General features: G+C 44.9%; 4 protein-coding genes across 19 annotated transcripts; 1 reads left to right on the top strand and 3 right to left on the bottom strand.

The window, feature by feature from the left end:
- Positions 1–11,136: 11,136 nt before the first annotated feature.
- Positions 11,137–85,694, bottom strand: QSOX1 (quiescin sulfhydryl oxidase 1). The gene is made up of 12 exons (XM_073643281.1): positions 85,354–85,694; positions 24,872–24,972; positions 24,707–24,755; positions 23,772–23,868; positions 21,591–21,681; positions 20,162–20,307; positions 19,951–20,082; positions 15,853–15,982; positions 14,973–15,095; positions 14,716–14,860; positions 13,319–13,495; positions 11,137–12,091 (listed from the first exon to the last, which is right to left on the bottom strand). The coding sequence occupies exons 1-12, from the start codon at positions 85,613–85,615 to the stop codon at positions 11,292–11,294; spliced, it is 2,253 nt and encodes a 750-aa protein (XP_073499382.1). The 5' UTR covers positions 85,616–85,694; the 3' UTR covers positions 11,137–11,291.
- Positions 85,695–140,755: 55,061 nt separating this feature from the next.
- CEP350 (centrosomal protein 350) lies at positions 140,756–194,931 on the bottom strand. Of its 9 annotated transcripts, none has more exons than XM_073643271.1 (39): positions 194,796–194,931; positions 187,217–187,299; positions 185,740–185,783; positions 183,507–183,621; positions 181,485–181,650; positions 175,691–176,133; positions 174,118–174,231; positions 173,789–173,893; positions 173,434–173,703; positions 171,423–172,033; positions 171,124–171,245; positions 168,555–169,465; positions 168,326–168,473; positions 167,055–167,191; positions 166,599–166,782; positions 166,363–166,496; positions 166,077–166,240; positions 163,162–163,272; positions 162,969–163,046; positions 159,925–160,019; positions 159,719–159,796; positions 159,481–159,635; positions 159,221–159,369; positions 158,952–159,136; positions 157,043–157,130; positions 156,802–156,948; positions 156,486–156,643; positions 155,798–155,920; positions 155,372–155,565; positions 154,060–154,253; positions 153,416–153,563; positions 152,577–152,737; positions 147,672–147,799; positions 147,511–147,578; positions 146,160–147,421; positions 145,589–145,999; positions 145,359–145,505; positions 145,143–145,265; positions 140,756–142,425 (listed from the first exon to the last, which is right to left on the bottom strand). In XM_073643271.1, exons 2-39 carry the CDS (start codon positions 187,293–187,295, stop codon positions 142,261–142,263), a joined length of 8,115 nt encoding a protein of 2,704 aa, XP_073499372.1. In that variant the 5' UTR covers positions 187,296–187,299; positions 194,796–194,931; the 3' UTR covers positions 140,756–142,260. The 9 variants fall into 9 exon arrangements, with proteins under 9 accessions (XP_073499372.1, XP_073499376.1, XP_073499374.1 ...); XM_073643275.1 differs by having other exon boundaries at positions 146,160–147,418; XM_073643273.1 differs by having other exon boundaries at positions 159,481–159,632.
- A 9,728-nt stretch (positions 194,932–204,659) lies between these two features.
- Positions 204,660–262,796, bottom strand: LOC141156841 (uncharacterized). Of its 5 annotated transcripts, XM_073643266.1 has the most exons (20): positions 262,626–262,794; positions 259,245–259,268; positions 258,787–258,813; positions 257,034–257,099; positions 248,310–248,375; positions 244,906–245,022; positions 239,658–239,711; positions 239,527–239,571; positions 239,008–239,052; positions 229,425–229,481; positions 225,073–225,126; positions 224,304–224,357; positions 223,282–223,320; positions 222,505–222,558; positions 221,836–221,886; positions 218,682–218,735; positions 217,701–217,739; positions 210,075–210,146; positions 209,951–209,986; positions 204,660–208,666 (listed from the first exon to the last, which is right to left on the bottom strand). In XM_073643266.1, exons 1-20 carry the CDS (start codon positions 262,654–262,656, stop codon positions 207,867–207,869), a joined length of 1,785 nt encoding a protein of 594 aa, XP_073499367.1. In that variant the 5' UTR covers positions 262,657–262,794; the 3' UTR covers positions 204,660–207,866. The 5 variants fall into 5 exon arrangements, with proteins under 5 accessions (XP_073499367.1, XP_073499368.1, XP_073499369.1 ...); XM_073643267.1 differs by lacking the exon at positions 209,951–209,986 and having other exon boundaries at positions 262,626–262,796; XM_073643268.1 differs by lacking the exon at positions 223,282–223,320 and having other exon boundaries at positions 262,626–262,796.
- LOC141156840 (uncharacterized) lies at positions 254,704–274,638 on the top strand. 4 transcript variants are annotated; one of them, XM_073643263.1, is made up of 5 exons: positions 254,704–254,854; positions 266,649–266,784; positions 268,882–271,463; positions 271,740–272,011; positions 273,016–274,638. In XM_073643263.1, the coding sequence occupies exons 3-5, from the start codon at positions 269,041–269,043 to the stop codon at positions 273,765–273,767; spliced, it is 3,447 nt and encodes a 1,148-aa protein (XP_073499364.1). In that variant the 5' UTR covers positions 254,704–254,854; positions 266,649–266,784; positions 268,882–269,040; the 3' UTR covers positions 273,768–274,638. The 4 variants fall into 4 exon arrangements, with proteins under 4 accessions (XP_073499364.1, XP_073499362.1, XP_073499363.1 ...); XM_073643261.1 differs by lacking the exon at positions 254,704–254,854 and adding an exon at positions 262,726–262,906; XM_073643262.1 differs by lacking the exon at positions 254,704–254,854 and adding an exon at positions 266,261–266,382.
- The last annotated feature ends 13,720 nt before the right edge of the window (positions 274,639–288,358 follow it).

The following is a 288,358-nucleotide window of genomic DNA, read 5'->3' as shown; positions in this document are numbered from 1 at the left end:
AGAGGTGGCATCGGAGAAAAGTGACACCCATCGGACCGGACCACCCTGTAGGTGACTATAATACAAGGTGTTATTTTTGCCTTACTGGGCGAATTGGAGTCAAATATACAGCATATAAGAATGCTGTCACATGGGGCTGAAAGGTGGTGGTCGTAGGTTATAAGGGAAAAACTTGGTGACAGGTACCCTTTAATAAATAAAAACAGTGTACTTAATTTTCTATTAAAAATAATTGATTAATCAATAATTATTCATACAAAAATAAAAATTGCACCTTCCTTTTTAAAAGGGAGCTTGTGCTTGACATCATTGTCTTTTCTGTTATTCATGGTTACCTCCAAGGAAACCCATACAGTAATAATTTATTTGCATCAAAACGCTTTTACAGGCAATGCTTAATTCCAAACTCAATTGCGAAGGCACAGCAGAGTGGAGCACAGCACAGCTGAGCTGTGCTTGATGCCAACCAGATCAATAATGTAAAACCACAAATGCAGCATTGTAGCTGCATATAACAAAAGATAAAAATATCACCTATTTGATCTGCTATGCACATTTATACAACTAGATTTACGGTTTTACTGCATTCAAAGGTTGGCTGGCATCAAGCACAGCTCAGCTATTCTGCTTACTTGTCTTCTCCACAATAGAGTTTGAAATAACCATTATGGAAGCAAAACAAAGAAGATTGTAGCACAGCTGAGCTGTGCTTGATGCTGGCTATAAACCAAAAATGGCATTCTATAGATACAGATAGAAGAAGATCAAATGGTAGTAAACTACAGTGTGCCAGAGTGTTCAAAAATGGTATAATCTAGTCAGACATTCGCTTAAGGATATGCTCATATATTGCTGAGATTGCTACAAAAATAAAATCAGGAGTTTACCTGCCTGAGCTAAGGGCTTGTGCATATGACCGATTATCCTGGAAAAGTACTATATGTGGTTTTCACCGATAGCACTCATACCCATGATATTCTATGGGGCTGTGCACGGATCTGATTTTTTTCCTCTGCAGCCTATGTTGTAATGCACATCAATGATTTTCTATAAAGACCGTGTTGAAAACACTTTAGCATGCACTAGTTTGGCTTGTTTTACTGATCAACCTAGTACATATAATAGCAGGTAAAGAACATCAGATAAACTCAGAGAGGGACGGAAACTCAGGAAGCACACAAGAGCACAGAGGGAGTGGAGTGCAGCACTGAGGACAAGCAGGGTGCTGCTGGGAAATGTAGTTTTAGCAGATTAGAATAGGGCTGTGAAGGTAGATGTGCAAAGGGGCACAAGAAGATGATAAAATATACAACAACACACAAGAAAGAAACTTTATGTTGCGCTTGGTCTGTAATAATAATAATATACAGATACTGTGTTTTATAAAACAAATATTGCTTTTTTAGGAATAACACTTTAAATAATGAATTAGTGGTCAAAGCTTGTCATGAAAGCTCAGAGCTATAGCACAGTTATATGCAGGGCTGACATCAGGGCATTACTGCCCTTACTGCTGTATGGGGCCCGGTGAACAGCAGTAAATAGCGGGGGCCCGGTCCGGGGCCCACCCTCTTGTGCTTCTGCTCACCGGGCCCCGGGGTAAGGCAAACTAGCGTGCCACGGCTGCCGGCAGCATACATCTCAGAGCAGGGAAATCAGATTTGGCGCTCTCAGGGCCGAAAAGGGGTCCCTCCGCCTCTTCTGTGATGCGCTGGAGATGGCACATATGCGATGACATCATTGTGTACGCTCCGGCATCGAGCGCCAGGATGCCAGTCCGAGGTAAGTAGGAAAACTTTTTTTTTTTTAATAGAATTAATTAAATGGTCTTGGGGGTGGGGAGAACACATGATGAACTGGGAGTGGGGGGTGGGGAAAGCACAAGATGAGCTGGGAATAGGGGGTGGGGAGATCATATGATGAACTGGGAGAGCACATGATGAACTGGGAGTGGAGGGTGAGGAGAGAACATGATGAACAGGAAGTGGGTAGAGAACATATTGAGCTGGGGGTGGGGAGAGCATATGATGAATTGGGAGAGCACATGGTGAACTGGGAGTGGGGGGTGAGGAGAGCATATGATGAACAGGGAGTGGGAGAGCAAATAATGAACTGGGTATGGGGAGAGCTAATGATGAATTAGGAGTGGAGGGGGAGAGAGCAAATGATGAATTGGGAGTAGGGAAGAGAGCAAATCATGAAATGGGGGGTAGGGGAGCGCAAATGATGAATTGTGGGTGGTGGTGGGGAGAGCAAATAATAATGAATTGAGGGTGGGGGACAACAAATGATGAATTGGGGTGGGGGAGAGTAAATTATGAAGTGGGGGTGGGAGAGAGAGAGGACATGACAAGCTGAATTGGGACGGAGGGGGGCATGTAAATATAATGAATTAGGAGAAGGGGACATTGAGGATGATGGAGTGTGACTGGTAATGAATTGGTAGAAAGAATACACGTTCTAATTCATTTATATATTTATTAGGTGGGGAAATTGGCTATTTACAGTTAGTGGGGGGCACAGTGGTGGATTAGAATTTATATTTGGAATGGTGGGTTGCATAATAACTAATTATATATTAATGGTGGGTGCACGTCTGTATTCAGCTGCATAATGTAGAAGTTTGGGACTGTGCTCTAGATAACTGTGTGTTATTTTATACAGAGACGAATCCTGGCTAGAAGAAGTGATGGCGGTCTGCGCTGGATGAAGAAGAAAAGCGAAGATGAAGGACTTCAACTAGAGATGTCACTGGTGAGTCAGTGTGTTATCTGTACACTGACACTATATACTATGTACAGAGCTCCCATGTATAATGTCACTGGTGACATTACCTGTACACCTGACACTATATACAGAGCTCCTGTGTATAATATCACTGGTGATCACTATATTACCTGTACATTGACACTATACACAGAGCTCCTGTGTATAATGTCACTGGTGATCACTGTATTACCTGTACACTGACACTATACACTGTATACTATGTACAGAGCTTCCGTGTATAATGACACTTATGGTAATATTAGTATTGTGTTTCTTTTATTAATGATCAGTATTATAGTATTCGATCACTATGTGGTGGCAATATGTGGTCTGGTCATGGTGTTTAAAAAAAAAATATGTGACACATTCCCTTAAAGAAAAATAAATATAAATATACCTAAAAAGAGTATTGGATATGTTAAGAAATGTTTAATAGGTTAGAGTAGAATAGGGCCCAGCAAGAAGAGTCTACCTTGTCGTGGTGGCAGCTTAAAAAAAATCTTTTGGCCAAAACAAAAGCTGATGCGCTGTGTATGTGATATGGTGTTCGATGGGGACTGTTAATGTGTAATTGGTGAGGACGTGGTGTAGAAGTGGAGTTTTTCCAAGAGTGGCTGTGGGACTGTGGAAGGTTCGAGGGATGTAGGCGGAGCTGGGGTGGAGGCAGAGCTGGGGTGGAGGGCCCAAAAATGTTGCCAGTATGGGGTTCTGAAATTCTTGGTGGCAGCCCTGGTTATATGCTTCTAGGTGGAACAATTATTGCCACAGTCATCCTGCTTTCGGACTCTCCTGATTGACTACTCTTCCTTATGGTACTTTCTGTTCTTCTATATTGCTGCACAATGCCCTTAGCGAACCCTATTTTCTGAGCTAAGATTTCCTCTGCATAGCTCCCTATGGATGGGTATATCAGTCGGGATCATTGTCCTGCTCTGCCCTCCTTCACATTGAGGTTGGCTGACACAAGGTGAGGTTTTAAAACTAGAGACGAGATACAACGTCCCGATTGGGTACACCTTGTCGTAGTAGAGTTGGCTTTTATGCTTTTTTGATAACCAAGTACCCCATGTTTTTTACATGTACTATTATCACTTACTTGCCATAGGGTATATGCTCATTTTATAGTTTTATTGTTTGTTTTTCTTGCGTTTTGTCTGTGAAATGGCCACAGTGTGAATGCTCATTTATTTGGTTTCACATTGTAACCAGAATATATGTCCAGGGGACTGTCACTGTTTTCCACTGCTCTAGAATAAAATCTGTATACTGCAAATCAAATCGGATTGCCCCCTCCAGCTCTTAATAGAGTTGATTAGCAGCCGCTCGGTTATCCCTCTGTATCCACACAGCAGGGCAGGAGCCGGATTACCCAGGATAACTTGTTCCATAATACCATCCAATTGGTTACATGAGGATTTAACAGATGGGCTCCTCTGTGAGTGCAAACATTGGATCTCCCCAGTACCCAGATTATCATGGGCCAGAGATATGACTAGTATAGACAGCTGGCACGGTGACATAAGGGGCTTCACATAAACAGGACAGATTGTAGCAGCAATAAAGATGGATTCTCACCTTACTTAGAAGAACACGCTTCTCGCTTGAGGCGGACATCGTTATCGGGACACTTAAATATTACATTTTCTTCTGTAACCCAAGTGCTTTGTCCACCTTGAGAAGGCGGAAGGGAAAATTGAATCCAAAATACGTTCACAAGATTGTCTGCAGCACATTTCATGCTTGTTATAACCAGGGATTAAGGTCTCTGCTCCATAACAAGTGGAGATAAACAGGGAATTACTGTGTCCTCCACTCAGGAGCCGACTGTAATTGTTCTTCACTTATGTTCCACTGAATTCAAAGGCTTAAATGTGCACAAGATCTTCGGAGATGTTCCCTGTGTGACAAAAGGAAGGAAGGGTGATGTTCAGCACGCGGGAGGATCTACAGACGATCAGATGTCACCGTGACCACAGTGGATGTCGCCTTTGTATCTACTCGTCTACATGATATAAGCCGAAGCTTTTAGAACTCAGTGCAAAAAATCACTCTTAGAAGCAAGTGCCATTTAATATATTGGTGTTCCATTGAATAAGCCTGATCGGACGCATTCACTGATCATCTCTTGCAGACATCCAAGAAAGCAATGCTAAGTCAGAGCTGAAGACCATTAATTCTTTTGATCATTTTGGGACAGTTTAATGATGTCAATTTTGGTCTAAGTGCTATTCATGTGCATAACGGACTGCGGACAGTCAAGTCAATGGGCCAATTCACAGGAACGCTGGTCTCATCCTTCTGTGGCCACGAGAGTGCTGGTTTCAAATATGCCGAATGCCACAAAGCACATGGAGCTGCATGCCAAATTTGTGGATGAGATTGGCCCAAAAATTAAACCGCTTATGTGAACTTGGCCATTGTATCAGTTGTTTTATGCTTGAGATGGACACAAATGAACACAAAGTTTAGGGGTAATTTATTAAGACTTGCATTTAACTTGCTCCCATTGAAGCCAAAACCCACAAGAGTATGGTGCTTTATATAAAAGGTGTACACCTCAGAATAAATTTGGCACTTCTTTGACCTGTCCTTGTGCCAGAAAAAAAAAAGTAAGAGCTGGCATAAATTTCATCTAAATTTATAATGCAGTGGTTTCTAAACGATCACGGCTTTTTGGAAAAGTCTTGATATGGAGTCAAAAATTTTTAAATTTTTGCGCAAATAATCCATACACAAAATTTAGAGAACTTTTGATGCCAAAAAAGTGGCGTAGAGGGAGTGATGAATTCCTCTCTATGTGTGATAGTTTGGTGTCTAACGCTGCATGAAACTTTTTTTCTGTTGGGCATATGGAAGCATGAAAGTAGGAAATTACTGCATGTGATCAATTTAGTAACTGGTTTCCTTGCAGTGGAGGTAACAGGGTCACACATGTGTACAAGAAGCTTAAAGGGGTTATCCAGGACTATATTAAATATTTTAACTATGGGCCTAAGAACTAACAGGCTGGGAGTTGCTAACTACAGTACCTGCCTGTTCTGCCCAGCGCAGATCTCTGCTGGCACAGAGCGGACGCAGACCGATTCCGCAGCTTATGCTGACGTTACATCGACAGAGCAGTCGTTGCTCTTCCCCTCTGCTCTGTTGACAGGGTGTGACTGTTGTCATCATGCTGATTGACAGCCGGCTCCCGCTGTCTATCAGCATGATACTGGTAATCATGCCCCATTGACAGCAACCCGGAAGAGAAAGAGCTGCTCTGTTGACATGAAGCAGCTGGCGTCGGATAGAACAGGCAGGTAGTTAGTAATTACCTGTTAGCTCATAATAAAACAATAATTTAGTCCTGGATAACCCATTTCAGTATTAGATGAACATGCATTTTCACAGGGAAATAAGGAACTAAAATAAGAAAAATGTCCAAAAAACTGAAGAATCTCCTTCTAGAATCCCATGATTTCTTATCACCTTGAATATGACTTCATGCTGTAATAACCACAATAACCAAAAAAAGTTTTGTCTGTACATCAAAGAATACAATGAAGTAAAGTCTAGTCCATGTACATCTCCCCCCATCCAATACTACACATGCACTATTTCTCTATTCCACAATTTACCATTTTGAAATGGAAGACAAAGAAAGTAGAAGTTCCGCACGGAAGCAGAGGGCAAGACCTGACCCAAAGACAATTAAATTATGGTTAAACAAAACTAATGTGTTGTCGTCCTATTTAGACTGGTCTAATTCATGCTCCATGGAGTGACTGTCCTTTGCCTGACTCTATTTGGCTACTTATTGAATTTACTGTATATAAATCCAGGCAATATGTTTAAGTATGTATTGTCCTTAAAATCAGGTCAGACACACAAGGACTTGGACATCTTTCAAGCTTTGGACAAAAATGACAAAGAATTATAAACACACAAGTCAGCAGGTTGCTCTACTTCTGCCATTCTCCAATAGCTGTCCTGCCCTAAAATGAAAGTTTGCCTCTCTGTTATGTCTGTATGCAGTATGGATACAGCCTCGGGTATTAGAAAATAATGGTGTGAATAAATATTTAAATAATTGATCATGATTATAAATTTTGGCCACTGCATGTCCTCTATGTCGAGTTGTTACACAAAGAAATTTTAAAAAGCTGTAAAACAAAACAAAAAACATTTTTACTTTTCTGTGCAGAACAAGTTATTATTACCGTTACGCAATATTAGGGAAGGTCTTGCCTATATACCAGTTAGATGATTTTTCAGGTTTGTGCTTGTACACAGGCATGTATGTCCGGGACTTTACATGCTTCTATTTCAGGGTATATAGCTGCTGATCTCACTGAAAGTCTCATATGTGGCCTGGCAACATACACTGGCATGTAAAAGTTTGGGCACCCCTGGTTAAAATTACTGTTATTGTCAACAGTCAAGCGAGTTGAATATGAAATGATCTCCAAAAGACCTAAAGTTAAAGATGACACATTTCCTTTGTATTTTAGGCAAATATATATATAAGTATATAAGACAAAAGTATTGGCACCCTCAGCCTAATACTTGGTTGCACAACCTTTAGCCAAAATAACTGCGAACAACCATTTCCGGTAATCATCAATGAGTTTCTTACAATACTCTGCTGGAATTGTAGACCATTCTTCTTTGGCAAACTGCTCCAGGTCCCTGATATTTGAAGGGTGCCTTCTCCAAACTGCCATTTTGAGATCTCTCCACAGGTGTTCTATGGGATTTAGATTTGGACTCATTGCTGGCCACCTTAGAAGTCTCCAGTGCTTTCTCTCAAACCATTTTATAGTGCTTTTGGAAGTGTGTTTTGGGTCATTGTCCTGCTGGAAGACCCATTACCTCTGAGGGAGACCCAGCTTTCTCACACTGGGCCCTACATTGTGCTGCAAAATTTGTTGGTAGTCTTCAGACTTCATAATGCCATGCACACGGTCAAGCAGTCCAGTGCCAGAGGCAGCAAAGCAACCCCAAAACATCAGGGAACCTCCGCCATGTTTGACTGTAGGGACCGTGTTCTTTTCTTTGAATGCCTCTTTTTTTTCCCTGTACACTCTATGTTGATGCTTTTTCCCAAAAAGCTCTACTTTTGTCTCATCTGACCAGAGAACATTCTTCCAAAACGTTTTAGGCTTTCTCAGATAAGTTTTGGCAAACTCCAGCCTGGCTTTTTTGTGTCTCGGGGTAAGAAGTGGGGTCTTCCTGGGTATCCTACCATACAGTCCCTTTTCATTCAGACGTCAACGGATAGTACGGGTTGACACTGTTGTACCCTCGGACTGCAGGGCAGCTTGAACTTGGTTGGATGTTAGTCGAGGTTCTTTATCCACTATCCGCACAATCTTGCGTTGAAATCTCTTGTCAATTTTTCTTTTCCGTCCACATCTAGGGAGGTTAGCCACAGTGCCATGGGCTTTAAACTTCTTGATGACACTGCGCACGGAAGACACAGGAACATTCAGGTCTTTGGAGATGGACTGTAGCCTTGAGATTGCTCATGCTTCCTCACAATTTGGTTTCTCACGTCCTCAGACAGTTCTTTGGTCTTCTTTCTTTTCTCCATGCTCAATGTGGTACACACAAGGACACAGGACAGAGGCTGAGTCAATTTTAATCCATGTTAACTGGCTGCAAGTGTGATTTAGTTATTGCCAACACCTGTTAGGTGCCACAGGTAAGTTACAGGTGCTGTTAATTACACGAATTACAGAAGCATCACATGATTTTTCAATGGGTGCCAATACTTTTGTCCACCCCCTTTTTTAGGTTTGGTGTGGAATTATATCCTATTTGGCTTTAGGACAATTCTTTTTGTGTTTTTTTCATTGAAGACAAATTAAATGAAGATAATAATACCAAAGAATTTGTGATTGCAATCATTTTCAGGAAGAAACTGAGTATTATCTGACAGAATTGCAGGGGTGCCAATACTTTTGGCCAGCACTGTACACACACACACCACACACACACACACACACACACATACACTGTAATATATATATATATATATATATATATATATATATATATATATATATATATATATATATATATGTATGTAAAAAGAACTGACCAGCACATCCTAAATGTGAACAGGTGCTAGCTGCAGAAACTGAATTAGATATATAAAAAGAGAGCGCAGCAGCACTCCATTATGGCCAAAATACATGAAGACAGTAAAAACATTTGATTTAAACTGTGTTATTACTCAATGAACTTTACTTACAAAAAAAGGGGGTTCTTAGCGCATAAATTGGCCAATTCATGTGTGCCCATCAACCGCTGCAAGGTGACCTCCCATCTGATGGGTACTACTCTGCCTACATGCCTCTCTTGGGCTACAAGCCTATACTCTGGACATGTCACTTCTGGGCTGAAACACCTAAACGCTAAGAACCTCCGTTTTTTGTAAGTAAAGTTCATTGAGTAATAACACAGTTTCCGGTGACTACCTCTTGAAGCTCATCAAGAGAATGCCGAGAGTGTGCAATGCAGTCATCAAAGCAAAAGGTGGCTACTTTGAAGAACCTAGAATATAAGACATTTTCAGTTGTCTCACACTTTTTTGTTAAGTATATAATTCCACATGTTAATTCATAGTTTTGATGCCTTCAGTGTGAATGTACAATTTTCATAGTCAAGAAAATACAGAAAAATCTTTAAATGAGAAGGTGTGTCCAAACTTTTGGTCTGTACTGTATATATATATATATATATATATATATATATATATATATATATATATATATATATATATATATATATATATATATATAGTAATTTTTTTTATCTTAAAAATTACAAAAAGGAAAATGGGCCGGTGCAAAAGTTTGAGCACACTTTGAGATTTGTGTGCTCAGATAACTTTTCACACCTTAATCAGCCTGTTAGGGTTATGGCTTATTCACTATCATTATTAGGAAAGAACAGGTGACGCAAATTTCCCAGCTTTATAAAAACCAAGCCTCCTCTAAACTTATGCCAAAAAACATCAGCCATGGGTTCTTCTAAGCAGCTGCCTAACACTCAGAAAATGAAAATGGTGGAGGCCCACAAAGCAGGAGAAGACTATAAGAAGATAGCAAAGCGTTTTCAAATTGCCCTTTCCTCAGTTTGAAATGTAATTAAGATATGTCTGTTAATAGGAACAGTGGAGGTCAAGATAAGATCTGGTAGACCAAGCAAAACTTCAGTGAGGGCTGATCATAGGATTGCTAGAGAGGCAAATCAGAACCCCCGCTTGACTTCAAAAGACCTTCAGAAAGATTTAGCATATTCTGGAGTTGTGGTACATTGTTCTACTGTTCAGAGACACCTGCACAAATATGGCCTTCAAGGAAGAGTCACCAGAAGAAAACCTCTCCTGCATCCTCACCATAAAATTCAGCGTCAGAAGTATGCAAAAGAACATCTAAACAAGCCTATTGCATTTTGGAAGTCCTGTGGACCGATGAGATTAAAATAGAACTCTTTGGCCACAATGATCAAAGGTATGTGTGGAAAAAAAAGGGGACAGACTTTCAGGAAAAGAACATCTCGCCAACCATTAAGCATGAGGGTGGATCAATCATGCTTTGGGGTTGTGTTGCAGCCAATGGCACAGAGAACATTTCATGGTTAGAGGGAAGAATGAATTCAATGAAGTTTTAACAAATTCTTGATGCAAACACAACACCATCTGTAAAAAAGCGGAAGTTGAAAAGGAGATGGCTTCTACAAATGGATAATGATCCTAAACACACGTCAAAATCCACAATAGACTGCCTCAAAAGGCGCAAGCTGAAGGCTTTATAATGGCCCTCACAGTCCCCTGATTTCAACATCATTGAAAATCTGTGGCTAGACGTCAAAATAGCAGTGCATGCAAGATGACCAGAAATCTCACAGACCTGTAAGAATTTTCCAAGGAAGAATGGATGAAAATCCCCCAAACAAGAATTGAAAGACTCTTGTCTGGCTACAAAAAGCAATTACAAGCTGTGATACTTTCAAAAGTGGGTGCTACTAGATACTAACCATGCAGGGTGCCCAAACTTTTGCATCGGCCCATTTTCCTTTAAAAATGTAAAAGATTACTATATATATATATTTTTTTGCCTAAAATACAAAGGAAATGTGCCATCTTTAACTTTAGGCCTTTTAGAGATCATTTCTTCTTCAACTTGCTTAACTGTTCACAATAACAATAATTTTGACCAAAGATGCCCAAACGTTTCCATACCACTATATCTGATGAGAGTAACATAAGGCTGTGAACATGTCTCTGGACATCCATGTATTATAACATCCTGACCATTTTAATAAACCCACAGTTTTTTTTTTAAACAGTTTTATTTTTTTAAAACATCAGTGGATAAGACAACTACGATGAGCTCAGCTTTGGTCTCCAGTGGTTTTGCTCTATTGGTACAGAACTTCCCCAGATTATGACAGCACATTGTTCTCTAGCAAAATGTTCAGTTACGTAAAACATCAGGTTTGTAGTCCTATAAAACCGAATATCAACACTGGTATCATGGTTGTGGATACAAACACCGCTGTCTGAGCCGGGACCGGAAGCTTAGGTACAGGTACATCGCTAGTAGACACATGCTGGAGAGGAAATACAGAATGACACAGATGCTGATGTCCAGTTGAGAGAACCCAACTTCCAGCATCTTCACCCAACGCCTTTTCCCAATCACATCCCCATTCTCTACTCCCACCCCAATGAGAAAATTTTCATTTATTCCCCTTTTAAGCAGGCGAGCTTTTACTGCGTCTTGGTCGAACTTGGAATCGGGAAGATCTACCATTTTCTCTGGCTGGATGGCATATTTATTTTTGGAATTGGATTCCTTTAATGTTCTACGAGGAAAAAAATTATGTTCGAAAGAGTCTAAATCCACAATGTTCTCTTCTTCCCCCTTATTAGCATCCAAAGATGTAAAAGATTTCATTTTTATTATGGAGGGCCGGTGTCTGGGGTTAAGTTTTCCTTTCGAAGCTACAAGTAGCTCTCTATGGTCTTCTGTTTTGACCGGTGGAATTAGGACATCACGTACAGTCGTTTTCTGGGGACCCTTTGCTCGAACACTGGCCTCTCTTTTGGACCTGACTTTGGCTGTTTCGTTTCTCTGCTTTTCCAACATGACCGCCTCATCCTCCAAGTAGTCGTATGATAAATTGTCCTCAGAAAAACGTATCTTCATGAAGCGGAGTACAGCGGGCTCATCCCAAGTAATGTTATTATCTACCAGTTTCTGGCAGTCTGGACAAAGCTCGTTAGGAGGCCACTGAATCTTTGGAAAATCAGGATCTTCGGTTGCATCTCCTAAGAAAAGGTGATATGGTTAGTGGTCATGTCTGTGGTCTCCTAAATATTGCATACAATAAATTTCTAGATATACATTCGGAAATAAAGGGTTTTCTAAAATATACCAAAAATAATAATAAGCTACACTGCTCTTCTTGTCCATGAGCTTTGGTACTTCTTATTTGCAATATCAAACACACCCAATGGACATGTTTTTTCTTTTTTTTTATCCCTGTTTGTTTGAATGTGACTTTAGAAAAAAAAAAAAAAAAAAAAATCGAGAACTGCAGCCTTGTTAATAACTTTACTGATTAACAAATCTTGAATTTGCGGCTCGTAGCTCAGGAGCAACAAGCATTTTACAGAAATGTCAGACATCTCTGCGTAAGGCCTTGCTCAGACATCCCTTTATCACAGACAAGTTCCATCTGTTTTTCATGGGTAGAACATGTATCCATTACTATCTTTATCAATGTCTGTGTTTTCTTACAGACCAAGAATCTGCAGTAAAAAAAAAAAAACGACTTGTATGTTTTTGATCCGAGTCCCAGATCAAAGTCTCCAATGCAAGTTTTTGGGTCCGTGAAAAACTTGGAGAGCACTCGGATGCCTTCTATGTGCTGTCCTTTTTCACAGGCTGTAAGGAGAAGCTGAAGAAACCTACATTATTTTTTTTACATACAAGAAAAAATGAAAATGTGATCCAGCGTACTGATGAAAGTCAGTGTTTATTTTCCTGTAAGTAAAAAAAAAAAAAAGCGGATGTCTGGGGTTAAGTTTTCCTTTCAAAGCCACAGGTAGCTCTCCAGGTTCTTCTGCTTTGACCGGTGGAGTTAGGACATCACTTACAGTCGGTTTCTCGGGACTCTTTTCTCAAACACCGGCCTCCCTTTAGGACCTGGCTTCGGTTGTTCCGTTTTTCTGCTTTTCCAACATGACCACCTCGCCCTCCATGTAATGTGAATAAGGTCTAGAACTGGACTCACATCTGTAACATATGGTCTATGCTTGGACCACAATGCTCAGCCTGACTCCTGATCTGAACTAAGTGTCTCATAGTCATATATGAGGCATTTATCTCAGGTCAGTAAACCATTGGTCGGGATGGGCATCGCTGTCCGAACACCAACTGTACATTACAAATGTGAATCCAGCCGGAGTTTTACCTCCCACCGGCAGTACTATTATCCTCACGATGGAAGTAGAGGAATTTTCACCTTGTTCTTTCCTTAATTATGGACTCACCAGCCAGTCTCTTATTAACCCGGTTATGACTGAGCCACAACCATCTGATGGCTTCATCCAGAGTACGGACGCTGTTCATTGACTCTTTAGCCATTTCCTCAAAGTGACGAGCGCACTCCTTGCAGCCAAAGTAGTAACGGACATAACCACGCATGGCCTTCAAAACCTCCTGTGCACCTTAACAAGACAGAAAACATTTCAGACAAGGAGACAAACAGTCAAAATCTTTTTTTTTTTTTTTACAATAGATCAATATCTAACAGTTGGGGGGGGGGGGGATTTTATTAATGTGGTATGTTGACCTCCAAATACTGACGTGAACATTCTCCCCAAAACTGACTTAATAAAATGATAGCAAACCTAAAGTAATCGTTAGTGCCCCCTATCACAGCGCTAACATCTGGGCCACCCCCTAAAGAAGAGATCTGATCCTTTCTTTTTTTACTTTTCACTCTACTTAGGAAAATATACTGGACACAAAGTAGAAGCAAATAAAAAGTTTTGTAAAAATTCCTCCATCGTGATAATGAAGGAGTCGAAACAATAGTTTAGCATTGGGCACACTTTGCCGTTTTGTCTTGCAGAGCAGCACCCCGGCCATACGCCATGCAGGGCCCTATGTAAATAAGGGCGGCTGCTGATCCCCGCAAAGCCGTTTAGATGTGGCTGCAGTGCTAAACTAGGGCTGTGGTCTCCATTCTCAGCAACAATGGGTGTCCTAGAGGCCAAACCCCCCACCGCCCATTGTAAAGTGATAGCATATTCTTATGAGACAGAAAATCCCTTTAAATGTGTCCCTTTTTGAAGATAACTAGATGATTTTGCTCCTTCTCTCCTTTACAGCAATACTGACAAGTGAGCAACAGAAAACAGTAAAACCGTGTCCACATGGGCGAAGGATTGTGTTTTTGCATTGCGTTTTTTCTGCAAAATGTGCAATAGGAATTTGCTCAAGTTATTGCATTTTTTATGTATTTTACCCCTTTTTACTCCTTTTTTACTGCAGAAACTTTTTGATTCTGCACTTATAAACACAATTACAGTTTTTAAATGTATTTTTTCAAGCTCCCTATAGAAGCCTCAAAAAACGTACCAAAACCCCCCCAAAAGAGGCAAAGCTCAACAGCATCTTTAAACACAGTTTTCCTAAAATCGTATCTACTTTGACTGAAGTTTTAAAATGAGCAGATTTTATGCACAAAATGAGGTAATGAAAAAAATGCAGCATTTATGCTTTGTGAGAACATGGCCCAAGTGTCAGCTTATTGTGCCTGCTCATGTGGCTGATATAAAAATATTGAATTATTCAATTTTTTTTATGGCAATAGTATAAAAAAAAAATCAGCAAATGTTTTGTTTTGTTAAATATAATTTTCTAATAGTTCAATCACACTCACTGGTTTCTTCAGATCCAAGCTGTGCGGCTCTGACGGTCAGCAAGTGGAACAGTGTCCAGACAGAACATGGAAAACCTCGGAATTCCGGCTTGGAACCCTGACACCAGACGAAGTTGACATGTGGGGTCAGCACAGCATCCTGCTCCTAAACACAAAGGTGCACGAGATATCGGATAATGAATAGAACAATTGCTGTGATGTGGATTTTCCATTCTGATTGGAGACAGAAGGGTTGAGGAGACCCAAATCCAACTTACCTGTTTTTTATTATTTACAGCATCAGCAAAATCCTTGTATGTTACCATTTTTCCCCTTTGATTGTACAGCCAAGGATACAGAGAATCCAGCAGTGTGCGCAAGAAGGGGCGTGCAGGAAAGTACTGGGTAAGAAATAGATGCACAATGAAATGAACTATATAAAAACATCAAAACTTTTTTATTAGATGAAACACAGACTCTATAAATATTTCCTTAGCTTTAAAATCAATTTTGCAAAAACTAATACGATAATATTAGTGATTACAATGAAGAAAAAATTGAATAAAAAATACTGAACTGGCTCCCTCTAGTGGTGATTTTATGAGCTAGCACAGCTCAAGCTCCCTCTAGTGGTGATTTTAGGTGCTAGCACAAAACGAGAGCAATCTAGTGGACATTTTATGTAAATATATAGAACCATACAGCTACTCATCCTCCATTGTATAATGTCCTGCTTACTATAAATGAGCAAAAAAGGTTCACACGAACCTGATCTGGCGTCCACTTCTTTTCTCTGTAGCAACCGGACCAGGGCAGTGCGAACTTCCTTGGCCGGAACTTAAATGCCGACACCCTGGATGCGTCTTGCAATTGCTAAGTCCCCACAACGTCATGATGTCGCATGAGCGCTAGTGACTAGACCTTGTGTGACATCATAATATTGTGGGGGCCTAATAATTGCAAATATGCTCACATTTGAATTCCAAGCGAGAAAGTTTGCATTGTCCTGGACCATCTGCTATTGAGTAAATAAGTAGTCACCGGATAGGGTAGTTCAAAACTTTTTGCTGATCTCTACTGATCATAGTACATGGCCGTCTTACCACTACAGGCACATATACGTCTGTTCACTCTGGAAACTATAACATTCATCATCACCTTTTTCAATATGGAGACATAATTCGTCAGAGCCCTGAGACGATCACCATTGAATTTGCTGTACCGAGCCACCTCAACCCGCAGGGAGTAATGGATAGAGGACTCAAGATCCGCCATGTATATAACAGAACTAAAAATAAGAGAAAGAAAAAGAAAATGTCTTTTTTTTTTAACCTACAAAAGACAATGTAGAGTAACAAAACTCCTGCTTGGTCATAAAACTACCACTAGAACAATTTATTGTAAGGTCTGCCACTAATCAAATGTGTATAAGGGGCTTCCAGGGACCTTTTAGGGAATGTATCATCAGAAAATGGCCTAGTGCTTAACTACTTCAGGACTGCCCATAGACTTTAAACGTCCGGGCAGTCTTCTCTTATTGCTGAGGGCTGACCTAGTGTATGTACATAGATTATGAAGCACTTACCCTGCTTCCATCTCCGAATCCAATGAATATGAGATCACTGGGTGCAGGGAGGGAGCAGGAGCTGTTGGGTCCTAGGAAACCCAGACCGCTCTGTTATGCAGTCTACAGGCCCTTGTAGTTGGAGCTAATATATCAGCTTCATTTACAAAGCAAATCAGAAAAAAATAGTGCATTGATGTTTTAAAATGCCCCCAATAAGCAAAAATAAAAGTGATAAAAACTCCTAAGAGACAGACAGTCTAAATCGCTGTTTCTAGCCCCACCCCTATCAAAAAAATATATCCAATATAGAAAACTAATTTCTTTGAAAAGGGGAACACAATTTAAAATGTTTTTAGAGGTTCTTTGTGGTGATAAATAAAAAGTTAAAAAGTGAAGAAAAGACATGTATGTCCTATTTTTCCTAACATTTTCCCGGATATCAGAAAACTTCTCCCCATAAAAATAGCAGGAAAATTAATTTCCATGTGTCGTGAAAAATAAGAGGCAAAAATCATTTGAATATCTGAAAGTGAAGAAATTATAAAGCCATTAAAAGCAATAAAATGTCCCTGGGTCAGAACGGGGGGGGGGGGGTAAGTGACCCGATGATGAACTAGTTAAAATGGGATTTTTGTGGTAAATATGTATTTTTGAAACTTTTGGGAAATGTTTTCCACCCCACCACCTCATATCACAATCTGTATTAAAAAAAAAATTTCCACCGGCCACTGGAGCACTTTTAAACTCTAACTTCCTGTTGTTCCAGGAAACAACACATGTACAGTGGTGTGAAAAAGTGTTTGCCCCTTCCTGATTTCTTATTCTTTTGCATGTTTGTCACACTTAAATGTTTCAGATCACAAAACAAATGTAAATATTTCAAAAAGATAACACGAGTAAACACAAACTGCAGTTTTTAAATGAAGGTCTTTATTATTAAGAGAAAAAGAAATGTAAACTTACAGGGCCCTGTGTGAAAAAGTGATTGCCCCCCTCATTAAAACATAAATTAACTGTGGTTTAATCACATCTTTGGGAAGCTGAATTCAATTTCCCACACACAGGCCTGATTCCTGCCACACCTGTTCTCAATCAAGAAATCACTTACATAGGACCTGCCTAACAAAGTGAAGTAGACCAAAAGATCCTCAAAATCTAGACATCATGCTGCGATCCAAAGAAATTCAGAAACAAATTAGAAACCAAGTATTTCAGATCCATCAGTTTGGAAAAGGTTGTAAAGTCATTTCTAAAACCTTGGGACTCCAAAGAACCACAGTGAGAGCCACTATCCACAAAATTACCCCAAGAGCGCAGTGACGACTCATCCAAGAAGTCACAAAAGACCCCACAACAAGATCCAAAGAAGTGCAGGCCTCACTTGCCTCAGTTAAAGTCAGTGTTCATGACTCCACTATAAGAAAGACTGAGCAAAAATAGCCTGCATGGCAAAGTTCCAAGACGAAAACCACTGCTGAGCAAAAAGAACATAAAGACTCATCTCAGTTTTGCCAGAAAAAAATCTTGATAATTGCCAAGACTTTTGGGAGAATACTATGTGGACTGACCAGACAAAAGTTGATTTTTTTGGAAGTTGTATGTTACATCTGGTGTAGAAGTAATGCAGCATTTCAGACAGGGAACATCATACCAACAGTAAAATATGGTGGTGGTAGTGTAAGGATCTGGGGCTGTTTTGCTGCTTCAGGACCTGGAAGACTTGCTGTGCTAAATGGAAGCATGAATTCTGCTCTCTATCAAAAAATCCCGAAGGAGAATGTCCGGCCATCTCTTCGTGACCTCACGCTGAAGCGCACTTGGGTTATGCAGCAGGACAATGATCCAAAACACACCAGCAAGTACACCTTTGAATGGCTTAAGAACAACAAAATTAAGACTTTGGAGTGGCCTAGTCAATGTCCTGACTTTAATCTGATTGAGATGCTGTGGCATGACCTTAAAAAGGCGGTTCGTGCTCAGAAACCCTCCAATGTAGCAGAATTACAACAATTTTGCAAAGATGAGTGCCCAAAATTCCCCCAGAGTGTTGTAAAAGACTCATTGCCAGTTATCCAAACACTTGATTGCAGTTGTTGCTGCTAAGGGTGGCCCAACAAGTTATTAGGTTTAGGAGGCAATCACTTTTTCACACAGGGCCCTGTAGGTTTGGATTTCTTTTTACCTTAATAATAAAGACCGTTATTTAAAAACTGAGTTTTTATGATTACTTGTGTTATCTTTGTCTAATATTTAAAATTTGTTTTGTGATCTGAAACATTTAAGTGTGACAAATATGCAAAATACCATTGTACATTAGCAGCAATGAACAGACTCTGAACCTATCATCCTATCTTTTGTATTGAAACATAAAATTAACGTGTGAAAACGTCACTGTAAAGGTCATTGTGAGGGCAGTACGAGGGGTCAGCTGTGGCATCACTTATTCTGATTGGTGGATCCTGTGTTATCAGCTGTGTATAGAGGTGATAATTGTAATCCTGCCTCTGATGATAAAGAGACTGTTGAAAACTGTTCCTGGAAGGACAGAAAGTATGAGTTGTAAGAAAGCAGGAGGTAATGTCCTGGATGGCAGATATGTGTCATCAAGATGGTTGGCCTCAGTAATGTAAAGTCTGTACCAGTAAAACTAGCTTACTGAGAGATTTCTAATTTGACTGGATTTTAGGTCTGGAATTCAGGAGCTACCAAAAGAGTCTGGGTGGGAAAGGTCATTGAATAATCTAGTCCGGGGCTTATAGGCCTAATAACAAGCAGAGTGTGTGCTGCAGTAGAAGAAAGATTGTGTTTGTTTGGTGAACACATTTTATAACTGCTTGAGCTGATATTGCCTGGAATATTGAGGTTGGTGAGAGTACTCATTTTGGAATTATAACTTTATGATGGACAATAAACCTTATGCTATTTTTTATATAAAAACGCTGTGACTGTGTGACTACCAGAGAGCTGAAACCCTACAGCGTATAAAACAGACTCCGTGGCAGTGTGAAAAGTGCTAGATTACTATTTTTAATACATAGTGATTTTTTTTTTCTTCACCAGAAAAAAAGACAAAACACAGGGCGCATCTGATATGAGGCAAATGTTTTTTTCGTTTTATTCCAGAGGGTACATTATCTTTCAACACAGAGGACACGTGTATATTTATTTATAAGTCAGGGGCGCAGTGTATTTTTTTTTATATTCAGGAGGCATTGGATTCTACCTTTACATTGACGGGCACTGTGTATATTTTTATATATCTAGGGGGACATGGTATGTACTTTTATATTATCCAGTAGGGTACCGTGTAGATTTTTTTTTTCTTTTTTTAAATCATATGTTTTGCAATTATTTTTTGCCATTTGCAAAAAAAATATTTGATAGGGGTGCTCCAATGTTTTTTTTTTTTTTTTTTTTTTACAGGGGTGCGTCAATGCCAAAAAATGTTGGGAAACACTGGTTGCACATTAAACTCAATAATACTACTGTATTCACTAAGCTCCTGTGTTCCCTCTAGTGGCGGGTGCAGGTAGACAGAATTTTATGTTTCACATGGTTACCATATAGACAGTATGAACAGGGCAACACTTAGGACAAAGCTCTAAAAACCCTAAATGCCAAAAATAGATCCTGTAAAAGTGGATTCAAACTAAGAAGACAAGAAAGTTCCAGAGAAGATATATTCACACCTGTTTACAGCCCTGCGGACCACTGTGTCATCAACAGGGTTTGCGGACCACTGAATGAGATTAACAATAAACCTCTTCACCCCTGGAAGTGCCCGCAGGAATTCTGTATACGCCGCACGAGACTCTTCCTTCCTGTAAGAAACAAATAAGTTTACAAACATTCAACATAACTACATGGGGGATACACATAGCCAGAAAGGCAGATACTCACAGGTTAATTTTACTAATAGACCCATTCCTACACAGGAGGAAACCAGATGGGAATGACGACACCTTGAGCCGTTCTACTAATTCGGATTGGCTTTTAAGTACCCTCCTTACTGAGACCCCCTGATACTGTACCATGTCCAAAGCAACCTGAGAGAGAAAATGAATGCAGAATTTAATCTACATATTAATTGTCATTTAATACGACAACCATGTGTTTAATATAGTTCAGTAAAAGAATAATGATAAAAAATGTAGAGAGAAAATAATACAAAAACCTAAAGACAGCAGACGTAAGCTATAAAATGCTTGTGGACACTTAAAGGGGATGTCCACTACTCTGATATTGATGACCTATAAAATCAGCGAGAGGTCTGATACTTAGAACTCCCCACTGAACAGTTGTGATCAGCTTAGTTCAGATGTAAATACTATAGGGATCGGGAGAGCTGTGGCGCTGGATTTCTGTAGTCCTTCTACAGTTTGACCACTAGTGGCTGCTATTGTTCACCTTAATAATTGTGCTGCAATCCCACTCCTTACCACTGGAGGCTGCTGTTGTGCTCTGCATTTGCCCTTTACTAAAATGGCAGATTCTAAACCTGTGGGGTCCATCTTGTTTCCTGTTTGGGCCTACTTAAAGCCGCATGGATCACTCACTCATTGCTTGAGTATTGTGTCTAGCTGTTATCCTAGTTTCCGTCTCCAGCTCCTGAACATTCTTACCCAGACTGTTCTCACCTATCTACGGATTGTTTCCTACCACTCCTTTGCTAACTCCAAGAACTTCTACAACGGTTTGCTGTTCCTGCTCCTTCAGCCACTGGTTTCCAGCAGTACTACGCCAATATAGTAACAAAAGGATGTAATATTGGCTCTTTTGATTGTTTGTCTCCATGTATGATGATTAGATTTTTAATTTGAAAGGCATCGAATGGCATCAGGGACTTTTTAAATTTTGAAACAAGACATGCCCCAGAAGAAGCTAAAAGAGCGAAACTCAAGGTCGGGCAGGACTCTAATATATCACATGTTGAATTGTATACTAAAAGCTTATTTAAATTGATGTTTGTATTATTTAGAAAATACACTCCCTCCTTACTATTTAAACAATCAAGGCTCACTGATCAAACCATTGCCAAAACTGTGATTGCTTGTGTTGCAAGAATATAGACTTTACTAAATATCACCTCTACTCTATTGTTGCAGCGGAAAAAGTAATATTAGATGGCAGCCATGCAAATGAATGGCTTCATTTAATACTAGGATGGCCGAGTCCTTCAGAGCGTCTCTTTATTTTGTCTCATAAATGTGGGTCTCAATTGGGTGACACCCATATAACCCAATAGTTCATATAGACAGGGGTTGTCCCTTTAATTCTAATATTTCAGAGTACCACAGGTTTACACATGTCTAGTGTTGTGAGTCCTTACCTCTCGTCCCATGTACTCTTCAGGCTGTTCAAAAATCAAAGCAAGATAGGCTTCATCATTATTTTCAAAAAAATAGTCAACCTCAGGGGCGCTGAAAGAGAAATGTATTACTTTTCAGTGAATAATACAGCACAAATCGTGTGTGAGATGTACAAATGGCAAAACAAATATTAAATCATAGCCATTGTGAATTGTCCAATATAAACTATTAGGCTGTGTGCCCACGATGCGTTTAAGCGTTTCCGCAGCGGCAAAAACACTGCAGAAACGCTTAAAAAACGCTTGGTAGAAGGCCTGCCATGTTCCCCAATGATAATCCGCATGTGCTGTGCACATGCTGCGGAAATTTCCGCTGCGGATTATCATTGCGGAAAAAAACGCAGCACTGCCAATTATTTTGTAGAAGTGCTGTGTTTTCGCCGCCATTGACTTGCATTGAAATGCATGGATTACGCATCACTGTATATGTAGATGCGCATTCCACGCGTTTCAATGTGCAGATGGTGCCCGGGTGTGGAGGACAGGAGACTCTCCTCCGGACCCGGGTACCATAGAACCTGTGAAAAAAAGAATAAAATAAAAAATAAATGTTATATTTACCTTCTGATGGCCCCCGGTGCGCTTGTCCTCCCTTGGAGGCAGATTGCGGTGGACTGAAGGACCTGCGCTGATGTCATAGTCATGCGACGGCAGGTCCTTCAATGTGTGTAGTGCACCGCGAGCTGCCGGCAAGGGAGAACGGAGCGAAGCAAGACTGCGGGGGCCATCAGAGGGTAAGTATAGATTTATTTTTTTATTTTTAACCTTTCTTTAAGGTCACACTATATAAATCCATGCCGTTTGCATGGATTTATATAGTGTGACCAAGCTGACAAGCACTTTCCAAGTGATGCTAAAATCGCTTGGAAAGCGCTTGTCAACCCGCATGCGGAAATGCATGTGAAGAACGCTTCACATCCGCTTGTCCCTGCCAGGAAGATGCAAAAATGCTCAGGAAAAAATCCGGAGCATTTCTGCATCGTGGGCACATAGCCTTAAGGATTTATCACACACTGTGGTTGTTTCACTGGTTTGAGACAAAGGCTTGTTCAAACAACCGTAAAAATTGACGAGCGCTATCCGTCATTTAATTCTATGGGACCGTGCACATGTCCGATTTTTTCCTTGAACGGAGTAGGTCCGAGAAAAAAAAAATCAAAAAAAAAATCGCAGCATTCAAAAGTTGCATCCAATCGTACCGCACTCGGCCATTCATGTCCATTTGTTGTCGAAAAAAACTGGACCGCACTCAGATGACATATGGGTGTGGTCCGAATTTCAAGGATTGACAGAACCGTGAAGATGGAGAATTTTTTTTTTATTCTGCACATCTGAGAAAATCGGAGCACATTAGCATAATCAGCCCGATTTTCTCGTATAAGAGAAAAAAGGTCATGTGACAAAATTCGCTATGCGTCGCTGCTACTTTGCAGCGCAACACAAGTGAATGGGGTCTCATTTTGACCCTGCACCGGATTTTTTGGCTACCCGCTTGTTCTGATCGCAGTACCCTCGGGGGTTGCAATGCATTCACTTATATTGTGCTGTGATGTAGCAGCGACACATAGCGAATTTTGGCAGCGAGATAGATGTTGTTGCCAAAGTCGTCGTGTAGCCGCAGTCTAAAGCTGATCAAAGGGAAGTCTCATCAACGGGAGCCTTCTAATTTATTGTATTGATTTATTTTACTCACTTATATAGCGCCATTAATTCCACAGCACTTTACAGACATTATCATCACTGTCCCCATTGGGGCTCACAATCTGCATTCCCTCTCAGTATGTCTTGGAATCAGCTATTCACGGGGGTAGTAGTGGTGGGAGGAGGAATAATTGTACATTTAGGGATCAGTGCATGTCACGGTACGCACTAAAAATCAATAAAGTCCAGGATACTAATTATTTTCCAAGGGTATTGATGATTTCCACAAACAGGAAGAGTTATACAGGGCGCTGCTCATCATTTTAGAAGTCTAGGGTGCCAAGTTTATTACCTAATAAAACATACTACAAGTGTTATTTTACAGGTTACAAGTGTTACTTTACAGACTGAAAAGCCTATTATTCCACTGTACAATGCACACATGAAAGTGGAGTCAATTTGCAGCAAGCGTCCATCATTTCTGCTCCGCCGCAATCATACCTGATTGGCTCGAGTGGAGGACACGCGGGAGGTGGAGTCTCTTTTTGCGCCTCTAGTTTATCGATGATGAAGTGTCTCATATCATCTGGTTCACGACCTGCAGAAATAAGGAGGATGAGTATAAGGTGACAGTCTAGAATGGATGGAAAAACAGTAAAAAAAAAACTAAGAGCCAACTCTTTATATATGTTTTCTATTTAATGATAAAAAAAAGGAACAGGTTACAAAGAAGCTGAGCACAAGCTGTCCGGCTAGAAAAAAAAATAGATCTAACAAAAGATAAAAATATATATATATATATAACCTGCTAATAAACAGTCATTATCAAAGCTGGCGCTGTTGGCCTCGGTTCCTGAACCCTCCAGAGGAGAACGTTTCCTTTATTGGCGTGTGACCAGTTCTGTGCGTGACGCGATGGTGGCTGACCAGCCCTCTTCAATAAATAAGCCAGCCCCCTACTGGGTCATAGCTGATACATAGACAGAAAAGGGGGCTGGCTTTTGAAACGAGTCAGTCGGCCCCCTTTACACACAGTGATGGTCACAGGAAGCGCTTTTCTGAATAGAATCCAACATAAAAGCAGATTACAGAGGGATGTAGTTGGAGCTTTGACCAAGACCGTATAGTTGTAAGTATCTTTTTCTTTATATTTTTATTTTAATAACTGTGGAAACTTGTTAATTCATTCACCAAAGTAGCATGGACAGTTTAGTTAAGTATAAATTCACATAACATGTAAGTGTAAATGCAGGTTTGATGGACCGACACTTACAATTTTCATATAAAGTGTCCACTATCCAACTTTTTGGCCTTAAGTTTGGGAGAACCAGAGGAGTTCATGTTATGACAAAAGCTAACTAGAAACTTGGGATAAAAACCCTATAAAATCAAAGACAAAATATAAAAAGAGAAGAAAAATAAAGTAGTTCACATACTGGGAAACTTGATACCATTCAATGGGTTTTTGGTAAAAGTTTTGAAAAACTGAAAGAAAAAAAAAAAAAGACAAGACACGGTGAGCAGGATTTATACTGTTCATATGTGATTGACATTGTGATCAGAAATCAGGTAATAACAAGAAACGCGAAAGAGGCCGTTACCTGTACAGTGGGGAATCCTTGCACTCCAAAGTCTCTACACGTTGGGCTATTGGACTCCTTGCCACAGTCTAATACAGAGAGGTACACCGCCGGCCGCCAATCTGTGCAGAGAAGAATTGATGCATTAGCTATGAATTTCATCTTAAGAATAGATAAAAAGTTTGGATGAAATTCTAATAGTCCAATATAAAATCAATATCAGTATTCAATGCTTGAAAATAAATGATTTGTAATGGTTTTTGTACTGTAACCCAATGGTCGTCCACAACTTGATAATCTGAAAATAAACAACCAAAAAACAAAATAAACTCCAGACTACCGCCTCCAACATTGATTGCCTGCAATGGCCAATTGATGTACCCCATCAAGAGAGACAGTCTGCTAGTTCTCACTTCGGCAACAATTGACATGTTACCGCTGCAGCCAATCAGTAGCTGCTGATTTGCTGCAGGGGTTACTAAATGTCTAGAAATGTATAGAAAGCAAGGAGACTGGATGAAGCTCAACAGTACCAAGAAACAACACGAGTCCAGTAGAAGACAATGTGTTGTTGTTTGTGGACGCCTTTAATGAGAAAAGGATTTCTCCCCATGTGAGAATGTGTAGGTCCTCTAAGATGAGGCTTCTGATACTTTTTCTTCTGGGTCCAAACTAATTTAGTGTCTGGGGGATAGCTAGGCATTTCATCTACAGTGGTGTGAAAAAGTGTTCACCCCCTTCCAAATTTCTTATTCTTTTCCATGTATGTCACACTTAAATGTTTCAGATCACAAAACAAATCAGAAACAAAGTAATTGAGATATATCGGTCTGGAAAAGGTTATAAAGTCATTTCTAAAGCTTTGTGACTCCAGCTAACCACAGTGTCAGCCATTATCCACAAATGGCAAAAATATGGAACAGTGGTGAACCTTGTCCAGGCGGACAAAAATTACCAAAAGAGCGCAGTGATGACTCATCCAAGAGATCATAAAATACCCCACAACAACAACAAAAGAACTGCAGGCCTCACTTGCCTCAGTTAAGGGTCAGTGTTCATGACTCTACCATAAGAAAGACACTGGACAAAAATGGCATTCATGGCAGAGTTCCAAGACAAAAAACACTGCTGAGCAGAAAGAACATAAAGGCTCGTCACAGTTTTTCCAGAAAATATCTTGATGATCGCCAAGACTTTTGGGATAATGCTCTGGGGACTGACAAGACAAAAGTTGAACTTTTTGGAAGATGTATGTCCCATTACATCTAGAGTAAAAGTAACACAGCATTTCAGAAAAGGAACATCATACTAACAGTAAAAGATGGTGGTGGTAGTGTGATGGTCTGGGGCTGTTTTGCAGCTTCAGGACCTGGAAGACTTGCTGTGGTAAATGGAACCATGAATTCTGCTGTTTACCAAAAAATCCTGAAGGAGAATGTCCGGTCGTTTGTTCGTGACCTCAAGCTGAAGTGCACTTGGGTTATGCAGCAGGACAAGGATCCAAAACACACCACCAAGTCCACCTCTGAATGGCTTATGAAAAACAAAATTAAGACTTTGGAGTGGTCTAGTCAAAGTCCTGACCTTAATCCGATTGAGATGCTGTGGCATGACCTTAAAAAGGCGGTTCATGTTCGGAAACCCTCCAATGTGGCAGAATTACAACAATTTTGCAAAGATGAGTGGGCAAAATTCCTCCAGAGCATTGTAAAAGACTCATTGCCAGTTATCGCAAACGCTTGATTGCAGTAGTTGCTGCTAAGGGCGGCCCAACCAGTTATTAGGTTTAGGAGGCAATCACTTTTTCACACAGGGCTCTGTAGGTTTGGATTTCTTTTTCCCTTAATAATAAAGACCTTCATTTAAAAACTGCATTTTTATGATTACTTGTGTTATCTTTGTCTAATATTTAATTTTTTTTTGTGATCTGAAACATTTACGTAAGTGTGACAAACATGCAAAAGAATAAGAAATAAGGAAGGGGGCAAACACTTTTTCACACCACTGTATATAGCTTCCCATGAGCAGTTGTCTGAAGAGTCGGGCCAGTGTCCTGCTCTGCCCTCATCCAAATTGTGATCGGCTGACACAATGTAAGGTTTTGATTCTAGAGAGAGGATACTACAGTCCAGATTGGGTACACCTTGTCGCGGTGGGATGGCTTTTATGCTTTTATGATAAAAAATAGTGTAAACTAAGTATCCTATGTGATTTATATGCACTACTACTATTTACTTACTACAGGGTACATGCTCATTTTGCTTTTTTTTTTTCTTTTGTTATTCTTTTGAGGAGGGGAGATCCAGGCCCATGTGGGAAGCGATTGCATTCACTTGCTTAGCGGTATTAGCAAATCTTACAGACACCCTAATAAACAGATCTCAGTCTAGGGAGGAGTCGCTTTAAAAATAGTGCAGAATGTGAATTACTAGGTATTGTTGCAATAAAGGCTGAATCATATCTATATAACTACTTCACATATATCGGCGCAGGGGTGAACCACTGAAAGTTACAAAATTAGATGGGAGGCGTGCGAATGTTGTCAAAGAGGTAGATTCATTAGGCTAATGAAACCTGTCTCCAGTCTATATCAGTAAGAACCATGTGCTGCACCTTCCCACAATCATAGGCTGTAAATGCATGCACACCCAGAGGCCAGTTTATTGGGATCCCCACCCCAGGAATGGATCATTAGGTCAGAAAATGGTAAAACTGGTTTAATGTCATTAATAGGCAAGTGAACATTCAAGAAAAGCCGAGACCTCGGGCAAACGGCTGATCATTTCCCCAACATCGGTTGCTGCAGAGGAAATGAAGGGTTACAAGGCAGCCATTCAGGTGGACAGTCTAAGTCATCCTGAGGCTGTGTTCACATTACCATATATTCGGTCACAGTGCTATCGAAACTCAGAACTCGGACGAATGTTATTCAACAGGGCTGTCTCGATGACAGGTTGTTTTTTTTCATGAATGTGCTTGAGGAAAAATAAAAATGATGAAAATAGTGCATGCTGCCATTTTTTTTATATATGTGTTGGATAAATCTCGCCTTTTCAAGTCTATGGGTGCGCAAAAAAACCCAAAACGGATCCCTTACAGATGATCCATACAGCATCGGATTTTTACAGACACATTGCAATTCTTTAACATAGGAAACTGTATTTGGTCATGTCAATTTGAATAACTGCGGATATACACTGAATAAAAATATAAACACAACACTTGTTTTTGTTCCTATTTTTCATGAGCTGACGTCAAAGATCTAAGACTTTTTCTATGGACACAAAAGGCCTTTTTCGCTCAAATATTGTTCACAAATTTTTCTAAATCTGTAGAGCTCCTTTGCCGAGATAATCCGTCCACGTCACAGGTGCGGCATATCCAGATACTGATTAGACCATGATAGCACAGGTGTGCCATAGGCTGCCACAATAAAAGGCCACTCTAAATTGTAAAGTTTTCCAATATTTGTGGATCCGTTAGGGACGGGGACGAGGACGGGGGGGGTCAGAAAACCAGTCAGTATCTGGAGTGACCACCAGTTGCCTCACATAGTGCAGCACATCTCCTTCACAGAGTTGACCAGGTTGCTGATTGTGGTCTGGGGAATGTTGGTCCACTCCTCTTCAATGGCTGCGAAGTTGCTGGATACCGGCAGGACCTTAAACATGCTGTCATATACACCAATCCAGAGCATGCCAAACATGCTCAATGGATGACATGTCCGGTGAGTATGCGGACCATGCAAGAACTGGGATGTTTTCAGCTTCCAGGAATTGTGTACAGATCCTTGCAACATGGGACCGGGCGTGGTCACGCTGAAACATGGGGCCGGGCGTGGTCACGCTGAAACATGGGGCCGGGCGTCGCCACGCTCAAACATGGGGCCGGGCGTCGCCACGCTCAAACATGGGGCCGGGCGTCGCCACGCTGAAACATGGGGCCGGGCGTCGCCACGCTCAAACATGGGGCCGGGCGTCGCCACGCTGAAACATGGGGCCGGGCGTCGCCACGCTGAAACATGGGGCCGGGCGTCGCCACGCTGAAACATGGGGCCGGGCGTCGCCACGCTGAAACATGGGGCCGGGCGTCGCCACGCTGAAACATGGGGCCGGGCGTCGCCACGCTGAAACATGGGGCCGGGCGTCGCCACGCTGAAACATGGGGCCGGGCGTCGCCACGCTGAAACATGGGGCCGGGCGTCGCCACGCTGAAACATGGGGCCGGGCGTCGCCACGCTGAAACATGGGGCCGGGCGTCGCCACGCTGAAACATGGGGCCGGGCGTCGCCACGCTGAAACATGGGGCCGGGCGTCGCCACGCTGAAACATGGGGCCGGGCGTCGCCACGCTGAAACATGGGGCCGGGCGTCGCCACGCTGAAACATGGGGCCGGGCGTCGCCACGCTGAAACATGGGGCCGGGCGTCGCCACGCTGAAACATGGGGCCGGGCGTCGCCACGCTGAAACATGGGGCCGGGCGTCGCCACGCTGAAACATGGGGCCGGGCGTCGCCACGCTGAAACATGGGGCCGGGCGTCGCCACGCTGAAACATGGGGCCGGGCGTCGCCACGCTGAAACATGGGGCCGGGCGTCGCCACGCTGAAACATGGGGCCGGGCGTCGCCACGCTGAAACATGGGGCCGGGCGTCGCCACGCTGAAACATGGGGCCGGGCGTCGCCACGCTGAAACATGGGGCCGGGCGTCGCCACGCTGAAACATGGGGCCGGGCGTCGCCACGCTGAAACATGGGGCCGGGCGTCGCCACGCTGAAACATGGGGCCGGGCGTCGCCACGCTGAAACATGGGGCCGGGCGTCGCCACGCTGAAACATGGGGCCGGGCGTCGCCACGCTGAAACATGGGGCCGGGCGTCGCCACGCTGAAACATGGGGCCGGGCGTCGCCACGCTGAAACATGGGGCCGGGCGTCGCCACGCTGAAACATGGGGCCGGGCGTCGCCACGCTGAAACATGGGGCCGGGCGTCGCCACGCTGAAACATGGGGCCGGGCGTCGCCACGCTGAAACATGGGGCCGGGCGTCGCCACGCTGCAACATGGGGCCGGGCGTCGCCACGCTGCAACATGGGGCCGGGCGTCGCCACGCTGCAACATGGGGCCGGGCGTCGCCACGCTGCAACATGGGGCCGGGCGTCGCCACGCTGCAACATGGGGCCGGGCGTCGTCACGCTGCAACATGGGGCCGGGCGTCGTCACGCTGCAACATGGGGCCGGGCGTCGTCACGCTGCAACATGGGGCCGGGCGTCGTCACGCTGCAACATGGGGCCGGGCGTCGTCACGCTGCAACATGGGGCCGGGCGTCGTCACGCTGCAACATGGGGCCAATCTCTTCTGATCGGTCTCCCTCTTACCAAACTTTCTCCTCTCCAATTCGTCCTGAATGCGGCAGCCAGGGTCGTATTTCTGTCCAGTCGCTTCAACGATGCCTCCATCTTGTGCCAGTCATTACACTGGTTGCCCATTTGCTACAGAGTCCAATATAAACTCATCGCTCTCACCCACAAAGCTCTCCACAGTTCTGCGCCGCCTTATATCTCCTCTCTCATCTCTGTCTATCGCCCTACATGTGCCCTCCATTCTACAAATGACCTAAGACTAACATCCCCCATAATCCAAACCTCTCACCTCCGTCTCCAAGACTTCTCTCGTGCTGCGCCAGTTCTCTGGAATGCTCTACCCCAGACGATCCGACTGATGCCTAGCCCCCACGTCTTCAAGCGTGCTTTAAAAACCCATCTCTTTAAACAAGCCTACCACCTCAACTACTCAGTAAACCAACTTTCCCCTGTTCCCCCCTTCTAAATATTATTCAGAATCTGTTCCCTTCTCTTCATCTGTCTCCACACCCTCCATGCACATGTGGCGCCCCTGAGGGTTCAGTCGTCACAGGGGTACTGCACCTCAGATAGAGGTGTGGTATCTCATCTTCCAGGTAAGGATGGAGCACTTCTCAGGACCCTACTTCAACACTCAACACTACACCACTCCTGTCCTGTAGGGGGCCTAAATGCACCAGGGTGCTGCCCCGGCCCGGGATAGAGGAGATGGGGGGGAACCAAAGATAGGGGGAACCATGTAGTGGGTGAGGGTGGAGGACACACTTTAAGGGTACACTTACCAATTCATATATAACCTACGGCCATCTTAAGTTCAAGGTCTTTGATTGTGATCTTCACCGCTGATTGTGGCCTTCTGATAGAACCTGCAGCCTACTGAAGATACACGGTCCTCGTTCTCTGGCCTTGAGGCGAGGAGCGGGTCTGACTTAACCACTGCCTCTACCCGGTCAAGGTCCCTACCTAAGAAGGCCTGGAGGGGAGCAGAGGAGAAAAGCTCCACAGGCAAAAGGATCCCAGGGGGATACGGACGGAGCGGCATACGCCACCTGTATTTCTTACTCTGGCCTAGTCAGAGGGACTCCTGCTGCAAGAGGGGTGACCGGCCCCCGATATCTGACTCTGTTACTTCAAGTCTCTGTCAGAAAAGCCCGGAGGCTTAGTGGATCCCAGGAGGGATACGGACGGAGCGGCATACGCCACCTGTATCTCTCTACCTGCGTTCATCCAGAGGGACCCGGCCTTACACCTTGTTCTAACCACACAAACAGTCGAGTGAAGACTCAGTGGGAGAACTCACCAAGGAGAGGAACACACACACCAGAGGGGTCTCGACAGGTGCTCCTGATTTATCTGGAAAGTGCTGGACCCCCTTTCTGGTGGCCGCAGCGAGGAGCAGAGGGAAGCTTTGCGGCTAAAGTTCATCTTAATGTGAGTAAAAACCCTGGATGACTTCACACCCCGCTTCAGCCTGTTATTTCCTGCGCGGCACTGCACCCACCCTCCTTTCTCACACTGCCCTGAGGCCTGCTCTGCCTGTGGGGAGCCGTCCCATCTAAGCTGCCTGTAACACCGGCCTCAGTGGACTGAGACAGCGCTGGTGTCCATCACCGGGAACCGTAGGTGGCGTAGTCGGAAAATTACCACTCAGCCCCGAAAGCCCATTAAATCTTTTATGTGATCGCCCTGGGCACGGACCGGGTCTAGGCCACGACTGCATCCCCTCAACATCAGCAAGAGGCCCGGTTCCGAGTAACCCCACTTCCCAGGGTGAGGGCTGTGAGCGTCACACACACGATAACGGTACTCGATACTTGATTATTGCACTTAAACATACAGGCTGATGACCGGATCATGCAGCTTTATATGAAAATCTCTATTATAATTGCCAGACCTGATATAACAAGCAGTTTTCACCTGTTGTGTCCCCCCATTTCCTTGTAGATTGTAAGCTTGCGAGCAGGGACCTCACTCCTAATGTAACTGTTTAAACTGTCTTACCTTGTATTGAATTTATTGTCTGTACATGTCCCCGCTTAATTGTAAAGTGCTGCGGAATATGTTGGCACTATATAAATAAAAATTATTATTATTAGTTTCTTATGGGGCCAGGCATTATCATGGTCTAATCAGCATCTGGATATGCCACACCTGTGAGGTGGACAAATTATTTCAGGAAAGGAGAAGTGCTCACTAACACAGATGTAGACAAATTTGTGAACAATATTTGAGAGTAAAAGGCCTTTTGTGTACATAGAAAAAGTTTTAGGTCTTTGAGTTCAGCTCGTGAAAAATGGGAGCAAAACCAAGTGTTGCATTTATATTTTTGTTTAGAGTATAAAATGGATGACAATACAGATGTAAAATCGTCCATTTTTTTTTTTTCTGAATGAAACTTGGATGATTTTTTTAGACGCTTTTGTGAACTTAGCCTGAGAGAAAGACATTGCTAATTTGCAACTCTGTTCACTAAATCCGAGCTCCATGAAAAATCTGCTCCTACGACCCATACAATATTAGATATTATTATGTCTCATGACAAATGCTTGCATTAACAATTCAGATCTGCAGAGTCACACTGACCTAAATATCCATTAGGAAATTGGTAAAATCGTGATTTCATGATGTAAAGGTAAAGGGCTTGTCCTACCATTACAACCCCTGTACAGATCATGCTGTTACTAAATGACCCAGTAAAAAATTATGACGTTTACTTACTTAACCCCTTCAGGACCCAGCCTATTTTGACCCTAAAGACCTTGGCATTTTTGTCAATTCTGACCAGTGTCCCTTTACGAAGTAAAAACTCTGGAACACTTCAACGGATCCTAGCGATTCTGAGATTGTTTTTTCATGACATATTGGGCTTCATGTTAGTATTAAATTTAGGTCGATAATATTTGCGTTTATTTGTGAAAAAATCAAAAATATGGGAAAAAATGTGAAAATTTTGCAATTTTCAAATTTTGAATTTTTATTCTACTAAACCAGAGAGTGATGTGACACAAAATAGTTAATAAATAACATTTCCCACATGTCTACTTTACATCAGCACAATTTTGGAAAAAAAAAAAAATTTTGGTAGGAAGTTTGAAGGGTTCAAAGTTCATCAGCAATTTATCTTTTTTCCAGCAAAATTTACAAAACCATTTTTTTAGTGACCACATCACATTTGAAGTCCCTTTGAGGGGTCTTTATGACAGAAAACACCCAAAAGTGACGCCATTCCAAAAACTGCACCCCTCAAGCTACTCAAAACTACATTCAAGAAGATTATTAACCCTTCAGGTGCATCACAGGAACTAAAGCCACATGGAAGAAAAAAATGAACATTTTTATTTTTCTAACAAAAATTTTCTTTTAGCCTAAATATTTTAATTTTCACATGGGTAACAGGATAAAATGCATCCTAAAATTTGTTGGTCAATTTCTCCTTAGTACACTGATACCTCATATGTGGTCATAAACCACTGTTTGGGCACACGGCAGGGCTCAGAAGGGAAGGAGCGCCATTTTACTTTTTGAATGGAAAATTAGCTCCAAAAGTCAAATTGCACTCCTTCTCTTCTGAGCCCTGCCATGCGCCCAAACAGTGGTTTATGACCACATATGAGGTATCAGTGTACTCAGGAGAAATTGACCAATACATTTTAGGATGCATTTTATCCTGTTACCCATGTGAAAATTAAAAAATTTAGGCTAAAAGAAAATTTTTGTGAAAAAAAAGTACTTTTTTGTTTTCACAGATCATTTTGTGAAGCACCTGGGGGTTCCAAGTGCTCACTATGCATCTAGATAGGTGCCTTGGGGGGTCTAGTTTCCAAAATGGGGTCACTTGTGGGGGAGCTCCACTGTTTAGGCACATTAGGGGCTCTCCAAACGCAACATGGTGTCCGCTAACAATTTGAGCCGATTTTACATTCAATTTGTTAGCGGACACCATGTCGCGTTTGGAGAGCCGCTGTGTGGCCAAACATTGGAGCTCCCCCACAAGTGACCCCATTTTGGAAACTAGACCCCCCAAGGCACCTATCTAGATGCATAGTGAGCACTTGGAACCCCCAGGTCCTTCACAAATTAATCCGTAAAAATAAAAAAAGTGTTTTTTTTTCCACTTTTTCATTTTTATGAATCAATTTGTGAAGCACCTGGGGGTTCCAAGTGCTCACTATGCATCTAGATAGGTGCCTTGGGGGGTCTAGTTTCCAAAATGGGGTCACTTGTGGGGGAGCTCCAATGTTTGGGCACACAGCGGCTCTCCAAATGCAACATGGTGTCCGCTAACAAATTGTCGGCTCAAATTGTTAGAAGACACCATGTTGCGTTTGGAGAGCCGCTGTGTGCCCAAACATTGGAGCTCCCCCACAAGTGACCCCATATTGGAAACTAGACCCCCCAAGGCACCTATCTAGATGCATAGTGAGCACTTGGAACCCACAGGTCCTTCACAAATGGCAGTGGCAGTGCCTCTCCACCACCATTAGCTTCAATTATCCTGCACAGAGCCCGAACCAGCCAAATCCCTTATCAGGAACTGCTGTCTGAGGGTCCCAGGAGTCAGAGGCGAGCTTCTGCCAGACTCAGAGAGTCCAACATGGGCCGCAAAAGGCAGAAGGATGCCGGGGCCTGCAGCAGTGCCTCAGCCCAAGATGGCACCGAGACAGAGGAAGAGGCGGGAAGGAGGAACACAGCCTATGCACGGAGGCTGGAGGCTTCAGCACGGCTGCACAGGTATGCGAGGGGCATGAAGGCAGATGAAGAAGGAAGTGAAGGCAGTGAGAAGCATGGAGATGAGGAGGAAGATGGTGAGGAGCTGCCTGTGCCTGTGCTACATAATGAACAGCAGGAGGAGGGGGATGGTGACACTGTGCTGGCAGCTGAAAGTTCAGATGAGGCAGAGCCGACTCTGCGAGATGTATTCCAGGCTGTCTTATACTGCAAGACTGCTTTAACTGCTCTGACAAAGCAGGTGAACGGTGTGAAAGCCGACATGGGAGGCATTGAGGCTTCTATGCAGAAAGTTACAGCCAGATTGACTGAGGTGGAGGGCAGAGTTGGTGTAACAGAAGATCATTTAACCTCAGTGCAAAAGACGCAGCAACAGCACACTCAGAGGATCACGGTAGTGGCTAACAAAAACGATGACCTGGAAAACCGGTCACGCAGGAACAATTTGCGTATTGTGGGCATCCCTGAAAAGAGCTGAGGGTGCTGACCCCACGACCTTTGTTGAAACCTGGCTGCTGGGAAAGTTTGGGTCTAATATCCTGTCGAGGGTGTTTGCTGTGGAGTGTGCCCATCGAGTGCCCATGAGACCCCCAGTGCCTGGAGAGGGCCCTCGTACGATGTTAGCCAGAATCCTGAACTGCAGAGACCGGGACACTATCTTACGTAAGGCCAGAAAATTGACAGATCTTACCCTGGAGGGCAAAAGCATTGAAATATACCCGGATTACTCGGCTGAGGTGCAAAAGCTGCGGCTACGGTATGGTGAAGTGAAGAAACAGCTCCGCTCTTTGAATGTGAAATACTCTACAATTTATCCTGCCAAATTAAGAGTGGAAGCCTTTGGAAAGGTCAATTTTTTCCCGTCACCGGTAGAGGCTGCCTCGTGGTTGGAGCGGAACCGGAGCAAATTGAGAGAAGCTGAGGACTCGGCACGGTGAATGCACGACCCTGCTATCCTGACCACTGGACAGGGTTGTGGCTCTGCATTGCTCTGCGAAACCGCAGAGGAGGGGGAGAAACCCCCGCTGGGATCTACGTCTTATAGTTTTATAGTTAATTTGTTTGATTAATGGTTCGGGACTATGCATACTATTGATTATGTGGTGGAGAGACTGCCAATGCTGGAGGAGGACACGGCGCATGTTGATATGCGGTATACTACGATGTTGCTCAGGTTCTTTGAGCTCCCACTCTCACGTTGGGAAGAGAGTGACAAGAGAAGGGTGGGGGGAGGGGGAGGGAGGGGGGGAGGTGGATGGGTTGGATTTGCGGGAAAATGGGGTTGCTTATGCTGTTTGACCTGGTATGCTGGGGAACAAAATGGGAAGATGTTACTTGATGATGGTGGATTGTTTTTTCTAATGCACAATGAGTAACCGTACGGTTCGGATTTTAAGTTGGAATGTACGTGGTATATCTGACAGGATTAAGAGGGCAGCAGTTCTGAATCACATCAGATCTTGTGATCCTATGATTGCGTGCTTACAGGAGACCCATCTCACTAGAGATACTAGGCACTGGCTATCGAGAGGGTGGATGTTAAAGACATATCATTCCACTTATTCCTCGTACTCCAGGGGGGTGTCAGTCCTAATACACAAAAACGCACATTATGAAGAGCTGGCAGTGCAAGTAGACAGTGAAGGGCAGTATGTATGGATTGCGTGCAGATTGTATGGACACAAAATGATTTTAGTGGCTTTATATATATCCACCTTATTCTAAAAAGGAACTTCAAGCAGTAATGGACTTGACGGCCAGATGGGGGGAGGCTCCGATGTTGATTATGGGAGATGTTAACAACACCATGAATGATTACTGGGATAAAGTACGTCCGGCAGGTATGGAAGCTGGACGGGACGGAATGACTGCATTTGGCACCTACGTGGGGGAGCTGGGGCTGGTGGATCTGTGGAGAGTACGAAATGAGGGTAAGAGGACCTTCTCGTGTCACTCGGCTACACACGGAACACTGTCAAGGATAGACCTGGCTTTTGGGGATACTGCTATGGATGGGATGGTTGGGGAGGTGGAATACCTACAGAGGACTCTATCGGATCATAGTCCTATGGTTGTCACGCTTCTAGTGGGATCTGCTCAGGGTCAGAGGGGAGGTTGGCGTCTTCACCCGACGTGGCTTAAAGTGGTGGATATGGGTGGCATAACCAAAGAACTAGAGCACTTCTTCCAAGTGAATGAAGGGAGTGCTGAGGCCACAGTGGTGTGGGAGGCTATGAAGGCATTTACGAGGGGACTCTTTATAAGTGAGATCTCACGGTGTAAGACCAAAACTAAATTGGCAGATCAACAAATAAAGGATGACTTGACAAGGGCAGAGGCAGACATGATTTTGGCGCCAACGAGTGTAGCTCACAATAGACTAAAATTGGCACAGGAGGCAGTTAATAAACTGCACATGATGCAAGCTGAGAGGAAAAGGGCATTTCAGCAAGCCCAATTCTTTGAGGAAGGAGAGAGAGTGGGTCACTTGTTGGCGGTGATATCTGCGGCACAGAGGGAGTCTTCCAGGGTATACAGGTTGAGAGACCAAACGGGGACGACTCTGACAGACACAAAGGACATATTGGAGGTCTTCAAGGAATATTACATGGCACTGTACAATTCAAGAGTACGGGACACGGAGGGGGCCGTAGAGGAATTTTTGGAAGGCATCTCACTGTCTAAATTGTCTGAGGAAGATAGGATGAGGTTGGATGAACCTGTGAGTGTGGAGGAGGTGGAATGTGCAATTCTGTCTATGCCCAATAACAAATCACCGGGTGCTGATGGTCTACCTGGAGAGGTGTACAGGGAGCTGGTGGAACTGCTAGCTCCAAAATTGAAATCTGTGTTTGATGAGGCTTTGGTGAAGGGGGCGTTACCGAGATCAATGGAGGAAGCGGTGATAGTGGTTCTGCCAAAGGAGGGGAAAGACCCCATGGATGCGGAGTCGTATAGGCCCATATCGTTGTTGACAACGGATGTCAAAGTACTCGCTAAGATCCTGGCCACCCGGCTCACCGGGGTTGCGCATACTGTTATTCACGAGGACCAGTCGGGCTTTATGCCCAACCGCTCCACGGCTGTTAACTTGAGAAGATTATTTCTTAATATGCAGCTGCCTGCTGATAATGGTGGCGGGAGAATAGTGATGTCATTGGACGCTAGAAAAGCATTTGATAGCGTGGAATGGAAATATTTATGGAAAATCATGGAAATAATGGGATTTGGCCCCGCATTCATGGCCTGGGTGAAGTTATTGTACTCATCCCCAAGGGCGGTAGTTAAGGTGAATGGTGAACGGTCCGGGATGTTTGACTTACATAGGGGCACAAGGCAGGGGTGCCCGCTGTCCCCGCTATTGTTTGCGGTGGCAGTGGAGCCCCTGGCAGCCAAAATAAGAGCTGAGAGAGGAGTGGTCGGATTTAAATTTGGGAGGCTGGAAGAAAAAATATCACTGTATGCCGATGACATCCTGTTATTTCTGGAAAATGCAGGAGAGACATTGGGGTGCACGATGGATGTAATTAAACACTTTGGGAGCATTTCGGGACTGGAGATAAACTGGCACAAGTCTTATGTCATGGCTGTAGATAGACCAATAAAAGCGGAGGAGATAGATGAGAGGGGGAAGCAGCTCCAGCTGGTTTCACAATTTAAATACCTTGGGATATGGGTGGCGCTTCCATTGACATGATTCACGGATCTGAGTTTAGTTCCTCTGCTAGAGAAATTTAAAAAGAAAATAGGCGCATGGTGCCAATTGGCTTTGACGGTGACGGGTAGAACTAACCTGATTAAGATGGTCCTTATGCCACAACTAATGTACGTTTTGCACAACTCACCGATATGGCTACCAAAAAAACGGTTTCAGGGTATTGATTCTATCTTCAGATCCTTGATATGGGGCAAGAGGCAGGCAAGGATTAAATTGGGAACGCTGCAAAATGGGAAGGAGGAGGGAGGATTGGCCGCACCCAATCCCTGGGTCTATTTCTTGGCAGTACAGGGCCAGCATGTCAGGGGATGGAGAGAACCCGATTGTGGAGGGGCAGCTTGCCGGGTGCTGGTACATGTGTCGGGGAGACGCCCACTGGTCCAGGCGTTAGAGGATGGTACCTTTAAGAAATTGGGAGCAATATATCCTACCTTAGGCTTGACTCAGAAGGTATGGGACACTATTAAAAAGATCAGGGGGGGGACGGGCTGACTAAGTACTCACCGGTGTTGGGCAATGAACATCTGCCGGAACTTAATAAGCTGTGTCAAATGGGCAATTGGAAGGCGCAAGGAGTGAGATATGTGTGCCAGCTGCAGAGTGGAACGGACCTGAAGACCTTTGAGAAATTGAGAGAAGAATTTGATTTGCCTTTGGTGTGGGGATTTCAATACTATAGGCTTCGACATGCTTGGAGGGCACAGTGTGGATTGGGAGCCATGACGGTTCAGGGTGACATTGTACTAGACTCTGTGTGCATGAAGGGAGGGACGAGGGGAGTCATATCGAGCCTATATCATGACCTACTGCACTCCTATCTGGGGGGAAATCACTTCATTGCAAAGAGTAAATGGGAAAGGGAGGTGGGTACCCTCACAACAGAACAATGGGAGGCAATTCTAGAATATGTCCCGAAGATCTCTCTAAGCGAGCAGGCACGGATCTCCCAATTATACATAATACATAGGACATACAAAACACCGCTGCGCCTGTACAAGGCGGGCTTGAGGGGAGATTCCAATTGCCCTAGATGTGGCACGGACCAGGCCGGACTGCTACACATGCTATGGTCATGCCCGCGGCTAGTGGCTTATTGGTTGGTCGTTGTTAACAAAATTGAGAAGGCTTATACATGTACAATTGACAGAAACCCGGTGCTGTGTGTTTTGGGGGAGGTGGATGGAATACCTGTCTCAGAACATTACAAAGTGGCGATAGCGCGATTGCTATATGTGGCACGCAAACTAATAGCACGAAAATGGACAGATTCGGAACCCCCCACTAGGAGGGAATTTATTGCTCAGACACGTACGGTAATGCATTTAGAGGAAAGCATTTACAGGCGGAGGCATGGAGAGAGAACTTTTGGGAAAATATGGTCCGCATGGATGGCGGTAATATGATTGTCAATGTTCCCAGGTATGCCCGGCATAAGGAGTATTGGCGGGAGGGGGGAGGGGGGAGAGGGTTTTGACTGTATTACTACACGTTATGTGAATTGTTATATGTATATTGATAACTGTTTGCTGTAAATTTTTGAAACCTAAATAAAAATAATTGGTTTAAAAAAAAAAAAAAAAAAATTTCAAATAACCTTAAAAACAGCCTACTAACAACTTCTAAGACTTTTGGTATAGCAAGGATTCATTTGCTAACCCTTTTAATCTTGGATAGATAAATTTAGCTGCAGCCCTGGGGCCAGTGCAGACGGTCGTAAATTCTCTCTGAGAAAATCGGTTAGATTATGCTAATCAGACTCTAGTCCGAGTTTGATCAGAGTGGAATCCAATTTTCTCACAGGATGAGATTAAAAAAAAAAAAAGTTTCTCCACCTTCTCCATTATGTCTGGCCGTCAAAATCGGGATGAGAGTGCCATCCGAATCGCAGAAAAAAAACAAAGTATGGATGACAAACTTTGTGTCTTATTATCTGCGCTCCTCCGTTTTCATAAAGGATCCAGCGTCCAGTATTTAAATAAAATCCATTTATTGCAAGCTAAAATCAGACGAGTTTCGCGGACGTCTCGTCCGCTTCATCAGTGCATAGCTTATGCAAAGGGGCAATTTATACAACACCAACTATGTGAATTGTTTAATTTTAAAACGGTTATGCCGTTCTTGGCGCCAAGTTTTTTTCATGCTTACCTGTGTATTTATGTCTGCACGATGAGGCATTATGTATAAGCTATGCACTGATGAAGAGGACGGGACATCTGCGAAATGCGTCTGATTTTAGCTTGCAATAAATGGATTTTATTTAAATACTGGACGCTGGATCCTTTATGAAAACGGAGGAGCGCGGATAATAAGACACAAAGTCTCTCATCCATACTTTGGTTTATTGCGGATCCCAGAGGGGTTGGTGTCTTCTGCAGCACTCCACAGGCAAATATATGAGTTCACATACACATTCACACAACTCAGCAAGGTGAGCGTCACTGCTATATTTTATTTCAATTTTCCTTGGTAATGGCACGATTTACGCCCCTCTCCTATCTTTACAATCTAATTCTCAGAGGCAAATTGTGCATGCTGTGATTCTCTTCCTCTAACCATCTGGTCCAGGGAAAAAAATCTGACACACAGCTTCAAAACCAAGGATAGCACTAGTTCAATTAAAATGGTGGTGTGCACAAGCCCTTACAATTATAACATGTAGGGCTGTGGAGAAAAAAAATAATCCTTACACAATGTCATAGCTTTCAAGGTTGAAGGTAGACATACACACGTGGTCAAAATTGTTGGTACCCCTCGTTTAATGAAAGAAAAACCCACAATGGTCACACAAATAACTTGAATCTGACAAAAGTAATAATAAATTAAAAATCTATGGAAATGAACAAAATGAAAGTCAGACATTGCTTTTCTGCTTCCACAGAATTAAAAAAAAAAATTAAACTCATGAAATAGGTCTGGACAGAAATGATGGTACCCCTGAAAATAATGCGACAAAAGGGACATGTTAAATCAAGTTGTGTCCAGTAATTAGCATCACAGGTGTCTACAATCTTGTAATCAGTCAGTGGGCCTGTATATAGGGCTACAGATACTCACTGTGCTGTTTGGTGACATGGTGTGTACCACACTCAACATGGACCAGAGGAAGCAAAGGAACGAGTTGTTTCAGGAGATTAGAAAGAAAATTATAGACAAGCATGTTAAAGGTAAAGGTTATAAGACCATCTCCAAGCAGCTTGATGTTCCTGTGACTACAGTTGCACATATTATTCAGAAATTTAAGATCCATGGGACTGTAGTCAACCTCCCTGGACGTGGAAGCAGGAGGAAAATTGATGACAAATCAAAGAGATGGATAATATGAATGGTAACAAAAGAGCCCAGGATAACGTCTAAAGAGATTAAAGGTGAACTTCAAGCTCAAGGAACATCAGTGTGTGATTGCACCATCCGTCGTTGTTTGATCCAAAGTGGACTTAATGGGAGATGACCAAGGAGAACACCATTGTTGAAAAAAATCATAAAAAAGCCAGACTGGAATTTGCCAAACTACATGTTGACAAGCCACAAAGCTTCTGGGAGAATGTCCTATGGACAGATGAGACAAAAATGGAAGTTTTTGGCAAGGCACATCAGCTCTATGTTCACAGATGGAAAAATGAAGCATATCAAGAAAACAACATGGTGGAGGCTCTGTTATGTTCTGGGGCTGCTTTGCTGCATCTGGCACAGGGTGTCTTGAATCTGTGCAGGGTACAATGAAATCTCAAGACTATCAAGGGATTCTAGAGAGAAATGTGCTGCCCAGTGTCAGAAAGCTTGGTTTCAGTCGCAGGTCTTGCAACAGGATAATGACCCAAAACACACAGCTAAAACACACAAGAATGGCTAAGAGGAAAACATTAGACTATTCTGAAGTGGCCTTCTATGAGCCGTGACCTAAATCCTATTGAGCATCTTTGGAAAGAGCTGAAACATGCCGTATGGAAAAGGCAACCTTCAAAACACGAGACAAATGGAGCAGTTTGCTCATGAGGAGTCGGCCAAAATACCTGTCGAGAGGTGCAGAAGTCTCATTGACAGTTACAGGAATCGTTTGATTGCAGTGATTGCCTCAAAAGGTTGTTCAACAAAATATTAAGTTAAGAAGAACCATCATTTCTGTCCAGGTCTATTTCAAGAGTTAAAAATTCTGTGGAAGCAGGGTTGAAAAGCAATGTCTGACTTTCATTTGTTCATTTTCATAGATTTTTGATTTATTATTACTTTTGTCAGATTCAAGTTATTTCTGTGACCATTGTGGGTTTTTCTTTCATTAAGCGAGGGGTACCAACAATTTTCACCACGTGTGTAAGTCCATTGAGCTCAATATACCTAAAATGTTGATCTAGAGCACACTGGCTCGCAGGGCGTGCAGGCATCGCACTGTCAACTGTATTGGCATCGGCATTACACTGTATGGAGGACTATGTGGGGCCCATTATACTATATGGAGAAATATGTGGGGCCCTTTATACAGTATGGAGGACTCTGTGGGGCCAATTATTCTGTATGGAGGACTATGTGAGGCCATTGTACTGTATGGAGGACTATGTGGGGCCCATTATACTGAATGGAGCACTATGTGGGGCTCATTATACTGTATGGAAGACTATGTGGTACCCATAATACTGTATAGAGGACTGTGTGGGGCCCATTATTCTGTATGGAGGACTATGTGGGGATGGAGGACTATGTGGGGCCATTATTCTGTATGGAGGACTATGTGGGACCATTATACTGTATGGAGGTCTATGTGGGGCCCATAATACTGTATGGAGGGCTGTGTGGGGATTACAGTTCGGGAATCATACTGTGATGGGGTCACCATACTTTGCCAAAGGGGTTGGGGGGATACAGTAGGGTCATCATACCGTGCATGTGGAGGATACTGTGGAAGAATTCACTGTGGGGGGTGTCCTACTGTATTTGGGGGCACTTTTCTTAGCATCATACTTTATTATCTGCAATATTCAAGGATTATTAGCCTTTGTTATTACTTATGTGGCACCCCAGGGGTCTGGTTTTCACAGTAACAGCAGTGTTATGTCTGAGAGCAGGTGGGAGGTCTCTTGGTCAGGAATCCTATGCATGCCACACCTCCTGCCCAGTCCTGGGAGGGGAAGGACTTCCCCTATATAAACCTGGGGCTGAGGCAGGGTTAGGAGAGAGAGAGAGAACAAGAGTAGAGAAGAGAAGCAGCATAGGAAGAAACAACAGGAGCTCTGTGGGAGCAGTGCTACAAGGAGTCAGGGGCTGGCAGCTGCAGAGCTCGCCCTGACTGAGAAGTTATCACCGGACCCGGAGTCCGAGGCTGTGGGGACTAATCCTTACCCAGCAGCAGAAACCGACCGGCAGGGGATTGCAGGTCCTCTGGCCCAGAAACCCGAAGGCACGGTCACACGCGTGGGACCAGCACCGCCATCGTGGAGCGGAAGCCATTAGAAGGCCCCGAGTCACCGGCCATACGGGTGAGCACCACACGGTACACTCAGGGACGTGGGCTACTTTTACCCGCCTCTAGCAAGGTAGCCAGAAGAGTACAGTTAGCTGGGAAGGCCTACAACTCCACCTGGCCAGGGGAGATCCCATCTGCTCAAGGACTGACCAGGCCCCGATCGCTAGCAAGTACTCCGGGAGGGTCTATCTTTGTCACCAGTAAAGACCCTGAACTACACGCATCGTCTCTTTGTGGTTCCTGCTACCCCCATCATCCACGTCGGCTGCCCTGAGGCCATACCCCTCCCGTTGGGGGTTATACCATCCCCGCTGCACCATCCTTCCACCGGCCTCAGCGGTCTGCCCTGCAGCGGCAGCTCCAAAGCTGCATTCAACGGGTGGTGTAGTCATCCAACATCTACTGCTAATAGACTCGCCACTTAGTTTGAATCCCTGGGCACGGACCGGGTCACCGCCACGAGACTACTACCCCCATCTGATCCGGCTCCGGGTAAGCCCCCGTGCGCGCGATGCCGCACGACACAGAAGGCCCAGGGGCGCGTCAACTTTTGGCGTAGTCGGCAGGATTTCATGCCCGCAACCACCGGGTACTGCGTGCCTGAAAAAGACTGTTCAAACTTACCAGTGGTGAAGTTCCCCGCCATCCGGCGCCATCTTTTGCCTTCTTCCCGCCATCCGCGAAGTTTTCCCGCCATCCGGCGCCATCTTCTGCCTTCTTCCCGCCATCCGTGGAGTTTTCCCGCCGTTGGACGCCATCTTGAAGACGCCGCGTGGGAAGAAGAGGGGCGTGGACTCCGAAGGCGCGCGAGAACTGAAGCCCCGCCTCACGTCCGGACGTTGCGTAAGGTCCTGGAAGGAGCCCAGCAGACGCCGACGTCACAGGAGCGCGACGGAAGGTCCTCAACCCTGACGATCCACTGCGGAGCCGCGGCCTACGGAAGAGGATCATCGCAAGGTAGGCCACGGTTCACTAGGGGGGAGGAAGATGTCGGATACGGAGGAGAGCTTCACTGCCTCAACCCCCGCCAGCGCCAGCGCTGCTGCAGTCATGCCTTTCACCATGCCCTATATCCCGGGAGCAGCCTGGCTACCCCAATACTCAGGGGAGTCACATACCCTGAATGACTTTAGAGAAAAGCTGGATAGCCTCTTCCAGGTGTACCCCCTCACAGAAGAGCAAAAAGTGAGCATCCTGGTGGCCCAACTAACCGGGGCAGCCCAAAGGGAGGTAAAGTCCTGGCCACCTGGGAGGAGGACTGTCGCAGGGATACTAACCCGGCTGAGGGACACCTTTGATACCCGCACCTCAGCCGAGATTAAGCTTAAATTCTATGGGTGTAAGCAGCGAGCACATGAGAGTATAAGGGACTATGCACTAAACCTACAAGAGGCCCTGAGAGCCATTAAGCAGATCGACCCCGACAGCGTGGGAAACGAGGACAGGCTGTTGACCGAACAATTTATAGAGGGACTATATTGCAATGTCCACCGAACCCAGTTGCGGGCCATAGCCTTACAGGATCCTCATCTGGACTTTGCACAGTTCAAGGACAGAGCCATCCGGGTGCTCCGAGAACCGGCACCGGGTGGCGTTGTGACCCACAGGCGCCCAGCTATCACTTACCACCAGGAGGCGGCGCCCTTGTCGGCAGGGCCTGTGGGGGCTGATGCGCAGGCTTTGAACAATGACCCGGCTCCAGACCTGCACCATCAGGTCCAAGAGCTAGCTAAAAGCGTTGCTGCGCTAACCCGAACTGTGCAGTCTTTACAGGTTTCCACTCCAGGGAAGATCCAGCTGGCATCCGGACCGGAGGACATCCCGTGGTGCCGACCAAGGAGGACCCCACCGGCCAGAGGAAGACCCAGCGACCGATACAACGAGGACGGACAACCCATCTGCCGCCGCTGCAATCAACCCGGACATATGGCAAGGTACTGTCCTTTAAACTGGCACAACCTGGGGTAGAGGGCCAACCCCCAGGAAAAAGATCACCAGGCCCATCGAACTGGCGCGACAAATATGTGGGAGGACGTCCAGTCTTGCCTGTAGTACTGGATGGCATTCCTATGAGTGCCCTACTTGACACCGGGTCACAGGTCACCACCATCCCGTACGTGCTCTTCAAGCAGTACTGGAATGACTCGGATATAACCCGCTACCCTGACGACGACTTGAGTATCATCGCCAGCAATGGTCAACCCGTGCCGCAGATCGGATTTAAAGAGATGACCATTAAAATCGGTAGAGTCGAACTGGCAGCACAGGGACTGATCATTGTAGACATTGACAAGCGTGAGAGTCACCCAAAGATAACTCTAGGAACTAATGTGATTGAAAATTGTCTTGCAGAGGTGATTTTCATTTTACAGCAGGTTGCCAAGAACGCCAGCCCCGGCCAGCAGCGAGTGCTCCAGAAAGAGATCCGGGCACTGATGCGACGGCAACAGGTGGAACTCTCCGGCGGTGAGATTGGTAGCGTAAGAATGTGTGACCCTTTCCCTATTGCCATGCCCCCGAAAAGTGAAATGATGATTTGGTGCCGGGCCGCTATTGGTCTGAGAGGTAGAGATTACCAAGCAATGGTAGAACCAGCCTATTCAGACAGTAGGCCCACCATTTTGACAGCTCCTATACCCTGTAGCTCAGGTCCAGTCAACCAGCTTCGTAGGTCCACTAGGGTCACTAGAGGCCAGTTGCCCGTACGGTGGAGGATCTAAGTGTTTAAGTTATTTTATTAATGTTTATCTGTTATTGTTGCTTGTGTATAATTCTGTGTTTCTAGTTATTTACAGGAGTCTTTGGTGGATTTACCGGGAATCCTTTGTGTATAGTTGGAGCGTAACCCAGGACGGACTAAAGACTGTTAAGGACTCGGGGCAGGACAGACCCCTACCTGGTTACGTCTCCCTGTTTTGGTGAAATGGACACCTTGCTTTTCTTCAAAAACTGCACCCGGTTGCGGACACGCCGTGACCATCTTTATGTGTTTCCTTATTGTATTTTATTGTTGTTGTTATACCCTGTTATGTTTTTGTAAAATATGTTTAGTCCCGGAGTACTAAATTTCACTAGGGGGGAATGTGGCACCCCAGGGGTCTGGTTTCCACAGTAACAGCAGTGTTATGTCTGAGAGCAGGTGGGAGGTCTCTTGGTCAGGAATCCTATGCATGCCACACCTCCTGCCCAGTCCTGGGAGGGGAAGGACTTCCCCTATATAAACCTGGGGCTGAGGCAGGGTTAGGAGAGAGAGAGAGAGAACAAGAGTAGAGAAGAGAAGCAGCATAGGAAGAAACAACAGGAGCTCTGTGGGAGCAGTGCTACAAGGAGTCAGGGGCTGGCCCTGACTGAGAAGTTATCACCGGACCCGGAGTCCGAGGCTGTGGGGACTAATCCTTACCCAGCAGCAGAAACCGACCGGCAGGGGATTGCAGGTCCTCTGGCCCAGAAACCCGAAGGCACGGTCACACGCGTGGGACCAGCACCGCCATCGTGGAGCGGAAGCCATTAGAAGGCCCCGAGTCACCGGCCATACGGGTGAGCACCACACGGTACACTCAGGGACGTGGGCTACTTTTACCCGCCTCTAGCAAGGTAGCCAGAAGAGTACAGTTAGCTGGGAAGGCCTACAACTCCGCCTGGCCAGGGGAGATCCCATCTGCTCAAGGACTGACCAGGCCCCAATCGCTAGCAAGTACTCCGGGAGGGTCTATCTTTGTCACCAGTAAAGACCCTGAACTACACGCATCGTCTCTGAGTGGTTCCTGCTACCCCCATCATCCACGTCGGCTGCCCTGAGGCCATACCCCTCCCGTTGGGGGTTATACCATCCCCGCTGCACCATCCTTCCACCGGCCTCAGCGGTCTGCCCTGCAGCGGCAGCTCCAAAGCTGCATTCAACGGGTGGCGTAGTCATCCAACATCTACTGCTAATAGCCACTTAGTTTGACTCCCTGGGCACGGACCGGGTCACCGCCACGAGACTACTACCCCCATCTGATCCGGCTCCGGGTAAGCCCCCGTGCGCGCGATGCCGCACGACACAGAAGGCCCAGGGGCGCGTCACTTATTTAAATTAGGCCAGATTTTTTACTTCCCTTACATGACATTATATTATTCCAATATTCTAAGATCTATTAATTAAAATATACTTTATTTGTGGGACAACCCCTTTAAGTTTATTTCCATATGAAAACATTTGTTATATTTGATTAAGAATAAAATCCTCAATTGTAGACAATTTTTTTTAATAAATATCAAGGTTGGCCAGTGATTTTGTCCAAGATTTTATTTTTGGCCCTCTGTGTATTTGACTTTGACATCTCTGATCTAGAGGAAGGCAAAAACCCCATGAGGCAGATGCAAATTGCCCCATTCTAGAGGGATAATCCCTTCCCGGCTCCACATATACAGCAATTAGACTAGTTCCTTGGATCAACATCACATCACAGCCAATCCATCCAATAAACTGCTGGGGAGCCATAAGGGTAGATATGATATTCACATGGCAGCCCTGCAGCTTAATAAAGAGAAATATCTCACAGCTGAAGGGACTTTTATCCCGTAATGTTATGGAATTGCCATTTCTGCCATTGCCTCGTTAAACTCCGACTTCAGATTTAATAAAGCAGCTTTGTGACTCACTGTGTCAGCTATTTTTAATCATGGGGACGTGTACGGAACCTTCCAGGAACTATAGATTACTCCTTAATACACGCATACAATTTACACAGGATATGCCTTTCTCTAATTGTGTCTCCAAGAGTGAACTTTCCCAGCTACTGCGAACAAATAAAAGCAAGTGGTCAAATACTGGATGTCGTTCACCACGATGCACGCGAGATCAAATACGATACAAGGTGCAACGATTCATATTTGTTTTAGGCTCAATATCTATAATATAACCGGGGATGCGTCCCTCTGTCTGAAGCCTCGATAGACTGCGCATGCGTGACGCGCCGTCTGGCTCCAGAGAGAAGCACGCATCCATCCGTTACAGGTAAGAGGAGGTGTATGGCGCCGGAGATTGCGGTATGCGTAGGCACTGAACACATACCGCGATCTCCAGCGCCATACTTTCATACTTCCATGACCGGGAGGAGCGTTGCCGCGGCGCCTCTCTTCACCGGAGACAGGGGCAGGAGTGAGGCATCGGATCGGCGCGTGCGCATAGCGCTAACCGGCGCCATTTTACTGAAGACACATTTACAGTGTGTTTTCAGCAAAATAGCACCGGACAGCGCGGTGCTCCAGCGCCGCACTCCTTTCCTGGCCTAAGGCAGAACAGGACGCAGCAGCGCTGGAACACAGAGAAGAAAGGTGAGTATAACTGTTTATTTATTTTGTATGTGTGTACAGTGTGAAAGGGGTGAGGGGGCCACACATACCAGGATTGTTGGGTGAGGGGACCATGCATATACCAGGATTGTGGGGTGAGGGGTACCACGCATACCAGGATTGGGGGGTGAGGGGACCACGCATACCAGGATTGGGGGGGTGAGGGGTACCACGCATACCAGGATTGGGGGGTGAGGGGTACCACGCATACCAGGATTGGGGGGTGAGGGGTACCACGCATACCAGGATTGGGGGGTGAGGGGTACCACGCATACCAGGATTGGGGGGTGAGGGGTACCACGCATACCAGGATTGGGGGGTGAGGGGTACCACGCATACCAGGATTGGGGGGTGAGGGGTACCACGCATACCAGGATTGGGGGGTGAGGGGTACCACGCATACCAGGATTGGGGCTGAGGGGTGCCACGCATACAAGGATAGGGATGAGGGGTGCCACGCATACCGGGATTGGGGATGAGGGGTGACATGTATACCGGGATTGGGGATAAGGGGTGCCATGCATACCGGGATTGGGGATGAGGGGTGACATGCATACCGGGATTGGGGATGAGGGGTGCCATGCATACCGGGATTGGGGCTGAGGGGTGACATGTATACCGGGATTGGGGATGAGGGGTGCCATGCATACCGGGATTGGGGATGAGGGGTGCCATGCATACCGGGATTGGGGATGAGGGGTGCCATGCATACCGGGATTGGGGATGAGGGGTGCCATGCATACCAGGATTCGTTGAGGGGCCATGCATACCAGAATAGGGATGAGGAGTGCCATGCATACCAGGATTCGGATGAGGAGCCATGCATACCAGGATGGGGATGAGGGATGGGGTACCATGCATACCAGGATGAGGGAAACCATACATACCAGTATAGGGATGAGGGATGGGGTACCATGCATACTAGGATAGGGATGAGGGGTGCCACGCATACCAGGATTGGGGATGAGGGGTGCCACGCATACCAGGATTGGGGGTGAGGGGTGCCACGCATACCAGGATTGGGGGTGAGGGGTGCCACGCATACCGGGATTGGGGCTGAGGGGAGCCACGCATACCGGGATTGGGGGTGAGGGGTGCCACGCATAGCGGGATTGGGGATGAGGGGTGCCACGCATAGCGGGATTGGGGATGAGGGGTGCCACGCATAGCGGGATTGGGGATGAGGGGTGCCACGCATACCGGGATTGGGGATGAGGGGTGCCACGCATACCGGAATTGGGGGTGAGGGGTGCCACGCATACCGGGATTGGGAATGAGGGGTGCCACGCATACCGGAATTGGGGATGAGGGGTGCCACGCATACCGGAATTGGGGATGAGGGGTGCCATGCATACCGGAATTGGGGATGAGGGGTGCCATGCATACCGGAATTGGGGATGAGGGGTGCCATGCATACCGGAATTGGGGATGAGGGGTGCCATGCATACGGGATTGGGGATGAGGGGTGCCATGCATACCGGGATTGGGGATGAGGGGTGCCACGCATACCAGGATTGGGGATGAGGGGTGCCACGCATACCGGGATTGGGGATGAGGGGTGCCACGCATACCGGGATTGGGGATGAGGGATGCCACGCATACCGGGATTGGGGATGAGGGACGCCACGCATACCGGGATTGGGGATGAGGGGTGCCACGCATACCGGGATTGGGGATGAGGGGTGCCATGCATACCGGAATTGGGGATGAGGGGTGCCATGCATACCGGAATTGGGGATGAGGGGTGCCATGCATACCGGAATTGGGGATGAGGGGTGCCATGCATACCGGAATTGGGGATGAGGGGTGCCATGCATACCGGGATTGGGGATGAGGGGTGCCACGCATACCGGGATTGGGGATGAGGGGTGCCATGCATACCGGGATTGGGGATGAGGGGTGCCACGCATACCGGGATTGGGGATGAGGGGTGCCACGCATACCGGGATTGGGGATGAGGGGTGCCACGCATACCGGGATTGGGGATGAGGGGTGCCACGCATACCGGAATTGGGGATGAGGGGTGCCACGCATACCGGGATTGGGGATGAGGGATGCCATGCATACCGGGATTGGGGATGAGGGGTGCCATGCATACCGGGATTGGGGATAAGGGGTGCCATGCATACCGGGATTGGGGATGAGGGGTGCCATGCATACCAGGATTGAGGATGAGGGGTGCCATGCATACCGGGATTGGGGATGAGGGGTGACATGCATACCGGGATTGGGGATGAGGGGTGCCATGCATACCGGGATTGGGGATGAGGGGTGACATGGATACCGGGATTGGGGATGAGGGGTGCCATGCATACCGGGATTGGGGATAAGGAGTGCCATGCATACCAGGATTCGGATGAGGGGCCATGCATACCAGAATAGGGATGAGGAGTGCCATGCATACCAGGATTCGGATGAGGAGCGGGGTACCATGCATACCAGGATGAGGGATACCATACATACCAGTATAGGAATGAGGGATGGGGTACCATGCATACTAGAATAGGGATGAGGGGTGCCATGCATACCAGGATAGGGATGAGGGGTGCCATTCATACCAGGATTGGGGATGAGGGGTGCCACGCATACCAGGATTGGGGGTGAGGGGTGCCACGCATACCAGGATTGGGGGTAAGGGGTGCCACGCATACCAGGATTGGGGGTGAGGGGTGCCACGCATACCCGGATTGGGGCTGAGGGGTGCCATGCATACCAGGATAGGGATGAGGTGAGCCATGCATACCAGGATAGGGATGAGGTGAGCCATGCATACCAGGATTGGGGGTGAGGGGTGCCATGCGTACCAGGATAGGATGGTGGGGACAGGATGGGGGCAGCATAAATACCAGGAGGGGGGCAGCACACACCAGCATGGGAGACCATATACCAATAAAAATGCTCGCCTCCCGGGCGTAGAACGGGTTCAATAGCTAGTTTACTACAAAGGGTTTATCTAACTTTACATAAGAAAAAATCTACAATGGAGTAGAATAAAAACTAAAGAAACTACACTGCTATACTCCTCTCTTCTTTTCCCCGGTGATCCAGCGTTGATGTTCTAGCAGTGATTCCGGTCTTTGATTAGAAAGAGTCAGCATGTAACTGGTGAAGTGGCGCAATGGTACTACTGGCATCACTGCACGGTCATACAGGTGCTTCTCACAAAATTAGAATATAATCAAAAAGTTTATTTATTCCAGTTCTTCAATACATAAAGTGAAACTCATATTATATAGAGTCATTACAAACAGAGTGATCTATTTCATGTGTTTATTTCTGTTAATGTTGATGATTATGGCTTACAGCCAATGAAAACACAAAAGTCATTACCAGTAGTCTTCATATTTTTCAGCAGGAGCCCTGGCAAAATTGTAGGTGGGCGTTTTTGTGCATGGGAATCCATCGTGGATTACACCCATGAGAGCCATTCCTCTGCAGTGTCACAGGAAAGAGTCACCCAGGTTTGACTTTCTACTTTTTTAGCTAATTGCAGTAAAACATGCATGTTGATTTTCTTAAAAAAAAATACTTGGAGACCAAAAATTTTTTGTGCTTAATTGATCAGCTATTGCAAAGTTACGACTCTTTATAAAATATACCAGTACCTTATTTTCCTTCTCTTACAAACACCATGCTTAAAGTGCTGATTTAACTGCCTAGTTCTTGTTTTTTTAGAAGCTCTGAACTTCTGCTCTAGGAAGAATCAGTGCTCAAACATTATTTACAAACACGTCCATGTCTGAGAATGGGTGAGGGTAGCAGAGAAGTTCTAACATGTAGAGTGTTTGTAAATACTGTTTGAGTATGGATTCCTGCTAGAGAAACAGATCAAAGCAGCTTTTACAAGAGCATGAACTAGATCGTTAAAACAGCTCTTTCAGCATGGTTTTGGATAAGAAAGAAGCAAAATAAGGTAATGGAGTATGTTACAAAGATTCACAACGTTGCAAAAACTGGTCAATAAAAAAATGTTTTCTTGCATAACACTTCACTTTGAGTTCACGCACACTGAGGTACAAAAGTGAGCCATGATAACTTCCATAGGGATCCATAAAGTCTTTACTGTAGCTCCATATGCCTCCAATTTCATACAGACTCTAAGTGTAGGGAGGTATTAACTCCAAAAAGCACAGCTATCCCAATATGTGGCACAATAAAATCCCTTATTGTAATGATAAAATAGGCTTAAAGAATGTAAACAGGGCAACACAATATCCTAATCCATTAATCACTTTCATGAATATGGGAGCTAAGTTTATAGGTTTCCAGTTTCCTAATACTTGGCATTGACACTGAACACTTCACGAAAAGTGCTGCAATATTTACTAACACAACTTTCATCATTTCAAGGAACTTTGATCCTCCAATATCCGATATCAATTAAACTAAATATACAGAAGTTTTGTCCAAAACCATTCACAAACAATTAATGCTCCACTGCGTCCAAAGTGTCTGTAAACATGATATTTAGTAATGCTGGTACAAAACAGAGTGGTGACAACTTTCGTAAAATTTCATAGAATACACTCCTCAACATTGAAATTGCAACACCAAGTAGGAAACGGTGTGGAATTCTTGAAATCACCGGATGTATAGACATGTTATCAACATGCAAAAAATTAAATATAAACAAAATTTTCAAGACATCTTTCAGCATAGAGTATGAGCGCTACGTGCAGAAATCCCCGCACTTACACGCCTTGAATGCACTTGGGCAAATCATCAAGATCCGCTGCTGGCAGTTCCTTTTGCAATTACTGACCAATGATGTCCCAGATGAGGTCGATGGGAAACAAATCCAAAGACACTGCAGTCCATGATAGCATGTTTAGGTCCTCCAAGCTGCTCAGAGTAGCACAAGCAATCTGCAGCCTGGAGTTGTCGTATTGAAAAATGGCTCCTGAGACACTTTGGAGAAATAGTCGTACCAATGATTCTATGACCAAATGAATGTAATGCCAAACGGTTAGTATACTTGGAGTTAAGATCAGAGGGGTCCAGCAACAGTACATTATGCCACCCCTCACCATAATTCTTGGAGAAGGATCAGTTTGATTTTCCATCATGAAGGCCTCTTTATAGCATTAACTTCGTGATCTCGAGACCAATCTTTGGCAATCATTGCATCAAAGATAAAAGCGGACTCATCGTTGAAAAAGATAGACCTCCATTGCTTTCTTGGTCTTAACCATGATGGCCTGTGTGACGTCATACTCGATACGGAATAAATCGAAATTGAAATTGTTGTTTGCATTTTTTCATAATTTGCATATCATTAACATGTCTATTAATTCTGTGATTTACATAATCCCTGGAATTTAATTCTTGGTGTTGCAATTTCAATATTGAGGAGTGTACACTGCTCAAAAAAATAAAGGGAACACTTAAACAACAGAATATAACTCCAAGTAAATCAAATTTCTGTGAAATCAAACTGTCCACTTAGGAAGCAACACTGATTGACAATCAATTTCACATGCTGTTGTGCAAATGGAATAGACAATAGATGGAAATTATTGGCAATTATCAAGAAACACTCAATAAAGGAGTGGTTCTGCAGGAGGGGACCACAGACCACATCTCAGTACCAATGCTTTCTGGCTGATGTTTTGGTCACTTTTGAATGTTGGTTGTGCTTTCACACTCGTGGTAGCATGAGACAGACTATACAACCCACAGAAGTTGCTCAGGTAGTGCAGCTCATCCAGGATGGCACATCAATGCGAGCTGTGGCAAGAAAGTTTGCTTTGTCTGTCAACGTAGCGTCCAGAGGCTGGAGGCGCCACCAGGAGACGTAGAGGGGGTTATAGGAGGGCAACAATCCAGCAGCAGGACCGCTACCTCTGCCTTTGCGCAAGGAGGAACAGGAGGAGCACTGCCAGAGCCCTGCAAAATGACCTCCAGCAGGCTACAAATGTGCATGTGTCTGTACAAACGGTTAGAAACTGACTCCATGAGGGTGGTATGAGGGTCCGACGTCCACAGATGGGGGTTGTGCTCACAGCCCAACACCGTGCAGGACGCTTGGCATTTGCCACAGAACACCAGGATTGGCAAAGTCGCCACTGGCGCCCTGTGCTCTTCAAAGATGAAAGCAGGTTCACACTGAGCACATGTGACAGACGAGACAGAGTCTGGAGACACCATGGAGAGCGATCTGCTGCCTGCAACATCCTTCAGCATGACCGGTTTGGCAGTGGGTCAGTAATGGTGTGGGGTGGCATTTCTTTGGAGGGCCGCACAGCCCTCCATGTGCTTGCCAGAGGTAGCCTGACTGCCATTAGGTACCGAGATGAGATCCTCAGACCCCTTGTGAGACCATATGCTGGTGTGGTTGGCCCTGGGTTCCTCCTAATACAGGAAAATGCCAGACCTCATGTGGCTGGAGTGTGTCAGCAGTTCCTGCAAGATGAAGGCACTGAAGCTATGGACTGGCCCGCCCGTTCCCAAGACCTGAATCTGATTGAGCACATCTGGGACATCATGTCTTGCTTCATCCACCAACGTCACGTTGCACCACAGACTGTCCAGGAGTTGGCGGATGCTTTAGTCCAGGTCTGGGAGGAGATCCCACAGGAGACCATCCGCAACCTCATCAGGAGCATGTCCAGACGTTATAGGGAGGTCATACAGGCACGTGGAGGCCACACACAATACTGAGACTCATTTTGACTTGTTTTAAGGACATTACATCAAAGTTGGATCAGCCTGTAGAGTGTTTTTCCACTTTAATTTTAGGGGTGACTCCAAATCCAGGCCTCCATTGGTTAATAAATTTGATTTCCATTGATGATTTTTGTGTGATTTTGTTGTCAGCACATTCAACTTTGTACAGAACAAAGTATTCAATGAGAATATTTCATTCATTCAGACCTAGGATGTGTTATTTGAGTGTTCCCTTTATTTTTTTTGAGCAGTGTATATAATTTTAATGTGCTCTCTTCTTCTTCCCGCTCTGTATGATTTACTATGCACTACATTTCCACAGCATCCACCTCTTCTCCAGCTGCAGCTATTGCCCTTGGCCTGAAATCAGTTATTAACTTGTGACTGGCAGCGACATACAGAGCGTTGTACTTTCTTTCCGATTAGGGATTACTTATTTTCGCCATGGGTCATCCATAATCACAACAAACATTTTTAGGATGGGACGATCTGTGTGTTCTTGTTCCAGAAAGTTACATAATAGCCTGTTTTAGGGGCTTCATCAAAATTAAAGCAATGTGGAAGGAAAAAAGGAAAAAATTTATTTTTCACACCAAAATATTGGTTTAGCCCCAAATTTTGCATTTTCAAAAGGGTAACAGGAGAAAATGGACCATACAATTTGTTTTGCAGATTCTCCCAAGTACGCCGAAAACCCATATGTTGTGGAAAACTACTGCTTGGGGACACAGCATGGCTCGGAAGGGAAGGAGCACCCTTCAACTTTTTGATCCCAAAATTAGCTGGAATAGATAGCGGATGCCATACAGCGTTTGCAGAGTCCCTAATGTGCCTAAACAGTAGAAAAAAAAACACAAGTTACCCAATTTTGGAAACTACACGCCTCAGGGAACTTATGTAGAGGTGTGGTGATCACCTTGAACCTGCAGGTTCTTCACAGAATTGTATAACATTGAGCTGTGAAAAAAAAAAAAAAATCATATTATTCCCACACAAATATTGCATTAGCCCCAAATTTTTCATTTTTACAAGGGTAACAGGAGAAAATGGACCATGCAATTTGTTGTGCAATTTCTCCTGAGTACACCGATACCCCATATGTGGTGGAAAACTACTGTTTGGGTGCACGGCAGGGCTTGGAAGGGAAGGAGCACTAGTAATTGAATTCTGGAGCACAATTTTGGCTGGAATAGATTGAGGATGCCATGTAACATTTGAAGAGCCCCTGACGTGCCAAAACAGCAGAAACCACCACATATGACCCCATTTTGGAAACTACATCTCTTGAGGAATTCATATAGGCGTGTAGTGAGCTTTTTTAACCCTCAGACATTTCACAGAATTGTATAGCATTGGGCTGAGTCAATGGAAAATTAAACATTTTTTTCCACTAAAATATTGCTTTGGCCCCAAGTTTTTAATATTGAAAATGGATAATAGGTGTAAATGAACCATACAATATGTTACACAATTTCTCCCAAGTATGCTAACACCCCATATGTGGTGGAAAACGACTTTTGAGGCACAGTGAAAAGCTCAGAAGGGAAGGCAAGCCTTATTGGAGTTCAGAGTTTGCTGGAATGGTTTGAGGGTGCCATGTCACATTGTCAGAGCCCCTGAGGTGCCAGAACAGCATAACTCCCCCTAAGTGATCCCATTTTACAAACTACACCCCCCAAATGAATTCATCTAGGGTTGCAGTGAGCATATTGACACCACATGTGCCTCACAGAATTTTTTACCATTGGGCGGTGAAGAATGAATATTTCCATTTTTACCACTAAAATGTTGTTTTAGCCCAAGTTTTTAAATTTTATAAGGGCTCATAGGAAAAAATTGACCTCTCAGTTTGTTGAGCAATTTTTCCTGAGTGCGCCAATACTCTACATGTAATCGAGAACTACTTTTCAGGCACAGGGGAAAGCTCAGATTGGAAGGAGCGCCATACTGCAGTGCAGATTTGGCTGTTATGGTTTGTGGGTGCCATGAACCACTGAAAGAGTCCCTGAGATGCCAGAACAGCAGAACACCCCAAAAAGTGACTCCATTTTATAAACTACACAGTACTGCTTAGCCACACTGCGAGTCTCAGAACGGAAGGAGTGCTATTTGACTCTTGGAGAACAAATTTTCGTTTGTGGACTCCATATACAGAGCTCCTAAGTGCCAATAGAGCAGAGTCCCCATTTTGGAAATTACACCACTCTGGAAATTCATCTACAGGTGTAGTGAAAATTTTGACTCCATGTGTGTTTTCCAGAAACAAGAAGTAGTGGATGTTGCCGAGTAATAATTGCAAATCTGCCAGTGTAGTGCACAGTACATTGTAGTGCCTGAACATTGCAGTACCCTGTATGTTGTAGTGCCCAGTATGTTGTATTACCCAGTACATTGTAGTGCCCAGTACATTGTTTCCAGCTCGCGCTTCTGGAGACATGCACCCGTAAATTAGGTGGGCTCTCATCGCTAAAGAAATGCCAAACAGGTGGACACTAAATGTGGTTTAGGCACACTGTGGTGCTCAGAAGGGAGGGGGACATTTGGATGTGGAAGTTCAGAATTCGCTGGATTTCTTTTGGGGGGCTGAGGAGCCATAGAGCTTTACCAGAGCCTTTGTGCTACCGGTAACGTAGAAGCCCCTATATTTCCATTGACAGATGACGGATCTGAGTGGGGACTTGTTTTTTTGTGTGGATTGAGTTGAAGCTTTTGGGGAACATTTTACATAACATTTTGGATCAAGTTTGTCCTGCGCTCTACGCTGAGCACTTATATCGGGGTTTCCATCTAAATCTCTGAAGGAGGTGATTCAGATGAAACCCCCAAGGGATCCATTCACTATAATGAAGCAGCAGAGTTACTCTTGACTCTGCTGGCCACTGTTCAGTAGTGTCCTTCTTTTCAGAGGTGCACAAAACTGTGGCGGACCGCGCTTTTATGCACGACTAAAAAGATGGACACTGTCGGATCATAGGCCAGGCGATGTCCACAAGGTCTCCATCGGCCTCATTATAAGGAATCTTCCGCCGGGGGTTCTGTCTGAATCACGTATTTCAGAGCTTTACATGGAGACCCCGGTGTAAGCATTTAGCGCAGAATAAATGTGAGCCGAGCCTTACTGCGATCTTTGGGAGGCAGAATGAACAAATCAACAGCAGGTGAAGAATTGGTTTTATTTATTTTTTACGCCGTTCCTCGTGCGGTATAAGTAATTAGACAAATTTATTCTTCGGGCAGGTGCGATTACAATGATACCAGATTCTATCGTTTTCTTAGGTTTGGCAGCTGTCACACACTAAAAGAGACTTTTCATTACAAAACTAGTTTTTGCATCGTCATATTTTGAGAGCTATAATTTTTCCATACTTCTGCAGACATTCATATGAGGGCTTGTTTTTTGCAGGACAAGTTGACGTTTTTATTGGTACCATTTTCAGGCACGTGACATTTTTTTTATCGCTTACATATTTTTGGGAGGCAGAATTTAAAAAAAAAACCAGTAATTCAGGAATTTTTTTTTTTTTTTTAATTTATTTATTTTTTATGCTGTTCACTATATGGTAAAATTGATAAGGCAGTTTTATTCTTCGGGTCAGTACGATTACAGCGATACCACATTTATATAATTTTTTTATGTTTTGCCGCTTTTACGCAATAAAAACTATTTTATAGAAAAAAAATGTTTTTGCATCACTTTATTCTGAAAGCTATAACTTTATTTTTGGGCTGATGGAGCTGTATGGCGGTTTGCTTTTTGCGGGGCAAGATGACGTTTTCAGCGGTACCATTTTTATTTACATTAGTCTTTGTGATAGCGTTTTATTCCACTTTTTGTTCAGCGGAATGATAAAGCATCGTTTTTTATTTTTTTACCATATATACTAAAGGGGTTAACTAATGGGACAGTTTTATAGGTCAGGTCGTTCCAGATGCGGCGATACCAAATATGTGTACTTTTATTGTTTTGTTTTTTCACAATAATATTTATTTATGGGTACAAATATATATATATATATATATATATATATATATACACTGCTCAAAAAAATAAAGGGAACACTTAAACAACAGAATATAACTCCAAGTAAATCAAACTTCTGTGAAATCAAACTGTCCACTTAGGAAGCAACACTGATTGACAATCAATTTCACATGCTGTTGTGCAAATGGAATAGACAATAGATGGAAATTATTGGCAATTATCAAGACACACTCAATAAAGGAGTGGTTCTGCAGGTGGGGACCACAGACCACATCTCAGTACCAATGCTTTCTGGCTGATGTTTTGGTCACTTTTGAATGTTGGTTGTGCTTTCACACTCGTGGTAGCATGAGACGGACTCTACAACCCACAGAAGTTGCTCAGGTAGTGCAGCTCATCCAGGATGGCACATCAATGCGAGCTGTGGCAAGAAAGTTTGCTGTGTCTGTCAGCGTAGTGTCCAGAGGCTGGAGGCGCTACCAGGAGATAGGCCAGTACACCAGGAGATGTGGAGGGGGCCTTAGAAGGGCAACAACCCAGCAGCAGGACCTCTACCTCCGCCTTTGTGCAAGGAGGAACAGGAGGAGCACTGCCAGAGGCCTGCAAAATGACCTCCAGCAGGCCACAAATGTGCATGTGTCTGCACAAACAGTTAGAAACCGACTCCATGAGGGTGGTATGAGGGCCCGACATCCACAGATGGGGGTCCGTGCAGGATGCTTGGCATTTGCCACAGAACACCAGGATAGGCAAAGTCGCCACTGGCGCCCTGTGCTCTTCACAGATGAAAGCAGTTTCACACTGAGCACATGTGACAGACGTGACAGAGTCTGGAGACACCGTGGAGAGCGATCTGCTGCCTGCAACATCCTTCAGCATGACCGGTTTAGCAGTGGGTCAGTAATGGTGTGGGGTGGCATTTCTTTGGAGGGCCGCACAGCCCTCCATGTGCTTGCCAGAGGTAGCCTGACTGCCATTAGGTACCGAGATGAGATCCTCAGACCCCTTGTGAGACCATATGCTGGTGCGGTTGGCCCTGGGTTCCTCCTAATGCAGGAAAATGCCAGACCTCATGTGGCTGGAATGTGTCAGCAGTTTCTGCAAGATGAAGGCATTGAAGCTATGGACTGGCCCGCCCGTTCCGCAGACCTGAATCCGATTGAGCACATCTGGGACACCATGTCTCGCTCCATCCACCAATGTCACGTTGCACCACAGACTGTCCAGGAGTTGGCGGATGCTTTAGTCGAGGTCTACGAGGAGATCCCACAGGAGACCATCCGCAACCTCATCAGGAGCATGCCCAGGCATTGTAGGGAGGTCATACAGACACGTGGAGGCCACACACAATACGGAGCCTCATTTTGACTTGTTTTAAGGACATTACACCAAAGTTGGATCAGCCTGTAGTGTGTTTTTCCACTTTAATTTTGGGGGTGACTCTAAATCCAGGTCTCCATTGGTTAATAAATTGGATTTCCATTGATTATTTTTGTGTGATTTTGTTGTCAGCACATTCAACTTTGTACAGAACAAAGTATTCAATGAGAATATTTCATTCATTCAGATCTAGGATGTGTTATTTGAGGGTTCCCTTTATTTTTGAAGGCATCAAAACTATGAATTAACATATGTGGAATTATATACTTAACAAAAAAGTGTGAAACAACTGAAAATAGGTCTTATATTCTAGGTTCTTCAAAGTAGCCACCTTTTGCTTTGATGACTGCTTTGTACACTCTTGGCATTCTTTTGATGAGCTTCAAGAGGTAGTCACCGGAAATGGTTTTCACTTCACAGGTGTGCCCTGTCAGGTTTAATAAGTGGGATTTCTTGCCTTATAAATGGGGTTGAGACCATCAGTTGTGTTGTGCAGAAGTCTGGTGGATACACAGCTGATAGTCCTACTGAATAGACTGTTAGAATTTGTATTATGGCAAGAAAAAAGCAGCTAAGTAAAGAAAAACGAGTGGCCATCATTACTTTAAGAAATGAAGAACAGTCAGTGCAAAAAATTGGGAAAACTTTGAAAGTGTCCCCAAGTGCAGTTGCAAAAACCATCAAGAGCTACAAAGAAACTGGCTCACATGAGGACCGCCCCAGGAAAGGAAGACCAAGAGTCACCTCTGTTTCTGAGGATGTTTATCCGAGTCACCAGCCTCAGAAATCGCAGGTTAACAGCAGCTCAGATTAGAGACCAGGTCAATGCCACACAGAGTTCTAGCAGCAGACACATCTCTACAACAACTGCTAAGAGGAGACTTTGTGCAGCAGGCCTTCATGGGAAAATAGCTGCTAGGAAACCACTGCTAAGAACAGGCAACAAGCAGAAGAGACTTGTTTAGGCTAAAGAACACAAGGAATCGACATTAGACCAGTGGAAATCTGTGCTTTGGTCTGATGAGTCCAAATTTGAGATCTTTGGTTCCAACCACCGTGTCTTTGTGCTACGCAGAAAAGGTGAACGGATGGACTCTACATGCCTGGTTCCCACCGTGATGCATGGAGGAGGAGGTGTGATGGTGTGGGGGTGCTTTGCTGGTGACACTGTTGGGGATTTTTTTCAAAATTGAAGGCATACTGAACCAGCATGGCTACCACAGCATCTTGCAGCGGCATGCTATTCCATCCGGTTTGCGTTTAGTTGGACCATCATTTATTTTTCAACAGGACAATGACACCAAACACACCTCCAGGCTGTGTAAGGGCTATTTGACCAAGAAGGAGAGTGATGGGGTGCTACGCCAGATGACCTGGCCTCCACAGTCACCAGACCTGAATCCAATCGAGATGGTTTGGGGTGAGCTGGACCGCAGAGTGAAGGCAAAAGGGCCAACAAGTGCTAAGCATCTCTGAGAACTCCTTCAAGATTGCTGGAAGACCATTTCCGGTGACTACCTCTTGAAGCTCATCAAGAGAATGCCAAGAGTGTGCAAAGCAGTCATCAAAGCAAAAGGTGGCTACTTTGAAGAACCTAGAATATAAGACATATTTTCAGTTGTTTCACAATTTTTTGTTAAGTATATAATTCCACATGTGTTAATTCATAGTTTTGATGCCTTCAGTGTGAATGTACAATTTTCATAGTCATGAAAATACAGGAAAATCTTTAAATGAGAAGGTGAGTCCAAACTTTTGGTCTGTACTGTATATGTATGTTTCGTGATAACTTTGCAGGTGCTGGATTTCTACATTGTTCTTCGAGACTGTAGGAAATATGGTCTTTGGAAAAAACAAGACTGCACAATTTGCCACAACCCGTAATGACTCGCGGGTGTAGTGCTGCCGTGTAGATTTCAAGCACTTTGCAGTGATCCAGAATGAACAGATCAGCTCACACGTACCACTGGCTGATTGAACGCGCCATTCTTTATATAGCTTTGCTATCTGAAGTGCTCGATTTGATTATCTGGAGTGCTCTGGACCTATAATACAACAGGTAGAAACCTCCCTGTATTCTTAATTCCCAGCAAATGGATCCACCCACTGTAAACATGCCTGGATCACGTACATACATGTGCAAACATTTGCTTTGCCACAAGAAGTTCTCTGAACCTGCCCTCGTTTCAACACAGGTCTGGGATCACAGGTTTAGTGACAATTAGCTGATGTGTACCAGGGATCAGTACAAGAGACTTTGCCCAATTTGATATATACACATACACTAAAATATAAATATATATATATACACACACACCGCGTGCAGAATTATTAGGCAAATGCGTATTTTGATCACTTTGATACTTTTTATACATGTTGTCCTACTCCAAGCTGCATAGGCTTGAGAGACAACTACCAATTAAGTAAATCTGGTGATGTGCATCTTTGTAATGAGGAGGGGTGTTGGCTAATGACATCAACACCCTATATAAGGTGTGCTTAATTATTAGGCAACTTACTTTCCTTTGACAAAATGGGTCAGAAGAGAGATTTGACGGGTTCTGAAAAGTCCAAAATAGTGAGATGTCTTGCAGAGGGATGCAGCAGTCTTGAAATTTCCAAACTTTTGAAGCGTGATCACCAATCAAGCGTTTCATGGCAAATAGTCAACAGGGTCGCAAGAAGCGTGTTGGCCAAAAAAGGCGCAAAATAACTGGCCATGCATTGAGGAAAATCAAGCGTGAAGCTGCCAAGATGCCATTCGCCACCAGTTTTGTCATATTTCAGAGCTGCAACGTTACTGGAGTATCAAAAAGCACAAGGTGTGCGATACTCAGGGACATGGCCAAGGTAAGGAAGGCTGAAAAACGACCACCTTTGAATAAGAAACATAAGATAAAACGTCAAAAATGGGACAAGAAATATCTTAAGACTGATTTTTCAAAGGTTTTATGGACTGATGAAATGAGGGTAACTCTTGATGGGCCAGATGGATGGGCCAGAGGCTGGATCAGTAAAGGGCAGAGATCTCCACTCCGACTCAGACGCCAGCAAGGTGGAGGTGGGGTACTGGTATGGGCTGGTATCATCAAAGCTGAACTTGTGGGACCTTTTCGGGTTGAGGATGGAGTGAAGTTCAACTCCCAGACCTACTGCCAGTTTCTGGAAGACAACTTCTTCAAGCAGTGGTACAGGAAGAAGTCGGTATCGTTCAAGAAAAACATGATTTTCATGCAGGACAATGCTCCATCACATGCATCCAACTACTCCACAGCGTGGCTGGCCAGTAAAGGTCTAAAAGAAGAAAAAATAATGACATGGCCCCCTTGTTCACCTGATCTGAACCCCATAGAGAACCTGTGGTCCATCATAAAATGTGAGATCTACAGGGAGGGAAAACAGTACACCTCTCGGAACAGTGTCTGGGAGGCTGTGGTGGCTGCTGCACGCAATGTTGATCGAAAACAGATCAAGCAACTGACAGAATCTATGGATGGAAGGCTGTTGAGTGTCATCGTAAAGAAAGGTGGCTATATTCATCACTAATTGTTTTTGTTTTTGCATGTCAGAAATGTTTATTTCTAAATTTTGTGCACGGATATTGGTTTACCTGGTGAAAATAAACAAGTGAGATGGGATTATATTTGGTTTTTATTAAGTTGCCTAATAATTCTGCACAGTAATAGTTACCTGCACAAACAGATATCCTCCTAAAATAGCCAAATCTAAAAAAAAAACCACTCCAACTTCCAAAAATATTAAGCTTGGATATTTATGAGTCTTTTGGGTTTTTGGGTTGATTGAGAACATAGTTGTTGATCAATAATAAAAATAATCCTCTAAAATACAGCTTGCCTAATAATTCTGCACACAGTGTATATATATATATATATATATATATATATATATATATATATATATATATATATATATATATATATATATATATATATACATATATACACACACACTAGATGGTGGCCCGATTCGAACGCATCGGGTATTCTAGAATAGGTATGCGGCTGACGGGGCGCAATTAGCAGAGTGGCGTTTATATTTGGCGCCCAAATCGCTGATTGGTCGCGGTTGCCTAACGCGACCAATCAGCAAAGCGGTGTTTAAATTTGGCAGCAATATCGGTGATTGGTCGCGGGCGGCGGCCGCGACCAATCTGCGCACCGTGTTAGTGAGGACTGGAGAGAGTGTTTAAATTTGGCACCAAAATCGCTGATTAGTCGCAACCAATCAGCAGAGACGTGTTTAAATTTGGCACCAAAATCGCTGATTGGTCGCTGGCCGTGACCAATCAGCAGAGCAGTGTTTAAATTGGGCGCCAAAATCGCTGATTGGTCGAGGCCGCCAGCCGCGACCAATCAGCGATTTTGGTGCAAAATTTAAACAACGCTCTGCTGATTGGCCCCAAAGTCGCTGATTAGTTGCGTCTGACGGCCGCGACCAAATTTAAACCCCGCTCTGCATCGCTCTGCTGATTGGTCGAGGCCGGCGACCGCGACCAATCAGCAGAGCGGTGTTTAAATTTGGCGCCAAAAATCGCTGATTGGTTGCGGGCGGCGGCCACGACCAATCAGCGAATCGTATTGGTGAGGAGCGGGGAGCGGAATCGTATTAGTGAGGACCGGGGAGCGCCGCTGCCTGTGCGGCTACTTCCGCTGCGAGAACCCGGGACATGAGCGACTGCTCGCAGCAGAAGTATCCCGACCCGCAGCGCCGCTCCCCGGTCTTCCCTTCACACCCTAGCCGCTGATCTCCCCACAGTATCCGCATGGTGTTACAAAGGTCCGGACATTTGTGTTAAAAATCGCTGATTGGTCGCTGGCGCTGCCCGCGACCAATCACCGATTTGGGCGCCAAATTTAAATATCGGCCGCGACCAATCACCGATCTTGGCTCCACATTTAAACACCGCTGTGCTGATTGGTCGCCGACGCTGGGCGCGACCAATCACCGATTTTGGCGCCACATTTAAATAGCGTCCGCGACCAATCAGTATAGCGGAGCGGTGTTTAAATGTGGAGCCAAGATCGGTGATTGGTCGCGGCCGATATTTAAATTTGGCGCCCAAATAGGTGATTGGTTGCGGGCACCGCCAGCGACCAATCAGCGATTTTTAACACAAATGTCCGGATCTTTGTAACACCATGCGGATACTGTGGGGACATCAGCGGCTAGGGTGTGAAGGGAGGACCGGGGAGCGGAGCTGCGGGTCGGGATACTTCTGCTGCGAGCGCCCGCTCATGTCCCAGGTTCTCGCAGCGGAAGTATCCGCACAGGCACCGCCGCTGACATCCATGCGGCAAGGGTGTGAAGGGAGAACCGGGGAGCGGCGCTGACATCCAACTGGTCGCGGCCGCTATTTAAATGTGCCGCACAAATCGGTGATTGGTCGCGGTCTTGGCCTGCGACCAATCACTGATCTTGCGGCTAAAGTTAACCACTACTATGCTGATTGGTCGCGGCCGATATTTAAATTTGGCGCCCAAATCGGTGATTGGTCGCGGGAAGCGTCCGCGACCAATTAGCACAGCGGTATTTAACTTTTGCGCTAAGATCAGTGATTGGTCAGGTCCGAAGACGGCGACCAATCATCGAATCGTCTTGGTGAGGACCGGGGAGCTGCCTGTGCGGCTACTTCCGCTGCGAGAACCCGGGACATGAACGGGCGCTCGCAGCAGAAGTATCCCGACCCGCAGCGCCGCTCCCCGGTCCTCCCTTCTGCATGGATGTCAGCGACGCCGGCGGTCCTTCCGCTGCTACCGGCCGGGACATGAGCGCCTCGCGCCGCTCATCTCCCGGCTGCATCTCCGTCCCGCAGATGGGTCCGGCGGTCGGGGTCCTTCTGCTGGTACCGGCCGGGAGATGAGAACCTCGCGGCGCTCATCTCCCGGCTGCAACGCTGCTGAGCTCCGTCCCGCAGATGAGCGGCTAACGGCCGCCATCTTTTTTCTGAAATCCCGCGGCGCTGATTGGCCGCTGCCGGACGTGTGTGTGTGTGTGTATATGTATATATATATATATATATATACATATACATATACATACACACACACACACACACACGCACACGGCCTGGGAGAAAACAAAGTCACAGGTATGTAAGCATTTCTGAAAGCAGAATCAGACATGTAGGATTTAATGTCCATAGTAGAAAAGGTAAACAGTCCTAAAATAATGGGTATAAAACTATAAGCAAGAAAATTGCCCGATGCATATAGAATGTAGCAGTCACTCCATAACCAGAAACACAGGTAGCTACAGTGCTGGTCACCATTATTGGCACACCTTAATTTTTTTCATAGACTGTACAATATTTTCAGAAATAAATGGAAATGTGCCAAAGTTATATCCTCAGGATTTTTTAATTAGTGGTCCAAAGTAATACAACAATAAAACATTGCAGCATAGAAGTTGAAAAACAATTTCAAAGAAGAAACAGAATAAACAGCATGTGCAGCAATAAAGGCACCCCTAATTAATACTTGGTTGCACACCCTTTGGCATTGCGGACAGCCTCTAAACATTTCTTGTAGCCATCTATAAGCTTCTTGTACTTCTCAGCTGGAATTTTCTACCACTCTTCCTTTGCAGGGTCCTTTTTCCCAATTGCAGATTTCAGCTCACCCCAAACATTTTTCAATGGGATTGAGGTCAGGACTCATTGGCCATTTTAAAACAGTCCATTTTTTCTTTTTCAACCAATCCTGTGTACTGTTGGATGTCTGCTTTGGGTCATTGTCTTGCTGGAGGACCCATGATCTTCGACTCAAACCAAGTTTTCTTACACTGGGTAGGACATTTCCCTCTAAAATCTCGATAATTCTGATTTCATGATTCCTGTGATACGGTCAAGGCCTCCAGTACCAGACGCAGCAAAGCAACCCTACAGCATTATGGATCCTCTACCATGCTTAACTGTTGGTAAAGTGTTCTTTTCATTATAAGATTCATTGCGTCGTCTGTAAACAAACCGTTGCTTTGCATTGCCAAAAAGCTCAATTTGTTTCATCTGTCCACAGAACATTTTCCCAGAAGGATTGTGGTTTGTCAAGGTACTCTTTGTCAAAGATCAGTCGTTCTTTTTTATGTCTTTTCTTCAGCAATGGTTTCTTCCTTGGCCTTCACCCATAAAGCTCTGCTTGGTTTAGTGTGCGGCATATGGTACTTGTTGATACCATGACCCCAGACTGCTCCAGGTTGGCCTTTCTGCATCATTTCTGCATCTCCCTGGCAGAAAAAAAGCATGCAGATTGTACATGCGTTTTTCCTGCGGAATACATGCGGATTCACATGCGTTTCGGCATGCGGATTGACAAGCGCTTTCCAGGCGATTTTAGCATCACTTGGAAAGTGCTTGACAACTAGGTCACACTATATAAATCCATGCAAACAGCATGGATTTATATAGTGTGACCGTATAAGAATGTTTAAAAATAAAAAAATAAAGCTATACTCACCCTCTGATGGCCCGGCGTGTGCTGCCGAGTTCGTTCCTGGCTGCCGGGATATCGCGAGACACTGCGCTGAAGGGCCTGCGGTCACATGACTGTGACGTCACCGAAGGTCCTTCAGTCTTGCACGCGAGCAGAGGGAAGGAGACCGGGGGCCGTCAGAAGGTGAATATATCTTTATTTTTTATTTTATTCTTGTTTTACAGCTTTTTAAATGGTACCTGGGTGTGGAGGAGAGTCTCATCTTCTCCACACTCGGGTACCATCCGCACATTAGAACGCGCCAATAATGCAAGTACAAATGCAGTCTTGCGGAATTGGCGCGTTCTAATGCAAGTCAATGGCGGCGAAAACGCCGCGTTTACGCAAAATTAATTGACATGCTGCGGATTTTTGAGCGCAGCGTTTACGCTGCGGAAAAATCCGCATCATGGGCACAGCATATGTGGATTTCAATTGGGGAACATTGCTGCCCTTCTACCATGCGTTTTTAATGCTTTTCCGCGGCGTTTACGCAGCTGCAAAAACGCCGCGGAAACGCATTAAAAACGCATCGTGTGAACTCAGCCTTAGGTTTTTTCTATTTTTCCATCCCATTGTTTTTTTGTTTTAAATTATTGTTTACCATTTGCTCTTTTTTATTTAACACGAGTACTCTGTAAAAAAGGCTGTTTCACTTCATTCAGGAGATATTCCACATTATGTACTTAAACTTCATGGGTGCCAACAAAAACGATGAGCAGAACTATATTCTTGCCTGGCATCTGTTTCATATAACCTATTTTTCGGACTATAAGACGCTCTTTTTTCCTCCAAAATTTTGGAGGAAAATGGGGGGTGCGTCTTATAGTCCGAATGTTGGGGGGCACTGAATATTCATGCTCCTTAATAGCAGCAACACAGTGTAGCCGCGCTGCGGCTCCTGCCCGAATAGCCTGTGCCCGCTGTTAAAGGGCATGAATATTCAACCCCTCTCCACGCCCATGGGCGTTGGGAGGTTGTGAATACTCATGCCCTTTAATAAGCGGGCACACGAGATAGCCGGCAGCAGCAGGAGTCGCAGCACAGCTACACTGGGTGCCGGCTATGAAGGAGAGTGAAGTCACTGCTCCCCACGCACACAGTCCCGGCGTGGGGAGCAGTGACTTCCGGCAGCTGATCTCTCCTTGTGAGCCGCGCATGGCAGTGACGTCATGCGCGGCTCACATGGAGAGATCAGTGCGGGCAAACAGGTCGCAGCGCTGGAGGAGAGAGAAGAGAGGTGAGTAGGAGTGTTTATTTTTTTTATGTGCAGCATAATGGGGATTAGGGGGACCATGCATACTAGGATAAGGATGAGGGGGCCATACATACCAGGATAGGGATTAGGGGTGTCATGCATACCAAGATCGGGATTAGGGGTGCCATGCATACCAGGCTAGGGATGAGGGGTGCCATGCATACCAGGACAGGGATGAGGGGTGCCATGCATACCAGGACAGGGATGAGGGGTGCCATGCATACCAGGACAGGGATGAGGGGTGCCATGCATACCAGGACAGGGATGAGGGGTGCCATGCATACCAGGACAGGGATGAGGGGTGCCATGCATACCAGGACAGGGATGAGGGGTGCCATGCATACCAGGACAGGGATGAGGGGTGCCATGCATACCAGGACAGGGATGAGGGGTGCCATGCATACCAGGACAGGGATGAGGGGTGCCATGCATACCAGGACAGGGATGAGGGGTGCCATGCATACCAGGACAGGGATGAGGGGTGCCATGCATACCAGGACAGGGATGAGGGGTGCCATGCATACCAGGACAGGGATGAGGGGTGCCATGCATACCAGGATAGGGATGAGGGGGCCATACATACCAGGATAGGGATGAGGGGTGCCATGCATACCAGGATAGGGATGAGGGAGCCATGCATACCAGGATGGGGTTGGGGACCACGTATAAAAGGAAGAGGGGGGGCATATATACCAGGATGGGGGATATTTTCAGAACTGGGGGACATTACCCCTATACCAGTGTCAGCAGAAGACGCCCTCCCCCTTAAAAGTGCATCATGAACACATTTTTGGCTTAAATTTTTTTATTTATTTTCCTCCTCTAAAACCTAGGTGCGTCTTATGGTCCGAAAAATACGGTATACAGTGGGGGAAATAAGTATTTGATCCCTTGCTGTTTTTGTAAGTTTGTCCACAGAGAAAGACATGAACAGTCTATAATTTTAAAGGGTAGGTTAATTTTAACATTGAGAGATAGAATATCCAAAAATAAATCAAGAAAATCACATTGTATAAATTATATAAATTTATTTTCATTTTGCAGTGAGAAATAAGTATTTGATCCCTCTGGCAAACAACACTTAATACTTGGTGGCAAAACCCTTGTTGGCAAGCACAGCAGCCAGACGTTTTCTGTAGTTGATGATGAGGGCTGCGCACATGTCAGGAGGAATTTTAGTCCACTCCTCTTTGCAGATCATCTCTAAATCATTCAGATTTTGAGGCTGTTGCTTGGCAACTCGGAGTTTCAACTCCCTCCATAAATTTTCTATGGGATTAAGGTCTGGAGACTGGCTAGGCCACTCTATGACCTTACTGTGCTTCTTTTTGAGCCACTCCTTTGTTGCCTTGGCTGTATGTTTTGGGTCATTGTCTTGCTGGACGACCCAGCCACGACCCATTTTTAATGTTCTGGCGGAGGGAAGGAGGTTGTCACTCAGGATTTTACGGTACATGGCTCCATCCATTCTCTCATTGATGCGGTGAAGTAGACCTGTGCCCTTAGCAGAAAAACACCCGCAAATCATAATGTTTCCACCTCCATGCTTGACAGTGAGGATGCTGTTCTTTGAGTCATAGGCAGCATTTCTCTTCCTCCAAACACGGTGAGTTGATGCCAAAGAGTTAAATTTTGGTCTCATCTGACCACAACACCTTCTCCCAATAACTCACAGAATCATCCAGGTGTTCATTGGCAAACTTCAGACGGCCTGCACATATGCCTTCTTGAGCAAGGGGACGTTGGGGGCACTGCAGGATTTTAAACCTTTAAGGCATAATGTGTTACCAATGCTTTTCTTGGTGACAGTGGTCCCAGATGCCTTGAGATCATTAACAAGATTCCCCTGTGTAGTTTTAGGCTGATCTCTCACCTTCCTCATGATCAAGGATACCCCACGAGGTGAGATTTTGCATGGTGCCCCATATCGATGTCGATTGACAGTCATTTTGTATTTCTTCCATTTTCTTACTATTGCACCAACAGCTGTATCCTTCTCACCCAGCATCTTACTTATGGTTTTGTAGCCCATTCCAGCTTTGTGCAGGTCTATGATCTTGTCCCTGACATCCTTAGAAAGCTCTTTGGTCTTGCCCATGTTGTAGAGGTTAGGGTCTGACTGATTAATTGAGTCTGTGGACAGGAGTCTTTTATACAGGTGACTATGTAAGACAGCTGTCTTTAATGCAGTTGACTAGGAGCGTCTAACTAGTCTGTAGGAGCCAGAACTCATAATGGTTTGTAGGGGATCAAATACTTATTTCTCACTGCAAAATGCAAATAAATGTATCTAATTTATACAATGTAATTTTCTTGATATTTTTTTTTGGGATATTCTATCTATCAATGTTAAAATTAACCAACCCTTAAAATTATAGACTGTTCATGTCTTTGCCAGTGGGCAAACTTACAAAAACAGCAAGGGACCAAATAACTATTTCCCCCACTGTATTATCAATCAGTTTTTTTGTTTTCTTTTTTAAGCACACAACATTGTGTTTCCTAACTTTTTGTGAAGCAATTAAAGGGCACCCACTGATTTAATTTGGCATTATGTAATAATACATTTAACCTGTAGCAGAACAGTAGGAACGCAAGTAACTAAACTATCTCATGTTGGTACATCTGACCATAGGGAGAGGTCATCTATCAAATCTTTTTTTTTTCAGGGCTTGTGCACACGACTGATTTTCTTGGACGAGTGCTATCAGTGGTTTTCATGGATAGCACTCGTACCTATGATATTTTACTGGGCTGTGCATGTCCAATTTTTTTTTACGAGTGGTTTGTGAAAATAAATCCGAGTGTTGGCCCAAAAATCGGTAATGCAAGTCTGTGGGTCAATGAAAAAAAAAATTGGACCGCACTCGGGTGACGCCTAAGTGCAGTCTGATTTTTATGAACCGGCAGAATTGAGAAGGAGGATAACTTTTTTTTTTTTCCTCTCCACATCTGAGAAAAACTGAAGCAACTCTGATCAAACTCTGATGAAGGTGTTATCAAGCTCTCATCAGAATAATTGGACCATTTTTCTCAGATGTGGAGAAAATGGTCACATGACCCTTAAACTTATTTTTTAGGATGAGGATTTGGAATCCAAAGAAGTGGAATACATTCACATGTCTACAGTAAATCTAGTTTTACATTTATATTGAAAACAAAATTAGGCAATTTAATTTTCATTATAAAACATCAAATTTGCTTACATTTCCAGAATAATATTTCTTTGGGGATGACTGATCGAATCATTAGAAGAATACAGAGCTGACCTCATCTGCAGATTTGATTCCACTATCCTGCGGTATAGCTCTGGCAGGAAAAGTACATTACGGCTTCTACTGTAATGTTATATTTCATGACCCTGATAATTATTGTGCATGTCGGACTGTGCATATGTTTCCTACCAAATACCACCAGACATGAAATACAGGTTGTGACCAACTTTTTCCATTCCACGTTTGCAGTCTGATCCATCACAGACGACGACAGGAAATAATTTGACTTTCTACGAAAGTCATTTGTTCGCACATTCAGGACTAGACGGCGTTGCGTACAGTACAACAGTTACATCGATGTAACTGTTCACAACAAGGGAATGGTCTCAGCCTGGATCTGACAAGTACGCCCATTTATATAATTTTCTGCCATACTTAAAAAAGCTGGAATATTTGGTTTTCTGCATTACAGCATAATTCCCTACATGTGCATGGCATTCTCTGTCCACGGGACACATCAATCACTGGTGACTCACTGAATTATAGCACATGTCTTACTAAGGAGATGCCCAGCGCTGCCAACAATACAGATCTCAGTAGTAAAATGCTCCCGTGATATTAAACTGCACACTACCATTTTCAGGACTTTGGCTGGTCAGTCAGTTTCCAGTATTTTTGCAGCTGCATACTTGCTAAGTTCACGGGTGGTGCAATATAAGAATTCATGCTCTCGGGGGTCTACACTTCAGGGTGAATTCACGTGCAGACTATTTATTTCAGAAATGTCTCCATTTATTTTAATGGAGCATGCAGAAACACATATGTTTGCCACCAAATCAACCTTGTTCCAATTTATGGAACTGATTTTTAATTTCAGAAATTTCCCCAATTATTAACTCGTTTGCTATCTAGGGGGTGTATCTTCTGTCTGCTCTGCCTTATTAATTACCCTCTTTTGTAAAGACCATGAAAATGAGAACTAGATAAAAAACACACACACATTTGACAACACTATTCTTGATTGAAAGTATCACTAGCCTCTTCACCATGTTTTACCACGGTATCAGCATTTCCCCTGATGAAGCCAATGCCCAGGCGAAACATGTTGGAGAGGCATCTGATTATTGTGCTAATTAAAAATTACGCTTTATTAATGGTTTGGAAACAAGTGGATTTATTGTGCCCTTAACAGAAACATAGGAATTTATGCCCCTTAACAAATCAGGTGCGTCTTATACCAGCATGGCATTTTATTAGGTCTGGAATAAAGTACACCAGTTTTAATAAATCTCCCCCACTGTCTGAATATTACGATTTTTTTTCTGGGAAGTATATCTAATCACTGTACAGTAATCAGATGTAGGAAAAACTAACAGGAGCTCAAATAAGCTACTGAATGGTATGTCTGATTACAAAGCTTGTTGTTAACTGTTTCCAGTGACACCCGGCAGGATTGTGAATACATCTCTGGGCTCTCGGGAAACATCGTCGGATCAGTGCAGAAAAGGAAGTAAAAGATGATTTCATTACACAGTATGGTACACAAGTGCAATAAAAGTTTAGGAGATTACGTCTGTAAATTATCTGACATTATGAATACTTTTCAGTCCCAAAGTAATTATTTACCAAGGGCTGACATTTTCAGATCTGATTTTGCTGAGAATTTATGCAAACACAGATTTCTTCCCTGGAACAAGTGACACTACATTCCGTATTTTAAGGTTATGTTCACACATCATGTTTTTTTCCACGTTCATTTTCTGCAGCAAAACCTGATCTCTTGCCAGGAAGTTGTTCAAGAATTTTGTTGCTGTTTTCTTGCTTTTTTTTTGGTGTTTTTTCAGGGCTTTTCCACTGTCCTTTTGACTCTGTTATGCATGTACATAAAGATTAGTGAAAATAAAAATCTCATTCTGGTTTATGCACAAAAAACGCTGAAAACTTGACACCTGCGTTTTTGGTGCGTTTTTTTCACTCCTCATTACTTCCAATGGATGAAAAAACACTGAAAGAAGTGACATGCTTATCTTTCAAAAAAACATGCAAAGCACAAAATCCTGAACAAAAAAAAAAACCTATGATGTAAGCATGAGATTTCTAGAATCTCATACACTTTGTTGGTACTGCAAAACAAAGCTGAAATATCGCAAAAAAAAAAAAAAGCATCAAAAAACGCTGAAAAAAACCATGATGTGTGAACATAGCCTATGAATCCCACACTGTCCCAGTGATAATACTTACATGTGGACAATCTATTCCCCAAACTATAGGCATTTCCTCCCCTTACAAGGCACAAGTAACAGTTTCACATCACTCCACATAAAAAGACCTTTTCATCGTGTGCAAACACCATAAGGGTATATTCATTTGGAGCAAATAAAATTAAGATTTTCCATCCAAATTGGCATGTGAAAAGTCCTCAGCGTGTTACAGTGCCAGCAAAGTGGATGGGATTTTAATAAATGGTGACCAATCAATGGCCTTAACGGTTATGTATCATCAGTGTCGGACTGGGGTGCCAAGGGCCCACCAGTACCATTGACTTTGGGGTTCTACTGTTCTAGTATAAGCAGATATTATATTATCCTTATTCTCAAGTTTCCTTCTGCTTCTATCGATGTAAATACTTGTATGCCAAAAATGACAAAAGTATTCTTGGGGTGATACCTTTATTGGCTAACCAGAAAATAAATAATATATATATATATATATATGAGCCTTTGTGCTCTGAAAGCTTGCATATATATATATTTTCTGGTTAGCCAATAAAGGTATCACCCCAAGAATACTTTTGTCATTTTTGGCATACAAGTATTTACATCGATTTTTCTGGCTACCACAATATAACTTTGTATTGTACTTCTGATTCTATATAATAAACTGGTCAGTTTGTTAAATGAATGATCAGATGCCACTTATGTCTGTACATAGTGAATCCAACATATTGTGCCAATTATTGCTCATATAGAGAGGTGGAGAGCCCACCGGGGAATTTACCTGTTTCCCGATGGGCCAGTCCGAGGCGGAGTGCCATACTTGGAAACATCACGGCTGAAGCCAGTGAAAAGCTAAGGCCACTGCCCCACTATCTGTGTTCGGTCAGTATTTTTTCTCAGGAATGGGAGCCAAAACCAGGAGTGGGTGATAAATGCAGAATTGGTGACTTGTTTCTATTATACCTTTTCTCTGATTGTTCCTCACCTGGTTTTGGCTCCCACTCCTGAGAAAAAAATGCTGACCGAATACTGATAGTGGGGCCGTGGCCTTATGGCGATCATGTCATGATGGGTGGGAAGTTATCACTTTCAGTATCAGTATCAGCATGGGCCGCCTATGCAAAGAGGCTGATTTATTTGATAAAATGCCAGTAAGAATTGCCCATTTTAAAAAGGAAAAACAAAATCATGGAAAACCTCATTAACCATCCGCCTGCCAGATCTTTGTAAGACAAAAGTTTTACTATGTGAAAAAGACTAGAGACTTCATTCATGCTTATGGGAAGCAGATGTGTCTTCACCCAGACGTCGCAGAACTGAGCGTCCATGTGTTACGTGCAGATTGACATCTTTATTATGTCAGGTCATTTTCTGTCGATGTCTAATAAAGTTCCAAACCGACTTGCCACAAAAAGTACAGGTCTACGTTTTTTTTTTTTATTATTATTTCTCAAATGTAACAATGCAAACAGAGTTCACTTGTATTGAAATTGTAGCAGATTTCCCAACCAGATTCCAAAGGCGACTGGCTGGGGACCAAGACACCAAGTCTGTAGATAGGAAGGTAAGCATATAGATTGTTTATTTCAGTTGCAGGAAAACAGTAAGGACTTCGGCGTTAAAATCACATGAGTTGGCAGAGATATGCCACCGTAAATTTTCTTCCAAATCAGTATGTGCGCCCTAAAGAGGATCGATCGCATCAGCCAAAATGTACTTCTTACGACTTGGCCCTTTAAAAGGAGTTCATACTGAAATTTTCTGTTCAGTTATAGTCACATTTACGGATTCTGGGGCACGACCACAGAAGAGTGCCTGACACAAAGGAGGCATTATTCATGCCAGAAGCAAAATATTCCTGGAGACATCCCACAGCTGGCCAAACTACTAGAAACTTTCCAAAAACTATTTTGCATTCTTATAACAGACTGCCCCAGATCCGGAGACTGATCCAGACAAAACCTGCATGGTGCGCTGTCAGCAGTCCTTGAAATGAACATATAGAAAAAACAAACTAAAGATTCTTTTAACATTTTTCTAATGTTTGGACATACTGGCATCTCCTAGATGTCATCCAAGAAAGTGACCATTATATGGCTAGAAATGACAAGTGGATTGTGAACACAGGAAAGGCAGGATGATTATGGGTGCCACCAAAAAAGTAAAATGGATAGAAGAAAATAGGTTTTGTTGCATAAAAAAACGTGTTTCCAGAGTTGGAATATTAATGACATTATTAAAGGGGTTGTAAGGGATTAAAGGAGTTGTCCACTACTTTCACATTGATGCCCTATCCTCAGGATAGGGCATCAATGTATGATCGGCTGGGGTCTCGCACGTGGCACCCCCGCCAATCAGCTTCTACCGGGGCCGGCGGCTGGAAGTGCTTACCTGCGGTGCTTGGCCGTCCATCTATAGTGGCCACAGCGGGGTACTGCACATCCGCTTCACATTCAATTGAATGTGTAGCACCCCGCGGCGTCCACTACAACTTGACGGCCAAGCACCGCAGGTAAGCACTTCCGGCCTGTGGCCGCCGCCGATCACAGCTGATCGGCGGGGGTGCCAAGTGCGGGACCCCGGCCGATCATACATTGATGCCCTATCCTACGGATAGGGCATGAATGTGAAAGTAGTGGACAACTCCTTTAAGCTATGTGACTGCAGACTTTTGAATCCTCATATCGTGCACATTGCTCACTGTGAGGATTCTCCGATGCCGGGCACAAGACCACAAGTATGTGATTTGCATCTATGCGGTCACGTTCAAACTAGATATGGGCTGCCTTGCTCAATGCAAGTGTATTGAGTGAGGTTGGGCACGTCTAGTCGGAATGTAGCCGGTAGTATGCAAATCACATACTTGTGGTCACATGACCGGTGCACCAAATCAGTATACTTTGCACTGACGAGGGCCAATAGCCCGAAACATTGTGTCTGCAAATTGAGATTCTTATTTGGCTTTTATCTTAAGTCATGTTGCAAGACTCGTTAAAGAGTTAAGAGTGACTTGTAGAATTGAGGCTTTCAACAGGTGGCATTATAGAGTTGAAGTTCTCTTCCTCTCTGAAGAGGCAATTTGAATAATAAGATGGAGAAATTGAAGTTCTATAACCGCCCTGCGCCTCTCTACATAGTCATCTGGGCGGTGCTGCAGCGGTGACTAGTCATGGTCTCCTCACTATTAGCACATCTACTCTTCCTCAGTGCATGAAGCCAGTGCTGGCTCTGTTAAGAGAGGCGTCAATGACTAGTGAAAGTGACACATGGTGGTTTTATAAACTTAATTTTTTTTCAATTGCCGACAGTCATCTACAAAAGTATTTATGAGCCCTTTAGCATCCTGTTCCTGGTTTAATAGCCACAACTGGGATGGCTGGTTCCCTTTAGGGTATGTGCACACGTTGTGTTTTTTCTGCACGTTTTCTGCATTGAAATCTGCACATAACTTTTCTCTGGCAGGAGATTAGGTGCGTCAAAAACACAGGTTTAGCTGCGTTTTTTTCACTGTCCTTCTGTCTCTATTTAGTAATGCACATAAAGGTCTGTGAAAAAAGAGACTCCCATTCTATTTTGCCATCAAAAACGCTGCAAATACGCAGCAAAATACTCAGGTGCGTTTTTTTGCGTTTTTGCTGCGTATTTGTAGCATTTTTTCATCTCCCCATTACTTTCTATGGGTGGAAAAACGCTGAAAAAAACACTGAAAGAATTGACATGTCACTTCTTTCAGCGTTTTTCTAATCACTGCAAATATGCAGCAAACAAAAAAGCAACATGTGGGAACAGTGAATTCTGGTTTCTCATACACTTTGCTGGTACTGCCAGACGCAGCTGAAAATTTACATAAAAATCTGCTGCAAATATGCAGCAAAACACAACCCAACGTGTGTGCACATACCCTTCAACTGGGGAGAAACTACAGATTATGCAGCTTTGTTGTTTTCAGCCCAGACCAAAAATCAGTAACATAGCAAACAAACCTCCTAGGGAAGAGATAACACTGCAGGCTGTCCTGCAAAAACAACTAGAAGAGGAAATGGTTCAGTACATTCTGTATCACAGGCCGGCAGGGGATGGTACATATACCGTATACAGCAGCTGCTCTGTGACGCCAGTCCACCAGTGCTAGCGAGTTACAAGTACAGTATATGGAAAAAAGGGCCAGCAAATTATCCACTTTGGACAGGATTTCTTCTGCTCAACTCTGTTCTCTTTCATCCAAGTCTTTGGAAGGATTGTAACAGCTACACTATGAATACTAAGTAATAGTGCATGGGTCATTTGCCACTTTGTTTTGGTCCTACACATAGATCCCTACAGACAAAGTGTCATCCACATTAGAGGATCTGCACCAGCTCAGCAGGTACATGTTTAGTTCGAAAGGGAATTTAGGCTCATTTGTAAAATGTTTCATTTTACCCTTCACCATTGCTCTCATGCAAGCTGGCTCCAGGACTTGTAGGATATTTTGGTCTACATAAATTATCACCAGTGGATTGGTAATAGTCATTACGTCAGTGCGGGTCCCACTGCTGGTATCCCCCAAAACTACCCTGAAAGCAGGCAGGAGGATTTCAACGGAGCAGCTGATTCCTCATTAGAACAGCACAACAGGGCGCATGTGCAAAGACAAGAGTAGTTGGTTCTACTCCTTGTGGGCGTGAGTTCTACTCCTCATGGGCGTGTTCTTGCAGCCAGAGCAAAATTTGAGGCAAAAAGTCCCCTATTACTTATGATTAGCAGAGGTCCCAGCATTGGAATCCACATTGATCTAATATTTTTGACCTTCTCAGTGGAATAAGTAATAATTTTGATTGGAATCCCTTTCTAATCATCCGGGACAATTTCAGCATGAGTCGGTTAGTTCTGTTATCACGCAAGGTGTAGGAAAGACTAAGTGCAACACGAAGGGAAAAGGGGGCGGAAGCCAAACACTGGGGAAAGGGGGAGTGGAGACACCTAGGCAGATCTTATAACACCCTGTCTACCCTACCGTCCCTATATAGGTTCCACACCTATCGCCGAGCAGAACCCTAAACCCTGTATGTCCCTAGAGCTTGACCCTATATAGGGAGGTTGAGGGGGGGGGTAAGCACTGATCAGGCCCCACTACAAACTAAAGACAACAAGGTAGACAAACAAAGGGGATAAACTTAGCTTGGGCAGACACCAGAGGAGTAACGCCAACTGTCCTCCAAGGGCACCAGAGAAAAAAACAGCCAACTGCTAGTGCTTCAAGCATGCATAAAGGTGCATAGAAGTATCACCAGCAATTGCCTGGAGAAACCAGTTTTTAACTCCCATGTAAGGTTGTGTCAATCAGCGGCAGGAGGGAGGTCGCCGCTAGGTCTTAAAGGAAGAAGTTTTAAGAAGGTGTCTGCAATGCCAAGCACAGTGACCTTCTACAGTCAGATCGAGAGTGACTGTCTACTACATCTGACACACCCGTGACATCGGTACAGACGCTTTACGTGGACTGAATTTAGCTCACGTTTCAAGATTTACAGAAGACAAATAGTGATTCAAAAAAAACTTCAAACTACACTAGATTTCAAAATGAAACTTGTCTTGCAATAGTATACTCTCACCGATCCCTCCAGAGTGCTTTTAGAAGGAATTTGTTTGGTTTTCTGAAGCAGTTTTGAAGAGTTTTTTTGACAGTGACTATTTTGAAGCAGATTCCATCAGTATCCACTTGAAAGAAATGACGTACACTTTTTTTTTCCCACCAAGCATTATTAAAAATTTTAAAAACTGAACATGTGAACGGCAAAGTGATTTTACAACAGATATGAATAGGAAGAATCTTTTAAGTGTTCCTTCAGGCGTTTTTTTTTTTTTTTTTTTTTTTTTTTAGAGCAGACTTACTCCAAAGAACTCCTCAAAACACTCTGCGTGCACACACTCCATCAGTGACATTCTGTATTCTTGACACAGGCAGCGATGAGGAAGCAGTGAACGTATGGAGACAGCGAAATTTCAACACACCAAACATTTTCGCACGTTCACACAACGCGTTCCTGATGTTTTTGCCGCAATTTTCTTAAAAACTCAGTAAAATCGATTAGTTATTTTTGGAAAATCGCAGCAAAAATCTCAGAGAATGACTTGTGCAAAAACGGCTTTAGTAAGTGTTACAACTACAGGGGATTAAAGTGACCCTCGTCCCTGGATATTAAATGTGACTATACATTTCTAATATATTGTCCCCATACCTAATGCCTGCTGCTTTGATATCATCCCATTTTCTTCTCAAAAATAGATGCTCCAGAGGCATGGGGAGCGTTGGGAAAAAAAAAACAGAACCACTCCTCCCCTAACTATCTTTTTGTGTTGGATGGACCAGTGCCAATGACGACAGTGCCATCCTGTGGCAAATTAAATGCAGAAGAGACATGGTTAAAGGGGATCTGTCAGTAGGATTAATCCTCCTAAGACGTCTATATGAGCATGTTGGTCATAGGAAGTTGAATAAAATGATATTTTGATATCTGCGATCTGATGTCTTATTGCAGAGGAATCCACATTTTTCTTAATATGTAAATGAGTTGTTAAGATCTATGGGCCGGACATAGATCTCCCTAAGAATCTGCCTCCAGAGCTTATTTTAAATGATCAGTGTCAGACATGTAGATCAGGAGAGCAGACTGTCAGTCATTACATGTCTCACACTGGTAATGCCCTTTTCATTTAAAATAAGCTCTGGAGGCAGATTCTCAGGGAGATCTATGTCGGCCCATAGATCTTAACAGCTCATTTACATATTAAGAAAAATGTGGATTTTTCTGGAATAAGACTTCTGATCGCAGATATCAAGGTAACACTTTATTCAACTTTCTATCAACTGCCTGCTCATATAGACGGCTTAGAAGGGTTGATCCTACAGTCAGATTCCCTTTAAGACTTTCCACAGCACTTCCCATGCTTCTGCTGTGATCATTTTGGCAAAGTAAGCAAGACGGCAATCTGAGAGATAGAGGTAAGACCAGCATAGCGGAGGGCATTAAGGTGACTATATGTCAGAAATATAGGGTCGTTTTAATTGAAATCTACATTTTAAAAATTGGATAGGTCAATAATTCAGGCGATGCAAAAGGGTATTTGGCTGGAGGACAAGAGTTGTCCCTTTTGATACTCTTTTGACAACAGAAAATTTAAATGTTTATGTTATTTATAATGTAGCACATCACAAAGAAAAACAGGAACCAAGAACTGAAAAACAGTCTGATGTACAACGTCAAACAGAAAAGTTTCCAGGAGGTTGTCACAGCCCAATGACGGTAAATGAGAGAACGTCAATCATTGCACTAAGTATAAGACACTGAGTAATTAGAAATAGTTATAAGATGATATATCAAAACTAATGAAAATAAGGAGTAATTGCCCATAGCAGTCATACAAGTTATTGGAATACGATTGTCTAGCATTGTATTGGCCTGATTTCCATTGCAACAATTCTAATGTATCGAATCCAACTTGTTTGTAAATATCATAGAGTGGGAATACAAATGTTCAATGTTGGTCCTGCCTGGGAATACATCACGGAAAACTCCTGACCACCGGATGGGAAGGCTTTAATGAGATGTGCACAGAGGACAGACAGATGTGTGATAGCTGTGGGTGCCAGCACGACCTGCCCACATCTTCAGAATTGGATTCTCCCGACCCTTCATTTGACTGGAGATACCACGGGGACTTGAATCTATCAGACTTATTTACAAATTGAGAAAATCTCCTATGATGCCTGCTCTGACCCAGAGAGTATAAAAAAGAGATGCCTCTGCGCCAAAGTATCATTTCCATGTCACATTTTTTTATAGTGAATCTTTTCTTGCAGAAAGAAACCTGATGAGGGAACTGCATCACAAAAGAAAAACCCACTGTGTTTTTTTTTCTTAGTTCTGGGTTTGCATATAAGGTATTTCACTCTGCTATGGGCAAATCAATTTTTCATGCTGAAAATGCCTAAAAAACTGTAAGGGTATGTTCACACCATCCAACCTCGCTGCATTTTTTTTTTTTTTTTTTAAATTGCAGTAAAAATTAAAAATTTGTGGCAAAAGGGAGGAAGCGTCACTGACAGAACTACCATCATTAATAATTGTAACATTGGACAGACGTTTAGTGATAATTATGTCTGTTATGCCTTCCTAAACTATTCAGAGCATTTAATATTATTGCATCCGGTAATTTACATACCAGGACGGAGGTATGATGGCTACAAGGGCACATTATTGGGTGTAGAGGATGAAGAAACCTGGAAAAATGGTGGCGAACTCTATGCCCGAGTACAATAACCTATCTACTCCGGTGACCACATATCAATCTGGGAAACCAGGAGCGAACACAGGCAGAAGAGGAGAAGAGGCCCCTGTGCAAGCATAATAGATCACATGATATATTATACATATGTTATTGCAACACATCTATGTTTGGGGGCTGCATATATCTTCTATCTACGTGTGGCCACTACACATATAATTACTAGTGTTGAGAGAGTATGTTCTGTCAGAGTATGCTCGGGCCGAGCTCCGAGTATTTACAGCTGCTCGGTGATATGTTTAAATCGCTCCCGTGTGCATGAGTGTGTTATACAGTTCAACTACCTTTTCCCGTAGATTAGTTGACAATTCTTTTGCTTTCCCTATGACTCACAATCCAGAAACATCAGTGGCTGGATGAAAGATGCAAGAGTCTGTCTGGATCCCAGAAACTCACTCAGCTTTTATGCACACACACTGATTACAAGCAAACAGGTCACAGGTGAGGATGTTACCTTTAGTAGCCATTCAAACCCATTTGTGTGAAATTTTGAGCATGTTATCAGGCCAAAATCACCAGAGTATGTGAACTTTTGATCAGGGTCATTTGGATGTTTTTGGTTGTCATTAAGATTTAAAAAGTGAAAAAACAGTAGTTTGACAATAAATGGCTTCACCCATTTATTGTCAACATTGAGCACAACTGATATATATATATATATATATATATATATACACACATTATAGATATATCACACCTATATGTAGGCATTGTACATTATATCTATCACACCTATAGGTGGGCACTGTACATTATATCTATCACACCTATAGGTGGGCACTGTACATTATATCTATCACACCTATAGGTGGGCACTGTACATTATATCTATCACACCTATAGTTGGGCACTGTACATTATATCCATCACACCTATAGGTGGGCACTGTACATTATATCCATCACACCTATAGGTGGGCACTGTACATTATATATAACACCTATAGGTGGGCACTGTACATTATATACATAACACCTATAGGTTGGCACTGTACATTATATAACACCTATAGGTGGGCACTGTACATTATATCTATCACACCTATAGTTGGGCACTGTACAGTATATACATAACACCTATAGGTGGGCACTGTACAGTATATACATAACACCTATAGGTGGGCACTGTACATTATATAACACCTATAGGTGGGCACTGTACATTATATAACACCTATAGGTGGGCACTGTACATTATATAACACCTATAGGTGGGCACTGTACATTATATACATAACACCTATAGGTGGGCACTGTACATTATATAACACCTATAGGTGGGCACTGTACATTATATCTATCACACCTATAGGTGGGCACTGTACATTATATATAACACCTATAGGTGGGCACTGTACATTATCACCCCTCCGTCTCACCCTTCACATCGTGCGCCAGGATCATCCAGTCGGGTCTGAAGTTCTGGCAGTGCCCGCACCAACTGGCGAAGAACTGGGCGACCCAGCAGCTGGAGGAGTTCAGCAGGAGACCCTGTGCCCCTTTCTCCAGTGACACCAGAGGGTCGTCCTCGTCGTACAGGTGCGCCCGCCCCGGCACCAGCAGCGCGGAGAGTAGTAGTAGCAGCAGCAGCAGTAGCCGCCGCCATGGTCCGGGGACACTCAGCACCGCGGCCGGCATCATCAGTGCTGAGAGCCGGAGAGCTGCACAGGAGCGACATACCGGGCAAGGAGGAGAGAACCGCAGCGTCCACAGAGCGGGGGGCGGGGCCTGGCGATTACCACGCCCACCACCGCCCAGAAGGCGGGAAACCCCTGTGACTGAGAGGACGGCGCCCAGTGCGGGGAGAGCTCCCTCCGTGTATGGGATCCGCTGCCGCGACACGGGTGACCGCAGTTTCCACTTGTCAGCAGGTAGAAGGGTCAATATTAGCTGCTCTTGAGGGTAAAGACATGAAAACCCCTGACCTTATTATGAGGACCGGCCTGACTCTGTCCTGCTGCCAAAATTGAGGCGGATTACTGCCGTTCCGCCGTTGTTTTTTGGCTTTTCTGTTTCGCTATTCATTGTCAGGTATTGATCACTTGTGAGGCCTCTGGTTATTCCGCTTATGTCAACATTTTTATTTTTTGTCCATGGAGCTGTGTGAGGACTTTTTTTGGGTAGATGTGACATTTTGATCACTTTATTGCATTTTTTTCCTGCAGGTGAGGTGACAAAAAATGTGATAATTTTGTTAGACCGGCCTTTACAGATGTGGTAACATCAAGGATTTTTTTTTTATGAAGGAGCGGTGGACAGGGTTATTAAAAAAATAATAATAATAAATATATATATTTTTTAGTTTTTACTTTATTTTTTAAAACAACATCAGAACCAAGATCACTACATGAACATATCTCTATAACCAACATCAGTAAATGAGCGCAGCACCAGATACACCATCAGTACATTAATAAATGACCAGAGCCACTATTATGTATAGCACTACATGACCAAAACCATCAAGAGCCCATAAATTTATCACCAGCACCATCATCAGCGGTACTTGGATACAGAACCACAATCAGTATATGAATACAGACCATTATTAGTATATAAATACATTACCAGAACCACCATCAATATATGAATACAACACTAAAACCAGCATCAGTACATGAATACAGAACCAAGCCTAGGTACAGCGATTAAATGCAATGTCACATAAGTCCCCACCATAAACCTACATACATACACTGACGAGCAAAAGAGTAACAATGTTTTGAACATTTGACTTTCAGGCTAGATATCTCACCATCCACATCAGCTTTGACCGTGACACTACCACCATTTTATAGACAATCATCTTGGCTATGTTATACATCTATTTGACTTGCAACAATTTAACATGATTATTTATGCAGATTCTTGTCATGTCACTGCATTGTTACTGTTTTGTTCCTGGTGGTGGTTACGAGCTTGCGTATTTTGGCCAAAATATTGATTAATACCTCATATGTATATTCATTTTTGCACTTTTTTTATTCCAGGGTGCAGCCAGGCCCATCAGTGCTGGCATTGTAAACTGGGGTGCCTGTTCTCATGGGGTGCACTTGGATAGTACCGGGCAGCCCGCCTAAATCTAATATTATGGGCGTTAATTAATAGGCTGTAAGCCGGATACTGTGCACTATCCAAGTGTGAACAGCACCCTATACAAGCCTTTTTGTGTGCAATTCAAATACTAAGTAGTCACCCCCTCCATGAAATGGAAGGTTGTGAGTGATTGTCTCATCAGTATTTTGCACCTGTGTAGCCTCCATTTTTATATGGGTCTGCTGCACCCTGGTAGTGCATTTTGGTCTGAAGATCTGAGCAGGTAAATACTGCTGCTTATTTTGCTGTGTTTTTTTCTGTTTTGTTCCTGGTGGTGGAAAAATCTTTCTTCCTGTATACTACAAATTACAACCTGTTCTCACGTTCCCTAATAGCTCAGTGTGTTATTAGGTTGATTCCCAAAGGAAAGCTCATTGGTTTGAGTCTAGGAGCAGCCATGAAGAATATTTCCCAAGAAAAGAGAAGCTGCATCATCTAGCTCAGTGATATCGGCCTCTCAGCCAAGAAAATTGATAAACTGCATCATGTGAGTGTGACACCCCAGGGGTCTGGTTGCCACAGTAATAGAGATATTATGTCTGAGAGCAAGTGGGAGGTTTCTCTGGTCAGGAGCCCTAAGCATGCAACACTGCCCGCCCAGACTTGGGAGGGGAGGAATCTGCCCTTATAAACTGGGTCTGGGGCGGGATTAAGACAGAGACAGAGCCTGCAGAACAAGCAGAGCAGTCAGAGCCTGGAGAGGGAAAGTGAGAACAGGAGCTCTGTAGGAGCAGCAGCTGAAGGCCGGGGGCTGTGAGCAGAGATATAGCTCGCCCTGGCTGAAGTTACTAAAACCGGACACAGGAGTCCGAGGCTGTGGGGACTGATATATACCCAGCAGCAGAAACCAGCTGGCAGGGTATTCCAGGTCCTCTGGCCATAGAAGCCCGGAGGCTCAGTCACAAAGAAGGGACCAGCGCCGCCATCCAGGAGCGGGGGCTAACAGAAGGCCCCAAGTCACCAGCCATACGGGTGAGCACCACACGGCATACTCAGGGACGTGGGCTACTTGTAACCGCTGACAGCAAGGTAGCCAGGAAGAGTGAAGATAAACGGGGAGGCCTACAACTCCACCTGGCCAGGGGAACTCCTGCTTGCTCGCAGACTGACCAGGCCCCTTATACTAGCCAGTACTCCCGGGAGGGTCTGCCTTGTACCATCAGTAAAGACCCTGAACTGCACCTCACGTCTCTGTGATTCCTTGCCGCACCAGCACCATTAGCACTGGGACCCTCACACCATCACTCCCATCATCTCTCACATTAGCTGCCCTGAGGCAATACTTCTCCCGTGGGGAGTTATCCCATACTCGGCTGCGCAAATAACATCAGCCTCAGCGGTCGGCAGTGCAGCGGCGGTCCCCACTGACCGCAATCCACGGGTGGCGTAGTCGGACATTTGCTATACATTAAGACTGCCACTGGTTTGACCACCCTGGGCACGGACCGGGTCACCGCCACACGGAGACTACAACCCCCAGCATTCTACAACAGGCCCGGTTCCGGGTTCCCCTGCACAACACAGGCCCAGGGGGTGCGTCATGAGCGCCATGACAGTTGGAAGAATATAAAATGAAGTCCGTCCATCCATTCAAAAGCCAAGAGGTGGACATCCAGACAAAATATCAACAAGTCGGCTCATCACAAGGTCTATTAGTTCTTGCGCAACAAGCACAGCAGTGGAGGTGGCTCATATGAGTCATAAAAGGGATATCACAAACGTCCATGCAAGCACCGCGCGACACACGTTACGCAAGTCTGGAATGGGGGTTTGAAAAAAAGGTGAAGATGTCTCGACTTCAATATCGTCATAAGAAGCGTCGGCTTGAGTTTACTAAAAATGGATAGTAGAAGATTGGAAACGGTTAACTTGGAGCGATGAGATGAAAGTCAATAGACTAGGCTCTGATGGGTGGAAATGGGTCTGGAAGAAACTAGGGAAAAAAGGGGCTAACAGATCGAGAAATTGAAGGAATTGTCAAGTTTGGTGGAGGAAGCCTGATGAAATGGGATTGTTTCACAGCCATAGGTGTTGGATAGTTGACCAGGATTGATGGTGTTCTCAGTGCTGAGCTATATGTGAGCATCCTACAAGACGAGTTACTTTGTAGACTCGAGTACTATGGGTATGAAAAGGACAACATAATGTTCCAGCAGGACAACAACCAAAGTATATTTTGCAAAGAAATGGTGTCCACTCCTAGCTCACATTATTTTCCGTCAGCAAGTAGAAATCTTGAAAAAAGAGTTGAAGCATAAAGTATGTCAGAAAGTTGCAGAACTTCCTATAGCACACTTGTCTGCTCAGTAATCACCATCTGAAACTACATGTAACACGTCCGATTAAAAAAAAACGTACGCGCGAGACAGTACATTTTTACTATCCGTGTGGGTTTCTTTTGGCCGTCCGTGTGTACCATCTGTATAATATGCGCCGTAATAGAATGCAGAATAAAAAACTACAGATTTTTTGGTGTTAAAGATGTGCAAAGAAAGAGATAGATAGATAGATATGGGATAGATATCCATGATATATACAATTAGTGCCTTGCCTGTGTAGCTTACTGTACATGGATCAACCTAATAAATAGATTAGCGAGAACCAGCAGCGGTTGTTTGCAAAGATTATGGAGCCTCTTTCCATAGTCTTTGCATGGAGGATTTGATGGACTTCGCTGGATTCCCTGGACTACGTCAAATTCAGTAGACTACATCGGACCTGCATGGGATTTTTCTTTTTTAATACAGTGGAACCAGAGAAAGTGTCAGGGAATGTTTATTTAAATAAACCACACATAGAGGTTGATCCAGCACTGCAAATAAAATATAAAGCTTTTATTTCTTCATTTTAAAACGTGTCACAAAAATGTTTGTACTTCATCAGTAAATTGGCAAAATCAATGGAGGAAAAAATCCCAGAAAGACTAATTCTCTCTGAGATTTTTTTCCTCCATTTGATTTTGCCGATGTACTGATGATGTCACGCAAGGTGTAGGAAAGACTAAGTGCAACACGAAGGGAAGGGGAAAAGGGGGCCCAGACTTTAGGGAAAGGGTGTAGTAGGGACCTCATAGGCTGACCTATATCACCCTGTCTCCCCTAATGTCCCTACATTGGTTCCGCACCAATCGCCGCACAGGAACCTCGCCCTGTCTTTTCCTGGCGTTTGGCCCTGGCTAGGGAAGGGAGGGGTTAAGGGCTAATCGATCCCCACTGACAACTAAAGACAACAAGTGGGAACAAACAAGGGAAGATAGCTTAGCTTTAGTCAACTTCAGAGAGATGAACACACGTCCTCTTAGCACCAGAGAGGAAGAAGTAATGCACTTGCTCCAAGCCTTCACAAGGGGTCATGTGAGTATTGCCGGCACCTCCCTCTAGCAAACAGCAGGTATTTATACACCCAGGCGAGGGTGTTAATTAGCAAGAGGAAGGTAGCCGCTGGGTCCTAGAGAGACAGCTTCTAAGAAGGTGTCTGTAATGCCAAACGAAGAGATCTCCTGCACCCAACTGCAGGGCGACTGTCTGTCACTTCTGACACACCCGTGACAGATGATGTCCAAACATTTTTGTGACGCATGAAAAACACAAGGACAAAGTAAAACAAACGTATAAAAATACTCTGTTGTAAAAAAGTAACAGGAAACAGCGAGTGGCTAGTAAAAAGGTGATAAAAAAACAGGGTATTTGGTTGACACGTTTTTTTCAAAAAATGTATACTAAGCCGCTCTACCAACGTCAAGGTAACCCACTTCAGAGCAGTCCCTAACTGATGTAATAAAAAACTGATCATGTGTATAGTACCTATATGAGCAGATCTGACAGGTAATGTCCATGTGGACACGCTGCAGAGGACGGCATTTATGTGCATGGCCCACAAGGGAGGGGTGGAGACCTCCCTAATCTTGCAAAAGCAAGAAACAAATTGAATACAAACAAGTATTCATTTTTGTGACGCATGTTTTAAAATAAAGAAATAAAAGTTTTATATTTTATTAGAACTGCTGGATCAACCTCTATTTGTGGACCGTTTCTCCTTTGGAATTGGGGTCCTGTGCACTCTTCATTAGGTGAGCTGATCACATTTTCTATTTTTTCTTTTTTATTTCAATAAAGTATTTTTTTATTTGTGTGGGTTTTTTTTAATACTGGGTTAGTAATGGGGGTTTCTGATAGACACCTCTCCATTACTAACACAAGGGCTTGATGTCAGCTGTGTTTTTGGACATTTCACAGCTAACATCAATCCCAAGCAACATTACCCTGATTGTCAACGCACCTGGGCAATCGGGAAGAGCGAAGGCGAAGCGCCAGAATTGGAGCATTTCATGTGATGCTCCACTTCTGAGGCGGCTGTGGGCTGATATTTTTAGGTTGAGAAGGGCCCAATAACCATAGACCTTCCCAGGCTGATAAAATCAGCTCTCAGCGATTTGCTTTACATTTGCTGGTTACCAAAAATGGGTGGGGACCCCACGTCATTTATTTCATTCATTTAATTATTAGGTTAATACATGTAGAGTAAGCTATATACGCAAGCAGGGTCGGACTGGGGTGTCTGGGGCCCACAGGGAGAACGGACTCTGGGGGCCCACCTACAGCCATATGCAAATATCTGTTATCCGCTATCCCTGTTATAGTGGAGCATTGACAGGCGGCTCCTGCACATCTACTGTGCACATGCTATAACTCAGGGTTCCCCAACTCCAGTCCTCAAGGCCCACCAACAGGTCATGTTTTCAGGATTTCCTTAGTATTACACAGGTGATAATTGCATCACCTGCACAGGCAATAATTCCATCACCTGTGCAATACTAAGGAAATCCTGAAAACATGACCTGTTGGTGGGCCTTGAGGACTGGAGTTGGGGAACCCTGCTATAACTGGGATCTACAATTACGGTAGTTTGCATTAAAGGGGTTCTTTGGTTAAAACAAGTTAACACCGATCCATGGGCTCCACAGTATAGGTGATCACTTATTGATCGTTTGGGTCCGAACATTGGAAGATGCACCTATCGGAAGAATGGGGAAGTTTCATCCCTGACAGGACACTTATCCCCATTTTAAAATGCAGCTTCCAAAAAAGAGCAGCGCTCACAGCCACTAAGGGAATGAATGGATCAGTGGTCGCATCTCCCATGCCGCTCCAGTCTAAAGGGGAGAAAAGCTTCACATTCTGCAGATTGTGTCCCAGCAGTCAGACCCCCACCAATCAATATTATCACTGATCCTGTGGAGAGGTGATTACTTGTTTTCACCAGAGAACCCCTGTAAGTGCATCTCGGCCGCTCTGGTCCAAGTATTTAATCTCTAAAGCCACGGCCCCACTATCAGTATTTGGTCAGTATTCTGTGAGTATTTTTTCTCAGGAGTGAGAGCCAAAACCAGGTGAGGAACAATCAGAGAAAAGGTATAATAGAAAAAAGTCACCAATTCTGCATTTATCACCCACTCCTGAGAAAAAATACTGACCAAATACTAATGGTGGGGCTGTGGCCTAATGGAAAAAAATCTTTTCCTAGTTAATATCAGCAAGAACAAAATGACTGCCGTACACAACACTGTCCACTATATCAACACCAATAATACCACATACAAAAGGGACAAATATCGCCACACCATGACTAGATCACATATTACCACCACATAGTGACCGAATAATACCACATACAAAGAACAAATACGGCCACACCATGACCAGACCACATATTACCACCCCAAAGTGACCAAATACTACAATATTGATCATGAATACAAACCACAATACTAACAACACTGTCATTACCACCAGTGACGTTATACACAGGAGCTCTGTATATAGTGTACAGGTAATACAGTGACCACCAGTGACATTATACACTGGAGCTCAGTATATAGTGTCAGTGTACAGGTAATACAGTGATCACCAGTGACATTATACACTGGAGCTCTGTATATAGTGTACAGGTATTACAGTGGTCACCAGTGACATTATACACAGGAGCTCTGTACATAGTGTATAGTGTACAGGTAATACAGTGATCACTAGTGACATTATACACAGGAGCTCTGTATATAGTGTACAAGTAATACAGTGGTCACCAGTGACATTATACACAGGAGCTCTGTATATAGTGTACAGGTAATACAGTGGTCACCAGTGACATTATACACAGGAGCTCTGTATATAGTGTACAGGTAATACAGTGGTCACCAGTGACATTATACAGAGGAGCTCTGTATATAGTGTACAGGTAATACAGTGGTCACCAGTGACATTATACACAGGAGCTCTGTACATAGTGTATAGTGTACAGGTAATACAGTGATCACCAGTGACATTATACACAGGAGCTCTGTATATAGTGCACAGGTAATACAGTGGTCACCAGTGACATTATACACAGGAGTTCTGTATATAAAGTACAGGTAATACAGGGATCACCAGTGTCATTATACACAGGAGCTCTGTATACAGTGTATAGTGTACAGGTAATACAGTGATCACCAGTGACATTATACACTGGAGCTCTGTATATAGTGTATAGGTAATACAGTGGTCACCAGTGACATTATACACAGAAGCTCTGTATATAGTGTATACATAATACAGTGATCACCAGTGACATACACAGGAGTTCTGTATATACTATATACACACGTGGTCAGAATTGTTGGTACCCCTCGCTTAATGAAAGAAAAACCCACAATGGTCACAGAAATAACTTGAATCTGACAAAAGTAATAAATTAAAAGTCTATGAAAATGAACAAATGAAAGTCAGACATTGCTTTTCTGCTTCCACTGAATTTTTAAAAAAATTAAACTCATGAAATAGGCCTGGACAGAAATGATGGTACCCCTGAAAATAATGTGACAAAAGGGACATGTTAAATCAAGTTGTGTCCACTAATTAGCATCACAGGTGTCTACAATCTTGTAATCAGTCAGTGGGCCAGTATATAGGGCTACAGATATTCACTGTGTTGTTTGGTGACATGGTGTCTACCACACTCAACATGGACCAGAAGAAGCAAAGGAAAGAGTTGTCTCAGGAGATTAGAAAGAAAATTATAGACAAGCATGTTAAAGGTAAAGGTTATAAGACCATGTCCAAGCAGATTGATGTTCCTGTGACTACAGGTGCACATATTCAGAAATTTAAGATCCATGGGACTGTAGCCAACCTCCCTGGACGTGGCCGCAGGAGGAAAATTGATGAGAAATCAAAGAGACGGATAATATGAATGGTAACAAAAGAGTCCAGGAAAACTTCTAAAGAGATTAAAGGTGAACTTCAAGCTCAAGGAACATCAGTGTCAGATCGTACTATCCACCGTTGTTTGATCCAAAGTGAACTTCATGGAAGACGACCAAGGAGAACACCATTGTTGAAAAAAAAAATAATAAAAAAAGCCAGACTGGAATTTGCCAAACTACATGTTGACAAGCCACAAAGCTTCTGGGAGAATGTACTATGGACAGATGAGACAAAAATGGAAGTTTTTGGCAAGGCACATCAGCTCTATGTTCACAGATGGAAAAATGAAGCATATCAAGAAAAGAACACTGTCCCTACTGTGAAACATGGGGGAGTCTGTTATGTTCTGGGGCTGCTTTGCTGCATCTGGTACAGGGTGTCTTGAATCTGTGCAGGGTACAATGAAATCTCAAGATTATCAAGGGATTCTAGAGAGAAATGTGCAGCCCGTTGTCAGAAAGCTTGGTCTCAGTCGCAGGTCATGGGTCTTGCAACAGGATAATGACCCAAAACACACAGCTAAAACACACAATAATGGCTAAGAGGAAAACATTAGACTATTCTGAAGTGGCTTCTATGAGCCCTGACCTAAATCCTATGGAGCATCTTTGGAAAGAGCTGAAACATGCCGTCTGGAAAAGGCAACCTTCAAACACGAGACAACTGGAGCAGTTTGCTCATGAGGAGTGGCCAAAATACCTGTCGAGAGGTGCAGAAGTCTCATTGACACTTACAGGAATCGTTTGATTGCAGTGATTGCCTCAAAAGGTTGTTCAACAAAATATTACGTTAAGAAGAACCATCATTTCTGTCCAGGTCGATTTCATGAGTTAAATTTTTTTTTAAATTCTGTGGAAGCAGAAAAGCAATGTCTGACTTTCATTTGTTCATTTTCAAAAATTAGTAATTTGTCAGATTCAAGTTATTTGTGTGACCATTGTGGGTTTTTCTTTCATTAAACGAGGGGTACCAACAATTTTGACCACGTGTGTAGTGTAAGTGTACATGTAATACACTGACTCACCAGTGACGTCTCTAGGTGAAGTCCTTCATATTCGCTTTTCTTCTTCATCTGGCACAGACGGCCATCACTTCTTCCAGCCAGGAATCATCTCTGCAGAAAACAACACACAGTTATTAATAACTGATCTCTTCTAGAGAATATTCCCACTTTCCCCCCCCGACTTCTACACTACACCAGTTGAAGAAAAAAAGCGACATAGTGCCGTCCTGCACAGTAACAGGACCCCTCTTTTGTCCCATCCTATGGAAAACAATTTCCTAAAAAGTAAATTATATTACAGAAGTAATAATAATAATTGTAATCTAAAGTAATAATGTTCCCCACTGGTCACCATAAACTAATAAAGTATGTTCCTCAATTTGGCCCCAAACAATAATTAAGTCCCTTGTCTAGCCAGGCACCACCATATGTCCCTTCTGGCCCCCATTTGTCTAGTGTGACCCCTCCATATATTTATCCTAGCACACGTGTATCGAGCCTGCCCCCTCCCATATACCCATCCTAGCCCCCCCATGTGGCCAGTCTGCCCCCCCACATATTCATCCTTGCCTCCATGTTTCCAGCCTGCGCCCCCATGTATTCCCCCCCCATATATCCTCCATGTGTCCAGCCTGCTCTCTACATATCCATCCTGGCCTCCATGTGTCCAGCCTCCCCCCTCATATATCCATACTGCCCTTACCCCCTGCATATATCCATCCTGACACCCCCCATATATCCATGTGTCCAGCCTGTCCCCCCCCATATATCCATCCTGGCCTCCATGTGTTCAGCCTGCCCCCCCATATATCCATCCTGGCCTCCATGAGTCCAGCCTGCCCCCCCCATATATCCATCCTGGCCTCCATGAGTCCAGCCTGCCCCCCCATATATCCATCCTGGCCTCCAAGTGTCCAGCCTGCCCCCCCATATACCCATCCTGCCCACCCCCCTTTGCCTGGATCCAGCCAGGGTTCCCCCTTGTGTGTCCAGCCAGTGCCCCCCCTTGTGTGTCCAGCCAGGGCTCCCCCTTGTGTATCCAGCCAGGGCTCCCCCTTGTGTGTCCAGCCTGGCTACCCCCTTGTGTGTCTGTCCAGCCTGGCTACCCCCTTGTGTGTCTGTCCAGTTGGGGCCCCCCCTTGTGTGTCTGTCCAGCTGGGGCCCCCCCTTGTGTGTCCAGCTGGGGCCCCCCCTTGTGTGTCCAGCTGGGCCCCCCCTTGTGTGTCCAGCTGGGCCCCCCCCTTGTGTGTCCAGCTAGGCCCCCCCTTGTGTGTCCATCCTGGGTTCCCCCTTGTGTGTACAGCCAGGGCCCCCCCTTGTGTGTCCAGCCAGGGTTCCCCCCTTGTGTGTCCATCCAGGACCCCCCCTTTTGTGTCCAGTTGGCTCCCCCCTTGTGTGTCCAGCCAGCCTACCCCCTTGTGTGTCCAGCCAGCCTACCCCCCTGTGTGTCCAGCCAGGGTTGCCCCTTGTGTATCCATCCAGGGTTCCCCCCCTGTGTGTCCAGCCAGGCTACCCCTTTGTGTGCCTGTCCAGCTGGGCCCCCCCTTGTGTGTACAGCCAGGGCCCCCCCTTGTGTGTCCAGCCAGGGTTCCCCCCTTGTGTGTCCATCCAGGACCCCCCCTTTTGTGTCCAGTTGGCTCCCCCCTTGTGTGTCCAGCCAGCCTACCCCCTTGTGTGTCCAGCCAGCCTACCCCCCTGTGTGTCCAGCCAGGGTTGCCCCTTGTGTATCCATCCAGGGTTCCCCCCCTGTGTGTCCAGCCAGGCTACCCCTTTGTGTGCCTGTCCAGCTGAGCCCCCCCTTGTGTGTCCAGCTGGGCCCCCCCTTGTGTGTCCAGCTGGGCCCCCCCTTGTGTGTCCTGCTGGGCCCCCCCTTGTGTGTCCTGCTGGGCCCCCCCTTGTGTGTCCTGCTGGGCCCCCCCTTGTGTGTCCTGCTGGGCCCCCCCTTGTGTGTCCTGCTGGGCCCCCCCTTGTGTGTCCTGCTGGGCCCCCCCTTGTGTGTCCTGCTGGGCCCCCCCTTGTGTGTCCAGCCAGCGGGTCTAGACCATTACACACACACACACACACCTCTTACTTTCCTGCGCTCCCGTGCGGTGTCCTCCTTCTCCTGAGTTGCGCGCCTCCTTCACAGCAGGCGCATGATGATGACGTCATACGCCGGCCGGCGAAGGGAGACGCGCAGCTTCAGCTGCTTCACTGGGACGTGCGCCGCGGTGGTTCAGGTAATGAACGCTGCGTGCGCGCGTCCCTGCATACACTGTGCCTGCGCTTTTAAAGGGCCCGTGCCCCTTAAAACCGCAGGATTTTTTTTTGTTCTCTTCTCCCCCTCTACTCTGCAGCAGGGGGCGGGGCCCACTGGGAAAATTCCCGGTATCCCGCCAGCCCAGACCGACCTTGTACGCAAGGCACAAATTATATATTTCACGGATATCTATCTACCTCATAACTAACACTTAAAAATCTTTCACTTGTATTCTGCATTCTATTCCGGTACGTGGCACACGGATGACAGACCTATGTCATCCATGTGCGTGTATGCGGTATGTATTGGCATCTGTGCTGCTGGAAAAAAACGGACATGTCTACATGTGGATCATACGGACACACGGACTGTGTGAAAACACTGACATGTGCGCAGCTCCATAGATTATAATGAGTGTGAGTGTCTCCGGTACGTGTGAAAACAGAAGCCACAGGTACCAGAAACACAGACGTGCGAAGAGGGGCTTATACGTGGTTGTGTTGAGTCTGGCGACTGCATTGCTATAACTAGAAAATCCCTTTAATCGTTATGTCGGGAAGTACGTGTAGATTTTCACATACAAAAAGTGTTGACCCGAGGAGGTAAAATGAGTGCCTGCCATTAGTCCATGCCAACACTTGTTCTGTGAAAGAAGAAGATAAATGAGATCTGTTAATAAATCTTCAGTAATTAATGTTGTCATGACACATGAATACATTTTGCTTTGACAAATGGATAATCCACTGGCAATAACTCCTCCTAGTGTAAAAAATAGACCAAAGAAAGGTGGGGGAATGGTCCAACCCTTGGATTTCTATTATATGTAATAATTTTCTAGGAAAAATAGCAACAATAAATACAGTTATTACTGTTATTATATAATTGGTGATGTAGTAATTCCATTATTGTTTCTTTTTTGCTATCTATTAAAGAGGTTTGCTATATTGCACCACCGCAACTGATTTACAGAACGAGCTGACATCAAGGTGGGCAATAAAAAATGTACTCCAGTCAGAGACTATCGGAATTTCTGCTGCTTTTGTGGCGTAAATTATAACAAAAGTTACTAGGCTGGCATAACAAAAACACCAAAATTGCAAAATCTTTGCTAAACCATGAGTTGAGCAAAAAGTTTTCAAAACTTCGAACAGTTCTGTGCTAGAATCCTGGCAAAAACTGATGAGTCGGCCCCTATAGGTTTTTTTTAGTAGGTAGAGGGAGATAGGAAAATCTCACGTCTATGGCCATATTATAGCTTTTGTTGATGCCATGCCATTTTTTGAGCCAATGCTGAATATGAAAAGAGGGGGAGAAATGAGAAATACATTTATTCTGAGTAATTGTCCTCCTTCTAGGCTCCGCTTTAGGTTTTATCATCAATAATGTATCCAGCTGCACTGTGTGAACAAGACCTAAATGTATTGTGTAGGACTTCTGAAATATATTATTACATGGTTTCTAATTGTTTTCTTACCAGACCCGGTGAAGTCAGTTTGATTATTTTATTATTGTTATTTTTATCAATCCATATAATATTATTAGTAGTCAAATAAAATGTTTTTTTTTTTTTTCACCCTTCTTTCAGGTCTCCCAGGCAGACATAAGTTACATATTATGTATTTAAAGGGGTATTCCTATCTCCAAGATCCTATCTCAATATGTAGTAGGTATAATTATAGTAATATTAGTAAATACCTCCAATTAGAAATGTAGTATAGTTCCTCTGATTCGCTATGTTGCTTACCCTATGTGCAGGGCATTGTGGAAGGTTAGGTATCTATGATTATGAGCACTCAAATAGTGACAGTTTGTTATCTGTTAGTGGTTGTAACCATGGATACCTAAGCCACTGTTAGGGCCCCGTCACACTAAGCGATGCAGCAGCGATCCCGACAACGATACGACCTGTCAGGGATCGTTGCTGCATCGCTAATACATCGCTGGTGAGCTGTCAAACAGGCAGGCTCACCAGCGATCAGGGGAGCAGCGATATCGTGAAAAGAATTGTTCCACGATGTCCTGCTCCCGTTACCAGCCTGCTGCAAGCAGGAGCAGGCTGGTAACTATGGTAAACATCGGGTTACTAAGTGCGCGTGTGCCCCTAGTAACCCGCTGTTTACCATGGATACCACTCTGCTACAGTGCGCGGGAGCCTCCGCGCACCGTAGCAGAGTCGTATCCATGGTAAACAGCGGGTTACTAAGTGCGCGCGTGCCCCTAGTAACCCGATGTTTACCATAGTTACCAGCCAGATCGTTGGTCCCGCTGGTCACACACAGCGATGTGTGCTGGCCAGCGGGAGGCCAACGACCAAAAAATGGTCCAGGACACTTTGCAACGATCAGCGACCTCACAGCAGGGGCCTCATCGTTGCAAAGTGTCACACATAGCGACATCGCTGGTGAGGTCGCTGGTGAGTCACCAAAACCGTGACTCAGCAGCGATATCGCTAGCGATATCGCTATGTGAGACGGGGGCTTAATGCACTGTAGATGGGGTAAGTGACATAGCGAACCAGAGGAACTATACTACATTTCTAATTGGAGATATTTGCTAATAAGGAGTGAAAATATGAAAGGAAGTGATCCTAAGGTAGGAATAGGAAGTTTATGACTATAACTGACAATTATCATTTTGATTAGATCATTTCAGCATAAAACGTTTATCACTGATCTTACTCGTATGTGTTTCTTAAATAGTTAGTTGTCATCTCTGATATTCGGAAATGTCGTCTCAACATTGACTGAAGCTAGGAGGACCCATTACCAGACATCATGTCTGTCTTGCCCGATGCGGATTGGACACTTCCTACCTGATAATTGCTATGATAAAAAAAAATGCTGGAAACTATTTTTCAAACAATCAATGAAAAGTTTGTTGCTTTGCAAAATTGCGGCTTGTGAGCGGCTTTACTATTGCTGCTTCTTGGTGTGTCTTAGGCTATGTGCCCACGATGCAGAAATGAAGCAGAAAATTTCTGCATCTCCCTGGCAGAAAAAACGCATGCAGATTGTGCATGCGTTTTTCCTGCAGAATACATGCGGATCCACAAGCGGATTCACATGCGTTTCCGCATGCAGATTGACAAGCGCTTTCCAGGCGATAGCATCACTTGGAAAGTGCTTGACAACTAGGTCACACTGTATAAATCCATGCAAACAGCATGGATTTATACAGTGTGAACCGTAAAAATTAAAACAAATAAAGCTATACTCACCCCCGAGGCCCCGGTGTGTGCTGCAGCTCTCGTTCCTGGCTGGTTCCCGGCTGCCGGCATATCGCGAGACAGAGCGGTGGGCCTGCGGTCACATGACTGTGACGTCGCTTGAGGACGCATAGAAACGCATAGAAGCCGCTTGTAGAAATGTACAGTCGCGGTTTCTATGCGTTTCAATGCAAGTCAATGGCGGGAGTTCCGCTGTGCTTCCACAAAATTAAATGACATGCTGCGGATTTTTGTATGCAGCATAAACGCTGCGGAAAAATCCGCAGCATGTGCATAGAACATGCGGAATCCCCTTGGGGACCATGGGGTGCGGATTACCTAACGTTTCACAAGCGTTTATGCTGCGGAAATTCCGCAGCATAAACGCTTGAAAAACGCTACGCGGGCACCCAGCCTTATATACTGATGCCGACAGCAGTAAAAACTTTTACAAGGCATTGTCTCATGTTTTAAGTATAAATGTAGGTTAAGGATTTTAATATTAAACTACGTCAAAGTTATTAAGTGGAATATGTACACGTTCACTACGGCCATAGTATTATTATGGGAAAGAGTTTTATCATGGGAAAGGGTGTGATTATAGTGAATGGAAGAACTTAAGGTACCTAGAGATTGAAATGTTAATCTAGGTCCGGACAGTGTTTATTTATTTTACTCACTTATATAGCGCCATTAATTCCACAGCACTTTACAGACATTAACAGCACTGTCCCCATTGGGGCTCGCAATCTAGAATCCTCTTCAGTATGTCTTTGGAGTGTGGGAGGAAACCGGAGAACCTGGAGGAAACCCACGCAAACACGGGGAGAACATACAAACTCCTTGCAGATGTTGTATACAAACTCCTTGCAGATGTTGTCCTTGGCGGGGTTTGAACTCAGGACCCCAGAGCTTCATGACTACAGTGCTAACCACTGAGCCACCAAACAGTGCTAGCCACTGTGAGTTATTTATATGCCATTTAAAGGCATTTTTTTTTTGGGGGGGTGATTCTTAAGTGGAAAGCCTGTCCTAAGGATGGGTGGGGGACTGACTCCCACTACCCACATTGATTAGCTGTTTTAAAGGGCTCATGCCAAGATTTAATCGCTTTCATTATTTACTAGGCACAGCTATGCTCATTTTCAGTGTTTTTTCCTAGTGTGCAACTGTGTCTCAATTACTTGAAGAAAAATTAAAACTAAAGAATAAAAACTGATCTGATATTAATGGCCTATTGATCTTTATTTTTATAGTCCTGCATTATTATCAGGAGTCAAACGCCAACATGTGCAGCCCAGACACAGGCAGTGTGAGTAATGTGCTTGAAAAGCTAACTTTTAGGCCATGTGCCCACGTAGCGTTTTTGTAGCGTTTTTGCTGCGTTTTTATGGCTGTGAAAACGCTTGTAAAATAGTCTGCCAAGCAATGTGAATTCGGATGTGCTGTGCACATGATGCGCTACTTAGCGCGCCAAATTCGCATTGCGTTGCAAAACGCAGCATGACCATTTCTACCGCGATTACGCTGCAAATTCGCAGCCATTGAGGAACATTGAAATGCAGCAAACCTGCAGGTGTGGCACCCCAGGGGTCTGGTTTCCACAGTAATGTAATGTTATGTCTGAGAGCAGGTGGGAGGTCCTTTGGTCAGGGATCCTGTGCATGCCACACCTCCTGCCCAGTCTTGGGAGGGGAAGAACTTCCCCTATATAAACCCGGGGCTGAAGCAGGGTTAGCAGTCAAGGAGAGTAGAGACAAGAAACAGCAGAAGCAATACTACTACGAGTCAGGGGCTGGCAGCTGCAGAGCTCGCCCTGACTGAGAAGATTTCTTACCGGACCCGGCGTCCGAGGCTGTGGGGACTAACTCTTACCCAGCAGCAGAAGCCGACCGGCAGGGGATTTCAGGTCCTCAGGCCCAGAAACCCGAAGGCACGGTCACACGCGTGGGACCAGCACCGCCATCGTGGAGCGGAAGCCATTAGAAGGCCCCGAGTCACCGGCCATACGGGTGAGCACCACACGGTACACTCAGGGACGTGGGCTACTTATATCCGCTTCTAGCAAGGTAGCCAGAAGAGTACAGTCAGTTTGGGAGGCCTACAACTCCGCCTGGCCAGGGGAGATCCCATCTGCTCAAGGACTGACCAGGCCCCGTTCACTAGCAAGTACTCCGGGAGGGTCTATCGTTGTTACCAGTAAAGACCCTGAATTACACCGCACCGTCTCTGAGTGGTTCCTGCTACCCCCATCATCCACATCTGCTGCCCTGAGGCCATACCCCTCCCGTTGGGGGTTATACCATCTACGCTGCACCATCCATCCACCGGCCTCAGCGGACTGTCCTGCAGCGGCAGCTCCATAGCTGCATTCAACGGGTGGCGTAGTCGTCCTGCATCTACCGCTGTTACATCGCCGCTCAGTTTGACTCCCTGGGCACGGACCGGGTCACCGCCACGGGACTACAACCCTCAAGAGATCCGGCTCCGGGTAAGCTCCCGCGTGCGCAACGCAGCGCGACACAGGCCCAGGGGCGCGTCTACTTTTGGCGTAGTCGGCAGGATTTCGTGCCCGCAACCACCGGGTACTGCGTGCCTGAAAAAGACTGTTCAAACTTACCAGTGGTGAAGATTCCCGCCATCCGGCGCCATCTTCTGCCTTCTTCCCGCCATCCGCGAAGTTTTCCCGCCATCCGGCGCCATCTTCTGCCTTCTTCCCGCCATCCGTGGAGTTTTCCCGCCGTTGGACGCCATCTTGAAGACGCCGCGCGGGAAGAAGAGGGGCGTGGACTCCGAAAGCGCGCGAGAACTGAAGCCCCGCCTCACGTCCGGACGTTGCGTAAGGTCCTGGAAGGAGCCCAGCAGACGCCGACGTCACAGGAGCGCGACGGAAGGTCCTCAACCCTGACGATCCACTGCGGAGCCGCGGCCTACGGAAGAGGATCATCGCAAGGTAGGCCACGGTCCACTAGGGGGGAGGAAGATGTCGGATACGGAGGAGAGCTTCACTGCCTCAACCCCCGCCAGCGCTACCGCTGCTGCAGTTATGCCCTTCACCATGCCCTATATCCCGGGAGCAGCTTGGCTACCCCAGTACTCAGGGGAGTCACATACCCTGCATGACTTTAGAGAAAAGCTGGATAGCCTCTTCCAGGTGTACCCCCTCACAGAAGAGCAAAAAGTGAGCATCCTGGTGGCCCAACTAACCGGGGCAGCCAAAAGGGAAGTAAAATCCTGGCCACCTGGGAGGAAGACTGTCGCAGGGATACTAAACCGGCTGAAGGACACCTTTGATACCCGCACCTCAGCCGAGATTAAGCTTAGATTCTACGGGTGCAAGCAGCGAGCGCATGAGAGTATAAGGGACTATGCACTAAACCTACAAGAGGCCCTGAGGGCCATTAAGCAGACCGACCCTGATGGAGTGGGAAACGAGGACAGGCTGTTGACCGAACAGTTTATAGAGGGACTGTATTGTAATACCCACCGAACCCAGTTGCGGGCAATGGCCTTACAGGATCCCCATCTGGGCTTTGCACAGTTCAAGGACAGAGCCATCCGGGTGCTCCGAGAACCGGCACCGGGTGGCGTTGTGACCCACAAGCGCCCTGCTATCACTTACCACCAGGAGACGGCGCCCTTGTCGGCAGGGCCTGTGGGAGCTGATGCGCAGGCTTTGGACAATGACCCGGCTCCAGACCTACACCATCAGGTCCAAGAGCTAGCTAAGAGCGTTGCTGTGCTAACCCTAACTGTGCAGTCTTTACAGGCTTCCACCCCAGGGAAGATCCAGCTGGCATCCGGACCGGAGGACATCCCGTGGCGTCGACCAAGGAGGACCCCACCGGCCAGAGGAAGACCCAGTGACCGATACAGCGAGGACGGACGACCCATCTGCCGCCGCTGCAATCAACCTGGACATATGGCAAGGTACTGTTCTTTAAACGGGCACAACCTGGGGTAGAGGGCCAACCCCCAGGAAAAAGATCACCAGGCCCATCGAACTGGCGCGACAGATATGTGGGAGGACGTCCAGTCTTGCCTGTGGTACTGGATGGCATTCCCATGAGTGCCCTACTGGACACCGGGTCACAGGTCACCACCATCCCGTACGTGCTCTTTAAGCAGTACTGGAATGACTCGGATATTACCCGCTACCCTGACGACGACTTGAGTATCATCGCCAGCAATGGCCAGCCCGTGCCACAGATCGGATTTAAAGAGGTGACCATCAAAATCGGTAGAGTCGAACTGGCAGCACAGGGACTGATCATTGTAGATATTGACAAACATGAGAGTCACCCAAAAATAACTCTAGGAACTAATGTAATTGAAAATTGTCTTGCAGAGGTGATTTTCCTTTTACAGCAGGTTGCCAAGAACGCCAGCTCCGGCGAGCAGCGGGTGCTCCAGAAAGAGATCCGGGCACTGATGCGACGGCAACAGGTGGAACTCTCCGGCGGTGAGATTGGTAGCGTAAGAATGTGTGACCCTTTTCCTATTGCCATGCCCCCAAAAAGTGAAATGATGATTTGGTGCCGGGCAGCTATTGGTCTGAGAGGTAGAGATGACCAGGCAATGGTAGAACCAGTTTACTCGGACAGTAGGCCCACCATTTTGACAGCACGGGGGGTGGTTGATGTACGCCATGGGAGGGTGCCCGTTCGCATAATAAATATCGGGGAGAGGGAAGTGTACCTGCCCCGGTATGCCACGCTAGCCAAATTATATACCATTAACCAAAATTCTATACAATCTGTGGAACCCTTGCCTCCATCTCACCCGGAGGAAGGTAACGGCTCTAAGAAAAACATGGAGGACTGGTGTCAGCAACTACATCTGGGTACTGACTCCACTCCCGCACACCAGAAACAAGGAGTCTATCGGGTGGTTCAGGAGTACGAGAGAGTGTTCAGTAAACACCCGTTAGACTTCGGGCGAGTCAAGGGGGTAGAACACCACATCCCCACGGGAGACCATCCTCCTATAAAAGAGAGGTATCGACCCGTACCCCCTGCCCACTACCAACACGCCAAGGGGATGCTTAGAGACATGAAGGAGGCTGGGGTGATCAGGGATAGCTGTAGCCCCTGGGCAGCTCCACTAGTCTTAGTCCGAAAGAAAGACAACACCATGAGGATGTGTGTAGATTACCGGAAAATCAATCGTATCACACACAAGGATGCGTACCCCTTACCAAGGATAGAGGAGTCATTGGCTGCTTTAAGATCTGCTAACTTCTTCTCTACCTTGGATCTCACTAGCGGGTACTGGCAGGTTCCTGTAGCAGAGGCGGACCGGGAGAAGACCGCATTCACCACCCCGATGGGACTTAGCGAGTTCACCTGCATGCCGTTCGGACTCTGCAACGCACCGGGAACCTTCCAACGACTAATGGAGTGTTGTCTGGGCCACAGAAACTTCGAGACGGTCCTGTTGTACCTGGACGATGTCATCGTATATTCCAAGACGTATGAGGACCACCTGAAACACCTGGCGGAAGTGTTCGAAGCTCTGGCAAGTTACGGCCTAAAGGTGAAACCCTCCAAGTGTCACCTCCTGAAACCAAAGGTGCAGTACCTGGGACACGTGGTGAGCGCTGACGGAGTGGCTTCCGACCCTGATAAGATCACCGCAATTAAGGAATGGCCAAGCCCCTCCAGCGTAAAAGAAGTGCGGCAGTTCCTCGGGTTGGTAGGCTACTACCGAAGGTTTATTCCCGGTTTCACCAAAAAGGCAGCACCTATGCAGGACCTCCTGATAGGCCAGTCCCGGAAGGCCAAGAACCAGAAGCCGCCCTTCAAATGGGAGGAGCTGGAAGAAGAGTCCTTCCGCCAGCTGAAGATGGCCCTCACGGGGGACGAAATCCTGGCGTACCCGGATTATAGCCAGCCCTTTATCCTCTACACCGACGCCAGTAACATCGGGCTAGGAGCCGTACTGTCCCAGATCCAGCAGGGGAAGGAACGAGTAATCGCCTACGCCAGCCGAAAACTGCGACCCACCGAAAGGAACCCCGAGAATTACAGCTCATTTAAACTAGAGTTCCTGGCAGTAGTATGGGCAGTCACCGAGCGCTTTAAGCATTACCTCGCTTCTTCCCGGTTCACCGTGTACACGGATAACAACCCGTTGACACACCTGGATACGGCAAGACTCGGTGCCCTGGAGCAGAGGTGGATGGCCCGTCTGTCCAACTACGAGTTCACAATCAAATACCGGGCAGGACGCTCCAATACCAACGCGGACGCCCTGTCCAGGATGCCCAACCTGCCGGACGGAGGAGAAGATCCGGAGGGACTAGAAGAAGTTGAACTCCCTGCGTTCCACCGTCATGGGACTATCCAGTATTCCCACCGGGTAAGGAGTAAGCAGGCTGCTACGTTGAACCCCTTACCCCACTACAACTGGGCGGAAACGCAAGACAGCGACCCCGCCGTCCGACTGGTGAAGGAGATGCTGTCTCGGCCGGAGGCTCGCCTTGAACCAGACGCTCCGGAGGAAGCCAAACAACTATGGGCAGAGAAGAGTCGACTGTTCCTTTACAAAGGGAAGTTGTGCCGCAGAATGGTTAACTCCCGGACGCATGAATTACTCTGGCAAGTAGTGGTGCCACGAAGAGACGCAGCCATGGTGATGGAGGCATACCACAACGGAGCTGGACACTTCGGGTGGAAGAAGCTGGAGTTCCTGCTGCGCGAGCGGTTCCACTGGGTAGGCATGAGGGGAACCATCGAGAAGTGGTGCAGAGACTGTGGCCCGTGCAACCTGAGAAGGAAGGACCGTGCCAGCCAGAAGACTCCCCTGCAGTCCATCGTCACCCGGCAACCGTTGGAACTGGTAGCCTTGGATCATGTAAAACTGACCCCAAGCAGAAGTGGCTACGTCTACGCGTTAACCATCGTGGATCATTACTCCCGGTTTCTGGTTGTCGTCCCCGTCAAGGACTTAACGGCTCAAACAGCAGCTAGAGCCTTCCAGCAGCACTTTTGCCGTCCACACGGGTACCCGGACCAAGTGCTGACGGACCAGGGACCTGCCTTTGAAGCGGAGGTCTTCCAGGAATTCTGCAATCTGTATGGCTGCCGGAAGATAAGGACGACACCCTACCATCCGCAAACTAATGGACTTTGTGAGAAAATGAACCAGGTGGTAATGGATCTTCTAAAAACGTTGCCCCTGGAAGAACGCAGTCTGTGGCCTGAGAAGTTGCCCGATCTGGTGGACCTATACAACCACATCCCGGTAGGTTCCACCAACTGTACCCCGGCTTACCTAATGAGGGCAAGACCTGGTAAGTTACCTGTTGATCTGGAAATGGGAGTCCTGACACCCGAGGACACTTCACCAGAAACAGACTGGGACACAGAGAGGCAGCAGCAGTACCGGAGAGTACAGGAGAGCGTGGAGCGAAGTCTCTGTCAGGCTAGGGAAAGACCAGAGAAAACTTACAACCAGTATGCTCCCGCTGTTCCCCTGGTACCCGGAGAGCAGGTCTTGAAGAGGAAGAGACGGCTCCACAAGTTGGACGACCAGTGGGAGAAGGACCCGTACACCGTACTGCCCTCAAGCCACGAGAACCCGAAGGTTTGTACCATCAGTAAAGACGGAGGGGAAACCACAGCCATTGTATCCCGGGACCACCTGAAGAAGCGTCCCGAACAACTGAGGAACCCTGAAGAGGAACAAGAAGACCATCGACCCGTAGAGGAAAGGGAAGATATGGTTAGTACTGTGCTCGGGGACTTCCCTCGGTCTTGGACTCAAGTCAATGGTGCAGTTGTGGTACCCGTACTCACCTTCCTCCAACCAGCATCCCAAGCACCTACGGAGCAACAGGTAGAGCTGAAAGAACAGCCGGTCCAGGAGGCAGAAGACTCCACACAAGCAGAACAGGAGGATCAACCCTCTGCTTATAGTGAGCCTGCCGTACCCCTAGTGAGACAAAGAGCCGGTAGACAGCTGCCCAGTTTACCCTTGACAGCTCCTACACCCTGTAGTTCAGGGCCAGACAGTCAGCTCCGTAGGTCCACTAGGGCCACTAGAGGCCAGCTACCCGCACGCTGGAGGATTTAAAGTGTATAAATTGTTTTATTTATGTTTACCTGTGTATTGTTGCTTGTGTATAATTTTGTGTTTCCAGTTATTTTTAGGAATCCTTGGTGGATTTACCGGGAATCCTTGTACATAGTTGGAGCGTAACCCAGGATGGACTAGAGACTGTTAAGGACTCGGGGTAGGACAGACCCCTACCTGGTTACGTCTCCCTGTTTTGGTGAAATGGACACCTTGCTTTCTTCAAAGACTGCACCCGGTTACGGACATGCCGTGACCACCTTTATGTGTTTCTTATTGTATTGTTATTGTTATATCTTGTTATGTTTTTCTAAAATGTGTTTAGTCCCGGAGTACTAAATTTTACTAGGGGGGAATGTGGCACCCCAGGGGTCTGGTTTCCACATTAATGTAATGTTATGTCTGAGAGCAGGTGGGAGGTCCTTTGGTTAGGGATCCTGTGCATGCCACACCTCCTGCCCAGTCTTGGGAGGGGAAGAACTTCCCCTATATAAACCCGGGGCTGAAGCAGGGTTAGCAGTCAAGGAGAGTAGAGACAAGAAACAGCAGAAGCAATACTACTACGAGTCAGGGGCTGGCAGCTGCAGAGCTCGCCCTGACTGAGAAGATTTCTTACCGGACCCGGCGTCCGAGGCTGTGGGGACTAACTCTTACCCAGCAGCAGAAGCCGACCGGCAGGGGATTTCAGGTCCTCAGGCCCAGAAACCCGAAGGCACGGTCACACGCGTGGGACCAGCACCGCCATCGTGGAGCGGAAGCCATTAGAAGGCCCCGAGTCACCGGCCATACGGGTGAGCACCACACGGTACACTCAGGGACGTGGGCTACTTATATCCGCTTCTAGCAAGGTAGCCAGAAGAGTACAGTCAGTTTGGGAGGCCTACAACTCCGCCTGGCCAGGGGAGATCCCATCTGCTCAAGGACTGACCAGGCCCCGTTCACTAGCAAGTACTCCGGGAGGGTCTATCGTTGTTACCAGTAAAGACCCTGAATTACACCGCACCGTCTCTGAGTGGTTCCTGCTACCCCCATCATCCACATCTGCTGCCCTGAGGCCATACCCCTCCCGTTGGGGGTTATACCATCTACGCTGCACCATCCATCCACCGGCCTCAGCGGACTGTCCTGCAGCGGCAGCTCCATAGCTGCATTCAACGGGTGGCGTAGTCGTCCTGCATCTACCGCTGTTACATCGCCGCTCAGTTTGACTCCCTGGGCACGGACCGGGTCACTGCCACGGGACTACAACCCTCAAGAGATCCGGCTCCGGGTAAGCTCCCGCGTGCGCAACGCAGCGCGACACAGGCCCAGGGGCGCGTCACAGGTATATGTGGATTTGCTGTGTTTCAATTTAATTCAATGGCCGCGAATTTGCAGTGTAATCGCGGTGCGTGTGGTACCCAGGATGAAGAGGAGACTACAACTCCTCTTCATCCCGGCTACAACGCAATGAAAAAAAGAAATAAAAAAGTTAAAAATAAAAAAAAAACTGTATACTCACCGGTCTGCTCCCGGTGACGTCCTCTCTCCTCGGTGTCCCGCGGTGTACTTGCAGGACCTGCGGTGACGTCATTTAGTCAGCTGATGGTCACGCGACCATCACCTGACTGCTGACTGAATGACGTCACCGCAGGTCCTGCAAGTACACCGCGGGATGCCGAGGAGAGAGGACGCCGCCGGGAGGAGAATGGAGAGGTGAGTATACAGGTTTTTTTTTTTTTTTTTTAACTTTTTAATTCTTTTTTTTTTTTACTATAGATGCAGCATTTAAAGCATCTAAGTCGGTCACACAATATAAATCCATGCCGATTGCATGGATTTAGATTGTGTGACCAACTTGTCAAGCACTTTTCCAAGTGATGCTCAAAATCGCTTGGAAAAGTGTTTGAAAAAACGCATGCAAAAACGCTGAAAAAACGCTTCTCTCTGGCAGAAAAAACGCATGTAAATTTGCATGCGTTTTTTTCTGCCAGAGAGAGGCAAAAACGCTCTGCATCAAATCTGCTACGTGGGCACATACGCCTTAGCCCTGTGAAGTACAGAAGACAGAGGTCAGCATGTACGACTACTGAACTCATTATCATCTTCTGTTTGCTTATCCTGTACAAAACAAGATAAGCAAACAGAAGATGATAATGAGTTCAGTAGTTGTACATGCTGATGCTTATCGGGCCTTTGTCAGCATGTTATTTTTTGCTGAGATCTGAATCAATGAGTGACTGAGTTATAATGGGCAGAAAAATTTGACATCACACACAGTATGACTGTGATGCCACGTGGGAAAGGCAATTGATAGGAGTAGTAGTCTGCACTGTTGTGCTGTATTCACCAAATCCGGAGGACGAGATAGGAATTAGACCATGCAATTTATTCTCAACGTATTTCGAAGTCAAACTAACTTCTACATCTGGTTCTGGTTTTATTGCAGTTTTTCATTTGCTGTTTTTGTCTCTTTTTGGTATATCATGTTTTAAATAAAACTGGTTTATTTTTGAAAAATTGCTATTATTTAGCTTTGATAGGCAATAAAGTGTTAAGTCATATGCGGATTACATGCGTTTTAACTGTTTTGACTACAGAAACATAATAAAAATACTGATGCATTTTTTTTACCTGGGGATTTTCCTCATCACATACAAGTCTATGGGGAAAATCTGGGCTCAAGACGCATGTTTACTTCAAGACAAATTGACATGTTGAAGATTTTAAAAATCACATCCCAGGTCCGTTTCCGCTACCTTAATAAAAAAAAAAAAAAGAAAAAAAGCACAATGGGCCTGAGATTAATAGAAATCCCATACATACTGCCGGAGCTGTAATACACAGTGGAAAAAATGCATCAATCATGGGCATTTTGCCTTAAGATATGTGCAGAGGTCCTTTCCTAAACCCGCCTGAAAAATCATCCAGAAAACACTCAAAAGAATGATCAGGCTTTTGAGCGTCTTTAAATCGCTTGAGGTTTACAAAGACGGCAAGCGATTAAAAGAAATGACCTGATCAATTTTCAGGCAGCTTCTGCTCTGAAGACCCTCTAAGGCCCCGTTCACACATTCAGTATTTGGTCAGTATTTTATATCAGTATTTATAAGACAAAACCAGGAGTGGCTGAAAAATGCAGAAGTGGTGACGTGTTTCTATTATACTTTTCCTGATTGTGGCTTACAAATACGGATGTAAAATACTTACCAAATACTGAAGGTGTGAACGTGGCCTAACATTTTCAATACAAATCAATGGGAAGGCTCAAAAGATGGCCGAAAGAAGCCCGGCGGTCTTTTTCAGCGTCTTGCCTGTGTGTTTGTGTGAAAAACAGCTAGTGATTCCTTCATTGTAGAATGGAGTTAAAAATGTCAAGAACGCCACAGCAAAATAAAAATGCCCCCCCCCCCCCCAAAAAAAAAGCCAAAAAAAGCCAAAAACATTGAATAAGAGCTTAGGAAACAACCCCAAAAAAGTGCTAAAGACACTTCCTGAAGCATCTTCCTCTTGAAAAACTTGTGGGGTTCGCCCCCCTGAAAGGGACATTATCTGCACACGCCCCTATAGTGTGGGGATTCTTCCCTGTACAGTATCTTCCATGCAGGTGATCCAATAGATCTTTAGATCTAGATTACTAACAAAAAATGATGCAATTAATACTTGTCGGAATAATTAATATTTGACAATATTACTTTGGAGTTGCAATTTAACCAGGACAACATTTATATGGAGTGATTTATTTAAAGAGGATGTCTGGTGGAAACCGATAAATCTGCAGTCACTCTGTGTGACTGCAGACTTATGAATCCCCCCCCAGTGCACGGACTGTGCACTGCCAGGATTTGCCGGTTTCTGACCCGGGACCGAAGGGTATGTATGAGTTGGGCTGTGTGCACACGTTGTAGATTTGGTTCATTTTTGTTGCGTTTTTTTCCTGCACGGATTTGTTGCAAAACCTGATGCCAGCAAAGTGAATGAGAAACCTGAAGTGTCATGCACACTTTGAGTATTTTTGACTTGCAGATTTGGTGCAGAAAATAATCTTCAGTATGTCAATTCTTTGTGCATTTTTGCCTGCGTTTTTCACCCATTGAATGCACTGAAAAACGCATGTTAAAACGCAACGCTTTTGAGGCTGTGTTTTTCTGCCAAGAGATGCAAAACTGTTGCAGAAGTTTCTGCAATCAAATACTCAACATGTGCACATAGCCCAATTCATATCCCCAGCCAGGGGCGCAGACTCGCTCCATAAACTTGTATTGAGCCAAGGCCGCGCCCCGACCAGTGAGACAGACTGCCTCGCTCAATCCAAGTGTATGGGTCAGTGAAAATCTAATTTTTTTTTAATACAAGAAAATCACTGATGGAAATCATGCAATTTTTTTTTACGCACAAGGAAAAAAAATCCCTGATGTCTGAATGAGGCCAAAGGCTGCGTGCCCGCGATGCGGATTTAAGCATTTCCGCCACGAAAAGGCATTAACAGCGCATGTTAAGTTGTCTGCCATGTTTCCCAATGATGATCCGCATGCAGGGTCGGTCTGGGCTGGCGGGATACCGGGAAATTTCCCGGTGGGCCCCGCCCCCTGCTGCAGAGTAGAGGGGGGAGAAGAGAACAAAAAAAAATCCTGCGGTTTTAAGGGGCACGGGCCCTTTAAAAGCGCAGGCACAGTGTATGCAGGGACGCGCGCACGCAGCGTTCATTACCTGAACCACCGCGGCGCACGTCCCAGTGAAGCAGCTGAAGCTGCGTGTCTCCCTTCGCCGGCCGGCTTATGACGTCATCGTCATGCGCCTGCTGTGAAGGAGGCGCGCAACTCAGGAGAAGGAGGACACCGCACGGGATCGCAGGAAGGTAAGAGGTGTGTGTGTGTGTGTGTGTGTGTGTGTGTAATGGTCTGGACACACAAGGGGGGGCCCAGCTGGACAGACCCACAAGGGGGGGCCCAGCTGGACAGACCCACAAGGGGGGGCCAAGCTGGACAGACACACAAGGGGGGGGCCAAGTTGGACAGACACACAAAGGGGGGGCCCAGCTGGACAGACACACAAGGGGGGGCCCAGCTGGACAGACACACAAGGGGGGGCCCAGCTGGACAGACACACAAGGGGGGGCCCAGCTGGACAGACACACAAGGGGGGGCCCAGCTGGACAGACACACAAGGGGGGCCCAGCTGGACAGACACACAAGGGGGGGCCCAGCTGGACAGACACACAAGGGGGGGCCCAGCTGGACAGACACACAAGGGGGGGCCCAGCTGGACAGACACACACGGGGGGGCCCAGCTGGACAGACACACACGGGGGGGCCCAGCTGGACAGACACACAAGGGGGGCCCAGCTGGACAGACACACAAGGGGGGGCCCAGCTGGACAGACACACAAGGGGGGGCCCAGCTGGACAGACACACAAGGGGGGGGCCCAGCTGGACAGACACACAAGGGGGGGGCCCAGCTGGACAGACACACAAGGGGGGGGCCCAGCTGGACAGACACACAAGGGGGGGGCCCAGCTGGACGGACACACGAGGGGGGGCCCAGCTGGACGGACACACGAGGGGGGGCCCAGCTGGACGGACACACGAGGGGGGGCCCAGCTGGACGGACACACGAGGGGGGGCCCAGCTGGACGGACACACGAGGGGGGGCCCAGCTGGACGGACACACGAGGGGGGGCCCAGCTGGACGGACACACGAGGGGGGGCCCAGCTGGACGGACACACGAGGGGGGGCCCAGCTGGACGGACACACGAGGGGGGGCCCAGCTGGACGGACACACGAGGGGGGGGCCCTGGCTGGACACACGAGGGGGGGGCCCTGGCTGGACACGCAAGGGGGGGAGCCTTGGCTGGACACGCAAAGGGGGGAGCCCTGGCTGGACACACAAGGGGGAGCCCTGGCAGGACACACAAGGGGGAACCAAGGTGGACCCAGGCAAAGGGGGGTGGGCAGGATGGGTATATGGGGGGCAGGCTGGACACATGGAGGCCAGGATGGATATATGGGGGGCAGGATGGATATATGGGGGGGCAGGATGGATATATGGGGGGGCAAGATGGATATATGGAGGCCAGGATGGATATATGGGGGGGGCAAGCTGGACTTATGGAGGCCAGGATGGATATATGGGGGAGGGGGGGCAGGCTGAACACATGGAGGCCAGGATGGATATATGGGGGGGGACAGGCTGGACACATGGGGGACTAGGATGAATATGTGGGGGGGGCGGGCTCGATACACATGGGCTAGCATAAATATATGGAGGGGCACGCTGGATATATGGGGGGTGTCAGGATGGATATATGCAGGGGGTAAGGGCAGTATGGATATATGAGGGGAGAGGCTGGACACATGGAGGCCAGGATGAATATGTAGAGGGCAGGCTGGACACATGGAGGATATATGGGGGGGACATATGGGGTCGCAGGCTGGAAACATGGAGGCAAGGATGGATATGTGGGGGGGCAGACTGGCACATGGGGGGGCTAGGATGGGTATATGGGAGGGGGCAGGCTCGATACACATGTGCTAGGATAAATATATGGAGGGGTCACACTAGACAAATGGGGGCCAGAAGGGACATATGGTGGTGCCTGGCTAGACAAGGGACTTAATTATTGTTTGGGGCCAAATTGAGGAACATACTTTATTAGTTTATGGTGACCAGTGGGGAACATTATTACTTTAGATTACAATTATTATTATTACTTCTGTAATATAATTTACTTTTTAGGAAATTGTTTTCCATAGGATGGGACAAAAGAGGGGTCCTGTTACTGTGCAGGACGGCACTATGTCGCTTTTTTTCTTCAACTGGTGTAGTGTAGAAGTCGGGGGGGAAAGTGGGAATATTCTCTAGAAGAGATCAGTTATTAATAACTGTGTGTTGTTTTCTGCAGAGATGATTCCTGGCTGGAAGAAGTGATGGCCGTCTGTGCCAGATGAAGAAGAAAAGCGAATATGAAGGACTTCACCTAGAGACGTCACTGGTGAGTCAGTGTATTACATGTACACTTACACTACACACGTGGTCAAAATTGTTGGTACCCCTCGTTTAATGAAAGAAAAACCCACAATGGTCACACAAATAACTTGAATCTGACAAATTACTAATTTTAGAAAATGAACAAATGAAAGTCAGACATTGCTTTTCTGCTTCCACAGAATTTAAAAAAAAATTTAACTCATGAAATCGACCTGGACAGAAATGATGGTTCTTCTTAACGTAATATTTTGTTGAACAACCTTTTGAGGCAATCACTGCAATCAAACGATTCCTGTAAGTGTCAATGAGACTTCTGCACCTCTCGACAGGTATTTTGGCCACTCCTCATGAGCAAACTGCTCCAGTTGTCTCGTGTTTGAAGGTTGCCTTTTCCAGACGGCATGTTTCAGCTCTTTCCAAAGATGCTCCATAGGATTTAGGTCAGGGCTCATAGAAGCCACTTCAGAATAGTCTAATGTTTTCCTCTTAGCCATTATTGTGTGTTTTAGCTGTGTGTTTTGGGTCATTATCCTGTTGCAAGACCCATGACCTGCGACTGAGACCAAGCTTTCTGACAACGGGCTGCACATTTCTCTCTAGAATCCCTTGATAATCTTGAGATTTCATTGTACCCTGCACAGATTCAAGACACCCTGTACCAGATGCAGCAAAGCAGCCCCAGAACATAACAGACTCCCCCATGTTTCACAGTAGGGACAGTGTTCTTTTCTTGATATGCTTCATTTTTCCATCTGTGAACATAGAGCTGATGTGCCTTGCCAAAAACTTCCATTTTTGTCTCATCTGTCCATAGTACATTCTCCCAGAAGCTTTGTGGCTTGTCAACATGTAGTTTGGCAAATTCCAGTCTGGCTTTTTTATTATTTTTTTTTTCAACAATGGTGTTCTCCTTGGTCGTCTTCCATGAAGTTCACTTTGGATCAAACAACGGTGGATAGTACGATCTGACACTGATGTTCCTTGAGCTTGAAGTTCACCTTTAATCTCTTTAGAAGTTTTCCTGGACTCTTTTGTTACCATTCATATTATCCGTCTCTTTGATTTCTCATCAATTTTCCTCCTGCGGCCACGTCCAGGGAGGTTGGCTACAGTCCCATGGATCTTAAATTTCTGAATAATATGTGCACCTGTAGTCACAGAAACATCAAGCTGCTTGGAGATGGTCTTATAACCTTTACCTTTTAACATGCTTTTCTATAATTTTCTTTCTAATCTCCTGAGACAGCTCTTTCCTTTGCTTCTTCTGGTCCATGTTGAGTGTGGTACACACCATGTCACCAAACAACACAGTGAGTATCTGTAGCCCTATATACAAGCACAGTGAGTATCTGTAGCCCTATATACAAGCACAGTGAGTATCTGTAGCCCTATATACAAGCACAGTGAGTATCTGTAACCCTATATACAGGCACAGTGAGTATCTGTAACCCTATATACAGGCACAGTGAGTATCTGTAACCCTATATACAGGCACAGTGAGTATCTGTAACCCTATATACAGGCACAGTGAGTATCTGTAGCCCTATATACAGGCACAGTGAGTATCTGCAGCCCTATATATAGCACAGTGAGTATCTGTAGCCCTATATACAAGCACAGTGAGTATCTGTAGCCCTATATACAAGCACAGTGAGTATCTGTAGCCCTATATACAAGCACAGTGAGTATCTGTAACCCTATATACAGGCACAGTGAGTATCTGTAACCCTATATACAGGCACAGTGAGTATCTGTAACCCTATATACAGGCACAGTGAGTATCTGTAGCCCTATATACAGGCACAGTGAGTATCTGCAGCCCTATATATAGCACAGTGAGTATCTGTAGCCCTATATACAGGCCCACTGACTGATTACAAGATTGTAGACACCTGTGATGCTAATTAGTGGACACAACTTTATTTAACATGTCCCTTTTGTCACATTATTTTCAGGGGTACCATCATTTCTGTCCAGGCCGATTTCATGAGTTTAATTTTTTTTTTAAATTCAGTGGAAGCAGAAAAGCAATGTCTGACTTTCATTTGTTCATTTTCATAGATTTTTAATTTATTATTACTTTTGTCAGATTCAAGTTATTTCTGTGACCATTGTGGGTTTTTCTTTCATTAAACGAGGGGTACCAACAATTCTGACCACGTGTGTATATAGTATATACAGAACTCCTGTGTATGTCACTGGTGATCACTATATTATGTATACACTATATACAGAGCTTCTGTGTATAATGTCACTTGTGACCACTGTATTAACTGTGCAATATATACAGAGCTCCTGTGTATAATGTCACTGGTGACCACTGTATTACCTGTACACTATATACAGAGCTCCTGTGTATAATGTCACTGGTGACCACTGTATTACCTGTGCACTATACACTATGTACAGAGCTCCTGTGTATAATGTCACTGGTGACCACTGTATTACCTGTACACTATATACAGAGCTCCTGTGTATAATGTCACTGGTGACCACTGTAATACCTGTACACTAAATACAGAGCTCCAGTGTATAATGTCACTGGTGATCACTGTATTACCTGTACACTGACACTATATACTGAGCTCCAGTGTATAATGTCACTGGTGGTCACTGTATTACCTGTACACTGTACACTATATACAGAGCTCCTGTGTATAATGTCACTGGTGATCCCTGTATTACCTGTACACTGACACTATATACAGAGCTCCTGTGTATAATGTCACTGGTGATCCCTGTATTACCTGTACACTGACACTATATACAGAGCTCCTGTGTATAATGTCACTGGTGGTAATAACAGTGTTGTTAGTATTGTGGTTTGTATTCATGATCAGTATTGTAGTATTTTGTCACTTTGGGGTGGTAATATGTGGTCTGGTCATGGTGTGGCCGTATTTGTTCCTTGTATGTAGTATTATTCGGTCACTATGTGGTGGTAATATGTGATCTAGTCATGGTGTGGCGATATTTGTCTCTTTTGTATGTGGTATTATTGGTGTTGATATAGTGGACTGTGTTGTGTATGGCAGTCATTTTGTTTTTGCTGATATTAACTAGGAAAAGATTTTTTTCCATTAGGCCACAGCCCCACCATCAGTATTCGGTCAGTATTTTTTCTCAGGAGTAGCTGCCAAAACCAGGAGTCGGTGATAAATACAGAATTGGTGACTTGTTTCTATTATACCTTTTCTCTGATTGTTCCTCACCTGGTTTTGGCTCCCACTCCTGAGAAAAATTACTGACCAAATATTGATAGTGGGGCCGCAGCCTTAGAGATTAAATACTTGGACCAGAGCGTCAGAGATGCACTTACAGGGGTTCTCTGGTGAAAACAAGTAATCACCTCTCCACAGGATCAGTGATGATATTGATTGGTGGGGGTCTGACTGCTGGGACACAATTGGCAGAATGTGGAGCTTTTCTCCCCATTAGACTGGAGCGGCATGTGAGATGCGACCACTCATCCAGTCATTCCCTCAGTGACTGTGAGCGCTGCTCTTTTTTGGAAGCTGCATTTTAAAATGGGGATAAGTGTCCTGTCAGGGATGAAACTTCCCCATTCTTCTGATAGGCGCCTTTTCCAATGTTCGGACCCAAATGATCAATAAGTGATCACCGATCCTGTGGATCCCATGGATCGGTGATAACTTGTTTTAACCAAAGAAGCCCTTTAATGCAAACTACCGTAATTGTACATCCCAGTTATAGTGGTGCACAGTAGATGTGCAGGAGCCGCCAGTCAATGCTCCACTATAACAGGGATAGCTGATAACAGATATTTGCATATGGCTGTAGGTGGGCCCCTAGAGTCAGTTCTCCCTGTGGGCCCCAGACACCCCAGTCCGACCCTGTCCGCATGTGCTGTGCACATGCTGCGGATTATCATTGCGGAAAAATCCACAGCACGACCATTAATTTTGTGGAATTGCGGCGAAATCGCCGCCATTGACTTGCATTGGACCGCATAACATCCGCATGACTACATGTGCACATGCAGATATTATGCGATTCAATGCGCGGATGGTACCCGGATCTGGAGAAGAGGAGACTCTCCTCTAGACCCGAGTACCATAGTACCTGTAGATAAAAAAGAATTAAAATAAAAAAAAACCCATATACTTACCTTCTGATGGCCCCCTGTCTGCTCCCGGCGGTGCTGCTGGCTCTTTGCCTGCTCGCAGTGGTAAAAGGACCTTCCATGACGTCATTTAGTCATGTGACAGGTCACACGACCGCTGACGTCAGTGGTCGCGTGACTTGTCACATGACTAAATGACGTCATAGAAGGTCCTTTTTAGAGCACCGCGAGCCGCTGACTGTACAGGAGACCCAGGGCCATCGGAAGGTGAGTATGATGTTTTTTTTATTTTTCAACATTTTTATTCTTTTTTTTTTTTACTATTGATGCTGCATTTGCAGCATCGTAACTTGGTCACACAACATAAATCCATGCCGGTTGCATGGATTTATATAGTGTGACCAAGTTTTCAAGCACTTTTCCAAGTGATGCTAAAATCGCTTGGAAAAGTGCTTGACAACTCGCATGCGAAATCGCATGTGAAAACGCTTCACAAACACTTCTACCTGGCAGGAAAAATGCATGTAAAATCCGCATGCGTTTTTCTGCCAGGGAGATGCAGAAACACTCTGCAGCATTTCTGCATCGTGGGCACTTAGCAACTGTCTACATCAGTGTTTCCCAAACCCCATCCTCACGGCCCCCCACAGGTCATGTGTTCAGGATCTCATTACACAGGTGAGAGAATTCCTGATGCCTTGATGATACTTCAATCACCTGTGTAATACTAAGGAGATCCTGAAAACATGACCTGTGGGAACCGTGAGGATGGGGTTTGGGAAACACTGGTCGACATAATTATATTTCACTGTGGGGTTTGTTGCCTTCCTCCAGGTATCCCAGTTTTTTATTAGCATGGAAATTAGTTTCAGTGCAATGAACGTGACTTTACAGCCCCACTAGGAAGATGTGTGTGGTATATGTAAGCCCTATAATACATTCAGTGAATACACTAGATACAAACTCGCTACCTTTTTGCTTGTTCATATTTCATTGCTCAGTGCCACAGCTTCGTAAAGCACATTTAATAATGCTCTGCGATAAGTATAACAAGATGGATTATCAAAAAGGAAACAGGTTTGGCATTACTTTAATACTTAAATCCTTCTTGTTATTTTCTTTAGAGAACTGATCCACCCTATAGTTTGTATGTCTAAGGGAAATCCCATAATTAATGCAGTGAAGAGGAAGCCAGGAGCACAGAATAATGTGCAGGTAATGTAACTCTGGCTTCCTGCCTTATCTCATGAACAGTGTAGAGGATCCTGCCCCCTTGAGGGCTACACTGCTACTTGTTTTATTTATTTACTTTATTTTATTTAGCGTTGTAGATTTTTAACGATGGACCTACATCCCAGCCTAAAGGAATACGTCGAGCAGTGTATGCAATGCTATGGACTGCATCTGTCACTAGATGAATTAATCAGTAACACCAGAGATCTAGTGCAGCCCTAGCCTTAGGACAGTTTCACACAGCAGCATTTTACATCAGTATTCGTAAGCTGAAACCAGGAGTGGAGCAGAGGAAAACCTAATGGATTATACCAACCAAAACATTGTCATGTCAAAGTGGCCTTCAGATGGATTTGTATGTAGTGAACGTGTCATGTCCCAAAGTGCAGCCAAAAATGCCTGGGACTTACTGCTGAGCTGAAATTGGTGGTTTTCAAATTACGGTAGTTATTATTAATGATGAGCGAGCACTAAAATGCTCGGGTACTTGTTGCTCGGGTCGAGTAAATTGGAATGCTCGAGTGCTTGGTCCGCGTAACAAGCCCAATGTAAGTCTATGGGAAACTCGCCACCTTCCCCCCACCCCACCTCTGGCGGTCTGCAGAGGGCCTCAAAATTGTCCAAATCGATGGTAACAGTGCTCAAATAACATGAGAACAGCACGGGGAAGACCCCTGAAAGCATTTCTGACTCCCAGGTGTTGCCAGAGGTATTACACCACCTTTCCAGGGTAATGATTTGTATATAAGGCAAAATAAATATACAAAGACAAAAATGCTCCTCCACACCTTGGGCTATGTTCACACGTAGCGTTTTTGCACTTTTGCATTGCTTTCAACCGTGACAAATGCATTCACCGTGAAATGTCATTTTAACATTTTACAACCTTATCTGGCTATGTGGGTCGTGACACCTCATCAGACACATCCTGTTTCATTTATGAAGGAGGGATTGTGAAAGTCACAAACACTATTTTTACAGCCTTACTATTCTTAAAGGGCCAGCAGTCGGCTATGCTTTGTCGTTCCCATTATTAAAGAGTGGGTCTCCTATAATGTTATTGCGTATGCAGTTACTGCAAGGGCTGTCAAAAATTTGGACGCCCCCCAATACCCTTTTGAAGAGACAGAGGATGGTTTCAGTAAAAAAAAATGTTCCGATTATAAAGGAATGGGTCTGCTATAGTGGTAATGCCCATGCTATGAGTGCAAGGGCTGCCAAAATTTTGGAAAAACTCCACTAACAATTTAAAGACACATAGAGCAGAGCCACAGTAACAACATGTTCCTATTAGAAAGGAAAGGGTCTGCTATACAGTTATAGGGTATGCAGTGAGTCCAATGGCTGCCAAAATTTAGGAAAAACCCCACTAACAATTTAAAGACACACAGAGCAGGGCCACAGTAACGAGTACAACATGTTCCTATTAAAAAGGAGTGGGTCTCCCATACTGTTTGCCTATGCAGTGAATGCAACGGCTGCTAAAAATTTGGAGGAACTCCAATGCCCCTTGCAAGAGACGTAGAGGTTGGAGGGCCTCCTGAAAACAATGTTCCCATTATTAGGAAGTTGGTCTCCCGTACTGTTTGTCATGTTCCTTGCTCTATCTCATCATGCTCCGCCTGCAATGCATCCTCTTTGATTGTGAGCAGAGAGCGTTTCAGAAGACAGAGAAGCGGGATGGTAATGCTAATTATGGCGTCATTGCTGCTCACCATCTTGGTGGAGTCCTCAAAGTTTTGGAGGATGGTACAGATGTCTGACATCCATGTCCACTCCTGAGGTTTTATGTGTGGAGTCTGACCTGAATACCGACGGACTTGTTGATGCTGGTACTCAACAACTGCCCTCTTCTGCTCACAAATCCTTCCCAACATCTGGAATATAGAGATCCAATGTGTGAGGACATCGCAGATCAGTCAGTGAGCTGGAAGCTGCAAACGCTGCTGAAGAACGGCAAGGGCGGCGGAAGCTGTAGCTGACTTTCTAAAATGGGCACACATGCGGTGTACTTTAACCTAGTCATTCAGCGGTTTCTCAAAACCTACCTGGATCTGTTGTCAAACACATGGCCCAGGCATGGTGTGTGTTTAAGCTCGCCTCGCCTCAAAGCCACAACCAGGTTCCGGCCATTGTCACACACGACCATGCCTGGCTGTAGGGTCAGCGGTGTGAGCCACAGATCTGCCTGCTCTTTCAGAGCTGTCCACAACTCTTCAGTGTTGTGCAGTTTGCCACCTAAGCATATTAGTTTCAGCACAGCCTGTTGCCGCTTGGCCGAGGCAGTGCTGCAGTGCTTTCAGATTGCGACTGATGTGGTCATTTCGGAGATGGAGGCTGAAGAGGAGGAGGTGCAGGAGCTGTAGAATGTGGGGGCAACCCTGATTGCCTCAGGGCCCGCAATCCTCTGTGTCGGGAGGACGTGTTCCGTCCCAAGGTCCGACTGGATCCCAGCTTCCACTATATTAACCCAGTGTGCAGTCAGCAAGATGTACCATCCCTGCCCACAAGCACTTATCCACGTGTCCATGGTTAGGTGGACTTTCCTAGTAACTGCGTTGTTGAGGGCACGGCTAATGTTGTGGGACACGTGATCGTGTAATGCCGGGACAGCACACCGGGATAAAACAGTAGTGGCTGGGGACCGAGTACCGAGGGACGGCCACCACCATCAGGTTGCGGAAAGCTTCTGTCTCCACGAGCCTAAAAGGCAACATTTCAAGTGCAAGCATTCACGAAATGTGTGAATCTAGTAGTGTGGCCTGTGGGGTGTTGGCTGCGTATTTGCGCTTGCGTTCCAAGGACTGGGGTAGGGACAACTGAACGCTGCGCTGGGACAAGGACGTGCTTGCTGATGGTGCTAGTTGAGAGTGTGCAATGACACGTGCAGGGCGGGAGGCATCTTGGTCAGGCTGCTAGTTTTGCTACCCCTGCTGATGCTGGCCTGGCAAGTGGTGCAAATAGCCTTTTTTGAGTTATCGGCAGAGTCTTTAAAAAACAACCAGACTCAGGAAGACCTAACAGTTGTACTTGCAACTTCCGTTGTGTTGACGTTATGAGGAACGCTTTCCCGCCTTTCCTGCTTGTTGTGGTGCTACGCCTCCCTCCCCCTGTATGCTGCTGTACTCGCTGTGTATGTCCCCCAGCCGGGTTGGGTAAGTTACTATATCATCCACCACCTCATCTTCCACTTCCGCACCCTGGTCCTCCTCCTGACTTTCTGGCAATTCTGTCTAATCATCATCATCCACCTCTTGTGACAGTAGTTGCACTTTCCCACCATTGCCTTCGTGTGACCGTGGCTGCTCCAATATTTGTGCATTGCTACACGTGTTCTCCTCTTGACTTGATTGAAGCTGGCCGGGCGAAAGGCCCGAATCTACCAATGGAAAAGTGAACAGCTCTTCTGAGTGTCCAAGTGTGGGATCAGTTGTCTCTGGGCACTCAGCATAGTGGGAGGAAGGAGTATCAGGGTGAGGAATATGGGGTCCAGACTCACGGCGACTGAGACTTGACCATATGGAAGACAGGGTGGTGGTGGCAAAGTGACTGGAAGCATTATCTGCTATCCAACCAACAACCTTTTGACACTGCTCTGGGTTCAATAGTGGTGTACTGCGGTCCCCTAGTAATTTGGACAGGAAGGTAGAGCGATGTGGGTGGTTGTTGAGGCACAATTTCAGCTTGACCTCGGCATACACCATCACGTTCACTTCCCCGTCCCTTGCCACGCACCTTGTCCATTTTACATGGAAGACAATATTTTCCATATTCATGAGAAATGGCTGATTTTGGAACGCAGTTCTATGTGATACGTCTGACAGAGAACCACAGTTTTAAATAGCAGGCCTGTAATTTATTAATATTATTCTACACAGAGATCTAGTGTGAATAGCTTGACCGACACACTGCAACGAAATGGAAGACAGAAATGGCTGATGTTGGAACACTGCTACAACAAAGCCATAACTTTATTTTTCTGTCAAAATAGCTGTATATGGGCTTCTTTTTTGCTGGACATTTACTTTTGAATGACAATATTCATTTTATCATGTAATGTAGTGGAAAGCCGGAAAAAAAATTCCAATTGTAGCAAAATAGCAGAAAAAGCAAAATTCTGCAATTTTTTTTGGTTACAGTGTTCACTATATTGTAGAAATTACCGGGAGATGTGATTCTTCAAGTCAGTACAACTATGGTGATACCAAACATGCATATATATTTTTTTCAATTCAACTGAAAAATACCCTAAAAAACAGTAAGCAAAAACGCTGCAGAATCGCTTAAAAAAATGCATGGTAGAAGGCCTGCCATATTCCCCAATGATAATCCACATGTGCTGTGCACATGCTGCAGAATTTTCCGCTGCGGATTATCATTGCGGAAAAAAACGCAGAACTACCAATTATTTTGCGGAAATGCTATGTTTTCGCCGCCATTGACTTGCATTGAAACGCATGGATTACGCATCACTGCATCTGTAGATGTGGATTCCATGCGTTTCAACTAATGCGTTACTACGTTGGGAGAGTAATCACCCGACCCCCCTAAAAAGGGGCATCCCTAGAGGGCAGTACTTACGCATACGAAGAAACTGCTCCGATAATAAAGTGTTTAAAGAACAGGCGGACGATTTTGGGAGGAGGTTTCTTGATAGAGGATAGCCTGAAAAGATCCTCCATAATGCTTTCAATACCAGTAGATCTCAGAATCGAACGGATCTCTTAACCCCCAAGGTAAAAACTGACACTGAGAATGTGGTGAGACTCATCACCACATTTAGTAATGGAGCAGCAGAAGTGAAACTAATTCTTCAAAAGTACTGGCCTATTCTGGAGATGGATAGTGATATTGCTCCTTTTTTGGGTGGGTATCCACATATCACCTATAGGAAGGGGCGCTCGTTGCGTGATAGACTGGTGCGGAGTCACTATCTAGCACCACGGAGTGAGTCTTGGTTGAAATCAAATCTTAAGGGCTGTTTTAAGTGTGGCAATTGCATAAATTGCCCCTCCATTGAAAACACAAGTCTTTAGAGGTACCAATATTGACAAAGAATTTATCATCAGGGATTTGATTAACTGCCGAATGCAGGGAGTTATTTATAGAGGTATATGCCAATGCGGTCTGGAATACATAGGCAAGACCAGACGTGAATTGAGGCGTAGGATTGGTGAGCACCTAGGTGATATTGAACACAATAGAGATACTCCCATTTCCAGACATATCAACGGATTCCATGGTGGTGATAAAAACATTATCAAATTCATGGGTATTGAGAAAGTGAACAAACCCTGGCGAGGGGGGGATTGGGACCGCTTATTACTGCAGAAGGAGACCAGGTGGATCTTTATGTTAAAAACTGTATCTCTGCGAGGTCTGAATGAGCAGCTGACATACAGTTGCTTCATTTAAAGTATGATCTTTTACCCAGAGTTTTTAACTCAGCCTTTATACCTTATTCTATATTCGTCCTTTACTCTATTTTCATAAGTGAACCATGATTGTTAGACATTGAACTTGGGAATACCTCCACCTAAGTTTGCTCTTTTAATTTATGGAACACCACCTGATATATTGTGCTACATATCTGATTTTTACATGCCTGGGGCTGCTGTTGTGGGCCCTTATATTTTGGCCATTGTGAATGCACAGTGTGTTTTGGGAGTGAGGGTGTTCTGTAATGATGCATCCTGAAATGTATCTTGCGGTCCGGTGCACCAGAAGCGGCATAGACGGGCGCATATATCGATGCGCTCTTCTGGAGCGCACTGTGCGCTCCAGCGCACCGGAAGTGACGTGCGTGCGTGTCGCCGTGGGTGAACCCTATCACCTTGGAGCGCAGGTTGCGTTCCAGCGCACCGGAAGTGACATGCCGGCATACCGGAAACGAAATTTGCGGCTCCCCCGGAAGTATAGGAGGGGGATCGTGGAGCGCATACAGTGCTCCACAACATCATAGTGGTGTACACATCCCGGAACCAACCGGTGGTCCGCAAACATGAGACATAGTACCAAACCTGTTTAGAGGGGCGTGTCCTCTGTTTATTGCATGGTCACAGATATGGGGAGATAGGAGGTGGTTTTGTTATGCCCAATTGAGGTGAGAACGTTCTGGATTGGTTCACCTGATCAGTTTATTTTTGAATATACCAATCCTGACACATCTACATAACTAAGGGGTGGGGCACCATCCTACAGGTGTCTACACTCCCTGATTTAGACATGCTATAAATTGTTGGCAGCCCCTATGGTACCTGCCACTGCCTAAAATACAACCCAGATAGAGGGTTTCCAGCCCTATATTCTGCAGTTCTTTGTGCCAATCCCCTGATGACTCAAGATTTTTGAAGAAACTCGTCGGGAGGCGCATAGGGTCAGTTCAGGGCTGTCTAGATTAGGCAAGTTGTATTTTAGGGGATTATTTTTATTATTGATCAACAACTATGTTCTCATTCAACCCCAAAGACTCAAATATCCAAGCTTAATATTTTTGGAAGTTGGAGTCTGTTTTTTTTAGATTTGGCTATTTTAGGAGGATATCGGTTTGTGCAGGTAACTATTACTGTGCAGAATTATTAGGCAACTTAATAAAAACCAAATATAATCCCATCTCACTTGTTTATTTTCACCAGGTAAACCAGTATCAGTGCACAAAATTTAGAAATAAACATTTCTGACATGCAAAAACCAAAACCAAAAAAATTAGTGATTAGTATAGCCACCTTTCTTTATGATGACACTCAACAGCCTTCCATCCATAGATTCTGTCAGTTGCTTGATCTGTTTTCGATCAACATTGCGTGCAGCAGCCACCACAGCCTCCCAGACACTATTCTGAGAGGTGTACTGTTTTCCCTCCCTGTAGATCTCACATTTTATGATGGACCACAGGTTCTCTATGGGGTTCAGATCAGGTGAACAAGGGGGCCATGTCATTATTTTTTCTTCTTTTAGACCTTTACTGGCCAGCCACGCTATGGAGTAGTTGGATGCATGTGATGGAGCATTGTCCTGCATGAAAATCATGTTTTTCTTGAACGATACCAACTTCTTCCTGTACCACAGCTTGAAGAAGTTGTCTTCCAGAAACTGGCATTAGGTCTGGGAGTTGAGCTTCACTCCATCCTCAACGCGAAAAGGTCCCACAAGTTCATCTTTGATAATACCAGCCCATACCAGTACCCCACCTCCACCTTGCTGGCGTCTGAGTCGGAGTGGAGCTCTCTGCCCTTTACTGATCCAGCCTCTGGCCCATCAAGATTCACGCTCATTTCATCAGTCCATAAAACCTTTGAAAAATCAGTCTTAAGATATTTCTTTGCCCATTCTTGACGTTTTGTCTTATGTTTCTTGTTCAAAGGTGGTCGTTTTTCAGCCTTCCTTACATTGGCCATATCCCTGAGTATCGCACACCTTGTGCTTTTTGATACTCCAGTAACGTTGCAGCTCTGAAATATGACAAAACTGGTGGCGAATGGCATCTTGGCAGCTTCACGCTTGATTTTCCTCAATTCATGGGCAGTTATTTTGCGCCTTTTTTGGCCAACACGCTTCTTGCGACCCTGTTGGCTATTTGCCATGAAACGCTTGATTGTTCGGTGATCACGCTTCAAAAGTTTGGAAATTTCAAGACTGCTGCATCCCTCTGCAAGACATCTCACAATTTTGGACTTTTCAGAGCCCGTCAAATCTCTCTTCTGACCCATTTTGCCAAAGGAAAGGAAGTTGCCTAATAATTAAGCACACCTTATATAGGGTGTTGATGTCATTAGCCAACACCCCTCCTCATTACAAAGATGCACATCACCAGATTTACTTAATTGGTAGTTGTCTCTCAAGCCTATGCAGCTTGGAGTAGGGCGACATGTATAAAAAGTATCATGTGATCAAAATTCTAATTTGCCTAATAATTCTGCACACAGTGTATAGGGTCAGCTGTGGACTGCCCTTGTAAGGGCAGGAGTCTTGGGGTCTGAGTGTCAGTTAAGATTATAGGGACTGACAGGGATAATCGACCCCTTGGACTCAATGATATGGGCCTTTATGGATGAGGACCTGTTGGAGGAACTTGGAGACCAGCGAATTTGGTGAGATCTTTCCTTATATCCACTGGCCCCATTGTATACAATTGATTCTGGACTTCATTGTCTGGTTTTGTCAAAACATGTTATATATTTATATAGGTATTCACTGATGCCTTTTTGCCACTTTTTTGACTATTGTCAGGGTATGATCCTATACAGGGACATAGGCATATTTTTCAGTTTTTAATATTCTTGTTGTGTATTGTCAATTTTGCATTGAGGATTGCCAAATCTTTTATTCTTGATAGTAAAAGTTAAGTTTTAAATCCACTATAGTTGCTATATATGATAATGTCTGATATATATACAGCAATAACAGTACTGCTGTGTATAGCAAAGAAATCATGGTCTTCTATGAACACCAGCTATAGGCTGGCTTTGGGGGTCTTCAGAAGACCCCAGGTTGTCACAACAACCCATTGGCACCCCCACAATCAATCAGATTGCGGGCATGCTGATGGTTGGTTAGAACAGTGCGTTCCACCGGGATGCACACGGTCAATGCTGTTATCAGCCACTGTTTGACCGTATCACTGACCATATATTGTTTTCATAGTTATATACTTTATCATTTAAAGTCTCTCCTTTTCTTTCTCACTTTATACTAGTAACTCATCATTTTACATAAATTACGCCAAAATAATAAAATTGATTTCACGTTAGGAGTAAAAAAAAATCCTACAGAGGACAGAATAAGGAAATTTGGCTGGTGAGTAGCTCTTGAGCTTGTTGCCTCTTTTTCCACATGAACAATTCCCCAACAGAGCAAAGTTCTCTCATCTTCTCACAGTGTCAACATTAGCTTAACCCGCCGACGTCACACACAGCCCCGTGTCTCGTTCCCTGTTGACAACTTGCTGCTAATTTTTGCAGAATGATGCTGAAATCCTAGAAGGCTCAACCAAAACCAGCACATTTTTAACAATAAATAGAATTGTTTTCTTTATTAAATAAGTATTGTCAGGACTTCTAAGTTGCCTCTCTATCTGAACCTAAATTTATTTATTTATTTTTTTAAATAAAAAGACATAAGTATCAAACCTATAGGGATGATTTTGATGAAAGGGAGATTGGCACTAGATTCCTGCTGCCCAAACGACGGACAGTATTAATCAGAGCCTCGATGCGCGATTGCAACTAGGTACGTCTTTCTACAACGGAGGAGTATCATGACGATGCTCCTATGAAAACCAAACTGTGGCTGACGTTTGTAGGAAACAGAGATTTTCACTATATACTACAATACTGTATATATACTGCAGTGTACAGTAAAAGTGATCACACAATCGAAGGTTCAAGTTCTCTAAGGGTACAAATAAAATAAATATTTAAATAATGTAACAATAAATGTAAAAGTTCATATCAATCCCCCCTACATTTTTTTTCTATATTAAAAAACATATGTGGTATCTATAAAAGTCTGGCCTATCAAAATTTAAAATGAACCTGATCAAAACACCAGAATTGTGCTTTTTGGGTCACAGCAGCTCCTTGAAAAAATGCAATAAGAAGCTATCAAAACGGCATATCTAGCCCCAAAAAGGGTTAGCTCTCCCCGCAAAAAAACAAGCCCTCACACAGCTCCATTGACTGAAAACATTACCGGTCTCGGAAAATGTTAAGTGATTTTTTTTTTTTACCACTTAAACAAAATTGTGTATGGTATTCATTGTTTGGTAAAAGTGACTTGTGAACAGGATTCTTCATTGTTGGAACTGTACTGTCGTGGAGAATCATGTTCACAAGTCACTTTTACCAAACAACAAATACCATGAAAACAAAAAATTGTGGAATTTCACAGCACTTGGAATTTTCTTTTCCTTTTTCCAGTACATTGAATGGTAAAATGAATGGTATTATTCAAAACTACAACTCGTCCAGCAAAAAAAGAAAAAACTTCAAAGTTAACAGAAAAATCAAAAAGTTGTACCTCTTGAAAGAAGGTGCGGAATAAACAAAAGTACAAAAATAGAAAAATCACCTGATCAGGAAGGGGTTAGATGTCCACTGAAGTATGATGCACTAACTTAAAGGGAACCTGTCACCTTGCACCTGTAGTCAAAACTGTGAACATATTGTTAGCACAGAGAAGGGGAAGCTGAACTGAACAATATTTAGGTTTGTTGGAAAACATTCTGTAACAAATAAGTTACATTTCTGCTATAATATGCACAACTTTCTGGTGTAAATTAAACTGAATATATTGGAACCTGCCCATTGTGCTAATTCCAACTCACCCACTTTTTAGAAAAGTACTTGGTTGGCGTATGAATGCGAAATGTTGCTAGTATTTGCACAAAAATGTGTGACTTTTGTTAGTATCACGTAGTGATAAATTAGCAGCATAAATAGACATCATGCAGATAACAGATCTGCAGTCTGTGGTTACTAGAGTTAAAATTTGTAGTAAACTGGCTAAGGCCACGGCCCCACTGTCAGTATTTGGTCAGTATTGTTTCTCGGGAGTGGGAGCCAAAACCAGGAGTGGGTGATAAATGCAGAATTGGTGACTTGTTTCTATTATACCTTTTCTCTGATTGTTCCTCACCAGGTTTTGGCTCCCACTCCTGAGAAAAAATACTGACCGAATACTGATAGTGGGGCCGTGGCCTAAAGTCTGGATTCACACTAGCAGTTTTACATTCAGCCTCTCTCATTTTCAGACCATGTTCACACATCCAGTCTTTGGTAGGTATTTTACATTTTTACCTCAGTATTTGTAAGCCAGAATCAGAAGTGGAACAATCACAGGAAAAGAATAATAGAAACACGTCACCACTTCTGTATTTATCACCCACTTCTGGTTTTGGCTTATAAATACTGATGTAAAATACTGACCAAATACTGAACGTGGCCTAAGAAGAAAAATGTAACATAACCGGTCCACTCAACAACTCATTGAATTGAATGGATGGTTGAAATGTCACTTCTGCCATTTATTTAAAAAAAGACAAACAATGGAACTATAAACAGATTTCAACAGAAAGCTTTCCTTTTTAATCATCTGTTTTTATGTTTTTTTTTGTAAAGAGAAAACTGATCAGTTTAAAATGGAAACAAATGCCCATGTGAAGCTAGTCTAACTGATGTAAAAAAAGATCCTAGTTACTTACCGGTAACGGGATTTTACAGAGCCCATGACCGCACCACCTGAGAGAGGGTATCCGCCCACCAAGGACAGGAACCTATTGAATAAAAAGGCGGTACCTCTCCTCTGCATCAGTTTTGTTTCAGAGCATGAGAGGGCCTCCGAAGACAGGTTAATACATAACCACCACCTCAACATTTGTACTAAACACCTTAAAAAGTGCACACCATAGTGATAAAGGGGAGGGAATTAATAGAGTGCTGTCATGGGCTCTGTAAAATCCCGTTACCGGTAAGTAACTAGGATCTTTTCCCCCTCTCCCATGACAGCACCACCTGAGAGATTTATAGAGATACCAGAGGGAGGGATCACCGCTTGCAACACCTTCCTACCAAAAGACAGATCAGTAGAAGAGGAAAGGTCAAGACGGTAATGTTTGTAAAATGTAGTGGGGGATGACCAAGTTGCCGCCTTACATATGATGTCGATGGGCACATCCGCCTTCTCAGCCCAGGAAGCAGCTACCGCTCTGGTGGAGTGGGCCTTCAGGTTCTCTGGAACCGGCAGATTGCTAGAAGAGTATGCTAAAGTAATAGTATCCCTGACCCATCTAGCTATGGTCCCTCTTGTAACCTTAAGCCCTTTCCTAGCCCCCTGAAAGGATATAAATAAGGCGTCGCTCTTCCTCCAGGCTTTTGTCACTTCCAAATACTGGACTAACACCCTCCTAACATCTAAGGTGTGAAGCTTATGTTCCTCAGAATCCCTAGGATTAGGATAGAAGGAAGGGAGAGTGATTACTTGCGTCCTATGGAACTTGGAGGCTACCTTTGGAAGATAGGCCGGGTCTGGTCTTAAGATTACTCTATCCGTACATACTTGAGTGAATGGATGGTTAACGGATAGTGCATGTAAGTCACTGACTCTACGAGCTGATGTCAGGGCTACCAGTAGGGCAGTCTTTAAAGTTAAATTTTTTTCTGAAACCTTCTCTAAGGGCTCGAAGGGAGGTTTGGTTAATGCCTCCAGAACTAAATTAAGGTCCCAAGGAGGCATCCTTGGAATAGGAATAGGTCTTGACCTATGACAAGCTTTAATAAATCTAATGATCCACCTATTTGCCACCAAGTCATAATTATACAGTGCCCCCAGAGCTGATACCTGCACCTTAAGAGTACTGGTGGCTAGTCCCATGTTTAACCCCTTCTGGAGGAATTCTAGTATGGCCTCAATAGGAATCCTCCCTTTGGCGGACTGACCCGAGGTAGACAAGAACTTAGCCCAGGTTCTACCATAGATCCTAGTTGTTATCGGCTTTCTACTTGCCAGAAGGGTAGTAACGAGATCCGGAGAAAACCCCCTTTGTGTCAATAGCGACCTCTCAAAATCCAGGCCGTCAAATGTAGGCCCGCTCTTTGGGGATGACAGACTGGGCCCTGCCTAAGGAGATCCGGGATGTCCGGAAGAACCCATGGATCTGCTTGGGACATTCTCTTCATCCAAGTGAACCATGGTCTCTTTGGCCAGAACGGGGCGATCAATATAACCCTCGCCCGTTCCTCTCGGATCTTCCTCAGGATAGTAGGGATCAGTACTAAAGGGGGAAAGGGATAGGCTAGAGTAAAATCCCACGGAATCTGCAGCGCGTCCACCGCAAACGCCCCCTCTTTTGGATTCAGGGAGCAAAAGGTTTCGGTCTTTAGATTGTGCCTGTTTGCAAACAGACCTATCTGGGGCTGTCCCCACCAGCCCACAATCTGCTAAAATACGGCTGGATTCATCTCCCATTCTCCTTGTTTTAAGATGTGACGACTCAGGAAATCGGCCTTTATGTTCTCTTCCCCTTTTATATGCAGCGCCGAGAGCGAACCAGCTGACTCTCGGCAAACCTGAAGATCTGATCCGCTACTAACATCAGAGGGAGAGACCTGGTACCCCCCTGATGATTGATGTAGGCGACTGTTGATCTGTTGTCTGACATTATCCGGATGTGAAGACCCTGAAGAACAAAACTGAATTCTTTTAGAGCGTTTCTGGCTGCCAACAGCTCTTTCATGTTGGAAGAGAGACTTGTCTCGCTGTCCGACCAGAGGCCTTGTACAGAACGATCCCTTAGGTGAGCTCCCCAACCTTCTGCACTTGCGTCTGTTGTAATTGTATCCGACACCTGGAAGGTCCAAGGAACCCCCAAAGATAGGTTGACCGGAGATGTCCACCAGTCCAGGGAGTTGATCACGACCTCTGGAAGAGATATTTTCCCATTCAGGCGACCTTTGAGCCGCCTGTCCGCTGCCAGAATCTCCTGTTGAAGGCATCTGGAATGGTACTGGGCCCACTGAACCGCCGGGATGCAATATGTCATTGTACCCAACAGAGACATTGCACTCCTCAGGGTCATGGTCGGATTGCTGATAACCTGAGATATTAGGGATCTGATCTTCAGCTTCTTTTCCTCTGGCAGAAGAAAGGTTTGGGTTTCTGAGTCCAGAATGAGACCCAGGAAAGACTGAACCCTCTTTGGTTCCAGCCTTGACTTCTCTAAATTTAACAGCCAACTCAGGCGTCTTAGACTGGCTATGACGTCCGCCAGGGCTAGAGCACAGAGTTGACTTGATCTGCCCACTACTAAGAAGTCGTCAAGATAAGGGATGACCAAAATATCTCTTTCCCTCAAGTGCGCTGTGACCTCCAGAATGATTTTTGTGAAGACTCTCGGCGCCATGGAAATGCCAAAGGGAAGAGCTGCGAACTGAAAATGCCTTACGTGCCTGCCGAATTGTACAGCTACTCTTAGAAACTGTTGATGATCTGGCAAGATCGGGACGTGGTAGTAGGCGTCCTTCAGATCGAGGACGCACATATAACAGTTCGGAAATAACATCCTTATGGCCGATTTTATGGTTTCCATTTTGAACGGCCTGTAGATTAAATGGTCGTTCAGCCTCTTTAAGTTGGCAATGGTCCTGAAGGAGCCGTCCGGCTTCTTTATTAGGAAGAGAGTCGAATAGAATCCTCTTCCTTGCTCGGGTGCAGGTGTTTCCACCAGAACCCCCTTCACAAGCAGAGAACTTCCTGCTGCAAGGCTATCTGCTCCGCTAGACCCCTGGGGGCTGATATCTTGACAGTGTTCTTGGGCCTGCTTTTGAACTCCAATGTGAGCCCCCTCCTGACTATCCCTAAGATCCAAGAATTGGATGAAATATTCTTCCAGGCGGGCAGGAAGTGGGACAATCTTCCTCCTACCTGGGGGGAACTGTCACTTAGGGGCCTTCTTATTCTAGGAGGAGGGACCTCCGAACATGAAGCCTCTGCTATACGGCTTTCTGTCTTTCCAGCTACCTTGGTCTCTGGGAGCTTTACTGCGGCTGTACTTTCTCTTCCGAAAGGAGCTGTTAAACCGGGAACCAGACACTGTGGGAAATCCATGTTTTTTGTCTGCGGCTTTATCTAGGATGTCATCTAGACCTTTGCCGAACAGGAAGTCCCCCTCACAAGGGATTGAGCATAGTTTAGTCTTTGATTGCACATCCCCTGGCCAGCTCTTGAGTCATAAAGCCCTACGGGCTGCATTAGAGAGATTTGCAGACCGGGCAGCCAGCCTAACTGAATCTGCCAGGAATGCAGCCGCCCCCTGCACAAGAGGAAGGTCCGATAGAATTTTCTCCCTCGACACATTCCCCCTAATCTGGTCTTCCAATTGTTGAAGCCAGATCATCATAGATCTAGTGGTGCAGGTGGCTGCCACTGCCGGTTTAAGGGCCCCTGCTGACGACTCCCAGGCTTGTTTAAGGAAAGACTCCGCTTTTTTAGCCAGCGGGTCTTTTAAGGCTCCTAAATCCTCAAAGGGCAGAGTGGATTTTTTTGAGGATTTTGCCATGGCCACATCAATCTTAGGGGTTTTATCCCATTTAGCCGCATCCTCATCCTCAAAGGGGTATCTCCGCTTGGAGGAGGAAGGCAGCTGACCCTTCCTCTCCGTTTTTTTCCATTCCCTTTCTAGAAGAGATTTAATCCTGTCATTAACCGGGAATGTGCGTCTCTTCCTCTGGTCCAAGCCCCCGAACATAACATCCTGGACTGTTCTGGGCACTTTGGTATCGGTAATACCCATGGTCACTCTGACGGCTTTAACTAGTCTCTCAGTATTATCTACCGAAAAACAAGGTCGGCCCCCCCATCATCATCCGAAGACTCCGACGATGATGAGGAGGAAGACAGTTCTCTTGTAAAACGGGACTCTACCGATTCCTCTGATTCTGAAGAAACTAGTTTTTGCTTCTTCTTCTTGCGTGAGGTTAAGCCTCTTAAAGAATCCCTGACCTCTGTCTGGATTAGATTCTTTAATTCCAAAGAAAACCTGGGGGACTCCTCTGCAATGGTTTTCTGAATACAGTCCGATCATAGGTTTTTGGCATAGGAGGTGGGAAGACCGATTTTGCATAAAGCTCACTCCTTGTTTTTACTTTTAGCACTACACTTCTTCGCCTCCTGACCCCAGAAATGAAAGGAGAAAAAAGAGGAAAACAGAGAAGAGCACATTACTCAGGGTGAGACTTTCACGAAGATCACTCACCACACTGCCGTTCAGACTAGAGTACCGGAGGCGGTGGTTGCCATTCACATGAGGGCTCCCATCTGGTGGAGGTGGACTGAGGAAGTCTTTTCTGACCGGTTTTGCCGGAACTCGCACGCCCTCCACTGCTGTGACTTTGTCGATGGGAAGATTCTCGATGTTCCAGTTGCTTGCGCTGTCTTGACGGCTGTGGCTGCTGCTGTACCTCCTGCGGCGGTGACAGCTGCTGCCCAGGTGACTGCGGCTCCTCATTCATTATGGCGGGGATGCAGACACCGCCATCTTGATTGCTCCCCATCCTTAAAAAGCAGTAGGGCTCCACCTCCTTTAGGCTCCTCCCCTTCCGGCAGCGTGCTCACTCATTCCCTTTAATTATTATATATATATATTTTTTTTAAACTTAGCCAGCTGGCGCACTACACCGCAGATCCACTCTCCTTCTGCGCGTGCGCAGCCCAACGGCACCCGGCGCGCTTGCAGCGGGATGACGGCTTCCCACTCGCGCATGCGCAGACCTGGCTTCTGTCGCACTCCGTGATAGGACGCGTCAGCACCCCGCGCGTGCGCAGCCCGGACTTCCGGCGCGCTCCGTCACAGGGTGCGATGCGACCCCCATGTGCGCAGCCCGGAAGACCTGCCAGCCGGCGCGCTCAGTCTCGTCTTGTGAGGCGCAGACCCGGCCGCAGGACCCGGCGCACGCAGGGAGGGTTCCAAAAGGCAGCACCCCCTCCCCACACGCAGACCCGGGCAGCAGCCAGATGGGCTGAGAACAGGGACCATCTGCTGCTTCCACGGCCTCCAGGCCGCACCGACTCCGGAATCCATAGTCCAGGTACGTGAGGTACCACCTGGTGAGGCTCCCATCAAGGACAGGAACCAAAACTGATGCGGAGGAGAGGTACCGCCTTTTTATTCAGTAGGTTCCTGTCCTTGGTGGGCGGATACCCTCTCTCAGGTGGTGCTGTCATGGGAGAGGGGGAAAATATATAAATTCTAGGTCAAATGAATGCATAACAAGTGGTTGTCCCACAATTACAAGTTATCTGTCCATTGAATAGGCATTGTGTGTCTGAAAACTAGAGGTCACACCGATTATGAGATGGGGCCATATGACCCCCCCCCCCCCCCCCCCCATTTGAATGGAGCTGCTCTATGCACCCCCTCTCTCCTGTCCAAGGGGACAACTGAGATAAACGGAATCAGTAATTGGCTATTTTAAGCCCCTAGTACACATTAAACTGTCGGCCACAGTCGCCGATATCAACAGGTTCAGTCGACAGTCATCTATGGGGGCGAAGCGAAAGCCAAACAACCGATTGTCAGGGGAGATGACAATGAGGCATGTCTGAATGATTTCAGACTTCTGATCGCTTTGTTCTCCTGGAGATAAGCCGTAGGCAGAAATGTCTGTCAGCGACTTTCTCATAGAGAACACATGAGCGCACCTGTGTATGGAAGAGACAGCCATCCAATGTGTATAGGGGGCTCGAGTAAGTCCCCTAAACTATGAAATGATAGGCAGCGTGCATGTGTGACCACCATGCCAAGCAAACAGCGGATGAAGAGCCCTCATTCTTTAGAACGGTTGGCGCTCAGTGATCAGACCTTTATTGCCTGTCCTGAAGATGGGTAATAAGCTGTAATTGAAATACAACCCCTATTAAAGCGAGGGTTAGGAAAAAGCTAAACAGAGGGGCCAGGTTGTCAGGAAGCCGAAAACCACAGCTGCTGGGGTTTTCTATTTGCTCATTAAACATGCACTTGATTTTGTACGTTAACAGCATTTCACCAGCAAAACCTCTCGACCAATTGTAATGACCATGCAGATTTTTTGTAGGTGAAACAGCTCTTCCCCCACAATATCACAGGATTGATTGTTGAAGAATTACAAAACAGCAAAGGCTAATGGTCGCTGTGGTTTTCATTTGAGGTCTACCTCTCTGGACCCGACATCTCCTCCTTACTAACAAAAATCCCACAATGTCTGTCCGCTATTTCATCCTTCTTCTGTGCCAGATTTCTAAAACTTAACATGGACAAAACAGAATTCATCATCTTTCCGCCATCTCATTCAACCCCCCCAACTGACCTATCTATCAACGTCAATGGCTGCCCACTCTCCCCAGTCCCTCAAGCTCGCTGCCTTGGGGTAACCCTGGACTCTGATCTCTCCTTCAAACCACATATCCAAGCCCTTTCCACTTCCTGCCGACTCCAACTCAAAAATATCTCCCGGATGCGCACATTCCTCAACCACGAATCTGCAAAAACCCTAGTGCACGCCCTCATCATCTCCCGCCTTGACTACTGCAACCTCCTGCTCTGTGGCCTCCCCTCTAACACCCCTCCAATCTATCCTAAACTCTGCTGCCCGACTAATCCACCTGTCCCCCCGCTATTCCCCGGCCTCTCCTCTCTGTCAATCTCTTCACTCGCTCCCCATTGCTCAGAGACTCCAGTTCAAAACCCTAACCATGACATACAAAGCCATTCACAACCTGTCTCCTCCATATATCTCTGACCTAGTCTCCCGTTACATACCCACACGCAACCTCCGATCCTCACAAGATCTCCTTCTCTATTCCCCTCTTACCTCCTCCTCCCACAATCGCATTCAAGATTTCCCCCGTGCTTCCCCTCTACTCTGGAACTCTCTACCCCAATGTATCAGGCTCTCGCCTACCGTGGAAACCTTCAAAAGGAACCTGAAGACCCACCTCTTCCGACAAGTCTACAACCTGCAGTAACCACCGCTCCACCATACCGCTGCACGACCAGCTGTACCCTCACCTACTTTATCCTCACCCATCCCTTGTAGATTGTGAGCCCTCGCGGGCAGGGTCCTCGCTCCTCCTGTACCAGTCACTGTCACATTGTGTTCAAGATTATTGTAACTGTTCTTGTATTATACCCCTTTTCACATGTAAAGGGCCATGGAATAAATGGCGCTATAATAATAAATAATAATAATAATTTGGAGGCTCAGTTTGGGCTTGCCCTAAAGCCAACGTCGCACGTAGCGGTTCTGCACAATCTCGTGGCCATTAACAATAAGCAAGCCATTTTTTAATTTACTTCTAATAATGCTATGGAAAGATGCTGGTGACTCTTATGAAGTGACTGCCTAACAGGCGCACTTTGGCATGCTCAACAAAACAATACGAGAGTCACTGGATACACGGTGGGATGGTATTGCTTGCTTCTTAATAGGGGAAAGCAGATTCTTAGGATCTTGGTGGCCCCTGTGGTCACAATATTGTAAGAAATCCTCTAAACATTGCATGGCAATGCAGGAAGGAAAATAATAACCAGGCTGAAAATTCATTGGCCCTGAATGAATGGAGGAAGTCATGTAGGAAAGAAGCTTTTCTTCACTAGGAACATGTTGGTTTTCTAAATCGTTTGATATTTTGGATCCAAGACATTTTAGTGCATCCTTTATTATAGCGATGTGAGGGTCTGCTCCAATGTATACTTGTGAATATCTGGACACTTATTTTTGGACTTTTGTAAGTTTATTGGTTGCATTTCTCCTTTTGGAGCAAGAAATGTTGCATGTCAGCTCTATAAAGATTACAATAAAACATTTCTTGGATTGTACAAATCTGATGTTTCTCCTGGTAACGTACATTGAGATATTAAGAGTTTTGCTGTCCAAACAGCTCGTTGGCATCCAAACACTGTGCCGAGCAGGGTTTTAGCGTCAGACGATAACATTACCTAGACCTGAACTAATGAAAGTTAATATCCTTAGTAATTAAATCTGCAATGGACTGGGTGTAGGCAGCTTAAACATATGAAGCAAATCCATGTTGCTCCAGTATTATTACCAATGACTCTTAAAAGACAAGACAGAACCGCACCCAGAGTCACAACCAAAGCCAAAAAGGTGTATAAATCATTATTTATTTACAGCTTTAGTTTTTGTTACTGTACATTTTCCTGCAGGTTATTCACAAGGCTATACAAAGCAAGGGACTGTACAATGCAGCATTTTTGGGTGACAGGTACAAGTGGCCCCTGAGCTGATGCAAGTGCATGTAGCTCCGCTGCTACAGAGAATGAGAAGTTAACAACGATGCAGCCCGATGTCGCAGGTCGCAATGTGCCGCATGTTCATAGCATCTGCAGAGTCATTAGATGACAGCCCCGGATGTTGTGCATACAGTGCTCAATGTGCTGAGACTGTAAAGGATTTATTACAATCCTTTTTCCTTGGCGATACTTTTTCGGTTGCCTAGAACTTGCTACAAGGAAAGGCTTAATACTGTCAAAATAAAAGTGAGCTCAGTTCTTTGGCCATGGTCCAGAGCGTTTCACATGGAGCCACTAATGACCTGCTCAGGTCTCCCACGGTGCAGATCATCTGATTTCTTCTCCTCGCCTTCAGTTCAGTGTATTTCGGGAAAGGTCCTGTAGGGGAGCGCTGCATTAAGTGATTTTTGGACAAATCGTGTCTACTTCCTGTGACAGCAGCAATAGACTAAATATGTCCTAAAGAGACACTTTAACACATCGTGCATGGAAAGTAGAAAGACATGATTGGCGTTTTAGGGAAATCGTGAAGCGTTCCTCTGGATTACATTATCCTCGGTCATGCAGAGCAGCATATAAATAAGAGGGAACGTAATGAGTAACTAAATATACTGTAACTACGGCCCAATAGTTTCATTGCTACTGAGCTGCTTGTACAATGGTAGGGGATTAATGCTAAATATTTCACATTATCTTCATCCTGGAGGATACACCCTTTTTTTATATCTGCTTAATGATAAATAAGCTTACACAATCATCCTACAAGTAATACATGTATTTGAAGAAACTTCTTTCTGATGCCAAAGTTCTGAACTGGGGAGACTGCTATCACCCATTCATCGTACTGTACACCCAACAATTCAAGTATTGCAAGAAAGTAGGTAAGGACACTTGATGAGGCAGCTTTACACACCCATGTCAGGTTACACGGTTTATCAGTATCACACCCTTATGCGCTGATATCTGGTAAGTCGCTCACGCTACGTTCAGCTCGCTGATGGTCACTACAATCTGCTTGCACTGTACATGGCCTTTAAGACCAAACAGGTAAAGTGTCACAGTAAGAGGCTGAAGAAGTCTCTACCGTTTCTGATCCTTGAAAATTCATAAATAATTTAAAATCAAGTCCAAACCAACAATAAGAAAAGTATTATCAAGTCCAAAACTTTCTAGTTACGGGAGGTCTGGTTGCAGTCCTCCTTGTTATTTCACTTTCTCTGATCAGAGAAGAAGGTTAACACTTCTAGGCCTGGCTCGTTCTTGCAGGAACAGCACAGCCCGGTGTCTTCACCCCCTTGTGCAAGGGGAACTGGTGCATCAGCAGTAAGTGTGGCCATCAAAACCTGGCCACTTTGTATTCACACATTGGGGGCTTGGTTGTTCTTGCTTTGGATGCCCTGGAGAACCTGTATGGTATCACGTATTAAGGCCTCAAATATTCCATCAGCCAACTGCATTTTCACAAACAGCTCATCCTCGTCATAGTTCACCCACTGCGCCTCCTCCTCGTGCAGCTCTTGTACCTGTCAAGGAGAAAAATTCAGTTAGCAGGAAAATGCATTTTGCAGAACTCATGTACCATCCGCTTTACCTAGATTTTAATATGAACCGTACCGAAGTAAATCATAATAACAGCAGGACACTATGCTGTCAGGTCTTGCACATGCGTTTTGTGACCAAATGCAAGAGCGGATATTAAAGAGCTGGATACTGAACAGAAGCTTTAATCCCTTGCTGCATGTTAAAGTGCTAGAGAAGTTAACACACCTTGACGTACAGTTTCAGAAGCAGAGCAATCATCGCAGGGGTTCTCTGCAGTGATGCAACGGCCAGGATGAGAGAAACCTCTATCTTGGCTGTTTACAGCCAGCAGCTACAACATCTACATAGTTAGGCCTCATTCACACATCAGTTTTTTTCCATGTATGAGAAAAACTGACCGAGTTTCATTAGTGATTTTTGGTCTGAGTGTCATCAGTTTTCCATGTACATGAAAAGGGGGGAAAAAAAAAAATCTGTATTCTTTTCATATGTAACAGTATGCGAAAATCAGACTGCACTCAGATGCCATCCGAGTGCTGTGCGATTTTTTTTAACGGACTCATAAAGCTGCATTGCCAATTCTGATATCACACTCGGATCAAAATCAGATAGGCCTCTGCGATTTTGCATGGACCTCTTGCTCTGTGGAAAATCACAGAAATATGAATGATCCCATTCACGATTGTAAATATGAGTGCCATCTGTTTTTTTCACACGAAAAACAGACGTTTGAATGAGGCCTTAAAAACAGTGACTACTCAGACTTCCAAAATATTAGATCGTTAGGAGATTCTGCGCAGAAATTAGTTCATTCATCTGAGGAGCATAGGCCCTATGAAGCAAATCTGTCATCATACTGTGCAGTCTTATTCAAGGACAGACCTATGGTAGCCTGTGATCGGCTGCAGTGGTCAGGTGACTAGAAGAGCGCATCATCAAAGAAACATCAGATGAAGTGCTCTTCTAGTCATATGACCACTGCAGTCAATCACAAGCTGCAGCAGTAGTCCTGTGACTTATGAACAGAGCAGGCGCTGTATCCAGAGCGGCCTGGGCTGGACCCGCATGGGCGCTGGAAAAGGAATATACTACCATTTATTTTAAGAGCATCCATGCCTTATGAAAATATATATATTTTTTTTTTTAGATCAGACACTCCCTTTTATCTTAACTAATGCAAACACTTAATGGCATTTATTACTGTGACTAAGGTGTATATTAGGTGGTAGATGTAATTGCTTCAAAATGACCTAATTCGCCTTCATCTGAATTATGTTTTATAGACGGATAAAAGGAATGGTACAAATTATCCATGACTGGTGAAAAAAAAAAGAATGTACATCACGCTGGATAATCTGTGTTACTTTATAGGATGTAGCAATTATCTTTGTATCATCTCCTGTAATGGGATCAGTCCGTCTCCCAGAGTTTGTTGCAGGTAGTTTCTTATGGTCATAGTCCACATATACTCATGTAACGAAAAAAGTGGATATTATTTAACAAAAATCTTTCTAACAAGATTAAAATTACCAATTAGGTTGTGTGGCTACCATCTTTTAGAACCAGTAAAGGAAAAAGATGCCCTTTTGCATTTTTACCAGAAACAGTAGAAAAATTGTCCATGAGATGTCGCTGCTATTGCAGTTGAACCCCAATTACTTGTACTATCTGGTTTTGCAACTTATTCAAAAAAGTGTCACGGTTTCTGGAAAAAAGGAGCCATGTTTTAACATTAACCCTATATATGGAGCTGTATATAAAGTGCACAATAACAATTGCTCACGCCTAAGCAGATGTCTGTAGACGTGGCATCACTGTCCCCGCTCACCTCCTGATGTGGAAGTGATAAGAGCTGGACTTGCCCCTTAAAGACAGCTGCCGAAACTTTCCAGCTCTGTGAACCACGACTAGAGAACTGATGGCACAGTAACTTAAAGTCGTGCAACATTAATATAGTAAATGTCACCCTGCTCATCACAACCAATTGTGAATGTGGTCAAGCAGAAGCTGATCTGTGGAAATGCCGGGTGTAGGATGTCCACCAATCTGATACTGATGCCCTATCCTAAGAGCAAAATCTGTCAGCAGGTTTTTGCTATGTAATCACGATGTGTCATTTGCTGGGCTGTGTTTTGTAGTTTCAATAAAATCAGTGATTTATCCGCAGGAGATCACCAGAGGACTAGGCGCCTCGTGTTTCCTGGTCCAACCATACCCCCGCTACTGATTAGAAGCGGTGTACAAATCTGTTGAGGGAGGGGTTACAGAGCCCAGCTGCCCGAGCCCAGCGAAAAGAGCAGAGAAAACTGTGATTCTATCACAACTGGTGCATCCAGTAAACTAAGTGACACATTGCTGGAATCAGGGTCTCTGCCCCTACATTATGCTGCTGTCAGATTACATAGTAAAAACCAGCTGATCGATTCCCTTTAATATCAAAGTAGGGACAACAACTTTAAGGGTTTTAATTAAAATAAAACAAGCAACATATTGCAAGGAAATGCAATCAATTTCTGATTTGTAGGGGAGGCTGTGTCTATGGTTCACAAAAGTGCCAAGGGGAAAAACAAAAACAAAAACAAAAAAAACTATCTTTATCAGATACTTTAGAAAAATTGCAAAAGATTCCTCGGTCACTTCATTCTAGTGATTTGTGGACATGAACTTGCAGCTAAACAAACTATATTTAGTACTTTACCAATATATGATCCACTCTGTCTCTCTTTTTCCTTCCAAACTTCATCATCCTCTGCCAGTCTGTTTTATAATTATGCTCTTTTCTTAGGCTCAGGAGATTAAGAACTTCACTGGTTAAAAAAGACTAAAGAAGAAAAAAAATGCAACTGTTTGTATACAGGACAAAGAAAGATACAATTAAAACAAAATTAGACAATTCGCAGATGCAGCACATTACCTTCACTTCCTTCATGTTACGGTGATCTTTCACGCGACGTGAATAGGACGGAGTTACCCTTAGTGGTTTCTTCCAAGAAGGCTGAGATCCTCGTGGGTCTGGAGAACATATTTCCTCAAATATGTGTAAAGTCAAGTCAAACAACATCTACAGAGGATGAAAAGAAAATTAGCAAACGTATAAATGATAGAAACGACACACTGAGCTGGAAATGAAATGCATTGCCATACTTCTTTGTAGGCACTGTACGCAGGGCTCTCGTCCTCCTTGTTGCAAATGAAAGTGTTTCGGATCTCCTGAAGGTTTCCATTCAGCTGCTTCCAATCCCACAACTTATCCACTGCCACCTCCACCAGCTGCTCCACCTCTGCCACGGTATGAGGAACAGCAAAGATGAGCTCTGGTGGGGGCACTGGCTGAACAGACTTTGGTGATGGTTCAAGGCGAGGTGCTAATGTATTTGGCTCTGATACAGGACCAGAGGAGAGAGCTCGTTCCAATTCAAACTGTTGACTTTTACGGCTACTCAATCCAAAATCCTCATCAAACCAATCTGGTTCATCCCCAAGGATGGAGAGGATGCTACGGCTTGGCTCAAATCCTTTCACTTCATCTTCACCAAATGCCTCATGTAAAGAATCCTATTAATAAAAAAAGTGAGAGACATTTTACTATAAGCAGTAATACAGGGAGTAACTTAGAAAACAATTCCCCAGTATTCTGTGCTCTAATGAACACGTTGTCAAAGACCATTAACCATTATGCAAAATTTGTATCCCATAAACTTTCCTAACTACTCACCAGCTCTTGGTATTCATCCTCCTTAAGGACATTTCCTCCCTCTTTGTGCAGGTCACTAATGGCTTCAATGCTACGCAGTTCCCGATTGCTTTGTTTTATTTTCTGTGCCCTCTCTCGGCGTATACTTTGTAGGTAAGAAACTGTATCCTTCAGGCAGGCTTGTAGAAGACTATCGGACAGTGTGCTTACTTCAGGTGCTTGCTTATTCAATCTGTCCTCACTATGATCTTCAGTCAGCTCTAGCAGAGGTGTTTTTGGCCTCTGATTTTCCTCGTCAAGAATGGGGGCGTCTGTGGATGTACCCGCCTGCAACTCTTGCTCTATCAATGTCATGTGCCACTCGGAAACACTAGAATCTGTGCTTTTTGAAGATGTCCTTTCTGGACCTTTTAATTCAAAGTCCTCAATTAAAGGAGTTCTGTCATCAATTTGTTCCTTGGGTTCATGGGAGATTTCCACATTATTTTCGACTTCTAGTGGTGGCATATGTTCCTTCAGTGAGAGCAATGCAATCTTTTGAGGTGGCGCAAATATTCCATGTAGTGGTGAACAAACAAAATAACGATTGCCTTCGAGGGAACCATCATTATTACCTTCTGCTTTGTCAAGCTCCACCCCAGCCCACACACCATCTGCAAACAACGTCTCCCCTTTAAAACGAAGTGTGCCAGGCTGCACTCCGCTCACCAGGACCCGGTCTCCTAGCCTGAATTCTGTAAGTGGGTCACTAATTTCACTGGAGAGCTGAATGTCATGTGAGGGAGGCTTCAATTCTGCGATTGCTTGAAAGTTAGGGCTTGGTGTTTTAAACTCACTATGTTCATCATCTTTTTCATAAAACCCTTCGACAGGTATATCCCTCCCTGGCGTAGTAGAGTATGAAACATCTAATTCTTCCCGAGGAGTTTCAGACATTGAATACTTAAAGGCTGTGGAGCTCTCAAAATCTTCAGAGTAAGAGTGATCTCTGCGAGGGGAAACATTCTCTTCAGGGGTTTCACTCCTTAGTTTTAGGTCTAAAGCCGGAAGCGGCGAAACAGATCTATTGCTGTGCGTGTCCAGCATGTCTTCAGGGATCTCCGACTGGATGCTTGAAACTGGACTATCATGTGCAGACAATAACGGCTCCCTGACTGTGGGAGAAGGAGGACCAGCACTTGGGGAATCTTCTCTGGTTGTGAAAGGGACAGATTTATCATGCATACTCTCAGACACAGCTTCTTTTCCACTGGCCAGTGATTTTTCAGGACTCGTGCTTTCTGCTGAATGAAACAAAACAGATTATAGAAAAACAAAACAAAACATGACCATACACATGAAAACTCCACTTCATACACAGAGCACTTCTTACCATCAGACTTGGCGCTGACCTCAGTTACATGCACACTCTCAGCTTTATAGGACGTTGTGCTGTCAGTCCTAAGGAAGGTTAGCAAGTTGTGTTAATGAAATGAGGAATAATAAAACACAAACAGACCATATGACAGGACTGAAATCTAAGAATCACTGTACCTCTGGAAGGAATCAGATCGGATGGGGACTGCCTCTCTGGATAATTTTTGGACACTTTTAATGCTGGGTACTGTGCCTTGTTCATCACTCAGTTCTGCTTGTGTCTTCTGGATGTACTCATCATATGACTAAAAATAGTTGGAATGAAAAGGGGAATAAAACAGTTTGCAAGATCACAGACAATTATTGCGACTGCACATTAGGTAAAAATAAATACAATCTTATTCTCTACCAAGATAAAAAAAAAACATTGTAAAAATCACAACTGTTGGTATTAACCCCTTTACAACCCAAGGAGGTTTGCATGTTAATGACCAGGCCAATTTTTACAATTCTGACCACTGTCAATTTGTGAGGTAATTACTCTGGAACATTTCAACGGATCCCCCTGATTCTGAGATTGTTTTTTCGTGACATATTGTACTTCATGATTGTGGTAAAATTTCTTCGATATCACTTGCATTTATTTGTGAAAAAAATGGAAATTTGGCGAAAATTTTGCAATTTTCAAAATTTGAATTTTTATGCCCTTAAATCAGAGAGATACGTCACACAAAAGAGTTAATAAATAACATTTCCCACATGTCTACTTTACATCAGCACAATTTTGGAACCAACATTTTTTTTTGTTAGGGAGCTATAAGGGTTAAAAGTTGACCAGCGATTTCTCATTTTTCCAACAAAATTTACAAAACCATTTTTTTAGGGACCACATCACATTTGAAGTCACTTTGAGGGGTCTTTATGACAGAAAATACCCAAAAGTGACACCATTCTAAAAACTGCACCCCTCAAGGTGCTCAAAACCACATTCAAGAACTTTATTAACCCTTCAGGTGCTTCACAGGAATTTTTGGAATGTGGAAGAAAAAAATGAACATTTAACTTTTTTCACAAAAATGTTACTTTAGACCCAATATTTTTTATTTTCGCAGGGGTAACAGGAAAAAATGGACCCCAAAATTTGTTGTGCAATTTCCCCTGGGCACGCAGATACCCAATATTTGGGGAAAAAACACTGTTTGGGCGCACGGCAGGGCTCGGAAGGGAAGGAGCGCCATTTGACTTTTTGATTGTAAAATTTGCTTGAATAATTAGCGGACGCCATGTTGCGTTTGGAGAGCCCCTGATGTGCCTAAACAGTGGAAACCCCCCACAAGTGACCCCATTTTGGAAACTAGACCCCCCAAGGAACCTATCTAGATGCATAGTGAGAACTTGGAACCCCTAGGTGCTTCACAAATTGATTCGTAAAAATGAAAAAGTATTTTTTTTTCCACTTTTTCATTTTTACGAATCAATTTTTGAAGCACCTGAGGGTTCCAAGTGCTCACTATGCATCTAGATAGGTGCCTTGGGGGGTCTAGTTTCCAAAATGGGGTCACTTGTGGGGGAGCTCCACTGTTTAGGCACATCAGGGGCTCTCCAAACGCAACATGGTGTCCGCTAACAATTTGAGCCGATTTTCTATTCAATTTGTTAGCGGACACCATGTCGCGTTTGGAGAGCCCCTGATGTGCCTAAACAGTGGAGCTCCCCCACAAGTGACCCCATTTTGGAAACTATACCCCTCAAGGATTTTATTAAGGGGTATAGCGAACATTTTGAACCCAGAGGTACGACACAGAATTTGATAACATTAGGTCATCATATTGAATAAGTTGTCATTACTCTTGAGCGCAAGTGCTCGCTACTTGAGTTTGCATCGGGTACTCAGGTATGCACCATGTATCATGGGTGCTCAAGTGAAATGCTCGAGTCCCCGCCCGCATGTTTCACGGTTATTAGACACCCAAAAAAAACATGCGGAGATCGCTCGTGCATGGCAGGCAATCCCCGCGAGTTTTTTTTGGCCGCGAAGCATATGGGGCGGAGACTCGAGCACCCGCGATACTCAGTGCATACCCGAGCACCCGATGCAAACTCAAGTAGCGAGCACTTGCGCTCAACACTAGTCGCCAGATAGTCATCTTTTTTTTTTTTTTTACATTGGAAAAAAAAAAACAACCCCAACCCTAACATTAGCACAACCCCAACCCCAGCCCTAGCGTTTATTTTTTACGCTGTTCCTCATGCGGTATAAGTGATGAGATTACATTATTCTTCGGGTCGGTGCGATTACAGCGATACCAGAATCATATCGGGTTTTTATGATTGACAGCTGTCACACACTAAAAGACACATTTTGTAAAATCTAGTTTTTGCATCGCCATATTTTGGCCGACAGTTATGTGACTGCTTGTTTTTTGCGGGATGAGTTGACGTTTTTATTGGTGCCATTTTCAGGCACGTGACATTTTTTGATCGCTTTCTATTCCTATTTTTGGGAGACAGAATAAACAAAAACCAACAATTCAGGAATTGTGTTTTTTTTACATTTTTTTATTCTACTCCGCGAGTGGTAAAATTGATAAGGCAACTTTATTTTTCAGGTCAGTACGTTTACAGCGGTACCACATTTATATAGTTTTTCTATGTTTTGGCGCTTTTACACAGTAAAAGCTATTTTATAGAAAAAATTATTTTTTTGCATCGCTTTATGCTGAGAGCTCTAACTTTTTGATTTTTCGGATGATGGAGCTGTATGGCGGCTTGTTTTTTGCGGGATGAGATGACGTTTCAGCGGTACCATTTTTATTTATATTCGTCTTTTTGATCGCGTGTTATTCCATTTTTTGTTTGGCGGTATGATAAAGCATTGTTTTTTGCTTTGTTTTTTTACAGTGTTCACTGAAGGGGTTAACTAGTGGAACAGTTTTCTAGGTCAGGTCGTTATGGACGCGGCGATACCAAATATGTGTACTTTTATTGTTTGTTTGTTTTTTCATAATAATATTTATTGATGGGTACATTATATTTTTATTTTTAGTGGATTATTTATTTTTTCTTTTTAAATATTTTTACAATTTTTTTTTAATTTTTTTTTCCAGTTTCAGACAGTTTTTTTACTTTTTTACTTTGTCCCACTATGGGACTTTCACTTTTTTTATTCTGATCGCCTGCATGGCACAGGAATGCAGCACCATCCCTGTGCCATGCAGGCTGTCAGCGCTGGACAGGGAGAAGATTGTTTGGAGATGCACTGCGCATGTCAAAACAATCTTCCTGCTGTCTGGTGACCCGGATGTTGTCATGACGACATCGGGTCGTCATGGCAACACCCGGGAAGCCGCGGCAGACAGCGCTGGATGCCGGAAGAGGAGGTGAGTATCGGCGATCACCTCCCCTTGCCTCCGCAATGCTGCGATCGACTTCGATCGCAGCACTGCGGGGGTTAATGTGCTGGGAGCGGTGCAGGACCGCTCCCTGCACATAGTATCGGGTGTCAGCTGTGACAATCAGCTGACACCCGGCGGCGATCGCGCCCACACAGCCTGTGAGCACGTGCGATCGCCATGACGTACTAATACGGGTCAGGCTCTTAAAGCCCAGGGCACAGACGCGTATTAGTACGTCATGGGCTTTAAAGGGGTTAACCACTTACAGTCAAAGCCAATTTTGAGTTTTATGACAAACCATTTTATTCAGCTTTTTTTTTTTTTTTTTTCAGCAACGTAGGCGAATGAGGTCTTGTTCTTTTCTGAATAAGGTATATTAATCAGTGGAATCATTTTGGGGTACACTTAACTTTTTAAAAACTAAACAACTCTATAATTGGAGTAGTATAAACAAAACAACAATTCTGCTGTGTTTTTTTTGCATTTTACACTATTTACTATGCTACACAAATCTACAAAAATAAAGTGTCAACTTTACTCTGTAGGTTAGTCCGATTATAACGTCACTAACTTTCAATAGCCCCTTAGTGACCAATAGACGTCTTTTTACTGACCTGCAATATAAGAGACTAGTGTTCCCCGACAGGTGACAATCCTGTAACTGTCACCTGTACATTATAGCTGACAACTTGCTGTATCAACCACGATCAGTGTTGGCACCGACCATGGACGTTCAACCCCTTAGATTCTGCCGTCAAGAGTCTGCCGGTTATAGTGACCAGAAGTTATCAACATTTAGGTGGTAAAAAATATAAACTTTTTCATTCCTGTCATGCCACTTGCCATTACTTCCTGAAAAGAACCAGAAGGGTTAATGAACTACCTGAAAGCAATTTTAAATATGTTGAGGGGTGCAGTTTTTAAAATGGTATCACTTTTGGGTGGTTTCCAACATATAGGATGCCAAAAGTGACTTCAAAACTGAACAGGTCCCTATAAAAATACTTTTTGTAAATTTCCTTGAAAAAATGAAAAATTACTGCTACATTTTTAAACCTTTTAAAATGCTAACAAAATAAAACAACACTTTACAAATGGTGCTGATGTAAAGCAGACATGAGCAAAATGTTGTTAATGTATTTGTGTGGTAGGACTATTGGGATTTAAGGGATAGTTTGAAAATTGAAATTTTGAAAACTTTTTTTTTTTTTCTAAATTTCTGATATTTTTATAAATAAACGCAAAAAACATATCAACCTAAATTTACCATTATTATAAAGTATCATGTGTCACAAAAAAAAAAAAAAGAGTCTCAAAATCAATGGGATATGTTGAAGCATTCCAGAGTTATTACTACATAAAGTGACACTGGTCGGATTTAAAAAAATTGGTCCGTTCACTAAGGGGTTAAGTACAAATACATCCATTTGTGGGAAGGGGTTGGGGTAGTATTTGGCCACATACAGAAATCACAAGGGTACGTGTCCTTAGAATTTCTCAGAAGTAATGCATTATGCTCTGGTGTGTAACTTCAAGGCAAAGATATATAATAAATTCACATCTATGTATCGTTTAGGGCCTTTACATTTTTTTCAGTTGACAAAACTGATACAATAATATTTATGTAAACAAGTATGAGAAAACGAACATCCTGTATTTAACAATCTATAAAGTACGCTATTATTACCTGAAGTTGCTGAAGCAATATGGCCTCCTGCGCTCGCAATCGTTCTTTTTGTCTTCTCCTTTGCTCTCTTTTGAGATTCTCTACCACAGATTTACGTTTTTTAAGCTCTTCCTTTAGTGCACGTATGCGGCCTTCAATGTCACTTTGATCAGATGTAGCCTCTGAGAAATATGCGAAATGCAGACAAAGCATTATATAAAATATCTATCCACTAAATGTTATACATACTATGTACACATTTACATTTAAATATGGACTTTTCCCTCTCTTTAGAACTATGTAAACCTTTAATGTCAATCATGGTGTGCCATAAGAGCACATGAATATACTTTCCAACAAAGCAGCCATCATTTGTAATTAATGGATGTAATTTATTCTCTAAAGAAGAAGCAACCTTCTTATTACTAAAAATTAACATGAACATTTTGTCCAATCCATTATAGTCTTTTGAGATTTAATGTAGGTAGCAGGTGTTTGAAAAAAGCCAATATACAGGTATGTGCCTACCCAGCTGTAATATAATAAGAAATATGTTGCTGTAGATTGCCTGTTCACAATAGATAACTTTTTACTAAATGATATTCAGCTGGAAGTCATCTTCCATTCTCCCATGAAGATGGATGCTTGGCCTGACTGAATGTGCATGGACAGCGTAGGGCAAGAGGATTGGTGAGGATGTAAGTGTCAGTACAATCCTTTATAATGGATGGCCGAAAGGCTGCTGGCTCCGATATTCATTCCAATGTCATCCTCAGCTAAAGAAAAGCATTAAATAACAGTAACTCCCAGAATTAATATGTTTTGTGCATCAACCTCAACAACAACTTCACTCCATTTACCTGAATGTGTCATGGACAATGATTCTTCAGACCATGTGTGAGAGAGTTGGTGAGGTCTTAGGGTAATGTGGATTTTCTGACGTCCGCTCTTTACACTTTCCTTGCTGGATTCCAATTCTGCTGGTGACTTGCTGCTTCTTGGAGGAGACTATAACAATATACACGTTTCACCTTATTGTGTTACAAATAGAAAAGTTTAAGGACTTTTCGGTCAAGTAAAGTCATAGTGTCCAGAAATTGGCATAAGCAAGTCAATTGTCTCTGAACGTAGCATGAATGAGCTCTCCTGCTGGATTGTGAAGAATACAATTGGTTTACTGTGCCAGTTGGCATGGGGCAAACAACATATAAAGAAAAGCAGCCAGGAGTTATCACAATGGGCCGGCTGATAAGTGTTTCAACCACACTGGGAGCTGCAGAACAACATACTAATGTGGTATATGGGAAAGCAGATGATGTAGTAAAGTGCAGGGTCTGAACTGCACAGCTCCCACTATAGGATGAGATTCATCCAGGGCTTCGTCCCTCATTTGAGACACTGTCAGAATATGTATGGGTAAAGCAATAATCGCATGTGCTACTTTCTACCAAAATCATCATGCGTAGGACTGACCAAGTTCACAATACTAGCATAAAATATGTACCACTTTGCTGGGTCCAGATACAGCCAAATCTTCAGAGATGCTACCGTGTTCTCCGCTCTCCTCGTGAATTTGTTCAGCAATGGTTGATGGCTCAATGCTCTCAGAAGATAAATATTCTGGAGGAGGACTCAGGGAGGTCCGTGTCTGGATAGTTGGACTTGGTGGGGCTGAGGAGCCTTCCTTGTGTCTCTTGTCTGAAAAGAAAAGGCAAGGATTGTTGGCTTATTAAATTCAATTGGCAAGCATGTGGCTGACACCAAGCTAAAATGGATTACAGTAGGTCGGTGTAACCTGCTGAGGAGGAGGAGCTGCCTTTTGTTCTTAAAGCTTATTTAGACGTCCATGCAAATTGGTCTAAAATTAGATCGCGATGCACGGACTGGCCGCGGGTTTCCCGACCCCAGGGTAACAGATTCATAGAAATATATGTAGCTGTCAAGCTCAGGTGAGAAGAGCAGCAGCCAGCAGGGCTGTGGAGTCGGTAAGCCAAACCTCCGACTCCAACTCCGACTCCTCAATTTCCATGTCACCGACTCCACGACTCCGACTCCCTCATACACGGCTCATGTGTAAGTGATAAATTTACTGTAGCACAGATTCATCTCAGCTAAAAGTCTAGACCCTTAGATCAGGAATAGGACAGACATTTATAGGACATTTCGTAACTTTCCCAAATTCTTATGAAAAATATGTTCCCCACAAACTGCATTGAACTTCTGTACCCAATTTATTATATATTTTAGGAGTTGGAGTCGGTCCATTTTATACCGACTCCACCAAAATGGACACAGATTCCGACTCTACAGCCCTGGCAGCCAGTCCAAGCATTAGCGGTCCGTGCTCAGACCGACTGCAGCAGATGTCTGAATGAGCCTTTAGTGTGGTGGCAGCAGCATGCACCCATGGTTCCCCGTGTCCCTCATTGAAGCGATAGCGAACACGCTGACCGTTACAGGAGCCAAAGAGGTACGACACCTTCCTAGTGCCCCTGGCACTTTATTTTAGCTGTCATCCAGAGAGGGTCACATCAAACACACCCCGACCAATTCCACATTGAGGAAGCTGCTGGCTTTTAAGTAGCATACTCTGGAAGTCATCTGGTACCTCCAGGGCTAATGACTATACAATGAGCATGGTCTTTATCTCCATGTGTAGATAATATATAGATATTATATTAAACCAGAGAAACATGGGAGAAAACCTCAAAAAATCCAATTTTAAACTAAATGGCATAAAAAAAAGCAAAAGGAACTAGCAGGAATAACTTCAAATATTTTTATTTTAATGTGGTGAATCTTTTCAAGGTCCTCACCTTCTATGACAGTTTGTGGATCCTCGGTGCTTTGTCCCTTAGTTTTTCCACTTTGGTTGTCCCATGCCGCTAGAGCCTGCTTCTCAATTTGCCTAATTTCCAGTTCTTCAGCGTCCAATCTCCTTTTCCACTCCAGGAGCTCCTGTGCATGTAACCTCCTCTGCACCAGCTGCTGTTCTCGCTTTGTTAGGAATCTGGGGGCAAGTTTACATTAGATCTTCACCTCACTGCAGCACAACTCACTCAGAAAAGGGAAGGATGAGGGGACGGCAAGCAGAGGAGGGAGGAGACAACGTTGCATGCGCGGCTTTCACTAGCCCCACCCGACAGCACACTGTCATGCCCCCCAGGATTCATCATCTTCATTATAGCACCTCCCTACCCCCCCTCACACGGTGCAGAGAGTAGAGGGAGAGGTGCTGTTACCTGAGCAGATGGCGGCAGATATAGAGCTGGAATTTGGGGTGAAGTTTGGGAAAGCACACACTGAGAGAGGCCCAGTGCTGGGGCGTAAAGACAGAGAAGAAGCAGTGAACAGGGCAGATGTCTCTACAAGAAAAGGAGTGAGAGTTTACCAAGGAGACGAAAGAGCGAGACAGACTAACAGAGTGGAAAGCCAAAAAAGCCGCAGGAGGACCATAGTAGGGATCCTGGAGGATGGCAAGCAGAGTGCAATTGAGAGAGCCACGGAAGATGCAAAAAAAATAAAAATAAATAATATATATATATATTGCTTAATAGGGGAAGATATTGGTACTAAGAAAGAAAGATAAGAGGGTCAGGTGTGACTTTTTTTTAATATAAATTAGGAACATTTTAATGATGAAGGGGTACTCTTAAAAAATTTCCTCTTGGCCCAAGGTCTAAAAAGGGAAAAATTTTAAAGCACTGGAAATGCAGCACAAAAAAAGGACATCGGACTGAGATGAAAGCTGGAAAATACAACATGATGCTGTGAACTACAATTGTGAAACAGGAAAATGAATGGCTGAACACAGAAATGTAACTGAAATGCAAAGCGCATACAGGGAATGGACCTACTTCATATCTTGCAACAAAAGCGCTGACACTAATGCACATTCTACAGTGTATGCAAAGAAGAAAATATACTTACTTGGCATCCATGTGGCCGTGCATTTTGCGGAGTTTTTGCATGATGCTGCTGGTTTCACTCCCAGAGACTGACACTGGGGATGGACTGCGGCTCTCGGCTTCAGAGGGATCATGGCTGGTTAATGGACTGGGCTGAACATCAGCCTCACTCGGTTGCTCCTGTGTAATATTAACGTGTAACATTTTAGCATAATTTGTGTCTCATACTTTTTTTTTCAATTATTTAATTTTTAAATTATAATCAGCAAAAAAATATAAATCACTAAAAATGGGCTACACACAGAAAAAGCAAGTACATAAAAACAGAGAGAACTCACCAGCTGCCCGTTTTCTGCAGACTTGAGTTTCTCCTGTATCCTCAGGGTGCTGTTCTGGATCCGCTGAATCTCCTCCTGCTGTTTTAGGATCAGCTGCCTCTCTCTGCGAGCTGCTTTATTTGCTTCCTGTAATCGTTTGATTTCAGCCTGAAGAGGATATTTAACATGTAAAAAACGAAATATTGAAGCGAAACAAACAAATCAACAATAATGGCAATCTACAACTAAATACCGGCCATACCTGTTCCTGCTGAAGTCTCAGCAGAAGACCGCGCTGCCGCTTTCTCAACGGCGGCATTTTATCATCCTCCCCTTTATCACGGAGACGCCTGCACATAGAAGCATTAGATTTCAGGTTACGGGATTGTTATAAAGCTTACAATTCAATGAATGTGGTCCATGGAGGATGAAGAAGTACAGTAGGACAGAAGTAGACGCAATTTATAAAGAGGTCATAGATAATGCCCCATCACTAAATGGCCTCTGATAGGGACATGACATTTTCCTGTGCCCTATTACAATATATGGACAACCTGTTCGCTAATAGTGAAAGCTGATGAAAAAAAAAGGTGTCCTGGCGGCAGCAGCGTACGTCCCACAGAGCAGAGGAAATCATTGAACCACTCTCCATAATCTTTGAAAATTCTTAGAGAACAGAAGTCCTAGAAGACTGGAGAAGAGGGAATGTTGTCCCTATCTTCAACAATGGGGAAGAAGGTAGACCCAGAAAACTATAGGCCTGTGAGTCTTAGTTCTATACCAGGAAAGATATTTGAACAAATTATTAAACATGTATGCAAGTACCTTTATGAGAATGAATTGATTAACCAGAGCTAGGATGTGTTTGTAACTAACAAGTCATATCAGACTAACTTAACTTCCCTCTATGACAGAATCACTGACTGGGTGGATCAGGGAAACGCAGTAAATATAGTATATCTTGACTTCAGCAAATCATTTGACAAAGTAGCTCATACCATTTTTCTAGAAAAAAATGACCAAGTATGGAATGGATAAGGCAACTGTTAGGTGGATTCATAACTGGCTTAGTGATAGGATCCAAAGAGTGATTATAAATGGTTGCACATCCAGTTGGAAGAATGTCTCGAGTGGGGTACCACAAGGCTATGTCCTGGGCCCTGTGTTTTTCAACATCTTTATCAATGATTTAGATGAAGGAATTGAGGGTAAGCGGATTAAATTTGCTGATGACACAAAGTTATGAGGGATAGCTAACACTAGAGAAGAGAGAGGATTCAAAAAGATCTAAACAAACTGGAGCAGTGGGCAGCAACTAACAGAGTGGTTTTTAACAGGGAGAAATGCAAAGTCCTACATCTGGGCAAGAAAAAATAAAAAAGCATATACAGTATGGGAGGAATAGGGCTAAGCAACATCACATGTGAAAAAGACTTGGGTATACTAATAGATCACAGACTGAACATGAGTCAACAGTGTGATGCAGCAGCAAAAAAGGCAAATATAAGTCTGGGTTGCATTAACGAAACATACAGTCTAGATCACGTGAAGTAATTATCCCCCTCTACTCCTCTTTGGTCAGACCTCATCTGGAATACTGTGTCCAATTCTGCTCACCACATTTTAAAAAAGAAATCGAAAAAACTGGAGCAAGTTCAGAGAAGAGCTACCAGGATGGTGACCGGTCTACAAACAATGTCCTATGAGGAACGGTTAGAGGATTTCGGAATGTTTAGCTTGCAGAAGAGAAAACTGAGAGGAGACTTAATAGCTGTCTACAAATATCTGAAGGGCTGTCAGACTGTACAGGGATAAGCTTTATACTCATTTGCACATGGAAAGACTAGAAGCAATGGAATGAAACTGAATGGGAGAAGATACAGATTAAATATTAGAAAAAACTTTTTGACAGTGATGTTGATCAATGAGTGGAACAGGCGGCCACGAGAGGTGGTGAGTTCTCCTTCAATGGAAGTCTTCACACAGAGGCTGGACAGACATCTCTCTGAGATGGTTTAGTGAATTCTGCATTGAGCAGGCGGTTGGGGACACGATGACCCTGGAGGACCCTTCCAATGCTAACATTCTATGACCATGGTTTCTTGTATCCCCCAATGAAGAAACCGAGAAAAAACTATTTACTCTGATAAATCAGGAATGCTTATTTCTACCTCTTTTGGTGTTCCAGCCATGCAAGTTCAGCTTTTGTCTTGTCTTTCAGTGCTTTCTGACGCAAACGAAGAAGAGCAGCTTGGTGGGCTGAGCGCATCTCTCCTTCTTGCATGTACTGGCGAACCATCTCCATAGTGAACTTCCAGAAGCTGTCCTGTCCACTGGAAAAAGGGCCACTTATCTCCTGTGTCAAAGAAATGTCAATATTAAATTTGACAAGAAAACAAAGTGCAGTCATTTCTATTCTTTGGTGGTGACCCGGTGTCACCTTTTCAGGAGTACTTTCTTCATCAGATTCATGTCGGCGACTCCGCTGTCTTTCCAAACTGCCCCGCCGGTGGGCCTCGGAAGGTAGCAGGGAACGAAAAGATAATTCCTCAATGCCTTCTTCATTTTTAGGTTCTGCAGAGCTTGCACCTTGAAGAGATAAAAAGAGAATTGAAAGTAAAGCTGAAGCGTTTCAGAAGGTTAACCAAAATCTTTTTAATTACCAAGGCCCAATAATCTTGTCTTATCAACCATACAAACCTTTCTCATCGATGGACAAGCTGGTGTCTCCTTTTGTTGCATTCGGTTCAGGAGTTGGCAGTTCCTCCGAGATGCTCTCGTCCAGTGTCCTGTGACTTGCCGTTTCTTCTTTAATAGATGAGGCTAGCTGACTGTCTTGCTCACTACTGCTGCTGCTGCAAAACATCAAACAGGAAAGAACTTAACCCAAGTTCATAAAACATTATTTGCCCTTCATCCCAAGCTCATCACACCTTACCTATGGGATCGCTCTTTGAAGCTGGATACACTGCTGGGTGGTAGCGAAGATGGAGAGGCAGAACGAGACCCCCTTTTCCTGTATGAAAAAAAATAAAAATCTTACATGTGACAAACAAATCTCTAACATGCTTTCAGCTATGTTACCTGCTTACATGCAAAAAAAAAAAAAAAAGAAAAAAAGAAAAATGTAAACTTATTAAATACCTTGTCCCATGGGAACGATGGCGTTTTGGCTGGTCTGAAGGAGACGTAACCGTATGATCTGAGCTTGCTGGAGATAAGTAACCACGCTCTGACTCCTGATAAGAAAAAGACAATAATTTAACACTTCCGGAAATGCTATCTATGCCCTACTCAAAGCTGTCACATACGTAGCCCCGTGCCCTAGAGCAGGGTTCCCCAACTCCAGTCCTCAAGGCCCACCAACAGATCATGTTTTCAGGATTTCCTTAGTATTACACAGGTGATAATTCCATCACCTGCACAGGCAATAATTCCATCACCATCATTACTAAGGAAATCCTGAAAACATGACCTGTTGGTGGGCCTTGAGGACTGGAGTTGGGGAACCCTGCCCTAGAGAAAAGCACGTTATCTCAAATATGCTTCTAGATATCCACACAATATATCAGTAAGCAGTTTTGTAAGACTCTGATCAGGTGTCCACATCGCTACTTCATGGCAGCCAGAACAGAGCAGTTTCATCTTCCTTGGCTGGCACTCAAATGCTGGCATCTTATGCGTCATCACAGCACGGAGGTCTAGTAATCACAAGAGACTTCAAGGATGCTGGCCAAGGAGGTCACATTGCGCTGGTCTGGCTGCTATGGAGTACAGGTATGGTTGCTGGACCAAAATCCTGAAAACCTTTTTGCTCAACCATAATTTTTTTTATAAGGAGTCTGCTGCACTATTCTTGTATGCCAAAAGGAATGGAAACTCTGCCTGTCAGCTTAGGCCAAATGCATTTTACAAAGGTCCCCCAGCAATAAATGGATTACAAGGTCTCCGTTTGCTGGTACTCCAAGTTTCCACCTTGAAGTGAAGGGGGAACTAGTCAGCAAGTGCTAGTTTTCTGGTAGCAGAAACACAGCTAAAATAAGCATTATACAATTACCAATAAAATCAATATCAAGTAATGCATGAACAAGCGGGATCCTCTAGAGCAGGAGTCTCAAACTCTGCTAAATATATGGGCCGCACATAGAAAAAAATGTGAATATGAAGCAGGGCTGTGGAGTTGGTATAAAATGGACCAACTCCAACTCCTAAAATATATAATAAATTGGGTACAGTAGTTGAATGCAGTTTGTGGGGAATATTTTTTCATAAGAATTTGGGAAAGTTATGAAATATCCTATAAATGTCTGTCCTATTCCTGATCTAAGGGTCTAGACTTTTAGCTGAGATGAATCTGTGCTGCAGTAAATTTATCACTTACACATGAGCCGTGTATGAGGGAGTCAGAGTCGTAGTCGGTGGCATGGAAATTGAGGAGTCGGAGGTTTCAATTACCGACTCCACAGCCCTGATTTGAAGGGCTGTATTCTTTGCAGGACGATATGAAATTTTTAAAATGATACCATATTGTTTTTCTATACACCTTTTGAATCATTTTTTTATCATTTTTGGCTGTTTTACTGTATTCTTTTAAATGACATTCATTTCATGGGCTATGGTACAGTTTTATAGTTTTTACAAGTTTACAGTTTTTACAATTTTTATTTCCTTTTTGTGTCCCCTAATTGGCCACATGCAGTGATTTTTTTTCTTACAAGTAGCACCATACAGTAATTCTGACCAACTTCTTATAGTAATGTCAACATATTATAGTATAGTAATGTGCCCAATCGTGGTCCCCATCTTGTAGTAACGCGCCCCATCGTGGTCCCCATCTTGTAGTAACGCGCCCCATCGTGGTCCCCATCTTGTAGTAACGCGCCCCATCGTGGTCCCCATCTTGTAGTAACGCGCCCCATCGTGGTCCCCATCTTGTAGTAACGCGCCCCATCGTGGTCCCCATCTTGTAGTAACGCGCCCCATCGTGGTCCCCATCTTGTAGTAACGCGCCCCATCGTGGTCCCCATCTTGTAGTAACGCGCCCCATCGTGGTCCCCATCTTGTAGTAACGCGCCCCATCGTGGTCCCCATCTTGTAGTAACGCGCCCCATCGTGGTCCCCATCTTGTAGTAATGCGCCCCATCGTGGTCCCCATCTTGTAGTAATGCGCCCCATCGTGGTCCCCATCTTGTAGTAATGCGCCCCATCGTGGTCCCCATCTTGTAGTAATGCGCCCCATCATGGTCCCCATCTTGTAGTAATGCGCCCCATCGTGGTCCCCATCTTGTAGTAATGCGCCCCATCGTGGTCCCCATCTTGTAGTAATGCGCCCTACATCGTGGTCCCCATCTTGTAGTAATGCGCCCTACATCGTGGTCCCCATCTTGTAGTAATGTGCCCCATCGTGGTCCCCATCTTGTAGTAATGCGCCCTACATCATGGTCCCCATCTTGTAGTAATGCACCCCATCGTGGTCCCCCATCTTGTAGTAATGCGCCCCATTGTGGTCCCCATCTTGTAGTAATGCACCCTACATCGTGGTCCCCATCTTGTAGTAATGCGCCCCATCGTGGTCCCCATCATGTAGTAGTGTACCCATCCCGGTCCCCATCTTGTAGTAGCGGACCATGCAGGTCCTTAACTTGTACAACCTTCAACTGTAAAGAATCACTGACTTCGGCGGCCCTCAGAACCAGGCCGCAATCATTACGGGGGCTCCGGTGCCTGCGGGCCGCATTAAGCAGCCTCAGGGGCTACGTGTTTGAGACCCCTTCGCTCTAGAGCATGAAACTCTGCAGCCCGTCCACTGAAACTTATGGATGAGAGTAGTAGTCAGGAGACTCCATTATATCAACTCATTAATAGGGTATTTAAAAAAGGGTTTTCTAAACCAGACAACATCTTACACTAGATTTTTTTTCCTGCAACTCTTCTTTCCCACATCATGCAGCCTAAATACCTGTACCCAAAAACCATTTTCTGATATAAATGTAAAAGGGAGAAATGCAGCATGACTGTGTACGTTATTACCCCTTGTGGCAGATCGGAGTAAAGGGGTGCAGTTCCTTTTTGCTTAAATAATCAGGACTCTACAGACAATCAGGATTCTTTCACATCAGAGAACTGACTTGAAACAGGTTTAATACTGATAGTTTTGGCTAGAGCTCAATAAGCTGGATGCTGCTCACCTCCTGCAGTCTGTTCACATTTTGGGAGGCACACGACTCTATGGTCTTTTGGAAGCGCTGAAGCATTTCTGCCTGTGTCTGCGGAAAAGAAAAAATACATGGTGTCAGTTGACCCCAGATAAAGTGTCGATAATATTACCATACATTATTAGTGATATTGCCACTGACTTTAGCCCACGACTCCTCATTTTACCTTTGCTGCGATCTGTCGCGCCTCCTCCAGCTGCCGCATACTGGCTTGAGCCTCCTGCTCCGCCTGCTGCCGCAGTGCCGCCATATTTTGCTCATGACGTTGTTGTTGAGCCTTTAAATATGTTGCGATAAATTTTCCATATAAGTAAACTTGTAAAATCACTCTCCAAAAAGGTTTATAAAGTATGAAGCAATAGAGAAAAAGGTTTATGAAGGGCAGATACAATTTCCAACAAAATCAGCTTTATTCTAATTATTTTTTTTTGCCTATTGCTCACATTACAAAGTACTAATGCCAAAGGAGAAACATATAGCATCCACTGGAGAGAATTTATAGTTTTTCTTAAGTTCTTACATGTCAGATGGTTGGGGGTCACAAAATGGGGATCTCATTGACTGCAACATTGAGGGTGGGCATAACATCATGAGTTCTATGCATTTTGGTACTTATGTGGCCCTATTTGGAAGACGGTCTACTAATTTCTGAAGACTTCCTTTGACAGGTGGCCCATTGATAAGTGAATGAGATCTCGGATATTTGGATTTCTTCAGAAATGCAGATATCATAGAGTTAAAAGTCAAATGGACAAGTTAAAGACACGGTTGCCCCTTATTTACATCATTTAGGAAACGCCACAGATGAAAAGTTGCATTAAAACTTGTTTCTAAAACAGAATAAGAACCACAGACTCTTGGCAATTTTTTAAAAACAACGATCTTGCCACCAATGAAAATAGCTTAGCATTCAGGAGAAATTAAGAGGCAATTCTCATCAGCATCATTTGTTAAAACTGCAAAGTGCTTGTTGAAACAAACAAAACAACTTTGCAATTCGCCAGTTGTTAAAAATCCTTTCTGTTCTCAAGAATGGAGAGACTTAAATCTATTGTTTACAGCTCAGTGTCCAGGTTAATGACCATCTCTGCAGTTGGTCAGCAGTGGCTGGTCTCCTAGGAAAGAAGCTCATGCCTGCAAAATCTTTCCAATAGAGCTTGCAAGCGCTGCTCTGAAACTAGCCTGAAGTCGGATCACTAAACCTAGCCTGCTTCAGAACCTCTGCACTCTTCCGATACTGCAGAGGCAAAGCTGACTCTACTTTTAAAGTCTGAGGACGAAACAGTTTGGGCCAGTGGCGAAATCACCCCCCCAAGATCAGAATGTCGAGCAAGAGCATACTGCCACCATCCCGCTAGACCAAAATGTCGAGCAAGTGCGTACTGCCACCATCCCGCTAGACCAAAATGTCGAGCAAGTGCGTACTGCCACCATCCCGCTAGACCAAAACGGTGAGCAAGAGCATACTGCCACCATCCCGCTAGACCAAAATGTCGAGCAAGTGCGTACTGCCACCATCCCGCTAGACCAAAATGTCGAGCAAGTGCGTACTGCCACCATCCCGCTAGACCAAAACGGTGAGCAAGTGCGTACTGCCACCATCCCGCTAGACCAAAACGGTGAGCAAGAGCATACTGCCACCATCCCGCTAGACCAAAATGTCGAGCAAGTGCGTACTGCCACCATCCCGCTAGACCAAAATGTCGAGCAAGTGCGTACTGCCACCATCCCGCTAGACCAAAACGGTGAGCAAGAGAATACTGCCACTATCCCGCTAGACCAAAACGGTGAGCAAGAGCATACTGCCACCATCCCGCTAGACCAAAATGTCGAGCAAGTGCGTACTGCCACCATCCTGTCAGACCAAAATGTTGAGCAAGTGTGTACTGCCCCCATCCCGCTAGATCAAAACAGTGAGCAAGCGCATACTGCCACCATCCCGCTAGATCAAAACGGTGAGCAAACGCATACTGCCACCATCCTGCTAGATCAAAACGGTGAGCAAGAGCATACTGCCACCATCCCGCTAGACCAAAATGTTGAGCATGTGCGTATGCCACCATCCCGCTAGACCAAAAAGGTGAGCAAGAGCACACTGAAACCATTCTGCTAGAGCAGAATGTCGAGCAAGAGAGTACTGCCAACATCCCGCCAGAGCAGAATGTTGAACAAGAGCGTACTGCCACCATCCTGCTAGAGCAGAATGTCGAGCACGACCGTACTGCCATCATCCCGCTAGACCAGAATGTTGAGCAAGAGCGCACTGTCATGCAGAAAGTCACGAGGCTTTGGAGCAGTATGCTCCTATAGAAGGAAGATGTGAGAAACCCTTTAAGTAAAGAAACATGTGCCACAAATCCTCAACTCATTACATGGGCAACATCTACATACAGATTGCAATCCCAATTTTGACATCCCCAAGGGCTTAGATATTGTGCAGCCAAAGATGCTCAAGAAGTGCTTAATAATATATGGTACTCACACTAAAGTACAGCCTGGTTTATACATGGTAGTACCATACACATAAAAAAGCCTATCCCAAATAATGACAAGTTGCGTACGTCAGATAGCTGTAGCCATAAAATCACCACACTTCAGTTAAGACAAAATAATCATCGATAGGACTTTACCCGAAATAAACACTTAAGGGATCTTAGCTTAATGCTGCCATTTCTGTCTACCTTTTTTCCTGTGCGCCAATATTTGCACTCTAGTTTTCAGTGTAGTAGGTAATCTACGATTTGATTCATCATTAATTATTGATTAATTCATTCATTAATCTTATATAAAGGGTACATTTATCTCAATAAGTCCTAGACACTTATGTGTTACACAGAGAGTCTGAAGCTGCACAAAAGACTGGCAAGAAGCTTATAACTCCTCCAATCTGTGTCACAAAACTAAACTCTCAGCCTAGAATTGGTAGGACATGTGGACAATTACAGACTGCAGAAGACTCTTCTATAATATAACGTGCGTAGATCTCGAGCATGCAAGAAAGATTTTTAATATTTGGGAAGATAAAGTTGAATTGCATTTTTGATGAGTTTCCCCTCATAGTGGCACCTATTATTATTGTACCTTCAGTATTTGTGCGAGTGATACGGTTTCCTGTTGTGCCAGAGAAATCCCACGCACACGCTCAACATCGCACAGCTGCCGAACAGATTCCTCCATGGCACCAAGGTAGTTCAGCTCAGCAGACAGACGTTGGTGTAGCCCGGCAGGAGAGAATCGCATGGCACCTGCCATACACACCGTCACAGAAGGTAAAAAGAAGATGTATGTTTACTGGGGTTAACCTGCAATCTAATGGTACAAATGTTATCATCACACGGTCTACTTGTACAAAAAACAATCTGCATACCTTGCCCAGTATCTGTTACTGAAACGGGTGCATGTGATCCTATTTGGTGTCCAGATGGCGGTAGGACTTGTCCTCCTACATCCTTAAAGTTCGACTGCTGACTTCTTATATCTTTTCCAGCGTCAGACATGAGGCTGAAATACACAAAGTAGTGAGGGGGTGGGAGAGATATCAGCTTTACAAAACGGTGGTTAATAGCTTGATTGCATTTCAATGAAGCCGTACAAGGGTCTCACCTTGTAATAGAACGAGAAGAAACATCGCCCATTGTGCTGTCAGAGTCGGAGCCTGCTGAGCGATCTTTGCTAGCAGTCAAAACTGGTGATGTTTGTTTGCTCCCTTGGCTTTTGTTTTCAGAACCAGAAGAGTTTTGTTCCACTTTCACAGAGATAGGAGAAGTATTATTCTGCCAAACCTTCCCTACACCACAAATGAGAGAAAATAATTTAATGCCCTCTTATACTCCAGTTCCTGCACTGTGGTGGATTTGACCCTTAAAGGGGTTGTCCAGGTTTGACGAAGATCTGCAGTTATGTGACAGCCCGGTCTTGCGGCCGGCACAGGAGAATCATGATAGCGCGCACTGTGAGGATTCAGAAGTCGGCATATACAGTGACTGAAGACTTTCGTGCCAAACCTGGACAACCTCTTAGCCTTAATATCTCATCCCAGAAGCCCACATTTAATCTTACGTTTTGTGCTGCTTCTCTGAGAGGAAGAGGACGACGGAGACGACGCAGCAGAGGGAGAATGTGAAGAATGCGGTGAGGAGTTACTTCGAGATTTTACAAGAGGTAGATCTTTCTGAACACTGGAGGCACTGGTATCGCTGTAGAGTATTATAGAAAAAAAAACAAACAAAACAGATCATCACATAAATGTTATTACTTTCTGGGGAAACTAGACAGTGAGAGCTATACCAAAGAGATTAATTGCAGTGCTTCTGCAATGGTACAGTGATGTAGCTTTATTGGGAAGGCTTCAGAAATGTTCAGGATGGGAATAATCCTTTAAAGGGATATTCCCATCTCCAAGATCCTACCCCAATATGTAGTACTGTAGGTGCAATAATATTAGCAAATACCTCCAATTGTAAATGTAGTGTAGTTCTTCTGATTCGCTATGTTGCTTACCCAGTGTGCAGGGCATTTTGATAGCTTAGGTGTCCATGGTTACGACCACTAACAACTAGCTGTCACTATATGTGTGGTCATAACCATGGATACCTAAGCTACTGCAATGCACTGCATAGGAAAAGAGACACAGCAAATCAGAAGAACTGTTCTACATTTATAATTGGAGGTATTTGTTAATATTATTGTTAATACACCTACTACATATTGGGCTAGGATCTTGGAGATGAGAATACCCCTTTAAAGTCCCCCCCCCCCCCTCAAACCCACTTTCTATGTAACATGGTGGTAAAGAGGCCCCTTTCACTCGTTTTACCATGTTAAACTGGCCACTATGGAACATAACCACAGAGCTGAATAAAACGTTGTTTATATTTTCTCATTTCTGACGCAGTCATATTACCTTGTAAGGTTTAGATTCTAATTTCCACTAAAACACTCTGGGCGCGAGTACTTTTTCTCTGGCATGACATTAACCAATCAAACCGGAAGCATCATGCACAGTAAAAAAAATAAATAAACAAAACCGTCTGGTTGGAATGTGGCCCGGAGCATGCAGATCGCATACTTGTGGTCACGTGGCCACCCGGTCTTGCTGCTGCCACTGGAAAATCCTCACAGTACATGCTATGCACGAGGTGAGTACTCACAAGTCGGCAGTCATATAGAGGGACTACAGACTTTTGTGCCAAACCTGGATGACCCCTTTCAACCATTAGTAGCGAATCCAAATCAGAAAAACTAAATTTACACAAAATTGCTTCAAAATGTCAAAACTCTGTAGTAATAAGAACACAAGGGTTAGTTATATTGTAAAACTACATAATCACCTCTGATGAGCGTCTCTTTGAGAATCGGTTGCTGGCTCGCTAACGTGGGATGAAATGAAGTCATCGGCATAGGAGAGACTGTTGTGAGGACTGCCGGCTGACAATACTGGCTGGTAATCTTGCTCAGTTTCTTCATATACATTAAGATCTAGAAGAGATGAACATTTCAATGTTTTGCTTTGTAAAGCAGTGGCTAAGGCATCCACAAAGCAAGCACTACTAGCCTCACCTCTTCCATGTTGCTGGAACGTCCTGGTGAAGATGTTGATCACACTGTGAGGACTTCCTTTCGTCAGCTCTTCCCAGGGGCCTTGGAAATCGGATCTCACATTGGAAGCCAGCGGAGGATATTTATCAGCTTCTCTCTGGAATTCAATAAGTGGAGCAAAAGATCTGTAATCCTTGATACAATACTCCTTATTTTTAAGAGTACTTTGTGCGTGAAGAGGAGATGCGCGTCTTGGTTGACCCTCTCCTTCAGAGATGCTGCCTTCGCTCAAAATGGGCCCTTCACTGATGGAGCTGGTACTGGAATTAGGAGAAAGGCTTGCTCTCTTCTGAGCCGGCGAGGGGATCACACTCTGTTCAGGTTTTTGTGCTGATTGATTGTTGTCCTTGTCGTCATATCTCTCGAGTAATGCAGATAATTCCTCAGGATGCTTCCTGTATAGGTGGCTAGCCCCGGGAAGGTCATCCTGGGAGAAATGACTAGAACATGTACTCAGCATTTTCTGGAGCCTACTGGAGAACGCATCTACTCTGCTTTCTTTTTCTGGTGGACTGTCTGGTTTTCGCCATGCTATTTTTACTGATGGTTTTGAGTCAGCTTCAAATGACCAAGCTATTGGTAAATTTAGGGAACCACCAGCCAACTTTTTAGCTTCATTTTCAATTCTAGAAGACAGAGACATCGCTGTTGCCTTTAGAGACTCTATACGATCCAAGTTGCTCTTAAAATCAGTGGATGTCTTAAACTGTGCATTTGTCTTCTGAGTCACTGGAAACATATTTGCTGTATTTTTTCTTGGGCTGAGAAACGATTCCAAGTCTTTAGAAAGAGCAAGAAACTGAGTTTGAGGTAATGTGCCCTTTGATGCCACCTTGTCTGGCTGAGGATAGTAGACCTCCATAAGGTCACTCCTAACACATATCGAGAAAAATAAAAGCAGAAAATTGATACTATTAAATATATATCAACAAAAGTAACAAATATATACAGTAATTAGTTGTGAGACATGTAATGACTGAGTCTGCTCTCCTGATCTACATGTCTCACACTGGTAACGCCCAATTTCATGTAAAATAATCTCTGGAGGCAGTTTTTCGGGGAGATCTATGTCTGAACAATGTGGATTTCTCTGCTATAAGGCATCGTATCGCAGATATCAAGGCATCATTGCATTCAACTTTCTATGACCTGTGTACCCCTATACACATCTTAGGAGCGTTAATCCTATTTACAGATTCCTTATAAGAGGCCTGCATGTATCAATTCACAGCCAGACACTAAATTCAAATAATAATTATTTTGGTTTTAAAAATTTTCTTTTTAATAGAACATGACCGCAATGTTTGTCGCTGGCGCTTGTTTTACTTTATATCACTACCCAAAAATATAAGACTCTCACACCATATCGTTACAATTCTAACTGGAAAAGAAGTAAGAGGACAAAACATGCAGAATAGGAGAGATCCTGATCATATGAGCTGACAATCTAATTACACATATAAATCTGTAGCTTCTACCATCACATCTTCTCCTCAAGCTTTCCCTCCTAGATTGCAAGTTGCAAACCCTCTTGCCTTTTTACAGAATGACAGAATAGTAGGGATCACGTTTTTACTGTGACTTACATCAAAAGGCCATACACACATGCTACAAACTGTTCTTCCAGAAAAGCCCTATTAAAGGGGTTGTCCAGTACTATTGATACTGCCCCATTGTATTTTTATGGTGAAAAGAAGTGTCTTCGTAAATACCTTGTGCTGCTGTTTCTGCCTGTGAGCGGCGCTATAACTGGCCGCTCACAGGCATCACGTGACCCCCAGCTGATGTCATGACAAGTGAGACATTACATCAGTGATGCGCTCCCCGCGGTGGCTGCTGGGTTGTGGGCGGGGTTACCCAGCGTGTCACACCCAGCATCCACAGCGTGCTTTCCCAATGAATGAGGGGAGCGAAAGCGCGTGGTGGATGCCTGGTGTCACGGGCAGGGGGAACCCCGCCACAACCCAGCATTCACCGTGGAACGCAGAAGTAAGTCACCCCCGGCGGCATCCGGAACCATGACGTGACATCAGCGGATGTCATGTCAGAGCCGGTTGCAGCGGTGGGTCACGTGATGCCTGTGAGCGGCCAGTGATAGCGCCGCTCACAGGCAAGAAGAGCAGCGCAAGGTATTTACAAAGACACTTTTCACCATAAAAATAAAATGGGGCATTATCAGTAGTATAGTGGTAGTAAACCCTTTAACTCACAACAATCTGCTATATATGGTTTTCTTTGAGGACTATTAATTAGGCCTTGTTCACACAGAATTTCTGAATCCCCCTAAAAACGGGACTTGGAGGTCATAGACTGCAATAAATGAACTCTGTTCATTTACTCAGATGTGCAGAGAAAAATAGCAGACTAGGTTTCTCTGTCCGTCTGAACAAAAGGTCACATCATATCTGGAGTCCCGTTTTTAGGGAGCTTCAGATAGAACCCCCAAATGCACTGTTGTGAACAGGGCCTTAGGTTTTTAACATTCAAGTTCTTGTGAGACGCTATGAATTTAGATTTTTTTCCACGCTACCTGAGAAGAGGCTGTAAAGGCTCAGAGAGAGAGAGGTCACTGCTGGAAGAGGCACTAGGGGGTCTCTCTTGGCCCTTGTTCTCTTTGTCAGATTCACCAGAGGGTTGATACAAAGGCTTGGACTTAAAAAGAAAGAAAAAGAGAAAATGTAAGATGTTAAGTTTGCTATATTAAATATATCAAAGATGAGAAGCCAAAGCCAAGAGAATGTATAATGTGGAGCTGGAGGCCCTGAGATAACCATGTGGCTGACATAAAATATATATTACAGAGGACGGCTCTCACATTAGGACATGTACCTGTTTCTCCTGCTCAGTCTGCCGAGGCCAGCTCTCGCTCAGGAGCAATTTGCTGTAAGTGTCCTGTGGCCGTGGGAAATTAGTATCAAGAGATTTGTTTGACACCGACTCCTGAGTTTCTTTCTCTTTTTGCGCATTTGTGACATTTTTTGCTTTGCCGAAAGCCTCTCGTTGCTTCTGATAAAGCTCTTGCAGACGCTTATTCTTCTGTTCCTCCGCCTGCCGTTGAGCCGCTCTCTGCTCATTCTGCTTCTTTTTCCTTTCTTCTTGCTGGCGCATAATATAAAGCCGTACCTGCTCAGAGTCATAATGTCTTCTTTTTGAAGCCATTTGCATTTCCTCGGAGACCTGTCCCTTCTCGGATTTCCTTTTCGTCGGACTGTGGCCTCTCTTTTGACTTTGCTTTGCCTGATCTAAACCACTATCGAGCTGCAGATCGTCTAAGATGCCTCTGATCTCTAGTGGCAGGAAGTCTTTCTTCACTTCTGCAGACACGTCCTGATGGTTTTGTTCCTCCGCAGAGAGAGGGGATCTGTTTTTGCTTGCGGCGTCCACTTGGCTTCTACTAGACTTTTGAGCATGTCGTGAATCTGATCGGCTCGAGGAGCTCCCTGTGTACAACAGAAAGCGTAAAGATCAGCAAATGGTTGTAGCTGAAAAGGTATAAATGACTTATAGAAAATAAAGAGGGAAAACTTCTCATGTGTTGATTGTGATCGTTAATGTTAACCACTTAAAGGGGTTGTCTCACAGACATTAATGGCATAACCTGTGGATAAGCCAATAATGTCTGATAAAAGCAAGTACAACGACTGGGACTCGGATCTATTACCAGTTCCAGGATTCCATCGGGCCCCGGCCCCAGTGACATATTCGCTCGGCTACACATGGAACTCTCCTAGCAGAGGCTGAAGAAGATGCACGGCCCCCTCTTGTGAGCACGGCCAAGCCCCTGACAGAGGGACAGAGGGGTTGATATGGGCTCTAGGGAAAGATGCCGGTCTGAAGAGGAATTTTTTCTTTTCTTTCCTTCATGAATCAGAAGTGTCAGATGAGCAGCGAACATCTGTGTGCCTCTTCCAAAATCCTACTGCAGCCCTGAATTTGATAAGCGGCGATTGCTACGCCCCATCTTGCCCCAGCCCATTTTGCCAGAGCTGGGAGAAACTGACATAACTTAGACGCAACTCCAATTTAAGCCTAACTTTCCTGACTTTTCAATTCAGCAGTGTACGTTTTGATGAATTGGGCCCTTAGAAAACATAAAGGTGGCAGAAACTATTTTTACAGATCTAACAGTCAATGGGGGCTGTGTGCACAAAATTGAGAAGGTGTCTGTAATTGAAAGGATGTGGTCTAGAGAAATTGATTCATTAAAAAAAAACAAAAAAAAAAAAACAGGAAAAAGAATTCCATATATTGCTAATCTGCATAGATATAGTCCATTACCTTATACAGTACATTAGATTTAACAATACTGATTAATAATCACACAAAGCTAACATGAAGCATATTTCACACAGTGCATAGCGTTTTTGTATCCGTATCACTGCCACAAGTCCCAGAGCAAATGAGCTTCTAATGACAAACTATCAACATCAAAGGTGATCTCTGACACTTCTCGTTCCGGTCATTAACCTGTGGCCAAATGAGTGCAACAACGCGCCAGTAACAAACTCAATGAGAAGCTGGCCTTCGTGTTGCATTGTGTGAAAACTCCCCCCCCCCCCCCCCCACACACTTTTTTTCTTTTCTTAGAAAAATAAAGCCTAATGCTAATGAATCAAAGCCTTTCCACCACTAATCAATGATGTAACAATCACATCGATAGTCCAACAAGTAATGTTATATTTGTCAAAATATCCTGTGAAAATGGCTAAATTGTGCCCGCCCTAGACGCCTGAAATACCCCTGACCTGGTTGGGCTTTTATTTTCGTTAAAGCAAGACAGACTGGAATTTGCAAAAATGGCAGCAATAAGATATAGATGCAGTGGCGTTAATTTGCAGACCTGGTTTAAGGAGTCTGTCATCATCCTCCCTTGATGGCGCTTTTTTCTGAACGAGCCGATCACTGGACTTGGAGCGCTTTTCCTTCTGTCGCTCACTGGGCACAGTCCTTTGGTCAGAGTTTCTCTCCTTCGATACTGATCTTTTGGCAGCCTGACGGTCATTGGACTGAGACTTTGGTTCTTTCTCCACCTTGGGTGCAGGGCCCAAGATTTGCTTGATCAATTTTTGCCCATCTCTCCAAGATGATGTGCTGATTATATGACCTGTAACTTTTATAGAATGAACGATTACTCTTGGAAAATACCATTATGGAGACAGAGGAATAAAATATAATTAAGATTTCTTTTTATTTACCCATCTTCCCATCAGGACTTGCTCCTCCGCCTGTTCCTGCCAATCTCTGAACTTTCCTCACTGGCCTCGATGTTCTCTTTGACTTCTCATTGGGCGGCGTTCCCTCTGTGGGTAAAGATTAACTAAGTCAAAACATCATGGTGCCCTTATATGACCCATCTCAAAAATGTTCTCTGCCAGTAGGATTGCATTAAATCCTACTGTTGTAACTGACCATTTTTCTCATGTACTTAAGCCCCAACTCATTTCCTCCCCTATAAAACTTTTCTTGTTCCAATCCTTCCCTGATATTCCGCTGAATACACCTGTGGCCGACACTCAAAACTCACCCTGGACTGAAGCTGGCAGCGCTCCATGTAACTGCACGCTGACGTGCTGAAACTCGGCCTCCTGCCAAACTTTGCCATCTGGGGTACGAATTTTCGTTTCTGGAGGGTTAAAACCTATGAGAAAAAAAAAAAGTATTAAGAAAAGAAGACGACATTATCCTGCCAATATTAAACACAAAGACTCTTCAGAGCGTCTGTCTCTGGAGCATTTTGTCTGGTAAGAATAAGAAGTAAAAAAAACAACGCTGTTCGAACAGAAGGGGACGAAAATTCTCATATAATGTCCATGACAATTATCTCGAGATTTTGTTATGTTTTTCAAAATAAAAAAAAAACACATGATTAAAAAAACAAACACAAAATGTACCAAAGCGATAACAGTGCACAATATATATATATATATATATATTGTTCTAAATAAAACCAAGAAGTCATGTGTGATCGACTTAGGTCTACTATTATAAAATAAAAGTAAAGAAATCCCATTCAAATGACTTTAATCTGAAAAACCCGACTGATAGTAGATTATAGCCCTATTTTTATTTTTTTATGCATGAACATTGAATATTTTAAACCAACTTCCTAAAATTACTAGAGTTACGTTGGAAAAACAAACAAAACAAAAACAAGCACATTGTGGATGATCAGATCTGCGGCATGCAGCCTTTCGGGGGTCTTTGCCTCATCAGTAGAGGGTAGGCCTCTAGTTACGCAGCTCTGGGTGGATACTGGATACAAATCCTTTTTTGTGGTATGTTTATTTTTCTTTTTTTTGCAAGGGAAAGGATGAGTTACAGGAATGGATATAGAAATACCAATGTAGTTGGTGTGAGAAAGCTAAACTCAGCGGTCATGTGAAGGTTTGTGAAATCATCAACAAAGACCGGGGCAGCAGCAGAGAGGCAGTGCTGGACTTGCTGAGGGTGAGAAACGCTGATGTAATTACTTTTACCTAGCGCAAGCCGATGGGAGAGGAGATTAATTATTATTATGGATAACCCCTTTAATTGGAATCTATTAGCAAGAAGAAAGCTAAATCCATTAACAACTTTATATTTTCTCTCTGTTGCTGCATTCCTGAAAAATCTGATTTTAATTTATATGCAAATGAGATATTAAGTGTTCTGGGAGCGACTGAGCACTTCCCAATCATTTGCATCCTAAGGTAGTTTCCCAGCCTAGAACCAGTCTCTTTAGCATGATTAATAGCTCACTGTTTGATTTCCTTCCTTGCCTGGCACCAGATGTAACCTAATCAGTGAGCTATCAATCAAGCTAAAGAGGCTGGTGCTGGGCGGGGAAACAACCTCCGGAAGCAGAGGTGTGGGAAGTGCTCTGTCTTGCCAAATCACCTAATGAGTAATTTGCATTTGGATTAAAACACAAAAATGCAGCAACAGATAGAAGAAATGAAGGTTTTAATGGATTTAGCTTTCAACTACCTGCATGCCCACATATGCGGTTCAGTGCATGAGAGGGCGAACTTACTGACAGATTCCTTTTAACTTAAGTTGGCTTCCTTACATTGTTAAGATGGACACTACAATTAAAAGATTGCTTTAGTTAATCTTACCTTTATAAGATGGAGCTGGTGGAGCAGCCGTTACTTTCCTGGTTTTTGCAATTGTTGTATTGTCTGTGAAATTTATAGTTTCTGGAAGACGCTCTCTGGTATCCCGTTCCTCAGAGAGTTCCCACTGTCTGCGGATCCGCTCTTTCAGTTTCTCTAGTTTGGCATCAGGTTGCCTCCTTTTTAAGGTCTCTAATCTGTTACTCAGAGGGCTGACCAGGGGCTGCGATGCTTCTGTTAGGGTCACATCTCTGTAATCATTGCTCTGGTCACTTTGAGACCGATGTAATTGCCAATGCAAATTATCAATGGCCAGTCTATCATTTAGGTAGCGCACAGTGGTCTCGTCCACGGCAGAAGAACGTGTACTATCAAAGTCCTTTTCGTCTTGACGAAAGTTCTTTAGTCCAGATCCTGAACCCTTCTCTTCCGAAGATAGGACTTCCCTTAAAAGAAATATGTATATATTACCAGAAAATCAGTAATATGATAAAAACTAGAGAAAACCTTGAAAACAAAAGTTTGAGTTAATGTGGCAAAAACAAATTAAAACACAGTAATGTCTTACTTTCCAACTTTCCTAGATCATCTAGGACAGGGTTCCCCAACTCCAGTCCTCAAGGCCCACCAACAGGTCATGTTTTCAGGATTTCCTTAGTATTGCACAGGTGATGGAATTATTGCCTGTGCAGGTGATGGAATTATCACCTGTGTAATACTAAGGAAATCCTGAAAACCTGACCTGTTGGTGGGCCTTGAGGACTGGAGTTGGGGAACCCTGATCTAGGAGACTCCCTGAAAAGGGGAGATTTCTCAGAATCTTAGAAGAGCTCACAAGCCCCCACATGCTCAAACTTTCACTTCCTTCCCCTCCTGGACACCATCACAGACAACGCCCTGATGCCTAGTGATGGCAGAACATTTTTGTGGAGGTTCCTGGGAACCCAGGGAGAAACAGAATCAAGGATAAAGGAGTGGCTGAAGGTTTGGGTTCAGGTCAGTATAGGGGTAGCTTGGTCTGGTGTCTGTAAAAAGTCATGGGAATGTATGCAAGTAGGGTCTATGGTAGTGATGGCGAACCTTTTAGAGACAGTGCCCAAATTGCAACCAAAATTCCATTAATTTATCGCAAATTGCTAACACGGCAATTTAACCTGAGTATTGAGGTTTTAGTTGGGGCAGCAGAGCGAAACCACATACAGGAGCAGGGGTACCAAACTGCAGATATAATGGAATATGCTCCCACCCCATCCTGGCATATGTCCTCTCCCCATAATGACAAATGTCCCCCCCCACGCTTGTATATGCTTCCCTGATCCTGTCATATGTCCCTCTACGCCTGTATATGCTCCCCTCATCCTGGCATATGTCCCTCTATGCCTGTATATACTCCCTTCATCCTGTCATATGTCCCTCTACGCCTGTATATGCTCCCCTCATCCTGTCATATGTCCCTCTACGCCTGTATATGCTCCCCTCATCTTGGCATATGTCCCTCTACGCCTGTATATGCTTCCCTCATCCTGGCATATGTCCCTCTATGCCTGTATATGCTCCCCTCATCCTGTCATATGTCCCTCTATGCCCGTATATGCTCCCCTCATCCTGTCATATGTCCCTCTATGCCTGTATATACTCCCTTCATCCTGTCATATGTCCCTCTACGCCTGTATATGCTCCCCTCATCCTGGCATATGTCCCTCTATGTCTGTATATGCTCCCCTCATCCTGGCATATGTCCCTCTATGCCTGTATATGCTCCCCTCATCCTGGCATATGTCCCTCTATGCCTGTATATGCTCCCCTCATCCGGGCATATGTCCCTCTATGCCTGTATATGCTCCCCTCATCCTGTCATATCTCCCTCTATGCCCGTATATGCTCCCCTCATCCTGTCATATGTCCCTCTATGCCTGTATATACTCCCTTCATCCTGTCATATGTCCCTCTATGCCTGTATATGCTCCCCTCATCCTGTCATATGTCCCTCTATGCCTGTATATACTCCCTTCATCCTGTCATATGTCCCTCTATGCCTGTATATACTCCCTTCATCCTGTCATATGTCCCTCTATGCCTGTATATACTCCCTTCATCCTGTCATATGTCCCTCTATGCCTGTATATGCTCCCCTCATCCTGGCATATGTCCCTCTATGCCTGTATATACTCCCTTCATCCTGTCATATGTCCCTCTACGCCTGTATATGCTTCCCTGATCCTGGCATATGTCCCTCTATGCCTGTATATGCTCCCCTCATCCTGGCATATGTCCCTCTATGCCTGTATATGCTCCCCTCATCCTGGCATATGTCCCTCTATGCCTGTATATGCTCCCCTCATCCTGGCATATGTCCCTCTATGCCTGTATATACTCCCTTCATCCTGTCATATGTCCCTCTACGCCTGTATATGCTCCCCTCATCCTGGCATATGTCCCTCTTTGCCTGTATATGCTCCCCTCATCCTGGCATATGTCCCTCTATGCCTGTATATGCTCCCCTCATCCTGGCATATGTCCCTCTATGCCTGTATATGCTCCCCTCATCCTGGCATATGTCCCTCTATGCCTGTATATGCTCCCCTCATCCTGTCATATGTCCCTCTATGCCTGTATATACTCCCTTCATCCTGTCATATGTCCCTCTATGCCTGTATATGCTCCCCTCATCCTGGCATATGTCCCTCTATGCCTGTATATGCTCCCCTCATCCTGTCATATGTCCCTCTATGCCTGTATATGCTCCCCTCATCCTGGCATATGTCCCTCTTTGCCTGTATATGCTCCCCTCATCGTGGCATATGTCCCTCTATGCCTGTATATGCTCCCCTCATCCTGGCATATGTCCCTCTATGCCTGTATATGCTCCCCTCATCCTGGCATATGTCCCTCTATGCCTGTATATGCTCCCCTCATACTGGCATATGTCCCTCTATGCCAGTATATGCTCCCCTCATCCTGGCATATGTCCCTCTATGCCCCCCTCAACCTGGAATATGTCCCTCTATGCCTGTATATGCTCCCCTCATCCTGGCATATGTCCCTCTATGCCTGTATATGCTCCCCTCATCCTGTCATATGTCCCTCTATGCCCGTATATGCTCCCCTCATCCTGTCATATGTCCCTCTATGCCTGTATATACTCCCTTCATCCTGTCATATGTCCCTCTACGCCTGTATATGCTCCCCTCATCCTGGCATATGTCCCTCTATGCCCGTATATGCTCCCCTCATCCTGTCATATGTCCCTCTATGCCTGTATATGCTCCCCTCATCCTGGCTTATGTCCCTCTATGCCTGTATATGCTCCCCTCATCCTGGCATATGTCCCTCTATGCCTGTATATGCCCCCCTCATCCTGGCATATGTCCCTCTATGCCTGTATATGCTCCCCTCATCCTGTCATATGTCCCTCTATGCCTGTATATGCTTCCCTCATCCTGGCATATGTCCCCCTATGCCTGTATATGCTCCCCTCATCCTGGCATATGTCCCTCTATGCCTGTATATGCTCCCCTCATCCTGTCATATGTCCCTCTATGCCTGTATATGCTCCCCTCATCCTGTCATATGTCCCTCTATGCCTGTATATGCTTCCCTCATCCTGTCATATGTCCCTCTATGCCTGTATATGCTCCCCTCATCCTGTCATATGTCCCTCTATGCCTGTATATGCTCCCTTCATCCTGGCATATGTCCCTCTATGCCTGTATATGCTTCCCTCATCCTGGTAATGTCCCTCTATGCCTGTATATGCTTCCCTCATCCTGGCATATGTCCCTCTATGCCTGTATATGCTCCCCTCATCCTGGCATATGTCCCTCTATGCCTGTATATGCTCCCCTCATCCTGGCATATGTCCCTCTATGCCTGTATATGCTTCCCTCATCCTGGCATATGTCCCTCTATGCCTGTATATGCTCCCCTCATCCTGGCATATGTCCCTCTATGCCTCTATATGCTCCCCTCATCCTGTCATATGTCCCTCTATGCCTGTATATGCTCCCCTCATCCTGGCATATGTCCCTCTATGCCTGTATATGCTCCCCTCATCCTGGCATATGTCCCTCTATGCCTGTATATGCTCCCCTCATCCTGTCATATGTCCCTCTATGCCTGTATATGCTCCCCTCATCCTGTCATATGTCCCTCTATGCCTGTATATGCTCCCCTCATCCTGGCATATGTCCCTCTATGCCTGTATATGCTCCCCTCATCCTGGCATATGTCCCTCTATGCCTGTATATGCTCCCTTCATCCTGGCATATGTCCCTCTATGCCTGTATATGCTTCCCTCATCCTGGTAATGTCCCTCTATGCCTGTATATGCTTCCCTCATCCTGGCATATGTCCCTCTATGCCTGTATATGCTCCCCTCATCCTGTCATATGTCCCTCTATGCCTGTATATGCTCCCCTCATCCTGTCATATGTCCCTCTATCCCTGTATATGCTTCCCTCATCCTGTCATATGTCCCTCTATCCCTGTATATGCTTCCCTCATCCTGGCATATGTCCCTCTATGCCTGTATATGCTCCCCTCATCCTGGCATATGTCCCTCTATGCCTTTATATGCTCCCCTCATCCTGGCATATGTCCCTCTATGCCTGTATATGCTCCCCTCATCCTGTCATATGTCCCTCTATGCCTGTATATGCTTCCCTGATCCTGGCTTATGTCCCTCTATGCCTGTATATGCTCCCCTCATCGTGGCATATGTCCCTCTATGCCTGTATATGCTCCCCTCATCCTGGCTTATGTCCCTCTATGCCTGTATATGCTCCCCTCATCCTGGCTTATGTCCCTCTATGCCTGTATATGCTTCCCTGATCCTGTCATATGTCCCTCTATGCCTGTATATGCTCCCCTCATCCTGGCTTATGTCCCTCTATGCCTGTATATGCTCCCCTCATCCTGGCTTATGTCCCTCTATGCCTGTATATGCTCCCCTCATCCTGGCTTATGTCCCTCTATGCCTGTATATGCTCCCCTCATCCTGGCTTATGTCCCTCTATGCCTGTATATGCTTCCCTGATCCTGGCTTATGTCCCTCTATGCCTGTATATGCTCCCCTCATCGTGGCATATGTCCCTCTATGCCTGTATATGCTCCCCTCATCGTGGCATATGTCCCTCTATGCGCCCAGTTGTGTGTACGCTGACGTTAGTTGCTGGCCTCTGATTGGCCGGCAGCGTATATTGCGGCGCACAGACCCAGCAAAGCTGTGTGCTGCAATACACTTCAACTGGATGTTCTTCCGAGGACGTACATCGAGCTGAAGTAGGGGCTTGTATCGGCGGGCCCCTCACCCTCACGGGCCTGGTCCACAAATGCGCGTGCCCACAGGAAGGGCTCTGCATTTCCCCTCTGACACGTGTGCCATAGGTTCGCCACCACTGGTCTATGGTCTTATTTAGATGGACTGGTATTTTGTTTAGATTTGTTTAGGGCATCTGGATTACTTTAAAGCCCGGCTCATTTGGGGAATTTGTCATCACCGAATACAAAAGAACTAACTTTATTTTTCTGTCAATGTTGCTGTATGAGGACTTATTGTGCCCAGGTATATAATATAACAATCCACCTTTGTACTTTTGTGCAGTATAAAAAATATGTTACCTTTATCCATAGGTTATTAACACAGTTATGTTCTACTATTGTAAAACGTAAAATAGGAAGTAATGAGAAAATACACACTTTTCTGGTAGTGACAGGTTGTTTTATGACTTTTTCCCACTGAATACAACACGACTCTAAAAATGTTAAATTATAGAATTCTGTAATATTTCGTTCTTACCGATATGACGCCAGAGGTTCCCGGAAACCCACACGACAGGAGCTTTTAACATTGCTGTCCAAGGTAGTGACACGTAGTGGACTACGAGACGATCGCTCTTTGCCAGATTTGGCTGGGTGGGAATGTTTGCTGTGGTAAGCATTGGAGTCCTCATGGTATCGACCATCTGTAGAAAAATAATCATAATAAAAAAAAAAGAAGCTGTTTCCCTTGTTTTAATATGTAATACATGACAGAACAGACGTGTTGGGTTATCGGCAGTTTAGAAGCATCAAAACTAAACACGTTCCAGACTGTAGTGTTAACACGTGCAATATGGCACCACAGTGTGATGTGCTCCATGCAGATGGGCCTACTGTGCTCCACAGCAATAAATATACACATCATTGTGCCCACAAAGTAGCTCCTCTTACAGCACTGTATATAATGTGCCCACAACATTACACTTGTCTCTTCCATGGTCCACTACTAACAGGGACTTATATTTGAGTAGGAGTTAGTGGCCATTACAATGTCAAGCAGAAGTGATTTACAACTGATCTGTGAGGGCCTTCCCCAATTCATCTGGGACATTAAGCTCCTCACTACCAAGAGGTTAACCACAGCTAGAACATGCAGGGAGCGACTGCCTGTGTGGAGAACCAACGTGCTCCCTTTCCAAAATCAAGAAATGCTTTCCAAGTATGTCTGATAAGAGAAAAAGCTCCCGTGGGTGGCATTGCTTAGCTTTAAATCATCTCCCATGCAACCAGTCCTCCACTTAGGGCACTAGCTGCCCCCTGCAAGCAGCCCTTCACTTAGGGCGCTAGCTGCCCCCTGCAAGCAGCCCTTCACTTAGGGCGCTAGCTGCCCCCTGCAAGCAGCCCTTCACTTAGGGCGCTAGCTGCCCCCTGCAAGCAGCCCTTCACTTAGGGCGCTAGCTGCCCCCTGCAAGCAGCCCTTCACTTAGGGCGCTAGCTGCCCCCTGCAAGCAGCCCTTCACTTAGGGCGCTAGCTGCCCCCTGCAAGCAGCCCTTCACTTAGGGCGCTAGCTGCCCCCTGCAAGCAGCCCTTCACTTAGGGCGCTAGCTGCCCCCTGCAAGCAGCCCTTCACTTAGGGCGCTAGCTGCCCCCTGCAAGCAGCCCTTCACTTAGGGCACTAGCTGCCCCCTGCAAGCAGCCCTTCACTTAGGGCGCTAGCTGCCCCCTGCAAGCAGCCCTTCACTTAGGGCGCTAGCTGCCCCCTGCAAGCAGCCCTTCACTTAGGGCGCTAGCTGCCCCCTGCAAGCAGCCCTTCACTTAGGGCGCTAGCTGCCCCCAGCAAGCAGCCCTTCACTTAGGGCGCTAGCTGCCCCCTGCAAGCAGCCCTTCACTTAGGGCGCTAGCTGCCCCCTGCAAGCAGCCCTTCACTTAGGGCGCTAGCTGCCCCCTGCAAGCAGTCCTTCACTTAGGGCGCTGAATACTTATGGATGCAGGATATGGTGAATTTCACCAAGTAAGAAGCAGATCAACTTTGTTTCCCAGGGATGGATTTAGTAAAAAAGTGATTTTATTGCACAAATACAGGTAACAGAAGCATTCACTGTACCCGGCACCCATCATTATGCAGAAACCTCAGGCTGGGTAGTTTTATTCATATCATAAGTACAATCAAGTGAAATAACCGAAAAATCCCATACCCACTGCAGTAAAAGGCATCATGCTTAAAGCCTATGCTATGAGGCAGAGGATGTGTGAAAGTCTTCTGTCCTGGCTTGTGTGGAATTTAATTGCACTTTGAGAAATAAAGGGATTTTTTTTTTTTTTACACTTTTTTCTTCACATTCACTTCTTTTTCCTTTTGAAGCTGGAAGTGTTTTTCTTTTGCTTACAATACTGTAGACTGAGCTCAGTGGAGTCTGTGTCCCCCCCCCATTGTGTAATAATTATAGGCAACAATATGAATCACGATACAGAAAAAAAAACATTTTGATAACCATACAAGTGTAGAATCAGTGCCCTTACAGAAAGGGGACAAGATGTGTGTATAGATAAAGGACCTACCCTTTCTACTTATCTTCCGCGTAGCATTGCTTCCAGCTCTTTTGGCTTCCATGATGGGGTCATACACTGCACAGCTCGTGGGGGCCACATCCAGCTTATTGTTAGCGTGCTTTAGCTGTGGGGTGACAAATGCACACATCAAAAGATTAGATTATTGTATGTAAAAATCAATACAGCATCCGTACAAATCTAAGTAGCCAGGATAACGTGTAGATAAAGCTTATTAATTCTACAGGAAAACGTTCTGCCCCTGTGTAATAAGTTGGGTGTTTATTCCCTCATCATTTAAAAGGTGTTGGCCACCCATAGGGACATTTTTTTTTTACTTAACTGCATGCATTTTGGGCTAAAAATCATTTTTGCAATTGGGTTTCATCACAAATTTTGCACAGTTTTGCTTTACAGGCTCTCTTTATTTCCCTGCATATTCAAATTTAATGCAATCTGTGATCATAAAATCAGCAGAGAAGAGCTCAGGAAAGACAGAAAAAAAAAGTCTAAAAGGAAAGTTTCTAACTTTTTTTTTTCTATCAGAATAAGTTAAATGACTGATTCTCAGGTGAAGATGTCGTCCATGTTCCTCACACACTGACCAGCACTTCCATCCATACAATGGCTGTGGGTGGAGGAGCAGTGACCAGACCTGTCTATCAGCCTCCTCCTAGATGGACAGGTCTGACCACAGGCTCCTCCACCAGCAGCTATTGTAAGGACACAAGTGCTGTTGAAAGTGCAGAGAAACAAAGCGCCTGTAAAAGCAAAATGGTGCAAAATTTGTAATGAAACCCAATTGTAAAAATCATTTTTAGCCCAAAATACAAGCATTGAAGTAAAGTAAAGAATACAATAAAAAAATTACCAAAAAAATGGCCAACCCCTGTAAGATCTATGCTTACAGAACAGAAATATTCCTGGTCAATGGGTTGTGCAGAATTAAGCAGGTAAGACACCAGCTTTCTCACAGTGTCTCACCCCCATGTTGTATATAGTAATAAAGCTTAGCCCCATTCCCTGGACCAGAGCTGAAATACAAGATATAGGCCAATAGCAGGAGTGAAGCTGTTCATGGAGAAGGTAGACATTTTTTGACAACCCCTCTAATATTGAGAGATCACAAATCCCAGCAAGTCATGTCCAAAGGATACATGGGTACAGCTTGTATATTGCCCCATAGAAACCCTTTGAACAAAGAGGGTTTTAAAATCCATCATTAGGAAATGTCAGGCTAACCCTTTCATATATTTTTTTAGCCCTTTTTCCTCCCCTTATTCTAAGAGCCGTAACATTTTTATTTTTTTTGTTAACTTGTATTTTTAAATGACAGTATTCAGGCAGCATGCTTCAGAGCCTGGATGCACGATCGCAGCCAGGTATATTTTTTTCTAAAACAAAATAAAGTATCCTTTAAATATGCGACTTGGGACTAGTCCTTCTCTAGAAGAGGCTGGTCCTTCTCTAGAAGAGGCTGGTCCTTCTCTAGGAGAGGCTGGTCCTTCTCTAGGAGAGGCTGGTCCTTCTCTAGGAGAGGCTGGTCCTTCTCTAGGAGAGGCTGGTCCTTCTCTAGGAGAGGCTGGTCCTTCTCTAGGAGAGGCTGGTCCTTCTCTAGGAGAGGCTGGTCCTTCTCTAGGAGAGGCTGGTCCTTCTCTAGGAGAGGCTGGTCCTTCTCTAGGAGAGGCTGGTCCTTCTCTAGGAGAGGCTGGTCCTTCTCTAGGAGAGGCTGGTCCTTCTCTAGGAGAGGCTGGTCCTTCTCTAGAAGAGGCTGGTCCTTCTCTAGAAGAGGCTGGTCCTTCTCTAGAAGAGGCTGGTCCTTCTCTAGGAGAGGCTGGTCCTTCTCTAGAAGAGGCTGGCCCTTCTCTAGAAGAGGCTGGCCCTTCTCTAGAAGAGGCTGGTCCTTCTCTAGAAGAGGCTGGTCCTGCTGCATGTGATTGAAAGGTCTCTTGCTTTGGGAAAGCACCACCCACATTTATAGGTTGTGTCTGGAACTGCAGGTCATCTACCTCAAACTGAATAGGGGGCCAACTATACCCAAAGCTCTGGACAGACGTGGCACTATTTTTGGAAAAAGGCAGCCTTCCAAATATTTTAACTCACAGTAGATTAGTTATACTAGATTCAATAGTAGCAAATACTCAGCTGCGAAAAAAATTACGGTAGGTCTGAAACAAACAATATTACAAAGTTGCAATACAGGATACTCTAGATGTCTGCAGCAGCAGTACGCGGTCATACTCACAGCAGCTTGTGTGTTAGAGATCGTCTTCCATGCTTTACTTAATTCTGTGAGAAGATGAAACGTGCATTAGCCATTCACTTCTCTTCCTTTACAACCTGCTTGTTAGGGCATCGTGCACACGACCGTATTTTCAGTCTGAACGTCGTCCGTGAAAATAACGGGCAGCATCTGACCAATGTTATTCAATGTTATTTTTTTTTCAATCTGCGTGTGCAAAAAAACTACAAGTTTCAGCATGCGCTAGTTTCTTCCATAAATCGGATGAGACTCACCTGTTCAAGTCTATGGTTGAGCAAAAAAAAAAAAAAATCAATCAGACGCTACACAGAGCTACAGTATAACATCTGTTTTTATGGATACATTGCAATTCTGTAACATAAGAAACTGTAAGGCTATGTGCCCACGATGCAGAAATGCACCGGATTTTTCCGGAGCGTTTCTGCATCTCCCTGACAGAAAAAAATCATGCGGATTGTACATGTGGATTGTACATGCGGATTGTACATGCGGATTGTACATGCGTTTTCCTGCCAGGGACATGCGGATGTGAAGCGTTCTTCACATGCATTTCCGCATGAGGGTTGACAAGCGATTTTAGTATCACTTGGAAAGTGCTTGTCAACTTGGTCACACTATATAAATCCATGCAAACGGCAGGGATTTATATAGTGTGACCGTAAAAGAATGGTAAAAAATAAATCTATACTTACCTTCTGATGGCCGCCGGAATCTTTATTTGCTCCGTCCTGGCTTGCCGGCAACTCGCGGTACACTACACTGAAGGACCTGCCGTCACATGACTATGACGTCAGCGCAGGTCCTACAGTCCACCGCGATCTGCCGGCAAGTGAAGACAAGGAGAGCGGGGGCCATCAGAAGGTAAGTATAATATTTATTTTTTATTTTATTTTTTTACAGTTTTCTATGGTACCAGGGTCCGGAGGAGTCTCCTGTCCACCACACCCAGGTACCATCCGCACATTGAAACGCATGGATTCCGCAAGTACAGATGCAGTGATGCGGAATCCAAGCGATTCAATGCAAGTCAATGGCGGTGAAAACGCAGCGCTTCCGCAAAATAATGGGTAGAGCTGCGTTTTTTTCCACAATGATAATCTGCAGAGGAAATTTCTGCAGCATGTGCACAGCACATGCGGATTATCATTGGGGAACCTGGCAGGCCTTCTACCAAGCGTTTTTGCCGCTGCGGAAACGCTTAAAAAATGCATCGTGGGCACACAGCCTAAATGATTTATGCTGCTGTAAAAAAAAAAAAAAAAAATGGGTTGTATGAGTGAGAAAAATAAAAAAATTGCCCCATTTTTCTGGATGAAACTGACGATTTTTTTATATGGTCGTGTGAACCTTCCCTTAAGTTTACATTTATGCAATAATGATTAGGAGCATATAGAAAGGAAACATTCACTGTCCTAATCCGGCAGACTTCACTCCTGACATTATAACTATCACATCCTACCTTGAATAGTCTCCCGAGACGGCTGATGAGGGGGTCCCTGATTAAAAGTTGATGTCCTCCATAAATTCTTCTCAGCCATTCATCTACAAGTGATGGGAAAAAAACAAAACAAAAAATATTCAAGCAAAATGGCCAACGTCTTAATATTAACAGTGGAAAGTGAGAGTTCTAATTTCTCACCCAGCTTCACAACCCCCACCCATCCAAAAGCAGAGTACTGGCCAAAGTGTCATAAGATCCAGGGGACGGAGGCCGCAGCGACAGCTGCTCCAGGCTGGGATCAAGTGCAGGCTATTGGATGCTGGAGGTGTAGTCAGGGACAGCAGCCAGAAAATGTGTAACATGACATGCTGGGGGTTATGCTTCTGCCAGCATGCAAAAACATAAATGCTGCATTCAATTTTATCTGGACCTTTGACATTTTCTCATAATTACGTTTTTTTTTTTTCTGAAAAAAAAAACGACCTGGTAACCAATAAGGCAATTGCCACAGTGTGTCTGCGTCTTGGGGTCATGAGACATCCGCACAACATGCAGTGAGATCAGAGCAGGGATTGCAAGAAAATAAGAGTGGTAATTAGGGCTGGGATCCCGTGTACCAGTCCGGGCAGAGGCTGCACAAGGTCGATGTGCTCGATGGACCTGGTGATGCATTTTCCGCAGAACCACGTGGTCATTGAAAATAAAGCTCTGCTCAACCAATGCCTCAATCTTCCCCCCTGATGAAGCATATTGTGCAATGTACAGTATGTGGGTTGGGTTTCTCCAGGTGGCAGCATCATTACCTCTGGATATGTATTCTATGTCTATTACTTTTCCCTTAGACAGCATATACAGTTGAGACCAGAAGTTTACATACACTATATAAAAAGACACATTTGCATGTTTTTCTCAATATCTGACATGAAATCAGAATAAACCTTTCCCGTTTAGGTCAATTAGGATTACTATTATTTTTAATATTTGCCAAATGCCAGAATAATGAGAGAGAGAGAGAGAGAATGGTTTAAGGCATTTTTATTACTTACTGCAAAGTCAAAAGTTTCCATACATTTCATTAGTATTTGGTACCATCGCCCTTAAACTGAATGACTTGGGTCAAACGTTTGGGATATCCTTCCACAAGCTTCTCACAATAGTTGGTCGGAATTTGGGCCGATTCCTCCTGACAAAACTGGTGTAACTGATCCAGGTTTGTAGGTCGTCTTGCTCACACCTGCCTTTTCAGCTTTGCCCATACATTTTCAATAGGAGTGAGATCAGGGCTTTGTGATGGCCACTCCAAAACATTGACTTTGTTATCCTTAAGCCACTTTGTTTGCAGTATGCTTCGGGTCATTGTCCAAGCTTTAAGTTCCTGGCTGATGTCTTGAGATGTTGCTTCAGTATTGTCACAATCTTCTTTTCTCATGATGCCATCTATTTTGTGAAGTACACCTTTTCCTCCTGCAGCAAAACAACCCCACAACATGATGCTACCACCCTCGTGTTTCACAGTTGGGATGGTGTTTTTAGGCTTCCAAGCTTCTCTCTTTTTCCTCCAAATGTAACGATAGTCATTATGCCCAAAAAGTTCTATTTTAGTTTCATCAGACCACAGGACATGTCTCCAAAAATTAAGGTCTTTGTTCCTGTATGCATTTGCAAACATTAATCTGTCTTTTTTATGTTTCTTTTGGAGTAATGGCTTTTTCCTGGCAGAGTGGCCTTTCAGCCCATGTGGATACAGTACTCGTTTCACTGTGGATATTGACACAATCTTACCAGCTTCCGCCATCATCTTCACAAGTTCTTTTGCTTTTGTCTTGGGTTGATAGGCACGTCAGACCAAAACACGTTCATCTCTGGGACACAGAACCCATCTCCTTCCTGAGCGGTATGATGGCTGGACATTCCCATCTTGTTTGTACTTGCGCATAATTGTTTGTACAGATGAACGAGGCAAATTCAGCTATCTTGAAATTATACCCAAGGATGAGCCAGACTTGTGCAAATCCACAATTCTCTTCCTGATATCTTCACTGATTTCTTTAGACTTTCTCATGATGCTACACAAAGAAGCAGTGTGTTTCAGGTGTGCATTAAAAACCATCCACAGGTGTGTCTCTAATTTGGATGTTGCCAAAATTCCCTCTGGAAAAAAAGCACTCTTGCGAAACTGCGTCGTTGGGGTTTATCCCTGGCCTCTTGGAACAGCTTCTCTATGTAAGTACACTATACCCATTAACTATATGGAGTGCTCAACAGTTCTTTGATGCATAGACCTTAGGTGTGCTACCTTGCCCTTGTGCAATTACCTGTAGCCTGAGTCATGCCTAATCATGTACAAACCTCTCTTTGCTCACCTCACCTCCTTCCTTTCCCAATAATCATGGAGCCATGTGGGATCTCATCAATTTTTAAGGTTATTTGGGCACTGTGTAATAGCGCACTATTAGCTTTTCTATGCATCGAACCTTCAGTCATTGGTTTACTTATTTATTTTGAACTGGATAGCGTGCAATACTGGATTCATGTTTTTTTTTTATCACTGCTAAATAGCTTCCAGGAGAGTCCACCATGAACACTTTCCTATAACTTCATGACCAACTAGGTGCACTCCAAACTCTCTTATTCTTATGTGTACTGCCATAACATGGAAATCTGCATTTTTTCCTTAATCATATAAGAATTATTGATCCCGAGGTTTGATTTTATTCAGTTTCTTGTTTAATTTCTAATGTGTTTTTTGTCTTCATCCTAATTTTTGTCAAATAAAGATACATTTTTCATCATTGGCATACATCTCTTCATTTACCTGGGCAGTACACAGACCCAGGATAGTGATTTTCGTATTCAGAAGGGGTATGCAACTATTATTATTTGTAGGTTATATGAGTAAAAAAAAAACAACAACACTATCAGAAGCTTCCAAACACATGACATAATCATATGGGCAGTGCAGAATTGTTTAAAGGCATAGTAATCTTATAAAATTGCCTTAAACACTCCCTTTCTCATTATTCTGGCATTTGGCAAATATTAAAAATAATGGTAATCCTAATTAACCTAAAACGGGAAAGGTTTATTCTGATTTCATGTCCGATATTGAGAAAAGCATGCAGATGTGTCTTTTTATATAGTGTATGTAAACTTCTGGCTTCAACTGTATATTTTTTTGCCAATGGTCTGTACGTCTCATATTATGACCTTCACTTTTTTATTTTCTCCATCTCCTGCTGGCAAAACATGTGGTTTTTACTTCCTTTTACCTTTATTTAAAAGGGACAGTCAGCACAGAATGACTGTTCAAACCAAGTATAGGTGCTCGGTGCACCCTTGGCGTGGCCAAATATTAACATACACCTTCCCACCGCTCCCTGCACTGCACCAACGACTGAAGCGTGTGGACGCAGAGAGAATAACACTTCATTTTCTCCCTCTAGCCGCTGCTCCGGTAAAGGCAGCCAAGCATTATTTATATGCTATTTATCTGTAGATTACCACTATATGGTCAGGTATAGCGTTTCTGGAGGTGATAGACTCCCTTTACAGATGCAGGCTCTTTCTATAGTCGCTTTATTTACAACCTGAGTTTAATCCACCTATTGTATGGTTAGTGATATTGGATCAGAAAATCTAAGTATACACGTACTCTGTATTATAAACAAATGATCACTTTATTTATAATCTGATGAGTTGCATTCACCTATTGTAATGTTACTGATTTTCTTTGTATCGGATATTATGTACATGTTTATATTGTTTTATTTTTTTAAAAGGGAACCTGCCACCAAGTTTGTCTCAAATGAGATATGGCCACCACCATTCAGCCCCATGTGACAGCAGTCTAATATGCTGTATATATGCCCCCAATCCAGCCTGCAAGACAAGAAAAATACCTTTTTATATGCTCAACTGTGGGGCGGTCGGGTCCAATGGGCATTGCTGTCTGGGTCTGGCGCCTCCTCCTTCTGTGCTTCACGTGGATGGGGAGTCCTGTGTTATCCACATAGTGTCCCCCGGTATCGCGCTCCTGCGCAGGTGTAGTTCTATGCCCTGTGGAGGGCAGAGCAAAGTACTGCAGCATGCATGTGCAGGAAAAGGCCAGAGCTCACTGTAATACTTTACTCAGCCCTCATCAGGGCAGAGAAGTGCGCCTGCACAGGAGCGCGATGCCGGGGACACTGTGTGGATGATGTAGGATGCGTCATCCACGTGAAGCACAGAAGGAGGACGGCATCACAAGAAGAGAAGAGGCGCAGAACCAAGACCAGCGATGGCCACTGGACTGGACCGCCCCGTAGGGGAGTATATTAAAATGTGTTTTTCTTGTCTTGCAGGCTGGATTGGGGGCATATATACAGCATACTATAATCCTGTATATCAGGACTCACAGGTACTGGCCTTATCTCGTATGGTAAAAACCTGGTGACAGGTTCCCTTTAAATCTTGCGTCTCAAAAATTGAATTCTATTTTCTATATTTTTAGTCCTTTCATTACAGATCATTGTTCTGTGTAGAACAAACAGCACAGACCAACAGAATTAGCATCCGTGTTCCCAACAGAAGCAGAGAACCCCAATAATTTTAATGGTGGTCCGTCAGCTGCCTGATGGTTGTCAGATTTTTACATGCAGAACATTTACCATACATCCATTCTAAAAAATAGACAAACCAAACGGAGACCATATCAATCAATGGAGTCCCTATTCTGTTTGAAACAGGACGGCACAAGACATTCAGTTTACCTGTCCCATTTCTTCAATAGTTATACGGACATGTGCACAGAGAATATTCCTGCAATTTTCAATGGATAATACAGAGGAAAGAAGCTACGACTTTTATAAAGTGACATCTTGGCCGTTCACCAACCACTACATGGGATGCCAGACTTAATTTTTTTTCTAAATACTATTCCTGTATTGCTGGGATCTTTTTTAAGGGATGAACTAAAAGTTACGTTTCAAAATAAGAAGTTGTTTTTTTTTGTTTCTTTTTTAAAATACTGTGACATGATTTCTGACCCACGATATTGAAGCCAATGGAAACTGACTGTTAAAAAGCTGCTGACACTTTAGAACAAATTTCTGGAAACCCAATTATTGAACAGGAGGTTCCAAAATCTACTAATATTAGAAAATTAATCCAGATCAAACAAGTGTTGCACAGCACTGATCCAGCAGTTCACACCGGCAGAGGGCAGGGAATGATTTACTTCTGTGATGTTGACTGATGGGAGAGGAAGATATAAACCTGAAATGATGAGTAAATGACAGCAAGCCCCATTATACAGATTAGCGTCATCCTGCCCAACATGAAAGGGACATGAAGAACCACAGGTTATATTCTAGTTACACCTCACGGGACAGGACAAAATCTTAGAAATATTGCAGCTGTGATGGAAATTGGGGCATTTTATAAAGGCTTTCTCTATCAGACATCTTTTTAAATTGAAGGCAAACGATCAATATAAGAAAAGTCTAACTTAAATGGTGGCCACGTCAATGGTCAGCAATGTAATATATGGACTGAGCAGATGCGAGCATCTGTGTGAGACTACATTAAAGGGGTTTTCCACTACTATGACATCCCCTTCTCAATCTGAGTGTTTGTCCTCTTTAAAATAAAAAACACCTACAGTATACTCCCCTCCGGTGCCTGAGCTGTTCCAGCAGGGTCAGCACTCGAGGTCCTGGGGCTCACGTGCGGTTATGACACATGACCCCTGTGCCTCATCACTGCTCGCATCACTGTCCCCGCCTTTGGACGCATTAGTAATAAAGAAACAGTGAGCGGCAGCCGCAGCTTTCACTTCCTCTTGATTGCTTATATGTCTATCCCTACATTAAACTGCACTCAGATGGGATAGCAAAAACCTGGTGACAGATTTCCTTTAAGTAACTATCAACCTTTTATGTACCACAAAAAAGTGTCACCTGTGAATGTCTTTACGGCTGCACCCCAAGGCCTAAATGCTAATGAGTCTCTAGCATATGTGGATAACTAACTGCTGGCAGGGATTTTTTTTTGTAAAGGTCCACAGCACACTTCCAGTAAAAAAAAGCACAATAGTCGCCAAACCAAAGAATCCATTTGGTATAATCAACAACAGGGAAAGAAAAAAATTACAGCTCTCACCAATTTTCATTAAAAAAACCCCCAAAAACCTCTTTATTGCTCCATCAGGGTATTCTAGCCAAGCAACATTTCAACCTGTATGAGGTCCTCATCAAGCTCCCTGTTGTCAGGGAATCAGACAACCCATTAAAAGTTATCCATCATGTTCCTAAAGTCCTGTGCGGCAACATCACATTCACAATGTATAGGTGTATAGCAGGACACGACAGCCACCATAGGACGTACTGATTCTCATAGGTCAGCACAAGCCGCGGCTAATGACTCCTATATTTGTTCTACGTTTAGGGCAAAATCAAAACTGCACACAATGGACATGTGTATGGGGCATCTAGAACCCAGTTCACATGCGACAGGGTTCATTTTTGCCTGTGCAGTGGAACAAAAAATTGCAATGGCAGCAGTAAGCTACTGATTCCTGCATAGTCCACGGGGTAAAGCCGGATTCACACATCCAAGTGTCACAGTCCGAGCACAGATTGACAGCAGGTCAGGAGACCCACGGCCGCTCCCTACTTCATGGTCTGTACTCAGAATCCAGCCTAAAGCCGACAATGACAATCAGTCTGATCCTCCCGCACATCCACAGAGATACAGCATTATGTGTTGGCGTTGCACGTATCCTAAGAAATGCAATACAATTAAAAACCATGTCTACATTACCAAAGGAAAAAAAACAAACCATGAAAGAAAAAAGGTATTACACCTACAGCTCCTATGTAGCCCTATGCGTCTCCATGGTTACAGATTACAAACAAATCCCCTGTAGTCTGATTTTGCAGCCATGACCAATGCTTGTGTATGTAGAGCAGAGCAGTCACCAGGTGCACGGCAGAGCAGTGATCACTGCAGGAGCAGAGCAGTGATCACTGCAGGAGCAGAGCAGTGATCACTGCAGGAGCAGAGCAGTGATCACTGCAGGAGCAGAGCAGTGATCACTGCAGGAGCAGAGCAGTGATCACTGCAGGAGCAGAGCAGGCAGAAGAGCACAGCAGTGATCACTGCAGGCAGAAGAGCAGAGCAGTGATCACTGCAGGAGCACAGCAGGCAGAGGCGCACAGCAGGCAGAGGCGCACAGCAGGCAGAGGCGCACAGCAGGCAGAGGCGCACAGCAGGCAGAGGCGCACAGCAGGCAGAGGCGCACAGCAGTGGTCACTGCAGGAGCAGCCCCTGTGATCAGTGCCGGCCTCATCTGATGGAGGAGCTGTCGCCATCGGGCAGACAGTCGCTGACATACGGCTGTCAGTGAGGAGGATGCCTGCAGCCGCCGCTCACACTCAGCCACCACCTCCATGACAACTAGCAGCTAATAACAGGCAGCCGCATACAGGGGATGGCAGGCAGCTGGTACTTCTAGTCCTACAGCAGAACGCCACACACAGGTGACACCACACTGGGAGGCCCCGGACAGAGGCCGCAGAGCAGCCGGCACAGCGCCGGCCTCCGTCGGACACACACTGACCTCAGGCCGCAGACGGTTCGGTTCTTCTGCTCTTCCAGTTCTCTTCTGCTCCTGGTAACCAGACTACTTCCGCTTCCGGGGTCACGTCCTGCGCTCCCATTGGTCGGCAGTGAGGGGAGGCTGGTGCGCAGTTACAACAGACATTCCGAGAGCGGCACAGCGGGCGGGAGCGGGGCAGACTCGCGAGAAGGCGGAGAGCGCGTGCACAGCGGAGATCCCGGGTTCCTCCTCATCATCATAGCGGGAGACCGGGGCCAACATCAACATGCACAGCACAACCACCTCCCTCCGCTAGGGGGAGACACGGAATGTGAAAATACCAAATTAGTAATTACACAATTCACACTGCTGCAAGGAAAAGAAGCGTTATATGGAGGGGACAGCACAATGAAGAGGGATGTCAGCACACACCACAGGGACCACATCTCCCAACTTTTGAAGAATAGAAAGAGGGAGAAATCATGCGCTTAGCATGCTGCGCAAATTTTTACCACACCCCGATCCACGTGCATTCAGGCTCTGTGCCCACGATGCAGAAATGCTGCATATTCTTCCGCTTCTCCCTGGCAGGAAAAACACATGCGGATTTTACATGCATTTTTCCTGCCCCGTAGAAGTGTTTGTCAAGCGTTCTTCACATGCATTTCCGCATGCGGGTTATCAAGCGCTTTCCTAGCGATTTTAGCATCACTTGGAAAGTGCTTGACAACTTGGTCACACTATATAAATCCATGCAACCGGTGACCAAGTTAGTTAAAAAAAAAAAAGAAGAATGGTAAAAAATAAAGTTTATACTTACCTTCCGATGTCCTCCCGGTATTTTCTCCGCCGCGTCTGGTCTCTTGCACTTCTCGCAGTGGTGTGAAGGACCTGCGGTGACGTCATTGAGTCATGTGACAGGTCACACGACTCAATGACGTCACCGCAGGTCCTTCACACCACCGTGACCCATAGAGCTGACCAGACGGAGGGGAGAAAACACCAGGAGGACATCGGAAGGTAAGTATAAACTTTATTTTTTATTTTAAATTCTTTTTTTTACAGTTTCTATGGTACCCGGGTCTGGATGAGAGTCTCCTCTCCTCCAGGCCTGGGTACCATCCACACATTGAACCATGTGATATCCGCTTATCCACATGTAGTCATGCAGATGTCATGCGGTCCAATGCAAGTCAATGGCGGCGATTACGCTGCGTGTCCGCAAAAGTAATGGGCATGCGGATTTTTGAGCGCAGCATGAGCATTGACATTGCGGCTTGTCATTGGGGGCCATGGGGGACGGATTACCAAGCGTTTACGACACGGAAATTCCACAGCATAAACGCTTGGAAAATGCTTCGTGGGCACGCAGCCTTACCATTATCCTTCTCCCCCGGCAGGAGGAGTTGTCAGAGGGGCACTGGCAGTGAGGGAAATTCAGCAGATGCCAGAGCCTGCAAGGCGCAGACCTAAATCCAGGACTGTCCACTGTATCCCGGATAGTTGGGACTAGAGATGAGCAGCTGGATTCACAGAACTCCAGTCGGGCGTCCAGGTCAGTGCTACCTGGCGGCTGGACTGGAGGCCATGAATCTCTTATCTTTCAGGGCAGCGCGATGTCATCTGTGAGTCCTGCTCATCTCTAGTTGGGACTTGTGGATTATTTTTTTGTTCCTTCATTCACAGTCGGAGCCACCAGAACTTTCTCCTCTTTCTGTAGCTTCACTATACGACATCTGGCTTTTTGTGTCGGTAAGGCCGTGTTCACACATGGCAGAGATAATGTTTTTTGTTTTCAGCAGATGTCTGCACCAAACTCCACAATAATAATCTTCGCCCCCTTATTTGATGCATTTCTGGTGCAGCTGTGAAGCCGCGTTCTTTTTATTGTACAGAAAAACTTTGATTTTGCACTTAATGAAGTATCTGCGTTTTTTTTAGGCTCCACATAGAAGCGTCTGAAGACGCTGCTGAACTCTGCGGTAGTGATGAGCGAGCGTATATTGTTAACTCTTTCGGCAAGCACGCTCAACCTTTATGTCAGTGCCGCCACGGCTGCATGTGTCACGGCATCCTGCATTTGTTACAGCCGCGACACATTCAGTTACTGCGGCTCAAACATAGATACCAAACACACTGAAACTACTCGGCAAACACCCGAGCATGCTCGCCCAAAGGGTTAACAATACACGCTCGCTCATCACTACCCTGCGGTTTTGGAGCATTTTTCTCTCCTCGGCTTCTTCTGAATAAAACTCAAGAAGAAAAAAAAGACGGCGCTGCCTTTTTAAATGCAGAATCAAAGCTTTTCTGTACTGTTTAAAACTCTGCTTGATATCAGCCCCAAAATCACAACAAATAAGCGGGAAAACGCATAAAAGAAACACAGGAAACACACAGTAATCAGAGAAGATTGTTAGTGCGTTGTCTGGTGCGGACAACAAAGCAACAGAAAGAACACAGCATTTACGCTACGTGTGAACACGGCCTCAGCATTGCAGTTTTCTATTTTTTATGGGTTTAATAGAGAAAAAATATCAATCACGCCATGTTTTTTACGTCATTTACCGATCCCCGTAAATAATCTGATCGCTGTGTTCTGCGGGTCGTTACGATTACAAGGATACCAAATATGTCCGTGTTATTTGCTGATTTGTGATGTTCATTAACCCCTTAAGCCCCGCGGGTGGTTTGCACGTTAATGACCGGGCCAATTTTTACAATTCTGACCACTGTCACTTTATGAGGTAATTACTCTGGAACGCTTCAACGGATCCCCCTGATTCTGAGATTGTTTTTTTCATGACATATTGTACTTCATGATTGTGGTAAAATTTCTTCGATATCACTTGCGTTTATTTGTGAAAAAAACGGAAATTTGGCGAAAATTTTGAAAATTTTGCGATTTTCAAAATTTGAATTTTTAAGCCCTGAAATCAGAGCGATATGTCACACAAAAGAGTTAATAAATAACATTTCCCACATGTCTACTTTACATCAGCACAATTTTGGAACCAAAATTTTTTTTTGTTAGGGAGCTATAAGGGTTAAAAGTTGACCAGCGATTTCTCATTTTTCCAACAAAATTTATAAAACCATTTTTTTAGGGACCACATCACATTTGAAGTCACTTTGAGAGGTCTTTATGACAGAAAATACCCCAAAGTGACACCATTCTAAAAACTGCACCCCTCAAGGTGCTCAAAACCACATTCAAGAACTTTATTAACCCTTCAGGTGCTTCACAGGAATTTTTTGAATGTGGAAGAAAAAAATGAACATTTAACTTTTTTCACAAAAATGTTACTTTAGACCCAATTTTTTTTTATTTTCACAGGGGTAACAAGAAAAAATGGACCCCAAAATTTGTTGTGCAATTTCCCCTGGGCACGCAGATACCCAATATTTGGGGAAGAAACACTGTTTGGGCGCACGGCAGAGCTCGGAAGGGAAGGAGCGCCATTTGACTTTTTGATTGTAAAATTTGCTTGAATAATTAGCGGACACCATGTTCTGTTTGGAGAGCCCCTGTGTGCCCAAACTTTTGAGCTCCCCCACAAGTGACCCCATTTTGGAAACTAGACCCCCCAAGGCACCTTTCTAGATGCATAGTGAGCACTTGGAACCCCCAGGTGCTTCACAAATTGATTCGTAAAAATGAAAAAGTGAAAAAAAAAACACTTTTTCATTTTTACGAATCAATTTGTGAAGCACCTAGGGGTTCCAAGTGCTCACTATGCATCTAGATAGGTGCCTTGGGGGGTCTAGTTTCCAAAATGGGGTCACTTGTGGGGGAGCTCCAATGTTTGGGCACACAGGGACTCTCTAAATGCAACATGGTATCCGCTAACAAATTGAATGGAAAATCGGCTCAAATTGTTAGCGGACACCACATTGCGTTTGGAGAGCCCCTCTGTGCCCAAACTTTGGAGCTCCCCCACAAGTGACCCCATTTTGGAAACTAGACCCCCCAAGGCACCTTTCTAGATGCATAGTGAGCACTTGGAACCCCCAGGTGCTTCACAAATTGATTCGTAATAATGAAAAAGTGAAAAAAAAAACACTTTTTCATTTTTATGAATCAATTTGTGAAGCACCTGGGGTTCCAAGTGCTCACTATGCATCTAGATAGGTGCCTTGGGGGGTCTAGTTTCCAAAATGGGGTCACTTGTGGGGGAGTTCCAATGTTTGGGCACACAGGGGCTCTCCAAACGCAACATGGCGTCCGCTAACAATTTGAGCCGATTTTCCATTCAATTTGTTAGCGGACACCATGTCGCGTTTGGAGAGCCCGTGATGTGCCTAAACAGTGGAGCTCCCCCACAAGTGTCCCCATTTTGGAAACTATACCCCTCAAGGATTTTATTAAGGTGTATAGTGAACATTTTGAACCCAGAGGTACGGCACAGAATTTGTTTACATTAGGTCATCATATTGAATAAGTTATCATTATTCTTGAGCGCAAGTGCTCGCTACTTGAGTTTGCATCGGGTACTCAGGTATGCACCATGTACAGCGTGTGCTTGAGTGACATGCTCGAGTCCCTGCTCCGCATGTTTCACGGTTATTAGGCACCCAAAAAAAAACATGCGGGGATCGCTCGTGCATGGCAAGCAATCCCCGTAAAGTTTTTTGGCCGCGAAGCATATGGGGCAGAGACTCGAGCATGTCACTCAAATACCCACGATACTCAATGCATACCAGAGCACCCGATGCAAACTCAAGTAGCGAGCACTTGCTCTCAACACTAGTCACCATATCGTCATCTTTTTTTCTTACTTTTGAAAAAAATCCCAACCCCAGCCCTAGCCCTAGCCCTAGCACAACCCTAGCCCCAGCACAACCCTAGCCCCAGCACAACCCTAGCCCCAGCACAACCCTAGCCCCAGCACAACCCTAGCCCCAGCACAACCCTAGCCCCAGCACAACCCTAGCCCCAAACCCAGCCCTAACCCTAGCCCAATCCTAACCCAAGAGTTTATTTTTGACGCCGTTCCTTGTGCGGTATAAGTGATTAGACGACTTTATTCTTCGGGTCGGTGTGATTACAGCAATGCCAGAATCATATGGGGTTTTTATGACTGACAGCTGTCACACACTAAAAGACGCATTTTTTGTAAAATCTAGTTTTTGCATCGCCATATTTTGAGAGCTATAATTTTTCCAGATTTTGGCAGACAGTCATGTGACGGCTCGTTTTTTGCGGGATGACTTGACGTTGTTATTGGTGCCATTTTCAGGCACGTGACATTTTTTGATCGCTTTCTATTCCGATTTTTGGGAGGCAGAATAAACAAAAACCAACAATTCAGGAATTGTTTTTTTTTTTTTTTTTTATTCTGTTCCGCGTGTGGTAAAATTGATGAGGTAGCTTTATTCTTCGGGTCAGTACGTTTACAGCGGTACCACATTTGTATAATTTTTCTATGTTTTGGCGCTTATACACAATAAAAGCTATTTTATAGAAAAAAATATTTTTTAGCATCGCTTTATTCTGAGAGCTGAAACTTTTTTATTTTTCGGCTGATGGAGCTGTATGGCGGCTTGTTTTTTGTGGGACGAGATGACGTTTTCAGCGGTATCATTTTTATTTATATGCGTCTTTTTGATCGCGTGTTATTCCACTTTTTGTTTGGCGGTATGGTGATAAAGCATTGTTTTTTGCTGCGTTTTTTTTTTTTTTTTTACCGTGTTCACTGAAGGGGTTAACTAGTGGGACAGTTTTATAGGTCAGGCTGTTCCGGACGCGGCGATACCAAATATGTGTACTTTTATTGTTTTTTTTTTATAATAATATTTATTGATGGGTACATTATATTTTTATTTTTGGTGTATTATTTTTTTTATTTTTTTATAATATTTTTGCACATTTTATTTTTATTTTTTTCCACTTTCAGACAGTTTGTACACCTTATTACTTTGTCCCACTCTGGGACTTTCACTTTTTTTTTTCTGATCGCCTGCATGGCATAGGAATGGAGCACCATCCCTATGCCATGCAGGCTGTCAGAAGTGCACAGTGTTAAGATTGCTTGGAGATGCACTGCGCATGTCCAAGCAATCTTCCTGCTCTCTGGTGACCCGGATGTTGTCATGATGACATCGGGTCGTCATGGCAACACCCGGGAAGCCGCTGCAGTCTGCGCTGGAAGCCGGAAGAGGAGGTGAGTATCGCCGATCACCTCCCCTTGCCCCCGCAATGCCGCGATCGATTTCGATCGCAGCATAGCGGGGGTTAATGTGCTGGGAGCGGTGCAGGACCGCTCCCTGCACATAGTACCGGGTGTCAGCTGTGACAATCAGCTGACACCCGGCGGCGATCGCGCCCGCACAGCCTGTGTGCGCGCGCGATCGCCATGACGTACTAATACGGGTCTGGCTCTTAAGTCCCAGGGCACAGACGCGTATTAGTACGTCAAATGTTATTAAGGGGTTAAACTCATTAAAAATCACAATATTTTTTTCATCATCAAATGTTTTCAATAAATTTTTTAGCAATTTTATAGGCTGAAAAAAATCTGTTATTCTGCTGTGTACAATGTATGTATAAAAATACTCATTGTACACAGCAGTGTATGTCTATCAGCCTTGTCAGCTCCTGCAGTAGAGATCAAGTAGACAGAATTCTAGCAATGATATCACTAAAGCTGGTGGCTCTGCAGGTTAAGTGTCTGTGTCAGTAATTATTTAAGGTTGTGGGTTCAGGACCAGGGACTCACAAAAAAAAAAATAAATTTTTGTAAATGCTCATAAATTTACTACTTTTATTTATAGGACCAAAAAATAATTTTTGTCAGCTCATTATACAGGCACCATAAAAATACATGGTTATACACAATGAATTTCTATGGAGATGTATGCTCTTCTTCTGGATTCATTGCCTGCATTATAGAGTCAAGATAACAATCCTCCTATGTTTACCGGTTAGAGCTGCAGCTCAGCGGTTAGAGCTGCAGCTCAGCGGTTAGAGCTGCAGCTCAGCGGTTAGAGCTGCAGCTCAGCGGTTAGAGCTGCAGCTCAGCGGTTAGAGCTGCAGCTCAGCGGTTAGAGCTGCAGCTCAGCGGTTAGAGCTGCAACCTCTGGACACGGAGTTCCCAGTTCAAGTTCCGGGCAGATGCGATCACAGGAGAAAGAAGAGGTAACAGAATTTAATTTATTCATGGACCGCCATGCAATAAAATAAACCTGCATGCCCAGGGGATATAAGCATGCACTACCTCACGACCTGATGTGTATTGCCACGTTTATCATACACAATCCTGCTCAAGTTTTATTAATCTTTACATTGCACTATAATATCCATACAATCGCATAGACAGACATGGACATAATTGTTGATACTCTTCTGTTAAAGTAAGAAAACCCCATAATGGTCACAGAAATAACATGAAACTGACAAAAGTCATTTTTAACTTACTGAATATGAATCAATAAAAATCAGACATTGCTTTTTAATTGTGATGCAAAACCTAATGAAAATGGCCTGGACAAAAACTATTGGACCTTTACATTAAAGCGGCGGTCTGAAACTAACATTTATTTTAATCCTAAATGGCTATATAATAGTCCAATCTCTTTTCGAATATCCTCGAGTTAAAAATTCCCTACTGTTCCATCACTACTCGGCTTTATTTTATCACCTCCTTCCTATTTGATGTCACTTGCGGGGGCAGGGCTGGTCTCTGCTTGCTGGGTTTTCTCCTTACAATGTGCAATGACAGTACGCTCTCTTGGTGGCTCGTCACTTCCCATCAGAGAAGGTGAGAGCGCACTGTTACTGAGCATATTGCAGTTAAAAAGGAAGGATAGATCCAGGCCAACAGACATGCAATCTTCTTTAAGTAAGTACACACTAGAGAATGTGTAATAGAACTTTCATGTTAAAGGTTGCATTATCATCAATGCGTTTCAGCTGCTTATAGCATCATTAATTGATGATTAAAGGTGCTATAAGCACCTGAAATGCGTAGATGTTAATGTAACTCATTACACATGTAATCTGGTGTGTACTTCCCTAAATAAAGAAGATTGCATGTCCTTTTGCGCTGAATCCTTCCTTGCTCACTGTGCAACATGCACAGTGACAGTGCGCTCGCTCACCAAGCAAGTCAAACCAACGATCACTGCTAAAAAAACAAAACAATTTCTGTAAGGCCATGGCCCCACTATCAGTATTTGGTCAGTATTATTTCTCAGGAGTGGGAGCCAAAACCAGGTGAGGAACAACCAGAGAAAAGGTATAATAGAAACAAGTCACCAATTCTGCATTTATCACCCACTCCTGAGAAAAAATACTGACCAAATACTGATAGTGGGGCCGTGGCCTAATTCTCAGTTAGACTTCTGCACCTGTCCACAGGTATTTGGGTCATCTCATAAGCAAACTCCTCGTGTCTCAAGTGTGTAGGAGTCTTCTCCAGACTGCAGGTTTCGGATTGTTCCAGATTTAGATTGGGGCTCATAGAAGCCAATACAGAATAGTGCAATGCTTTGCTCTTAACTTTTTCTGGATGTTTTCAGCTGTGTTTTGGGTCATTATCCTGCTGGAGGACCAATGTTCCTGTAATTCCGTCCATGCTTTATGATTTTGGGCAGCAAATTTGTCTCCTGAATACTTAGATTTCATTCTACCCTGCACAGATTTGTGCTTACACAACAAAGCAGCCTTAAAAATTAACCAAGCTTCCTTCATGTTTCACAGTAGGTACAATGTTCTTTTCTTTGTATGCTTCATTTTTGCCTCTTAACATACAGCTGAAGCGACTTGTCAAAAAGCTCCAGGTTTTGCCTCCTCTGTTCAAATGTCATTCTTTCAGAAGCTTTATGGTTTGTCAATATGTATTTTGGCAACTCCCAGTCTTTATGATTTGCTTTTAATAGTAGTTTCCTCCTCAGTCGTCTTCCATTGCGACCACTTTGGGCAAAACAGTGACGGATGATGCAACCGACACTGATGTACTGTGACCTTGGAGTTCACCTCTAATCTCTTTAGAAGATGTTCTGCTCTTTGGTTACCATTCGTATTATCAGTCTCCTCAATTTATCAATTTTCCTCGTGGCCACGTCCAGGGCGGTCGGCTACAGTCCAATAGACCTTAAACGTCTGAATAATATGTGTAACTGTAGGAACATCAAGCTGTTTAAAGGTAAAGGCTATAAGACCTTCTCCAAAGGGGTTGTCCACTACTCGACATCCCCGTCTCAATCAGCACTGGCTTCATTTTCCTCTCCTTCGGACGAATTAGACATCAAGAGGAAGTCAAATGTGAAGCTGGCCGCTCGCTTTCTCTTGATGTCTGATACGACTAAAGGCAGAGAGAACGAAGCCAGTGCCGATTGCTATGTCACATGAACCCTGCGGTCATGCAAGCCCGAGAGTCAGTGCCGCCACTGCTGGAATGGCACCACCACAGTAGGGGTGTTATTTTATAGTTATAGTAGTGGACAACCCCTTTAACACTTGTCTATAATTTTCTTTCTAATCTCCTGAGACAACTCTCTCCTTAGCTTTCTTTGGTCCATGTACAGTGTGGTACACACCATGATAGCAAACAGCACAATGACTACTTTTCACCCTTTAAATAGGCAGACTGACTTCAAGTTTGTAAACACCTATGATGCTTATTATAGGACACACCTTAATTCAACATGTCTCAATGGTCAAATTATTTGTAATTTTTTTCTAAAGGGTACCATCATTTTTGTCCAGGCCATTTTCATATATATATATTTTTTTCTATTAAATGACAGTTCAATAGTTTAATTGTCCTTCGTTGACATTCAGTAAATTTAAACATAGAAAATCTGTATAAAAAGCCACCTATTGAAATAAATAATAGAACATATCAATCTCTATAAAAAAAAAATTGTATAAAAAAATACATATTAGGTTTGGATTATTTTTATTATTTAAAAATAGTTCTCATTGTACAAAAGTAAGCAACAATCTAAATCTGTGCACACAGGTACAATATACAAAGAAAATCTCAGTAGGAAAAAAAAAAATTTGTAGACTAAAACATTATTATAAAAAATAAAACCTTTCCTTGGTCAGCTATGAGCAATCTTCAAACAAAATTTTAAGAAGCAATTCCACCACAATCACATAATATATGTATACAATTAAAGCATTAAAACAAGTTAAAGAAATAATAAAATATGCAAAGTAGAATTTTAATGTTTCAGCAAAAGGATAAAACACAGTTTGTGAATGACATCTGTGGCCGATGAACACATTGTATGTGGCTTAATTATATTTAAGTTATTCATCGGCCACAGATGCAAAACATTTTAAGAACAATCCTCTTATTACATAAGCAGAGTACGAAGGTCGTGCCACCTTCAAAAAAGCGAAAAATTGCAAAAATATTTACACGCTCCCATCTCTCCTATGTCGACTGCCCTCACAATTGCTACAGAGCAACACCGAAAGGGATTGGTCAAAGCCGCATCTTCAGGCTGCGTTCACGGGATGTATTTTTGAGGGGTTTTTTTTTCGAAGTGGTTTTCCCAAAAATCAGAGAAACCAAAACAAAAAAAATAATGGCAATTTTTCTTTGTGAACTTACCTAAATTACTGAGACCCTACCCATTCCAAAAAGCCAAGCCCTCTAGCATGTTGTGTTCCTTACCAAAGACTAAACAAATTTAAATACACTCGAGAATATATTATAAACTAAATTAAAGAAAAATGGAGCCAAGTGCTGCTCAGAAAGCCTTTAAAGACTGCAAAAACTTCAACAGATATGTACAAATAATATAAGAAGCAGTTGTAAATGCCCCCAATTCCAAGATCAGGTCCCCTGTTGACTGCGGTACAGCCGCATTCATAGCACTCAAGATGGGGGCTGTCACTCCCTTTTTCGCATCCCTGGCGCTTACTCTGCAGGGGCCATAAACACTCAGCGCATGTGCAGATACTGCTTTCCCAGGCTGTGCAGAGGTGGATGGAAGTAGTCAGGTGATTACTCACGTGACGGATGCAATCTTGTTTGCTATGGAGGTGACCGCATTGCTCTCCAGTGTTTACACCGCTGGTCCGATGGGTCTTAAGACGCAGCGCAGGGTAAGAAATTTAGGATTGCTTAGATCAGAACAGTTTAGAAAGTGACCAAGTCCTTTTAGTTTCTCATGTCTATTGGGCAGCCCAATTACAGGCACATTTCTGTACCCTCGAGACTGATCTCAAAAAACCCTTTTAGGGTTAAAAAACAAAGTTAATGCCCCCATACACAATAGATGCCTGCTCTCTCTCGCTACTCCCTCGTACTCTGTAACGGACAACTTTGCCAAGAGCTCCTGGTTCATAAACCTGACTGGGCACACCTGTGAAGTGAAGACCATTTCCGGTGACTACCTCTTGAAGCTCATCAAGAGAATGCCAAGAGTGTGCAAAGCAGTCATCAAAGCAAAAGGTGGCTACTTTGAAGAACCTAGAATATAAGACATAATTTCAGTTGTTTCACATGTTTTTGTTAAGTATATAATTCCACATGTGTTAATTCATAGTTTTGATGCCTTCAGTGTGAATGTACAATTTTCAAAGTCATGAAAATACAGAAAAATCTTTAAATGAGAAGGTGTGTCCAAACTTTTGTTCTGTACTATATATCTATCTGAGCCTTTAGCCAAATCTGATGAAGGTAGATAAATGTGGCGCAGTATCGCTCGTCCTGTTCTCTAGAGGTAGATTTACGATTTTATCTCTGCTGACAGATTTCTGGAAGCGTTTCACACTAATTACTAGCAGGACGCAGGAGCCTAAAGCGGCCATGAGCTCCTCGTATGATCGCATACTATTGATATGCCCTCAATTTTACCTCCAGAACTGAACTCCAAATCTGTTATATGGACGCAGACAGAAAAGGTGAATCTCTGGCTGCCGTCTGTCACTAGGGGAACTTGCTGTATACATTTATACATTGAATGTATGTTAGCCGGATCCCAGAATTTTAACAAACGAGGGCCGTGTCCAGAACCTTGAATTTATTTATTTTTTCATTTATTGCAATAGATATAAAATTAAAACTGAAAATTTTACAATATGGTAAAGATTCCCTCCCGTTTTAAGTCTACAGCTCCAGTGCAGACTGTGTCTCTTTACACCCCAGGGTAGGTTTATACGTTGTGTATTTTCTGCTGATATTTCCAAAGTATCTTTAGCACAATATGCACAACTTTTATGCGGATTTTGCTGCAGGTTCACTAGGTTTCTCCCCCGTCCCATTGTCAGGGGTGAAATCCGCACCTCATGTTGATTTCTGCACAAAAAAAAGGTCAGCAAGATTTGTTGAGATCTCATCTGCTCATCTGGTACTTTATTACTTTGTGGATTTTCTGCCTGCAAATCTAAGTGGAAAAAACCGCAGACCAAATACACAACGTGTGATGCCATGCTACAGGGGTTTCCTGAGCTGATTAACGAATATATTTCACCCACGTCATCCCAGCACTATGTTCACAAACGTCTTCTGCTTACACTGGCACAAGACAGCTGAGGCCAGTGATTGGCTGCAGCGGTCATTTGGGGTGTACAGGACATGACGGCTAGGATGACACGGGCTAGTATACATTATTGACTTATTTTAGCCGTGTTGCAGCTTTTTCACTAACCACTATGATGTTTTTAGGCTGGGAATATATATTACAAGTTATTAAATCTGCTAGGAGTGATCCCAGCACACGTCCCTTCACTTTATGCATTGTAAGTAGAGGTATTATAAGTAAAGCAAACAGGGAGAAAGGGAACAGAAGTACAAAAAAACAGGAGTATCCACCTCCAGGTGGGCAAGTACATTTTTCTTTAATTTGATGAAATCAGCATCTGTCCAGAGGGGTCGGGAAAACTATGTGAGTGAAGAGATTCCAATTATTTTTTTTTTTAATGGCGCTGTCCTTTGAATGCTGGGGATATCCAGAAACACCAATATAATGTCCTTTATCTCACACACAGTAGGGTGAAGCTTAAACATGGCTGATTCCACCATTTAACAAAGCTAAATCTGATTTTTTTTTGTATCCACAGGACACTGACAATGGCGGTGCATCCCCGGCCGGACATCAAACGCTGCACCCTTCACCTCATTCTAGGCTTTAGTTCGGATTCTTTGCGCATTTCTCTGTGATATTTTTTTCATGGAAAACGGGAAGGACGACATGGGATATGCGGCTCCAGACTCCGCTAAATTTGTCCTCGTCCATCCCGTCATGAGAAGCCTTGGCGTCTAAGTCGATTAATTTTTGGATTAAAAACGATCTGACTTTCTCTTCCAGATTCATAAGTGAAATGTTCTTTTCCAGGGTTGCATCATCCAAAAGCACGGTGAGCAGCAGTGCCACGTCTTTAAACATGGCCGATTCATGGTCACAATATTTGTAGAGGATCAGCAGGGACCCGGCGGGCAGTAGCTCCAGACGATGCAGCACCGCTGCATGGGACGTGGTTTGGAAAACGGCACTGAGAGCATTGTCAATGTGTTCTTTTACTTCTTCGTTAGTTCCAGATGTATAGTCTGATCCAGAGATCACCGTGTAGCCACCACCCAAGGAGGAGGAATAGACATCTGCAAGCCGGGTGCCAAGACAGCGCAGGGTTTCTTCTGCGTCCCGGGCTCCCGTGAGGAGGATTATAGCCGGCTCGCTGTTCTCCTTCCAGCTTTGCAGGTGGCGTTCCAGAATGATTCTACTTCTTCTCCACATCTCCTCAGACTGGTTGGAGAAATTTCCAGAGAGCATCGCAAACTCATTCTTGAGATCTTTCTTGTTTTGTGGTTCATTTATAAACTTCATCTGACTGGCGATCTTATGGAAGGACTCTGGTAGGAGGTAAAAGATGGCTGCAGAGCCAATGAGCAGGACGAGGAGGAGCAGGAGGAAGAATTTCACGCATCTTCCTAAACAGGGAAAAAAAAAAAAGCTGTGACATCTGCCGCTAATGGAAACTAGTTGCTGGATTCCTATTCTATTTTTATTGCTGTACAGGGAGATCCCAGCAGAATGTTAGGACAGATGCTCGCTAAGATAAAAGCTTTGCCTCAATATTTACTATAAGGCTATGTGCCCACGATGCAGAAATGCTCCGGATTTTTTCCTGAGCGTTTCTGCATCTCCCTGGCAGAAAAAACGCATGCGGATTGTACATGCGGATTGTACATGCGTTTTTCCTGCCAGGGACAAGAGGAAGTGAAGCGTTCTTCACATGCATTTCCACATGCAGATTGTCAAGCGCTTTGCAAGCGATTTTAGCATCACTTGGAAAGTGCTTGACAACTTAGTCACACTATATAAATCCATGCAACCGGCATGGATTTATATAGTGTGACCGTAAAGAATGGTAAAAAATAAATCTATACTTACCTTCTGATGGCCGCCCGGAGTCTTTATTTGCTCCGTCCTGGCTTGCCGGCAGCTCGCGGTACACTGAAGGACCTGCCGTCACTTGACTAAATGACGTCAGCGCAGGTCCTTCAGTCCACCGCGAGCTGCGGGCAAGTGAAGACAAGGACACCGCGGGCCATCAGAAGGTAAATATATCTTTATTTTTTATTTTATTATTTTTTTTACAGGTACTATGGTACCCGGGTCCGGAGGAGAGTCTCCTGTCCTCCACACCCAGGCACCATCCGCACATTGAAACGCATGGATTCAGCATGTACAGATGCAGTGATGCGGATTCCATGCGCTCCAATGCAAGTCAATGGCGGTGAAAACGCAGCACTTCCGCAATGATAATCCGCAGTGGAAATTCCCGCAGCATGTGCACAGCACATGCGGATTATTATTGGGGAACATGGCAGGCCTTCTACCATGCGTTTTTGCCGCTGCAGAGACGCTTAAAAAAACGCATAGTGGGCACACAGCCTATAAGTGCAAATTGTAGTGTAAAACCCTCGTTATCAACAGTATACAAGTGTAATCTCTCTACATACAGACACAAAGTAAAGCTAATTTAACTTGCTGCAATGGGGCCAGAGTGGGTGTCGGATAATCAGTAACCACAGGAAAGGGCATGTAGGCAACTTGTAAGGGGAATCGTAATACGTTTTAACATCCAATCTGTCTTTTTTTTAATGGGATCATTCTGTGCACATTACATTCTAGTCCTATATGCCGTATTAGAGAAGAAAAACAAAAAACAGTCAGAGTACTGTGTCTGTATATACACATTATATACACACCAGAAAAACATATGAAGGGCCGGGTGGGAGTGCATACTGTAAAAAGAAACAGAACTTAGAACACGTAATATATATGGATAACGTAAGCTCTACATGCATCACATACACAGCAGTAGGACCTTACCTGCCTTCTCACCACTTTTTGGTGGAAAGTGGTTTAGCTTATTGCCTTCATCATGTCTGGGATGAAAGGTATCTGAGAAACAGAAATGATAAAAGAGGATGAAGAGGGCAATAAAGTAACATTCCTATAAGCTATTAGTTCTGGAACTTTGATATTAATGGCCTATTCTATTGGAGGTCCGACATCCGCTGCTGCCATAATTAAAGGGGCCGAGGTGCTCCGATCAGTGGCGTTTCCCCAATACTGCTTTTACCGGGCAAAGTATTGTACATTTTGTTATGGCAGTCCTTGGTATTGCAGCTTAGTCCCATTTACTTGCAGTACCAGACGCTGCCAGAACAAGATGTAAGGCGCTGTGGGTAGTAAATATTGAAGAAGATGTAAGTGCGGCAGATTTTTCAATCAGCTTGGATGCTGGAAGTCAGACCCCAATTGATCTGATGTTGGCAACCTAAATATTGTGTAAAAACTAGGATTGTCTTCCGAGTGACATTTCTGATATATCAGTAGGATATACCATCAATGACTGATAAATTCAGATCCACCAATAAGTAGAGAGGTGGCGAACATGTGCCGGCCCCCTCCATTCATTTGCTATGGGAGTTCTGAATCAAGTTGTGCACATTTGCTATGAATGCGCCTCAAATGTCTCTCGTAAGACAACTCCTGTGGCCTCAATAATCCCTGGGCTATTTGGGCCTTAAAGGGAATCTGTCACCAGGTTTTTGCTACCCCATCTGACTTCAGCACAATGTTGGGGCAGAGACCATGATTCCAGCAATGTATCACTTACTTGCTGCAGTTTTGATAAAATCCCTGTTTTCCCCCTCCCCCATGACAGCGCACCTTGAGAGAGGGATCCACCCCACCAAGGACAGGAAACCGTCTGAAATAAAAGGGCGGTACCTCTCCCTCGCTTCAGTTGGTTTCCTGTCCTTGATGGGAACCTGTCTTTAAAAAAGATGTCCATACTTACCTGGGCCTGGTCCGATGTGGAAGAGCGGGCGCTGGCCTGTGCATCGGGTTCCAGAAGCGCCGTCCGCGGTTCCCTGGAGCCGTGTCCGAGCGTGAGCAGACGGTAAGGAGGGCTCCGGCTCCCCGCAGACCGCTGCGCTGTCCTCTCCCTGCCACAGGCTCCTGGCTGGCCGCACGCTGGGAGTGGCGTCTTCCGGGTGTGACGCGCCTGACGTCACGGCGCTGTGCACAAAGAGAGGCGTGCCCGATGACATCATCCATCATGGCGACGCCCTGTAAGCGCTTGCCGGCTGGCTTTTGAAACCTCGGCCGGCGGGCGTCAGGATGGGGGAGGACACCTGATCTGGAGGAGGTTCCGGATGTGACCTATTTAAGGTGGAGGGGTTGTCCTGGTCAAACGCTGCCTATACTCATGCTTGTGGTATAGCAGCTATGGCAGACCAGGACAGCCAGGAGCAGCAGCAGCAGATGACCACTCCATCTCAACAACGCCAGCGGAAGAAGCAGTCGGACGCCTCTCACGCGGACAGCCGCTCCAGCAACCGTAGCAGCAGCAGAAGAAGTAAGGTGCCGGACGCTTCAGGGCCATCCGGAAGGGATTCATCTTATGTCCCGCCACAGCCTCCAAATCCGGAACCTAAGAAGAGTAGGGCCAAACAGAAGGACAGGGTTTGCGCCTTATGTCAATTCCCCCTTTCCATAGATTTGGTTAATACAGCTTGCACAAAGCTGTTTCTGCCAATCATAGCGGAGAGCACCCCGGATTTTGCTTCTAATTTGAGGTCCGTAATCCGTACAGAGGTTCAAGATTCCCTAAAAGGCTTACTTAAGGGGAAAGAGAGCTCCCATAAGGATATCTCCTCCGACTAGGATTCATCCTCCCAGTCAGAGGATCTATGCCTCAGTGATTCATCATCCTTCTCTTCATCAGACAGTGGTAGGCCCTGTTTTCCTATTGAGGATACGGACAAGTTGGTCAGATCTACCATTGGGTTGAGGGAGGAGAAGGCAGCGAGGTCCCTGGAAGCAGCGAGGTCCCTGGAAGACATTATGTTCACAGGCCTGGAGGAAAAAAAAAAGACGCTCCTTTCCAGTGAAACCTAAAATTCAGACCATTATAGACCGGGAATGGAGGAAGCCTGAGAAATCGGGCGTGTTACCCTCATCCTCTAAAAGAAGGTACCCCTTCGAGGATAGTGTCTCTGGGTCCTGGGATAAAATTTCTAAAGTTGACAAGTCTGTCGCCCAATCATCCAAAAAATTGTCCCTACCCCTGGAAGATTCGGGCAGTCTAAAGGATGCTCTAGATAAGAAGGCAAATTCCTTCCTGCGTCACACCTGGGAAGTGGGGACAGGGGGCCTGAAACCAGCGGTAGCAGGCACTTGTGTCGCTAGGTCACTCATGGTGTGGCTTCAACAATTAGAAGACCAGCTCAAGGATAAAAAGATATCCAGAGATAAATCTACATTTACTACAGGCAGCGTCGGCTTTCCTTGCAGACTCCTCAGCGGATTCGGTTAAACTCGCTGCCAGGTCTGCAAACTTATCCAACGCTGCCAGACGAGCCCTGTGGCTCAAGGATTGCCCAGGAGACCTGCAGTCTAAACATAAACTTTGTTCCCTTCCTTGTGATAGTAAACTCTTGTTTGGCCAAAAACTGGATGAGCTTTTGGAGAAGGCTGGCGACAGGAAGAGAGGTTTCCCAGGGTTCACGGGGGACACAAAAAGGTCCTACTTTCGGAGGAAAAGATTTAACCGGGGTCGCCCTCCGGGAGAAAGGAAAAGATGGGGGCCCAGATCTAAAAAAGACTCTGGTTACATGTTTGGGGGGCCATCCTCCAGTACCAAAAAATCTCCCGAATGATGCAGGGCTAGAGGTCGGGGGAAGGCTTTCCCATTTTATCCCAGCTTGGGAAGCCATTACGTCAAATCCCTGGGTGTTGAGTATCAAAGAAAGGCCTAAAGATACGATTCAGTCAAGTCCCCCACCAAACCTTCATGATCACCTCCAGGAGGAAGTCCAGGGAGGAGCAGATAGCCCTAGAGTCGGAGGTGCTAGATTTGGTCAACAAGCAGGTCTTTCACGAAGTTCCGGGTTCTCAATGGGGAAGGAGATTTTATTCCCCCCTATTGGTGATAAAAAAAACAAATGGGTCCTTAAGGACCATTATCAACCTCAAATGTCTAAATCAGCTGATAGAGAACCAGACTTTCAAAATGGAATCAGTGAACTTGGCAGTAAAACTCCTACACCACAATTGTTTCATGGCAGTTATCGACTTAAAAGATGCCTATTATCACGTCCCAATCCATCCAGACTACCAGAAGTACCTAAGGGTAGCCCTATTCATCCAAGGGGAATTGAGACATTTCCAGTTTACTGCCCTACCTTTTGGTCTCTAGATAGCACCGAGAGTGTTTACAAAGGTTATAGCGGAGGTGACAGCTATTTTCCGAATCAAAAACGTGATGATCGTTCCCTACCTGGACGACTTTCTGGTAATAGGGAAATTGGAGGACCACTGTTCCTCCCAACTTTTAGAGGTCAGGACAGCCTTACATCAGCTAGGATGGTTGATAAATATTCAAAAATCAAAAATATCCCCCTCAAGGACTCAGATCTTTCTGGGCTTGACCCTAAATTCCCAACTCCAAGCCTGCTTCCTCCCAGAAGACAAGGTTTGAAAAATAATCAGCCTGGTCTCAAGGGCCATAAAGTCTCCAGTCAGGTCCCTGAGAGGAGCAATGTCCCTATTGGGCTCCTTGACGTCCTTGTCTCCCGGCAGTCAAATGGGCCCAAGGTCATATGAGGCTTCTTCAGTGGGAGGTCCTGTCAGCGCAAAAATCATTCAACGGACATTTAGAAAAAAAGACTCTCTTTCCTTGGAGACGGTAGACTCCCTCTCATGGTGGACAAACAGGGAGAATCTGACCTCAGGCTTGTAGTGGTCCAGACCAGTCGACCATACAATTACAACACATGCAAGGGGCTCCGGCTGGGGGGGGGGGGGGGTCATCTAGCAGATCTCTCGGTTCAGGGGCTCTGGCTACGTCACGAGATAGGGACATCATCGAACCTAAGAGAGCTTTTGGCAATGGAGAAATCCCTGATAGGCTTCCTTCCCCACATACAAGGTCGCCATGTCCAGATCAGGTCCGACAATCTGACGACAGTGGCTTATATAAATCACCAGGGAGGAACAAGATCACTCTCCCTTATGGTAGTGGCAAACCGAATCCTGCATCTAGCAGAACAACATCTTCCATCCCTCAGTGCTCTTTACATCCGGGGGGTAGAAAATTCAAGGGCAGATTTCCTCAGTCGCCACACTTTAAGACAAGGAGAGTGGGCTCTAAGCCCGATAGTCTTCCAGCAGATTATCCAACTATGGGGGTCACCGGACATAGATTTGTTCGCCACCAGGGCAAACAGGAAGGTGGAGAGATTCTGTTCACTAGATCCAACAGAGAATCCCTATGCTGTAGATGCTCTCCACATACCCTGGAAGTTCAGGAGGGCCTATGCTTTTCCACCGATAGTAATGATCCTGGCAGTTGTGAGGAAAATTTGGGAGGAGGGGGGCAAGGATAATTCTGATAGCCCCCTTTTGGCCAAAAAGACCCTGGTTCTCCCTGCTTCCCCTAATGTCGGTCTCGGATCCCTGGGTTCTGCCGGACCTTCTCATCCAGGGGCCGATGTTCCATGCACAAGCCAAAGATTTCCATCTGGCGGCTTGGAATTTGAGAGGTTGTTACTGAACAATAGGGGGTTTTCACCAGGCCTAGTTTTCACCCTATTGGGTAGTAGGAAGCCCATAACAACTAAGATTTATAGCAGAATCTGGGCAAAATTCCTGGATTCCATAGACTCCCTGTTGTCGGATAAACCTCCAATTAAAGATGTCCTAGAGTTTTTACAGAAGGGACGTGACCTGGGGTTAGCTAAGAGAACGCTTAAAGTTCAGGTGTCCGCCCTAGGGGCGCTCTATAATTGCAACCTGGCGGGGAACATGTGGGTCTCTAGATTCATTAAATCCTGTTCCAGAGCTAAGCCAGTTCGGGCTCTCAGAGTCCCTCCCTGGGACCTGAATTTGGTTTTAAACGCACTCTCTGGCGACCCATTTGAACCCCTGCAGGTTATCTCTCCAAAGTTCCTCACCCTGAAAACCATTCTCCCGGTGGCCCTAACATCGTCCCGAAGGGTGAGTGACCTGGAGGCCCTTTCTGTTGATCCCCCATACACCCAAATTCATGATGACCGGGTCGTCCTACGTACAGATCCAGCATACCTTCCGAAAGTAGTTTCCAGATTCCACTGTAATCAAGAGATTGTGCTTCCCTCATTCTGCAGTAACCCAAAAATCCCCGGTGAGGTTAGATTCCACAATCTGGATATTAGAAAGGCTTTACTACAGTACATAGACATGACAAGTCAGTGGAGGAAGGACCACTCCTTGTTTCTGGCCTTTCAGGGGAGTAGGAAAGGTCACGGGGTGTCAAAGGGAATTATTTCTAGGTGGCTTAGGGAGGCCATTTGTCTAGCTTGCATATCTACAGGAGTTCCGGAAATGGACGGTATTCAAGCTCATTCCACCATAGTTGTCGCAACCTCCTGGGCAGAGAGAGCAGACGTCTCAATTGACCAGATATGTAAAGCTGCTACTTGGTCTGCACCATCCACCTTCTACAAGCACTATCGGTTGGATCTATCCTCCTCTGACCTCACATTTGGGAGAAGGGTACTTCAGGCGGTGGTCCCTCATATTCTGCAAAATGCTCTCAAGGTGTGCTGTCATGGGTGGGGGGAAAACACCAAGGTTACTTACCGGTAGCCGGTTTTTCCTGAACCCATGACAGCACCCGTAATCCCCCCCCCCCACCGTCTCTTTCTCACACCCTGGTGAGCACTTTACGTTTTCGGTGGAATTATATAGACTGCAGTTTTTGCAACTGCACTTGGGGACACTTTCAAAGTTTTCCTAATTTTTCGGACTGACTGACCTTCATTTCTTAAAGTAATGATGGCCACTCGTTTTTCTTTACTTAGCTGCTTTTTTCTTGCCATAATACAAATTCTAACAGTCTATTCAGTAGGACTATCAGCTGTGTATCCACCTGACTTCTGCACAACACAACTGATGGTCCCAACCCCATTTATAAGGCAAGAAATCCCACTTATTAAACCTGACAGGACACACCTGTGAAGTGAAAACCATTTCCGGTGACTACCTCTTGAAGCTCATCAAGAGAATGCCAAGAGTGTGCAAAGCAGTCATCAAAGCAAAAGGTGGCTACTTTGAAGAACCTAGAATATAAGACATATTTTCAGTTGTTTCACACTTTTTTGTTAAGTATATAATTCCACATGTGTTAATTCATAGTTTTGATGCCTTCAGTGTGAATGTACAATTTTCATAGTCATGAAAATACAGAAAAATCTTTAAATGAGGTGTGTCCAAACTTTTGGTCTGTACTGTATATGTATGTGTGTATATATATAGTAGGTGTTGGTTATGTGTGTAACCTTTTCTGGAGGTCCTCTCAATGCTCTGTAATCCAACTGAAGCGAGGGAGAGGTACCGCCCTTTTATTTCAGACAGTTTCCTGTCCTTGGTGGGGTGGATCCCTCTCTCAAGGTGTGCTGTCATGGGTTCAGGAAAAAACAGCTACCGGTAAGTAACCTTGGTGTTTCTCTGCTGCAGATCTAGCAGTTCTCTGTATAACCCCGCTCCCATCACTGAGTGGCAGCTTTCTGAGCACTGTGCATAGGCAGAAAGCAGCCATTCAGTGATGGGTCGGGGTTATATACAGCTCATGAATATAGAGGACTACTTGGCAGCAAATTTACTAGTCTTATCAGCAGATTATCACTAGAAAACAGGGATTTTATCAAAACTACAGCAAGCAGCCCTGGAAGTGATAGAGAAACCTGGTGACAGATTCTTTAATGTAATATTATTACAGATGTTGTCCGGTTTCGATGTAAAACAGCAAAGTAATGCTGATCTTGTATGGTTTCAACATAAAAAGCCCAATGGCTTGAAGTGTTTTAATAATTCGAGGATTACTTAAAAACCTTTTACCAAATAGCAGAAATATTGTAGATTTAATACCTGAAAAGGAGATAACACTTTAAATATCTTTAAAATGCAAACATGTTCTTAAAAAAAGCACTCCCATTGCGTTTTATACTCATTAAATGTGTGTATATATTCATGCAACATAGTGCGAGTGTATGAATATACTCCCTTACCGCTGCCCTCGCCGGTGTTCAGCGCGGTTCTGCTCCACTACTGAGCGACGTCACTGCTCTGCAGACTCTCCAGGACACGCTGCGCTCTGCGTGACACAGAAGTCTCTTTACAATGTAAGCCTATGGACGAGGCTTTATAGGCTTTCGTTGTAACGGTGACTTCTGACTCACGCAGAGTGCATGGAGAGAGCCGGCTAGTCACAACTGCGGTGACGTCACTGAGAAGCAGAGAAGAATAGCGCCGACACCGGGGAAAACAGCGGAAGGAGAGTATATTGATCCGCTCACACTGCATTACATGCAGGTACACATTTAACAAATAAAAGGACTTCATGGGAGCGCTTCATTAATCTCAGAAACCCTGATGTATATTAATTACACAGTCATTGCCATGTACCTTTCTTCTGTTGATAACCAATTTTCTTTTCTTCTTCATCTATGATATGAAAGACAACAATCTGTTTTGTTCTATACACAATACTCACAGATTTAGTGTATTGTTTTAGCAGTAAATGTTGATACAGTAATAAAGGGGTTGTCCAGAATTAGACTGCCATGGCAGATTTCTTCCATGTACAGTACTGTCAATCTTCAGGTCACAGCAGCAAAGCCACCAAGTACACAGGCTCCAGTCCTGTTAACCTTCTAGGTTCTGTCAAGTAAGTGATCAATTTAATGTACAATAGTGATTCTACTATATGTCATTTGCTTAAAAATATTTAAAGAGTAACCGTTTTAATTTTTTTTTGTTTCAAAAATCAATAGTCGTGAAAATAAGAAACTTAATATATCTTAATCAGAGAAATCAGCTTCTCTCTCTTCCAGGACCGATCATTTATTCTCAATTCACTGGAAAATATGGCTTCAGTGAATACAGATTTTCCCATTACTGAGATAGGAGATGGCAGTTGGTGCTTATAAAGTTCTATGGAGAAATGTAACTCATTTCAGATGACCCTGCAGCATCATGTCAGTGTTTGCCTCTAGTTCCTCCCTTATCCAAAGAATCTCAAAAGCACCAACTGCCATCTCCTATCTCAGTAATATGAAGCGCTGTCTTCACTGAATGCAGAATTTACCCCTGAACTGAGTGAAAGATCAGTCCAGGAGGGAAAAAGAAGATTTCTCTGATAACATATTACAAAGCTGCTTATATTCAAGAGTACTACTGATTTATTAAATAAAAATTAAAAACAACAATCATTACTCTTTAAGGATTTATCCCTAATGACATTTTCTTCTTTTTCTATTCTCAGAGAACCCATTTTATTGCAATACCAGCTACAACCTGTGGACAGCTGTGATGAGGTTTTTAAAAGAAAACAGACTTTTTCTGCAATTCTGGACAACCCCTTTAAGCTTTAAAGAACTCACATACCGTCAGAAAAAGAGACACGTGCTTTAGAAAAGGGATGTTGTATCTTTGTAATCTCTGCAGATAAATTGAGAAGTCAAAACATATATATATATATATATATATAGGACACAACACAAACTATGCAGCTCTGTTAATATACATATATTACACATGCAGTGCAAAAAAGGGAAAAAAAAAAGCCTGCCTCTTTCTGGATGCTGTTTCTTCTTTTCCACTGTACATCACCCAGAGGACAGAGAAGAGTGAGTAATGTGGGTGACGGACATTACATCGTGCTTGTCTGCAGCTATTACTTTTTTTATTTAATGGCCTTTGGCTCGATCTTGAGCCATGGATGCTGACTTGATGGATGAACGTTCTGTAGGAAGATTGATCCTGTGCCTTGATAGGTCCACCAGGGTCTTCTACAGTGTTAACTTGATAGTATCAAGCCATCGGGTTGCTGGTCTTCCTCTTCGCCTTGTTCCTTCTATTCTGACCATGTTGTCCTTCTCCAGTGATCGTTCTCTTTGTGTGAGGTTTCCATAGTAGGCAAGTCGTAGCTTGGTGATCCTTGCTTCCAGTGACATGTCTGGCTTGATTTGTCCCAAAATTTATTTATTTGTTCTTCCTCCCATCCATGGGTTTGATAACATCCTTCTCCAGCACCACGTTTCAAAGAAGTCGTTTCTTCTTCTGTCTTGTTTCTTTATGTTCCAGGTTTCTCATCAGTATCTTACCACAGAAAACACCAGACTATGTACAAGCCGTGTCTTTATCACCAGTGAAATGTTCCTCGATTTGAAGACCTTGTCCAGGGACTTTATTGTTGACTAGCTATTGAACCCTCTCTACGCCCGGGTGGCGAGCATTTTTTATTGGTATATGGTCTCCCATGCTGGTATGTGCTTCCCCCATTCCTTGTATTTGTGCTGCCCCCACCATCCAATCCTGGTATGCGTGGTACCCCTCACCCCCAATTCTGGTATGCGTGGCACCCCTCACCCCCAATCCTGGTATACGTGGCACCCCTCACCCCCAATCCTGGTGTGTATGGTATCCCTCATCCTGGTATGCATGGCACCCTATCCCTCACTCCCAATCCCGGTATGCGTGGCACCCCTCACTCCCAATCCCGGTATGCGTGGCACCCCTCACCCCCATCCTGGTGTGTATGGTATCCCTCATCCTGGTATGCATGGCACCCCATCCCTCACTCCCAATCCCGGTAAGCGTGGCACCCCTCAGCCCCAATCCCGGTAAGCGTGGCACCCCTCAGCCCCAATCCCGGTAAGCGTGGCACCCCTCTATGCTTGGCACCCCTCATCCCTATCCTGGTGTGTATGGCACCCCTCATCCCTATCCTGGTGTGTATGGCATCCCCAATTCCGGCATGCGTGGCACCCCCATCCCCGGCATGTGTGGCACCCCCAATCCCTCGCATGCGTGGCACCCCCATCCCTCGCATGCGTGGCACCCCCATCCCTCGGCATGCGTGGCACCCCCATCCCTCGGCATGCGTGGCACCCCCATCCCTCATCCCCGGCATGCGTGGCACCCCCATCCCTGGCATGCGTGGCACCCCATCCCTCACTCCCCAATCCCGGCATGCGTGGCACCCCTCACGCCCCAATCCCGGCATGCGTGGCACCCCTCACCCCCCAATCCCAGCATGCGTGGTACCCCTCACCCCCCAATCCCGGCATGCGTGGTACCCCTCACCCCCCAAATCCTGGTATGCGTGGTACCCCTCACCCCCCCCCCAATCCTGATGTATGCATGGTCCCCTCACCCCACAATCCTGGTATGTGTGGCCCCCCTCACCCTCCAATCCTGGTAGGTGTGGCCCCCCTCATCCCTTTCACACTGTACACACATACAAAAAAAATAAACAGTTATACTCGCCTTTCTTCTCTGTACTCCAGCGCTGCTGTGTCCTCTCTGCCGGAGGCCGGAGTGTCTGTACATGTGTCTTCAGTAAAATGGCGCCGGATAGCGCAATGCACACGCGCCGGTCCGACGCCTTCACTCCGCCCCCGGGCTCCAGCGAAGAGATGCGCCGCGGAAACGCTCCTCCCGGTCAGGTATGTTAGTATGGCGCCGGAGATCGCAGTGTGCGTTCAGTGTCTACGCATACCGCGCGATCTCCGGCGCCATACACCTCCTCTTATCTGTAACGGATGGATGCCTGCTTCTCTCTGGAGCCAGACTGCGCGTCACGCATGCGCAGTCTATCGAGGCTTCAGACAGAAACACGCATCCCGCCTTATATTATAGATTTGCCCATAGCTATTTTCTTCCGGTGTCGTCGCTGCATCTTGAGTGATCGTCGATCTGAGTACGTTGAAGTCCTTTACAACTTCCAGCGCGTCGCCGTCCATCTCAAATGTGTCCGGTCGTATCTGGCTGTAGTCAATATCTGTGTCTTCTTTGTACTGAGTAGCAGTCCCATGCTCGAGCTTTCCATCTTGACACTCCGTAATAAATCCTTCATTCCATCTATACTTATATACTTTTAAAAAGAATCTGTCAGCAGGATTTCACACCAGACACAATTTATATGCACATGTAGCTTTTCCAAAGACAATTCCAGCAATACCTTTACATGGCCCCCTGTTACTGAGAAACCAGCGTTAGAGTTGATATGCAAATGGCTATAGAAGATCTGAAGCCTCCGTCACTCCAGTTCTATTTCCCCGCTCAGCATTGCCTCCTCAAATGCCAATTTCTCAGTGAACTGTCTTTGAAAGAGCAACATGTGCATATAAATAGTTTGTGGGGTGAAATCCTGCTGACAGATTCCCTTTAAATTTGACAGACTTTCTTTGGGCAGAGTAAATGGGACAAAGCTGAAATAAAAACAACAGCCGCTGAGAAACCTATAGCATATGCCGAAGTGTAAGCCATTCTGGCTAATCATGAAAACATAACTTATTCCTTCCAAAAACCTTACAAAGAACCAGGGGACATCCATTATGTGTGGAGGAAAGGGGATTCAGGCATCCAGAAAGAAAAGGGTTCTTTCCAGTTCGAGCAGTTTGTGGAGTGCTAGTAAAGGCAGACACTAGATCAGCATTTATAAAATGGCTGGATGCTTTTCTCATGTCAAATGGTATTGTTCCTTTATTATAGAAAGGAAATACTTCTATTACAACACATGAACTTCTCCAAGTACCTTTTGGTGTTGATTGAAAGCGCTGATAGACGAAGGACTCTTTTCCACGGTCTGTGAATTATATATATATATAAAAAAAAAAAAAAAAAAAAAGGATCAGTGTTTTACTGAGTAACAACTGACATATGATAAAGTTGCCTGTCCGTTTGCAATGCAGTGTTACCTTATTTTGTTTCCTTCCTTTACAAATGCCAAGCAGAAAGTGCTGTTTTAACTGTGTAGTTGAGGCTCTTTTAAAAGCTGCTTTGAACTGCTGCTCTAGCAAGAATCTGCGTTCTAACACTATTTTCTACACTAGTTGTTGAAATTGCACATTCGCTGGGTGAGTTAACAATAAAGGTGGATTTGGGCTTCTGAAAAACACATCAATATCTGGAAGAATTTTGAATTTTTGTTTGATAAATGCAGGTCGTTCTATGACAGATCTCATCTCTAATCTATCTGTATCAACTGTAACATCCAGCAGTTATTAAAGGGGTTGTGCCGCCATCATATTTGTGAAGAAAATTGTAGGTGTTTTTTTCAATTCATTCCTATTAAAAATAATACAAGCTATAAGGATATGTAAATTTTAGTATAGGGCAGAGCAGTGGATCAGTGGTTAGCACTGTTGTGCTGCAGCACGGGGGGTTCTGGACAAGACCTATAAATGTTAAAGAACTCACATACCATCGGAAGGAGCGGCGCGGGCTTTAGATAGGGCGGGTTGTATCTTTGTAGTCTCTGCAGATAAATTGTCAAAGTCAAAGCAGAAGAACATAGATATAGTTTTGTTTCTTGTCATAGAAAAAGAAAACCTGAGACTGTCACAAGATGTAAGACGCTGCAGATTATCAGTTCTCTTAATCATGAGATTATCACTAGAGGACTAGTAAACAGTCTACCATGTAGTCCTCCATATTCATGAGCTCTGTATAACCTAGCCCCCACCAATGGAATGGCTGCTTTCTGTGTACACTGTGCATAGGCAGAAAGCTGCCAATCAGTGATGGGGCGGAGTTATACAGATCTCATGATTATGGAGGACATCGCAGCAGCTTTACCATTCCTCTATGGATAATCTCCTGCGGATAAAACAGGGATTTTATCAAAACTACAGCAAACAGCTCAGTAAGTGATACATCGCAAGAATCAGATCATGCTGCTCTCAGATTAGGTAGCAAAAAACCCAGTGACAGATTCCCTTTCTGTTGCCCGGTTTCAAAGTAAAATAGCAAAGTAATGCTGATCTTTTATGGTTTCAAAGTAAAAAGCCCCAAGTCTTGATCTGTTTTATTAAGTAGGGAATTACTTTAAAAAACTTTTACCAAATCACAAAAAAATTGTAGATTTAATTCCTGAAAACGGTAAAAATAGAATTTCTTTAAAAATTAAAACGTTTTCTTAATCCCATAAACCCGGAGGTATATTAATTACACAGCAAAATAAGCCGTCTTCTCCATGTACCTTTTATTTGTTGATAACCAAATGTCTTTTCTTCTTCTTCTATGATATGAAAGACAACACACAATACTCATAGATTTAGTGTATTGATTTGTAAAAGGGTTGTACAGAATTAGAATACCATGGCCACTTTTTTAATGTATAGACTCCAGGCCACAGCAGGAAAGCCCCCGACTGCACGTGCTCACAGGCTCCTGTCCTGTTAACTTTCCCGGGACAGGTTTTTCAATATAAAAAAGTGATCATGTTCATGCATTATAGTGATTAACTTCCTATATAAAACACAGATCATTTGCTAATTTAAAGAGTAACCGTTGTTTTAGATTTCACTTCACAAATCAATAGTACATGTGAAATTAAGTTATATTACTTTGTAATATATCAGAGTAATCTGCCTCTTTCTCCATCAGGACTGATAACTGATTTAAGATTTTTAAATGTACAGATAAAATCTGTATTCAGTGAAAACAGATTTTTACATTACTGGGAAAGGAGGTGACAGTTGGTGCTGATGAGATTCTATGTAGAGGGAGGAGCTAGAAGCAGAGCCCCTCCCACTTCCTCTATACAGAATCTTATCAGCACCAACTGCCATGTATAAGGGAAGCGGGAGGGGCTCTAGCTCCTACCCCTCCCTCTACATAGAATCTGATCAGCACCAACTGTCACCTCCTGTCTCAGTAAAGTAAAAATATGTCTTCACTGAACACAGATTTTATCTGTAAATTGAAAATCTTAAAAATGAACGATCAGATCAGGAGTAGAAAGAAGCAGATTTATCTGATGAGATATATTAAAAAGTTTATGTGTCATATAGATTTAATGACGGTTACTTTTTAAGGATTTCTTCCTAATGACATTTTCTTTATTATTTTTCTATTCTCAGAGCACCCATTTAATTGCAATACAAGTTACAACATGCGGACAGGCGAGGTCATGTTTATTTTTTTCTTTAAAAAAAAGCAGCCGCGTTTTTCCCCCGTTAATGCTGGACAGCCCCTTTACACTTCAAAGAACTCACATACCGTCAGAAAAAGAGTCACTTGTTTCCGAAGGGGGTTGTTGTATCTTTGTAGCCTCTGCAGATAAATTAAGAAGTCAAAACATAAGAATATAAATAAGAAACAACACAAACTATAAGCCCGGGACCTGCACACAGGGAAGAAGCTGCTTTGAACTGCTGCTCTGGGGAGAATCTGTGTTCAAATACTATTTTAGACAGCAGTTGTTGAAATTGCACATTCATTAGGAGAATTTTTGAAAACACAATATTGGAAAAATTTAGCCTTGTTGGGAATTCAAAATGCAGAATTGTGATTTAATCTCTGGTCTTTCTATAACAACTGTGACATCCAGCCGTTAACGGGATTGTGCCGCCATCATATATTTATTTATTTGTAAAGAAAATTATGTTCTTTTGTGTTTTTTTATTCACTCCTATTAAAAATAATACGTTGTTATAAGGATATTTATGTTTTCTTGTAAGGCAGTGTGGTGGATCAGTGGTTAGCACCGTTGTGTTGCAGTGTATAGGGGTCCTGTCTTGGACTAAGGAAGTAATTCCCGGGACTCACATGTTCAGTGAATAATTGCTCTTTTATTTCATTGCTCCAAAGTTGCTTTGGAGCAATGAAATAAAAGAGCAATTATTCACTGAACATGTGAGTGCCGGGAATTACTTCCTTTGTGCATATTTTACTCCACGTGCACCACGCTAACGGAGTGCTGATCCATTATTTCCGTGTACATACTGTCTTGGATAAGACCTTTAAATGTTAAAAAAACCTCACATACCATCAGAACGAGCAACATGTGCTTTAGACAGGACGGGTCGTATCTTTGTAGTCTCTGCAGAAAAATTGACAAGTCAAAAAGGAAAAATATAGACAGAAAAAAAAAAAATATGAAAAAAAACAAAACTATGACACAAGATCACACAGAACAAACAATACACAAAAAGAGGATAATTTTAATATTTTTTTCAAACACCTGGAAGATAGAGATGAGTCAGTAAGGCTGTGTGCCCACGATGCGTTTTTTAAGCAATTCCGCTGCAGAAACGCTTAAAAAACGCTTGGTAGAAGGTCTGCCATGTTCCCCAATAATAATCCGCACATGCTGCAGAAAATTTCCACTGTGGATTATCATCGCGGAAAAATCCGCAGCACTACCAATTATTTTGCGGAAGCTCGGCGTTTTCGCCGCCATTAACTTGCATTGAAACGCATGGAATCCGCATCACTGGATCTGTAGATGCGGATTCCATGCGTTTCAATGTGCGGATGGTACCCGGGTTTGGAGAAGAGGAGACTCTCCTCCAGACCTGGGTACCATAAAATCTGTAACAAAAAGAATAAAATAAAAAATATACATTATACTTACCTTATGATGGCCCGCGGTGTGCTTGTCTTGCCGGCAGCTCGCGGTGGACTGAAGGATCTGCGCTGATGTCATTTAGTCATGTGACGGGTCACGCGACCGCTGACGTCGGCAGGTCCTTCAGTCCATCTGAAGGAGATGCATCGAATAAAGACACTGGGGGCCATCAGAAGGTAAGTATGATATTTATTTTTTACCCTTCTTTTGGTCACACTATATAAATCCCTGCCAGTTGCATGGATTTATATAGTGTGACCAAGTTGTCAAGCACTTTCCAAGTGATGCTAAAATCGCTTGTCAACCCGCATGCGGAAATGCATGTGAAGAAAGCTTCACATCCGCTTGTCCCTGGCAGGAAAAACGCATGTACAATCCGCATGTACAATCCGCATGTGTTTTTTTCTGCCAGGGAGATGCAGAAACGCTCAGGAAAAAATCCAGAGCATTTCTGCATCGTGGGCACATAGCCTAAAGCTACATTAAAGATATTACATAACTCTTGCTGGCAGGACTGTGGAGTCAGTGTCCATTTTGGTGGAGTCGGTATAAAATGGACTGACTCCAACTCCTAAAATATATAATAAATTGGGTACAGTAGTTCAATGTAGTTTGTGGGGAATATATTTTTCATAAGAATTTGGGAAAGTTATGAAATGTCCTATAAAGGTCTGTCCTATTCCTGATCTAAGTAAGGGTCTAGACTTTTAGCTGAGATGAATTTGTGCTGCAGTTTATGTACATGATAAGTAGTGAAGCTCCTCCTCTACAGATAAGGGTGAAAAAAAACAAACACACAGGGAAGGAATGCCTGCACTCATCTCAGAACTGCTGGAGTGAACAGGAAAGCAGGATTAAGGTTAGTACTTCTTAAAGCATATCTAAACCTTCAATAAACTATCATAGGCGCAAAACGGCCGTCGTCGGCACAGGTGTTAAAACACATGTACCCCCCAGCTTGTTGTGATTTTAACGCAACAATAAAGAAGTTTTTACATGAACCGGTGAGTGCCTTCTGTCTTTTTTTGTTATTTTACATGGACTTGCTTATTTGTATAGAAGTTAATGCACCCGGTTCGTATGGGATAGGTGCTTAGTCCTGCACTACTGAGTAAACTTACGAAAGCAAAGGTGCCGCTTTTCTAATCTACTTTGGACACTATTCTATCATAATAATGATTAAAAGTCTGATGTTACCATTTTACTACAGTAATTTTATCACTTAAACATAAGCCATGTATGAGGAAGTCAGAATCAGAGTCATGGAGTCAGAGTTGCAGTCATGGAAATTGAGGAGTCGGAGGTTTGGCTTTCTGACTCCACATCCCTGCTTGCTGGAGTTGGCCAAGAGTTAGGCTGAGTTCACACGATGCGTTTTTCATGCGTTTCCGCGGCGTTTTTGCAGTTGCGTAAACGCCGCGGAAACGCATGAAAAACGCATGGTAGAAGGGCAGCAATGTTCCCCAATGGAAATCCGCATGTGCTGTGCCCATGATGCGGATTTTTCCGCAGCGTAAACGCTGCGGTCAAAAATCCGCAGCATGTCAATTAATTTTGCGGAAACGCTGCTCTTTTGCCGCCATTGACTTGCATTAGACCGCATGGAATCCGCATCACTGTATATGTTGATGCGCTTTTCATGCGGTCTAATGTGCGGATGGTACCCGGGTGTGGATGAGAGGACTCTCATCCAGACCCAGGTACCATTAAAAAAAAAGAATAAAATAAAAAATATATATATTCTCACCTTCTGACGGCCCGCGCTGCGTCCTGCCGGCTTCCCGCGCACTTCGCGGTTGAATGAAGGACCTTCGCTGACGTCAGAGTTATGTGACGGGTCACGTGACGCTGACGTCGGAAGGTCCTACAGTCTTCACTGCCGGCAGCCGGGACCGATGAAGCAGGACACCGGGGGCCATCAGAGGGTAAAGTATATATTTATTTTTTGACATCACACACTATATAAATCCATGCCGGCTGCATGGATTTATATAGTGTGAAGTTGACAAGCACTTTCCAAGTGATGCTAAAATCGCTTGGGAAGCGCTTGTCAACCCGCATGCGGAAATGAAAGTGAAGACCGCTTCATTTCCGCATGTCCTTGGCAGGAAACCGCATGTACAATCCGCATGCGTTTTTTCCTGCCAGAGAGATGCAGAAACGCTCAGGAAAAATTCCTGAGCATTTCTGCATCGTGTGCACATACCCTTATAGCATCGATCATCTCCCCTCAATAATATGCAAAGAAGTTCCCCAAGGGATGAGATCAATCATATTTTTACAAATTAGATCTAGAAATTTAGATTGTGATATAGTTGTGTATGAGAAGTTAAAATCGACAGTATAGAAGTGGTAATCTGATGAACACAGCAGTCTGACACCTAGGCCATCCAAAAGTTAAAGGGGTTAAAACCAATTGCCCTATCCAAATAAATGGATGGGCTGGTCTTCAATACAAAGCACAGCCAATACAAAGAGCACGGTGCTGTGTAAGGCCACGGCCCCACTATCAGTATTTGGTCAGTATTTTTTCTCAGAAGTTGGAGCCAAAACCAGGTGAGGAACAATCAGAGAAAAGGTATAATAGAAACAAGTCACCAATTCTGCATTTATCACCCACTCCTGGTTTTGGCAATCACTCCTGAGAAAACCGATAGGTGCAGATAACGTAGAAGCGGATAAAGATAGATGTAGGTGGTATTATAAATTCAGCTGTCAATTTAAATGCCGCAATTTCCAGTGACTGCAATGACTGCCATGGTCCCACTACCCCATTGGCCACCATCATTGCTATCCTAGTCCTCCTATGAAGCCCAGGCTGCGGCTGGGTTTTACCGAATCCATATTAATACCTTCGTTTCATGCTGAGAAATTTTTTATTACGAAAATTCAGAGCAAACTATACCACAATAAACAGGATAGGGTAAACCCTGTGCTACTTACTGCAAAGCATATGGGAAAATCCAATTAATGGTAAAAGTAAATTATCTTATCCCTATATCTCCACACGAGCGAGGACGGGAGGAATAACATTACAATAGCTTTTAAATTAACAGTTTGAGAGAGAGAGAACAGCAGCAAAATGAATTCTTACGTCAAATAACAATGTTGGACAAAAGACATCCAGCGTGTACAGAGCTTGAAGACAGTGAAAGGACTTGACCACATCGTAGCGTTACAGATCTGCTCTACCGAAACAGAGGCCCTTCTAATCAAGACCATGAAACATTGTAAATTCTGCTCTCCTTTTCATATCAATTATTTTTATATATCAGACATGCCTTTTTTTCCCAAGGGAGCGGGGCTAGAAGCAGTGATTCAGACTGATAGTGGCTTATTTCCTTTTTTATTTCATACGTGGTCATAAAATATATTTTGGGAGAGGGCATTACAACATTTAATTTTCATTATGCTGATTTCCCAAGTAAGTACCATATTAACCCCAGTTACAGGACTAATTCAATCTCCTGCGCTGATTCATGCCTGCTAGGACACCGCAGCTCCCGTTCCCGACCTGCGATCAGGATTATATACACGGCGCTTGTTCAACAGTGTTCACACCGCGATCAGGAAGGCAGAGATGGTAATAAACTAGATCTGTCTTTTCTATGAGAAGTCTTACTGTCTTGGGCAGAAGCCTCCTCGCTCCTGTAATCATTTGTAATCTTTTCAAGTTTGTAAAACACTTAAATGGATGCAAAAATCAGAAAGCAATAAACTGGTACAAGAAAAAAAAAAAAAATCAGGTGCAAGATATACATATAATATACCTGTGCTTCTCCAGCTCCCTCTCTCCTCTTTGTATTGGGATGTTTGAAATGTCTGATCTGAAGAACATAAGGCTGTAAGTTCACAGGGCACACACAAAGAAAATAATATCATCATATCTATAACCAAACACACATAGTGGCGGGAAAAAGTCTTTGCCCCCTTCCTGATTTCTTATTCTTTTGTGATCTGAAACATTTAAGTGTGACAAACATGCAAAACAAATTTAAATGTTAGACAAAGATAACACAAGTAAACACAGAATGCAATTTGTAAATGAAGGTCTTTATTATTTTTTAGGGAAAACACTTGGCCATATATATATTTTTTAGTGGTGTGGAAATGTGGAGTTTAAGCGGTCCACGTGGAAAGACTGACTTGAATTCAGAAATTCCAATAAAGGATTTTTATTTCATTTTGCAGGTTATAAAATCAATGTGTTTCAAAAGTTTATTCAACTTCTTCATCAGGACAGGACATAACAAAACTGGACAATAGTTACAGACCTTCGTTTTTATACTCAAAGATTCAAAAAGGAAAGCAAAAAAAGGGAGGAGGAAACCCATAAGAGGGCAAGTGTCAAAGTTCAGCTATAACGCAACAAGTCATTGTATAGTTCATAAGAAAACATATATATTACATCGATAACCCCATATTTGTTGTACATTTGAAATAAAAGAAGTGTAATTTTGCACAAAAAAAAAAATAAAATGTGTATTAAAATATCATATAAACATGTCCTATAAAAATGCATCACATCAGATGGGATTCGATCCTACCGGCTGAGAGATGCAATCCTGCTAACAAAAAGCTGTCAGTTACATGAAGTGCCACACACGGGATTTGTTGGCTTCCTTGGAACAAGAAAGTGAAGGAGAAGACCAGAGATCTCGTCACTGAAAATGTGGCTCAAAATGACTTCATAGAGGCCATGCAGATTCATACTGGCCACTAATACTACATGAAAAAAAAAGGGGGCAAAAGGGAGAAAAAAGGAGATTTTTGTGTACTCACCGTAAAATCTCTTTCTCTTAGCCTCTTATTGGGGGACACAGGACCATGGGTTATGCTGCTTGTCCACTAGGAGGCGACACTATGCTTATCTGAAAGACAAAGCATTGCTCCTCCTCTGCAGTATACACCCCCGGGAGGCGATAGCCTACACCAGTTTTGTGCAAAAGCAGTAGGAGAAGTTAACATACATAATATAATTATGCCTATAACAAAGGCAACAATGTTGGAACTCAAAGGAAAACCAATATGAGAACTCAACTTAAACGGCCCAAAGAGGCAACAGGGTGGGTGCTGTGTCCCCCAATAAGAGGCTAAGAGAAAGGGATTTTACGGTGAGTACACAAAAATCTCCTTTACTCTGTCGCCTCATTGGGGGACACAGGACCATGGGACGTCCCAAAGCAGTCCCTGGGTGGGAAGCAATGGACGAAATCGTGCGGACGGTTCCCTAGGATTGGGATACCGCCGCCTGTAGCACGCGTCTGCCCAGGCTCGCATCTGCTGAGGACTGGGTATTAACACTGTAGTGCTTGGTAAATGTGTGCAGGCTGGTCCAGGTGGCCGCCTTGCACACTTGCTGAGCCGAGGCCTGATGGCGAATGGCCCAGGAGGCCCCTACCGCACGTGTAGAATGGGCCTTGATACCTGCCGGAAGGGGAAAATTTTTGAGGCGGTAAGCCTCTTGTATGGTGGACTTAATCCACCTGGCGAGGGTAGCCTTAGAAGCTGGTAGACCCTTGCGACCCCCTTCCAGAAGGAGAAAAAGCGAATCTGATTTTCTGAAGGGGGCAGTCCTAGACACATAGATACGCAGTGCCCTAACGAGGTCAAGCGTATGTAAAGCCTTTTCCACTCTATGAACCGGAGCCGGACAGAGGGATGGTAAGGAAATCTCTTCGTTGAGATGGAAGCTTGAGACAACCTTTGGGAGAAAGGAAGGAACTGTACGAAGGACTACTTTATCCTGAAAAAAATTTAGGAACGGTTGTCTGCATGAGAGTGCCGTGAGTTCAGACACTCTTCGTAGTGACGTGATCGCTACAAGGAAAACCACCTTCTGAGATAGAAGGCGGAGGGGAATTTCTTTGAGTGGTTCAAAGGGGGCTTCCTGTAGTGCTGTGAGTACCAGGTTAAGGTCCCACATTTCTAATGGTCGTTTGTAGGGTGGAATCAGTCGTGAAACACCCTGCAGAAAAGTTCTGACTTGCGGCCGGTGGGCAATGCTCTTCTGAAACAGAACCGATAGCGCTGACACCTGACTTTTAAGGGAGGCCAGGGATAGTCTGGCTTCCAGTCCTGACTGGAGAAAACCGAGTACCCTAGGTAATGAATAGGGTAGGGGAGCCTGGTGGTGAGATTCGCACCAGGTAAAGAAGGCCTTCCAAGTACGGTAGTAGATCTTGGCAGAGTTTGGTTTTCTCGCTCTGATCATGGTTGAAGAGACTTCTGGTGAAAAACCTGCTTGTGTTAACACCCAGGTTTCAATGGCCGCGCCGTCAAACTGAGTGCCTGTAAGTTCTGGTGGTAAAAAGGACCTTGTGACAGAAGATCCGGGCGGTCGGGAAGACGCCAGGGAACGTCTGCGATGAGGCGTACTATGTCGGAGTACCATGTATGTCTGGGCCAGTCTGGAGCGATTAGGATGGTCGGTGCACCTTCCTGTTTGATCTTTCTCAGCACTCTGGGAATCAGAGGGAGAGGCGGAAAAACATACAAGAGTTTAAAATGAGTCCAATCCTGAACCAGGGCGTCCACCGCCAGAGCTCGGTGATCTGGCCATGAAGTTGGGGACCTTGGCATTGAAGTGAGATGCCATTAGATCCACATCTGGAGTGCCCCAACGGTGGCAGATTTGCTGGGAGACTTCGGGATGGAGAGCCCATTCTCCAGAGTGTATTTCTTGTCGGCTGAGGAAGTCTGCTTCCCAGTTGTCTACACCTGGAATGTGAACTGCCGATATGACAGAGTTTGTTTTTTCTGCCCAGTGGAGAATGTGTGAGACTTCTCGCATTGCTCGAGCGCTGCGGGTCCCCCCTTGGTGATTGACATATGCCACGGCTGTGGCATTGTCTGACTGGACTCTGATGTGGGAGGCCGCCAGCAGATGCTGGAATACTCTCAGGGCCAGGAGGATGGCTCGAATCTCCAGGATGTTGATGGGCAAGGTTGCTTCCGCTGTAGACCATTTGCCCTGTGCTCTGTGGTGTAGGTATACTGCACCCCAACCAGTCAGACTTGCGTCGGTGGTCAGTATTCTCCATTGAGCCGGGAGAAAGGATTTTCCTGTCGTTAGAGAGGACCAGATGAGCCACCAGTGGAGAGATTTCTTGGCTGACGAGTTCAGTTGGAATGACCTGTCGAGGGAAGAAGGATTTTTGTCCCAAGACTGGAGAATGTTCAATTGGAGAGGTCTGAGGTGAAGCTGGGCAAATGGAACTGCTTCTATTGACGCCACCATTCTGCCAAGGACTCCCATCGCGAATCGGAGAGATAGGGAGGATCTGTTGAGAAGGGTGTGAACTCCTGAGCGTATAGGACGCACTTTGTCTTTGGGGAGAAATATCAGGCCTCTGGAAGTATTGAATCTCATCCCCAGGAATGTCAAGGATTGGGTTGGTGTTGGAGATGACTTTTGTAAGTTGACTAACCAACCTAGGCGGTTCAGAGTGTCGATCGTGATTGAGACACTGAGCTCGCAGTCCTTGAAGTTGGGAGCCTTGATGAGAAGATCGTCTAGGTAAGGGATGACCACTATACCTCTGGAGTGTAGGACCTGCATGGTGGTTGCCATGACTTTGGTGAACACTCTGGGAGCCGTGGCGAGACCGAACGGGAGAGCCACGAATTGATAGTGGTCCTGATTGATTGCGAATCTGAGGAATGTCTGATGAGCAGGCGAAATCGGTATGTGCAAGTACGCATCTTGGATGTCTATGGAGGCGAGAAATTCTCCTTCTTCCATGGATGCTATGATGGAGCGAAGTGACTCCATTCGAAAATGATGTACTCTTACATACTTGTTGAGATGTTTGAGATCTAGGACAGGCCTTGCTCCGCCTCCTTTCTTGGGAACTACAAAAAGATTGGAGTAGAACCCGTGAAAGCGCTCTGCTGTTGGAACAGGTATTATGACTTGCGCTTGGAGTAGCGAGGAGACCGCCTTGTGAAAAGCTTGTGCTTTTTCTTGCGGTTTGGGGGGACGAATCTGTATGGGGGAATGGAGGTGAATTCTATCTTGTATCCTGAGGATACTAGCTCTCTGACCCATCTGTCTTTTGTAATAGGCAGCCAGTGTTGGTAAAATAGTGAAAGGGGGCCGCCTACTGGGGGGGGGATTTGTTTAGGGTCGGAGAGTCAAGATGAGGAGAAATTCTTTGATTTCCCTCTGTGAGAGCTTGGTTGCCCTTTCTTTGACCGCCAGGAGTTGTCCGACTTTTGAGTCGACCTGGAGTCTTCCTTGCGTGTGAAGCGGTTGTTGTTCTGTGCTGGGCAAGAGACGGACCAGCCGGAAGAGTTCCGAAAGGACCGGAACCTAGATTGGTTACGTTTAGTAAAGGAGCGTTTGGGTTTCAATTGGGGAAGAGAAGTACTCTTACCCCCTGTGGCGTTTGATATCATTGTATCCAATTTTTCGCCGAACAGTCTACCTCTGAAGTATGGGAGCGACTTTTTTGAGGTTGCATCGGCTTTCCATTCACGCAACCAGAGTATGCGTCTAATGGTGACGGCATGCAATAGTGCTACCGCTGCACATCTTGTTGAATCAAGGATCTCCCGCATTAGGAAATCTGCCACAACTGCTATTTGAACTGCTTTTTGAGACAATTCAGGAGCAGAAGCTTGAAGGCTAGTTTGTATATCATTAGCCCAAGATATTATGGCTCTAGATGCCCACATCGAAGCAAACTGGGGAGCTAGGGAAGCTCCTATGATTTCGTAATTTGAGCGTGCCAAACTTTCCACCTGCCGATCTGCTGTATCCCTGAGGGTTGAGCTGTCTGGCAGAGAAACAAGCGTCTGTTCTGCCAGCCTGGATACTGGAGGGTCCACTGCTGGGGTATCTGTCCATTCTTTGAAAGTTTCCGGAGGAAAGGGATACCTGGCTCCCATTAGCTTGTGTGTGGCGAGCTTTTTGTCAGGATGTAGAAACTGATTGGTCAGAATAGATTTGAATTCTGAGTGATCTGGGAAGAACTTAGGCGGTTTTGGTGGTCCCTCAAATGAAATTGATTCATTAGGTACATCCGGGGTCGGGTCAGAAACGTTTAGAACTCGATGAATGGAAGAGATTATGTTCTCTAATAGTGCGGTATTATTAATTGGAGAAGAGGATTCGTCGGCCTCCTTATCTGAGCTGGAGTCACAAATGCCTTCAGACTCCTGTGTATCACTGATATGTCTGCTAGGCGAGTCAGGCTGGGGTATTTCTCTTGAGTGGATATATTCCCTGTCCCTGGTAGGGGACTGTCTAGAACAGTGGTCCCCAACCTTTTTTGCACCAGGGACCGGCTTGAAGCAAGATCATTTTTCCATGGCCCAGCAAGGAGGGGGTGGGGTGGGCGGGGCTTTGGTCATATGGGGGCGGGGTAATGGAGGGATTTGGAGTTTAGTGCATACTTATCATATAGTGTAGACCAGGTCCCCGCCAGGAGCTATGCCAGGAGCCCCACATAATGTGCTGTGCCAGGAGCCGCATCACTGAGGCCCCATCACGCCCTGCAGCAGGACAGGGCAGCTGTCCTGACAGCTGCTGTTCAGCTGCATTTACTTCATCCCAGGGGCGGACACAGACTGTAGTGGGCCCCTGTGCAAGAAATTTTTGGGGGCCCCCCCCCGCCCTTCATAAGGCAACAAAGTTATGTAAACATAACCCCCCCATGTGCATCTCTCACCCCCCCATGTGCAGCTCACCCCCGTGCATCTCTCATCCACCCCCCGTGCATCTCTCATCCACCCCCCGTGCATCTCTCATCCACCCCCCGTGCATCTCTCATCCCCCCCCGTGCATCTCTCATCCCCCCCCGTGCATCTCTCATCACCCCCGTGCATCTCTCACCTCCCCGTGCATCTCTCACCCCCCCCGTGCATCTCTCACCCCCCCCGTGCATCTCTCACCCCCCCGTGCATCTCTCACCCCCCCCGTGCATCTCTCATCCACCCCCCGTGCATCTCTCACCCCCCCCGTGCATCTCTCATCCACCCCCCGTGCATCTCTCATCCACCCCCCGTGCATCTCTCATCCACCCCCCGTGCATCTCTCATCCCCCCCGTGCATCTCACCCCCCCCGTGCATCTCTCATCCCCCCCGTGCATCTCTCATCCCCCCCGTGCATCTCTCACCCCCCCCGTGCATCTCTCATCTCTCCCCTCCCTCCCATGTGCATTTCTCATCTCTCCCCTCCCCCCATGTGCATCTCTCCCCTCCCTCCCATGTGCATCTCTCCCCTCCCCCCCATGTGGATCTCTCATCTCTCCCCTCCCCCATGTGCATCTCTCCCCTCCATGTGGATCTCTCATCTCTCCCCTCCCCCATGTGCATCTCTCATCTCTCCCCTCCCCCATGTGCATCTCTCATCTCTCCCCTCCCCCATGTGCATCTCTCATCTCTCCCCTCCCCCCCATGTGGATCTCTCATCTCTCCCCTCCCCCCATGTGCATCTCCCATTCCCCCCACTCCTAGTTAATTGTATTTAAAAAAAAATAAAACTTGTTATACTTACCCCCATGCGATCCCTGCAGAATCCTGGCGCTCGTCCAAATCGCTGACACCAGGTTCTCCTGACTTCCGGCCATGTGACGGCGCCGTCACATGACCAGAAGTCAGGGGAATCATGAAGGTGCTGCCGCAGCAGCGCAGCGCTAAGATGTCCCGGACCCGGCGCTTAGCATGCGGCCGGGGGCCCCATGAGGAGAGAGACGCACAAGAGGGGGGCTCCGAGGGGGCTCCTACCGGCCGGGCCCCATACTGGAGTCAGGGCAGTCATGCCCTGATGGCGGCCCTGCTGGAGGCTGGAGGGGCCCCCTCTCCCCGCGGACCGGCTGAAAAACCCCAACGGCCCGGTCCTGGTCCGCGGACCGGCGGTTGGGGACCTCTGGTCTAGAAGATCTGGGACTACGGTCTCAATCCCTGGATCTGGAGGACCGTGCACTGTGTGATGACGCAGGGGAGCGTAATCTGTGGGTACGCTTGCGTCCTGGCTCTGATCTGGAGGAGCCTGGTTCAGAGAGTGTGGATGTGTCATAGAAGAGATATGACCTTGCATAGCCTGAAGAAGTTTGTCGGCCATGTTATCCATGGACTGTGACATAGATTGAGACATAGATTGTGACAATTGAGTGACCCATTCTGGCATGGCAGCGGTGGTAGGGGCTGCTTGGGACTCTGGCACAGTAGCCTGCATGCAATCCTTACAATGCGGATACGTACTACCGCTGGGGAGAGCGATGCTACAGGCTGTACAGAAAGCATAAAAGCTGTCCTGCCTGGTTTTCTTAGACTTTGAGCCCGGCATATTGCACCTGGATGTGGTTATGCAGGGGGGCTGTCTGTGCAGAGGAGGATGCAGCATATGCAGTTTCACAGCTGAGAGTCTCAGGCTGTGCACTTACCCCACCTCTAGTGTGCCCCTGTGCGTGCGCAAATCCCCTGGTCCTGTGCCTCCCCGGAGCGCTGGCTGGCCTGTGTCCAGGGTGCAGGAAGATGGCCACCGTCAGAGTGAGGTGAAGGGGGGGGCGGAGCGCTGAAAGGGCGCGTGTATCCATGGAAATGCGTGCCCTGCAGCTCCGCTCCACCCTCTGTATGACGCTTGGCAGTGTCAAACGCGTCACCGGGGGGCGTAGGGTGGGCGGCGGCTTCGGCTAGGCCGAAGCTGCGGCCTAAATTTAAGATAGTGCCCGGAAAGGGCTCCAGGAGAGCGCGGTGGGCCGGGGGGAGGTCGGAAAAGCACCAGACCCCAGGTTATATGGCGGTGGGGATCTCTATAGAAGGGGTAGACTCTGAGGAGCCCCCTTTTTTGTGTCACTGGCGCAGGGTCTTTGTGAGACTGCACCGCTTTGGCCATAAATACCTGCACCGTCCCCGGCTGTACAGGAGCCTCCAGTGAAAACTGTGGCTCCTGTATGTGCTGCTGAGAGATGGCCGCTTGCTGGGAGGGTCCGCAGCTGCTGCTCACCGAAGCCTACCTGAGGTTGTCTCAACCTAATACCCCCCGAGGGGGGATTAGGGAGGGTGCCGCTATCACCTTCAGGGGCTTTATCCACCCTCAACCTCTGAGCAAGTCGTGGAGAAATGGAGAAGGAGGGGGTTCTCAACTTCGTACCAGACCCAAGGGCCGGCGAAGGAGCAGTATGGTGGCAGCGCCATCTCCACTTCAACCGTGCCCCACAGACGGGGACAAAGGAAGGAGCCATACCGGGGGGTCTCTGAAAAGAGACCCTCTTTTCTTCATCTGTGATCCTGTGCTTGAAGCGAGGAACGAGTGAAAATAAAACGGTGTGCCTCCTACTGACACTAAGCTAAAACTGGTGTAGGCTACCGCCTCCCGGGGGTGTATACTGCAGAGGAGGAGCAATGCTTTGTCTTTCAGATAAGCATAGTGTCGCCTCCTAGTCGACAAGCAGCATAACCCATGGACCTGTGTCCCCCAATGAGGCGACAGAGTAAAAGACGCAGACCACACAGACAAGACTGGGAGCGACCAGCATCAGAAGACTAACCTGGCTGATGTCAGAGCCGGCTGCAGCCGGGGGTCATGTGGTGCCTGTGAGCGGCCAGCGATAGCGCCACTCACAGGCAATAAAGAACAACCAAGGTATTTACAAAAACACTTCTCTACAGAGTTTAAATACATTGGAGGCATTTTAAATAGTAGTGGACAACCTGTTTAAATAAAAAAGAACCTATACATGTTTGGCATATAAAAACTCGTAATGACCTGGAGAATCATAATGGCAGGTCAGTTTTACCATATGGCGAGCGTGATAAAAAAAAACAAAAAAAACCCACACAACTGTAAAATTGCACTTTTTTTTGCAATTTCACCGCACTTGGATATTTTTCCCGTTTTCCAGTACACAATATGGTAAATCCAATGGTGTCGTTCAAAAGTACAACTTGTTCCGCAAAGAATAAGCCCTTACACGGCCATATTGACCCGAAAAAAAAAAAGAAAAGAAAAAAAGTTATGGCTCTGGGAAGAAGGGGGGCAAAAAACGAAAGAACAAAAATGGACCAGGGGTGAAGGGGTTAAAACATGCTCATTTTTCCTCTACAACACAATACGCCTCCTGCTTGTGATTGGTCAATGTCATACAGGGAACAAAGTACACGCCCCCTTAGAAAAAAATCTATGGTAACGCCCCTTTGGCCTTATAAATGTTAACCTAAACTTTACCAGCTAATATCTCCGCGAAAGAGAGGAGAAAATAATAATAATAATAAAAAAAAAAATACTCTATAATGTGGCCAATTTAACATGCTCAAATTGGTGAAAGGTCATCTTAAAAATATATAAGAGGCACAGGAGCCAGGAGTCAGTTCTACTCCTATAGGACACACAGAACAATACCTACCTCTCCAGGTTTCATCATTAGTATTATTTGTCTTTTCTTCATCATCTGTGGAAAAGAATATCAATGGAGTAACATGATAAAAGGATTAAAAGGAACACTCAACATAGAAAACTTACAAAACAAAAAAAATCCCAGCAATCTCTTCCCTTAATTTTTTTATATTGCAATTAAAACTGAGAAATATCAACCCTCCTTTTCAAATTTACAACTCTGTGCATGGCTGCATGACAACTGTCTGCAGCAAGAGCCTCTCCCTCTTTGTAAGTCTGTAGTAGGGCGCAAAGATCACTTAGCCCCACCCACTGGGATAGGCCACACCCCTTCAGCCATTACCAATGGACAATAAAGTACTGCTGCAGTGATTGGGGCTGAACGGCAGTATTATACACAGACCATGCACAAGAGCTGGGCTGTTGATGAGGGAAAAAAAAGACCCTCTAATTCATTCAGATATTTGTATTTTAATACAGCCCCTTTAATAGCACATAATGGAAGAAGCGTAAGCAAGGGCATACGTACCAACAGAATGCCGAATTGGAGGTCTCTGGAGGGAAGACCGTGTCACTGCAGAAAGAAAAGAAAGATAGAAAATGATTATCTAATTATTTTGACATACACATTTACATTCTGATGAATTGATAGACACATACCCGTAGTATAGCTGGCAGACTGGGTAAGCTGGGACGGCTGCCTTTTTTGACTAGCTGGAGTTAAATGAATCCAAAAAAATAAAAATAAAAAAACAAATTAATAATAAAATAATAACAGAACTTAGTATAAAGTACTACAAAGTAAAAGTAGAATTGCGATCGAGGGGTGAAGGAGATGACAGCTTTGTGCTTGTGACAACCTCATAAATGTACCAATAACTTTAAAATTAAAAATTAAGCAAATGCAATTGCAAAAGGACTTACCTGAAAATATATACGGTATATTAAAAAAAAAAAAAAAAAAAATCCTGCTGCTTTATGTATACAGCCCTACATTATATAGACAAAGTTTTGGGACACATTTCTTAATCATTGAATTGAGATTTTGCATTCAGCCCCATTGCCCCCAGTGTATAAACTCCGGCCCCCCACCATGCCATCTACTAACATGTGACAATGGCGGGTGGTGCAGAACTCACGGATACCAGCGTGGTCCTGTAATAGGAGCCACAAGTCCGATCATGACATTTCTTCTCCTAAATCTTCTCCCATCACCTGTGAGTGATATTATTGAGAAGTGGAAGGAACTGCAGCAACTCAGCCAGAAAATGGAGACCCCATAATGTTACAGAGCGGGGGGCCGAGTGCTGAGGAGCAGAATAGTCACAAAACTGCAGAGTCCAAACCGCCTCTGTTAATAACAGCAGCACAAACACTGAGCCATAGGCGCTTCATGGTATGGGTTTCTATGGCTGAGCCGCAAGATGCAAGCCTTATATGACGAAGCACAAGGCTGAGCGTAGGAAGGAGTGGTGTGAAGCCGCCAACACTGGAGCAGTGGACACGTGTTCTGAGGAGTGACAGATCATCTGATGGACAAGTCTGGGTTTGGTGAATGTCAGGAGAGCGTTACCTGCCTGACGGCATTGTGCCAGTTGTCAGGTTTGGTGGAGGAGGGATAATGCTACAGGGAAGTTTTTCAAGGTCGGCTTTGGCCTCTTCGTTTCAGCATAGAGCCCAGACCTCAAGCCCAACCAATACTTCAGGGATAAACTAGAATGGAGATTGTGAGCCCGGTCCTCCTCCAAAATCAGGGTCTGACCTCACAAATGTACTTCTGGAGAAATAGGCAAAAATGCCCAATGACACCTCCAAAATCTTGTAGAAAACTTTCCAAGAAGAGAGTGACACCATGAGGGGTCATAACAGCTCCTGAAGGTATAATGTGCAAGTGTTCCCCTACTCTTGTCCATATAGCACAGGTATCTTCATCGTTCACGTGCAGCCTCGTGGTGTGATCAAGCATTACTCCATTCAATAGAGTCACACATGACGGCAGGATCACACAACACTTGGTTTGTATTATTGGGTATTGTAATCACATTTCTGGAGCTACTGATATATAAAGCCAATTATCAATACTAGCAGGTCACTATATGACTGGCATCATCTCTACAATGTGCATCCCCAAGACAGAAGATCCATTCGACTGTTTTAAAAACTTTAAGGGCTGTAGGAGAGGCTAGACCTTTTCATGCATTTTTTACTAATATATTGTTGCCTGATCTGAAGTACAAAGGTAAAATATAACGTACAGGGAACTCATCTGTTGGGAAATGATTTTTGTTTTTTTTTTATTAAGAAAAACAGTGGGCAACTGCAACTTAGTAGACAAAATGTCCCTAATAGTAGGCAAAATAAGCAGACTGTTGCCGAAGTTGGGTCCAGACTCCCAGGTTGTTCGGTCCCAGCATGGTGTAATGAGATCACCGATCTGTAACTGCTTAGTAATTGAGGGAGCAGTGTTGATGTAGTCCTAAGGCTACGTTCACACACTGCGTATTTTTGCGCGCGCTTTTTCAAAATAAGCAATGTGCCTTGCGTCTGCCGGCAAAGTGAATGGGAAATTCACTTTGCCGTTCAGACACGGTTTAATTTTACACAGCGCGAAAGCGCAGCTGCGTCAAGAATTGACATGTCAATTCTTTACGCACCGCGGCCTGCGCGTTCTCCGATATTGTACCCATTATAAGCGATGGAATTACGCAGCGGTGTTCGCACACTGCGTAATTCCAGCGCTTTTTTTACAGAGGTGCAGGAGAAATGAAGGATGTGACGTCACACGGGGGCAGCCCTAGGGAAAACAGGAACAGGAAATCCCACTATTTTTGGATTCTTTGTTCCTGGTTCCCCGCCGCTGCTCACGTGTGACGTCCATCAATGTCGGTGTCCTCATCGAGGCGGTAAGTATATGTATGTGTAATGTAGTATGTGTCCGTGTGTCCTGTCTGTGTCTATGTGTCGTGTGTGTGACTGTCCCCCTAGCAGTGTATGTACAGACAGCTTCTGGCTGCAGTACATACACTGCTTAACTTAAAAGAAAAAAAACTATGGATACTCACCTATCCGATGGATGGGAGAGGCGTCCGGTCCGGTTGAAGGATGAAAAGCTGGATGGCAGCGCTCAGCTGCGATCCAGCCTGTCATCTCAATGCCATCCCAGCGTGGGAGAATTCTCCTGCTCAAGAGCTGAGTGCAGGAGAATTTTCCCACGCTGTCAGTGACGTGCATGAGGTGAGCCGAGTTCATTGGACATGATCTCTGCTCATCTGGATGCCGTCACAGCCAGACACTGAGGAGCGCAAGCATGCCTGCGCATCTCAGTGTCTGCGGCATGGCAAACTGGATGGCAGCTTTCTGCTGCGATCCAGCTTGTCATGTGAATGTAGCAGAGCTGAAGCTGTCCTGGGAACCATGGAAAGGTAAGGATGAGGGTGCTTTATTATTTTAATTTTATTGCGGATGACATTGGCTTCAGCTGGAATGGGCGTGATGGTAAGTATGGTTTAATTTAGAACATTAAAAAATTGTGTGTTTATTTCAATTAAAGGACTTTTTTCTGGGTGTTGTGTTTTTTTAAATACTTTACTAGAAATTCATGGTGGTCATGTCTAATATTGGCTTGACCCCATGAATTTCGGGCTTAGGGCCAGCTGATAATGCCAAGCTGGCCCTAACCCCTTTATTACCCAGTGAGCCACTGCACCAGGGCCCTGGATGAGTTGGGTACAGCGCCAGAAGATGGCGCTTCTATGAACGCGCCATTTTCTGGGGTGGCTGCGAACTGCAATTTGCAGCGGGGGGGGCCAGAAAGCTTGGGCCTCCCTGCGCTGCGGATTCCAGCCCCCAGCTGCCTAGTTGTACCTGGCTGGACCCAAAAATAGGGCGAAGCCCCACGTAATTTTTTTTTTAAATTATTTCATGAAATTCATGAAATAATAATAATAAAAAAAAGGGCTTCCCTATATTGTTGTGTCCGGCCAGGTACAAATAGGCAGCTGGTGGTTGGGGGCAGCCCGTCCCTGCCTGCTGTACCTGGCTGGACACAAATATAGTGCGAAGCCCCACGAAAATTTTTTTTTAATTATTTCATGAAATTCATGAAATAATAAAAAAAAAGGGAAGGAAAGACAGGAAATGACATCAATGACACTTTTTTTTTCTCAACAAACTTTGTCTGTCTTTGTAGTGTACATTGCAGAAAAAAATGCATGCGTAAAAAAACGCAGCAAAAAACGCAGTGTGTGAATGGAGGTGTTTTTTTCACCTGCGAAAAAAACGCAGGTAAAAACTGCAGGAAAATACGCGTGCATAAAAAAAACCCAGCAAATACGCAGTGTGTGAACGTAGCCTAAGTGTTAGGTTACACACCTTCACAGTGGGTGTGAGGGTGGGCAATGAAGAGTTATGGTATCCTACTCTACATCCCGGGAACACACAACCCAGAAGTCCAGACCTGATCTAGAATGTCAGCTACGTTAGCCTGCCACTAAGGACATTTTCATTAGTAAGTCATATTTAGGGAAATCATCTGTTGCGGTTTTCTTAAATACAAAAGGCAGTCACAGAGTAGATTGTGCTTTCAACAACGTCTTCCTTCCAGAACTCATGACGTGACTGTGTGCATTCTTCTATTCATAGATATGTGATTTCTGTGGCACAACGGAGCTAGTTCGTGATGAATAGTTTGAAATTCTAATAGTCACGCAGATTTTCCCAGAAAATTTGATTGGCAGCGAAGTTATTTGACGCAAATTGAATGTTCCTCATTATCCTCTGGTGTCTCTCTTCAGAGAGGTGAACGGTTAGGGAAGTATTAGGCTGTGTGCCCACTATGCGTTTTTCAAGCGTTTTTGCCATGGAATTTCCGCAGCGAAAACGCTTAAAAAACGCTTGGTAATACGTGCCCCATGTTCCCCAATGATAATCCGCATGTGCTGTGCACATACTGCGGAAATTTCCGCTGCGGAAAAATACGCAGCATGTCCATTCATTTTGCGGACACGCAGCGTAATTGCCGCCATTGACTTGCATTGAACCGCATAACATAAGCATGACTACATGCGGATAGTAAGCGATTCAATGTGCGGATGGTACCTGGGTCTGGAGAAGAGGAGACTCTCCTCCAGACCCGGGTACCATAGTACCTGTAAAAAAAAGAATTTAAAACGAAAAAAAAAACCAACAAAACATTATACCTACCTTCTGATGGCCCCCAGTCTCCATAGCGATGCGTCCTGGCTCCCTGGCAGCTCGTGATGGTCTAAAAGGACCTTCCATGGTGTAATTTAGTCATGTGACGGGTCATGTGACGGGTCACGCGACCGCTGACGTCGGCGATCGCGTGACCTGTCACATGACTAAATGACGTCATGGGAGGTCCTTTTAGACCATCGCGAGCCGCCAGGGGGACGGGTGAAGGAGACTGGGGGCCATCAGAAGGTAAGTATAATGTTTTTTTTTTAACTATTACTTGGTCACACTACTATAAATCCATGCTGGTTGCATGGATTTATATAGTGTGAACAAATTGTCAAGCACTTTTCCAAGTGATGCTTAAATCGCTTGGAGAAGTGCTTGATAACCCGCATGCAGAAATGCATGTGAAGAACGCTTAACAAAAGCATGCATTTTTCCTGCCAGGGAGAAGCGTAAAAATTCTGCATGGTGGGCACTTAGCCTTAGGGCTTTATTTTCCTTCACAATTTCCCAGCAGAAGGCGCTTTTTGTTTTGTGATCTTAGGGCTAGAAAATCAAATTGCAGAATATTTGCATGTAACCATGAATTGTAGGAAATTTGCCTCAATCTGCTCATCTCTAATTCTTATGTTTTCTGGATCGGAATGAACATTAGAGAAGGGCAACATGGGACCGGTATGACAGGTGTAGTCACTTCTTTCCCACTTACCTTTGGAAGAAGAGCTGGCTGAGAGAGGCTGGGGCTGTGTGTCACGTTCAGGCATCGCTCTCCTGCTACTATCACCGTGTTTAGAGCCATCAGAGTCCTCGTCAGGGTCAGATTCGACTGTAAGAGATCAGCGGTTGGATGAAACTTTTTTTTTTTTTTTTTAGCATCAAGAGTTAATGGATTTCTGAAATAAATCTCCAATGTAAAATGCAAACTGGGTATTTTATTGGCTAAATAATCACTCTTATTTAAAGGGGAACTCCAGCTATTTTTGTTATTTGCTTAGATAGTGCAGCATAAGCTATTAAAGAATAACAGAGGATTTTGTGTATACCTAGTGTATAGATGTTTTAACCATGTATGGGTGATCTACCATCTTGCTACCTTCTCCCCTTTTCCGCCATTCATCCTGTGCGCAACAGTCTCAGCAGGTGTGACAATGTCACTAGATGGCGCCTGCTGCGCGGAGTCTCAGTCCACTCACTGCACAGAGGGGAGCAGCGCATTGTAGGGAATGAGACTGGGTGAGTAGATTTTTTTGGCCATCATAACATGGTGGTGCTTGGAGGAGGCAGTGTGGGCTACCCTACTACATGGTGGCTGTGGGGGCCATCATACGTGCGGGCTATCCTACTACATGGTGGCTGTGGGGGCCATCATACGTGCGGGCTACCCTACTACATGGTGGCTGTGGGGGCCATCATACGTGCGGGCTACCCTACTACATGGTGGCTGTGGGGGCCATCATACGTGCGGGCTACCCTACTACATGGTGGCTGTGGGGGCCATCATACGTGCGGGCTACCCTACTACATGGTGGCTGTGGGGGCCATCATACGTGCGGGCTACCCTACTACATGGTGGCTGTGGGGGCCATCATACGTGCGGGCTACCCTACTACATGGTGGCTGTGGGGGCCATCATACGTGCGGGCTACCCTACTACATGGTGGCTGTGGGGGCCATCATACGTGCGGGCTACCCTACTACATGGTGGCTGTGGGGGCCATCATACGTGCGGGCTACCCTACTACATGGTGGCTGTGGAGGGCCATCATACGTGTGGGCTACCCTACTACATGGTGGCTGTGGGGGCCATCATACGTGTGGGCTACCCTACTACATGGTGGCTGTGGGGGCCATCATACGTGTGGGCTACCCTACTACATGGTGGCTGTGGGGGCCATCATACGTGTGGGCTACCCTACTACATGGTGGCTGTGGGGGGCCATCATACGTGTGGGCTACCCTACTACATGGTGACTGTGGGGGGCCATCATACGTGTGGGCTACCCTACTACATGGTGGCTGTGGGGGCCATCATACGTGTGGGCTACCCTACTACATGGTGGCTGTGGGGGGCCATCATATGTGTGGGCTACCCTACTACATGGTGGCTGTGGGGGGCCATCATATGTGCGGGCTACCCTACTACATGGTGGCTGTGGGGGCCATCATACGTGCGGGCTACCCTACTACATGGTGGCTGTGGGGGCCATCATACGTGTGGGCTACCCTACTACATGGTGGCTGTGGGGGCCCATCATACGTGTGGGCTACCCTACTACATGGTGGCTGTGGGGGCCATCATACGTGTGGGCTACCCTACTACAAGGTGGCTGTGGGGGCCATCATACGTGTGGGCTACCCTACTACATGGTGGCTGTGGAGGGCCATCATACGTGTGGGCTACCCTACTACATGGTGGCTGTGGGGGCCATCATACGTGTGGGCTACCCTACTACATGGTGACTGTGGGGGGCCATCATACGTGTGGGCTACCCTACTACATGGTGGCTGTGGGGGCCATCATACGTGTGGGCTACCCTACTACATGGTGGCTGTGGGGGGCCATCATATGTGTGGGCTACCCTACTACATGGTGGCTGTGGGGGGCCATCATATGTGCGGGCTACCCTACTACATGGTGGCTGTGGGGGCCATCATACGTGCGGGCTACCCTACTACATGGTGGCTGTGGGGGCCATCATACGTGTGGGCTACCCTACTACATGGTGGCTGTGGGGGCCATCATACGTGTGGGCTACCCTACTACATGGTGGCTGTGGGGGCCATCATACGTGTGGGCTACCCTACTACAAGGTGGCTGTGGGGGCCATCATACGTGTGGGCTACCCTACTACATGGTGGCTGTGGAGGACCATCATACGTGTGGGCTACCCTACTACATGGTGGCTGTGGAGGACCATCATATTGCCTCCTCTAAGCACACAGTATGGTAACCCCCCCCCCCCCACACTCACTGTATGATGGCCAAAGAAATCTGTGGACGGGGGTGACTGGGGCCATGCGTGAAAAATACTACAATGCGTGTGGGGTACTGTGGAGGCAAGTTGTAAGGAAAAAATTCAATGTGGGGGTATGTGTGTGTAATCTTGGTGGGCATAATACTCTATGGGGCCATGAAAAGGGGTATAAAAATGGGTGAGGACATGGGCTTCAATAGGGACACAATTACTGTGTATACACGACAAATCATGCTCCTCCTTGTAATTTTATTTTCAAAAAATATTTTACAGGGGGGAAAAAAAAAACAAATTCTTAATTTTTTTGTGTTTTCCGCTATATATTACGCAGTATATTGAACAATATAACTTTATTCTATGGGCCGTTATGATTGTTGTGATACTGAATATGTACGGTATTTCACTATGGTGAGATAACTTTTTTAATACGGTTTTAATTTTTTTTCTCCGTTTATTAAATTTACTTTAATTGCTGCATCTAAGGTGATGAGAGCGATCCATACTTACCCCCAGACCGGCGCCTCTTCTCTGAGCCTTGTGTCCTGTGTCCTCCGGTGGTAACGTGACAATAGGTCACACGAGCGCTGCAACCCATCAGCGGCAGCTCATAGGCTGCAGCCTTCACTGTTCCATCAGAGCGGACTTTCCACCCTCACAGAACTGGGCAGGCTGCAGCCAATCAGCGTCTGCCGATTGTCACGTGAGCAATGCTGTCAATCACATGACCACGGAGGACACAAGGCTCAGAGACCAGGTGCGGTGCTGGTTTGAGAGACAGGTATGCTGTTTTTTAATTAATTTTATGATGCATTCAAAAGTAGTATCTATTAGTGGACAACACCTTTAAATTAATCCTGTTGGTTGGTAATTGCCGGATGCCTATGGCCGCTTGCACAACTCCGCATTCTTCTTTTGAAGTAAAAAGGTGGCACACCTTAAGTGCCATTACCAGGTATTGTAAAAAATAAAATAAGGGGTTAATACCTTGCAGGATTGTTTCCCTCATGTATATAACAGACGCTATAGTGCTTTATGGGGACGGCTGTAAAATATGTAGTCAGCAATTATCAGGGGATGGGCATCTGCTACACCCGTTAGACATATTGGACTACACAGACATGGATACCTTCATACTTACTGGGTTTTGTGGGTTTTTTCGGGGCGTTACTTTTCGCTTTCTGCTCTACCGTACGATCTTTTTTTTCTATAAAAAAAAATAAATATGTATAATCAGCATATTGTCATATATCTATAAATTTTCTACTGTTCTATGCAAACAAACCCATATTAACATATCACACGGGTCCAATCAGTTGTCGCCTCCCGAAATCTCTATGGAGAAGAGGAACCCGAGCTGCCTGATCGTGCAACCCCATAAAGGGGAAACGAAAACTACGCTTACTAGAATGATTACTAGGTGCGGCACCCATGTGAGGAGACCTGCCCATCCCAGGATAGAAAAAAAACAACTAAGCAGCCAAAAGTGTTCACACCCCTCCACGCCTCAGTGATTGGCAGGGGAAGGTGCGAGCAGAAAAAAAATAGTATAATATCCCAGGACAAAAATTCCCCTCATATATATAATATAACATACATGCATGGTGATGTGAAAAGGTGTTTGCCCCTTTCCAGATTTCTTATTCTTTTGCATGTTTCTCACACTTAAAATGTTTCAGATCACAAAACGAATTTAAATATTAGACAAAGATAACACAAGTAACACAGAATGCCATTTTTAAATGAACGTCTTTATTATTAAGGGAAAAAGAAATCCAAACCTACAGGGTCCTGTGTGGAAAAGTGATTGCCCCCCTCCTTAAAACAAATTAACTGTGGTTTATCACATCTTTGGGAAGCCGAGTTCAATTTCCCTAGCCACACACAGGCCTGATTATTGCCACACCTGTTCTCAATCAAGAAATCACTTAAATAGGACCTGCCTGACAAAGTGAAGTAGACCAAAAGATCCTCAAGAGCTAGACATCATGCTGCGATCCAAAGAAATTCAGGAACAAATGAGAACCAAAGTAATTGAGATCTATCAGTCAGGAAAAGGTTATAAAGCCATTGCTAAAGGTTTGGGACTCCAGCGAACCACAGTGACAGCCATTATCCACAAATGCTGAAAACATGGAACAGTGGTGAACCTTCCCAGGAGTGGCCGGCCGACCAAAATTACCCAAGAGCGCAGCGACGACTCATCCAAGAGGTCACAAAAGACCCCACAACAACATCCAAAGAACTGCAAGCCTCTCTTGCTTCAGTTAAGGTCAGTGTTCATGACTCCACCGTAAGAAAGAGACTGGGCAAAAATAGCATGCATGGCGGAGTTCCAAGACGAAACCACTGCTGAGCAACAAGAGCATAAAGGCTTGTCTTAGTTTTGCCAGAAAATATCTTGACGATCGCCAAGACATTTGGGAGAATACTCTGTGGACTGACGAGACAAAAGTTGAAGTTTTTGGAAGGTGAATGTCCCATTACATCTGGTGTAGATGTAAAACAGCATTTCAGAAAAGGAACATCATACCAACAGTAAAATATGGAGGTGGTAGTGTGATGGTCTGGGGCTGTTTTGCTGCTTCAGGACCTGGAAGACTTGCTGTGATAAATGGACCCATGCTGTCTACCAAAAGTCGAAGTCGATCGCAGCATTGCGTTGGTAAGGGGGAGGTGATCGCTATACTCACCTCTCCTGCCGGCGTCCCGCGGTGTCTGCGGCTGCTTCCGGATGTTGTCATGACGACCCGATGTCGTCATGACAACATCCGGGTCACCAGGAGGCAGGACATTACTTTGGTCATGCGCAGCGCATGACCAAAGTAATGTCTCCCCTGTGTGCAGCACTGACAGGCTGCATGGCATAGGGAGCTGCTGCTCTCTATGCTATACAGCCGATCAGGCTGCAAAAAGTGAAAGTCCCATAGTGGGACAAAGTGTAAAAAAGTAAAAAAAAAAAAAAAAAAAAAGTAAAAAAGTGAAAAATAAAAAAATTGTAAAAATATTAACAAAAATGAAAAAAAAAAAATAATCCCCAAAAAATAGAAATATATTGAACTCATTTATTATGAAAAAAATAAAGCAAAGCAATAAAAGTACACATATTTGGTATCGCCGTGTCAGGAACGACCTGACCTCTAAAATTGTCCCACTGGTTAACCCCTTTAGTGAACACGGTAAAATAAAAAACGAAGCAAAAAACAATGCTTTATCATCATATATTTTTTCTAGAAAATTGTTTATTGTGTAAAAGCGCCAAAACATAAAACAATATAAATGTGGTACCGTTGTAAACGTACTGACCCGAAGAATAAAGCTGTCTTATCAATTTTAGCAGACGCGGAATGGCATAAAAAAAAACATAAAAACAATTCCGGAATTGCTGTTTTTTGTCTATTCTGCCTCCCAAAAATCGGAATAGAAAGAGATCAAAAAATGTCACATGACCGAAAATGGTATCAATAAAAGAGTCAACTTGTCCTGCAAAAAAAACAAGCCATCACATGACTGTCGGCCAAAATATGGAAAAATTATAGCTCTCAAAATATGGCGATGCAAAAACTAGTCTTTGCAAAAAAAAAAAAAGCGTATTTTAGTGTGTGACAGCTGTCAATCATAAAAACCCGATATAAATCTGGCATCGCTGTAATCGCACCGACCCGAAGAATAAAGTCGTCAAATCACTTATACCGCACGAGGAACGGCGTAAAAAATAAACTTTAGGGTTAGGGTTGGGATTTTTTTCAAAAGTAAAAAAAAAAATAAAATAAAAAATGATGACGACGATATGGCGACCAGTGTTGAGCGCAAGTGTTTGCTACTTGAGTTTGCATCGGGTGCTCTGGTATGCACTGAGTATTGTGGGTGTTCGAGTGACATGCTCGAGTCTCCGCACCACATGCTTCGCGGCCAAAGAAAAACATTGCTGGGATCGCCTGCCATGCACGGGCGATCCCTGCATGTTTTTTTTTTTTGGGTGTCTAACAACCGTGAAACATGCGGGGCGGGGACTCGAGCATGCGCAATACATGGTGCATACCTGAGTACCCGATGCAAACTCAAGTAGCGAGCACTTGTGCTTAAGACTAATGACAACTTATTCAATATGATGACCTAATGTTATCAAATTCTGTCATACTTCTGGGTTCAAAATGTACACTATACCCCTTGATAAAATCCATGAGGGGTCTAGTTTCCAAAATGGAGTAAATTGTGTGCGTGTGGGGGGGAGGGTTTCCACTATTTTGGCACATCAGGGGCTCCCAAAATGTGACATGGCGTCCGCTCTTGATTCCAGCCAATTTTGCGCTCAAAAAGTCAAACAGTGTTCATTCCGTTCTGAACCCTGATGGGCGCCCAAACAGTGTATTTTCCCCACATATGGGGTATCGGCGTACTCAGGAGAAATTACACAACAGTTTCTAGGTTCCAGTTTCTCATCTCACCCTTGTGAAACTAAAAAATTTGGGGCAAAAAGATTATTTTTGTGGAAAAAGTTAGATTTTTTTATTTTCACGGCTTCATGTTATAAACTTCTGTGAAGCACCTGGGGGTTAAGGGTGCTCACCACACATCTAGATAAGTTCGCTGAGGGGTCTAGTTTCCAAAATGGTGTCACTTGTGGGGGTTTTCCACTGTTTAGGCACATCAGGGGCTCCCCAAACGCAACAAGCTAATTTTACATTCAAAAAGTCAAATGGCGCTCCTTCCCTTCCGAACCCTGCCGTGTGCCCAGTGTTTTTCCCCCACATATGGGGTATTGGCGTACTCAGGAGAGATTGCACAACAAGTTGCTTGGTACAATTTCTCGTTACCCTTATGAAAATGCAAAACTGGGGGCTGAAAAACATTTTTGTGGGAAATATGTGAAAATTGTTTTCACGGCTCCATGTTGTAAACTTCTGTGAAGCACCTGGGGGTTCAGGGTGCTCATCACACATCTAGATAAGTTCCCTGAGGGGTCTAGTTTCCAAAATGGTATCACTTAAGGGGGGTTTCCACTGTTTACGCACATTAGGGGCTCTCTAAACACAACATGGCGTCCGCTAATTATTCAAGCAAATTTTACATTCAAAAAGCCAAATGGCGCTCCTTCCCTTCTGAGCCCTGCTGTGCGCCCAAACAGTGGTTTTTCCCCACGTATGGGGTATCTGAGTGCGCAGGAGAATTTGCACAACAAATTTTTGGGTCCATTTTTTTCCTGTTACCCCTGCAAAAATAAAAATTTGGGGTCTAAAGTAACATTTTTGTGAAAAAAGTTAAATGTTAATTTTTTTCTTCCCCATTCCAAAAATTCCTGTGAAGCACCTGAAGGGTTAATAAAGTTCTTGAATGTGGTTTTGAGCACCTTGAGGGGTGCAGTTTTTAGAACGGTGTCACTTTTGGGTATTTTCTGTCATAAAGGCCCCTCAAAATCACTTCAAAATGTGATGTGGTCCCTAAAAAAAAAAAAAATGGTTTTGCAAATTTTGTTGGAAAAATAAGAAATCGCTGGTCAACTTTTAACCCTTATAGCTCCCTAATAAAAAAAAATTTGGGTTCCAAAATTGTGCTGATGTAAAGTAGACATGTGGGAAATGTTATTTATTAACTATTTTGTGTGATACATTTCTCTGATTTAAGGGCATAAAAATTCAAATTTTGAAAATGCTAAATTTTCACCAAATTTCCGATTTTTTCACAAATAAACGCAAGTGATATCGAAGAAATTTTACCACTATCATGAAGTACAATGGGTCAAGAAAAAACAGTCTCAGAATCAGCGGGATCTGTTGAAGCGTTCCAGATGTATTACCTCAAAGTGACAGTGGTCAGAATTGAAAAAAAAATTGGCCTGGTCATTAACGTGCAAAACATCCTCAGGGGTAAAGGGGTTAATAAGAGATGGTCAAAATCTGATGTATAGTTGTTTTATTAAGATGGACATCCAGCTGGCTAGTCGAGATGTCTGGGGATCGAGTCACAGTTGTGGCCACAGACTATCGAGACCTTTTAATGTAAAGGTTTAATCCCTTCTTTCTTGGGCTGATCAGTTTGGCAGCATTATACATACACACTGCTCAACACAAACATCACATTATAACCTCAAGTCAATCACACTTCAAGGAGATCAGTCTGTACGATTAGGAAATATAAAAGATTGTGAATCAAGTTCACCGAATTTGGAGCAAGTGAAATGAACATGAACCCTGGTGAAGAACAGAAAGACAGCCCTTGAAAAGGGAATGGTGACCATAGACCACTGGTCTCTCCTTATCCTTCTGGGTGTTTTTTTCTTAGCATTTTGCTTGGGTTCTTGCCCCTGCAGAATATTTAGGCGGCACATGTAATCCAGATGCTCCTAGATACCTCATCCATATGTGCCATTACAAGGTTTCCTTTGTCTCCGAGCACAGTCTCGAGAGCATGCACCAGATACCAAGACACGGCCCTCTACACGAGTACAGCTGGTCAGAGCCAAAGATTGCCATGAATCCAGCCACAGGACTGGTATCTGCTCCTTTGAAGGAGCAGGGGGGAGCCCTACATGACTTCCGGTGGGCTACTGGGGTGCATGTTCTTGATCAAAGTGTCAGAGACAGGTTACATGAAGGTGGCATGAGGGCCCAACATCCAGAGAACACCTGAATTGATAAACCTGCCACTGATGCCCCATTCACTTCAGATGAGAGCAGGATCACCCAGACAATATGTGACAGACATGAACGAGTCTGGAGATGGCAGATGCTTGCAACATCATCCAACATGACCAGTTTGGTGGTGGCTCAGTGTTTGTCTAGAAAGACATGTCCTTGGAGTGTTGTACAAATCTTGTCATGGTCAACGATACCCTGATTGATATTAGGTACCGGGATGACCTTTTCAGTCATTGGTGTAGTGGGCCTGGGTTCCTCCTGCTTCAGGGCATGTGACCAGAATGTGTTAGCAGTTCCGCATTATAAAGGCATTGATGCCATTGACGGGGGTCTCAATGTGAGAACCACTGACATAGGTATCAGTGCATCCAGCGCCATCAAGTGGCACCACACACTGTCCAGGAGATCAATGATGCCCGATCCAGGTCCGGTGTGAGACATACTCAGGACACCTTCTGCAGTCTCATCAGGATCATACCTAAACGTTGCGAGAGTGCATACTGTCACGTTGGGGTCTTGCACCCTCCTGAGTCCCATTAGGAGATACTGTGATAAAATTCACAAATTGAATCTGGGATTTCAATTTTGTTGTGATTTGTGGGGTGAATTGGAATGAAACCCGAGATTGATTGACGACTTTGGCTTTTATTGACCGTCGATAAGTCGTTTCGTCCTCTACGAAATACACAAGTCATATCAGTGAAGATTTTCAACTTGAATCTTTCAGTCACTGATATCAGATGTGATTTGTATGTACATAGGACACCGACAGAACCTGTTTATTCCCCCTCCGTTATCATAAGATCTCTAGGCAGCAGCTCTCCAAAGATTTTTCTATTTTGGGATCACATTCGTACAAAGGATATAGATGTAGCAAACATTACAAATATACCCTGACCAATCCCTGAACAGAGGAGAACAGCGCTAATGATCAGTTCTTGGAACTCAGAGCAAACATCTCTGATCACTCTCTGGAGACGATGTCTGTGGGGATTGGAAACTATTATTACAGAAGACGAGAGAATTCATCCACTGGAAAGAATCAGAGGTAAAGGCGTCCTAGCATTGCTAACCACTTAAGGACCGTATGTATTTTGGCCCTAGTTACCAATTTATTTTTTTCATAGTCACATTCAAAGAGTCATAATCGGATTGGCGCCAACATCACTGGAAGGGCGTCAGTACGTGAGGCATTTGTATTTTACAAGGGGGAATATAATATTTAAGAAGGGGATGTCTTATTAGTGAACAACCCCTTAAACGTTTTTCTTTAAAAAAAAATACAAAAAAAACGCTTTTTAAAAGGAAATTTTTTTTTTTGTTTGCCAAATTCTTACACCAATAACTTTTTAGTTTTTGCGCCCATTGAGCTTGGTAGTTTTTATTCTTCTCCAACTGCTGTTTACGTCGCTACTTCAATTTTTTTCTTTGTACCACTGGATGAACAAAAACAGCAATTGTAGTTTACGCAAACAATTTTTTAAGGTATTGGCTATGTGGGAATAATAATGATATAATAGTAAAGTTCATCACCAGATGTGTGATACCAAATAAGTGCCCTTTTAATAATAGGGGCTGTTTTTTTTGTTCCTAAAGTGTTCCATTTTTTATTGGAAATTCTGGGATGGACACAGTATTACAATATTCTTCTCTAATACCGGAATTCTTTATTTTTCCAGTCACATAGCCATGTTTCTTGCACGACGAGTTGTTTTGAAGTTCCCATACAATGTAAAAAAATCCAAGTGTGGAGAAATGACGAATAAACAATTAAGATGCAAACTTGCATAGTTTGTTTTTTTAATTAGTATTATTTTAGTAGCTTACAAAATTCTGCTGTTTGTAAGAAAAAAAACACGGTGATATCGAATTTGCTTATTTTCTTTAAGGGTACGTGCACACGATCAGTAATCGCTTGGGGATTGCAATCCGCAGCAGCCAGATGTTATTTTAAGAAATCCCATCCAATATGCGTCTCCGTGCATCTGCGGATCACCCGCGGACACAGACATGCGGTCCGTCTTTCCAGACCGCCGCATGTCAATTTTTCTTGCAGAGACGCTAGATCAATACAATGTACAGGATGCGGTGAATCCGCACAGTTCAATGAACACATGCGGATTCGCCTGCGCTTTGGACGCAGCATAAAGTATACTGCGTTCAAAGTGCTGCCAATACCGACCATGTGCACATACCCTAAGTCTTCATTTTTGGATTGGCGGGGAAAGAGGGGCAATTTAATCCTTACTAGTAACTTTTTAAAGGGGATTCAATCGCCGCCACTCACTGAACCCCTGTAAATGAAAGGAATGATCTGTACGTGTTTCTGTAACGCTTCATGATAGTATCTATGTGTACACAGTTTTTATATAACCTTTTCATTTGCTATATTACAAAACATGCTTTTAATCACTTCTAATATTTATGTAAATGCATACAGAATAGTAGGGGTTAAAAGGGCAGCTCTGGCATCTACCCATCAAGCGTAATGGATGTCGTTATACGGATGTAGGCCGCGTCAAGTTTCTTTCTCTTTACCGTCTTATATATGTGCTGTAAATAAAGAAGATCTATACACCTCCGCATCTGTGAATACTGCAGTTAAATTCCCTTTAAAAAGTTATCTACAAGACTGTTCTATTAATCCTGATCACCACCGGAGATAATTAGCATGTTGCTCGTGTTTCTCTGAGCAGCCTAAACTTGTTATCATGGCCTGCAGCGTCTCCGGACTCATATCTCATGGAGAACATCTAGGGACATCATTGGTCGGCAATTGCAAAGGAAGCTGCCAGCAGCGGATCTTGATGATTTACTGCCAAGTACATTCAGCGAGGCAGAACATTCCTCAGACAACCATTAAGAACCTCAATGATAGCAGCCAAGGCTCTAAATGTGGGGATTTCTGCAAGTGGTGCTCATATTCAGCACGTTTTAAAAATTTTGTTTCCATTTTTTTCATCATGTGCAGATCAGTAACATGTCCATCATCCGGCGAGCCACAACTTATCCTTATTGGTGTTGCAATTTCATTGTTGAGAAGTGTATATGTTCATAAGCATAAAATGGTTAATGGTGTGATGCACACAGGTAAGGGGCAGCAGTTCTTCACACAAAGCTCATCCACAGGTTACACACTCATCTCTATGGCTGTTACGTCTATAGATTAGTTGTATGTGAAAAGAATAATTTTACTTGAGGACCAACTTCATTGTTTTCGGTCTTACCACGCTCAGGTGTCTGAGGCGCCGTCACCGGGGATGTGATACCAGACGGCTGCTGCAAAACAGTTACTAGGAAAATTGGGAAAGAAATAAAAAAAAAAAAAGATATATGTAACAAAATACAAATAAAATACTAATATTGACAGAAAGTGTTTCAAATTCTGTGGTTATGGTGAATGTGAAAGACACGTACAAGAGAATGTGAAAATCCCTAATATCGCATGCAGGAGTGAGCGACGTTCTAGAACCAGGGCCCACAACGTCTATACTGGTGATAACACGTCACAGTGATCACCCACGGCAATGTCCGCAGCCTAAATTCACTCATCGGTGATCTGACCAATAACTAAGTGTGCACACTGACGTGGATGGCGATTTGCAACAATGGGAGATATCAAAACAAGTGCAAAGGAAAATAAAAAAAGGGGCAAATTTCCCATAGCAAGTAATAAAGAACTAGCCATATTTTCCATTTCCAGGCTCTTACAATAAGAAAACAGCTGCCACTTTGACTGCTATGAGTGGATGGTTCCACTTCATCCACATTCTAAAAGGACTATAGGTGCTGGGACTTCCTACATCTCATATCCCAACTTGCATTAACCCTGCTTTTTTTCTAAAATAAAAGCCTGACTCTGTTTTGTCTGTATGAAGTTTCTCAGACAGGAGCCAGAGGAGTCAGGAGGGCGGGGGGGCGCCAGAGGAGTCAGGAGGGCGGGGGGGCACCAGAGGAGACAGGAGGGCGCCAGAGGAGACAAGAGGGCGGGGGGGGCACCAGAGGAGACAAGAGGGCGGGGGTGGGGGCAGAGGCGACAGGAGGGCCAGAGAGACAAAACTCTTCCTTTACTTCCTGTAATCCATCTCAGTGTCTCTGCTGACGGATGAAAACAGAGGAATACAAGTTAGAGAGAAGGGAGTCATCTAGAGGTTTGGACTTGGTAATGATTTTTCAGGAGTAAAACAAAGTACTTTTTATAGAACGTAATTTGGACCTCTTCTATCATTCAAGTGAGATTGTGTTGTCTGACCGCAGAGTGACCTTGTAACAATCCCTCAGGATCCCAAATCTGCATTCCCTATCCATCTTCATCTGTATTGTAAACTGGCTGCCAGGTGGTTAGTAATCTGGTGAGGCCAGATAGGATTCTCCATTTTTTGGGACATTTATTTATCAGATTAAACTACTTTCTATTCAGAAAAACTGGATTTTTGCATAGATAACACACTGCACTACTTAAATAGTGCAATGCAGTTTCCAGCCTGTCATTGTTATACTGCCATGATAATTAGGTTTTCATCTATGGCACATCGGAGATAACAGCAAACATCAGATCTTCACAACTGTGCTGCGGGGAGCTGATGAAGTGACAGAGGGAGTGATCTCCTCCTGTCAAACTACTATCACAGCATTGGAGCCACTGAAAAAAACCTATACGCTCATCCTCCACTGCTGTGTCTATGCTTAGCGTTGTTAGAAATTGGAAGCTCAAGGATCACAATTGTGGCTTGAAGATTCACCATCTTTTCAAGTCCTAATCGGAAGCAGCACATCCGTTAGGAAAAGAAAAGGCCGTGCTGTGACTGGATGTGGGCAATAAAGGAGATGTTCTTTATTCTCGCTATAAAATCAATAATGTGAAATGAAGGACTGATAATTTAGATGAAACATAAATTTAGGTATTGTTTTCAAAGAGCAATTATGTAGCCGTCCACGACAGACAGACATCTAGTAAAGGAGACATTTTGGGATACTTACTTCTGCGATCCCTCAGTTCATATGTTCCTTGAATAGAAAAAAAAAATTAAAAAGGTGTTATAAAAAAGAAGAAACTCTCCTTGGCATTAATATGAAAAATATAATTAACCCTTCATGGTCATAATAGGCTGAAAAGCCCTAAAATCTGTACTACATAGGAAGGAGATTAAAAACGCCATTTATAGCTTGTTTTCATATATAGTAATCCATTTTTCCCCCTCCAGTGTGGTACAGAATATTGCTTGCTGTATTTTTTTCCAGGCTGACTAGCACATAGGCTACGATCAGTCAGTCTGCTGTCCAATACCAAAAAGGCACCTGTCTGAATGGGACCTTAGTAACATTATACTGTTATTTTGTTGCAGATTTTCTGAGCAGAATTTGCACCGAAAAGAAAACCGGCAATAAATCCAGCAGGCCAAGCGGCCCCACAAGACAGGTTGTAAGAGAATACTTACTTTGTACTCCAGGTGAGGACGTGCCTGGAAAGACAGAAAGACAGATCAATGACAGCACGTACAATGAGAATCTATATAGTGTACATCATAGACGTCCTCTGCACTGCAAGACTAGAGATCAGGAACATACTTAAAAGGGAAATCATCAAAACTGGTGATCCATGTGTCTGCCGTGATCAAAACACTGCTGGAGTGAAATGCACCAATCTACCGGGGACTAAATACAACGGTCACAGCTTATATCCAAGGGACTGATGTATGGACTGGCCGATGGGCTCTCGGCCTGAACTCAACGGCCCTATAGACACCCATGGAGATGCAGAGTTGGGGGCCAAGAGACCGCCGGACATCACAGTTCTCGGAGCGTGAATGTCAGACATGTGCCACCGTCCTTTGCATGTTAAGGAAAATACATTTATGGGGGACTCCCAGCAGGTAGTCACGCCGGCACAGGGGGACGGGCACCAGACTCTGGAAAGCATCACTTCTATGTAAGGAGCTGAGGGCTGTGAGTCCAATCTGTTCCTCTCCTATGAGGGTGGATGGACGACCAGCACACAGAGCTGCTCATACTAGTAGCAAAATCTTACAGGTTATACTGAGGATCACTTTTCAGTGAGGATTTTTTTTTTTAAAGAATTTCTAGAAATCTTCCTTACACTTTCAATGAAAGACCCCCAATGGGATCCGTAGGCTGTGCCACGATTACGTCTTTAAATGGCTTCATAATACAATACTTCCTGGGGTATGAGAAACTGCAGAAGAAAACCGGGGTGCGGCACTCCCTGAGCTGATAAAGGGAGAAAGAGCCTCGCTGTTATCTGCCATCTCCACAATGGTTGCTGCAGGCAGCACAGCAGACGCTGACGCATTGTTTCAGATAACAGTTCAATGAAGGGTTAAAGTCTAAGGCGTCTCAGAAGACAATGTTACACCAATGTCCAATCCATCTTCCCTGTGAGCGTCAGTATTAATGTGCCAACCACAGATGCCTGTATACAGATACACACACAGTCCCCACACACATGGCGGCAGAGATACACAGGCAAGGTCTTAGCACATATACCCCTCGCCTAATGAGACCTTACAGATCATTTACTGCCCGGTTACTCTCTCAACAATTGCATGCAGTTTTTACAGAGTCAGCGAGGAGCCTTAGGGCCTGATCACACAGGTCAGATACAGCAGGTTTTCCGTTGGTATATTATAGCACCGATGCTGAGCACGAGACTTTGTAGGATCTCATCCACATGCTGCGGAGAAAATGTCAGTCTATGCTGTGGAAGGATAGTCACCGAGGACTTCATCCTGCAATGCATATGGTAAATCAGCATATTTTCTGCAGCATATCCTGTGTGCACGTAGCAAATGACACAGCGACAAGTCAGCGCCAGCAACGTGCCCAGCACAGAAGAGTGGCACCATTTCTGCTTCCTGATCACTACATGTATATACTCAGTGAGCGCTACGTATAGAAAAAAGGAAACAGCAGTTTCATATCATCATCGGGGCAGATGTCACGAGACCGAGTTCCTGGGTGTCTAATACTCGCCACTTGTCAGCAATATTTTGCCTTTTTTTCCTGACTTTATAGGGGACAAAATGTATAAAAAATAAGATGCATGATATAAGCAATAGACGGCTGCCAAGGGAGAATACCAGCGGTACAGACGGGTCTGGACGTCAAACCTGCGTCGGCCTCCTACATGACACTAAGCTGAGCAGCTTGCTGCAGGATATAGGCTGCCGCTTTTTCTTTAAATGTCTGCATGAGACCGCTAAGGCCGGAGACTGGACGCAATGAATGAGGACTACGTCTGAAACGCGTTTGCAGTTCATTATCCTACAGGTTTTTATGGATTTTCCACCAAATGTCAGCTTTTTCTGAATCTCCTTTGCTGGATTTTTTCTTCCTTTACTTAAAAATGTCACTCTTGCTCTGGTGACAGCTCCTCTGGAATAACCATCCATTTTCTCACCTCTACTTTTCAGCAGACATAACTTTTTTTGCTACTGATCTGGATGCACCAGGCTTTGTTTTATGAGGGGCTAAATTATATTTTGTAGCATTGTTTTAAGGGACATAAATTATATATATTTTTGCAAATAAGTATAGAACAAAAAAATATATATATTTTTTGGTTTAGTTTATATGTTCTACTGTTTAGGTTTCACACCAAATAACTTTTTGTCTGAATGCTCCAGGTTATTCTAGTCGATCAGACATCCAATATGTGTAGGTTTTGCAATTGTCATTTCTGTTACATGTATGGGGGGGGGGGGAGCAATTTATTTTTTATTTATTTATTTTTTACATAATTTGTCCCCCAAGAGATTAAAAAAGGTCTCTTGGGGAAATATCTTTTCCTCACCTTTATCGTTATTTTTTTTCCTCTGTAACTGGGGCATTCATAGAAGGCAGTTACAGGGGTAAAACTCCCACTACAGTGATAAAAGTCACAGGAAGAGTTGATCCAGGTGTGTAAGCCCCAGCAACTCTGCTATACCGCAGACACACGGTGATCATGTGACCGCGGGTCCTACAGAAGCGCTGACTCTGCCGGTGCTTCTGTCCACTACATAGTGCTTATTGGACTCCGCGTAGAAGACAGAAGCAGCAATAAACCTCTCCAGTCCTCTGCCCAGGACCCCGACCTTGTCTGACAGCCACACACCCATTTCCTCCTGCTAGATTACAGGAGCTTTAATCCCACACCTTAAATTTAGAACGGCACTAATAATCTGAGACCATTGTACGGCACTTGATCGTTAACAGGTTAAATTGGTTTTCCATTAATAAATTTTCTTAACCCAGACTTCAAAGGGTTAAAAATGACAGATTTACTCCCATCACTGCACTCAGTCATTGACGTCACTGCTGCGACCTGTACACAATCACCAGAGCAGTGGTGAAGGCCGAAAACAGATCTGTCAGCCACAGTCGCAACAGAAACGGTCACTTTAGACCTGATGAGGCCGGTGTACTTACACCCACAATCCACGTCAGAATGAAAGCTTTTCCTGACTGATATTAAAATGCTTATTATATGACCACGGTCATTAGTTTTCAAAGTAAGTACACCGGCCTCATCAGATATAAGAGATTTAATAATGCTTGCAGATTGTAACGTGACAGATCAGCAGCACAAAGACGCCAGAAATCTGGAGAGAAAAAGGCACAAAAATTACTGAAAAATCAGTGACTTATATCTGTCTGACCCCGGGGGTCGCACAGCAGCTCCCCTGTATCACATTAACAGTGACGTATATATCTGGCCCGGCCGTTGGCGGCACTGCCGTACTGTCGCCTCACAGCCAGTAGTCACCCGATGTCACATCCCCCGTCCAGTGACCGGAACCTCTCCCCGCCCGGGCACTCACCGGCATTCCCCGCTCTCCTTCGAGCACTCATCTTTCCCGCTCTTTATTACAACCAACGGAGAATCCGCAGCTCGACAGTCACTGAAGTGCGGGGAGTGTTCTCTGCGCCTCACTTCCTGGTTAACTGTTTCCTAGGGACGGAGATTTGCTCTGCACCGGGAATGAAGCCGCGGTGCACGGGCTGCGGGCACTTCCGGTGTGCGGCAAGTTTCTGACTGCTGGAAAAATATCGAAAGTAAACGCAGATGAGAGCGCGGGGAGGGCGGATGTGACAGCAGCAGGTATGGAGCGGTGCAGGCAGCGCTGGGGCAGTACATGGCCGTGTGCACGGCTGCTGATCACTATGGGCGCTGCAGTACAGAGGGTGATGTCCTGCTGTGAGCACACTGGGAGGAGAACAGGCAGGTTATCATATTCAGTCTCCCAGCAAAACCTATGCCAGTATAGAGGGGCACCAGAGCGGCTCTTACCTGCCATACAGGGGTCCCACAGATTCTGTGGTGATCAGATCAATGTTAAATCCATCAAATAAGACCATTTTTATAAATGGCTCTTGTAATATGGCCTGGCCGGGAGTGTCACCGCCTCACCAGGTCTAAGAGATTGCGACCGGGGGGCCCTGGTGGGTCTCACCCACATCATCAGGTCTAAGAGATTGTGATCCAGGTCAGGGGGTGTCACTCGCCCTCATGTATGTACAGAATACCGTACCACCTCTTACAGGCCGCAGTGAATATGCTCTCAGCAATTGGACCGATTTTATGGAACAATGGAGTAAATCTACTAGTGAAGACTTTTTGTGGATCGAATGTAAGGACTCGTCTTTCAGAAAAGGTTCCACCCATGTTATTAGGCAGCGCTCACATCTGTATCGTTACTCCATAATTTATACCATGCATGCCGTACTATTTTGTCAGGTGTATGATGGGCACCATGACTGGCACCTAATAGACCACATTGTGAGATCCATTTGGCATCAGAGTCCATCATGTGACCGATCCGTCCCTGGCATGATTTACCTTCTTCTGTCCCTGATACAGAATGTCATAACTCAGAATGCTGATGTGGTGCCACCTTTTCCCCTGGTATTTAATATTGATAGTCTATCTGAAGGATGGATTATCAAAAGAGATGGACCAATAAATTCACCAGATCCAATCCAGCGACCAGGTCAGCATTCTGTGGCTACTGGGCAGGAGCCCTGAGAACTATCTCCTACTCGCTGGCATCCTCGGGTCTCCTTTTTTTAACTTCTTTGCTGCGATATCATTGTTGCAGAGTGACACACACTAGACATCACGCCAGGACGGCTTATCAAAAGAGAAGCTGCAGATGTCGGCATGAAGAAGAAGGTTCTCAGGGCTCCCATCCAGCGGCCACAGAATATAGACATATACACTGGAACGAGTTCCTGCCAATGTATTTGCTCATGTTTAGTAATCAGAATAAGATCAGTGGAGGTCTGTCGCCCTCTCTGATCGGCCTCTACAGCTTTGGAGGTGGCCGGATGTCAACATTCAACGGAGCTGCGCTGCGCAATGGTTACATCCAGCCACTTCTGGAGCTTGATTGCTGATCGGCGGGGGTACTGGGACCACCAGCAATCTAATATTGATTACCGTACCTATGTCCAGAGAACTCCTTTAATGCAGTTGTCTATTCTTTTTAAATGGGTAAAATTGCAAAGTGCTTGTAAAAACAGGGAACTTTGTAATTTACTGTACACTTCTTACTAAAAATCCTTTCTGTCCTCAAGAATGAGGAGATTAATTCTGTAGTATGCTGTTCACGAGCCTCCTCCGAGGCAGCCAGTTTTCTAGGCAAGGCGCTCACGATTGGGGGGGTAGTCTTCAGATGTCATTCAGGTCTATGACTGTCATTGTTCTGAGAATCTGTGGTTGTCACTATTTTGGGCGGGCTGCGGCTATCACTGATATGGCTGTTACAGTTGTGTTAATATATGGGTAAATTTACAATGTTAGATTTTGCCCTGGATTCTGCATCTAAACCTTTGCTGTTATTTCAATCCTAATACAAGGGAATAGGTATTTAATTCGCCATTTACATACATTAAAAAAAAAAAATCAGTGCAGAATAATGATCTTGCTGTGGATTTTAGAATCTGCAGAATGTTCATTATTTGCGTGGTTTCTGCACAGAAAATCCACATATTACCCCATTGAATTACAATGGATCCTCTGGCTGATGTCTAAGTGTCGGCCTCAGATTTCAGCTTCAGATCCTTTTGAAAAATACATGTTGAATGGCAACTCCTAAAAGTGTGACCTGTGGACTCGCTGTGCTTTTATGGAGCCTGTGCTGCACGCAGCGCCAACATACTAGCAGTGACATGAAAACCTTGTTTAACCAGATCCTCCGTATCTCTGCCCCATTTACATGTGTGCAGATGCCTACAGACCCTTGTGCAGATGCCTACAGACCTTTGTGCAGATGCCTACAGGCCCCTGGGCAGATGTCTACAGACCCTCGGGCAGATGCCTACATGCCCCTGGGCAGATGCCTACATGCCCCTGGGCAGATGCCTACCGACCTTTGTGCAGATGCCTACAGACCTTTGTGCAGATGCCTACAGGCCCCTGGGCTGATGGCTACAGGCCCCTGGGCCGATGCCTACATTGATGTCTACAGACCCTCGGGCAGATGCCTACAGGCCCCTGGGCAGATGCCTACAGACCCTCGGGCAGATGCCTACAGGCCCCTGGGCAGATGTCTACAGACCCTCGGGCAGATGCCTACAGGCCCCTGGGCAGATGCCTACAGACCCTCGGACCGATGCCTACAGGCCCCTGGGCAGATGCCTACAGACCCTCGGACAGATGCCTACAGGCCCCTGGGCAGATGCCTACAGACCCTCGGACAGATGCCTACAGGCCCCTGGGCAGATGTCTACAGACCCTCGGGCAGATGCCTACAGGCCCCTGGGCAGATGTCTAGAGACTCTCGGGCAGATGCCTACAGGCCCCTGGGCAGATGTCTACAGACCCTCGGACAGATGTCTACAGGCCCCTGGGCAGATGTCTACAGACCCTCGGGCAGATGCCTACAGGCCCCTGGGCAGATGTCTACAGACCCTCGGGCAGATGTCTACAGACCCTCGGGCAGATGCCTACAGGCCCCTGGGCAGATGTCTACAGACCCTCGGGCAGATGTCTACAGACCCTGGGTAGATGCCTACAGGCCCCTGGGCAGATGAGACCACAGAAGATCCTCCAAGTATAATGTGCACAAATAATAATACATTTTAAAAAAACTGAAAATGAAGCATCTGAAAGGTGAAATTCCTCTTTAAAGTTTTGCGGCAGACAATTACAGGGCGTTCTCTAACCCCCCTTATAAGAGAATGATTGTATCACAGACGGCCCCTGCAATAGAAGAGTTGGGGACCTTGCTGTTGGCTATTGCTTATTATTACATGGCAGCCATTGAGATGAACACATAAACTTAGCAGCCCCCTGCGAGAACAGCTGATCGACACAAGTCCCGCTCATTCACCTTTACTGCAGGGGAAATATGCTATTACATGGCGGGTATACATGTCTGTTCTTGCAATCACGGCTCGTTCCTCCTCAGCAGGACATGTGGACAGGGCTTGGCTTTCTAATAAAATCCCTTGCCTATCATAAACTGCACAGACTTTATGCCACCCCTTATATCAGTAAAGTCTGTACTGGCCTATAAAAGTTGTGTGTTCACACCCATGTCCATAGCTTATGGCTCAGACGTACGCCATGAGAGTGTATGTGTGTTTATAACTTTCTTTTTTTATTTTGCAATGTGTAACTGACTGCAAGGAAAGTGGTACCGTGCAGTATATGGTTTGATGCCGTCTTTATTGGATATTATTGCAGCTTTTTTCTCTTAGGTTTTGTCACCTGCAATCAGTGTTAGCAGCCATATAATCTATTGCTGATCTCCCATCCCACCCCTTCCCTTTTTAGGTTGAAGGTCAGACTGCACCTTTCTGGCTTTTTTTTTCTTACATTACTTTCGTTTCTGTTTCAGAAGCTGCAGAGACGCAAGAAACCTGTACAACAAGTCTGTATAATCATACCTTGTATTCGCTGCACGGAGGATTGCGCGACGGCAACACGATGGACTGATGTGTGTCTGCTCAGAGGGGGACTCCTGGTATATAAAGGTAGGACTCAATCTCTAATATCACTATTATATGTGGTCTTCCCCATGACAATTCCGCCTGGTCCTGCAGTCATATGATCGGGGGGTTGTACATATAGCATGCATTGCCCTGGAAGACCAAGCACAGCTCTGCAGGGGAAATGTATGGCCAGCATCAATTTCTTCTTGCAGTATTAGCTGTCATAACTTGTGGCAATTACCACTTTATAAGATCAAAGTGTTGTCATGATGAGACATCCTCTTATTAGACTACAAAGGAAAAATTTGAATACTTTCTATTTTGAAACAATATCCACAGAACAGAGTACATAATAATATCACCATGTGAATACGGCCCACTGCCTATCAGTATCCGGGCCAATACTATAACTTATAGACACGGAGTAAAATGTCCGTATAGAATATCTCAATTTTTATTAGCTTAACAACAATACATAGACAAATACATATATACTACATCGTAAAATATGATTAGTAATTCAGATCAGGTGTTAAAAAGTATGACACCTACTATTCATTTTAAACTGGGATGGGACAAGCATATTTCATGATATATTCTATTTAAAGTGCTGGTGCGCTCATTAATCACTCACAATGACTGCTACGCCTATAACCGGTATAATGCATTTTTAACCAGTAAGTATCAACAAGCCTAATCCTCATAGGTCACAACAGTCTTAGAGAGAACATCGTCTCTTACCCATAATAAACCAGTGTGGGGATGTCACCGCAGCAGCCCCAACGCGCGTTTCGTGTTGGTTTCCTCGGGGGGCTGTGGCATACGGTGTGTCAGACTAATATAAATAGGACTCACCCAGGTGTAGCCTTTTGCGGCATTATTACCCCGCAATATATAATAAAAAAAGAAAGCCATACCTATCCTTTTAAAGGGAATCTGTCAACAGGATCCACCCTCTTAAATGGGCATGTAGGTCATAGGAAGCTGAATAAAATATTACCTTGATATATGCGATCTGAAGTCTTATTCCATGTTTTTCATAATATGTAATTGAACTGTTAAGATCTATGGGCCAGACATAGATCTCCCTGAGAATATGCCTCCAGAGCTTATTTTAAAAAGGGGGTGTTACCAGTGTGAGACATGTAATGACTGACAGTCTGCTCTCTTGATCTACATGTCTCACACTGGTAATGTCCCCTTTTATTTATAATGGGCTCTGGAGGCAGATTCTCATGGAGATCTATGTCTGGCCCATAGATCTTAACAGCTCATTTACATATTAAGAAAAAAATGGATTTCTTTGGAATAAGAAATCAGATCGCAGATATCAAGGTATCATTTTATTCAACTTCCTATGACTGCATGACTATAGACTGCTTAGGAGGGCTGATCCTACTGACAGATTCCCTTTAAAGGTTGCTCCCATCTTTTTAGATCCAGGAGTGAACATCTCCCCAGCCTTTTGATTTCTGGGGTGTAGGGCTGAGGGGCGAATGCTCGTGATTGACAGTGCGGGTCAGCAGCAGGATGTTGTTTGCTCTTGATGCTGCTTTGCATCAGTGGGCCTGAAGCAAGCCAAGATCACGAGCTAAAGGCGCTCTTGAGCCTTCCCGGACAGCACCCAGTCTTAGTGCAGTACTTACAAATTCACCAAAAGGGCTTGTAAGCACTGAGGACATTTTGTCACCACTTTTAGACAGCAGAAGTGGCCGGTGCCCTTGGCAACTAGCAATAAAAAGTAACATTTTTTTAGCAAACTTTAATAGCACCTAAATTGTAGATTTACATTCAGAGAAGAGGTGGTCGTATCTCGGGAACAGAGAGAGAGGCGCAGGAAAAAATAAAAAATGAAAACACCAATTCAGGAGAGCAAGTGGCATTCTTTTTTTTTTAAAGGGTCTGTCCAGTACGTTGTTAATAAAAAAATTTTTTTTATTTAATTGTCTCTAAAAACCCACTTTGTATTACATATACCATGACCAAAATCATTTTTACAGTGGAATTCCTGTAATGAGTGTTATTGCGCATGGGGATTAAAGTTTTCAGTATTAATGAAAGTTAAGATTTGTTAACAAGCCATTTTGACAGCTGAATATTTATTACTTTTTTTTTCTTGTTCTTGTTCCCCTTACATAGAATCCATTGCTTGAGCGACTATAATGAAATAGAAGTGGATTGGAAGTTGATACAAAGCTTCTTTATTTTCTGGATACTCGTGCTGCATTAAACATCACAACCACCGCAGTGTCACAAGTCGGTGCTGAAGACAAACCTTCTGGTCAGCCAGAGTCATCGATGAGCGGGAAAGACATGTCTTCTGGAGAGGAAAAGTCACCGGTGGGCAGCGCTGAGCAGTGTTCTGGCGAGACAGAGACACGTCCAGAGGCTACAGAGAAGTCTCCTGATAGGGAAGAGTCATCAGTGGACGTAACGGACGAGTCTTTCGGAGATGGAAAGCCACAGGAGAATACCACAGACAAATATATTGTTGAGCTAGAATCACAGACCGACAATTCGGATGAGCTACAGTCACAGGCAAGCACCACGGACATGTCTTCTGGCAAGGAAAGGCCACATGCAAGCTTCACAGATGAGGCTTCTGGTGTGGAAAAGCCACCGGAGAATACCGCAGACAAATCTTTAGTTCATCCAAAATCACAGACTCACACCACAAACTATTCTTCTGGTGAACCACAGTTACAATTGGGAACCAAAAATAAGAGTTTAGCTAATGAGAAGTCAGGATTGAATGATACAGGGAAGTATTCAGATCAGACACAATCACCAGCGAGCTCCATAGAGAAGTCATTGGGGGAGGAAATTTCAGATGCAAGTATCGTAGTCAAGTCCTCTGACATGGAAACGTCACAGACGAGTACCACAGACAAGACTAGAGAGAAGTCAGAGGATAATGACCCAGACAGAGAGTCGGGTGAGGCACAGTCACAGACAAGCAGCACAGACGACTCTCCTGGAGGTGAAGCGTCACACGAGAACACCCCTGAAAAGCCTCCTGAGGCTGAAGTATCGCAGGAGAGCCCCCCAGCAAAGACTCCTGAGGCTGAAGTGTCACAGGAGAGACCCCCAGCAAAGACTCTTGAGGCTGAAGTGTCGCAGGAGAGCCGACCAGCAAAGACTCCTGAGGCTGAGGTGTCACAGGAGAGCCCCCCAGCAAAGACTCCTGAGGCTGAAGTGTCGCAAGAGAGCCCCCCAGCAAAGACTCCTGAGGCTGAAGTGTTGCAGGAGAGCCCCCCAGCAAAGACTCCTGAGGCTGAAGTGTCACAGGAGAGACCCCCAGCAAAGACTCTTGAGGCTGAAGTGTCGCAGGAGAGCCGACCAGCAAAGACTCCTGAGGCTGAGGTGTCACAGGAGAGCCCCCCAGCAAAGACTCCTGAGGCTGAAGTGTCGCAGGAGAGCCCCCCAGCAAAGACTCCTGAGGCTGAAGTGTTGCAGGAGAGCCCCCCAGCAAAGACTCCTGAGGCTGAAGTGTCGCAAGAGAGCCCCCCAGCAAAGACTCCTGAGGCTGAAGTGTTGCAGGAGAGCCCCCCAGCAAAGACTCCTGAGGCTGAAGTGTCGCAGGAGAGCCCCCCAGCAAAGACTCCTGAGGCTGAAGTGTTGCAGGAGAGCCCCCCAGCAAAGACTCCTGAGGCTGAAGTGTTGCAGGAGAGCCCCCCAGCAAAGACTCCTGAGGCTGAAGTGTTGCAGGAGAGCCCCCCAGCAAAGACTCCTGAGGCTGAAGTGTTGCAGGAGAGCCCCCCAGCAAAGACTCCTGAGGCTGAAGTGTTGCAGGAGAGCCCCCCAGCAAAGACTCCTGAGGCTGAAGTGTTGCAGGAGAGCCCCCCAGCAAAGACTCCTGAGGCTGAAGTGTTGCAGGAGAGCCCCCCAGCAAAGACTCCTGAGGCTGAAGTGTTGCAGGAGAGCCCCCCAGCAAAGACTCCTGAGGCTGAAGTGTTGCAGGAGAGCCCCCCAGCAAAGACTCCTGAGGCTGAAGTGTTGCAGGAGAGCCCCCCAGCCAAGACTCCTGAGGCTGAAGTGTTGCAGGAGAGCCCCCCAGCCAAGACTCCTGAGGCTGAAGTGTTGCAGGAGAGCCCCCCAGCCAAGACTCCTGAGGCTGAAGTGTTGCAGGAGAGCCCCCCAGCCAAGACTCCTGAGGCTGAAGTGTTGCAGGAGAGCCCCCCAGCCAAGACTCCTGAGGCTGAAGTGTTGCAGGAGAGCCCCCCAGCCAAGACTCCTGAGGCTGAAGTGTTGCAGGAGAGCCCCCCAGCCAAGACTCCTGAGGCTGAAGTGTTGCAGGAGAGCCCCCCAGCCAAGACTCCTGAGGCTGAAGTGTTGCAGGAGAGCCCCCCAGCCAAGACTCCTGAGGCTGAAGTGTTGCAGGAGAGCCCCCCAGCAAAGACTCCTGAGGCTGAAGTGTTGCAGGAGAGCCCCCCAGCAAAGACTCCTGAGTCTGAAATGTCGCAGGCGAGCCCCCCGGCGAAGCCTTCTGAAGGGTCGCAGGCGAGCCCCCCGGCGAAGCCTTCTGAAGGGTCGCAGGCGAGCCCCCCTGCGCAGCCTTCTGAAGGGTCGCAGGCGAGCCCCCCCGCGCAGCCTTCTGAAGGGTCGCAGGCGAGCCCCCCCGCGCAGCCTTCTGAAGGGTCGCAGGCGAGCCCCCCGGCGAGGCCTTCTGAAGTGTCGCAGGCGAGGCCTTCTGAAGGGTCGCAGGCGAGCCCCCCCGCGCAGCTTTCTGAAGTGTCGCAGGCGAGCCCCCCGGCGAGGCCTTCTGAAGTGTCGCAGGCGAGGCCTTCTGAAGTGTCGCAGGCGAGGCCTTCTGAAGTGTCGCAGGCGAAGCCTTCTGAAGGGTCGCAGGCGAGCCCCCCCGCGCAGCCTTCTGAAGTGTCGCAGGCGAGGCCTTCTGAAGTGTCGCAGGCGAAGCCTTCTGAAGGGTCGCAGGCGAGCCCCCCCGCGCAGCCTTCTGAAGTGTCGCAGGCGAGGCCTTCTGAAGTGTCGCAGGCGAGGCCTTCTGAAGTGTCGCAGGCGAGGCCTTCTGAAGTGTCGCAGGCGAGGCCTTCTGAAGTGTCGCAGGCGAGGCCTTCTGAAGTGTCGCAGGCGAGCCCCCACGCTCCGGAGCTGAAGCGAAGACTCTTGACCTCTACTGGTGCAGGATCTAAATCGCCATCTAGCTCTGGTCAGCAGGAGTCACAGAAAATCACCACGGTCAAGTCTGGGGATCTAGAGTCACCGTCAGACACTGAAGAAAGAGCTTCTGAAAAATATCTTTGGTTGATCGGTAAGAAATGTCACCTAACGTTATTAAACAGTGATGAGCGACAAGATGACTCGGAACAAATGAATGTATAAAGTATTAATAATTCTCATGTGCCAGTAGTGAGACCTGATTGTTTCTCCAAATGTGTTATGTCCAGGTACAGTTACTGACTCTACGACCTATTGTCCTACTAGGACTCATGGATGTCATCTAGATGGGTCAAACAGTAGTCTGTAGATAGCTTTACATTCATCTAAATGGCCATGTGCACACATTCAGTATCTGCAGCAGATTTTTCTGCAGCAAAATCCAGTGTTGACAGAAAAAACACTGTGTAAAATATGTGCGTTTTTGCTTGCAATTTTTCTCCCATCCATTTGAATAGTTGTAAAATGCTGAAAGGATTTGACACAGTCGATCGCTGCAGCTGCGCTCATATTTAAGGGTTAGGACTGGGGTGAAACACCACTTTTAATAGTGAGGACATCCAGGTTCAAAAAGGTTTTCTGGCTCCACTCACTTTCGCAGCTATACATTAGCAGCGCCAATGTGTAGGAGTCGTCAAATTCTGTATAAGACCGGTGCAATCGTGTTCGTGTACCAGTGGGCATCTGCCAATGCAGCGTCATCATTACCACTCACCTCCAGATGTGAAAGTGAGCTGAGTCGGAGAACCCCTTTAAAGAGATTGTCCACTACTTTTTCATTGATGACCTATCCATAGAATAGGTCATCAGTGTCTGATCAGCCGGGGTCTGACACCCTGCTCAGTAAGCGAGTGCTGGTGTCTGCTGCCACCGATACCAGCTGATCGGCGTGTTGCCGGGCGTCGGACATTGATGACCTTTTCTAAGGATAGGTCATCAATGTAAAAGTAGTGGACAATACCTTTAAATTACTTTGGAAACCTTCCTTTACTTATTTCTAACATGGATGCAAATCCACCCTCCTTCTAATAGTTGACATTAAATATTGTTCTCCTGGTCATACTAACATGTACTTTCTTCTCTCCCCTCCCTGTTTAGGTCTTTGTATAGTTTTTGCATCAGTTTTGGTATTAATACGTTCTCTCGTCACCCAGAGAGGACAGCCTGTCCCCCGTGACAACGTACTTGACATTTTTTTTAAGGAATTTTCAAGTCTCAAGAAGGATTTCCCTGGACAATATGAAGGTTTGTGGTTTAGAAGTGAAAAGCTACTGCAGAAACACCTAAACACGTCTGACCCGAGCACACCTTTTATACTGATCCTCACCGCGGCCCGGGACGGGGAAAAGACCTTACTTTGTGTGAGCAAACGTCTGGCCAAGTCCTACGCCGACTCCCTGAGAGCCAAGTGGATATTGGTATATGGACCGGATGAGACTAATTCTGACAGCGCCACCTGCAAACTGAAGATAGATGATAAACTAAGCGTAGGATTCCAGGCCGACAGTCGGGCAGCCGTATTGTACCGCTTGGAAACGTTACCGTCCGGATCCTTACTCATCCTCTATAAATACTGTGATCACGAAAATGCCGCCTTCAAAAACGTGGCCCTGGTGCTCACCGTTCTCCTGGAGGAGCAGTCGCTACAGACGGACCTATCGTTCCCAGAGGTAGAGGAGAAGGTGAAGGATTTCCTCTGGAAACGGTTTGCCAGCTCGGAAGTCAGCGCGCACAATGAAATGGATGTGGACAAGCTGAGCGGGGTGTGGAGCCGCATCTCTCACGTTGTTCTTCCCGTACTCCCCGTGGAATCCGTAGAGAACGGCGTCTGTCCTGACATTGAAGACTAAAGCGTTACTATTTTTTTTTAGCTTTCGATGACCTTACACTTACTGTCACCTAACGTGCCTTTCATATATCAGAATAATGTGCAGAAATGGAGAATACAAAGTAACGGACATTTTATCAAGGGCTGTAAGGTGGTGTAATCCTGAGCTAATCTGTCTCTGTGATGATTTTGGAGCTTTTTTTAAAAGCTTGCATTTTACCATTCCTCTCTTATTCCTCCTGTAAATATATTTTTAAATTGATACATAGGTGATATCATTCCTCTCAGCGGCTTGCGACACACAAAGTATTGAAAGAAGGACACCCGGTTCTCAGTTTTTTAATTTATTTCCAAGAGGAGTAACAGAGGAGCGCCACAATGCAACATTCTGAGAAAAGATGCTGCAAAGTGGATTTTGTCATTAGAACTGGGAGACATTCTTTAATTATCAATCTATAGGAATTATGCACATTCATTTTTATATTATCAGTGATCCTTTACTTTTATGATGATTTATAATAAGAATTTGGAAAACCACTTTGAAAACATTAGGGTATTGAGGGTGACTATGGGACCCCACTTTTATCTAAATCGGAGGTCTGCTGTAATTCGGTGACTGATTTCGGAGGATGCTGTGTAATGTAATGTGTATAGTAAGTGGTGTCCTTATAATGTACGGCTTATTACAGTTTGATGGTCTCCTGGGGACCTGCTCATACACACAGGCTATGGATGGGGGGGATACACATCCCTTTATCCTGCAGTAAGAGTTATACATTTACAAAATGGCTTTAAATGCACTTTTAGATATGTAAAAAATTCTTAAAAACTAAAATATTATTTTAAATTTGTTTTGTAAATTGTTATAATTTTAAAGTAAACTTGAATTTTAATTGTGTCCTTTTCCTTGAATGTGTCTATGATTGACCGATAATTATAGGTAACCACGTCTGCTAAGTTCAGTAATGCAGGGCCACTGCCACTTTTTGTTTTTTGCTTATATGGTCATTATTAAGACCCCTATACACATTAGACTGTCAGCCGAACCCACCAATATTGTGTATGGGGGTCCCCGACAGGTGAGGTCTGGGAGATAAGGATGCACCATGTCCAATTTTTCATAAGCCGCTGCCAGAGGAGTAAGACGGCATCTCTCTTGGTTTTGTATGGAGGAGTCCAGACAAATAGTTGCCAGCTGAACCATCGCTTGGTCAATAAAAGGAGGCATTACCAGTGTGAGCCATGTAATGACTAACATTCTGCTCTCCTGATCTACATGTCTCACACTGGTAACTCCTCCTTTCACTTACAATAAGTTCTGGAGGCAAATTCTCAGGGAGATCTATGTCCGGCCCATAGATCTTAACAGCTCATTTACATATTAAGAAAAATGTGGCTTTTTCTAGAATAAGACATCAGATCACAGATATCAAGATATCATGTTATTCAGCTTCCTGTGACCTGCATGCCCATATAGACGGCATGGGAGGGTTGATCCTACTAACAGATTCCCTTTATCAGCCTTGAATTATCCAGATTCTTTTGTTGCTAAAAAGTCCTAAAAACGGTTAGATAAAAATAAAGACATTTTTTTACTTTATTCAGCAACCTCGGGCGCCATTTTGAAATTTTTGGCATTAAACAAATGCCAGCGACTAGTACAAGACAAAAAAATGAAAGTGACTTAATTGAATTGCAAATGATGAATCAGGCTCATGGACTTAAATGTTTGAGATTGAGCCGTAACTCAAAGAAAATGTTGGGTTTTTTGCGGACTACTTGGTCAGAAAAAAGCATGACCTTGTGAACTGCCCCATAGATTGTAATGACTACTTGATCCTTGAAAACACAGAAAACATGGGAAAAACGTCCGTCTGAATGAGGCCTCACTAATTAGATAAGTTGGATTATTTCCAACCTGATGTTATTGCTTCCTGAGATGAGCGGTGCCATATGTGTCTGGCAGCAGCTTATCTTTCTGTCTATTCCATTCCTACACCTCTAGTTACATTTTCATGTCACTTTTTACTACATAATTGCATATGATAAGATGCGGCTTTTTCGATCAAAGTACGACGTCGATTGTATGTTTGGACTTTTATCAGTGATGACAGATCGGTTTTGCCTGTGTGATCCGCTGTTTAATAGACCGGGCAGAGAACGTCAGCAGGGTGGAGAACATCAGCAGGGTGGAGAACATCAGCAGGGCATTGTCATAAACCAGGACACTTCTTATCATCCTGATGCTTCTGAATGAATATGGCCTTGAAGCTGCTAACAAGTTACCTGCTGTGGTACAGGCACATCAAGTGGTGAAGACACAGTGACCTACTACCATCATACGTGCTGTCTGGCACTAATAAAGTTCCACAGTCTGACCACTCTGGTAAATGCTAAAGTTTGGGTTATTTTGGATAATATATTATAGTTAGTAAGCGTTTGTGTTTTTAGCTCCTCGATGGCGATAATGGAGATGCAGGTAACATACAGAATGAATATGTGCACCTACTTTTCAAATCAAAGAGCACATTCCCTGGTGTCCTAAGCAATAACATGAAGGTATTTGGCTACTGCTCAACAAAAGGTGGCCAAAAAAAAACATTTGTGTTATTCCTTTAAAAAAGAACAAAAGAAAACTATATTCCAAAAAAACTACACAGAAAAAGCAGCAATACTTACATGTACCTGATCACAATACTAATGTTGTAAAATCTTGGCTGGTGTCCCTGCATGGTGTTCCCTTCCTCTTCCATGCAGGGACACCAGCTTACTCACTGCCCTGGCCATTCGGCATGGTCCCGACGTGCTTCTTGTCCTCTCCTGTGCACGCCGCACTGCTAACAGTTGGGAGGCATTTAATTAAAATGTTCACCAGCTAGATGTCTCCCAGCCAGTAGCTGGGAGGCATCTTGTATAACAGGCACCCACCCCAATGGGGAGGTGCCGGAGCAACCCCTATAGTTTAGTGTTGGGTGTGTTGGTTTGTGATACTGTATGTTGCCAGGTCCCCCTACCTTAGTCTGTTAAAGTTATTTCCATATCCTGTGTCCCATTAGTCCAGTACAGTTTGTCCGTGCTCCCATGACGCACTTTCAGGATTCGAAAATCGCTAAAGCGATCGGTGATACCTGAACTGTTTTCCGAGACCTGTGTGTCTGAACCTATCCCTGTGGCCGTCCTGTCTGCTATCCTGAGCTGTACAGTCTGAATCTGTCCCAGTAGCCGTCCTCTCTGCTATCCAGAGCCTCAGTCTGTTCCTGTCCCAAGTGGCTGTCCTGTCCTGTCTAGGACTCCCTATCCGAATTAACGTGTCTGACCTTGGGGTCAGCGGCTACTGCCGGACACCGCCCTGGAGTGGCACCTGGCAGCTACCTGCTGCACAAGCCTGACCTCACCTCTAAAGGCTCCAGTGAACACAAAGATTGCTGCTTAGTTACACCCTTCCAGGGTATGTCCAGTCTGTGGCACAGTGGGTCCACGAACCACTTGCGCCACCTTCGTGCCTAACAGTTGCTCAGGCCATGGGCCCCCCTGATCCCCAGTCCTCTCTATGCTTGAAGCTGTGTCGGCGGCTGATCTACTAGAGAGAGAGACAGGAAAAAATTTTGTTCCTTTCTGCAGATACTAGATGCCCGACTGGAAGCCCTGACGTCAGTTGCGCCAGCCCAAGTTGTAGTACCTACGGCTATGCTAATGAAACCCGAAACTTATGCCTCTGAAGTGGAACCCATCCTGTCTCATCCTCCATAGTACTATGGAGATCTGAAGCAGTGTCATGGGCTCCTGGAGCAGTGCATGTGGCACTATGAAGTTTTCGGTCAGCAGCTTTCCCCTGATCGACCAAGATGCGATTCCTGATGTCCTACCTAGAAGGAGATGCCCTGGCATGGCTCAAACCCCTATGGGACTCCTATCACCTCGGACCTGCAGGCCTTCCTGGTGACCTTCCAAAAAGTCTTCGATGAGCTGAACCCCAAATCTTCTGCAAAAACTTTCTTTCCCAGCTTCCTGGAGCAGACCAGACAGGTGACGTCAGGTGCGTGAGGAAACAATCACGTCTGGCCCTATCCTTCCAAAGACCACCTGTTCCCCAGCCTATGAGGCAGCTACCCTTGCAGAATCCTTGAAGGTCGTCCGTGTTTGGCAGGCTGAGCAGAAGCTGGAATTCAGTCGTAAGATGGGATTGCGATATCACTGCGGTTGTGTGGAACATTCTGACGGTCTTTGTTCAGTGAAGTCTAAAAAACTGCAAAACCTTGGGCCAGTGAGAGAGGCAGCCCTAGGCGGGAGTACTCCCTCTCCATAGATGACTGTGACTGTATCCGTGGCAAGTGAAGGCTTCAGTTCGGCGGGAAAGTTCGTGCTGCAAGCAGTGAAGAGTCAGTGTTTGATTCCTGTTCGACAGTGCCAGAATCCAGGGAGGGTGTTGTCAAGTGAAGGACGAGCCCTAATCTGAAACAGTCAAGTCATGTCTAAACAATTTGAGCTCCAGATCGGATCATTATACACAGAGAAAATCGCCTTCCGTGTGCTGTCTGGTATGTCCATAGGTCATCCAGAGCTAAGAACTCTAGTGCCCATTCTGGTCTGGAGACCCTGTGTGGTGCTTCATTGGGTACCGCCGAGTTACAAGAGGGGTCTGGTCCCCATACGTCCTAGTCAGTCAGCAGTGTCACCTTCTTCTCCGCCAGGTCTGCTAGTCGCCGAATCGCAGTGTGCAGGTGTCTCAGAAGAAAGGGAAGTGGAGGCGATGTCCCCACATAGTCTCGATAATTGTACCAATGATCTGCCCTCAAGATCCTCCCCTTCTTGTGGACGTGTCGTCTTAGAGAACAGGCTGAAGACGGGCCCAAAGCAGGAGTCTTCAGTCTCTAATAGGTCTAGTAAAGAGAACGTCAAGCCGGTGGAATCTTCCAAGTCTCTGCAAAACACCACCCAGGCGGAGGAACTCCAGTTGGTCCTGAAATCCTGCGGAGTGGTAGCTGATTGCAATGAATGGAGAGAGACTCCCTAATGCCCAGTTCCTGGTACTACGCCGGCTTCGTCCTATGCTGAGGATGGCTTCATGTTCATGGAAAGAAGCATCCAAGTCGTGAAGATGGTGAGAAATGTCACTTTTCTTTAGTGGACAGAAGAAGTCATGGTCCTGTAGAGAAATCGTGGGAGTCCATGAAGAGGTGTCTGCCTCCAAGTTCTCTGCAGAGATTCCTCGCGAGCCGGAAGAAGAGGGGGCGCAAGGGGTAGGTACTGTGACATCATGGCCGTCGCCCCTGCATGGTGTTCCCTTCCTTCTCAAGGAGGGGGAGGCCAGCTTACCGCCCCGGCCCTTCGCCGTGGTCCCAACATGCTCCCTGTCCTCTCCTGTGGACTGTGTACCTGCGGCGCACCTAGTGCGTGCTGACGGCTGGGGGCTGATGTTAATAATCTGGGAAGGGGCCAATAGCCATGAAAATTCCCAGGCTAATAATAACAGCTCACAGCTGTTTGCTTAGCCTTTACTGGTTAGTAAAAGGAGGACCCCCGAAAAAAATTTACCTTCGGTCCCCCTAATATTACTAACCAGCAAAAGCTAAACAGACAGCTGAGAGCTGATATTAATAGCCTGGGAAGGGGCCATGAATATTGACCCCTCCCAGACTAAGAATATCAGCCCTCGGCCACCCCAGAAATGGTGCATCCATAAGATGTGCCAAATCTGGCGCTTAGCCTCACTCTTCCCACTTGTCCTGATGCGGTGGCGAGTGAGGTAATATTTGTGGGGTTGATGTTACCTTTGTAATGTTAGCTGACATCAAGCCCAGGGGTTAGTAATGGAGAGGTGTCAATAAGTGATGAGCGAGCATGCTCGCTACTGCTCGGTGATCGCCCGAGCATCTCACTGCTCGAGATGCTCGGCGCACGCCGAGAATTTCCGGGTTGCTCGGGCAGGAACTCGGGTCCCCTCCCTGCATGTTTGGCGCTCTTTAGAGAGCCAATGAACATGCAGGGATTGCCTGCCACGCACTGTAATGCCGTAGCCATGTTGGTTGTGGACATTACAGTGATTGGCTAGCCGCACAGCGTCATCAGGTCTATATCAGACCTGGCCATGCTCATCACCGTCACTCCGGATCAGACAGTTTAGGGAGAGCTGCTGCTGTGTCAGGGAGAGATTTGATCGTGTATTAGGTAGTGTAGGGAGAAAAACCGTACATTACACATATCCATCTTAACAAACAGTCCTTCTGAGGACTAATCCATCTGCAGAGATGTCAGGCAGGCAGGGTGTATAGGCAGGAAGTGTATATAGCAGACTGCAGTGCATACAGCACAAGAGGCTCCATTCCAATTCAGCCTTCTGCTGCTGTTAGATATTTCTATACAAAGGTCCAGGTCTCAGGGGCCAGGAATACTTTTCTTTGTCTCTTAATCCTCATTATTTGCTTAAAAAGCAATCCAGAGAACACCATTTTTTCTACGTCATTTGCTTGTTGGCACTGCAGAATACAGCCAGGTCCTTTCTATATTAGAGCGCTAGAAATCCAGCTATTTAAAACTAAAATCCGTCAAATGGATCACATATTCGTTGTCAGAAAATACTGCCATTTCTGGCCTCCATTAAAAATTTCCTTTAGTGTGTCATTGAAGCAATTCACCGCAGTTTGCTGATGAAACTATTTACCTACAGGCCAGGTATTCAAAACTGTGTTTTCTCCGTCACACGGATCACATATACGTTGTCAGAAAATACTGCCATTTCTGGCCTCCATTAAAAATTTCCTTTAGTATGTCATTGAAGCGATTCACCGCAGTTTGCTGTTCAAACTACTTACCTACAGGCCATGTATTTAAAAATCTGTTTTCTCTATCACACGGATCACATATAAGTTCGCTCCAAACTCAGTCATTTGTAGTGAGCGTGGAAGATACTGTCCTCCATTTAAAATGGGCAAGGCACGTGGCAAGGGACGGGGAACTGGACGTGATGGTAATGGTGCATGCAGAGGCCGAGGACAAGGCCGTGGGCAAGCAGAAATTGTGCCACAACAAACACCCACATCTTCTTGCCTGACCTTCCTGTCCCTATTTCTAGGGGACCGCAGCACACCACTATTGAACCCAGAGCAGTGTCAAAAGGTTGTTGGTTGGATAGCGGATAATGCTTCCAGTCACTTAGCCACCATCACCACCACCCTGTCTTCCACACAGTCAAGTCTCAGTAGCCGTGAGTCTGGACCGCATATTCCTCACCCTAATCCTCCTTCCTCCCACAAGGCCGAGTATCCAGAGACAACTGATCCCACACTTGGACACTCTGAAGAGCTGTTCACTTTTCCATTTATTGATTCGGGCCTCTCGCCCGGTCCACTTGAAGCGGGGCAAGAGGAGATCGCGTGTAGCGATGCCCAAATATTTGAGCAGCCACTGTAACACGAAGGCGACGGTGGGAAACTGTCACAAGAGGTAGACGACGATGAGACACAATTGCCAGAAAGTCAGGAGGAGGACCAGGGTGCGGAAGTGGAAGACGAGGTGGTGGATGATATAGTAACTGACCCAACCTGGCAGGAGAACATGCAGAGCGAGGACAGCAGCACACAGGGGGGGGGAGGCAGAGCACCCCAACAGTCAGGAAGAAGCAGTGTGGTGGCCGCAGACAGAAGGCAGGCAACCGTTCCCTGTAACACCAACACGAAGGAAGTTGCCAGTACAACTGTTAGGACTGCTTGTTTTTTAAAGACTCTGCCGATAACCTCAAAAAGGCCATTTGCACCACCTGCCAATCCAGCATCAGCAGGGGTGGCAAAACGACCAGCCTGACCACCACCAGCATGATCAGGCACATGGCAGCAAAGCACCCGACTTTGTGGGCCGAACCCCAGGGTCCAGGAACAGTGTCTGCGGGTTGCACCATTGCTTCTTCCGCTGTTGTGCATGCAAGTCAATCCCCTGTCCATGGTGCATGCGAAGACGCCTCCTGCCCTGCACCTGTCATTGCACACTCTCAAGTAGCAGCATCAAGAAGCACGTCCATGTCCTTGTCCCAGCTCAGCGTTCAGTTGTCCATACCCCAGTCCTTGGAACGCAAGCGCAAATATGCAGCCAACGCCCCACAGGCCACACTACTAAATTCTCACATTTCACAACTGCTTGCGCTCGAAATGTTGCCTTTTAGGCTCGTGGAGACGGAAGCATTCCGGAACCTGATGGCAGCAGCCGTCCCTCTGTACTCGGTCCCCAGCCGCCACTATTTTTCCCTGTGTGCCTTCCCCGCATTACACAAGCACGTGTCCCAAAACATTAGCCGTGCTGTCAACAACGCAGTTACCGGTAAAGTCCACCTAACCACGGACACGTGGACAAGTGCTTGTGGGCAGGGACGGTGCATCTCGCTGACGGTACACTGGGTTAACATAGTGGAAGCCGGGACCCAGTGGGACCTTGGGAAGGAACACGTCCTCCCGACGCCAAAGATTGCGGGCACTAGGTCAATCAGGGTTGCCTCCACGGTCTACAGCTCCTTCACCTCAGCCTCCTCCTCCTCTTCAGCCTCCATCTCCGAAATGACCACATCAGTCACAAGCTGGAAGCACTGCAGCACTGCCTCGGCCAAGCGGCAACAGGCTCTGCTGAAGCTAATATGCTTAGGTGAAAAAATAGACAATGCTGAAGAGTTGTGGACAGCTCTGAAAGAGCAGGCAGATCTGTGGCTTACACCACTGAAACTACAGCCAGGTATGGTCGTGTGTGACAATGGCCAGAACCTGGTGGCGGCTCTGTGGTTCAGCGGTTTCTCAAATCCTACCCGGAGCTGCCGGATCTGCTTGTTAAAGTACGCCGCCTGTGTGCCCATTTTAGAAAGTCAGCTACAGCTTCCGCCGCCCTTGCAGTGTTTCAGCAGCGTTTGCAGCTTCCGGCTCACAGACTTGTGTGTGATGTCCCCACGCGTTGGAACTCTACACTTCAGATGTTAGGAAGGATTTGTAAGCAGAAGAGGGCAGTTGTTGAGTACCAGCATCAACAAGGCCGTCGGTATTCAGTTCAGACTCCACACATAAGACCTCAGGAGTGGACATGGATGTCAGACATATGTACCATCCTCCAAAACTTTGAGGACTCCACCAAGATGGTGAGCGGCGATGACGCCATAATTAGCGTCACCATCCCACTTCTCTGTCTTCTGAAATGTTCTCTGCTCACAATCAAAGAGGATGCATTGCAGGCGGAGCACGATGAGATGGAACAAGGAACCATACAGGGTGATTACACACAGCCAAGCCTCATCTCATCCCAACGTGGATTGGGTGACAATGAAGAAGAGGAGGAGGAGCTAGTTTCATGCACTATAGACGATACTACCTGCACAGCTGACATACCGTCTGTTCAGCGTGGATGGTCAGAGGACAGAGAGGAGGAGGAGGAGAGCATGGTCAGTCATCCTCTTGGTGAGGACATGGAAGTCTTGCCTGTTAGTAGTTTGGCATACATGGCTGGGTTTATGTTACGCTGCCCTTCCCATGACCCTCGCGTTCTCAAAATTTTGGGTGACAGTCATTACTGGTTGGTCACACTTCTAGACCTATGCTACAAGGAGAACTTTATATCTCTTATTCCTGAGGCGGACAGGTCTACAAAAATGGGGCAGTACCAGAAAGCCCTTGTTGCGGAACTATTAAAAAAATTCCCATCTGAAAACGCTGGCGGCAGAGGGCACACTTCGTTGGACAATCAAGGAGAATAGGCGAGAGAGACACAACTTCAATCCAGCAGAGGCAGGGGAACACTGTCAAAGTTCTGGGAGAGTTTTCTCAGACCCTCCCATCGCTCAGGCCCTGAGGCGCGGGGTACTCTCACAAGTAGTGCAAAGTTTGGGAATATGCTGAGGGAGTACCTTGCCGACCGTACCAACGTCCTCCGTGATACCTCTGTGCCTTATAATTATTGGGTATCCAAGCTGGATACGTGGAATGAACTGGCTCTCTATGCCTTAGAGGTCCTGGCCAGCCCTGCCGCCAGCGTTTTATCAGAGCAGGTTTTTAGTGCCGCTGGTGGAATTATAACTGATAAGCGCATCCGTCTGTCAACTGAAAATGCTGACTGGCTGACTCATAAAAATGAACAAGGGCTGGATTGGGCCCGACATCTCAACACCACTGAATGATAGCAGCGTAACATAAACTGAAATCTAGTGTCTTTTCTTGGGAGGTGTATTCCCATGCACCTTTTCACACCCACACATGGGTATACGCTTCCTGATCTTGTCCTCCTCCTTCTCCTCATCCTCCACCACCATATCACCAGGGTGACCGTGGTCCGTGATGCAACACCCACATAATTTTTTTAAAGGGTGTTTATGATGCCTGTAAAAAAATTTGTTTATACAGTATGTTCATGTATACCCCCCAGGGGTAAATGTTTGTCAGCCCATACACTTAGTGCATGGGCATTACAAGTATAGGAGGCCCGCTCCTTTCTAATGGGAACATTTTTTTATGAGGCCCTCCTCCACGTCTGTTCCAAGAGTCATTGAAGTGCCTCCAAATTTTTGGCAGCCCTTGCATTCACTGCATAGGTCAACACTATCGGAGACTCTCTCCTTTCTAATGAGAATTTCTCGTTCCTGTGGCCCTGCTCTGTGTGTCTTTAAATTCTTAGTGGGGTTTTTCCTAAAATTGGTCAGCCATTGGACTCATTGCATACCCTATAACTGTATAGCTGACCCTCTCCTTTCTAATTGGAACATGTCGTATCTTGTTACTGTGGCCCTGCTCCGTGTGTCTTTAAATTCTTAGTAGGGTTTTTCCTAAAATTGGTCAGCCGTTGGACTCACTGCATACCCTATAACTGTATAGCAGACCCTCTCCTTTCTAATGGGAACATGTCCTACCTTGTTACTGTGGCCCTGCTCTGTGTGTCTTTAAATTCTTAGTTGGGTTTTTCCCAAATTTTGGCAGCCCTTGCAGTCACAGCATGAGCATTACCACTATAGGAGACCCGCTCCTTTATAATGGGAACATTTTTTTTACTGAGACCCTCCTCTATGTCTCTTCAAAGGGGTATTGGGTTGCGTCCAAATTTTTGGCAGCCCTTGCAGTCACTGGATACGCAATAACAGTATAGGAGACCCACTTGTTAATAATAGGAACAAGAATGCATAGCTGGCTGATGGTTCTCTAACAATAGCTAGGGCCGACTGCTGGCCTTTTAAGAATAGTAAGGGCCGTCTGACGTCCCTATAAAAATAGGCTTTATGACTTTCAGAGTCCCTCCATCATAAATAAAAAAGGAGGTGTCTGATGATGTGTCACACACCACATTGCCAGATAAGGTTGTAAAATGTTAAAATGACATTTCCCGGTGAATGCATTTGTCTTAAAAAATAAAGTAAAAAAACCCAAAACAATAGGATCTTTCTTTAAGATCCAAAAAAGATAACGTCCTATAGAGGTGAATAATTGCTGTTGCACATAACCGTCAACCATCAATACACCTGGTCCTAGTCTGATTGAAGTGTCAGAGACCAGATTTTACAGCAAACAAACATTTTTATTAGTACAATACATAAACAAAAACATAATAAGATAAAAAGCACCTACAAACTGTGAGGGGTAGCATCTTAGGTACAGTGCCACAGTATCATAGTAGTATGTAAAAGTACAATATATGTACCGCCATATGGTGCTATACTGCAAGTAGTGAGTATAAACAACTCTAACACAGCAGATGCAAAATAGTAAAAAGGATGGTAAGCATACCTAGAGGCTGGTCATATAACGGGCAACCATATAGTGCAGGACCCCTCAATCCCCTACGCACGTTTCATCTATTCAGACTTCCTCAGGGGGTGTGGAGGGAGAGGAGAGGCATGTGGTTTTTATGTGTGGTGATCACCTATCAACTGGAGGGTGGGATGTCACATGACTAGAAAGAAATAAGCAGCAGCTGTTTGCGGCGCATGAAACACCCCCGCTGGCACTTCCTGTAAATGGGACTTCCGGCTTCCGGTCTGTGGAACGCACGCTGCAGTATCACCACGGTAACGTGCCGGCCCACTGCACGTGCGCTCCCAATTGACCGGACCGCCTTAAGTCCTGAGGCGCTCGGCGTAGGGCGCATGCGCTCTGGCTGGCAAGAAGAAGAGAGCGGTACCGAAGGTAAAAGGAAAGTGAAAATTCATAAGAAAATATTACAGATAAAGATATGTGCTAGTGGTGACTAAAGGAAGATTACTGATAGATAGTGATATAAATAAAAATGCCTCATATTAGATAAATAAGTAAAAGATCATACATAATAGGCTATACTGAAAGTATACACTCGAGAGAATAAATACTATACTAAACATTAAAATGACATAACGAATAATAATAAATTATAAGGACAATATACATCATGTATCACAGTTAGTCTAAACTGAACTCATACTAGCATAATATATCAGGTATCATACATAATATCCACATATCATAAAAAGCAAACAAAAAATATGTGTATACATGTACCTTCTAATATCATAAAGTGCAATTCTAAAAGCCAACAGGTATACTTGTTTTAAGAAAAAAACAAATGTACAAAAAGTGACAGTGCTTTGCTAATACTATGTCTGGGTAAAGTACCATGTATCAAAAAAATATATATATATTACCGTGAAGGGTTACGAATATATATTTTTAATATGAAGCTCAAAAATATGTGCCTATTACTGCCAATCTAAATAAAGTGCCATGAAGTGCCATGTATCAAAAAGTATATTACCGTGAAGGGTTACGAATATATATTTTTTTAATATAAAAGCTCAAAAGTGTAAGTGCGTGTTAATACCAATATAATAAAGTGCCATGATACAGAGACGTAGTAAGAAGATAAAATCACATAGTGCTATTATTTCCAATACACAAACATAGTAAGAGTCATTATTGAGCCGGATTATATAGACATACAATCTTCAAATCCTGTGTACAAAAATAAGTACTAAGAAAGATGTCACTTAGGGTCTTCACAGACGGAATATCCCGGATGCCAGAAATGTCCATAAACTGTTAGCGATAGATAGAAAGGCCAATCCACAACATTTAACCACAAGAAAAGATAAGAGATCTATAAGATTAAAAAAGAAACAATTAACACTCTAAAAAATAATAAATAATAAAAATAAAGACCCATCCCCTACCCTCCCCTAAAAACCAAATAGCCAAATAACACAAAAGAATAATAATTATAGAAACGCATGAAAACCAAAATTTTCATTGAGACCAAGTGGAGATACAGTGTTTAATCTATAGATCCACTTGCTCTCTGTTTGAGCCAAGATTTTACCCAAATTACCCCCTCTAGAGCCCATAAACACCTGATCTATAGCCTTAATTTTTAATCCTTTGGCATCACTATGATGGTGCAGGAAAAAGTGTTTGGGCAAAGTTTTGAGTGACGTAACATCCTCAGTTGTTTTACTTTTTTCAATGTCCCTCACGTGCTCACGGGTTCTAATCCTCAATTCTCTGGTAGTGAGACCCACATATATTTTCTTACAGGGACATTCTGCAAAGTACACCACTCCTTTTGAGGAGCATGTAAGATGTTGTCTAATCGTGTATGTTTTGGTATTAGATGAATTTCTAAAATCTTTAGCCTTGACCATATTAGAACATCCCTTACAGTGCTTACATGGGTAGAAGCCAATGGAATCCAACCAGGTGTTGGTATTTTGAGTTTTCCTTTCATAGTGACTTTTAACAAGAAGGTCTTTTAAATTTTTTGACCTTCGTGCTGTAATGGCTGGACATTCCGGAAGACATTTTTTAAGAACAGGGTCAACTCTGAGAACATTCCAGTGTTTTTTTATAATCTGCTTAAAGTCCTTCCATTGGTCATGATATGTCGTCACCAGTCTGATTGGATTGACATCCTTGATAGAGGGGTTAGTTCTAGTTTTATAGAGAACCTCCTTACGTGGAGTCCATTTAGCCTTCACATAGCCTTGTTGGATTGCTCGACGATTATATCCTCTCTCTTTAAAGCGTTTTTTAAGATCAATAGCCTGCTCTTCAAAAGATTGATCCTCAGAGCATATACGTCGTAATCGGAGGAATTGCCCCAATGGAATAGCTCTAATTGTAGAGGGCAAATGTGAGGAACTTGCATGTAGCAATGAATTTGTAGAGGTTGGTTTTCTGAAGATATCTGTGTGTAAAAAACCATCCGGTAATACAGTAATTTTGATATAGAGAAACTCCACACATCTACCAGCTTTATACGATATTCTGATGTTACAATCATTACAATTCAATTGCTTCATGAAGGCCTCCAATTCCATATTAGTGCCTTCCCAAATAAACCATACATCGTCGATGTATCTCATCCATTGTTGAACTGAATCAATGCCCGGTATTGGGTCCGTCATAAATATACTTCTCTCCCAAGCACCGAGAAATAAGTTTGCATAACTTGGTGCACAAGCTGCACCCATAGCGGTGCCTTGGGTCTGTAAAAAAATTTGTTTGTCAAATATGAAGTAATTATGATTCAAAACGAACTCCAGTAGAATCAGCAGTAAGTCCACCACTTCGGGTTCAATATTACTCGATTTCAAGAAAAATGAGGTAGCTCTCAATCCATTCTCATGTCTAATGGAGG

Source organism: Phyllobates terribilis, unplaced genomic scaffold, assembly GCF_046119375.1.
Source record: "Phyllobates terribilis strain yellow unplaced genomic scaffold, ASM4611937v1 Scaffold_8__6_contigs__length_399053987, whole genome shotgun sequence".
In the NCBI taxonomy this organism is placed as follows: domain Eukaryota; kingdom Metazoa; phylum Chordata; class Amphibia; order Anura; family Dendrobatidae; genus Phyllobates; species Phyllobates terribilis.
The sequence above is the reverse complement of the archived record's forward strand: the minus strand, read 5'-3'. Positions and strand labels throughout refer to the sequence as shown.

Bases quoted from the DNA above. Each gene is read 5' to 3' on its own strand.
- QSOX1 (XM_073643281.1), bottom strand. From the start codon at position 85,615: ATGATGCCGGCCGCGGTGCTGAGTGTCCCCGGACCATGGCGGCGGCTA. The intron at 20,083-20,161 runs GTGAGTATCTGC...TGTTTCTTACAG, and splicing joins TCTATTAGTAAAATTAACCT to GAAGGAAGAGTCTCGTGCGG. The intron at 13,496-14,715 runs GTGAGTGTGATT...TGTCTTGTTAAG, and splicing joins GCTTGGATCTGAAGAAACCA to GTGCACAGGAGGTTTTGAAG.
- CEP350 (XM_073643271.1), bottom strand. From the start codon at position 187,295: ATGGCTGAGAAGAATTTATGGAGGACATCAACTTTTAATCAGGGACCC. The intron at 167,192-168,325 runs GTGATTATGTAG...AATACTCTACAG, and splicing joins CAAAGAGACGCTCATCAGAG to CGATACCAGTGCCTCCAGTG. The intron at 154,254-155,371 runs GTGAGGACCTTG...TTTTCTTTTCAG, and splicing joins TCCACAAACTGTCATAGAAG to ACAAGAGACACAAGGAAGGC.
- LOC141156841 (XM_073643266.1), bottom strand. From the start codon at position 262,656: ATGAGTGCTCGAAGGAGAGCGGGGAATGCCG. The intron at 259,269-262,625 runs GTGAGTGCCCGG...CTGTCTTTCCAG, and splicing joins AAGGAGAGCGGGGAATGCCG to GCACGTCCTCACCTGGAGTA. The intron at 239,053-239,526 runs GTACGTATGCCC...TCTTTTCCACAG, and splicing joins TCCAATTCGGCATTCTGTTG to ATGATGAAGAAAAGACAAAT.
- LOC141156840 (XM_073643263.1), top strand. From the start codon at position 269,041: ATGAGCGGGAAAGACATGTCTTCTGGAGAGGAAAAGTCACCGGTGGGC. The intron at 271,464-271,739 runs GCTTTCTGAAGT...GTCGCAGGCGAG, and splicing joins CAGGCGAGCCCCCCCGCGCA to GCCTTCTGAAGTGTCGCAGG. The intron at 272,012-273,015 runs GTAAGAAATGTC...CTCCCTGTTTAG, and splicing joins AAAATATCTTTGGTTGATCG to GTCTTTGTATAGTTTTTGCA.